Consider the following 288,358-nt stretch of genomic DNA (forward strand, 5'->3'; position numbering starts at 1 on the left):
AGCAATGTTGGCCCAATGTTACCTCTTCACATTGGGTAGACCAGGTTGAAGTGATGTGGGTAGTCAGGGCCAAAGCGATGTGGGCCAGCCCCGTACATTTTCCAGGACAGCCCTGCAGGCCGGATGCGGCCAATGGCACTCCTGCTGTACTGTAATTTATGACTGTCTGAAATTCTGCAAAATGGATTTCACAAGTGATGCAAGAATAATAAACTACTATGAATAGTTTTACTATATTAGAATTACTATAATCACACTTCTCATTCTCAAAGGTGCTTTTTGAAGAGGCAACTGGACTTTCTGTTTTTTCTTTGAAGACATTTTGCTTCTTATCTAAGCAGTGGAAATGTCTTCAAAGAAAAACCAGAAAGTCCAGTTGCTTCTTGAAAAAGTACTTTTGGGACAACCATGACCTGGATGATTGAGAATCTCCATAGACGTTCAGCTATGCACTTTGGGATGAACACCCTTCAAATGGTGAAGGAGTATGAATGGATTTCCAGAAAAATTGCAGACTACAGGAACCATTTGCGCTTCAGTCTGAGATGCAGACAGCACAGACTCATCCCCTGTGCTCAACAGTGAAACCTTTTTATTAAATGAAGAATTGCAAATACAGTCCACTTATTTTATGGTTGCTAAATTTCTCAATTAAGCTCATTAAAAGATACAATTGTGTACAAAATATTCGTATTTAACATAATGCAAACAAAATTAGCATGCTTAGAAACTGTTTTAACACAGTCCTTTATATGTTTCTATCAACTTCAAAGACCATGTGAGATTTTGAAGAAAAATATTTAATCTATGCTTTGACAGTGAGCAGAGAACAGAGGAAAAGGAGAAAAAGGAAGAGAAAAAGGACAAGAGTTGTAAGCAAATAATATGACAATGACATTAGAGTATAATCCCACATGTGTCTATTCAAAATAAAACATACTGCACTTTAGAGAGTCTTTGAAGACACCATGATAATATTCTAAGTGAGGATCTGGTACAAGAAGACTTTTGAAACAATATAACAGAATGTTTTGGAATAGTATTATTGTAATTGTATTCTATAAAATAAAATTATTAGTTAAAAATGCAGCAAATTGTGCCCAAAGATATGAGCCCATAGTCCTTATTCTATTATGATCTAAGAGTTAGAATATTGATTACAATTATATAAATCCTTCCAAATTTTTATATGTGAATCAAGATACAGAATCAAGATCTAAAAGTTATATTAAAGATCATCTAATCTAACCACTTCCTGAATGAGGCTCCACTAGAGTATAAGTAAGAATGCCTTTGTTCCATAAAGAACAGGTTTACTGTTTCTTAAAGAAAAAAATATTAATGAAAATTGAGGTTTTTCACGCTTCTCCCGTGTATAATAATAATAATAATAATTTTATTTCTATACCGCCCTTCTCCCGAAGGACTCAGGGCGGTGTACAGCCAATTTAAAAACACAAGACACAACAATAATTAAAAATTAAAATAATTAAATAAATTTGGCCGATTTAAAACCCCAAAAATTTAAAATACCCCAATTTAAAATTATTAAGTTATTTTATAGAAATAAAGGAGAAAATTTTTACCTGAGTCATGACACAGAAAACCATTTTTTACAAATATAAAATATTTTAAGTTTGTCCTAATACAGAGGCAGCTAACTGAAGTTTTTTTAAAAAAAATCAATACAAAACTATAGAAGTAATATAACACAACATTTGGACGCTAGAATCCTATAAATAGGAGAATTTCTATGAGATTCCTTGTTTGTTCCCACGCCGCCTTTACTCCTCTGAAAATCCATTTAAACCATTTGAACCCATTTAGATGCTGGATTAAGACATACATATATAACAATAATTCCTATCTAAGTTGTTTAAGATATAACTATAATAACTATTAGCTTATTTTGTGTGTGTGTGTGTGTGTGTATACTATCTAGTGCAGCATTTTTGACAAAGATGAGTGGATTTCAACTTTCAGAATTCCCCAACTAGCATGGCTGACTGAGGAATTCTGGGAGTTGAAGTCCACCCATCTTAAAATTGCAAGGTTAGAAACAGTGGTCTAGTGTGCATGTTTTCTTACTGTTTTACTGTGGTGGTAAAGCTTTAGAGTTGCATGAAATATAGTTTATATGAGCTATAATTTCCAAAACAATTTTGCAGTGTTTGGTTTCATGCTACAAATTCATGAAATTATGCCAAAGTATCCCATTTCTCATTTCTACCTTTAAGCTGCTTGAGACATTATTCCTTACTAAAGTACAAATTTGGCATAATTTTGATCATTTAGTATGGTATCAAAGGTATGTAAACATTTGTCAAAGAATAACAAAACACTGCTTTGTGAAAGAGATAAATTCTATTTCCCCATTTTACTTCTCTAATAAAATCACATTAAATCCTTAATGTATATTGTTTTAGCACATCAGCAGGTCAAGGCTGTTGTCTTCTGTAAAGGGAATAGAAGCTGTAGCTGAGTACCATTTCTGTACCCATTGTCTGAGTTATTTATGGATAGATGTAAACATTTTTTAAAAATCTGTCTCTATAGAAACTGGTTGAAGGCTAGACTTTAGAGTTTTCTGTTATAAAATTCACTTCTTTCGCATATCTGAGGCATCTAAAATATATTTTGACATGATTGATTACTTAGAAATCTACTGAGAATTTTTTCATGTTTAATTGCTGTCTTAAACAAATTAATTTAGAACTTTTATGAATATCAAAGCAATTTATTTCCAATTAAGAGTAGGTCAGATTTTAGCCTTAAAATTTTCACAATGAAGCCCCCACAAATGTCATTCAATAACATGTCTTAATTTTTATGCACTAATATAACAAAATATTTCTTTCATTCCAATCTTGTTGAATTAACCTTGTTGACAGTAATTTATACAAATATGCATATACTACTTTATTTCATGAAAGTTCTCTTTATTTTATAAATTGATTGAATGTCGAAGATAAATACAAGAATTTCATAATTCAAGGCTTATTTTATCATATAAGTAATGTCTAACATCAGAATGACTCCAAACATCAGTCAAGATTGTGAAAATGATCAACATTTGCAAAAAAAAAGAAAAAAAAAGATCCAAAATGAAGTTGAGACAATGGCTTTTGTTTTTGCAAGTTTGCACAGGAAGCCATGGAAACTATTGAAATAAATATTTGATTTTTAAATTTTGTTTGTTCGTCTGTTTATCAAACTAATTTGCTACACATCTTGTGGTTCAGGTGGGTTTTTTTTTCTTTTTCATGATATCTTTCAAAATTGTCTAATATCAGAGTTTCATAGGAACAAAAAATGTGCTGTTTCAGATGTATCTGAGCCACAATAACAATTGTGAAAGTTGTGATTCAACAATATCTGGATAGCCACATTTTGTATTCCTGATTTAGATGTAAACCATAGATAGAGTGCTTTCTTACATGCAGTGTAACAAAATTACACGAGTCAGCATGTACCCTGGTGAGGTAGAAAACCATTCCTGACAGAAACAATGCACTGCTCACTGATCATATTGATACTTCAATAGTAAGCCTATCCTCTTTTTAAATATTGGATTTACTTTTCCATAGATTATTTGTTATGAGTTGTAGCATTACTGAACTGTACCCTTTTGTTATGAGGTATGAGTTTTCATTTGCTGCATGAGTCCCACAGCAAATAGGCACATTTTTAATACAATATGTAATTCACTCACAAAAAGAAATCAATGAATCTCACATAATCTGTAATACTTGCTGCCAAAGTTTATTAATTAAACTAAGAAACTAAGAAACTAAAACTCAATCTGAATACTTTACTTTTGGAAAATCTGAATCATGGTTCAGAAATATATAATCAAGGATGCAGATTGATTTTGAACTAAATCACCTGTATGATAACATATCTGTTCTACTTTGCAATTATGGCCATCTTATGGAGATCAATTTAAGTTGTAGATTGCAGTTTTCACATAATAAGCCATTTCATGAGAAATTACTCTCACAGTAGTTTCATTGATACACTAATCATAAAATACTTGGATTAAATTGAAATTATTGTCCTATTCCTCAGAAATATCTCAATATATGGTATATATTTACCAATATATGGTAAAATATTATGGCTTTAAATGGAAATTAAGAAAATAATGAATATAAATCTTGTATATAAACTGATCTGTCTTCTATTGAAAATGACCTCAGCTGCTCAATTTCCAGGAATCTTTTGCTTTAGGTCAGCAAAATGGAACTCCTGTTGAAATTTCCCTTGTGGGTTTTGCAAATACTGTTTGAATTGCTCTTTAAAAAACCATTCAACAGTATGTTATATTTTCCCAGGGCCTCGTTTTAAATAGGACAAAAGGACCAAATAAACTTTTGAAAGATGTTACTGAGTATTATTGAGGTAAATGAAGTAAGGTAGTATTGTTTACACTTGGCATCAGGCAAGTTCATATTGCAAACTATTAATGAAAGACACACTAGAACAAAAGTTTAAAGTGATTCTGTATAATGAATACGGATACTGACTAAACTCATTTCTGCACTCTAGGGATCACATTTTACACTCATTTCAGTATCTATCCTAGAAATGCAAGAAGAAATATAGACTTTTTAGTAAAACAATTAAAACCATTTCCTTGTTTAATCAGAAAATATTGTTATTTTTAACATAGTACTATTATAAATATTTATTCTTATATCTAAGAATATTATTGATTAGCATTTTGACAAAGAGTTCTTAATTTTCAAAATGAATATACATTAAAATAAAGCATACAGTTTTATAGCTTTTTATAAAACCTATACATTTTTCTTTGATTTCTCATTATTTGGTTATTTGAACAGTGTACCTTGACAAATGATTGCATAAAAAGCTTTTTAGTTCCATCTAACTATCATTATAAACTTACCATTTCCTCAAAAAGTGATATGCCATTTTCACAATAAGATTATTTATAGACATAAGAAAGAAATATTTACAATTCTTCCTTCCTTCTGATATGCACACAATATAAGTACTGTCACCATTGGAATGAGGATGAGAAGACACAGTTCAGTGAGTCTTCTTGGGATTTGGCTTCAAAAGTATTCTTTATAAAGCAAATATTTCATGTGGGTGCCACAGTTTTCTATAACCATTTTGAAAATATTTTGTCTACTAGAATAAGCTACTTGTGAATGATGTTACCAAAAATGTACTTTCATTTATATAAAAATAAACTTCCAATAAAAGATTTCATTATGTGCTTGCTCATGACTGACATAAATTGCCTTTTCTTTTTCCTATATATAAAAACCCTGTCAATTTTAAATGTTGTGAAAGTATCAATGATACTAAGACATATAGAACAATGAATTTCTTTTATTCTATAATTGAATAAAAGTGTTTAGAATGCTTAGAGTCATTCTCAATGAAATTATTAAAAAGTGATAAATTGTTTTGATATTGCTTCATGATAATTATAGTTCTTTCATAATTAGGATATACAAATAAACTGAATCAGCTTGAAGTGAAGGGGGAAGCACATTCAAATATATTTCAGAAAATTATATGTAAAGCTGTACTACTGTGCGTCCATCATCTTCATCTTTAGCCAGCCATCTGATAAAGAATATATATATATATATATTATTGAAAGAGAAGGTACATTTGATCAGACTTTCCCATCCTAATTCCATTGATCATGCCAACTGGGAACTATGGGAGTTGTAATTCAACATATCTGAAAGGCACAGTTTGGGGAAGTTCCTGTAGACATGAAAACCATGGGGATTTTGTGGATTTCATTTGCATTGAGTGAACATGCTGTTGACCACTTACTAATCCCTCTGTTTCATAGCCTGAAGCTCAGACCTACTGATTCTCAATTTCCCTTGCATCTGTGATTTTCCTTCTCCTTGGAAAAGGAAAAAAATATGTCCTGGTGTGTAATATTAGCAATAGCAGTGGCGCTTAGACTTACCATATTTTTCAATGTATAAGATGCACTTCCCCCCCCCCAAAAGAGGGTGGAAATGTCTGTGTGTCTTATAGAGTGAATGTTGCTGAAGCCCTGCCCACCTGCCTACCCCTACCCTTTGGCTTCTGCCTTCAGTATAGCCTGATTTAGCACAAGCAGCTGATTGATGGTTGGATCTGCCTCCCAGATTAGCTGTTGCCACTGTTGCTGCCCATTGCTGCTGTCACCTATTACCGCCTCTGTGTGCCCCATTTTTGGCCTGTTCCAGGTGGTGGAGCTTACCGCTGCTGCCTATCCCCGCTGCCTTGAACAGGCTGAAAATGAGGCACGCAGAGGCCAAAAATGGGGTGCAGGGAGGTGGCGATAGGCAGCAGTGACGATGGGCAGTGACAACAGTAATGGGCAGCAGTGATCCCCGCATCCTGGAACATCTGATTGGCAGTATTCCGGGAGGCATATCCAACCACCAATCAGCTGCTCGTACTAAATCAGGCTGTGCTGAAACTGATCAGGCTGTTTGCTGTTTGCTGCAAGGAGACAAATTGCTGGGAGGCAGAGGCATTTTTTTTTCTTGTTTTCCTCCCCGAAAGATAGGTTTGTCTTATAGTGCGAAAAATATGGTATATACTGCCCCACAGTGCTTTTACAGCATTCTCTGTTTACAGAGTCAGCATATTTTCCCCAACAATCTGGGTCCTTATTTTATTGACCCTGGAAGGATGACTGAGTAAACCTTGAGCTGGTCAGGATCAAACTCCAGGCTGCGGGCAGAGTTAGCTTGCAATGCTGCATTCTAACCACTGTACTACCAGCCATATTGGTTAGTTAATATTTCTGTTGAATGTTGTAACAATAGAAATCTAAACAAGCAAAACATACCTGTTACACCTAAAGCTGTAGAGTTCATTTGTAGACATATCTGTAATTTCTACCTTTTCAAGAAACCAGCCACTTGCTGTAAAAAATAATAATGAGAATAAAGATCTGACTGGCCTAGGTCAGGCCATTTTCAAATGCCTGAATAAAAGCTGCAGCTACTATTCATACAAACATAAAGTTACCCAAATCATTTCACAAACAAGGATAAGCTGGCTACCACATGCTAATTCTGTCAACAAGGCTGTCTAGACTCAGTTTCCAAATGTCAATCAAGTCAACTAAACAGTGACAAGATATTATTTTTTACTCACTTGATGAAAAAATATAAGAGGTGACTTTTTGACTCTCTACAGTGTCATTAAGCAGAATTATCCTGTGAAATATATTCAACTGAGTGACAAGAGCTAGCAAGTCAGTCAGCAGGAAGTCATAATTCACGGTCATGTCGGCTGGTCATTTAACAACATGCACTCTCCTTGCTTAATGACAATTGGGACTGTTGGAACTGCCATTGCTAAATGCAATGGTCATATTTTGTTAGATACTATTATTTTTTTAAGGATTTCAAATATAAAGATAAAATGATGCAAAGCAAGCATAAGCCCAGAGTTGCCTTGTGGTAAGATTTATTTATTTATTTATTTATTTTATTTGTTTCCATTTCTATACCGCCCTTCTCCAAATAGGACTCAGGGCAGTGAACAGCCAAAGTAAAAAACAGAACATACAAAATTTAAAAACAGTTTAAAATAATTAAATATTTTGGCCGTAAATTAAAACAACCCAATTTAAAATCAATTTAAAATTTAACTCAAGCCAGCCCAGCTACTTGAAATAAATAGGTTTTCAGGGCCCGACGAAAAATCCGGAGGTCTGTTATTGTACGTATTTCTGGGGGGAGGTTGTTCCAGAGGGTGGGCTCTCCCCCTGGGGGTCGCCAGCTGACATTGTCTGGCGGACGGCACCCTGAGGAGGCCCACTCTGCGAGCGTACTGGCCGGTGGGAGGCTATTGGTGGCAGAAGGCGGTCTTGTAAGTACCCCGGCCCTAAGCCATGGAGCGCTTTAAAGGTGGTCACCAACACCTTGAAGCGCACCCGGAAGACCACCGGGAGCCAGTGCAGCTCACGCAGGAGAGGTGTCACATGGGAGCGCCTCGTCGCCCCCATAATCCCCTGCGCGGCCGCGTTCTGGACCAGCTGGAGCCTCCGGGTGCACCCCAGGGGGAGCCCCATGTAGAGAGCGTTGCAATAGTCCAGGCGGGAAGTGACGAGTGCCTGAGTGACTGTGCGTAGGGAGTCCCGATCTAGAAAGGGGCGCAACTGGACAGCTAATAAATTTTAGAAAGAAATGAATAATATAAAAGGTAAAGGAGAAGAATAAAAAGTGCAGAGAAAAATAAAAAATAAAGTTATATAAAGAAATGACTCCTCCTCTGTTGTGGCCCACCAGCGGCCTGCGTGGATCATGGCTGATCCCAACGACGAGCAGGCTGGTGTGGTGTCGCGCCAGCAGACTGCGCAGCCAGTGCTCATGTCGGACAGCGAGGAGGCCGAAGAGGATATGATGCCAGAGGCAGAGACTCAGCCAGGGTCTTCAGAACCTCCAGAGGCTCCTTTCAGTGGAGAGAGCGAAGTGGAGGAGCCTCTCCTCAATGATCGGGCATGCAGGAGTGGCTACTCAGGAGGAGGAGGTCTACTTGAGAGTAGGGCTTGAGGATAATTGGCCACTCCCTTAGCCTATTTAAGTCACACGCAGCTAGTGCTTTCTTGCTAGAAACAATGTCTCATTACTACAGAGCATCTTGGAGAGTGAGCGACTTCTCATATCTGGTTTTCTGGGCTGGTTGCCAACCTTTGTCAGACTTTGTTCTTAATAACTTTGTTCTTAATAACTTTGATAAGGACCCTTTGCATGGGAAGCCTGCATTCTTGAAAGGCGTTTGTTTGGAATTAAACAGTGTTTGCGAAGCTTGGTGTGTGTCACATTCTCTGGGAATCCAAAACTGGGGCAGAACATCCTCCCTCCAGGCAAGTATAATCAACTTCTGTAACTTAACCCTTTGTTTAGTATTTTAATAAAAAAATCTATATTTCATCTCTTATCAATAAACAAATTGCAAAATCTCATCATTCAGTCCAAATCAACAAAAGTCCATTAAGAGTTATCAGAAATAACATAAATTAATTTTGCACCCGTTTATCATTTTCTGTGAAAAATAAAATAAAAAAAATGTCTCCCATATTATTTTTTATTTATAATTACAGCCTCATCCTTCAATGGCAGACAAAATGGCAAACTGAATATGGTTTCACAACAGATGGCTGTAGAAGAAAGAGTAGCTGGTGAATGGATTAGCTCTTCAGAACTCCTCCAGATCAAAGAGAGGACTGGGATCACCAGTCCTGGAACATTTGCTCCATATAGAAGCTTTTCACAAAGACCTTGTAAAATAACAATCTTTGGTGGGTTTTATTGCTGTGGGAACCAGAGGGAAAATAATCTTGGCTAAGCCACAGTTCAATGCCTTCAATTGGACACAGAGTATTCCTATTTTCTCTCTTAATCACCTTAGGAAATTGCTTATACTGATTTTTTAAAAGTTAAAACTTTTAGCAGGACAAGAATAGGTTGACTAGAGGAAACCTGAGAGAACTAAAGATTACAAGTAAAAGAGAACAGACTCATTATAACAGCGGAGCAATATTGACTGTAGAAGAAATCAAGAATATTCCTTCCTTCCTTCCTTCCTTCCTTCCTTCATTCATTCATTCATTCATTCATTCATTCATTCATTCATTCAATTTTTATAGGCACTTAACCAAGTGACTCTGGTTCACTGTGTCCAGAAATTAGTCTTAAGATAGTTTGCACCTATAAAAACAGATTTTTCAGAGGCTACAGAGGAACAGATTTTACTAGACAAAATAGACTAAGGGTGATCTGCAAATGGATCAAAAAATGCCAGACTATAAAACATATGGAAAAAGATGGCACAATGGATTTACAAACAAAACTGGATGATGTCTTAATAAGTAAAGGAGACATACAAATAATAAATCAGAAGAATGACTTGGAAAACTTTTTTAACGTGGATGTACAAAAAAGATATGTTAAGCTAGCGAACGAGTTTCTGAGAGGAGACAAAGAGAAAACGATAAGAAATCAGCTTGTGGACATTATTTGAAAGGATTAAAGATCAAGCTTTCTGAAAGTAAACGAAAAAAACCAAAGTAGATTTATTAGATAAAACATAAAATATGAAATGGATTTATATGATATATGTGGTGTGGTTTCTCATCATGTTCTTTTTACTTATAGCCACATTGCTTAACTACAGAGTCCAGTCCCAAAAAAGCATCATTAAGTGAAGGCTACCTGTATGTTATAGCACCTATGAAACACAATTTAGTCAAGTCATGCAAATACACTTACCAAACCCTTTCCCATCGTGCCCAATTTCAATCTTCTGCAGCCTTCCAATATTCTTTGTCTTAATTTTGAATGTATCAGACTTTAAAATGAAAAATAGAATTAGCTTTTCAATTATGATAGGTCAAACTTTGGAAAATGCTATGTTTACTTGGTGTGAATGCTTCCCTAAATATAGTTCAGCTGCATCCTTTGCATCAAAATACATGCCACAGTCATTGCATATGAAGCTCCGTGTCCCTCTGCCAAGAAACCAGAACTGCCAAATAGTCTGGAGATTTTCCAAATATCTATACGTTTGGCAACCCCTTGGTTTCTCTCAAGTTCTTTGATAAGAACTAGTCTGAATTAAAGCAGGGTCAAGGATATATAGGATTTTTTATTATCACTGAAGATATCAGATAGAAGAATAATTTTTGTTTTTGTCTAAATTCTTTCTACCACATGGTCCTGAACAAGAAGGAAAACCAGCCTAAAAAGGAGCTGTAGCTTTGGGCTAATCCAAAAAGATTAGTTCTAATATTTTTTCAATCACATTTCAAAATTTCAAGTAAAATAACTATGAACAACTAAAAAATGTTTGAATTAAAAACCTGAAAGAGGAAAAGTAATCTAGCATTCTGCCTTCATCGAAATAAACCATGTTTAAAAATAAAAGAAAATCAAGAATATTTTTCTGATACCTAAGAAACGGCATAAAAATAGCTGGTTCAAGAATTTAATTCTCCCAGATATTAAAAAAAAAAAAAAGAATTGTATACAGATTTGCTTTTTGTCACAATAACAGACATATTCAGCTTCATTAGTCAGATGAATAAATAGTAACTGGAACTGTGCAGCAATCTGGATTTGAAAAAGAAAATGTTATTTGCACTGTGTGTAGATGGCCACAGTATATACAGGCACCTACAAATCATCTTCAACCAGAGGTGACTTCCTGGGTTCTCAAGCAGACTAAGGAGGGCACCATATAAATGCTCAATAACTCCAGTCACATTTTGCCCTTCAAATTCAGATCTCTCTTCTGCTTTCTTAATTATTCTTAATTATTAAAAATACGACATGCACCGTATTTTTCAGAGTATAAGATGCACTTCCCCTCCCCCAAAATGGGTGGAAATGTCTGTGCTTCTTATACAGCAAATATTGCTGAAGCCCTGCCCACCCGCCGGCCTCCACCCTTCTGCTGTTTTCAGCCTCCTTGTGTTATCAGCCTCTGCACACCCTGATTTGACCTGGCTGCGGGAATCACCACAGCACATCACCTCAGTGTGTTGCATTTTTGGCCTCCGCGCATCACATTTTCAGCCTCTGCATGCCCTGTTTTTGGCCTCAATGTGTCGTGTTTTCAGCCGGTTCCAGGTGGTGCCAATCGGTGGTGGCGATCCCTGCCACCTGGAACGGACCAAAAATGCAATGCGCAGAGACCAAAAACGGGGCATGTAGGCAGCGATTGGTGACACACGGCAATGTGCTGTGGCGATCCCGGTAGCCTGGAAGGGGTCTAAAATGGAGCATGAGGAGGCAGATAACCCGATGCACGGAGGCCAAAAATGCGACACACAGAAGCGGCAATGGGCTGTGGCAATCCCCACAGCCTGGAACAGCTGATTGGCGGTATTCCACAAGGCTGATCCAACCGCCAATCAGCTGCTCATGCTGAATCAGGCTGCTATAACATGCTGAAGCTGACCAGGCTGTTTGCTACAAGGACACTAGCCAGATGAATACCAATGGATGCTGATATACAGAGGCAGAATTTTTTTTCTTCTTGTCCTCCCCAAAACTAATGTGTATCTTATATCTCCCTCAAAAACTAATGTGTATCTGAAAAATATGGTACTTGAGGCTACCTTTGACAATTCAAAAAAGTGGCTGTATTATCAGCAAAAAGAATAAGAAAATTTATGCTGGTGCAATTCTTATTAATGTCAGAAAATAATTTTAAAAAATAATGAACTTCCAGCTAGTTTGAAAAAAACACCTTGTATTTTCCATTTTTATATGATTCTTTTTAATGATACATAAACCTTTGTTTGAAGACATAAAGAGAAGTCATTAGATTCTAATTATGACGAAATCTTTCAAATAGCCTACTAAGTTGGTTTAAAATATATTTTTTTTCATTTTTAGTGTTATTTTTGGCAATGCTGGCATTTTTTTTTCAAGAGGAACAACTGTTTGACCTCTACAAAACTGTTTCTTTCATGTTAAATTAATTCTCTAAAGACAAAAATGAATTTGTTCAGGGTCAGAAGGATAAAGGAAAGTTAAGCAGATTCTGGAATATTTTTCTCTAGCAGAATATAACATGTTACTTATACCTTTTATGTGATAGGACACTCTGTTTACAATAAGTGTACATTAACAGCCAATGGCAATTAATCCCACCAAAGAAAAAGTTGCCATATTCATATTTGCCTCATTGACTACATTTGCAGAATACACCAAATTGTACTAAGATTAAGTCTTTGATGTCAAAACCCAGAGCACTCAGCACCAAGATAAACTCCCATTGAGAACAACTTTAAATACAATAGGGAAACAATGGTTTAATATAGTCTATTCTCTTAATTCAGCATTTTGTGTGTAACCTAAGACTCAGATTTTAAAAAGTTACCTCCTCTTCTGCTGTCCATTGGAAGAAACTGGAGGATGAACTGCTCCCTAAAATGGAGCTCCTCCAGTTCTTTTATCTTTCCCACTTCCCCGTTTTAATCTTCACATCAAGCTTGCAAGAATAAATTGGAATTCTAAAGGCAATGTGCTGGACAAGGCTCATCCCAAGGACGATTATCCCTCCTCCATCTATATAGCTCTAAATCTGGTTGTACCACCAGTTTTTAAAGTAGCATTGGCCAGACACTACAAAAGTAATAAGAATATCAGCAAAAAGAAATGTATACTTTGCCATGCTATCTGGCACAAGATCAATGAATGAATGAGATAGTAAACAGGTTTATCATAATGCACAAATATAAATATATATATTCATTGAAAATATATATATACCCGTGTTTCCCCGAAAATAAGACCTATCCTGAAAATAAGATGTAGCTTGATTTTTACCCGTGCACCTGATATAAGCTGTACCGCCCAAAATAAGCCCTAATTAAGCCCACCCATGTCTGGCTGTATGAGGTGGGGCTTCTTGCACCAGTGGAGCTTTTCATGGCAGAAAGCCATTCTCCAGATGGCGGAAACTTAAAGCTCCATGTGCTTGCAAAGGGGACGGTTTGAAATGGAGTAATTAGTTCCATTTCAAACTGTCCCCTTTTCAAGCAGACAAAGCTTCATCTCCCTCTGGGTGAAAAGTGTGTGTTGTGTGTGTGTGTGTGAGGACGCAAGTGCGAGGCCAACAGGAGTGGGAGTGCAGCTACCACCAGCCCCGTCCTCTCCATCCCACTGTCTGCTTGCCCTGTGCCTCAATCAGGGCCAAGCTCTTGGCACGCCATGGCCTCCACCCACCCTGCCAGGATGGCAAAGAGCCCTGGCGAGCCCCCATGGCCGAGAAGTGTCCCAGCAGAAGTTGGACCAGCAGGCAGAGCAGGTAGAGGCTGTGGCATGCCAAGATTTTGGCCCGTTTCAGCCATGGGCAAGCAGACAGTGGGACGGAGAGGGCAGGGCCAGCAGTAGCTGCACTCCCACTCCTGTTGGCCTCGCACTTGCGTCCTCACACACACACACACAACACACACACACACACACACATGAACACATTCACACACACATTTATATATTAGAACTAGCTGTACCCGGCCACGCGTTGCTGTGGCCCAGTCTTGTGGGTATACAATATTTTTTGACCGAGTGCCAATAACGTCCCTCTGTAGCTCAGGTCACCCCTACTTTGCCTCTGTCCCACCAGTCTTTTCACTCGGTCGATTGGATTCAGACCTGAGTTGCCTTTCTCTACGTTTCTTTTTGGACTTTAATGTCACTTAATCAATTGCTTTCTTGGACTTTTACCTATTTGGTGCTTGTATTGGGAGAGCTGCGGGTCGTGGGATTAGCGGAGGCCTCCGCCCGGGCTGCCATCGATGAGTTTGTGTTCCTGGGGATTCAGAGGTTTGTCTTCGGATGCCTCCGAGGATACTTTGCTGCGGGTGTAAGATCTGGGTTCCCGGCTTGCCGGTATAACCACCATCACCTTCGCAGCTCTCCGCACCACAGATGGCATTGGGGTCCCTGCCAAAGGTACGGCATACTCTGTTAGTAGGGAGAATGCTTCGCGGCGGTTGACATTTCCCGCCTTTTGCTTTTGGGTTGGGTGGTGGCGGCGCTGAGGGGAAAAGACCCGGGTCGCATCTGCCATTGTGGTGCTGCGACATTAAAGTCCAAAAAGAAATGTAGAGAAAGGCAACTGAGATCTGAATCCAATCGACCGAGTAAAAAGACTGGTGGGACAGACGCAAAGTAGACATGCTCTGAGCTACAGAGGATTACGGCACAGCTCAATTCCAACATAATGTCGTATGAAATAATTAACTCAAAATGAAAATAAATCAAAATCTATGAAAATTCAATTTAACAATGCAATCGGAAACATTGAAATGGAATCGTAAAATTGGAAATTTGGAAATCGTAAATGGATCGGAAACATTGAAATGGAAGCGTATAATATTTAGTATAGCGTGTGTTGCTTTTACGTCCAGCAGATGGCACCGTTTTTCAATGTTTTTCAATGTTTTTCAATGTTTTTACCTGTCACAGGTGTGACATATATATAATATAGGTATATAAAAACACGTGAGTATTTGAATTCAACATTGTATCAAAATTTCAAAGCAATCGGTGAAGAACTTTCGGAGATTTACGATTTTGAACAAACGAACATATATATATATATATATATATATATATATACACACACACACACACACACACACACACAATATATATATATATTTGTGCATTATCTACTTAATTACCACTTCAATATTAAATATGTAGCAAAATCCTCAGGGATATATATTTTCATATAAAACTTGTAATATTTGATATGGCCAATTTTTTAAAAAAATATATGTATGGGCAATATTACTTACCTTTCCTTTTTCGAAGGGATCTCGATGATCGAGAGAGGTTTTGAGTTGAATTAAATGGGATGTATCCATGTCGCCAAACAAAATGATATGAACATTGGCATCAGTTCCTGCCCCTCTTTTATCACCAGTGTATACTTTAATAATATGTTCTGTCAGATTTTCTGGTCCATTCTCTTCCTTAGTAACTAAAGAGAGAGGGATTTCTTTCCTTATTTCAGGTTTATCAATGTCCAGATGGAATGTTCTAGAAATAATTTTTAAGACAAAACATGTACAGAATTTGATATGACATTTAATAAAGAAAAAACAAATGTTTTTTTTTAAAGATTTCTTTCCTTGAGATCCAGTTTTGTCTTATGCACCTTTCTTAACCCTGGTAACTTCAAGATGTGCACACTTCAACCCAAGAATTCTCCAAGCAGCACACTGACTGGAGAGTTCTGGGTTATGAAATCCAAGTTATTAAGGTTGAGAAATTCTACTGATTATAAACTCAGGTTTATAATGAGTTCTAGTACTAACCTAGACACAAAGCCAGCAGATGACAGTGGGCCAGTTAGTCTCTTTCAGATCTGGGATGAAGTTCTGAAAATGCTGCCAAGAGAACTGCTGGGCAATCACTAGGAATTAAAATTGACTTGAAGGCACACATTTTAAAAAATGCCCATAATATAAAGAAGAGCATAATTAATATTAATATGATGTCTCTGAATATATTTTCTGAATGGTAATATGACTTTCGTGACTTTCCCACTGTCACAGGTGTGAGTTTTGACAGGGTCTCTTGGCTGCAAACTATTGTTGCCACAGCTGTTAAGGAGGGAACCATTTCTCTAACAGCCAACAGTGGGCAGCAGAAGAAGGGATTAGATAGCTGCTGGAAGGAGGATAGTTTGTTTTACTCATGCTGGTGAAACTTTTCCAAAAAATCTCCCTGGCAGGTATGCTTATCCTGCATGATAATTTTTTCTAAGATTCAAATTACTCTGTTGCTGTGATTTTTATAGGTGTCTCCTATAAAAGACTTTAATCTTTTGCCTTCAGTTGGACTTACCCTTTTCCGTGGCTGTTCGTCTCATATCTCTTTCAGAATACAGGTTGCTTTGATATGAACTGGAGCTTTAGGGAGTTGACTTGGTTCTGAATCTTACTAGCGCAGTTGTGAACAAATGCCTTTTCTACTTAATTACTACCTAACTGTATCTTTTGGGACAAGCAAAACCCCTTTTGGATTGCATACTTGCTGTCTATCAAATGGTTATGTGTGCAGTCTGCAGTGATCTTAGTTTTTTTTTGTTTTTGTTTTTTTAAAGAAACATAGCAATGAAAATTAGAGCTAGGTAGTTTGCTACCTGACAAAGAGAACCAAGGATTTCATCTCCTTTTCCTGCCAAGGACTATGGTATCGATAGCCAATGAGATTGTTTTTGGCATGCAAATTAGAAAAATCCAAAGTATTCCCTCCTTCCTCCTTGATAGTAAGTACACCATAATAACAAAGTAAAGTATTGATCAGCTTCCCTTTCTTAATACCCCAAATTTGCCCCTGGTGATTCATATTTCTCATACTCACTCGTTCACTTCAAATATGTACACAGGCTCTTGTTTTAAATTTTCCTTTAAGTGCAAGGCTTTAATTGCCAATTTGCAGGCTGCATTAGAAGCAATAGATAATTAAAACATTTTTTCATGCCAACACTACTATCAAAATATATTAAGTATCAGTAAATAATAGCATTACAAGTCTATCCCTTCTTAAATCTTAAGTAGTTGCACTTAAATCACAAACTGGAGACCTTTTCTATTTAATATATCCACAGTGTCTGCAGCTGTCATTATGATAACTATTGCAACTCCCATATTTTTTACAGATAGAAGGAGAGGACTGTAGGACTTATTTTCAAATAAATGTCATTTAAAAAATACATTTTCTCTAAGTTCAATGACAGAACATGGAGTCTACATTTCCAGAATGTTTGAGCCTTAGTTCCTGGCATTTCTAAATTATGCTGGGGGAACTGCTTGAAACTGTTAAAAATTGCTGTCTGTCACCATGAATTATATTGTTCTAGATGGAACAATGATCTTACTCAGCATAATGCTGTTTCCTATTTTTAAACTATTTAATGAAACGTCAAAGAGGTTATGTTAGGTTAGATAATATACTATTATACTACATACTACTGATTATACATATGCAGCATCAGTGCTAAACTGCAAAGTTCTCTTATCAACATTTTTGCAGTGAAAAAAACTTACACGATGTGCTTCCAATGAGAAGGACAATTTTGTGCAATTTTCCCAAATCCACAGCATCTATGTGACCTGTAAATGACTAAACATATCAAAAGATATTTCAATAAGGCAGAAAATTGTGATGTATTCAGTGTGTGTGTGTGTGTGTGTGTGTGTGTGTGTGTGTGTGTATAAATAATCTGCTTGTATCTCTCTCTCTCTCTTTTGGTGAAGTGGCTAAGGTGTCAAGTTAGACACCATAATCCTACTTTAGGCTCGAAGCCAACAAGGTGATCTTCAGCCAATCACTGTCTTTTACCCTTAGAAAGCAAGCAATAGCAAACCATTTCAGAAAAACCTTGCCAACAAAACTGCAGGCAGTCACCAGGAGTCAACATTGACTTAAAGTCTAGTCTAGTCTAGTCTAGTCTAGTCTAGTCTAGTCTAGTCTAGTCTAGTCTAGTCTAGTCTAGTCTAGTCTATAAATATAATGCACATTTGGAATCGAAATATATTTTTATTCTGAATTTTCAGATAACAGTAAAAAACTGAATTACCTCCCCAATTTCTCCTTTCTCAATTGTAGATGATGGTGACAACAAAAGTCTTCGGTCTTCAGTATCTCCATTGGTTCCATATACATTCAGAGAGATAGACACCATGCTTATTTTGCTCACAATATCACTACAGAATATTTTTATATCATATGTAATCACTGTAAAATAAAAACAAATGTAAAATCTGATGTAACAGAGGGCATCATCATTCCATTATTTGTTACTTTAATAATCTTTCCTGCTATCTGCCAGTATACACATGATGCAATATTTTCTCTGCATGAATTCATCATTAGTTAAGCAAGTGATATAACTAAAAACACGTACTGCATATTTTTATATTCCCAAAGTGCTTTTGCTCCTTTCTCTCCTTTTAGCACTGATGAAAGCATTGCTAAAGCAGATACTTCAGTCTATTTGATCCAGTAATCCATCCAGTTCTCTCATTTTGTCATCCACACAGCCAAATATTGAACCAATCCCACAATCAAAGGATTTCGTATTCCAAACCTGAAGCACACTTTACACAGTACATGAAAATTGCAATTATGCAAAATGATCATTGTAAAATTTGGAGGAATCGAAACATTGAGTAAAAAATAATGTTAGAGTAGGTTTGGGGAGTAAGTAGTATGTCAGATGAATGATTCAGATAACAGAGTAACCGAATCAATGCTTTAATAGATTGGCATCAGGATTCAAGGCCTGAGGGGCCAAATATAGTCAGGGCTCAGAAAAATCACATTCCATTTTCTCTGTGACATCCTGTTTTTGAAGGTGGAGTGAGATTCAAAGGTTATTTGAACCACTCCTTTTTACCATGGTAAAACTGGATATTTTTACTGAATTTCAAAGGCCCAGCAATCTAACTATCCTGGTCACTCTTCTATGGAGAAGCCCTCTTTGTCAAAACCTTTCTTAAAATATGACAATCAAAACTGGGCTAAATGCTCTGTGCAATTAACCAATTACTCCTCATAATCTGATTTTTACATTTCTGATAATGTAATTTGAAGGTGCATTTGTTGTAACAACCACATTATTCTGCTAATCAGTTCAAATATTTTTGGGGGATATTGTAGCTAACAATATCTCCAACAATATTGGAGCAGGAAAAAATTCCTGTAGAGGTAGTCTTCCACTTACCATCACAATTAAGCCCAAAATTTATGTTGCTAAGTGAAAGATTTGTTAAATGAGTTTGCCCCATTTTATGACTTTTCTTGCCACTGTTGTTAAGTGAATCATTGCAATTGTTTTTTTTTTTTTTTTTTAAATTTTTTATTATAGTCCAACATACACAGACAAACACAGACATTTAAACAAACTATACATAAACTAACTATACAATAAAATCAAGTCCTGGGACTTGAGCTTTGAAGTAGAGTTACATCGGTAATTATATATCAATATATCTGTACATATTATACTTCATCATGTATCAGTATTTATATAATGATATTTCATTTTATTTCTGTATTTGGATATAGTTGGATGGTATTTCCTTAATTCGTGTCCTTTTTTTCTAACCAGTTATACCATTTTTGCCAAATTAAGTAATAGTCTGAGTCTTCTTTTCCCTGAATTTCTTTGGTCAGTTTATCCATTTCCGCACATTCCATTGTTTTTTGTATTACTTTTTCCTCTGTTGGCGTATTTTCCAATTTCCACATCTGTGCAAAGGCGATTCTGGCAGCGGTTAGGATGTGTATAATTAGGTATTGTGTCTCTTTTTTATAATCTTTGGTGAGTATTCCTAATAAGTATGTTTCCGGTCTGAGGGGTACTTTTTGGGTGGTGATTTCTTCCAACTGACTTTGAATTGTTTTCCAAAATTTTTTAACTTTTGGACATGACCACCACATGTGGTAGTAAGTCCCCTTCTGTGTTTTGCATTTCCAGCAGTTCTGATTAGTATTGGGGAACATCTTTGCCAGCCGTGCAGGGGGGAGATGCCATCTGTAAAACATCTTATATGTATTTTCCTTATAGGGCACGGACATTGTCAGTTTAGTATTGACTTTCCACATTTTTTCCCATTTTTCTAGATTGATATTATATCCAAAATTTTTAGCCCAAATAATCATATTTTCCTTCACTACTTCTTCTTCCAGTTTGTATTTAAGCAAATAATTGTATATTTTAGTTATTAATTTATCATCTGATTGCATTATGATTTTGTCTAATTCATTTCTTTCTTTTTGGATTCCAAATTTTTTCATATCGCTTTTATATCTTGATTTTATCTGTAAATACGTCCACCAATCAATGTCCGTGCCCTGTTGTCTCAATTCCTCTGTTGTTTTTATATCTCCCTCTGTATTCAGCAATTCGTCATAGGTCTTCATTTTATTCATATCCATTGTGTTCGGGTAGATTTGTGCTTCCATGGTTGATATCCATCTTGGAATTTTATCATAATGTTTCCTTCTTATTTCAATCCAGATTTTTGCCAGTGCTCCTCTAATGTAGTGTCTCCTAAAGTGCTCATGCTGTCTGGGCTTTTCCTCCCATAGGAATGCGTGCCAACCTTTGAACAGATCGAATCCTTCTAGAGCTAATATTCGTTTGTCTTTGAGTGTCATCCAATCCTTGATCCAAGTTAGGGCTGTTGCAATGTAATATGTTTGCCAATCTGGCAATCCCAGGCCGCCTCTTTCTTTGGTATCTTGCAGGTGTTTCAATTTAATCCTGGCTCTCTTCCCCTGCCATATATATTTGGATATCATTTTATCGAGGTCTTTAAAATATGTTTTCCCCGGATTTATCGGTATTGTTCTGAATAAATATAACATTTTTGGTAGAATAGTCATTTTAATTGAAGCAATTTTGCCTAATAATGATAGTTTTAATTTACTCCATGCCTCTAAGTCCTTCTGTATCTGTTTAAGCAATTTAATGTAGTTATCTTCTTTTAATGATGATACTTTATTGGTGAGCCAAATTCCTAAATATTTTATTTTGGTTGTTGTTTGTATTCCTAATGCCTCTTCCAGCTCTTCCTCCTGGGGTTTTGTCAAATTTTTAGTTAGTAATTTAGTTTTTTGTCTATTAATTTTCAAACCTGCCACTTCGCCATATTGTTCTATCTTCCTTAATAAATTCAATCCTGAATGTTTCGGTTGCTCTAATATAAATACTACGTCATCCGCGAATGCTTGTAGTTTATATTCCTGGTTTTTGGTTCTTAATCCTTTTATTTCATTGTCATTCCTAATTTCGTTCAGTAGGGGCTCTAGTGCTAATATGTATAGTATAGGAGAGAGGGGGCATCCTTGTCTCACTCCTTTGGATATTTTAAATTGGTCTGTTGTCTCTCCATTTATCCATATTCTTGCAATTTGATCTGAATATATTGTTTTGATCATATTAAGAAATTTCTCGCCAGTTCCCATTTTTTCTAGTTGCAATATTAAGAACCCCCAGTTAAGATTGTCGAAGGCTTTCTGTGCGTCGAGGAAGAGTAAGGCCATCTTTTCATCTGATTTTTGCTCATAATATTCCAGTATATTAATTATTGTTCTTGTGTTCTTGTTAATTTGCCTATTTGGAATAAAACCATTTTGGTCTGGATGGATATAGTTCACAATAATTCTCTTCATTCTCTGAGCCATGATCGACGTAAATAATTTATAGTCTGCGTTTAGAAGTGATATGGGTCTGTAGTTTTTAGTTTGAGTTAGGTCTGAGTCTTCTTTAGGTATCAGTGTAATGATTGTCTCTATCCATGATTTAGGAATTTTCGCTTCTAAAATCGCTTCGTTCAGGACTTGTAATAGAATGTCATCCATTGGGTGATTCTCAATTTTGTAGAATTCTGCCGGGATGCCATCCGGGCCTGGTGTTTTATTGTTGTTCTGCTTCTTCTTCGCTTCAATTAATTCTAACATCGATATTGGTCTGTTCAAGAGTTCTCTTTGAGTTTCTTTTATTTCCTGGATATTGGCTTTGTTTATATATTCTTTTACTTTCTCCAATTGGATTTCTTCCTGCGTATATAGTTCCTGATAGAAATTCCTTACAATTCGCTTTTTTGCCTCATTCATATGCTGTAGTTGCCCTTGTTCGTCTTGTAGTTGGTGTATTAGTCTTTTCTCCTTTTCTTTCTTTAGTTTATATGCCAACCAACGTCCTGTTTTATTAGCGAATTCAAATTGGTTTTGCTTTGCCATTCTAATCTTCCTAGCTATTTCTGTTGTTGTTATTAAATTTATTTCATGTTTGATATGGTTTATTTTTTCCTTAATCTCTTTCCCATCTGGTCTATTCTGTAATTCTGCTTCTTGTTTTCCGAGCTCAGTCATTAGGTTATTCCTTCTTTGCTGTTTCTCTCTGTTTTTCTTCACCTTGAATGAAATTGTTAATCCTCTTATATATGCTTTTGTGGCATCCCATAGAATTTGTAATGATGTATGTTCCTTTTTGTTTATTTGAAAAAATATCTCCATCTCTTTCTTTATCATCTCTATGTATTCTTTGTCTTGGATAATTTCTCTATCCATCATCCATCTTCCTCTCTTTAACCGGCCTTTCCAGACTATTGTTATAGGACTGTGGTCCGCCCATATGTTCGGTGTGATTTCAATTTCTTTTATGCTTTCTCTTAGTTCTGCCGTCATCCAGGCCATGTCTAGTCTGGACCAAGACTGATGGGGATTTGAATAATATGTATACTGTTTTTTAGTTTTATTCAATTCTCTCCAGGCATCTTTCAGTTGTAACTCTTGAGTCATGTCCCTAAACGTGTCCGGTAGTGTCTTTTTCTTAGATTTGTTTTTTTTGTTACTTTGGTAGTCATAGTCCATATCTACAATTGCGTTATAGTCCCCTATTATACATATGTGTTCGTAGTCTAATTCTTTAATTTTGTCGTGTAGCCTTTTGAAGTATTCTTTTTGGTTCCCGTTTGGAGCGTATATTGATACTAGTAGCATATTTCGGGCCTCCGTCTTGATGTTGACCATTAATATCCTGCCATCTCCGTCTGTGTAAATTTGTTTTGCCTGAATATGGTTTTTAATGTATATTGCAATGCCTCTTTTTTTTTGGTCTGATAATGAGGTAAATAATGATCCAAGTTTTCTGTTTTCTAATAATTGTTTGTGTTGTTTTTTAATATGTACTTCTTGTAAATTGATAATGTCTGTATCTAATTTTTGAAGTTTTTTAAAGGTATGTGTTCTTTTGGTTGGTAAATTAAGGCCATTTATGTTAATTGAAATTAATTTCAACTCTTGTCCCATTTCCTTTAGTTTCCCTTTGTTAGTTTGAGTTTACTTGTGTTTCTTGTTACCATTTGTGTTTTCCCCCTAGCCCCTTCTCTTTCAATCTTCTCCCTTTCCCTAGACTCCTTTTCTTCCTTTCCTTTTTTTGTTTCCCCCGTGAGGTGGTCCTGGTTTGTATTATCTGAGTCACACCTAGTTTCCTGTTCTTCTTCTATTATGAAATGTGTGTCAAAAAATTCTTGTGCCTTCTCTATCGTATCAATTTTATATTTTTTGTCATCCCAGGATATTAAAATTCCCTCTGGCACCAGCCAGCGGAACATTATTTTATGTTGGTTCAGTAGGGTTGTCAAAAAATTGTAGTTTTTCCTATATTCTCTTATTCTTCTTGGAACTTGTTTTAAAGTTATTATTTCTTTCCCTTTGTAGCATGGTTTCTCCTCTCTCATTAGTGTATAAATCTCTTCTTTTACAGTTTTACGTGCAAATCTGACATGTATTTCTCCAGGTAGTTTGTGCCTACGGGCATAATTCGTATGCACTCTATAAATTTCGTCGATTTCCCTACTAATATCATTTTTTCCCTTTTGGGAAGCCTCAACTAATATCTCTGTCATCAGGTCTCTTAGATCTTCTCCCTTTGTTTCTGCAATATTTTGAAACCGTAAAAAGAAAGATGCCTTTTCTAATTCTAAATGGGTAATTGATTCTTCAAGTTCTCTGTTTACCTCCATTTGATTTTGTTCGATGTTATCCATCTTCTTCTCCGATTGGACCATTTTGGCTTCCATATTTTGAATTCGTTCTTCGTTTTTAACTATGTTTTGTTGTATTCTTTCAATCTTATCGTCCATTTTTTTTATATTGTCGTTTATTTGTCCTACTTCTAATTTCAGTTCCTCATGATTCTTTTTTGTTTCTTCATGGTTATTCGCAATTGTTTCTTGGGTCTTATTCATCCCCTCCTGAATCATAGCCAATATAGATTGTATATTCTGTATGTTGTGTGCAGTAGCAGCTTTATCCTTGTCTGTAGTTAGCATCGTGTCTATGGTTTTTTGTTGTGCAGGTGAAGATTGTGTGGGTGCTGGTTTTTTCCCTTGTTTAGTTATTGTTATTGAGGATGTTGCCATCGTTTTTTGTATTATTTTTTTCCAAATTTTCATACACTGATTGGGGGTATTTGAAATATCGTTATATAGAAGTCAAATTGATTAATTCAGTGGGGTTAAGGGGAAATACAATGTTTTAGCAATTCATTTTCCTATTCTTATTCCTAAGCAGTATAATATCGTCAATGTTTAAATGCCAATTTATATTAATACTGAATCACATTAATGATCATACTTATTCCCAATACTTAAATTCACTTCAAGCCTAAACAATTCATGTATACCTTTATGTAATAAGCCTATGTAGTCTAAGATTCCCTATAAATCATATAAAATATTCTATTAGGTTCTATATATATTTAAGTTATATCACAGTTGCCAATATGTAGTACTTATATTAATTATCACAATTATTATTCCTTATTATTCCTTAATATTATCTATAACAGTCTCTTTACAATGTCTATGTTAATATCTAAATTTCCAATCAATACCCAATATAATTCTCTTAATCAATATATTACTATAAAATCTATTATCTTATTTCAGTGGGGTGGGGAACCATAGAATAATAAAGAAGGGAAAAAAAAAAAAAGATTAATCTTAAGTCAATTGATATATATTATATTAACTTCAGAGTTGGTATTAGTATTATTTAGACAAAGTTAATTAAACTGTAGTTGGATTTTGTGATATAAATAAAATAACTATCTTTGATAATTAATGATAATTATTGCAATCATTGCAATTGTTAAGTTAGTAACATGGTTGTTAAGTGAATCTGGCTTCCCCATTGACTTTGCTTGTCAGAAGGTCGCAACAGATGATCACATGACCCTGGGACACTGCAACTGTCATATATATTGTTAAATGCAGAAAATCAGCATTGCCTTATAATAAGTGACACAGAGAGCATGAACAAGAAAACAGAGCAGATTTATATATATATATATATATATTTGCAAAAGGGTTCTCCCATGAAAGAAAGAACGTCTGATCACTTCGATTACATGGTTTAAATACAGTTTTCAAGGTACAGCAATACAATGCAAACGCCCCCCACAGGGTATTGTTTTCTTTTTCTTTTTTTTTTAATTTGATTTATATGCCGCCCTTCTCTGAAGACTCAGGGCGGCTTACAATGTGCTCAGCAATACACACAATACACAGGTCTTATATAACATTTTTGGCTCCTCTTCTCATGTTCCATCCTGGAAATTCCCATTAGGAATACCCTACAAAAATACCCCAAACAGATGTACCATGTTGATTGGTATTGTTATTTGTAGGCTTTTCCTCTTTTAAATCAGGCAGGACCATTTTGGAATGTACCAAAACATTTATTTCCTTAAAAATATGCATCATATGTCCTGTATGCATCATATATCTGTTGTGGCTCCGTCCTCCGAGCCTATCTTATCGGAGGGAGAAGGCTCCGAACATGAAGGAGAGGAGTCGGCCAGGCCTCCCTCTCCAGGCCCCTCCTCTCTGGCACTGCCTCAGGTGCTGGCCGAGGAAGAGGAGATTAGCCAGGAGCCAGGTGTCTCCGATGATAGCAATGGAGGCGATCTGTCATTCCTGGATCCACGCCAACGAAGGCATGATAAACGGTTGCAGCAGTTGAGGAGGTGTGCCAGGGATTAGGCTGAGTCACTGGACCACACCCCAGAGACTATATAAGAGAGTGTGGTGGCCATTTAAGACTCTGTGACGGACAAAAACTAACTCTGGCTAGTCACTTTGAACAACGCTTAAATCTGCCGAAGGTTTCTTGTTTTGAACTGGACTATTTGCGAATGGTGTGTATTTCTGTTTATCTGGTGAAGGGATATTAAATAAAAAGCACTTGGCAGTTGGTGCTCGTATTGCTGCCAAGTTTTTGATAACAAACTGTGCGTGCCAAGTGCTTCCTTTAACCCTCGGCTGGCTCTGTGTGTGTGTGTGTGTGTGTGTGTGTGTGTGTGTGTGTGTAGACGGGGACAGAACAATATCCTGCAAAACAAGCATCACAGGAACAACACCGTTTCCTTTCTCATGTCCTCGCTACCAAGTTATATAAATCAGGTTATATAAAGATTAAATATGGTGTTTAAAATGGTGTTACTCAGGTTATGCTTTTTACAGGAATAATACATTTTTCTCTCAAATATGAATTTGCATCTGAATTTTGATCATGTGACCATGGGGCTGCTGCAATGGTCTTAAGTGTGAAAATCGTTGTAAGTCACTTTTTTCAGTGTCATTGTAACTTTGAACAGTCACTAAATGAACTGTTGTAAGTCGAGGACTATCTGTAATCTAAATCCATCCACCAAGAAGACCCTACCTTCTGCATACTCTAGCCAGGAATGTAGAATGACCAGAGCATTTCATCCTTGTGATTATGTCTCTTTGGGGAAGGAAATAGGTTTGAAATGCTCTGCAAGGTAAGCAGACCTCAATCATAAAGGGCTTTATATATTATTAATAAAATCATTAAAAGCACTCTTGAGGCCACAGACAATTAATGAAGCTCCTGAAGCATAGGGATGAGAAAAGAGAACACTGGAAACCTTTGGAACAATTGTGTTATCATGTTCTGCACTACCTACAGAACAGGGAGTCCTCGGTTTACAACTATTTGTTTAGTGACTATTTGAAGTTACAATGTCGCTGAAAAAAGTGACTTACAACTAGTACTCACACTTATACAACCATCACAGCATCGCCACAGTCACATGTTCTGTCACTGCGTTATTTTATTTACCAGCTGAGCTCATTATTTCTGGACTGTCAGACTCTCCGTAGCTTTGCCAACTTCTTATCAGTAAGCTACGTGTTTCCGTATCCACCCACATTCCTTCACTTGCTTCTCACACACACTTTTTCCTTTGTTCTCCTGCCAGCAAGGTCCGTCTTGGACCGGCAGGAGAATTACTTTCAAAAATGCAACAATTAACTTTTCTTAGTTAGTGAGGTGTTTTATTTTCTTTATAACAAATAAATGAGTTTTATTAGAAACCTTTATCGCGTTTCTTTTCAGATTATTGCAAACAAGGATAAGCCTCGACCCATCTCCTCTAAACCAGGGTAATTAGTCCCGGAGCCAAACATGGGATTAATAAACGCCCTGACATGTTCAAAATTCATATGCTTGGCACCTGGCATGTATTTATGACAGTTGCACCATCCCGGGGTTGTGTGATTGCCATTTGTGACCTTCTCACAAAGCAAGTTCTCACAAAGTCAATGGAGGAAGTTGGATTTCCTTAATGGATCTGAACACACTCATGGGGTTGGTTGGTGCCATGACAGCCCACCTCTTGCCTTTGTGAACTAATTTTTAACAGGGTTTAATTATTCCTGCCTCCAAATTTTTTAATTTATTTTTATTTTTTATATTTTTTACAATAATTTTTAATTTTATATATATATATTTTTTTATAATAATTTTTAAATTTTTATTTTATTTTTAAATTTTTATTTTTTATATATTTTTATAATAATTTTTAAATTTTTATTTTATTTTTAAATTTTTATTTTTTATATTTTTATACTTTTTATTATTTTTTTATTAATTTTTATTTTTAAATTTTTTAAATTAAAACTTAAAAAGAATTATTTTCTTTTCTTTTTTTTTAAATAGTTTTTAAATTTTTAAATGTTAACTTTAAAATTGTTAAAATTTAAATTGTTATATTTTGATGTTTTATTGTACATCATCCGGAGTCCCTCTTTGAGAGCAATGGGCACTTCAAAAATGTGCAGTATAAATAAATAAATAATGGCTGCATGATTCACTTAACAACTGAAACAATTTGCTTAACAACTATGACAAAAAGATCATAAAATCAGGTGTGATTGACTTAACAGCAGTGGTGGGATTCAGCCAGTTCGCATCACTTCGGGAGAACCGGTTGTTAACTTTCTGAGCAGTTTGGCGAACTGGTTGTTGGAAAAAATCATTAGGGCAGAGAACTGGTTGTTAAATTAGTTGAATCCCACCACTGCTTAATAGCCACCTTGCTTAGCAATGGAAATTCTGTTCCCAATTATGGTTGTAAATTGAGGACTGCCTGTGGCTGGATTTGCTTCAAAGAAGACACAACATAGAGTAAAACGTGAGTCCAACCTGAAGGTAACCTGAACATGTATGCCCATCATGAAGGCACATGTGTAGTTCTACACCCCAGTAGTTACCTGGGATGACATGGTAAGAGATTGATCTAAATAACTTAGACCATAGATACCATATAGATTACTTCCATTTTATACTTATGATTAGGTTTCTTCGCTATAAATCCAAATTTTAGAATTAATCATGCAGAATTTTATTATTTTTTTCTGATATAGTAATTCAGCTTGTTCAGAATCTTTTTATTCTGATTGTTTTATTAGTATTGGTTACTCTTTCTAGTTTTACATCATCTGTATTTGTATATTTCAAGACTGAATGGAAGTAGAAAAGGTAGCTCTGTATGTATTTCACCACTAAAGTTAAATAAATCTATCCATTCTGTTTTACAGTCTTACAGTCCTTTACCAATCAGTATAAATCTACAGTATTGCAGCCACTCAACCAAATTGGCTCTCTGGTATTAATAATAATAAACTAAGTGGTTTCTTGAGAAAAGAACTCTTTTCCAACATCTGGACAATGTTTTTACTGCCTGTAGGAACTAAATAGCAGATGGCTGATTGGTTGGAAAAATGGAAACACATAGCTATATTGAGCGAATAAACATTACAATGATAAAAATACCAAGCAGTAACATTCAGAAATCAACAGCTATAAAAGTATTAAGCTGATCTGGTCCCACTGAATTCAGTGAAACAGAATTAGCTTGAATGAAGCACTCTTATTCAACTAGCTTATACAACTACTAATATTGATGTGTCAGACAAATTTAATATTACTGGTGAAATATTAGAAAAAACAAATATATTGTATTTAAACAAAGGATTCTTATGATCCATGTATTAAATTATTTTGAGTCATTTTCAGCTCAGTTACATAAAATATTTAGCATTTAATTTAACATGACTAATGTAATTTAATAAAATATTTGAATTCAATGGCAATTATTTTCATTCTTCAGAAATACAAATTCACTTTTGCAAATGATTATATATGCATACATTCCTACTTATTTTTTCCAAAACACTCACCAATGTTTACATCTAATACCCAGTTTAATAATTTAATATTACTTATACATTCACCATAAAAAAGCAACATGAACAGATTTTAAAACTAGCATGTGGCAAATATCCAAACTGTGATTTAGATCCATTTCTGTCATTATTTTATGGATATATATTTTCACATGCATATCATTTCATATGAAATCCAATAACACTGTTGAATGCATGTCTATACACTGTATCTCATTATAGATATGATCTCAAAAATGTATGGGAAATAAAACAGACTGTACTATTAACCATTTGGAATGTTTTCACGCTGCTTTTATTACAATTATCAGACTATGTACAGTTGATGATAACTGGCTTTTTACCAGCATTTCATTGATTTGCAGTGGCGATATGGACATATCATGGAATATATTCTTATTTATTAAATGAAGTGAGCCTACTACAAACAACCACCAAGAAGGCTCTTTTTCGTGGTCTTACCACATGGACTTCCCTAGCAGGGGACTTCTCTCCCCTTATGTCCTGGTGGGCTGAAAGGGTGTAATGGGGAACAGTCATCCTCCAACTAGACTGCCCCCAACTCATGTAGGGCATTAAGAGATATAACCAATATCTTGTCTTGTACCCGGAAGCAGATTGGCAGCCAGGGCAGCTCCCACAAAAGAGGTGACACAAGTCTAGGCTTGCAATAAACTGTGTGAGCCACTGCATTCTGGATCGTCTGAATATTTTCTGGATAATTTGACAGCACCACTATAAATAGTAGTATCAACAATGGAGGTTGAGGTTGAGGACTGTTCCAGTTTTTCGTCACAAAAGTGAAGGGAATGCAACTCTCACATTGCTATGACACAAGACTCTTGTATAAGTAATGCATAGGAACCAATATATCTTTCAAAAATACACCTTCTCATCTGCTATCAGTAGAGTGTGCCCCTAGACCTTTAAACTACAATATAATGGAAATAAATATACCTCTTTCTCCTCTCTAGCATTAGTGTCTGTCAGTCAACAGTTTCTGATACACAAACTAATCTTAAATCTTAACCTTAAAATATTGACCTTAAAATAGTAACTTTTTTCAATATATAGAGGCCTTGTCATTTTATGGTACAATTAATTAAAGGAAATTAAGATGGATCTCCTTGATAAGCATTTAAGTTGTAATTTCTGGACTACGCAGTGGCCAAATGCCAAGGGATACATACCAGAAAGAGCTTTCCTTAATGGCCATTCGATAGGGAACTCAAGCCACTGGTCTCCATTAAGAAGAGGAAATGTTTCATTTAATGAGAGACTAAAGGTATCCAGGGTTACAGTGTTCTGGATCTTGAAATGATGAAACAATTGCCATATGCTTTCTCCCAAGAGATGAACACCAATCTTCCCTTTATAAAGTGTTCCTAGATCAGATGGGAAATATACCTAAAAGAGAATAGCAGAATAAGTAGTTTTCCACTGTGATTAAAATGACATTAAATAATATTTTGAAATGACATTTTCTTAGGCATTGTCTATTCCTGCTGATTGCTCAGGCTAAAATAGAGAGTTCAAAAAATCTTATTTTCTAAGTCCACATCTCCTTTTTTTAAAAAAACATGGATTGATAAATAAAGAAAATGATGTGCAAATGCAAATTTTTGATACTCATATGATAATACACATTAGTATTATCTTCTATTTACTGGTCTTTCTTAAATGTGTTCATTATAATATACCAACAGTTAAATGACATTTTATAAAATAATCAGCAAGAGTAAAGAATTCAGGACTGGTTCTTTTTTTTTTGCATAAAGCAAGATTCAAATAGACAGTTTCATAGCTTACCAGCCACAGGGTAGGAGATTTAAAGGAAAAAGTGAGAGATAGCCACTGTTGTGAACTCTCTAGATCCATTGTGAGACAGTTGCTTCACTCTACCTTAGTGGTAAGACTAAGATGGAAAGATTTCTTTATTAAATTGAAAAGCTAACTGTATCTCTGTTTTATCTCTATACAAATAATTTACATATTGATTTTACATCAAACATCAATTTGTCATCAGCTTGAATTCCTGTTTTGGTCGTCAAGGAAATTGGTTCAGATTTGCCACTGTTTCCATAGAACACCCAAATAAGTTTAGTAATGTTTTCCCAAGACTCTTCAAATGCTTTTGATGAATCTTCATGACATGTAGTGCAAGATATCTTCCATAGACCATCTAAACGAATAAAAGAAAACAGCATTATGGAAAGAATGTTCAAATCTAGTTATATATTAATCAGTAAGTATGTTACATTAGAATGTTAGATAATATATTTCACTATTTAAACATAATGATAAAAACTGATATTGCCAACAATAGCAAAGTATTTCTAAAACAAAGTATTTATTTAAACAGCCTGAGGCATCATGGATTGGTATTATATAAATACCTGATTTCATGTTTTGGCTTGATAACAATGAGGCAGTTGTGCTTCCCTTATCCAGTACTTCTAATAAAAGAAAGTTAAAAAGAGAGAATTAATATTTCTTTGTAAAAGAATACTAGACATTTCTTAACTTACATTCAAATATTTGATATTCATATTTTCCTTAGAGAATTGGGGAAAGTTTCCTGGAAGATTAATGGAATCTGCTGTGGTTTCTGACTCCATGCAAAACACATATAGGTTTGCATCATCAGTTAATGTTAAACCAATGCCATAGCTTACTGTACTGTGTAGCTGGGATCTTAATGGTTTAAATATGCTAATATATTGAAAAGTAGAACTGTTTGAGTGCACCAAGCCATGTCTTTGGTCTTATTACCAGGAAAGCAGGAATAGTTATTTTTATATAGAAGGTTTTTTTAAAACTTAATATGAGCCCTTTCAATGCCTCAAAGTGTCTAGGAATAAGAAACAGGAAAGATAGAAATTGAGAAGGAAGAAGATGAACAACAGGAAAGAAAAGGCAAAAAAAAAAAAAAAGCTGGTTTGAATCATAATGCTTGATAAGCTCATACTTGGAGCTATTGATAGAAAAAAGCTTAAAGATGTAACCAGCAAGATTTTTGCCGTTACATGCCAGCTTTTCCTGTCTCTGGTTCCCTGAAATATGAAGGGATGGAAATATTATTATTATTAATTTTTTTTGTTAAATCAGGGGCCATTCCCAGAATGTAACAAATATGATTTCATGGCTAACTTGGAATATATAAAACAAATGGAAACTTTAAAAAAACCTTTAAAAAGGTTTTTGGTATCTTAAAAAAAAAAATTAAAAACCAAAAGATACAACAAGAAAGAAATAAAATTCCCCTTTGATAATAAATAATAGTTTATCAAACATATTAATAAATCTCCTAAGCAGTAAGAATAATTGAGAATATTTCTTGATATTATAGCACTTTCCCCAATGCTTTTTGAAGGAGTCACAAAGACAAAAATAGTTGATAACAGACACTTCCACAAATTTATGTTGTACTTGGTTGCAACTTGTAACATTTAATTAATTCTCTACAATCTTATTGCTAAGTTGGCTTGTGTTGTTGCTGTCATAAGCAAAGATTCTGCATAGTGTACTTTCTGTTATTCAAGCTTAGAATAAATAGGAATGTTCTGGCATTAAGAAGGAGACTCTTCACATCGAATCTCAAATGAGAAATGTCTTAGATAACACTGACCGGTAGCATTCAGAGTTAGTGAGGCATATTTTTTCTTTTCAGTTGTGTCTTTCAGCCATGTCTGTGTCATAAAGAGTGTCTCTTTTCCTCCACATTGTGGTTCTTTCACCATAATCTTCTGAAGGTGCCAAGCAGAGCCTTTTCCTTTTTCCACAATAAGCTGACACAGATTTCCAATATCTACTGCTTTTATGGGAAAAACATCCACCTAGAAGGACCACAGTCAGCATAGCAAAGTCTTAATAAACAGAAGAATGAGATTGATACAGCCCCTATAAAACTGTCAAGCATATAAAAGCAACAGGAAAGTGAAGCTTAATGCTTTATTCTTATTTGACAACCATTAATCTACATGCCAGCGCCACCTTCCCTGATGTTCTAGGGGTGCTGCCAACCTTTAGATTACATTTGTAACAAAATTCTTCTCTGCATAGCTCTGCAACCCATTAATTTAGCTATATGAATAATTTCAAATCCATAGAATGTATAAGCTTCCCCTCCTAAATCAGCATCATTACAATTATTTTGTGCAATCTATAATTAGCAACCTAATTATTGCTAATGTAATTAAAATGTGGACTACACTTAAAAATCAAATAATATATTTAGCATCAATTTGTTATTTCCCGCCCCCCATTTTTTTTGAAGATATGGCCAGTTTAAATTCAAGTTTAAAACTGACCACATCATTCAAAGGAAAGATAGAGTTCTGCAGATGCCCATCTATTATTCCCCAACTACAATAGGGTATTTATAGGCAATCAGATTATATGTTACTGAGGTGCAAAATTTCTAATGAGATGTGTAATATTTCTAGGATATGCTATGTTAATATTTGTTGTAATGTAACTTGAATTACTTATTCTATTTAAGGGGTAAGATTATTGTGGCAGCATAGAAATGTGCTAAATAAATGAAATGAAATATATTTTATATTTGAATGTTTTCATCAACAAATTTAATTAGGTTTAATATATCTGGGGCTCCAAAATTCCAAGCAACCATTAGACGGTAGTAAGGAGATTCAAAACACTGTACCATTTTAGTGACATCAAATGATCATTTGCATTTGAGCAACAATGATAGCCCTAAATTTAATAGTCCTAGAGAAAGCAAAATATATTGACCCATTTTCAAGTGAGTTCACATGAGCTCTGAAGGCTTGGTTGGCCTAATGGCTCATATATGATTTATGATCAACAGTAGAGGTATTACTCCATTGGTTCTTCTTGACTTCTCACAAGGTTTCATTACTGTCAACTACGGTAGTTTCCCATATTTCCAGAAAGATTTGGGAATAGGAGGCATGTCTTTGCAGTAGAGGTGGTATTCAGCAGGTTCTGACCAGTTCTGGAGAACCGGTAGCAGAAATTTTGAGTAGTTTGGAGAACTGGTAAATACCACCTCTGACTGCCCCGCCCCCATCTATTCTCTGGCCTCTCGAGTCCCAGCTGATCGGGAGGAAATGAGGATTTTGCAGTAACCTTCCCCTGGAGTGGAGAGGGAATGGAGATTTTACAGTATTTTTCCCCTGCCATGCCCACCAAGCCACACCCACCAAGCCAGGCAATGCCCACCAAGCCACGCCCACAGAACCGGTAGTAAAAAAATTTGAATCCCACGACTGCTTTGCAGTAATATTCTTTCTATCTCCCAAGTGAATTTCACATGGAATTTCTTTGAGTTTCTTGGTTCTCAGAATAAGAGTGTCTCCAGTTTCCATTCTGTCTCCAATGCTGTCAGTATCTACTGTATATGAAAGTGGGTGCAGAACCTCAGATTTAGAACTGGATATTGTCAGTGTCAGACATCCCTGAACAGGATGCAATATGACTTCCTCAACTCTTCAGCCTAATTTGTCAGAAGTGTCACAGACATGGCTTGACTAAGTTAGGATTAAGTTATACACTATAAAAGACCACCAAGTGTAATACAAAGATGTAAGTGACTTTTACATATTCTGAAGGGATTGAAACTTCTTTTTTATGTCCTTCCAAATTAATTAGTATTTGGTGCAATGCTTGGTGGTCTTGAAGCCTAGCAGCTGTGTGTTTACATTGTCACCATGTTTAGCGAAAGGAAAGTAGTTCCTACTTCATCAGCTGCAATCCTTAAAACAGGTATATTGCTGACACCAAGATTTATTTCTCTATGTTCTTCAGGAAATGGTATGACACCTCTGAATGACTGCTTGCAGTGAGTAATGGACAAGGTAAAATATTATTAATTGAAATACATCACAGATAAGACAGCAGTGTTTGTTGTGAGGAGTAAATCTGCCTTCTCCAAATGGGAATATGCTCTCCCAGAAGGAATAAATAGCCAGTTTGGAGAAGAATATGGAAATTATTCTTTCTAATCTTACAGGCTGAGGCAAAAGGAAGGAAGTCTTTTTATTGGCTTTGATTGATATGCCAACCATAGATCTTTTCTTAAAAGACCTTTTCTTAAATTATAATTTATAATATTATAATCCAAAGAATGTTTTTTCTTTTGTAATTTCTTCTGATATTTTTCTCTCAAGGCCGTCTCCCTTGTTCCATTTCCATCCTCATGCTCCATCACATTCTCAATTAGCATTGTTTTCTAGATGTCTAGGAAAGAGTACTATTATATATCTCTCTAGTTAGGAGAAATCATACATATATCCTTTTTTGTTTATTTATTTGAAAAGCTTACCTTTCCTTCAGAAAAGCATCCCTGCTCATTCCTGAATAATTTTCTCCGGCCTGTGTCTCCCATTGTCCCTTTTAAAGTGACATACACATCAGAGTCTGTGCCTGACTTTGGGGCTGAATCCGTTGAGATATATAGAATATATTGTTTAACTAAAGACAAAAAAAACAACAACCCAAGATCAGTTAATAAACATATATTATAAAGATAGATAGATTAGATAGATAGATAGATAGATAGATAGATAGATAGATAGATAGATAGATAGATAATTAAAATATTTTGCTGTTTTCTTATTTAAAAAAGCACTCAGAGATACAGCTAATAAAATTATTAAAACAAGTTTAAGAACAGCAGCAAACAAGAAATTAAAGTAAATGTTACATGATGATGTAACCTAGTTGGGTATGTGAAACATTTGCAAGCAAACAACTAAGCTGAGAGAGCACCAAGAACTCCACAATTCAATCTTGAGCTACAGATACCCTGTTCTATTGGAACAGTTAAAGGAGATCATATATGTGAAAGAGATTTTGAAAGCTATGTCGTTCACCTTCTTGCTGAATATATGGATCTGTACCACAGGATAGATACAGTATTTCTTATAGATCTGATTACCCTTCTTAAATCTAACAGGCACATCTGTTCCTGAAAGTATTTACTCCATTGTCATATGTTTATCCTAAATTTCATGTCGATCAGTTCTAATCCTGCTTTCTGGAGCAACAGAGAACAGCTTGTACCAACGTCTGAATAAAAGTATTTTATATACTGGAACATAGTATCACTTAAATGGTCTCTTTACTGGACTGGATATATCTAGATTTTTCAAATGTTCCTTAAAGGATTTTGGTCTACATGGATACAGTTCAATGTGCTGAAATGAATGGAAGAGACCAAGTATTTTTTTCTTGTACATAAAATTGGAATTATGTGTATATATTAAACACACTACTGGCTGCTACTGGAAGGGTCCCCATCAAATTAAATGCTACTGGTAGTAATTATATTATAGTTTGTAGTTTCTTTCATTGAGTTGCTAAGCTCTCTTAGTAATCAGGAAATGTGCTAGGTTTATACAAAGATAGGCTTTGCTTTGATAAAGATTTATGCAAAACATATTTTGACTCGCAAAACAACCTGCCTTTCACCTTCTAAAATATATAGGAAGAAGCTTCAGCACATATATGACATGTACACGTAAGCTTCGTTGAAGAAATTGGAATTGCTGACAAGGCCCCCAAAGCAAAACAATTCATATCCCTTTTGTTCACAAGACAACTTTTAATGAAAAGTATGTCCTGTCCTGTCAGTTGTTTATCCACCACTTAGACTGGCTTACAACAACGGAGATAGATTCTAGACAACACAATATAAGAACAAACCACAACAGAGAATACAACAAAGGATCTAAATCACAATAAAAAAAAGAGTCCTGTTATAACAGCAGGCTGATAGTCTTTCTGCTTTCCCATCCTTTTCCAACTTTTCTTCCTTGGAGAAAAATAGCTTTGCATATGGCAAGAATTCTGGCAATTACTGTTAGTGTTGGCATTACACAAAGAAGGAACCATGATTCAACCAGTTCAGTAAAAAAATAAAAAATAAAAAATGATTGGAGCACTTTCTCCCCCAAAAGCAGAACCTCTAACTAGAAGTGGAATATAACATTTACTCTTCTTTCTTAACTGTTATTTGGCATCAGCCATAGCATCTAGTATGTAATTTTAAGAATTGATGCCTAAGCTGGCTTACTATACTCTTTTCATTCCTTTTCATTTCACGGGAGGCAAATGTCCTTTGTAAGCTTTTGTGGAAGTTGTTTTGACTGTTTGGTAAGTAACAAACCTGTTAAAAACCTGGTGCCAGTTATCAGAATCGGAAATTCAGCCACTGTGCATCCTTTATTATCTGGAAAATCTCGGCAGCACGGTATTTCTAAAGTTTCCTTACTCTTTTTATTCTGAAGCTTCACCTATAGAAAAGAAGAAAATAAAATAATAAACTAAGTGAGCAGGACCTAAAGAAAATGTGTTTCCTTTAAAACAGTGTTATTTTCCATTTCCTGCCATAGTATGGAAACTATATCATAATGTGTTGAATCGAGACTTAATATTTAGAGTTACTGAAATCAGTGAGATTTGTTGTGATATAGAATGATTAAAAAACCCAGATCATCATGTATGTCTATGAATAGATTTGTAAATTATAATATTAAAGAACATTTGTGTAAAAGTATGTCTTAATGCATAATTAAATTTTACCTCATGACAATGCCATGTTTCTCTGTCTGAGTCTTCTACTTCCAAGCGAATTTTGCAAATCTTATTAAATTTCTTATCTAGCTCCAAAGATGTCTTGTAAGTTTTAGCCCTTTTAAATGATCCTTTGGGAATGAAGACTGCAGCTGATGTACCTTTGTCATCACATACTGTCAGAATTAATTTAGAGTTCCCGTAGTTATCTGACATTTCCCTAGTTATAACAGTGACATCCCAAGTCCCTAGAAATCAACAAGAAATAATTTGTTTGCGATGCTACATCTGAAATGTAAAAAAATGTTTAATTGTATATAGTAGAATTTATAATTTATAGTATAGTATAAGTAGTATAATTTAGAAGTTTTGAACATATAAAATGGATGGAATAATTGAGAGTTTAATTACATTATCCTGTAGAATCATACACTATTATATTTATATAATACTCATAGATAAATTATTTAGTAGTCCTGGGACTTTTCACAAAAGTGTCTGAGAAAGATACTATTTTCATTTTATAGAAACTTTTAATTCAAAGATAGGGTTTAGCTAGTACCTGAAGACCTTGTCATGGAAGTCCTTGTCACTGTGCCCCCTGAATATAAATACAATGTTATGTTTATGAATGGCACCATGAATTCAAAGTTGCCTCAGCCATGCATCACTTTGAATTAGAGATTTTCTCCAAGTAGAAATTTAAGGTAATCAAATTAATAAGCTCCTGCTTTTGTGAGCATATAGCCAATGAGAACACTCTAGCAGATCTATATCCCTTGCTACTTGAATTATGTTATTTGCCACACTCCTTGTTTTAGCTAATCACAATTGAAACAGTATTTCAAATATGGGTGTGTATTGGTATAGTACTGCAGAAGAAACAAATACAATGTCTAGGAGATTCTCAGTCATGCAGGTCATGACTTTTTTCAAAAGGCAACTGGACTTTCTTGTTTTTCTTTAAAGAAGAATAGCTTCTTCAGCAGAAAGTCCAGTTACCTCTTGAAAAAAAAAACACCTTTGGGATAAACAAATTTGAGTATTTAATACAATGTATTTTTGAGTATATATGTTCCAAAAAGTTTATTCCTTCTAAAAATGAATAAGAATATTGAGTTAATATTTGTCTTTGGAGTAGTAATATTATCATTTAAATTAATCAAAATTTAAAGCACTATTCCCAAAAGTGACTGGGGGAAAGAAAGAAAACGCAGCTAGAACAGGTGAGGAAATAGTCTCAGATCCAACAGCCTTAGGTCTCACGCATGGAGAATTCTATATTTTCTTTTCTCTCTCCACGGTGCATTCAATCCCCACATCTCATTTAAACCATTGATTATACTTTTTAATCTCTCCAGGTGCTTATCTATTTTTATTTAAATATTATAACTGCATTACCTAGCTTTACTAAATGCCAAGGATATAGAGTTTGCATTGAAGATATTGTTCTGATAAACCTGTCTTTATTCTCAGTTGATCCAACCAGGAAAGACAAAGATGCATAAAAATAGAAGCTTGAAAGCATTTTATTGTATATCTTACCATGAACATCTTTTGTCAGACTTTCTTTATTGGTTTTTCCAAGAAGCCGCAGTTCTTGTTTCATCTTTCCATCACCAACACCACTGTCCAACCATCGCTGGCATGAGAATACATACTGACTATCGCTCTTCCCCAATTCTTGTATCAAGATTTGGTCAAGGTACCATCCAGCTCCATAACCAGAGTTATTGTGTTCCACCAACACTGAGCTTAACATCCCAAGATCAATTGCTTGGATAGCAAAGATGCTTATCTATTTTTAGATGGGAGTGAAGGGAATTACCAATAGGTAATTAGGAAGAAATCCATATTAATAGAAACATAATTATATCATACAATTATTTAATTAATGTTTATCTATTTATATACATTTTTCTGATATTCTTTTGAAAGCCACTAAGAGAGTGCAAAGGAAACCATAAAATTATGATACAGCAATAAATCAAAATTAAGCAACAATAAAAATGCATTGACTCTAACCAATATCCATGCAGTGGGGCTTCCAAATGTAATATATGGCATATTATAAAAGATATGTCAACATCTTTGAGGAGAAATCACCATAGCATGAATGAGAAACCTTTTGCTAGTAGAATAATAATCATTTGATAGTGGCAGAAATTGAAGGCCTTAATATGAGATAATTTGCCTTCAGACTTGCACACAGTTTACGTTTAACCTCAAAATCAAACCAATAGTGATAGGGGATTCTGCACAGCAGTGGTGGGTTCCACAGAGCCAGTAGCGGTGACGATATGACATCACCGAACCGGTTCTGCCCCCCCTCACCCTCCTGCGTTATTCTTACCTTTTATTTGGGCCCACCCCCAACCTGCCTCCTGAGTCCCAGCTGATGGGCTATAAGGAAAAACTGTTTAAACTCTTGCCACGGGGCTTCAAAGGCCGCCTTACAGCTGATCAGTGGTAAAAGGCAGTTTGGTGGTAGACCAGTGCCTCCAAAAACAAATGAGTAGACCTGTGCCTGCAAAAATAAATGGGTAGACCAGTGCCTGCAAAAATACATGGATAGACCAGTGCCTGCAAAAATAAATGGGTAGACCAGTGCCTGCAAAAATAAATGGGTAGAACGGTGCCTGCAAAAACGGTGCCTGTACCGGTAGACCGGTACAGCTCTGCAAGCAGTTAAAAGCCTGGTAGACCAGTACCTCTGCTAAATCCTAAAGAATTGTCCCATGATCATCAAGCCACGCCCACAAAATAAGCCATGCCCACAGACCCGGTAGTAAAAAATTTTAGAACCCACCCCTGCTGCACAGCATATTTTAGGGTTGTACAGAATAGGTGTCCACAGTAAGGCCAAAAGGCAAAATTGTAACCTCAGTAGTGCAATCAAAGCTCCTAACTTGACTTTTTTTTAACCATATCCTGCAATAACCATATGATGAAGAAAAAAATGAAGCAAGAATCTCTCTCTTTTAAAAACATTTTGTGGTATGGAATGACATAATGACTCCTAAGTCTATTTGGATTTGTTTGAAATGTATTACACTTAATAGTCTACAAAAAAATAGTTACAAATGAGCTTTGAAATATTCTAAGGAATATTTTAATGGACAGTTGCTGTATTTGTTCGAAGAGATAAGTTGTTCTGTTTCAGTAAAGCCTTTGCCTTGACGGAACATGGTGCATCACTTCAATGAAATAAGACAATTTGACTTCATCCTGGTACAACCAAACAGGCTTAAAAACATCTATTAAAAACATGCCTTCATTAAATCTGATTAAATTTATGAAATAACAAGATGCTTTAAAGGAGAAATTCGATAAAAAGCTTTTTATATAAGCACAATTATAAAGTATATTTAATTCACATAGGGAACATGGTGAAAGAGTAACTGTGAAACAGCTGTAGAGTCTAAGTGCCCGAGTTTTATGCATTTCTCAAGTCCCTTTTAAAGGAACATTTGAATACTTCCAATGCACCCAATTTAACAATTTTATGAAAAACAGAATCTGGATTTCCTGCTATTTTGTGTGGCTAATCCACAAAAAATATATCATGCCCTAGGTATCAAGAGCAAACCCTGACTACCCAATATATTGCCTTCTCCAAAAATTTAAAGTCACATTTAGAACACTATGAGCCACAGTGGCACAGTGGTTAGAGTGCAGTACTGCAGGCTACTTTTGCTGATCACCCGCAGTTTCGCAGATCAAATCTCACCAGGCTCAAGGTTGACTCAGCCTTCCATCCTTCTGAGGTCAGTAAAATGAGGTAAATTATGGGGGGAAATATGCTGACTCTGTAAACCACTTAGAGAGGGCTGTAAAGAACTATGAAGCGGTATATAAGTCTAGGTGCTATTGCTATTAGGAAAAACTGTTAGGGAATGAATGTATATTATTTGAGAGAGAAAAGGAGTAGATGGATAATAAGCAGCTTGGCACTATTGAGACAATCCTAGCTGATGTCTAAAAAAGCTAAGCAAAGGATGGACCCAGTTAGTATTTGGATCACCACCATAATCTAGGACTTTTTAAAAACTGAAGAAAAGGCAATGTAAAATGCTTCCCTGTTGTTGCCAAGACATTAGCATGAATATATCTATGCTGTCACAAGAAATTAAGTTTGACTCAAAGGAAGCTTTTCTTCAATGAATGATTATAGTAGTAGATTAAGACAAATTAAATAAAACCTTAAGAAAAGAAATTGAAAATATTTTAATCAGATCCTTTAAAATCTAAATATTCAAATGATTACAACTCTTCAGGAAATATTGCATTTTTCTTGAAAAAAAAAGAATAACTGATATTTTTACCTTTATATATTTAGTTATCATCATACAAAACAGTTACCATGGCAAATGCTATGCTTAATGAGCAAGTGTATGAAAAAGACCAAAATAGGTAACAGGCATGAAAAAACATATTGAAAATAATTTGGAACATTTTAGCACTTTTGAGTTTGTTATGGAAATTGTAAATCCTGTTGTTCCAGTACATACACTCATGCATAATATTAATTCTGGCAACATTAATCTTCCTTTTATTTATTCCTTTCCAGTTTCATATCCCTTATTAAGCACATCCTATATCGCAGTAACATAGATTTGGGAAACAGTTGTTCAAGAGACACTTTGTTATCAACAGATTTTCCTCATGATGGACGAAATTTTAGTTTCACAATTTATTAAAATGAAATTTTTTGTTATGCCATTTATCCCTTTGTGGAAATGCTAGCTGCTGAAAGACAAAAGTGATTCTTTAAAATGGACTTTTCTGATTTAAATTTTGCTTCAACTAGGTGCAAAGAACATTTCCTATTCATTTAACCCAGAGGTGTCAAACTGGCGGTCCGTGGGCCGAATGCATCATGTGCAGACCATGCCCAACCCAGCTTTGTGAAGGAGAAAAATGTTGTGAAACATCATATGGCGGCAATGTGATGCCGCGAGTTTGATACCCGTGATTTAACCCATTAAACCAATAAAAGCAGTTAGCTATAAAGATAGCTCATGTGATAGAAACCAGTTTTGTTTCCTATGATGTAATTAAATTCTGTTTTTCCTTTATCAAATAACTTGCACTAGTGTCTGAATAGTGATCACATAATCATAGAGAAGCTGCAGTAGCTGCAACTATGAAGGATACTATGCATCATAAGTCCTTATCATTCAGTGCCATTGTAACTTTGGTTGCTGAATGAATAGTTGTTCATTGAGAATTACCTACATCTCTAAAAGAAAGGAAGGAAATGCAAATGATTTTTGCAAGGATAAATAGAAGTTTGGAAATTGGCATTGCATCAATAATAGTTTGCAAACACTATCATCATCCTAGAGCAGGGGTGTCAAACTTGCATCGTCAGAGGGGTGTCACATGATGTATCAGGACTTCCCCCCCCCCTTTGCTAAACCAGGTGTGGGAGTGGTCAGCTCGTGATGCATCTGATCTGTGGGCCAGGAGTTTGACAGCCCTGTCCTAGGGAGTAGTTAAAAATTAGCATCTGAAAAAGTTTTTAAATGTCCTCTTAGAATTCTTCAATATAAGACATTCCAGAAATCTCTTGGGGAAGTAAATCAATTGCTTAGATAATTTTACATTAATTTTTAATTACTAGAGATCTGTAATCAAACAGCAGGACATTGTGTTAATTAGATTTGGTGTGACCAGAAAAGGGATATATTATACTGAACACAGATATCTCATGTTATATTTGTTACTTAGAATCTCTGCTGTTTAGCATTCAGACTTTGCTGGTCATAATTTAGGAAATAGCTATAACAATCATGGCATTCTGTGTTGATAGGTAGACCAATATTCACTAAAAGCCATAGCAATATAATATGGATACCTCTCTTCTCCTCAACAATAGTTGTTTCATTAGAATTGCTGCAAAAAGTTACTTGCATTGGGACTTTTTCAAAGAATTAACAGTTCTTTTTACTATAAAGCATTTTAATGACTTAAGCTTTTAAAAAATGATAATGAGGATTTCATGATTTAGGAATTTGTACTACAGGTACTTTTGTAAATGCAATGGACTAGTGTGCATTGAAAGCAGCCAGGAAGCAGTTTTCATTGAAAGCAAATCTGTCTGGAAAAGATCTTGAGTTTTGCAATTTGATTGCGACTAAATCTTTTGATGGGTATGTCAACATCTTGAATGTATGAACATTAACAGATTGGTTTCATAATATTGAATACTGTCTCAAAAATCCTTTTATTCAGGATTGTAGTTCTTGGATGATTGAATGAGATAGATAACTCATTACTTGTGACAGCTTAAGCATTCTCCTAATTTTCTGCTGGATACCTGTGCTCTGCTATGAAACTATGTGATCGGGCTTGATAAATCGACACTTACAGCTTGAAAATTAATGAGTAGTTACGATTGGCCTCTCCTTTCCCCTTCTCTCCCTCAGACTTGCCCGATAGAGGCCTCTCCTATCGCCCTTCTCTCCTTCAGTCTGGCTCCATTGATCCTCTCCTATCCCCTTCTCTCCCTCAGACTTGCCCCACAGAGGCCTCTCCTATCTTATCCCCTTCCCTCCTTTCAAGTGGGAGGGGGAGTAGAATGTCTAAACTCCCAGCCTGCAGGCCGGATGACTCACGTGCTTGTCACGCCCATGCCCAAGTGGCAGTTGGAACCGAAACATAACTATACGTGTTCCATACTTACCTGACCCTTTTCAAACTGTGGGCATGACTTTGAATGCTTCAGTTGTCTTTTGTAAGAGTCTCCATTCTTCCCCAATAACGTAATAAAGATATTTGCATCTGTTTCAGATGCAGGTAATGTTCCTGTATAAACACTGATTGAGTAAGTAATTTCTGTAATAGAACATCAGATGAAAAACATGTGAAAAGAATCCATGTAAAGAGATAAAACAATCACTCACGTATTCTTTCATAGACTAAATAGTACTTAGTGCTACGTCATTAATCTGACCAGTGGTCTCAACCTTAGCAACTTTAACTTTAATACATATGGACTTCAGCTCCTAAAATTCTTTAGCCAGCCTGCTGTGTGCAGACATGAACAGACTAAAGCTGTATATTAAATTCTGAGTTGCTTGTAGACCTAAAGAAGACCCCAAGCAAATGTAAAATGTAACATTTGAAAATATTTGACAGATTTTAAACAATTAAAAATTAAAAGAAGAAAACTGTCTGTAAAATATACTCAAAACCTCTACTTTTGCTGTGTCTTTGCTTATGGCAAAGTATCTCTCTTGAGCATTAGCATAGTAAAATAAAATTGGTATGCATGTTTAGAGAACAATTCAACAATCTGAATTTTCAACAGCTCAGTCATCCTTTTTTATTCCAATAGAAGATAACAAAGAAAATGCATATCATATTATAAAGCATTATTTGCTTTGAAAACTAAGATATCAGAATTAAAATGTTATGCATATGCATATTTCAAATCAGCATATACAATAAATCATAGCATGCATTTCCAAGCCAGTGAAAAAGATCTAATATGAACAGGTTGATTCATACATTGCATTAAGCCATTAATTGTTTGTTGATTAAACTCAATATTTTTATTGAGTTTTTGAATTCACTAACTTTGTGTTAAATTAGTCCTATTATGACTTGGCACAGTGTATGAAGCCAACTGCTATCAACTTTGATACAGATGATAATAGTGTAATGTGCTTGTGGTTGATTTATTTATTTATTTATTTATTTATTTATTTATTTATTTATTTATTTATTTATTTATTTTATTTTATTTCTATACCGCCTTTCTCCCGTAGGACTCAAGGCGGTGTACAGTCAAGAAAAATATAGACACACAAACATCATAAAATTGCTAATTAAAATTATTACTTAGTTTGGTCAATTAAATAAAACCCAGAATTAGATAACATTTAAAAAATCATTCACATGTTTGTATGTTTAGCCCTGCCTGTTGGAACATCAGGGTCTTGAGGGCACGGCGGAAAGCACGGAGATCAGGGATATTCCGTATCTCCGGGGGCAGTTCATTCCAAAGGGTTGGAGCCCCCACAGAGAAGGCCCTCCCCCTGGGAGTCGCCAGTCGACATAATTTGACTGACGGTACCCTGAGTAGTCCCTCCCTGTGAGAACGAACTGGTCGGTGGGAGGCTATTGGTGGCAAAAGACGGTCTCGTAGGTACCCAGGTCCTAAGCCATGGAGAGCTTTAAAGGTGATAACTAACACCTTGAATCGCACCCGGAAGACCACTGGGAGCCAGTGCAGCTCGCGTAGGAGAGGTGTTACATGGACGTAACGAGCTGCGCCCATAATCACCCGTGCGGCTACGTTCTGGACCAGTTGGAGCCTCCGGGTGCTTTTCAAGGGGAGCCCCATGTAGAGAGCATTACAGTAGTCCATACGGGAGGTAACTAGGGCATGAGTGACCGTGCGCAAGGCGTCCCGATCCAGAAAGGGACGCAACTGGTGGATCAGGCGAACCTGATAAAAGGCCCCCCTGGCCACGGCCGTCATATGCTCTTCTAAAGACAGCCGTGCGTCCAGGAGGACACCCAGATTGCGAGCCCTCTCCGTGGGGGGCAAAGATTCACCCCCAATAGTCAGTGATGGTACCAGCTGACTATACCGGGACGCCGGAAGCCATAGCCACTCGGTCTTGGAGGGGTTGAGTCTGAGCTTCTTTCTCCCCATCCAGATCCGCACGGCCTCCAGGCAATGGGACATCACAGCAAGGGCATCATTGGGGTGGTCTGGGGTGGAGATGTATAGCTGTGTGTCATCAGCATACTGATGAACACTCACCCCAAAACCACGGATGATCTCACCTAGTGGTTTTACATAAATGTTGAACAGAAGGGGTGAGAGGACTGACCCTTGCGGCACCCCACAAATAAGGTGCCTCGAGGTCGATCTCTGTCCCCCTGCCAACACAAACTGCGAACGGTCAGAGAGGAAGGAGGAGAACCACCGAAGCACGGTGCCCCCTATTCCTAACCCCTCCATGGTAAGATACCATGGTCGATGATATCAAAAGCCGCTGACAGATCTAAAAGGACCAGGATAGAGGAGCAACCTCTGTCCCGAGCCCTCCAGAGATCATCCACCAATGCGACCAATGCCATTTCCGTGCTGTATCGTGACCTGAAGCCCGACTGGAACGGATCCAGATAGACAACTTCATCCAGGTATCGGGGTAGTTGTCGCGCCACCACACTCTCAACAACCTTCGCAACAAAGCGAAGATTGGAGATTGGACGATAATTTGATAATATAGCCGGGTCCAGGGAAGGCTTCTTGAGGAGGGGCTTCACAACCGCCTCTTTCAAGGCGGCGGGAAAGACACCCTCACTCAGAGAAGCATTTATAATCCCCTGGAGCCAGCCTCGTGTAACCTCCTGGGAGGCCAGTACCAACCAGGAGGGACACGGGTCCAATAAACATGTGGCAGCGTTAAGCTTGCCCAGAATCCTGTCCACGTCCTCAGGAGCCACAGAGTCAAACTCTTCCCAGATAACGCTCTCAAGACCTGCCCCCGTCTCCTCCCCTGGATCTACCCAATCGGAGTCCAGGCCTTCCTGAATCTTGATGACTCAGTCATTCATAATCTCTTCTGTCTTTTTCCATTGTCATTCTGTATTTATTTACTTTACATAGAATCCCATCTTAACCAAATAATGGTTTAAAACAAAATGGATGCATAAAATAACATAATGTAAAAATCATAAGGCAAGACATAATTAAAAATGACCAAAGCTCCTCACAAACTGTCTTGCAGCATAAAAACACATACACAAAATAGGCTCCAAAATAACCTCCTGGCTCCTGAAAGAAAAGTCAGGTGTTCAAGACCTTCTGGAATGCCAATAATGTGCTTGTGGGGGGGGGAGGGCAATACCAACAGAAAAGGATGTGCAAAGGATGTGCCATGACAATGAAGGGATATTTCTTGGGTACCACCAGTTAACATTATTTCACATAAGGGTCCCAGAGCATGTCCACCAGGCCAAAACTGGTGGCACAGGCATAAAACATTGGAAAAAGCAGCCTTGTAAATAATCTGATCTAGTAACAAACAGTAGCTTGAATTGACCCCAAGAAACCTGCTGGCACCCAGTGCAGCTCACACAGCAGTAAGCAATAGCAATAGCACTTAGAGTTATATACCGCTTTACAGTCCTTTACAGCCCTCTCTAAGCAGTTTACAGAGTCAGCATATTCCCCCCAACAATTTGGGTCCTCATTTTACCCACCTTGGAAGGATTTTAATTTGTAATATGATAAATATTGATAAATATAATCCACTCATGCCCTCGTCACCTCTCGCCTTGACTACTGCAACGCTCTCTACATGGGGCTCCCCTTGAAGAGCACCCGGAGGCTTCAACTGGTCCAGAATGCAGCAGCGCGGGTAGTGACAGGAGCAGCATGGCGCTCCCATGTAACACCACTCCTGCGCGAGCTGCACTGGCTCCCAGTGGTCTTCCAGGTGCGCTTCAAGGTGCTGGTTATCACCTTTAAAGCGCTCCATGGCATCGGGCCTAGCTATCTTCGAGACCGCCTGCTGCAACCAACGACCTCCCATCGTCCCGTGCGCTCCCACAGAGAGGGCCTCCTCAGGGTGCCATCAGCCAATCAATGTAGGCTGGTGACCCCCAGGGGGAGGGCCTTCTCTGTGGGGGCACCTACCCTCTGGAATCAGTTGCCCCCAGAGATAAGGAGAATCCAAGACCTTAGTGCCTTCCGCCGTGCCCTTAAAATCCACTTTTTCCAGCAAGCCGGGCTGGCTTAAGAAGAAATTTTAAATGTTTTAATTGATTTGTATTTTTAATTTTGGGCCAAATTTATATATATATTAATTGTTTTTTAATATTTGTATTTTATGTTTTTTAATTCTGGCTGTATACTGCCCTGAGTCCTCAGGGAGAAGGGCGGTATATAAATTTAAAATAAATAAATAAATAAATAAATAAATAAATAAATAAATAAATAAATAAATAATTTTTAAAAGGATCCTGAGAGAAAAAAGTTAAAGAAACACTAGTCTGACGGGATAATTTTGATTTTTTTTTTCTTTTGTATGGATGGGTAGGTACAAAATTTAAGCATCAAAACTGACATCTTAAGCTTTGCATTGTCCCGCTTAAAACTCAACATTTTTCTGAAATGGTATAGGGTCTCGTGCTCGAGCACAGGGTTGAACTAAAAGACCTCCAAAGTCCCCTCTAACTCTATTATTTTATGTTCTATAAACTAATTTTTCCTAGTTCTAGTGGGATTTAATGGGCAAAGGAACACCTTAAATGCCTGCAAATGGAAGCACTATGACCATTCTTAACTTCCAGTTCCCTAAAAGTGCAAAAAAAAAAAAAAGAGAGAGAGCCTGAAAATACTACCCTATAATTTTATCAGTCAGATTTCCTGTGGCCCTTAACTAAAAAGAAGGTCATTTAAACAAAAAAAGGAAAGAAAAAGGCTACTCATTCTTACACAAAATAAAGAAAATTTAGCAGGACAGGGAAGAGATTTCTAAATACATTTATCTCATCTGATTAAATGATTCTGTTATGCCATAATTTATATATAGTTGTTAGAAACCAGGTACTTTTATATTCTATTTTTTTAAGCAAAAACAACATAGCTGCCTAGTTGAAATCTGGGACATGAGATTTAATTTGTAACACAATTCAGCTCTACAAGTTTGAGTACCAGCTTGAATATCACACCTGTTTTCAAGAGGGGAAAATGTGCTTGATAATACAATTCTATAATTTCTACTCAGAAATCCAACGTGTTCAGGGTTTCTTTCTAGTACATTTACAGCCTTAATGATATTTCTAAGATTCTTGAACAAACATACACGTAGCTATGACATCTGCCTCTTTTTTAATACAGTACAGTACATTGTGATTTACCATTTATTATAATAGAAGTAGCAGCTATTTTAGATCTAATTTTGAACATATGATACCAATGTATAAAAGAACCTATTATTCAAATATCAATAGTGTTAAACCAAAGTTTATTGTTCTGGACAGATTTTTTTTCTCCACATTAATGATGTTATAATGATTCAGGTGTACAATTAAAAATGATTTAGATCTTATATAAACTGAGAAACAATTTTTTCTCTTTTATATTGTTTATAGAATTAATAATGCTACTTTTAATTAGAATCCTCATTGCACTGATTTTCATGAAAAAAGATGCAGTTTGTTCAAAATTATCTGCTTTCCTTCTGAACCTATTATAACATTACCACCAAATAAACTAGTTTAAGGAAGGGGATCTTTCCTTAACATTGATCAACATTAATATTAGTTATTACATTAGAAAAATCATTTTGAAAGATGATTGAGTAAGGACTCATAGTTATGAATATGCACCTTAATCAAAGGACAAAATTCTCTCTCTTTTTATAATAATAACTAAACAAACAGTATATAGAAGTTACACTTCAAGCAACCAGTTTTGCCAATCTATTTGTCTCTGAATTAGAATAGGAAGGAAATGTCAGTGTTTGACCATCTATGTAACCCTATTTTTCAAAGGATTCTAGAAATTTTAGCAATACTTAATCTGAAACCAAGGGGACTTAATTACACCTGCATTTTAGTTTTCTACATTAAGCATTTTTGAATGAAAATTCTATAATTCCAATCAAATCCAGTTAAATAAAAGCTGCTGGATTTAAATTAACTAGTTATTTGATCCTGCAACACCTGCAATTAAAAACTCACTCATTTCTAAGTAAGTATCATTACATTAACATCTAAATCCTAATAATGTCAATGAAATTAAACTGTTGTTTAACTTAAATGGTTTTGGAAAATAATAAAAATTAAAGGTTTTTGCCCATAAAGGCAATTTTCAGGTTTTTCTTTAAAAAAAAAAAAAAAGCAATATATTGTAGAAATGGAATTGCCCAAAAATCATGCATAAATGTAATATCACATGATCAGTAACATGTGACTGGAGAACAGTTTAAGAAAATCACTCCAACTATTTTATTTTTTTATTAAATAAGTAATTCAAGGCAGTAGACATACATAACACTCTTTCCTACTCCTGATTTTTCCACAACTGTGTGAGATAGATTGGGCTAAGAGAGAATGACTGGCACAAAGTTACCCAGCCAGCTTTTATGCCTAAACTGATTTCAAGGCCAGCAACTTAACTACTACATTACAACCAGTGGTGGGTTCTGGTTCTCCAGAAATTTTGAGTAGTTCGGAGAACCGGTAAATACCACCTCTGCCTGCCCTTGCCTCTAATTTATTCGCTGCCTCCCAACTCCCAGCTGATCAGCTAGAAGGAAAAACCAGGGCTCACTTAACAAAGAAGAGGGAAAAAAAACCAAGACACCTTAGCTTTAAATTAAGAAGCCAAGAAGCCTCCCAACTGATCAGCTAGAACCGATCCGTTCCTTGTAAACCACTCGGTGGTGGTAGATTGGCAATTGAGGCCAAGCTGCCTGAAAGCGGTTTCCGATGCTCTCGGTGGTGGCAGAGCGGCAAGAAATTGTTTAAACTCTTGCTGCGGCGCTTCAAAGGGCTGCCCTACAGCTGATCAGCGGTAAAAGGCAGTGTAGTATAGACCAGTGCGCTCCAAAAACAAATGGGTAGACCGGAATGCTCCAAAAACAAATGGGAAGACCGGTATGCTCCAAGAACAAATGGGTAGACCGGTACGGCTTTGCAAAGCAGTTAAAAGCCTGGTAGACCAGTACCTCTGCTAAATCCTAAAGAATTGTTTGTCACATGACCATCAAAACACGCCCACAAAATAAACCATGCCCACAGAACTGGTAGTAAAAAAATTTAGAACCTATCCCTGATTACAACTCTCAGAAACTGAAACACATCTTCCTCATCTGTATCAATTACCAACAAAGAGATTTTATGAAATGTCATACTTTTGGACATATTTTCTCAAATATGTACTTTGATGTGCAATCCTGAAAAGGACATGCTATGTCACCATAGAGCCTGGTTTTGCATATGTCACCAATTTATTCGCCCGGTTATTTTATTTTTCATCCCTATCTGATATAACATTTTTGGCCTCCCTACAAACTTCTTCCCATGCCTGGATTTCTTCCTGGCCTCATCTGTGCTACTGTTCCTCCTCACATATGTTCATCTTTCATCAGTTTCATCACTTACTTTTTTTCCATCCCTCTCTAAAATAGCATACAGATTTTTATCATTGAAGCCGCCTGTTTGGAGGAGTATTGTCCCAGAAGCCATCAGTATGACTGCAATGCAGTTATCTGTAGTGTTGACACCTAAGAGTTGTCCTGGATGTTATGTTTCTGCACTCTCAAGTTTGAAAGAAAGGGCTATGTTGTGGTTATCGAACAATGTACCTTTGAGAGGAGCTTCATTTGGTCTTACTACTGCTAGTTCCGTCACAGTTTCTGACCCGTCTTCTTCAAAAAGCCATCGGTTTAAAGGATGAAAGCCTAATTCTTCTTTAGTATCCAAGTCTTTCATCCGCACCTGCAGGATAATAACAATCACAATTTTTTTGTTTCCTTTTTCCTTTGTTTTAATGAAGTAGTCTTGCATACCTATGCAAGGTATAAGGAAGTAGGGACATGTACAGGTAGTCCTTGATTTATGACCTTAATGGAACCTGCCCAATATGACCAGAAGTTATGATCGTCATAAAGCAGGTCACTCACATGATTTTATGACATTTTTTTGCTGCAGTCATTAAGCAAATGCCATAGTTGTAAAGTGACTGCAGCGATTGTAAAGTGAACATAAACTGACCATGGGACGTGGGATGTTGGAACTACAGATTGGTTGCCTTGTGCTTATGCAAAACTTCAGACATCCAGCAGCTGGGATGGTGGCAGCTGCTGCCAAAAATGTAATGTAAAGTTCCTCAAATCAGCCTTGTTCTGATGAAAAAAATCTAAAGGAAGCCGTGTAAACTTTTGGCTCAGCTTTAGGGTTTATCTCACTTTGTTACCATGTTTTCTTCCACTGTGCTGTCAAATTGGGGGAACCCACTTTCCAATTGCTACTTGAAAATGGAGCTCAGAAAGTTAACATTCTGAAATTTACATTCATCATTATACAGGAAATGACCATTTTCAATTTTAGGAAAAATAATTATTTCCTCTTATAATTACTTCTTTACTTTTCTTTGCTCTCTTCTCACTGGAAACTACCCTGCTTCAAACCATGGAACAGGTCTAATGGGTAGAAGGGGAAAGACAAATCTGATCGATGTATCCAAATGAGAAAAACAGGAATTTTCTGATTTATGTTTTGAAATATAGAAAGCTGGATTTGACATTGTTCCTATAAGAATTACATATTTATTCCGTTTTTTTAATACAACTCTGATACCTGGCTTCTTTAAAATCAAAATAATAGATTATGGAGCATATTATGTATTTGGTGCAAGAACAACTATTTTAATATTTTAAGTATAAGCTTTACATAAAGCTTTATATAGACAGTTATTGAGAGAGAATTCTTTTATACAGCTACTATCAGGGAAAATACAGCAATACATACTAGCAGCAAAGAGGAAGCTTTACACTGCCTATTCCTTCCTTTTCTAATTGTGTTTAAAATATTATTCTTAACAGGATGATACATTTATATGTCACTTTGTTCCTTTTTGGGGTAAAATAAAGTAGAAAACAATAAAGCAAGAAAAAGGATATAGAGAAGTTTATACTAACATCATCCACTATGCCTCTATATATCTATAAATCTTAAATGCTCTCTACACATTTACCTTCCATACAAAAACATCTCTATGGTTACTAAAGGATTCCTTTCATATTTATCCATAAATATGCTATAAACTAGAGGACACAACATATCCTTGTTTTATTTTCTGCTCAGTGATGAACTATTTCATATATCCTTTATTTCAATCATATCATTTATGCCATTGAGCAACTTTCAAGTGAATATTACCCAAAATTTCCATAATGCAAATCTATTCGATTTTATCAAATCCTTTTACGAAACCAGCAAATGTATAATAAATTTAATCTCTCACATTGATGCATTTTTTTTTCCAATTACTGGCAGAAGAGCAAAACTCTAATCGGCACAATTTGTGTCTGGCATAAAGCCAAAGTGCAGTTCCCAAATTTTCTATATTCTCATTGAATTTTAATGCCCTTCCAGTTATCAGATGCAGTCTTCGCAAACATGAAATAAATCACACAGTAATTTAATAAGCAAACCAATTCTATATTTTAATATTTCTCCAGTTACACTATGGTCACTTGTAGTCTTACTATTTTTTAACATTGCAGCAGTAATTTCACTCATGTTTATTTCATTTAGTATTTTCCAAGTCCATTTCTTCCTTAAATCCATTCCTAAAACTAATCAAAGACAGTGTGCTACACATTCAGAAATGTCCATCACCCTTATATCTTCATTGATTCTTTCATCATAAAAAAATCAAATCAATTATGTGTTTAGATTTAGATATATTCCTTTACCATGTGTACAAATGAATATATCTGCTTAAATAAATAAATAACCTGGCACTAATCACTATTTTCATTAATTATTCTTAAGTCTCCAAATAGCTCATGGGGGGGGGGGTACTCTCTCATTCCCTCAGATCACCCTACAAAATATGTTTTTTATCCTGAGTCATACTTATTCAGAATGTTCCACAATTTTTCTTAAGATTATTCTGTGGTTTTTCTATTGTTACCAATAGAAACATAATAATGTTACCAATGAAACATAATAAGCAATGAAACATAATAAGCACACCTACATAAAGAGTTCTACTTTCATGAATACATACAATATTCTAGATTACATCAATTCATAGTTTCAGACTTTTAAATATTTTTATTCACAATTAACTTACACTTTAATTTCCCTATAAATATTCATCATCTCTACTGAATAAGATCATTCATATTACATCTTTATATCATCTTTGCGGCACATGACATAACTATTTTTCTTCCTCACTTAATTTATTAATCCATGTGCTTTACTTTTTACTCCTCCAGTATTTTAAGTTTCCTTCTTCAATATTCCAAGTCATCCTCATTGTAATGATCACCAATGCTACATGAAGGATATTCTACTAGCCAGTTTTTGTCAATGTTCCACAAATGGTTTCAAACGCAATTACATTCCAAGTATATTGATACTATTCCATGAAAACTAGATTCTCTAGTCTAAATTACCTTACAAGCCATTGTTCTTTTTATCTGACTCATAAGTACATGCTGGGTACTGACAGATTGGATGCTTAGAAGGATGAAGCTTTTAAATCAAGTCCAATAAATCAACTACTAATATTTTTATGCTTAATAGTTGGACAATAATTACCACTGACTCTTTTTTCTTGGAAATGATACCTCTCTAACTTAGGTGTCAATCACTGTTTGTTTATTTACTTCATTTGAACATGCATTTTTCTTCTTTTGACATTACTTGGAATTAATTAAATAGGTGTTTCATAAATATTGTTCATGTCTTTGTAATGTTGAAGCTAAATTGCACTACTCTATTCTACTAAAGGCTATTCAATGATGTTGAACCTCATTAAACAATGTCTTTATTTATATCTTTTGGGGATTAGTCTCAGAGCTTATTTATTCCTAAACAACAATGAATACTTTAGATTCCATAATTGCTTAGAGACCACATTTTCTTCTAGGTTCCACATTAACCTTTGATTCAAACATTGAGTATTTTCAAACAGATTAGATTTTCCTGGGAACGTTGATTATTTGACAACAAAAGGAAAAGTTAATTTCCTTTAAGGAAGTTATAAAATAAGGAGATAAGTGTAACATGAGATGGATTGTGTCATCTAAACTAGGGAAAGACAAATTGAACTAAAGCCTTAAGGGTATCCAGAAAGCTAAAAGGGGGAAGGGAGAAAAGCTTGCCTTTTTACCTTCATCTTTGTAATCCACTTACTTTTACTAATAAAATAATGGTTACCATTGGAAAAGCTGCAAAGCAAGATGAGGGAAGGCAACTTTTGTTAGAGCAACTGACAGAAAAATAAATTGTCCTAGAAACATTACAAAAAACTGTTTGTAAAAATAGAAAAGCAGATATCTGAATCTGTCAGATCTGATAAAAGTGAACGGAAGAAAGGTTTGTAAAAATGAAAGAAATTGAACAATCTACAGGGCATCTTAAAAGATTAAGCAAATAATAATGAAGTGGAAATTGTAGATTTCTAATGTGGAATATCAATAGAAGAAAGAAAGGGAGAAAGAAAAAAGAAAGAAAGAAAGAAAGAAAGAAAGAAAGAAAGAAAGAAAGAAAGAAAGAAAGAAAGAAAGGAGAAAGAAAGAGGAAGAGAAGGGAAGGGAACAGAGGGAGGGAGGGAGGGAGGGAGGGAGGGAGGGAGGAAGGAAGGAAGGAAGGAAGGAAGGAAGGAAGGAAGGAAGGACAAATATGTTAAAAAATTAAAACAAAATGTACCGTAATTTGTCTTCAAGAAACACACATTAGAAAAATGGATATAAAATATTTTATCTGCAGAAATTTGGGTAAAGAATTTGTTTCAATAGGAGATAAAAAGAAATTGATTTTTTTATATATAAATGTTTCCTCATTTGCAACCAAAACTGATACTGACATGATAATGACAGATAAATTTCTCTGCATGGGTCCTAGATTTTTCTAGTTGGAATTTATGCTCCAAAACAGAAAACAATACACATGTGGACAAACTAATGGACTTATACAAAAATTGGTATTCAATGGAAGATTAGAATGGAGCAATATGTCCCCCAAAAAAGGACAGGACTCCTGAGACATATTTCAAAATAACATAAGGTAAACTACTAAAAGTTTAGCACAGAGATGCAAAAATGATGATGCAAAAAAATACACTTGTTTTTCTGAAAGACACAGATCCTTTTCAAGATTGAATTTGACTATTAGTGTCATAAAATGGAGATACTGGTATTTGTCAAAGACTTTTTCAAACCATAATCCAGTGACTTCAATTTCTAAAAGAAAAACTATTTTCCTCAGATGACTGAATGTTAAACAAAACTATGTTGTAGTAAGAAACAGTAATGGGAGATTGTAAAAAGTAGTTAAAATATTTTTAATAATAATCTTAATAAAGGTACAGACATAAAAATGGTTTGAAATTAAAATAAAGCTTTTATGCGGGAATATTTTATACAGTATAATAGTAAACTAGAAAAAAAGAGAAACAAGTCAAAAATAAGTGATTTTAGATCAGATAAAAGTGAAAGAATTAAAGAAATTCTCCCAAAAAGAAAATGATTTCACAACAAATTAAACTTTTACAATGGTAGCTGTCTTTGTTAGCAGTAAGAAAAAAAGGAAGTAAAAATAATTATGCAAAAGAAAAGAATTTTGAATTTGCAAATAAGCCAGGGAAAGGGTTAGAAGAAAAAAGAGAAAGAGATATTAAAATTACAAGATGGAAATACTATAAAAACATATAATCTAAAGATGAAAAATATTTCACCAATAAGGGAGAAGAAATTTCCTGGCAAAGACTGATGAATATTTAAAGAAACAAAATTTACTGAAGATCACAGAGAAATCATTAATGAATAGTCTCATTACAATAAGGGAAGTTTGTGAAGATATTAAAAAGGTGTAAATAGGAAAAGCATATAGACCAGATCATTTAGCAACCTCTTATAAAAATTTTGGAGATAAATTATTACAAACATTGCAAAACCTGATAAATTCTATTTTACAGACTAGAAAGATATCAGATAGTTTGAATGGAGGCTGACATAGCATTAACACCTAACAAAAGTCAAGACTTGACTTCACCAAAAATTATGATACAATACCATTACTGAGTAATGATTATAAGTTATTCATGATGATATGAGAGAATAAATATGGTTTTACAGGACTTTATTCATGAAGATCAGTATGAATTTTTACCTAAAAGAAATAGTTTTGTTATGTACAACTACTACAAAGATTTGAAGTAGATAAAAGGACTTTTGATTGGAATATAAGACAGAATTTGAAAAAGAATTATGTACAAATGATGAACGTGTTATTTTAAAACAATCTAATAAAGGTATATAAACAAAATTTTGACGCTTTATAACATTTCTTTCTTTTTGCTTTCTATTCCTATTTTCTTTCTTATTCACTTTTCTTCCATTTTTGTTTCTTTTCTAATATTTGTATTGTTTTCATAGTGTTAAAATTTCTTCAATAAAAATTATATTAAAAAGCTGTACTTTTAAGGCACAAAATTGCTGAAATACCATCAATACTAAAGTAGGAAAGTTAACATAAGTAAAAGCGAGGCAATACCTTATGCAGTTTGATCCCTTTATTCAAATTTGAGCAGGATGACAGAAAGGAAAGCTTTGTTATTTGACCAATATCACCAATACTCAACTGTTAAAGGAAAAAAACAACAACAACTATAAATTCACATGGTGAATAGATTTGGATTCTCTCTCTGCATGTATAGGTCTGTCTATCTAACTATTTTAAAATGTCTGCATTTTCATTTTAAAATATCTACATTTATATGCATTCAAATTTAAATCTGTTTTAAAAGAGCAATTAAACTAAAAGATAAAGATATCAGCAACAAAGGTTGGAAAATACTTTAAGTCCTCAGGATGTCAGTTCCACTTTTCACAGTCTGTCATTCCTTCAGTATGTGAACTTTATACTTTTCCCTTTGGAATTTAACAACATATATCTAATTTAGCATTCTGTGTCATCCATTCAATGAGCAAATGCATTTGGAACTTCAGAAGCAGACTACAAAGGACACTAATTCTTTCCTATTATGACTCTTAGGCTTTTTACATTCTTGTGCTCAGTTTCAGATGATGACAACAGTGTGGTGAACCTAAGTAGAAAAAGCAGATTCTGCATCCTAATTGCAATATTATCAACTAGAAACCTACCAGAAAGGGTTCGTTTTTAAAATGTTGAACTCTCTGTGCAAATGATACTCCATTGGTTCCATAGGCAAGAATTTTTATTTCAGGCATTTTTTCTGGAACATGGACAAAGTCTATCCACAGTCTCCATTGTCCTTGGCTTTTTGTTTCAAAACCTTTCATGGGGCCAGATTTTTCTGTCATTTCTGAATGAAATACAAATGTGATCCTAGGTTTCAGTTAAAAAATCAATCTGAACTCATTTATTATTTTGTTATATTTAGTCTGTTATGTTGTCATGTTGCCAATATTTCTAGAGCAGGGGTGTTAAACTCACAGCATCACATTACGTATCATTATTTTTCCCACCTTCGCTAAACTGGGGGCATGGCCAGCATGTGACGCATCTGGCCGCGAGTTTGACACCCCTGTTCTAGAGTAACATAATAAATTGAGGTGTGAATTACAGATGTGCTTTAAATTCACCAAAATTCTGAAGTGATTTCAGGAATCAAAGCAGGTTTCTTTTGAAATAGAATGAATCTAAAGCTCCCCAAACACAAAGCTGAGTAAGAAAGAAGGAAGAGTGTACCTGTGTGTACTGTTGTGTCAACAGTAAATTAGGCATATTGGAGTAATATATTGCCAAATTGTTTTAGGTGCCCATAATTTCTCAATCAGGAATGGAACTTTAAAAAGATTTCTGGAATCAATGGAATTTTGCATGCTGTAATATGAGGGTTTCCTTAGAAACTGCAAGATGATCAAATCAGTCTTCCTCTGTTACTATTTCTGTACTTGATCCATTTCCTGCCTCATCTCACTCTTTGTAACTTGAGTTTTAAACAGACTGAATCCTAAACTGTTTGTAATTTACCATACATTCCTAGCCCTTTCATGCCCAGAGAGGAATCAACATTCAAAGAATGGGAGACTTTAACTACCTTGATATCAACTTCAGAATCTTTGAATTAGTTTGTAGGAAGATTAAATCAAGGCATCTTCCTCTTGAGATGTAGGTCCTTTTGAATTATAAAATCAAACCAAGAGTTGCATCTGAATATGGATAGAGCCTCTCTATTGGGCTTCTCAGTAATTAAGTGGTTTGGTGCACTGTTTCCTAAATTGGCAGTTCTGATATTACTGGGGCTGAATTGCATAAGTCTAAATCTAAGCACTCTTAGATAGGCCCAATAAGTCAAGATATTCAAGCCTTTTGGGTATTTTAGAAGAAATTGTGAGACTGGAAAAATTTACTAAAATATATGTAGCATTATTTGTAAAAGACAACCTATGTTACTCATTCCTACAATATTTTGAAAAGTTGCTTGACAATTTATGTTATAAATTTATGTGAGGCAAATGCACACATGCATGCATACATCTATCTTTGTATCTCTACATCTGTACATCTATGTCTATCTTTGTATCTCAAATTTGAAAATCAAGACACGTGACCTTGTAGTGGGATTAAAGCTTCTGTAAAATCCTTTTTTGACTGTTGATGCAACCAGTTATTATGAACAAAAGTATATGTAGTAAAAGGATAGTTTGTTTCTTCTATTACTATCTTCTCTAGAAACCAATCATCTAGGAGGGGAAAAAAGAAAAAGGTTACCATTCAACTTTCTATGTTTGTTTGATTTACCCAAGTAATAACAGCTATACAGACCACACTGTATAAACAAGTTAATTAAAAATGATACTACGTGAAAGCTTAAATAACACTGCAATGGAAGGACTTTGTGTTGTTTTTCTTTTATACTCTTAAGGTTTCAAGTGTTCAACAAGATTACTTGAAAAGGCCTATTGCTTTCTGAAGTGAAAATCCAGTTATATTTTCAAATAGTGTAAAAATATTGATGGCATCAGTATTTGTGTATTTTGAGATTCTTTGTTACAATAATTTCTGCAAATGATCCTGTCATGGTGCCTTTAAAATGAAAGAACAATAATCAAAGTAATTTTGGACAGAACTACACACATGCAAGATGACAAACTGAATTGTAAATTTAATTCATAGCCTAGCAACATATATCCTGTATGAATTTAAAGTGAATATGTATGATCTATGCTAGGTGTTAAATCAATACATGATTACTGGTGATATTCAGGTAAAAATGAATACCTACTGGTTATTTGCAGCTATACATCTTCCATTATTCTTGAATACATTTGTGTAATTTGCTGTAGCTGCTCCCCATCCCAGTCTCATTCTGCATCCTGTTATTATTCTGGGACTCCTACTCCAAATGTATCTTGAAAGTGCCAGATTAAGGGAGACTACTTTTTGATTTCTCTTTTCAATTATGATAGAAACTGAGTTGACTTGTATATATAGAAAATCCTTCTTGTGTCACTTCTTGCATCTGAGGTTATAAACTTATGGCTGGGAATCAAAATATTCAAAGGCACACTGATCCAAGATCAGTATTACATTTCAGTGTTCCCACAGCTCAGTTTTAATCATGTGATCATGGGGATGCTGCAATAGTTGTGTGAAAAACTCTCACAAGTCATGATTGTCAGTGCTATTGTAACTTTGAATGGTTATTAAATGAACTGTTATAAGTTGAGGACTACCTGCACTTGGTTAACCACTTTTTATACAATGATCCAAAGATGCTTTTTCAAGAGGCAACTAGACTTGCACATGTCTCACTGCATTGTACTGTGTATACGACATTGTACAATTTGTATCTGGGTATTTTATCCTTGGGGTGGACAAGCTTCTGCCTTAGTGTATAATTGGGTTTAAGTGTATTGTTGAAGAGGAAATGTTGCAAAGATATTCTGTAATATTTCTATGGGATTTGTGGAGAAACTCTAGTCTTATCCCATCTTCCTGGGTATCATTTCCCCCTTTCTCCTGAAGCCAAAACACCATGGTGTTGGAGGAGGTGGAGTTGCATTATATATAAAAGATCACTACATCTCAAAACCAAGGATGAAAACCTCCTAGAATCCATATGACTCAATATGAAAGGATAAAATAAAACATTGCTATAGGTATATACTATAGGCCACCCAACCAAGCAGAAGAAATAGATGAACATTTTGCTAAACAATTAACAAATATATGTAGGAAATATACCACAGTAGTAATGGGAGACTTTAACTACCTTGATATCAACTAGGAGACAAACTCTGCAGCAAAAGAGAGAGCAGATTCCTAACCAACCTAGCTCAGAGCTTTGTCATCCAAAAGATAGAGGGAATAGAGGAAAAGCTATACTGGACCTAATTATTACTAATAGAGAAGAAGTGATGGAGAGAGTTGAAGTTGCCGGAACTTTGAATGAGAGAGACAACGTCATATTGGAATTCAATATAATGCAAACACCAACAATAGAACATAATCCAGCCACTGTCTTAAACTTCAAAATAACTGATTTTAACAAACTCAGAGAAAGCCTAAGAAAAATTCCATGGATGGAAATCTTAAAGGAGAAAACAATTCAAGAAGTATGAGAAATTCTGGAAAATATGATCATAAAAGCCCAGTCCAACACAATATCACTGAAAAAGAAAAACAAGAAATCCAAGAAGAAGACCTCATGGTTGCACAAAGATCTCTCTGATAAACTGAAAAACAAAAAGGACAAGGACAAAAAATGGAAAGAGAGACTCATAACTAAGGCAGAGTATCAGTAGATAACCCAATCTGCAAAGATGAAGTCAGGAAAGCAAAGCCTCAGAATGAACAAAAATTTGCAACAAAAGTCAAAGATAATAAAAAGTTTATTCCAAGATATAAATAACAAGAAAAAAGTCAAGGAAACAGTAGATCCACTTAAGAGAGAAGATGGCAGCAGAAAAAAGCAGAACTGCTTAACTCATTCTTTGCATCAGTCTTAATGCAAACAGAAACTATAGCCCAGCCTACCAAAAACATAACTGTAAAAGACAGACTAGAAATAAAAATTAAAATAAACATGAAAATGGTTAGAGAATACCTATCTGATCTTGATGAATATTAATCACTGGGACCTGATATATTACATCCCAGAATTCTGAAGGAGCTGGCAGATGTTATCTCAGAACCATTGTACCATATCTTTCAAAAATCCTAGAATACCAGGGAATTACCTGAGGATTGGAAAACAGCTGATGTTCCCATCTTCAAAAAAAAAAGGGGGAGGGAACAGACCCAGAAAACTACAGATCAATCAGCCTAACATCAATAGCTGGGAAGATACTGGAAAAGATAATAAAAAAACAGATCTGTGAACGTTTAGAAACAAATAAAGTTATAACTAAATGCCAGCATGGGTTTGTTAAAAATAAATCATGCCAAACCAAACATTCTTTGACAAAGTGACTAAATTATTAGACCAGCAAAATGCTGTGGACATAGTATACTTTGACTTGAGCAAGGCATTCCATAAAGTAGATCACAACCTAGTTCTTGGTAAGCTAGAAAAATATGGGATAGATAACATCACCACCAGATGGATTTGTAACTGACTGACAAATTGTACTCAATGAGTTGTCCTTAATGGTACTACATCTACATGGAGGAAAGTAAGCAATAGGCTATCACAAGGATCCGCCCTAGCCCCATTACTCTTCAATATCTTCATAAATGACTTAGATGAGGGAATAGAAGGGAAACTCATCAAATTTGCAGATGACACTAAGCATACAGGAATAGCCAACACTCCAGATGACAAGCTCAGGATCCAAAAAGATCTTGACACATTTGAACAATGGGACCTATCCAACGAAGTAAAATTTAATGTGGATAAAATCAAGGTTTTATACTTAGGCAGGAAAAACCAGAAGTACAAGTTAGGTAAAATCTGACTCAAAAACAGTAACTGTGTGAGGAATCTTGGAATCCTAGATGACAAACACTTAAATATAAGCCAGCAATGTATGGCAGCAGCCAAGAAAGCTAGTAAAATCCTTGGTTGTATTAACAAAGGCATAGAATCAAAATCACATGAAGTATTAGTACCGCTTTAGAAAGACTTAGTAAGACCACACCTGGAATACTGTATCCAGTTTTGGTCACCACATTACAAAAAAGAGTTTGAGACTTTGGAAAAAGTGCAAAGAAGAGCAAATAAGATGATTAAAGGCCTGAAGACAAAAACATATGAAGAATGGTTGCAGGCTTTGGCTTTGGCTAGTCTAGAGAAAAGAAGGACTAGGGAGGACTTGATAGCAGTATTCCAGTATTTGAGAGATTGCCACAAAGAGGAGGGGGGTCAATTTATTTTTCAAAGCACCAGAGGGCAGGACAAGAAAAAAAATGGATGTAAATTAATCAAGGAGAGAAGCAACATGGAATTAAGGAGAAACTTCCTAACAGTGAGGACAATTAACCAGTGGAACAGTTTGCCATCAAAAGTTGTGGGTGCTTCATCACTGGAGATTTTTAAGAAGAGACTGGAGAGTCACTTGTCTGAAATGGTATAGGGTCTCCTGTTTGAGCAGGGGGCTGGACTAGAAGACCTCAAAGATCCCTTCCAGCTCTATTCTGATTGATTGGTGCCTTTTTCTAATTATTCTGAGTTGCTGTTTTCCCATTCCTCTTTACAATGTTTGCATTGCAATGTTTGGTTTGGTTTTCCTACAAAGCACTGCAATAGTCTTTCTAGAACTCATTGTAATGCTTTTCCTCCATTTCACATTCTGTCTCTTTGCCCCTCCCTCCACCCCTCTGTCAAAGTATACCTTTGTTCAAACCTTTGAACCCCACAATGACTTGATTCAGCTTCCCAAGGTGCACTCCTTTGATTTGGTAAACATCCATCTATAATTTGAGAAAAGTTAATATAGTTGAATTTGTATGAAGCAAACTCTATCAGCTATTAATGGGTAAATTCAGTAAACACAACGTCTTTTCTCTGCACAGATGAACATTTCAATATATATAAATCCTTTTTGCAAGGTCATAGCAAAAGGTTGTGCAATAAAGCTGACATCTTAAGTGTCAGTGAGTAGTTTCATTTTATTGCAAATATTAAATCATGGGGTTATGTAAGCATACAGTATTTCCTGGATTTCTTCACTGTTCCAGTAACAGAGCTTCTAGAATCAAATAAAATCCAATGAATTATGATTTTTACACAAAGAGACTTTACTTCTTCTGAAGCATCTTAGATTTAACCTCATTCAAAGGTTATATACTGGACTAGAGTAGGATTCTAAGCTTTTAGGCATTCATCATTTAATTTATATTATTTCTATAATGTATGGTAGAGAAAGGTTGATTTTAAATAGCATTATATATTGCTCATTAAAGCCTCATTGCTTTTCCTTTTCCTATCTCCTGCAAAATGTTATATTAATAACTTGTGTCCTTGTTGTATCATAACAAGTTTTGCCTATGAGTTTTGATATTTCATGTTGAACCTATTTATGGCAGCTTATACTGATCAAAATTTATTCATCAATCATGCAACAAATATGTTCAGTATCACTATTTCTACTCTCCAATTCCTTAGAAGCAATCTGAAGCCAACTCATGGTTGTCATCACTTCAGCTGACCTTGAAATACTGAGAGCATTACTGTGTTCTGTACTTTTGGGGTAAAGGAGAAAGAAAGACAAGAGTTGCCACCTATATAAGAATAGGTCGCCAAGCTCTAGGCAGTTCTTAAAACAACTTATGGTGCTGTTTCAAATATTCGATAGCTAAGGCCATGATAAATCAGTTCTATATATCTGAATGTAGCTGATATCATGGGATATATTTGCTGTTAACAAAGACATGTGAGAGTTCTCAATTGTTGATTAAGTAGCATTACCTACAGACTATCTATGAAAATTATGGTCACATTTTATGAGTGTAGCAAAGGGTTGTTAGTTTATACTGATCCTACACAGATCTGAATCAAGAAGTACAGAATGCATTAAAATAATAGGGAAGATGACTAAACAAATGGATACAGCAAAGTTAAACAGAATTCCATGTCATGCCATTACATAATAAGGAAATTATTCTTTACACTTGAAACATGTCTATTAAAAGCATATGCATACCTATTACGTAATATACACACACACACACATATATATATATTACCTGTCCTCTACCAAAAGTGATTGGTCCTGTTTTAGAATTATTAAGCCATCGTTTTCCTGAGTCACCTCTATCTCCACAAATACAAAAATAAGCATTGCCACTGGCACCAGCTTTCTTCCTGTCTCCAGTATGTACATGGATAGAATACTCAACAACTGATGTAAATAAAAGAAATATATAGCACCATAATGAGAAGAACTGTTGAGATTAGTTGGCAACCACATTGCACTATTAATCGATATAAATTTTCAATCCATTACAAACCAAGATCTTTTCTGTGAGTAGTATTACTAAACCAAATATCCTCCTTAAAATATATTCAAAATGTATTTTCTAAGTACTTTGCATTTTCTGTTTTATTTCATCCTTTCACTTTCACTTATCCCTCTATCCTTGGTATTCCATCTAGGGCACGGGTGTCAAACTCATAGCATCACGTTGCCATCACATAATGTTTTGTGACATTTTTTCCCTTTGCGGAGCTGGGATGGGCGTGGCCTGCATGTGACATACCGTATTTTTCGGAGTATAAGATGCACCTACCTTTTTTGGTTGTTTTTTTTTAAAGTTTTTTTTAAATTTTTTAGACCAACACACATACAAACATACAATGTATTTTATTTGAACAGAGTGGCTGGTTCACAAATTTAAACAGTATTTAGTCATTTCAATTAAATTTACAATTTCTATATTTCCTTTTTGCCATATTTATTCCTCATCTATTTTTTTAAAAAAACCAATATTACCCTTCATTCTCATCTCTAATCTTAATCAAATTCGATTTTTCCCTTCTATTCTATATTATACCCCTTCCCATTGTCATCTATTTTTTTATCCATCCTCAAATTGGTTAATTATTTAATATTACAATTGTTTAATACAAATTCAACATTTTTATATAAATCAATTAGTTATAACTATGTTTTTTGTATATTAATCAATATGAACATGAATATTCCAATTATTTCCATGCAATCCAATTTCTTACAAATCAATTAATTATATTTACCAATAATAATAAACCAAATAATTTCCCCCATATATTCCTCCAAACCACAACTTAACCATTTCTGCTTTCAACACAATATACAATTAATAGTATCTCAATTATTACAATTCCCTAGTTAAATAGAGCTTTTTTTCTTTTGTGTTTTAAAATCTTGAACTCTCCTCTTTTCCCCTAAATTTCCCATTGTTTGCACCTACCCTTTTGGTGAAGAAAAAGAAAAGAAATCTGCCTGCCTAATTTTCCAACGTTGCAGCAACAGCAAAGCCAACAGCCTGCTTTACTTTCAGTTTCCTTTTTCAGCATAGCTAGGGGGGAAAAAAATTGCTCCAGCACTCTTTGAAAGCAAGCAGGAAAGCCCTGCACAAAACAGCTGAGAGCAAATCAGCTGAGAGTCGGGAGGCCAATCTAATCAACTTGTGCTAATTAACCTATGCTGAAGCTGAAAGGGGCTGTTTTTTCTTGCTGTTTGCTTGCAAAAAGGTAACTACTGCGAGGCACAGGCCAAAAGGTGGGGGCCAGTGGGTGGGCAGGGCTACATTCGGTGTATAAGACGCACCTAAATTTTCACCCCCTTTTGGGGGGTAAAAAGATGCATCTTATTCTCCGAAAAATATGGTATCTGGCCCACGGGCCACCAGTTTGACATCCCTGATCTAGGGGCTATGTCTCCCCTACCCCTTGCTTTGTATGATCTGCTGATCTGATTAGCATTCTCCCATATATCCAGTGAATCCATATCAATAATGGGGGAAACAAAGAAAATAAAAGACACAAAAGAGATAGTTCTTGAAAGACCTTTTTTGGCAGAGTTTGTCTCCAAACATTTGTTTGGATAATTACAATCTTCCATCATTACAACTGCATGCCCTTTTGAAATATATGCAATTTGCTCTTGTAAGACATTAGCCACATCTTCTTTTGAATAGAAAGGGTGACAATAAATACCCTCCACAGTATTGTTTTTACTTGTTCTTCAACTTATTTAACCCCAGAAAATCTTTACATCATTGTCATATTCATTAATTTTGATTTTTGAGCAGGAATGGATATTCTTAACATACAATAGAATTTCTTTCCATTTTCTAAGACTTCTGATCCTTTTGAACAAATTCTATTCTGTAACTGCTGTACATCAGAACTGGAACTCACATTGTTTTTATCTTCAAATTCTGAACAATGGTGTATAGACAACGAAGGCCATGAATTGTATGAGCCAATATTCTTTATGATTTTTCAGTGAATAGTTTAAGAGGCTCTATTTCAGCAACATTCCTTTTTTATTTAGTAAATATCCCCCTCAACCCCGAGGGCCTTATTTCAGGGTGTCCATTTCTTTCTTCCACAGACTTCAGCTTGAAGTCCTTATAATCAAGCTTTCCATTCTTTGACCAAACACATTGACTGTGTGTGTGTGTGTGTGTGTGTGTGTGTGTGTGTGTGTGTGAGAGAGAGAGAGAGAGAGAGAGAGAGAGAGAGAGAGAGAGAGAGAGAGAGAGAGAGAGAGATTTGTAACTGATTTGAGGTAGTAGTCTTTCATCTAGATTAACTCATAATTTCAGAAACCATATTTCCTCTTTTGATGCCATATTGATAGTCAGCCACTGATATGTAGTATTCTTATGTCCCTTTCTGGTCTGATAGAATAGGTAAGAATATTACCTGATTACTCCTCAGAGTCTTGAAGTTACTTCCAACATTTGATATTTTGTTGTCCTTGCCCTACTATCTGTTTCTATGTATTTCAGCAGGAAAAGATAATAGTTAATTTTTTTTAATAATTTTAGTAGTTGTTCTGTCATATTCTCGATCACTTCAGAGCCCATGGATTCAGTCAGCATATGTTTGTTTTAGTTCCCCATAGAAGTGAATTACCAATTACAATGCTATTATTTGCTCTTTATCTTTTTATAGGGCACAGTTGCATCCTTTCTACCCTTTAGGGATCCATCATCCTGCCACTAGCTCTGCTGATTTCTTTCTTTTCCTGAATTCTCTGAAATTGTTTCATCCGTAGAAGTCCGAAACTGTTCCTATTCCAGTCTGTACATGTTTCTTGCTTCTAGTTGTTACCTGTATCCACTGCACTTGGTCTGTGGTTTGACTGTGTTACAGCCCTATAAAGTAGATCAGACTAGAACAGTTACAGTAGCAGTATTTTGCAAGTCTGAATGTGTTTCTTCTCCTTCCTCTTTTATCTTCATGTCACTTGGAGACTGGATGACATCTGACATATTTTCATGAATCACTTTTCTGACCTGGAGTTAACCCATTTTTATCTGATCATTGCCTTGGCAATGAATATTCCTGTATTTCAAGAACCTCCTCTATGTTCTTCAGAGAGGAGTTAGTTCAGCTGAACAATTTGGTTATGTTTTTATTTGTGTTCTCTGTCCGGAATTTCCCTTAGTAGATGGGTGGCTATACAAATCAAATCAAATTTAAAAAAATCTGCTTCTGTTGCATAACTTCTTTCTTTGAATTGATAAACCTTCTTCTTTTCTCATCAGTTGAGACATTCGCTTTGTTAGTCATATGTTCCACCAACGAGCATTGTGCGTTCTTCAGCATTGGTACACACTTGGTTAGAATTGACAATGAAGATATTGAAAGGGTGGATAGCTTCTGCCTTTTAGGATCAACCAGTGGTGGGCTGCAACTGGATTAACAACTGGTTCGGTGAGGGTGCACTTTGCACGCGCATGTACGTCTAATCTGCTTGTGCACAGCGTTCAAAATACAGCAATTTGAAGCTCAGCTGCTTACCTTCTAAGACAGCCCCAGTAAGTAGGACAGCGGAGGCACGGAAATCAGCTGTACCGTGCGAATCAGCTGAGCCAGAAAGAAGGAAATATAAGACAGGATAGGGCCGTGATGGCAAACCTATGGCATGCATGCTGGAAGTGACACTCAGAGCCATCTCCCTGGGCATGCGAGCTGTCGCCTGTTGCTTTGTTGGGTTCTGGCACGATGGCCAGTTGGTCTTCATGCTCACAGGAGTGCCAAAAACAGAAAGAGCAGCCGCCCGGAACGCATCCACACGCCGGGAAAATGATCTTCCAGTTTCCGGCATGCGCATGCGCACCGGTCCTCTTGCCTTCTGATGTCTGGCATGTATGTGCGCATGAAGAGCAGCTGGCTGGTGCACATGCGCACGCCAGAAAATGGAACATCATCTTCTCGGCGCACACATGCACACCAGGCGGCTGCTCTTCCAATTACTGGCAGTCCCACACATGTGAAGACCAACTGGCTGGCACGCCGGAACCCAGAAAATCATCTGCTCTTCCGGTTTTCAGCACATGTGCACACACATGCGCGCTCCCGTTTTGGCACTTGGTGCCGAAAAAGTTCGTCACACTGGGATAGGGCGAGAACAGGATAGGGGCGGGTGGGCGGGTCCAGCTGATCGTTGGAACGACTGGTCAGAACCGGCAGCAGCCCACCACTGGGATCAACCATGTATAGAAAAGGAACTAGCAATCAAGAAATACACCATAGACTACCACTCATGAAGGCGTTGGGGAAAAAATATTCAAATGCTGGGATATATCTGTATCCACAAAGATCAGACTCATGCAAGTCATGGTATAGCGATGTGGACTTTGAGTTCTAAGATATGGAATAGTAGCACCTCAGGACAGTGACGTATTAGAAAAGCTGGTCTAGTAAACACTATTAGCTTTTACTGAGGAACATAATTAGAAATCTTGATAAAAGTCTTGCAAGAGTTCCAGACACAGCTGTAGGAAATGGACATTCCAAGCTATTTACATGCTATTTATTTATTAATGTGGATAAACTATGAAAGATAAATATAATTTATTATCAGTGGGGATTTTATGTTTACATTAGTGTATGAAGAACAGTAAAATTGGGCCAATGTTTTTAAAGGGCTGTGCAGAGACCTGACAAGTTGTATTCTTGATGAAGCAATGTTTCTATTGCTGTTTTTGGCATAATTGCTCTTCAAATCAGATTATTGAATTTATATATACTGTGCACTGGTGCAATATCTGTTCTCTTTATCCGGGACTGAGTACAAAGACATTCTCATTAAACTGCACCATTGGTAACAAGAACTATCTGGTTTTCCTGCTGCAAAAGCAGAGGCTGAGAAGAGAGAAGTTTTCCATTCCATTTACCGGGAAGGGCGGGGGATCAGGCAATATGAACTTTGGTAGATCTGATGCTGTGCAAGCGAGCCACAGCACACATTTTAGAGATATGTGCTCCAGTATGTGCACAAAATTAAAAGCTGTTACACATACCCCGTGCCAAATTTCTGTGTGTTCCTTCAGCGGATTATTTCTTTTTAATTGGATGTGTGGAAAAATAGATGTCTTGGTGAAAGATCTAAGCTCTGCCATCAGATGTTGTTCAGTTTCAATAAACTAATTTTCACATTTCATTTTTCCTGCTTTTTTGTAATGCTGTACTCATTTGGGGGAAACCAGAGAATGCAAGATTTTTAATAATACAGTGCAATATGGAATGAATAAAAATATTATTTCCAATTACAGATTATCCTCAGTGTACAGTATATTTTTCCCATTTTGAATTTAAAATTTGTAATATTTAAACTTTTAAAAGCAATTCAAAATGTGTCAAGTCTGGAATATATATAGTTGCTAAGGTAAACAAGTTAAAACAAAATCAGCCAGTGAAGTGGCTATTTTAATTTAGAATCTTTACCTAGGAATATCCCACTAAATTGAATGTACTGACTTTTCAATATATGGGTAGAAGATTTCCCCCTATGTCACAATAGAACTTATTGTGACAGGGGTTGTTCCTCTGTTCTGGTCCTGTTAGACCTCTCAGCGGCTTTTGATACCATCGACCATGGTATCATGCTGCACCGGCTGGAAGAGTTGGGGATGGGGGGCACCGTATTACGGTGGTTCTCCTCCTTTCTCTCCGACCGGTCGCAGTTCGTGTTGGCAGGTGGGCAGAGGTCGACCTCAAGGCCTCTTATATGTGGAGTGCCTCAGGGGTCGGTCCTCTCGCCCCTCCTGTTCAACATTTATGTGAAGCCGCTGGGCGAGATCATCCGTGGCTTTGGGGTGAGATACCACCAGTACGCTGATGACACCCAGCTGTACATCTCCACCCCAGGCCACCCCAACGATGCCCTTGAAGTGATGTCCCAGTGCCTGGAGGCTGTGCGGATCTGGATGGGGAGGAACAGGCTCAGGCTCAACCCTTCCAAGACTGAGTGGCTGTGGCTCCCGGCATCCCGATATAGTCAGTTGACTCCATCACTGACTATTGGGGGCGAGTCGTTGGCCCCCACAGAGAGGGCTCGCAATCTGGGAGTCCTCCTGGATAGGCAGCTGTCCTTGGAGGAACATCTGACGGCTGTAACCAGGGGGACCTTTTGTCAGGTTCGCCTGATCCGCCAGTTGCGGCCCTTTCTTGATCGGGATTCCCTGTGCACAGTCACTCATGCCCTCGTCACCTCTCGCCTTGACTACTGCAACGCTCTCTACATGGGGCTCCCCTTGAGGAGCACCCGGAGGCTCCAACTGGTCCAGAATGCAGCAGCGCGGGTAGTGACGGGAGCAGCCTGGCGCTCCCATGTAACACCGCTCCTGCGCGAGCTGCACTGGCTCCCGGTGGTCTTCCGGGTGCGCTTCAAGGTGTTGGTTATCACCTTTAAAGCGCTCCATGGCATAGGGCCTAGCTATCTTCGAGACCGCCTGCTGCCACCGACAATCTCCCATCGACCCGTGCGCTCCCACAGAGAGGGCCTCCTCGGGGTGCCATCAGCCAAACAGTGCAGGCTGGTGACCCCCAGGGGGAGGGCCTTCTCTGTGGGGGCACCTACCCTCTGGAATCAATTGCCTCCAGAGATAAGGAGAATCCAAGACCTCGGTGCCTTCCGCCGTGCCCTTAAAACCTTCCTTTTTCAGCAAGCCGGGCTGGCCTAATTTTTTAAGTGTTTTTAAGTGTTTTGTTTATTGTTTTTAATTAATGGGGCCAAATTTATATATGTATATTTTAACTGTATTTTAATATTTGTACTTGATGTTTTTACTTGGCTGTTCACCGCCCTGAGTCCTCAGGGAGAAGGGCGGTATACAAATTCAAAATAAAATAAAATAAAATAAAATAAAATTTTGGGATAATTATATTTTGGACCACTGTTTTCAAATGGTCTTCTTGAGGGATGAGTTTAAAGATTGTGGTATTTTGTGAATCGCTTTATTAGTAAATGTGAATGATTTTTTTTTTGAAAGAACCCTTAAGAAATATGTCACTGGCGCTGCAAAATTAAAATATGAAGGGGTCTGACACACTTTAATGGCTAGGCTTTTACATACCACTGATCATGATGTATATCATGAAAAAAATATTATTGTTAATCACAGCTTGTTTTCAATAAGTTACAGGGGTAAACATTGTGACTGAATATCATGAATAGCAGTTTAGCACACAGGACAATAGTGAGAACTTTTGGGTGGCAAGTATAAGTATTAAATATTTGGCAAGGGGTAATGGGTTGACTTAAGGGCTACAATAGACTGGACCATAACACAAAATAGATGGGCAAAGTACTCGTGGATGTGGAACCAGGAATTTCTTTTTATTTTCTTTTGGTTTATGAGATTGCTTGCTTCAAATATATCATATTTGAAGGTCTATATAAAATAAAGTTCCAACCCGCATCTGGAGAGTGGTGAGCCCCTTCTCTCTTAGGATCTTCAATCAGAAATTAGACAGTCATCTGTTGTGAATGTTTGAATTCTGGATTTTCTGCATCCAGATGAGGGTTGAATTAAATAGTCTTCAAGATTACTTTAAAGTCTGAGATTTGCAATATTAGCTTTATGTTTGTATCAGGAAATAAATGTTTTGGATAGGTAGATTTGACAGATTTATCCACATAGCAATAGCAATAGCAATAGCACTTAGACTTATATACCACTTCACAGGGTCTTACAGCCCTCTCTAAGTGGTTTACAGAGTCAGCATATTGCCCCCAACAATCTGGGTCCCCATTTTACCCACTTCAGAAGGATGGAAGGCTGAGTCAATCTTGAGACAGTGAGATTTGAACTGCCAATCTGCTGGCAGTCAGCAGTCAGCAGAAGTAGCCTGCGCCACCATGGCTTTTATGATTGATGTATCATGAAATATGGAGGCATTGGAAGGATATGACTTCCCTGCTAAAATGGTTTAGACTAGGGATACTCTATATGTCTTGTTCTCAGAATGACCATTTTGATTGTTGCAACACAAAACAAAAGCTAGTTATTTTGAAAAGTGTTGTTTTCAGCATCTGATTTTTCTGAGCATTGCAACTAGACAATTGTTTTATGGCTTGGCCTTTGAATTCATGGAATAAAGATAATGTTATAATATGTGTAAAGAGTCAGGTTGGTATAGTGGTTAAATACCAGGATACAAACCAGGAGATGGTGACTTTTAGTCCTGCCTTAGGCAGGAAGCCAGCTGGGTGACTTTGGACCAGTCATTCCTTTCAGTCCCAGGAAGAAGCCAATGACAAACCATTTCTGAAAATCTTGCCAAGAAAACTTCAGGACTTGCGACATCCATCATTTTACACTCTCCGTTAAAATAAGTCTTCGGACATTTATTCAGTCAGTAGGCAACATTATCAAAGGTTTTAAATTTAGGTTTTAAAAAAGCAAAATTATCTTACCAGGCAAAGGATCCTGGTCTGCAAAAAATGCTGGCAATTCAACACAGATGTCTTCATTGGGTTTAAACCAATAATCAAAATTTAACCACATCTCTTGTTTGGTATCTGTATGCTTCATATGCAACATGTCCATATGCCAGGACTCCTTTAGTTGAGCATGGTCACTGGATATCTGAATCTTGAAAAGTGATCCAACATTTGTCAATTCATCCTATTTATTTGGGGAAATAAAATCAAAATAGCACAATTAAAGCTTTAATTTACCTATAGTTTTATTTTTGGTACCAATAATTTCAAGCTACTGCCTAGAATTTCCCTTAACTATATAAAAAAAAACTGTAGGGAAAAAAATGGCACTTCTTCAGACATTTGAAGTACATATTAAAATCCTGAAAAAATATTTCATATTTGAGTCACATGGCTATTTTATGGACATTAACTATATAAATTTTATATATTTAATTTGATAAACATTAGAAAATTAGTATTCCTTCTATAGAATATTTTAAAGAAACTGTGGAAGATATTCATATATCTGATGTTAAAAATGTAAAGTTTACTTCAGCAAATACATATTCAAGAAGTAGAATACACATATGAGGTTTAGAACCATCAGCAGTAACTCTCTGGTTTGTATACACAATGGCTATGTTTATTTTAGTTTAATTAAGTGCAAATTACTTCATATAATTCTAAACTATAGTACATCTTGATTTTAATTTGTTTTAATTTATGGCGTCATTGATTTATGATCTGTCATTTATAGGCTTGAAAACATTAATATCAGCAAACTGTTTGTTACGTTGGCTTTATGAAATGCCATCTAAATGCAGCAACAGCAATAAGAATTCAAGGAAACTATTCATACCCCTTGTACCTATATTTTATATCCATGCTATACATTTTTTAAAAAATAAATGAATATCCATTTTTAGATAGTTGTCAGAATTGAAAAAAAATTGTGGGGTTCATTTCTCCTTCCTGCCACAGCATTCCTTTTCTAGCTTAACACTCATCAAAGATAGAGAATTAAAATAGGCTATTATTTTAATCTTACACAATGCCCCTGAAATTGTGTTGCTCTGAATTGGCTAGGCAAAACTATCTAATATTGTTCAGAGTGCTGCTTTCAACACTGCAATAGAAGAAAATTTACATGGATTCAAAGGAGAAGAAACCTGTACATCCGATAAAGCAATGACCAGAACTTTGACTTTATTCCACAGTATCCTGAGATATGAAAAACAAATGTGGCTTCATTGAAACTATGTCACCATTATATTTAATAACTCATCATTTCACTTGCCAACATTTTTGAGGTCATTGCCTAAAAAAGATTATTTCTCAGAGGAATTACCTCCAAAGAAATAGTTGCAGGATTTAATGTTAGTATATAGAGCACTTTGAGTTTTTCAGACCATTATTTTTCTCCTTTATCGAGCCCCAGATGCAGAAGCAATACACCTATAACAACATTTATACATGACTTTTTTTTATCCATGACTGGTTTTTTGTTTCTCCTTAAAATAAAAGGCACATTACTTTGATTTGTGTTGTCTTTCCTAAAAGTTGCAGTGCCAACTTTTTGTAACCTTTATCTCCATAAACATTGAAAGTAAAATGCATTGGATCAGTTTCAGCATTTATGTCAGATCCAGTGATATTCATTATCCATAAACCAGGTATTTGCTGATTAATTGGAGAATATCTTGAAGAGGAGACCCTTCTTTTACCTTAATAGAAATTAAAGCAATAATAATATTATTATAACAGCTATTACTACATAATTCTTAAATTCCACTGATTTCAAAGAATTATTCAGGTTCCTAATTTGTTACCAAAAGGACTTAAACACAGAGCTTCATTTTGTCACAATTATAGAACAGTGATGAGTTCTTTTTGCTATAACCATGACAACAATTCATGGATAACACCTCATCAATATAACTAAACAGTTATCCTTTAAAGATTTAACATGCAATTCTCATTTTATTAATCTTAAATCTAAGATTTAGGACTCTTAATTGTTGTCAGTTAGGTTTCAGCCTCTTTCCTAAAGATAATTTTCAAGGAATTCTTTAGTGTCCTAATTTATTGTTCTCATCCAAGTAAGCCACGTTCCACAAATGTATCATCTGCAAACAGTATTTAGTATTATAATAATAATGACAGATGGCATAACAAATGGGTCCAATGAAATATACTTGCAATCAGGACCTAAATAGGAACATGGTGTATGTGATACTATTCTTTATAAAATTATGGCTACCAACATTGACTTAAGGGAGGAAAAGCTCATTTGACACAATGGAAAAATAAAATAGTATTTTAGATATTCTTATCATAGCTCAGAATCTACCATCAAGGTTGCTATTATATAATTTTTTGGATTTCCAACTATTTAAAATCAATTGTTATTTTTGAGTCTTGGAAATAAACTATAGATATCAATATTTTATGCATATTTAGCCAAATCAGAAGGCAAAATATAATCAACTTGATTAGCGAATAAAAGCACTTACCTATGGTTTTAATCTCACAAACAGTATCACAGATTCCCATATTAGTATCTAGCCAGTTCCAACATGGAAACATCCATTCTTTGTCAGAATTCTCTGATTTCTTAATAGTTACCATTTTTAAGTATATTCCAGCACCATAGCCTTCTCCATCATGTCCTACAACTATCTTTTTTAAATGGCTCAAGGAGACTGCTTCTATTAAAAAGGAATCCACCTGTAAAAAATGAAATTGAGTTACATACAAAATGTGTACACCTCATAAAAATACCATGAATATAATTCTAAATATTGAATCTTCAATCACATCAAGGAATATTCAATGTTTAAACCCAGAGACCGTTGACAGAAATTTCATCTTAACAATTAATGTAAGGTGCAACTTTACTAATGTAAGGTGATTTTAGTATATTATTTTATTAAAAGACTTCTTTTATTAGTTTTATTGTTTTTATATGGTGTTTTATATTCTGTAAGCTGCCTTGAGTCGCCATAGGTGGCAATATAAATGCGAATAGGTGGCAATATAAATTCCCTAAATAAATAAACTTCTCAAAGAGTTACTTATGCCAAATAGATCACTCCAACAAAATAAATTGGTAACACCTGAAAGATTGTAATTCTAGTACACATAGAAGAGCAAACCTATTTCATTACTAAAAGAGATGTGAATTGGAAAGGAAAGTATAAAATAAGGCAGAAATTGGGAAACGGTTATTCGGTGCAAAATGGAAAAAAATATGGATGGATAGAAAGACAAAACAATTTAGTAAAGAATATATGTGAATGTGAAAATATATTTTTGTGTGTATATAATAAGTGTGTGAAATACAGTTCAATCAATGTTGCCTAGATTAATGAATTTCATGAATATATACTGGTGTGCCGGTTAATAATTTTAGAAATTGTAGCCTACTCATATTTGGAGGCATCAGGTTGGTAAGCCAGATTTATCTGACATCATCTAAGGCAAATCTAGAAGCTGCCTTTTCTGATGTAGTCAAACCCTTCTCCATGTAATAGCCTGCAAAAGTGATCCATCTGTTATGGTGGTTCCTAAACAGTCTGTTCTTATTAGCAGACAAATAGAAGCTGAGCATAGGACATATAAAATACTGCAGTTTCACATGGATAGTATTTTGCCAGAGTATCAAAAAGATACTGAGCAAGAGGAACTTTGGGAAGGAGTTGATAGATGTGTGCAACTGAAGAATTGAAGAAGTGTCTATGGAATATTAGTTAGCGTAACATGTTGATTAAAACAAGCAACAAACAAAGCACAATGAGCTGCTATGGGAATTCTTATGAAAGAATTATTGTTAGTTCTAAGAGACCCCAGGGCAAGCCTCTTGAAGCAACTTAAGGAACTTTGAGCAGAGAGTTGAAAGTTCAGGAAGGAAGATGAGGAAGGTTGGGGGATGAAACTAAATAATACAGACAATTTTCACAGAAAGTTGAAGAAAAGAGAGTGAGAAATCATCTGCCAGCCAGAGCAAGAGACTGACAGTTTAGGAGAGAATATGCCAGTCAGCATAACTATTCCTTTCCAATCTCTAAGTAGGAAGAAAAGGATAGCACTGAACTGGCAACATTTGCATTTAGTTGACATGCTGGTCCACACACATAACAAGGCAAGACTGCCGAAAAAGAAAAAGAAAAAATCTTTACATGTAGTAAAGAGTAATAGTAAAGACTGCTTTATTTTGCAATGTTTTTTCATAGGAAAATTACTCAAGTTTTTGAATCATTTTAAGTCTGTCATTTCTCCTGCTGCCTCTCGAGGGAAGGGAGGCTGGAAGAGAGAGAACAGAGGACAGAAAATGGCTACCCAGTTGTAAGTAACCTTTGCAAAGGAATGCTACTTAGAACTGAAAGTAAAGATTTCTTTTGCTTTGCTGGGTTAATAACACAGGAAAACTAATCTGAAGAACTGTTTTGACTTCTATATGTTAGATCCATTCATTAAACTCGTCAAAGCCCGTGACAAACTCCCCACTCATTATTAGCTTTGCTTGGTTGATGCTGTATTCAACATGGCTAGCACGAAGTTGCTTGCTTCCCTTTCCTTTGCCCTGTTATTTCATGATATCTTCTCCTTTGAAAATGATGCTTGATGACTATGTAATACCCCTGCTGTGCAAAGCCCTGCCTATAATAGGAAGAAAGGAATGTTTGCTCTTCCACGTAACAAATTACAAACTAACTACATGAAAATAAGAGGCTAATACTTTATTCAAATATTTGTTATTATATTTTGATTATTATTGACTCATATTTAAATAATATTGGTATTTTCTCCTTTACCTTGTTCCTTTGAAATTTTTCTCCTTTAATAAGAGAATCTTGAAGTTTCCTTATACCTGTATCTCCTCGTTCACCATAAACTGTTATATAAATGTTTGCAAAGGTTTCTGATCCCCAGAGATCTCCAGTATGTACAGAGACTATATATTTATATACTGCAAAAAAAAAGCAATATTAGATGAACAGTGCTCATTGCAGCTTTAATCTATATACACAAACATAAAAACATATCTATTTCTTTTTTTTTCTCTTTTAATTGAAAAAGTTTTTCAAATACAGATTTTTCCCCCTTCCCCCCCCCTCCCTAGCCCCCCCTAACCCTAACCCTCCCCCTCCCCTCCCCCCATGGCTTCTTCAAGATAAAATCATTGATATCAAATTAAATAATACTTTACCATTCTTTTACACCACCCCCCACATGCTAACATTTCTCTCTAACATTGTTATTATATCCCCCTTATACTATACATTTCAAAGTGACCTTCAGCTATAAAACTATATAATAAATCCTAATTTAGCATTTATTCAACTCAAGATCTACCCATTTCCTCCACCCCCATAAATATATCTCTTAATTCGAATTTTTTATGTATATTAATATCTGAACCTAACATCCCTTTTCCTAAACTAAACAATCAGTAACCTAACCTATCTCCACTCCTTTTCCTACAGGTCTACCATACATAGTATTTTAATATCTTTGTTCTTCTGCCCACACCACACCACTAAGAAATATTTCCATATATAAACAGAATCCTCAAATGACTTTAAGTAATCCATATAACATCTTCTGTAATGTCTTTCAACTAGATTATTAATTCCATCGCCCATGTAAGGGTAACATCAAGTTCTAATTCCAACAGTATGTTCAGTATCTTCAATTACCATCTGCCCCCATCAATAATGAATATTTTCGTGTATAAAAAACCACCCGAGTGACTTTATATTTGTATTCCATATAGTATCTTCTGTAGTGTCTTTCATCTAGATTATTCATTCCAACCACTGTGTTAGGGTAACAACCAGATCTTCTGCATGCCCCAATCCCATAGTTCTCGTGCCTTATAGCTCAACATATACGTAATCGATTTTTCAAAGAGTCCAAAATAGAAAGTTCCAATCCACTCAGTTGGAGGCCATCTTCCATATCCCAAAAACACAGCATTGCAGAGATCTGTTATTCTTCTCAAAATAGTATAAGTCAATAATTTGCCTCAGCTATATTTTCATGTATCATCCGTCTATAAGTCCCGCTTATTATATTTAATCGTCTCTTAAGTAACTGGCATCAGACTGTTGTTTAGTCTAAATTTTTTTAGTTTTGTAGGACCTGCTTCTTCTCTTCTTAACTTTTTGTGATTTAGCTCTCCATCCTGGTTGCCTTTCTAGGACTTGTATATCAACTGATTGATTTCCATGCTGGTCTGTAACTTGATAAGACATCACATTAAAATCCAAAGCCGCCTCTCTTGTATTTGTAGATAATCCAGCTATAACCTCTGAAGGAGAATCCAAAAGCGACTCGTCCGAAAGGGCCTCTGTGACTTGTTGTTTTTCCATTACCTTCATCTCCATCTGCTTAGCCTGGGTTTCTATCTCTTGTTCATTTCGCATTTCTTTATTCCCGTCCTGTCCTAACACTGATGGCCTACATGCAGATGTTAAATCCTTTTTAAAAGCCTTGTAGTAAAATTCTTCCGCTTTTCCAACAGTATTTAATTGATATCTTTCTCCTTGGTTTCTCAATATTATGCCAACTGGAGCATCCCACCTAAATGGGATGTTTTGTTTCTTTAGTTCAGTCACCAAAAATCCAAATTCCTTTCTATCCTTTAATATCTTAGATGGCAGCTCTTTATATATCCAAATCTTCCTTCCGTTCATTTCTAGAGTGGAGTTAAAAGACTTTTGCACAATATCATTTCTTATTCCTTTATCAGTAAAGTAAATCACCACATCTCTAGGCAACTGCTTTTGCTTTGCCACCCAAGAATTTACTCTGTAGGCCTTGTCAATCTTACAGGATACCTCTTCAGGACTAACCTTTAAAATCACAGCCAGAACTTCAGCAGACATCTTTCTCAAATCATCTCTATTATTTTCCTGTAGTCCCCTCATTCTGACTGCAAATTGCATGGACCTGTATTGCATCATTGTCACTTCTTTTTCAATCCTTTGTTTTATATTATCTGCATTATAAGTCTCGTGATCAGCTTCCTTTTTAGACTTTACTTCTGAGCAAATGTCTTGAATATTTATCAAATCATTTTCAATTCTTTGTATTTTATTGTCCAGATTATAAATCTTGTGATCAGCTTCCTTCATTTTAGACTCTAGTTCTAAGTTGGTATCTTTATCCATCTTTATAACTATTTCTGAAAAAGTTTCCAAAGCTGTTACAATCTGTTGTTTCAGATTGGCATATTTTTGTTGTACCAACTCCTTAATTTCCTGCCTGCATTTTTCAAGATTCTGATTCACAATCTCATCATGTCTTGCCATCTCCTCCAAGACAAATTCCTTTAGGTCTCTAAAGCCATTCTTCTGAGTCTGCAAGTTCAAAACTTGTTCATATGGTTTGTAAAAGGGGGAGCCCCCCCCCGCTGCTTGTTTGTCTGGCTTTGTCAGTTTTAACGCCATCCTGCTACACAGACAAACTCTTTTTTTAAAAAAAAAAAAGACTTCTCTCCAAACAATATCAATATCAAGTCTCCAAGAAGGAAGAAACATAAAATAGAAATTTTTCTTTTCAGTTCTAGCCAGCTCTATTATTTCTGCTACTTTGTTACGTGTTAAACTATTCAGGCAGAAGGACTTTCGCTTTCAGCTTTCTTCTTCTCAAGCCTCAGCCAGTCGCCATTTTAAACTTTTTCTCCTTCGCTTTTAAAAACACTTATAAAATTGTTAGAAATACTTGCAATTTAGGGTCCCAAATCCGGATTTCATCCTATTTGTTTAAGCAATCTGTTGATTTTCATTGAATGGATTGATTCTGTCACCTGGCTCTGCAAGAAGCAGAGTTCCCTCGAAGCCCGGAGCAGCGGCGAGCTGTATAGGGAGCCACATTCTGCTTCCTCCCCAAGAGTAACAAAAAACTCTGGGGAGTTGCAGAGGGCTCTACCTGCCCTTGCCGGCTCTATCTCACGTCTCCTTGAGGAGACGGAGTTTTTCGAGCCGTCTCTCAGCTGTAGAGACGGCTCTTTACAGGCAACGAGGTTGGCGGTCCCGAAAGATCGTCTGGCGGCGACGGAAGTCAAACCGGAAGCCCCTAAACATATCTATTTCAATGTGCTAACAAAATATGCTTTGTTCAACCAAAACAAAAAGAAACCACCAAAAGAAAACAGGAATCTTTAATTCAAATACAGTATATAATTCAAATAAAATTGTGAGTGTCGCAGACAGCCAAATATTGCCATCAAAATAAGAGGGCTTACTTTAATTACATATAGTAATACATTTGAAATGAAGAATTAATGATGAGAAAATTATTGTACTACCATATTTTCCGGCGTATAAGACGACTTTTTAACACATGAAAATCTTCTCAAAAGTCGGGGGTCGTCTTATACGCTGGGTGTCGTTCTCCTGTAACCAGGCAGACCAGCCTGAAAGGCTCTGATGAGCCTTAAATGGCTCTGATGATCCAAGCCCTGACGATCTGCTAATCAGGCAACTCAGTTGGGATCGCCAGAGCCATGGAGAAGGGAAAAACTTTTCTCCTTTCACATGGCTCTGACGATCCAAGCTCTGACGATCTGCTAATCAGGCAACTCAGCTGGGATCGCCAGAGCCATGGAGAAGGAAAAAAGTTTTCCCCCTCCAGCTTGCTTGCCTTGCCTTGCTTCGCTTGCCTGAATCCATTCCATCAGCAAGCAACTCCCTGCCTGCAATCAAGCAGGCAGGGAGTTGTGGACTTCAACTCCCAGAATTCCTCAGCCAGCAAAACAAAGCTGGCTGAGGAATTCTGGGAGTTGAAGTCTACAAGTCTTAAAGTTGCCAAGGTTGGAGACCCCTGTTCTGTTGGATAAGTTTTTTTCCCCTTTGGGATCTTTTTAAAAAAATAGTTAATTGGGGTTTTTTTTAGTTGTTCTTTTTTAGACCTAGCCATTTAAAGTTTAGGAAGTTTTAAATTTAGCTTTCATATAAAAATAAAAATAAAAATAAAAATAAAATAAAATAAAATAATATTTGTGCAGCTTTCTGAGATTTAGTATGTTTTTGTAGTGTTTCACTCTAACTACACAAACACACAAAATCTCACAATGCTGTATGTGGAATTTTGTGTGTGTAAAGTGTGAAAGTTGGGTTTTTGGGCTTTTTTGTGGCTGTGTGAGGTTCCTGCTTGTTTTTGGGTCTAACACAGTTGCTTTTACATTGTGGGTGAGCCAGTTGTGTTGTGTTGTGTTGTGTTGTGTTGTGTGTGTGTGTGTGTGTAAAGTGTGAAAGTTGTTTTTTTGGGGCTTTTTGTGGCTGTGTGAGGTTCCTGCTTGTTTGCAGGGGCCATTTTGGGTCTAGTACAGCTGCTTTTACATTGTGGGTGAGCCAGTTGATGTTTTTTAATTTTTATTTGGTGTGCATTGGAAGAGGGGTAGTCTTATACAGCGAGTATAGCCCAAATCCTATATTTTAACAGGAAAATTCAGGGGTCGTTTTATACGCCCAGTTGTCTTATACGTCGGAAAATACGGTATATAAAATTGCTTCTCTCCAACAAATGGGTTACGCGATCTGAAGTCAAGCAAATAATCCTACAATCACATTTTCCTCCATCCAAAATATTAGCGGTTCTATTTTTTTTTGTGGCTTAAAGTTTCCTAGGTGTTGGTATCTTTGAGACTGAATGATTGATGAAACCCTGATTATAGTTTCTCTGTGATGTATCCCATATTGTACAGAGAAACTTTTCTGTTCTTCTCTAACCTACACCAAAAGGTTTAGGTATTACTACCCTGTCCCTGGATATGTGTGGTACTGAGCTTTCCTGATTGTTGATCCATTTTAGATGTCCCAACATCTGGACTTTCAAAAGGCAACTGGACTTTCTTGGTTTTTTTCCTTGAAAATGTTTCACTTCTCATCAAAAAGCTTCTTCAGTTCTGACTGAATGATGGGGAATTGAAGTATTTATATTCTTTGCAATCATCTGGACATTAGCACTCTGAACGTCAATCGTTATCTCTCTGAAAGTCATTGAAGCTCTTGGGGGTTTATTTGTACCTCCAGGGTCACCTGAATCAGAGTACAAATGAGCTTGGAGACTTCTTGAGACTGTGACAGGACAGAAGATAGGTGGTATTATATTGTAGACAGGAAGTAGGTGGCATCGTATCTCTCCCCCTCTGTTGAGAGAGGGCTGTTCAGAATAACAGAACTGAAAAGGAGCTTGGAGGGCTTCTAGTCCAACCTTCTGCTCAAGCAGGAATCCTATGCCATTTCAGACAAATGGTTATTCAATTTCTTCTTTAAAACCTCCAATGTTGGAACACCCACAGCTTCTGGAAGCAAGTCATTCCATTGATTAATTGTTCTAACTACCTTTTCTGTCCAGAATGGCCATAGATTCCAGATAGCCATATTCTGGACAGAATATGGTGTGAAAAAGGGGTCAAAGAGGCCATCTATATTAAAGCTGAACAGCCTCTCTCAGCAGAAGGGGAGGAATACAATACATTGCATCGCCTGTTTACAACACAGTCCTTTCAGCAGTACCAAGAAGGTGCCATACCTTTTTGCACTCTGATTCAGGTAACCTTAAGTGGCCTCAACAACTGTCAGACTGCTAACAGACCAGATGACTGCAAATAATATAAGACCTTCCATTCCTCACCATTCAGTAAGAACTGAAGAAGCTTCTTGGATGAAATGCGAAATGTTTTCAAAGGGAAAAAAAAAAGTCCAGTTGTCTTTTGAAAAGCATCTTTGGGACAACCATGACCTGGATGATTGAGAATCTCAATAGATATCTAGCTCAGATTTTTAAAATAGTTTTCCATTTTAAGTCCACTATTTGCAGTAGCTATCAGGAAATAATGATAACTTCAAAAGTGCAAGTTGATTGTCCATAGTATCTGATGAAATGTGACAAGAAAGCAGATCATGCAGATCTTATTTATTCATCTCCTGAGTATGATGAGTTAGAAAAAACCCTGGAACAGATTTGTGAGGAGAATAAGAGAACCAACCCTTTGTATTATCTTAGCAAAACATTTTCTGCTAATGGAATCATACTATAATATTGTCTATCAGAAAGATAGACAATTTGAGGATTGTATTTTGGAGCTCATAAATACCTTCATAATATGGTATCTGCAATGAAGAAAAGGCTTGTGTGTCTTAAAAAAATACTCAAAATACTTCACAAAATGTTCAGTCTCAAAGCCTGGCAATAAATTCAACATAATTAGCAACTACCACCTGCTGCCCATGTTTCTCTGTAGTTCTCACTATTGAGGACATGGAAACACTATAAAAAAAAGCTATTCATAGTCCAGAACCAATCCAATGGCTTCACAACAGCACAGTGGTGCCAATATTATATTGGTTTATCATTGCTATAATCATTTGCTGTCCTATTAGCAAGATAGTCAACAAAAATCATCCCTGGTAGTTAAAAGAAAAGATTGGAATGACCATGAGAAAACCACCATAATGCATTTACCATGCACATGTACACACATATGTATTTAAAGCTTTTGTGCAACAAACTTGTAATGTCACCTACTCCATTTTATTTTAATTTTTATGGAAAATTCAAAAAAAGTGAAAAAAAATTAAATTCCACTGTGGCTCCATTAATCCGAGCAAGCACATTGTTCATATATTGCCTCTGCATTAGAGTTTGTATATGACATCAATATAAGTAGATATGGCAGCTATTATTTGCCAGGTATTTTGTTTAGCTCTGTTGTATGCCGCCCGGAGTCACAAATGGAGTAGCAAGAAAGAAGGAGAGGACTTTAGTGATTGGAAGTTATTTGTTGTTGTTGCTCCTTGCTGAAAACTGACAATAATGTTCATAGATTAGGACAGCTGATACAATGTATATTATGATTTCATTTTATTCATTCATTTCACTAAATGCATTGACTTATTTTCCTTTACACACCTAGACATGTACAAACATACACATGTGTTTGTAAAATAAAATAAATAAGTCAATGCATTTAGTAAACTAATAAATCATTTATGAAGCATGGTGAAAAATAAATCAGTATTTTAAACTCTGGGAATCAATCCAACCAATTATATCAACAATTGAAATACAATATCAAAAGAATTCAATCAAGAATTTAAAAGTAATCAGAAAATAAACTAGAGGCTAAATCTAGTTCATGGTATTCCTACTTCTTCTCCCTCTTTTACCTGACAAAGTTTTCTGGTTTTCATTCACTACAGGAAATTCCTTCACCATATCTTTGCATTCTTGGCTAAGGGAGAACCAGCAGTTGCAGTCAAAGTTCACCTCTTGACTAGCATGTAGCTCTTCCATTTGCAAAGACTTCAAATGCCAACCCTCAAAGTCTACCAAATCATCACAGTTGAGCCGAATCTTATACACATCTCCAACATCTCTAGACTCAATCTGCAATTAAGGGAAATGGAAGAACAAAGTATCAACAGAAAAAAAAAACACCAAAACAACATGATGAAATGCAGGACTTTTTGCCCTCAAGAAGCAGAAAAGCATATTGCGGACAATCCATCTCCCATCACTTTGGATATATAGCATTCTCACTAAATTAAATTTATCATTTACTTTACAAATACTGAAGACTTCCTAGTTACAAATACAATTATTTATTGCATCTATATCCTGCAATTTTTCCAGGAGTTCAAGATGACATGTATAATACTCTTTCAAAATAAGGAGGGGATATTTGGCTGACAGACCACAGACAAAAGATATATTTTCCCTCAGAATCTCATTTTTCTGCAGATATCTTAATATTGATTCATTCCATTTCTTTTAGTACCTTTAGTAGTTGTTTTTAAATGTTTGTGCTACCTTTAGAAGCTGTTTTTAAATGTTTGTGCTAAAATATCTGTATTTTTACTACATTTCCCCACATTTTTACAAGCAATTTTCTCTACGATGTTTTATATTGATTTTTTTCCTAATTTATTTCTTTGTGTGTGTGTAAATTGTATTGCAAAATTTGGAAGGTTATCTATTTTGAAGATATGAGATATTAAATTTGTACATTGGCTTAAATATAAAATTAGAATATTAAACTTAGATTGCACTAAAATGTCAATTAATCGCTTATCCATCCCTACATATTGCATGAATAGGAATAACCCTATTTAGTGAAACAAGGTTTAGGTTACTCAAAACAGTTGTGTTTTTTTAAAAAATGTTCAACTTAACCAAGTTTATATCTTTAAAATTATATTACCCTTTTTATTATAGCAGATATAGGTCCTTATGTTATTGATGTTTAGATGCTAGATCAAAAGGCTCTATTGTGACCTGTTGTAATAATAATAATAATAATAATAATTTTATTTCTATACCGCCCTTCTCCCGAAGGACTCAGGGCGGTGTACAGCCTATTTAAAAACACAGACAAAACAACAATATAAAATTTAAAACAATTAAATAAATTGGCTCAGATTTAAAACCCCAAAAAATTTAAATACCCCAATTTAAAACTATTGTGTTGATAGTCCGGCCTGGCGGAACAACAGGGTCTTCAATGCGCAGCGAATCACCCGGAGGTCGGAGATCTTACGAATTTCCGGGGGCAGTTCGTTCCACAGGGCTGGGGCTCCCACAGAGAAGGCCCTCCCCCTGGGTGTCGCCAGCCGACATAACTTGGCTGATGGCACCCTGAGGAGACCCTCTCTGTGGGAACGGACTGGTTGGTGGGAGGCTATTGGTGGCAGAAGACGGTCTCGGAGGTACCCGGGTCCTATGCCATGGAGCACTTTAAAGGTGGTAACCAACACCTTGAATTGCACCCGGAAGACCACTGGGAGCCAGTGCAGCTCGCGCAGGAGGGGTGTCACATGGGTACAACGGGTTGCGCCCATAACCACCCGCGCGGCCGCATTCTGGACAAGTTGGAGCCCCCGAGTGCTCTTCAAGGGGAGCCCCATGTAGAGAGCATTACAATAGTCCAACCGAGAAGTAACAAGGGCATGAGTGACCGTGCGCAGGGCGTCCCGATATAGAAAGGGCTGCAACTGGCGAATCAGGCGAACCTGATAAAAGGCCCCCCTGGCCACGGCCGTCATATGCTCTTCTAAAGACAGCCGTGCGTCCAGGAGGACACCCAGATTGCGAGCCCTCTCCGTGGGGGGCAAAGATTCACCCCCAATAGTCAGCGATGGCACCTGCTGTCTATATCGGGGCGCCGGAAGCCACAGCCACTCGGTCTTGGAGGGGTTGAGTCCGAGCCTGTTCCTCCCCATCCAGACCCGCACGGCCTCCAGGCAGTGAGACATCACATCAAGGGCATCGTTGGGGTGGTCTGGGGTGGAGATGTACAGCTGAGTATCATCAGCGTACAGATGGCACTTCACCCCAAAACCACGGATGATCTCACCCAGCGGCTTCACATAAATGTTGAACAGGAGGGGCGAGAGGACCGACCCTTGCGGCACTCCCCATGCGAGACGCCTCGAGGTCGACCTCTGTCCCCCTGCCAACACAAACTGCGAGCGGTCGGAGAGGAAGGAGGAGAACCATCGCAAAACGGTGCCCCCTATTCCTAACCCCCTCAACCGCTACAGCATGATACCATGGTCGATGGTATCAAAAGCCGCTGAGAGATCTAATAGGACTAGGACAGAGGAGCAACCCCTGTCCCGAGCCCTCCAGAGATCATCCACCAACGCGACCATTGCCGTTTCTGTGCTGTACCCCTGCCTGAAGCCCGACTGGTATGGGTCTAGATAGATAGCTTCATCCAGGTGCCGGGGAAGTTGTCGTGCCACCATGCTCTCAACAACCTTCGCCACAAAACGAAGGTTGGAGACTGGACGATAGTTGGCTAATTCAGCCGGGTCCAGGGAAGGCTTCTTGAGGAGGTGCCTCACTACCGCCTCTTTCAAGGCGGCAGGAAAGGCACCCTCACTCAGAGAAGCACCTATAATCCCCTGGAGCCAGCCTCGTGTAACCTCCCGGGAGGCCAGTACCAACCAGGAGGGACACGGGTCCAATAAACACGTGGCGGCACTAATCTTACCCAGAACCCTGTCCACATCCTCGGGAGTCACAGGATCAAACTCCTCCCAGATAACATTCTCAAGACCTGCCCCGGTTTCCTCCCGTGGACTCATCCAATCGGAGTCCAAGCCATCCCGAATCCGAGCGACTTTATCATGCAGGAATTGCACAAAATCCTCAGCATGACCCTGCAAGGGATCTTCCCGCACTCCCCCCCAAAGAAGGGAGTGGGTCACCCTAAACAGGGCGGCTGGGCGGTTCTCTGCAGATGCGATAAGAGCGGAAAAATGGTTAGATTTTGCCACTTTTATCGCCACTAGGTAGGTCTTGATATAAGACCTCACCTGTGTCCGGTCGGAATCGGATTGACTAGTCCTCCAAATGCTCTCTAGGCGTCTTTTCCGACGCTTCATCTCTCTCAGCTCCTCAGAGAACCAAGGAGCTAATTGAGATCGGCATCGGGTCAGAGGCCACAAAGGCACGACGCGATCCAAAGCTCCAGCGGCTTCCCTCTCCCAGGCGGCCACCAGCTCTTCAGTCGAGTCGTGTGTTAGAGTCTCAGGAAATGGAATCAGGAAAAGATTACCACCGGTTCTCTTCATGCATGTGCTTTGTGTGCAATCGCTTCGCACAAGCGCATTAGGTTTCTGCCCAGCTGAGCAGTGGTGGGATTCAATTTTTTTAACAACCGGTTCTGTGGGCGTGGCTTAGTTGGGGGTGTGGCTTGGTGGTCATGTGACCGGGTGGGCATGGCTAGCTGGTCATGTGACTGGGTGGGGTGGCTAGCTGGTCATGTGACCGGTGGGCGTGGCTATCTGCATAAGGACTACAGAGGGCTGAAAAAAGTCATTTCTGACTGGTCCTCGCACTTTTGACCGGTCCTCGCACTTATGACCATCCTCACATTTATGCCCCTTGTGGCATTCCTAACAACTGTGTCACTCATTTCACAACTGCTTCTCTTCATCATGGTGACAAGATAGGGCAAAAACGTAAAATGTGAGGACAGTCGTAAGTTCGAGGACTGGTCAAAAGTGTGAGGACCAGTCAAAAATAACTTTTTCAGCCCTCTGAGTAGTCCATATGCAGAAAAGGACTACCCAGAGGGCTGAAAAAAGTGATTTCTGACTGGTCCTCGCACTTTTGACCGGTCTTCGCACTTACGACTGGTCATCATTTATGCCCATTGTAGCATTCTTAACAACCATGTCACTCATTTCACAACTGCTTCTCTTCACCATGGTGACAAGATAGGGCAAAAACGTAAAATGTGATGACAGTCGTAAGTTCGAGGACTGGTCAAAAGTGCGAGGACCAGTCAGAAATAATTTTTTCAGCCCTCTGAGTAGTCCATATGCATAAAAGGATACAGCAATAGAGAGGGATGAAGGAAGGGAAGGGAAATTAGAGTAGGAGTGAGGGTAAGAGAGGGAGGAAGAGAGGAGGAGAAGGAGAAAGGAAGAGGAAGTAGGGAGGAGAAGAAGAGGGGGGGAAGAGAAAGTAAGAAGGAAAGAAAAGAGAGAGGTGGTAGGTTTGAGGAGAAAGATTGCTGTACAATAAAAAAGATGAAAGGGAAGAAAGCCAACCCCAAACAAATATAAAGATATTAAGATAAAGAATGAATTGTTAAACTTTAAGAATAAAAGAGAACAAATATGAATAAATAACAATAATTAGAAACACACATACAAACATACAATGTATTTTCTTTGAACAGAATATTTGGCCGGTTCACAAATTTAAACAGTGTTTAGTCATTTCAATTAAATTTACAATTTCTATATTTCCTTTTTGCCATATTTATTCCTCATCTATTTTTCTAAAAAACCAATATTATCCTTCATCTTCATCTCTAATCTTAATCAAATTCAATTTTTCCCTTCTATTCTATATTATACCCCTTCCCATTGTCATCTATTTTTATATCCATCCTCACATTGGTTAATTATGTAATATTACAGTTGTTTAATATAAATTCAACATTTTAATATAAATCAATTAGTTATATAACTACCTTTTTTGTATATTAGTCAATATGAACATGAATATTCCAATTATTTCCATGCAATCCACTTTCTTACAAATCAATTAATTATATTTACCAATAATAATAAACCAAATAATTTCCCCCATATATTCCTCCAAACCACAACTTAACCATTTCTGCTTTCAACACAATATACAATTAATAGTATCTCAATTATTACAATTCCCTAGTTAAATAGAGCTTTTTTTCTTTTGTGTTTTAAAATCTTGAACTCTCCTCTTTTCCCCTAAATTTCCCATTGTTTGCACCTACCTTTTTTGGTGAGGAAAAAGAAAAGAAATCTGCCTGCCTAATTTTCCAACGTTGCAGCAACAGCAAAGCCAACAGCCTGCTTTACTTTCAGTTTCCTTTTTCAGCATAGCTGGGGGGGGGAAATTGCTCCAGCACTCTTTGAAAGCAAGCAGCAGAGCCCTGAGCAAAACAGCTGAGGGCAAATCAGCTGAGAGTCGGGAGCCGATCTAAGCAAGGCCTAATTAGCCTATGCTGAAGCTCCGCGGGCCAATAAAATTACAAAAAAACGCCGAACCGTTTGTTAAATTGCTGGCTCGCCCCACCCCTTGCCCACCACTATTTATTGGCAATAAATAGTGGTGCGGGGGGGTGGGGCAAGGGGCGGGGCGAGCCAGCAATTTAACAAAGGGTTCGGCCGAACCCCCTAGAACCGGCAGAATCCCACCACTGCAGCTGAGGTGTGACAATCCATTCTGCCGCGCCTATCAGCTGGGCTAAAAAATGAGAAATAAAGGTAGGAATAAACCGGGAGCGGGTAGGAGGGCCCAGTTCCCAGCCAAAGAGAACCAGTTCAGTGATGTCACATCATCACCACTACCAGCTCGCCCGAACTGGATAGAACCAGGAGCAATCCACCACTGATCTGACTGCGAGGACTGAAATTTATTCAGATAAATAGGAAACCCCTCACCATGGTTGAAATTTGGTTGAAGCCAAGAAAGAGAAATTATTTCAATGACAGAGAAAACTGAAATGCATTCAGTAACAAACAATGATCTGATGTTATTTTTTATTCTTTGTATACTAGACACCACAAAGTATTGCTCACTCTTTATTGTTAGGCTGTCACTGATCCACAATGTTGATTCAACTACTAGTTGAAAACCTGGTTTCTATATGGCATAAAAATCTTTTTTACATGTTTCAAATCATGGGTAACAATCTCAATATCAACTCAACTTTACAGGAACATGACTTGTATTCTTGCTAAAGCTGCATATTTACACAAACCATTACCTAACTCAGCTCTAGTCACTTTTGCACTTTGTCTAAATCAAGTAATGTACATCAATTTTCTTTCTTACATTCATACACTTTTCAAAGACATCTAAAGAGCAAAAATAGAGTATGTCCTGAAAATCCCTTGCTTGCGATAAAGATCCACTGCACTATTTTTTTTTGTACTCTCCCATTCAAAATTCAACAATGCACTTTCCAAGACATAATTATCAAACAAATCCCTGCAGTTTTCACATTCATTCTTTTACCTTTCACTTTTAGTTATCAGGCGCAGATGTGAACTTCAAACAATTCACATAGTTATAGTTATTATTTAAGCAAATTGCATCTACATTTTAATGATTCTTCAGTTTTTCAGTCTTAACTATTTTAAACATGCAGCCTGTTTCAAATCTGAAGCCATACTTTAAAATAATGATATTCGTGAAAGTTGGTGTTTGTCTTTGCAATGTGGCAGGTTCCTTTGGCATTTCCATTTAAGATGTCAAAAGTAAATTGGGAAGGGACAACCTGTATGGGAATTACACCAGGGTCTCTAGTTATGTAGACAGCTTTAAAACAAACTCAGTAATATCAAGGGATGTTCCAGGGTTGCAAATAAAAAATTTGCAAGGGGCAAAAAGAAACTGAAATATTTTTTAACCCCAGAAGAGTGAGACAACATCCAGAAACGGCTCAAACATTGACCTACCAGGAGGAAGAGGTGCAGCATACAATTAGTCTTCAACTTACAACCACAATTGAGCCCTAAATTTCTGTTGGTAACCAAGAGAGTTTTTTTGCCACATTTTGCAACCTTTTATTGCCACCAATGTTAAGTAAGTCACTGAAGTTGTTAAGTTAGTAACACAGTTAGTAACACAGTTGTTAAATAAATCTGGATTCCCCACTGACTTTGCTTGAAGGTCGCCAAAGGTGATCCCGGGACGCTGCAACAGTCATAAATACATTCCAGTTGCCAAGCATTTGAATTTTGATTATGTAACCACGCTGCAAGGATCAAATGTGTGAAAATTTGCCACAAATCGCTTTTTTCAATGCCATTGTAACTTTGAATGGTCACTAAACAAGTAGCGGTAAATTGAGGGCTCTTTGTAATCAAACTTGCAAAATTTTGTTATTAAAGCAATCTCAATATAATTCCTGTGAGTTGATTTTCTTGTTGGTCTACCTAGTAGGGCTAACAAATATGTAAAGTAGCCAAAAATCTCAGAAAACAGTGACAAAGCTCTTGCTGAGATTTATACATGCACTTGATGTTTCTTGAAAGTGCTGGATTAAAGCAAATATCCAATTCACTAATGCCTAAACATGCCTGAGATTATCCTGCTTGATCTCCAAAAGCTAAGCAAGTTTGGATCTGATTAGAATTTAGATAAGACACAGCCAGAAAATACCAAGATTATAAACCAACAAGCAATTTTGTTTTATGTGGGGGAAAAAGCAGAACCTGAGCTTGATTCAAAGGAGCGTTTATTAGTTTTTATTATCAAATTTATGGTTTAAAAATTTTGCTTTGTTTTTTAAAAAATCTATACATAAGGTGTTCAGTTATTTGCAGCTTGCTCCTTATTAAGTATAGTTGATTGAATCAAGATTTTTGCTGTTCTCCATTTATTTGTTTTGCTGAATTTGCAATCTTCTGTTAATTGCAATGTTACACAGCTATTCCTATGGCAACCAGTTGTGTGTTGCCACTAATGAAAATATGTGAATTCATGAAATTAAAAAAAACCTCTGTTCAGCCTCAGAAATAAAGGACTGTTTACAGAGGATAACAAAGCGTTAAAAGTAACTTAAATAGTTTTGGAGCAAGCAAAATGTTTCTGAAACATGTTTATATTATACTGGTTCTTCCTAAAAAGTATGGGTCATCTTTTGTGTAACATCAAATGTAATCAGTAGTGTATTTAGGGAAAATATATGAGAAAAGAAAGAATGACAACGAAAACATAAAATGGGCACTTAAGGGAAAGAAATCTCTCTTTGCATGCACAAGCCTTGATGTACAGAAAGCTTGCTTGCTTATTCAGCAGGTATAACTGTTACCTCAGAGCTGTGTCAGCAGCATGAGAGACAAGGCCAAGCCACTTTGCAGAAAGGTTATTCTCCCAACCAATCCCCCTTCAACTCTGTTTCTCTAAAAAATAGAACTTTTTGCACAAAGAGCAGCCCATCAACTATTCCTGTGTTTCGGTACAACAGGAACTAAACTGTTAGGGGAAAAGTTACAAGAAAAGTGGCCATGAGAGATCTCCCACAGACATCCAATACATTGTCTAGGTTTTTCTGCAGGGAAGGTTCAAAAATGTCAAGCGGGCCACCATGATGATGTGATTGAAGCTCCAGCTGATATTTATACATGTTGTACATAAAAGCTAGATGGAGCCTTAAATCATACTATCACTTCAATTATCTTGACTTTTTTGATCACACCTTGCAGACTATTAAAGAACAGAGATCAGAGAATTTACTGGCTAATCTCTTATATCAGCTATAAACATAATTGTAGATCAGGGTAGCACCAAAGTTGACTATAAAATTTCAGTTTTCTCATCTTGAGTTTTAATATGTATAAAAGAAGGCATAGTTTGCTCTGTTGAATTATTATCACTTCCAACATTCAGGAGGATGAGCTGGAGGACAGGCTTAACTGGCTACTTATACTAGGCAATGAAAATTTCTCTGCCTTCCTTTTTTTTTTTTTTAATTTGATTTATATGCTGCCCTTCTCTGGAGACTCAGGGCGGCTTACAATGTGCTCAGCAATAGCCTTCATCCTTTTGTATATTTATACAAAGTCAGCTTATTGCCCCACAACTGGGTCCTCAATTTACCTACCTTAGAAAGGATAGAAGGCTGAGTCAACCTTGAGCCTTGGCGAGATTCGAACCTGCAGTAATTGCAGGCAGCTGGTCTTAATAACCAGCTTAATAACAGGGTGCCTTAAACCACTGTACTACCAAGGCTCTTATTTTATTCATTTCTTACAATGTGCCATAGTGAGTCAGACACTTTGGGGGAAATTAACACTAAGACAGTGGCTAAACTAGAGCTAGATGGAGTTGAGCCAGAACAAACAAAAAAGGTATTACAAAACTATTACTACATTCTAAAATTTTAATTAGATGATATATGTATCTACATATTTATTGATAATCTATTCCTAATACTAGTAGCATCAGTTGTTCCTCATGGGTTCTGTACATTTCCTAAAATTACTTAATCACAGGTGAGTCTGTCAATTTCAGTATTGCTCAGATTGTCCTTTTTACAAAAATTCTGAAAAAACTGTATGAACATCCATTTACATTGTCACATGCACTTCTTTGTATTTATGCAACTTTCCTATTACACTGATTTTTTTGCAAATATTTTCTCTGATATAACATGCTTTCCTTAACATTTTTTGTTTCAGACAATAATTTATCCATTTTTGTGTAGATTCTTATAACAATGAATTGTACTATAAATGATAAAAAGTCCAGGTTTTATCATGTAAGGTTATAGAGTGTCAATAAATGCAGATTGAGCAAATTAGACATGACAATACCGACTGATTAAGGTTCTCCACTACCTTTTCTCTTATTCTGGGAAAAGGTAGGCAGAATCATTTGGACATCAAGTGTGGAAAGATGTGATGCTGTTCCACATATATGCTCAGTTATAACTAAGGAAGAAAACAACTGCAGTTTATGAAAAACCAGCTTTTCTAACAGCCTACTGCTCTGTTATTGAAATGAGGCCTTCTCCCCACAGACTTTGCTGTAATAGATTCCACTTTCAGTATGTCATAAAGGTCAGGTGGGACTGAATTAAACTGCTTCACTGTTTGAAAATCTACCAGCAAAGGTAATAAGCCAGGCTATATTTTCTGCTTCAATGCCCTAAATATGATGATTTGCAAGAATAGGCATTTATAACACTGTATAGGTAAAGTAGTCAATCAAAAACAACAAGGGAAAAAAAAGGTGTCAACCTATTGTAGAGTGGAGATGTATCAGCATTTAGCAATTCAATCACAATGAATGGTTATGGCAAAAATAATTTGAATAACAAACCTAAACATGAAAGGGACAATCCAATGAATTGTCCCTAAATGAACACAAGTTTCTTATGAAAAACAGTTGTGAAATATGCCACCGATACTTGTTACATAGGAGTGCAACATTTGAATCAGTAGTAGGTTTAATTAAAATAAAAGGAATCCAGCTGTATTATCTACAAACAAATGAAAGTTAACCACCATTATCTTTTGCTTCTGCCCATGCTCAAGACATTTTAAACATAGTTTCCTCTGTTTAACACTTTACTGTGTGAGGAATTGTCTTTCACTATTAATTTGTTCAAAAATTCAGATATGTAAGAGAAGGCTTCATAAACTACTTCCAAAAGGCTGTTTTTCAGGCATGAGGAGAAGTTTTTCTCCCATGTTGTTTCCATGCTATGAAATGTATTTTCCTGGACCTGCACTGGGGTTCTTTGTCTCTTTCTGTTCATAAATAAAAGGATTTAAGACTCATAATCAGACCTATCCAAGCAACAAGAAGAATAATTGAATTATGTTCAGAACTCATGCAATACCCCTATGCAATACTTCCTCTATATTCATTTTTAAAAATGTATATAGAAGATGGATTGCATAAGGGATAGTTAATAAAAAGAGCCCAATGGACAGACAAAGTTATGCATATCTTTACAAAAGAAGAATATACAAAAAATTTACCTGTGAATACAAACTTACATGGAAATAATATGCCTAAAATACTGATGAAGACATACAGATGCAGTGATCTGGTCTGAAAAATGAGCAACTAAGCAACAACAAAACAACAGATTTATTGGTCTCTTGGGAGATTCCTGACTACTGGCAGCAATGTTCCAGTCAACATTAGATGGCTGGGAGCCATCAATTTAGTTTTCTTCAGTACTTCTGGTATAGTATTACCTGGAGCATTGTTGGAGATTAAGTTGTGAGACCCAAACTCAGCTCTCATCATACCCTTATAGTGACTGAAACATTAGAAAATAAAGAAGGCCTGGGAGAGCATCTGCAATGAACTAAGCCATGTCACTTAATAACACTTAAAACTTGCAAACCATACTTTCTTAATACAGTGTTTCTTTATTTCTTCCCAAAGTGTTATCACCGAGTTATTATTATTGGCTATATGATAATTGTATAAATTTGCAACAAATATTCTCCACAGACCTCATTGCTTATGATTTTAGGCATGTACTGCTTTCCATACCCTCAGTATCCTCAGAAGTATTTATACCTTGAAAAAAGAAGAAGGGGAACATGCAGAGAAACATAAATAATATTTCAGAGCTTCTTAGTAAATAAGGGATGGTTTTTGGTCCCCTTATAGCAGGATTTCTGTCCTCTGCCTAAAGCAAGCTGTCACTTCAGTCTCTGTGTGACAATAACTTACAATGAATTCATCAGTGGCTCCAGGTTGGAAACACACATATCCCAAACTTTGTGAAGACAGGAGAAGATCATCACTTTTGCCTTTTGAGCCATAAATTACAAGGGTTCTTTTAGATGTCCGTGGCTCTGGAGAATCATGATCTGTTTTCACCACCACTCTCCACTGCCCTGTGAAGGAATGGAAGCAAACAACCATGACTGCAATGTATCCATCACACTGGGGAGGGAAATGTGCAGTTGTTCATATTGCTGATTACTAGATATTTCATCAATGCAACACATATAGAGATCATATCATCTACAGCTTACATGACATAATGCTATGAGAGGATGAGAAGAAACAATCCATATATTTCTATATAGCTATATGTTAATAGGGGATTTGATTACTAAACTATAAAGAGAACCATGGTGACTGCATAATATGTGTTGTGATATTTACATGTGATTTTATTTACATACTACCTGGAACCTTTCCTTTCTTCATTACTATCACTTATTTTTGTATTTTCTACATACAGTAAAGCTTTTTCATCCCCCTTCCTTCCCTTTGAAACCAATATATTATCCTCAGATGGGTCACTGGACTCAATAACTACAAACCTGGTGAAAAAACAAATCAGTAGTTGGATATACCTCTAGAAATTTAGACTTGTTACTGTAAATCAGATATGAAACATGTAGTTCTTGTAGTAACTCAGTTTCATTGGTCCCTATTTATGAAGTCTTTAATCAATCCTGAACCCAGTGCAGATGTTTTTCATGGGACAGCAGGGTGGATAAAAATCAATGATTTTTTTTAAAAAATAAAAAAAATCAGATTTTTTTTATTTAAATCTGATTTTTTTTTATTTAAATCAGATTTTTTTTAAATAAAATGCTTTTTGAGGAAAATATATTACCATCCAAAGGTTATTCCATCATGAAATAAAGATTAGTTTTTTAATTATGTAGAATAAGGCTGTATATGTTTAATTTTTTTGGTAAATAAATTCCATTAATCCATTCACAATGCCATGCTCTTCCAGAGGTTTTTGTAAGATTATTGGGCAGTTTCTCTGCCTACAAGATATTATCATAGATGCTTGGTTTACTTTTGCAGTTCTCAAAACTGAATTTGACTCAGCAGAGATCACATGCCTCTTCTTCAGAGCAAAAATGTTATAACATGAACAGAGTTGAGAAAAAGACCTTAATCCTATTGTTCTACAAACCTATGAATACAGAATCAACCCCTTCAGTGCTAAGTTTCAAGAAGTTCAGTGAATAGAATAGAAACAATATTTTTTTGATTGTTTGGAGTGGAATAGATCTGCACAAGAAGAAAGTGAAACTAAGTGTGAGGAGGAAGGGGCAAGCAGACAAGCAGTACAAAATGAAAGTGAAACTTTCTGAGCACAATACTGCACAGCCACAGACAGACAAGTCTTTGGATCTTTTTGTGTGTATGACCTGAGGTTTATCACATTCTTTCCTTGGAGGAAAAAACCTATAATGGCAGCAGGCCGTAAAAGAGACCCAGTTTGGCAATATTTTAATGAAGTTCCTTTACCTATCGGTAAGGCAGGCATGCGTGCAAACTGCAAACACTGCAACAAAGAAATGCAAGGCCTGGTGGCCCGAATGAGGCAACATCATGAGAAGTGCTGTGATGAAGATGACCAAAGAAACACATTTGAACAGGCAGGATCTTCAGGTTGATAAACATTTTTATTGAATCATATTTCTAAAGACTGCCTTGAACTGTCATGTTTGAGCAAAATTATATTTCTTATTATTACTGCATGTTATTGTCATTTTGTACAGTTATGAAGAAAAGCAAATATTCCTTTTGGGGCAGTGCTGTGTACAAAAAGCAGAAATTGTATAAACAATAAAATAACAGCATTGACTTTTTTGTTTAGGGGAATTCATGGATTCTGGAAACTATCCACCTTCAAGATCACCATCCTCCTGTTCTACAGTTTCAGAATTATCCATCCAGGATAGTGCTTCATTAGCATCATCATCATCAGACACCCACAGCCACATATCACTATCACCTAAAAGAAAGAAAAAACCCTTCCCTCCTGGAACCACTATAGATAAGTTTGTGATAAAAACTAGCAGATTAGAAAAAGAGTTAATTGATGAAAAAATTACCCAGTTTGTTTATGCAACAAACTCTTCTTTCCGTCTGTCTGAGAACCCACATTTCATTAATATGGTTCAGTCACTGAGACCAGGATACAGTCCACCCAGCAGAGCAGATGTTGCAGGAAAACTGCTGGATAAAGTGTATGACAGAGAAATGGAGCAATGTGCAACAGCTCTGGAGGGTAGAATTGTTAACCTAAGTATTGATGGGTGGAGTAATGTCCACAATGATCCTATTGTATGTGCTTGTATAACAACAGAAGAAGGGAAAGTCTTCCTTGCACAAACAATTGATACATCAGGAAATGCACACACAGCAGAATACTTACAAAAAGTGGCAGTAAAAGCTATAATAACGTGAACAAAAATTCAAATGTCTAGTACGCAGTTTGGTAACAGACAATGCTGCAAATGTATCCAAGATGAGAAGAAATTTAGAAGAGCAGGAAGGGAATACAAAGCTAATAACATATGGTTGCAGTGCTCATTTGCTGCACCTCTTAGCCAAAGACTTAAGTGTTCCAGAAATAAAGACTAATGTTGTTGAAATTGCTAAATACTTCCGTAACAATCATTTTGCTGCAGCAGCTCTGAAAAGGATGGGTGGAACCAAGCTAACCCTTCCACAAGATGTTAGATGGAACTCTGTGGTGGACTGTTTTGAGCAGTATATCAAGAATTGGCCTATTCTAATGACAGTTTGTGAAGAAAATCGAGATAAAATAGATGGCACTGTCACGGCCAAAATCCTCAACATTGGGCTTAAGAGAAATGTTGAACATATGCTGAGCATCCTGAAACCCATCTCTGAAGCTTTAAACAAAATACAGAAAAATAGCTGTTTTATTGCTGATGCTGTTGAAATTTGGAAGGAACTGAGTGAACACTTAAAAACAGAACTACACATGGACAGAATTAAATTACAAGCATTAAAAAAACGAATGGGATAAGTACTGTCTCCAGCTCATTTTTTGGCAAATATTGTCAATATCCAGTATCAGGGTCAAAACTTAAGTGCTGAGGAAGAGGAGTTAGCTATGACATGGGTATCCAGCAATCATCCATCTGTAATGCCAACTATAATAAACTTCAAAGCTAAGGGGGAACCATTCAAGAAATATATGTTTGCTGAAGATATTTTAAAGAAAGTCACACCAGTGAACTCGTGGAAGTCACTTAAGCACTTGGATTTAGAGACTGTTCAAGTAATGATTTCACTTTTAACAGCAGTAGCTTCTTCTGCAGGCGTTGAAAGAATATTCTCTTCCTTTGGACTCATTCATTCTAAATTGAGAAATCGTTTGGGACCCAATAAAGCAGGAAAGCTTGTTTTTCTTTTCCAGATTATGAACAAAGAAGAAGATGAAGATGACGAGTGAGCTACAGAGGACAGTATTTAAGTTTTTCATGTGTAGGCTGGGCTGACAGTCTAAGTTTCTTAATATATATATATATATTGTTTAGCTAAATTAGTTAACAAACATGGCTGTTTGTTTAAGCAAATAACATATGCTGTAATGTTATTGTTTCAGTTGAATAAATCTATTTAAATTGTTATTATTAAGGTAATGATTATTTTTCTCCTTCCTAAATACAACAGAAAAGTTGTCCAAATATGAATGATTAACCTATTAAACTGGGGATAAAAAAACTAATATGAAAAGTTGTTATTCTAAAAATCTTCATCTACTTGCATATTAAAGTTATACCAGCAAGAATTAGTCTTTATGTAGAAAACTATGATTTAAATCAAGCCTTACTGACTAGTGATTTAAATCATGATTTAAATCAGTTTGATTTAAATCAAAAACACCCTGTGGGTCAGGGTGGCTGTGTTCATACAACATGATTAAACTGATTACTGAATTTTTTTGTCTTGGTTCACATAATACTTTATGTCATATAATAAGCAAATGAGGTGATTTAGCCTAACATGCTATACTACAAAATTAAACAAGCTAAGGAACTCACTAGCGCAGTTTATCAGACTGTATCAGTTCAGCTATTAGGTCTTAACTGACCTGGTTTAGTACACTGAAAAGAGCCAGAGTCATCCCAAAGCATATTGCAGAAGAATGAACTAAGAGGCAATCATTATGAAAAATTTTGCTGCACCTGTACTGAAAGTGGGGGGAAAGTAAATGAAAGGCAGGAAAACTCCATTATTATTTCCATGAAGTGAACAAAGGTTTGTCCTAGCTTTTTAAAACATTGTTCTTTTAATCAGAGATGCTAGAGACTGATTTTAAGATCCTTTGATGCAAAATATATACAGTAGCTTATTCCTATAGATTTTTCCATCAAGCAAAAAATCTGTTCTCTAGAAGCAATTCACTAATGACTACTGTTGCTTTTTTTCTTTTCTGTCACTTCATGATCCAGGCATTATCATCACATCCCATACCAACTTAAATGCCTATCCCTGTGGCTAAAATGATGGCATGAGAATAACCTTCATAAAAGCTTCAAAGCAGTATTATTGTATGAACAAGTTTTGAAAGGTGACAAGGATATATCTTGCTTAGAGAGCAAACCAGAATTTACTTATTTAAATAATAAATCTATAGACTGGAAACATTAGTTTTTTGTGTGTCAAAGAAAAGCAATAGACTTAGATGCTCAGATCATTCTATGATACCCATTAAATATGGAACTGTCATGCCCCACTTATTGCTAAACTCAACAGATGGCAACTGAACTTTGTTGAAATGAATTAGAATCAGGCTGGAGTAGCTCTGGCACAGGAGACCTCCAATAAATAACAGGATATACTGGAAAATTAAAAAGACGTCCATATAATGTTGATTCAAAGTCTTACATCAGCTGTGTGTTGAGCAAAGTACATAGGCTAAAAATGACTTTATTTCAGATATCTGAATTACATACCAGAGCTTTTTTATGATGCCAAAGGTACAGAAAAAAACTATGTTTAGGCATTTACTTGAGCATATAAAGGCTTTAAAATAAAGTTGGGAATGGATTGCATATGAAACTCTACTGCTTAATCCCTTCAGTCTGTATGTGTACAATCAGTCAAGTTCTATTCATGTTTGTGTGAACACAGAGATGCCTTTATAAATCAGTGGAATTAAACAATCATGCAGAATGAATACAGTGAGAAAGCAGGAACTGGACTGGTATGCATATTCATTCCTGACCATTTTAGTTTTATTTTAGTTTTATTTAAATGACCACTACTGGCACTCTAGAGAAAGCCCAAAATGTAACTGCTGTTTGAATTTAACCTCAGTTCTTGACTGAGATTTGTTGCTATAGAAAATGGATGGATGGATGGATGGATGGATGGATGGATGGATGGATGGATGAATAAATAAACAGCTCCACTATGTATATCTGTGATCAAGTGAACATAAAGCAAGGCTTCCTGAGAACACTAGCAGAATCATTTGGAAAATAGTATTTGTTCTAAAGAAATGATGCCTTTTTTTTCTTTTGTTCAATAGTCCTCTAGGTTCTACAACATCTAGGCTATTTCTACCCAGCTATCAGTTTTATCATCCTAACTGATGCATAGTGATTTGAGAATGTTACTGCCAATATTCCCATTCTAAAGAAATCTATAGTTCAGCCAAAAGGTATCTTTCCAGCTAACTAATGGAAGAGTAAAGAAATCAGCATCTATACAACTACACTACCATCTCATCTTCATTTGTCAACACATTCAACTGGCTCCAAATGGAGGTATATCCTGAAAGCTGACCCTCTTTTCAGAAGAAAAACAAAAATTACAGCCTGCTGGCATCTGAATCCAGAAGGAAGAGGGAAAAGCAATGATTCAGACAGTAGCATAATAATTCTCAGCAGGGCATGAGTAATTCACTCAGTTTTTGCAAGTACAGAACTGACCTTACAGTGATTTCTTCTGCACTTACTGCTGTGAAGTACAGTATGTTGATCAGCTCTGCTACTCAATACCAATGACAGAATGTGATTGTGTAGATATAAAGCCAACCAGGACCAGTTCAATCGCTAATGTGGAGGAAATCTCTATATTTTCATTAAGCATGCTGTCTAGGAATTCTGGTACTATACAGTAGTCCCCAAACTTGAAGGGTGTGACAAATCCTTAGAGCAAGCTGCTCAATTCTTTCAAAATGATAAAAATAGTGCAATAACAATATTGTGCATATTATAGCATAGTCTGATGAAACAAGGAAAAAATTACATCTAAGAAGAAGAGAATATCATTGGAGCAATAGCAGCAGGTGAAAAGATTTAGCTGCCTAAAAAGCCTTTTTATCCATAGATTCCCATTGCAAAGATCTTTCTGTGCGATATTTAGTCTTCACATTTCTGAATATTCTGAGAAAATCCTGTTCATCTTTAGTCTGAAACTACTTTTGCTGTCATTTCACAATCTGTTCCCATTTGCTTGCTGGGGGAGCTGTCCCCATTTATGAAGGATGGTGATGCTGGCATAAACAAAACAAGTCTTGCATCTAGTCTCAGAGGAATCTCTGACTCATTTTAGAATAGAATAGTAAAGATCAGAAGGCGAGAAAACTTAGTGAAATACTTAAAGTGCAATCTCTTAATATGCCCCTTCTGTGAATCATAATATATGAGTCTGCATCTCCAGTACTCAGATAACTTTTCATGAAAATATAATTTGCCTTTTTATATGTCTACTTAATATGGTAATGATATTTTAGTTCAAGCAGCAAAATTAACAGCACAAGAAAACAGCTACCAATTTGACTGGCACCGCATCAGTATAGAACTTGGCAGTTTTGGCCTCAGTCCTAAATATTTAGGTCAATTAACTCTAGAGAAGGCCAAATCAATATTGAAAGGAAGAATTAGGGACATTGGTCATCAAAATGATATTGCCACTGCCCCGAATGTCAAATATTAGATAGCCAAAAAGCCCTCTACTGAGGGGTAGATATATAATCTAAACTTAAGCGAATATAGATGAGGCCCTTGAGCCCTTGAGGCCCTGCTATCAGATCTATTGTTTCCCTTTGTGGAACCAGAGAGGTAGAAACTCTTGCTCATGTCCTCATATGGTGTCTTTTTTTATGATATGTGCTTTGATCTCCCCAATCATTTCCAACTATGATTTTATATTTATTACTTTTTAAAGGTATGCTAACCCCAAATTCACATATCAGATGGCCAAATATATTCACCAAGTTATACAACAGCACGAAACTTTTAGTTAGATAATGTCATTTTATGGTCCTATTGGCTTTTTCCCTTTCCCAATAGTGAATTGATGTGTCAAACTATTTCTTTTTTATTGTAAAGGCTGGTTAAAGACGGTAAAAAGGATATTTGATTTAATTTGATTTGATTTGATTTGAGCAGCAGAAGAAGAGAACATAATGTACAACTTACCTCTAGGATATGCCATTGATGCATTGCTATTTTCTGAAATAAAAAAAAAATCAGCACTATCATTTACCAGAAGTTGCTATATCTTTATATTTAATTAGCAATTTGGTACTTTGGATATATTTACTGTACAAGGGATTTTTATTTCATCCTTACTTCTGGCAGTTAGCTCTCTTTCAGTCTTCCCATCATCTTGGTACTCATCTAACCATCTTCCATGGGGAAAAAAGACAGCAATTATAGTAAAATAAATCTTAGTAAATGCGCTATACAAACACTATATTTTATCCCTTTTAACAAACTTTAAAATTATCAATTGTTAAATCTTATTTCACAAAGTAGACACAAAAAAAGTTTTTTTTTTTATTTCAGGGATGAAGAATTTGTGGCCCTTCAAACATTTAATTAATTACAACTCTCAATATTCCCCATCATTTGCCATATAGACCAGTGCTGCTAGGAATTACAGTTCAGGTATATGTGGTGGGGTTGTAGGGCAAGTTTTTCTTTCCTGCTCTATTTAATATGGAGGAAATATATGACTTATGAAAAGGTTTATTTTTGTATTCATTTCATTCATATCCCAGATTTCTATTCAAAAGGCTACTAAAGATAGCTAACAATTTTTATAAAGTCCATCAAATTAAAATTAGTAGTTACCTAAATTAAAATTTAAAAAGCTTAGTGAAAAAAATATGCATTTGTACTTGTCATTTTCTCAATGACAAGCTCATGCTCCTTTGGGATTGGTGGACTCTTTTTTGTTGAGTGTTTCAATCAAGGCTGACTGGTCATTTGTTGGGGATTCTGTAGTGAAGGATCCCTGCACTGACCTGGAGGTTGGACTTGGTGGCCTCTCTAGGCTCTTTCTGTGACACTATGATATGAGCTCAGTTTGAATAAACATATACCAGATTGATTATATTGATTGGTCCCATTACATAAACATAAAACATGATCATAATGAAGGTATCCAATGCAGTGTGTTGGTTAAAATATTGGACTGGATAACCCAGGATAAACCTTTAGTCTACCTTCAGCCTTGGAAGCTTGCTAAAAGCTGCCACAGAAAAAAAGCAGGAGGAGGGAAAGCTATATATGCTACACTAAGTCTAGTAATGGAAGATGGAATATATATCCAATAAATAAATAAATAAATATAACATGTTATAGCAGCACGTTGCAGGAAAAGACAAATAATGTCAGATAACAGATATGCTATTGGTAAGGGGACTTTGTGTGTCAGTACTAAATGTGCATTGATGAACACCTAAACAACCTTCCCAAAACTCCAGGGCTTTTAAAGACATAATTTAAAATATTAGCATTCATCAGTTACGTACCTGTTACAAAGAAATTCAATTACTTCTTCTTTACTCTCTGCTTCCTCCTGAAATCTGATAACAATCTTTTGGAGGAACCATCCGCTACCTGAGATTCAATGATAAGTGTACAGGATGGACAGAAGAGCCACTTCTGTCTTGACTGTATGTCATTTAATTTATAAGTGACACAACATATTCCATATAATTCTTGAAGTATAAAATGCAATACACATTTTATGGGGTAAATATGTTTGCTTCTTAACCCCTATAAATATACCTGCAATTTAGCCTTCTATAGTTTTGATATTTTACAGATGTGTTGAATTACATCTCCAGTTAGATTTAAACCACTGTTATGAACAGTGGTATTTATATTTTGGTACCTGGGGGAGGCTCTTGCAATATTTCAAGAGGCAGACTAATACAGCTTCTCCAATTTCAAGCTATCCAGATGTTCTGAAATTATAAATCCCAGAACATCTGGAAAGCACCAGGTTTAGTAAGACTGATGTTGTTTGTATATGCTAGGAGCAAGTAGCAATAACGAATTAGAGGATTTCACAAGCTCATTACTAATCAGGGGAGAGGGGAAAGCAGAAATAAAGTCATCACAGTGCTTAATGTGACATACGAAAGAGAAGCAGCGTATTTGGTTCAGGGATGAAATTCAGCAGGTTCTGGAGAACCGGTAGCGGAAATTTTGAGTAGTAGGAGAACTGGCAAATACAACCTCTGGCTGGCCGGCCCCAGAGTGGGGTGGGAATAGGGATTTTGAAGTATCCTTCCCCTGCCACACCCACCAAGCCACACCCACCAAACCATGCCCACAAAACCGGTAGTAAAAAAAATTGAATTCTACCACTGACTTGGTTCCACATATTATATGAACCAAAAATTAGGAGAAATTCAATAAGGATATGAAATTAAATAAAATGAAAGCTTTCCACTGCTAATAGTCTCCCATAAATATACTATCTTTATAAAATATGTTATTATGCAGAACATATAAGCTCTACGTTCCTGCAAGAAAAAAAATATACTTGCCTGATCTTCAAAGGTGGGACGAGACATAATAAAATCAACATTCATTTTAAAAAAAGACCCTGAAACTTATCCATCAATGGGAAAAAAAGCTCTACCTGGACCAATTCCATCATGGCCAATGACAATTTTATGCAGAACTCCAAGTGATACAGCCGTCACAGAGAAGACATCAGTCTGTAAACAACAAAAAGTGGGGAAACCAGTATAATCCAAACAGTGAATGGCAGACCTTGGAATGATTGATTGGATGTAAAGCACACATTATTATTTGTTGTATAATGCATACTCATAGTGCAAATGTATTGTTAGAAATTGCTACAATGTAAAGTATGTATAAATTACTTAAGAAACTACCATCTCAAGAATTTTTAAATAGGTTTTTCATAATAGCTTTTCAATAATTTAATTTTTTAGTATACCATTTTGTTCTTGAGATTCATTTTCCAGGCAGATACTTTTTCCCTCTGTTTTATTACAAAAGAAACAAGCACTTTTCCAGAATATTCTATTGTGTCTTCCTTGCTATGTTCAAACTAGGAGTTAAATGCTACCTACTTGCCTGTGAACAAAAGAGGAAACGTAGTATTATGGCATTGCTACTAGGAACAAAGGTTAAACCAAGAACCTAGAGCAGTGATGGCGAACCTTTTCAGCACCAAGTGCCCAAACCGGAACATGTGTGCATGTGCATGCAGGTGTGCACGCCGGAGCACCAGAAATCCAAAGACCAGCTGGCCGGCGCACACATTCCTGTTTTTTGGCCATTTTTGGCCATTTTGGGGGGCATTTTCAGGCCATTTTTCAGGCTGTTTTCAGACCACTTTCGGCCTGAAAAATGGCCTGAAAATGCCCCCCAAAATGGCCAGAGAAACGGCCTGTTTTTTCGCTGTTTTTGGTCATTTTTGGGGCCGTTTTCAGGCTGTTTTCCGGCACTCTAGCACCCACGAAGACTAGTTGGCTGGTGCACATGTGCACGGCAAAAACCAGAAGAGCAGCTGGCAATGGCACGCGTGCCCACAGAAAGGGCTCTGTGTGCCACCTCTGGCACACGTGGCATAGGTTCGCCATCACGGACCTAGAGGAACTTACAGCCTCTTCTACTCAAATATTTAAATCTTTCAGTAGCTGAACTTAAGGAAAAAGTTTTGCAAACTTCTTTAAAAAGTAAAATATTAAGCCTATCTAAGAACTCAGATTAAAAATGGAGAGCAACATGGCACCGCTTTTTGATGACCCTAGTCAGAAGGTACTTTGACAGTTTCACAAAAAGCTTCTCAGCCTGAAGGCTACACAACCTGTTTGCTATAGTAACTGGAGATTTCAGTCAAAAATTCTAGCACGCCTCAATCACAGGTCGTTTTTTATTTAGCCACATACATATGCTCTTCTTTCAATAATAGCAACAACAACAATAACAACAACAATCGCTCAAGGCAGCTGACAGTAAGAATACCTACAATATGAAATAACCAAACCATATCACATAATTAAAAGACATGAAATAAAATAAGAACAGATTTATTTTTTAACAAATGGCAAACAATAAAAAACATAATTAAATTTAGAACAGAGCACAAAAGAAAGACATCAGTTATTTGTCAGGCCAAACACTGCTTAAATAAAAGATGTGCCTCCCTTAACTGGGAGCTCCCAAACCTGGATATACTGAGAAGCCTCTTTCTAAAGTTTCTGATAAATAGAAATTGGTGGGACCTGTTTCTTTTCTGAAATCTGATATCAGAGATCGCTGGAAGAAGAAACAGGAAGTTCATTCTGTCCCTTCATTTCTGACTTCCCTGCCCTGCTTGAATTCAAGGCACAAACTTACAGACACCACCTCCATCTCAAAATTTTATGAAAAAGCCTTGCTTCAATTTTCAGGCATACTCATCATTGGCATTCTTTCCGTGCACTGAGTTCTCAGTTTGCTGACCAGCATTTCCTCTAGCCAGTGTTTTGCCCTCTGCCCTCATTCTTACATCATTGTGTCTGTTTCATAAGCAAAGGGAAAAAAGGGGAAAATGCAAACTGTGCTAGGAAAGAGAATAATCAAGCAACTTTTCTATTTAAAATCACAAATTCTCCTTAGGTTTTTTAAAAATATATATGCATATATGTATATACATATACTTATGCACAGGTTAAAAGGATGGAATCTGTGTATGTAGATATATGCTCCTACACAATGCAGAAACTCTGTCTTGAGCAGGGGTCCTCAAACTTTTTAAACAGGGGATCAATTCACAGTCCCTCAGACCGTTGGGGGGCCGGACCGGCTGGGTGGGCATGGCTAGGTGGTCATGTGACTGGGTGGGCATAGCCTATTTTGCAGTCCATTAAACAATACATACAAATTAAACTTTGTTATGCTCCTGGGCAGTGGTGGGTTCCTCCCGGTTCGGCCTAGTTCCGCCAAGCCAGTAGCAGTGACGATATGACATCACCGAACCAGTTCTGGACACCCCCCGCTCCCCCACCCACGCTCCACTTTATTCTTACCTTTTATTTGGCCCCAACCCCAATCTATTGCTGCTGAGTCCCAGCTGATGGCTAGCGGGAAAAAAACTGTTTAAACTCTTGCTGCAGGGCTTCAAAGGGCCGCCCTACAGCTGATCAGTGTTAAAAGAAAACAAATGGGTAGACCGGTGCCTGCAAAAATACATGAGTAGATCAGTGCCTGCAAAGATAAATGGGTCGACCAGTGCCTGCAAAAATACATGAGTAGATTAGTGTCTGCAAAAATAAATGGGTAGACCAGTGCCTGCAAAAATACATGAGTAGATCAGTGCCTGCAAAAATACATGAGTAGATCAGTGCCTGCAAAAATAAATGGGTAGACCAGTGTCTGCAAAAATACATGAGTAGATCAGTACAGCTCTGCAAGCAGTTAAAAGCCTGGTAGACCAGTACCTCTGCTAAATCCTAAATAATTGTCACATGATAATCAAGCCACGCCCACAAAATAAGCCACACCCACAGAACCGGTAGTAAAAAAATTTAGAACCCACCCCTGCTCCTGGGGGTGGAAAGCAGGTTAGTGAAGGGATGTGGCTGTGTTGTGTGTGTGTGTGTGTGTGTGTGTGTCTCTCTCTCTCTCTTTCTCTCTCTTCCCTCCTATGTTTTTGGCCTCCTCAGCCTCCAGTGCCACTCTGCCGCCCAAAAATGGCCTTGTTTTTGGCCTCCCGTGGCTTCCACATGCTCCATTTTTGGCCTCCTTCGCCTCCAGAAGGTGAGGGGGGGCCAGCGCCTAGGTGGAGTGATGTGGGGTGAGGTAGCCTCATGGTCCCACATGGGCTGGATTAATGGCTTTGGCGGGCCATATGTGGCCTACGGGCCGTAGTTTGAGGATCCTTGGTCTTAAGTATTGTGTTTGGTTTAGCCAACATATGCTTTTCAAGCTTTATAACTCAAATTAAGTTTACCTGAATTCAATTGTGTTGTCAATTACTTATTTATTCCAATCAGATTTTGTATATTTTTCTTTACCTGACCACGCTGAAATGTGACTTTATTAGTGCTTGACTTCTGAAGTTTACGTTTTCCAGAATCTCCTTGATTTCCAAAGATAGTGATATACACATTTGAATTAGTTTCTGCACCTGGCTGTGTCCCGGTATATACGTTGATCTCGTAGACTACCACTGAAATGAAGACAAAATGTATTGTCTGTGTGCATTTGTATGTTCATTGCTCAGCAGGTATTCATAATAACTTGAGTATTATGACTAGAGAAACTTACTAAATATTGAATATATAATTGTTTTTAAAGGAATCCTGCCTAGTTCTAAAGATTACCAATTAATTGGTAGCGTTCAATGCTAACTTCACAATAAAGAGCATCAAGTGATCAAGTGATTTGAGCAGGCAAAACCATGTATTTGAGGAAAATTGAGGAAAAAAGGGAAAGTCCACAGACTCAACTGGAACCTATTGATCACAAAACAAAAAAGTCAGTGAGGCAGAGAGAAAAACAAGCAGTAATGAATCGGCTGGAACTGCAAGCACATTAGCGTCCATGGGTTTCATGTTGGGGACCCAGTTTCACAAATACTGCTGCTGCTTATGATGATTCAGTGTTACTTCAGAAATATATGTGTATGTATGAGTATGAATGGAAGCTTAAAATCATGCATTGAATAAGATGTTGGTTGTATTTGGGAACTTTAACAAATATATTCTGTTGTTGTAAAGGAGTCATAATTCAGATAGATATAGAATTGTGAGTCTTTTAAAACATCAAAATATATTTGTTAAAGTTCCCAAATACTACAACATTCTAATCAATGCGTAATTTTAAGCATCATTTTTTTTGAAAGAAGTAATTCTGAAAACAGACGGCTGCTATCCAGTAAAGGCCCAGAGGCCCAGCCCTAGGATGCAGACAAGCATTTATAAACTAATTTTTGGAAACATGCAAAATTTTAAATCTTTTACTGTCTGTTCTATACATGCTGACAGGATTCAGTAAACAACAGCTGTCAAGTGAAGTTGATAATAAAATACATGATTCATTAACAAACAAATACTGGGTAATAGACATTGCCTTTGAAAGGTTAGGCAAAAATGAAAAGGAAGAAAGCACTCACTCTCTCTCCCCAGTTGATGAGCACATACACTGGGGAATTATTGTGATAAAATCTTGATCACTGAGTTTATTGGTCTGAAAAATGTAAGTATAGTTTGAGTGTGGTGGCAGGTTTATCCTGAGGTCAGCTTCTGATTATACTATATTGAGTATCCATTCAGTATTAAGACTAAAAGATGTCTGATTATATGTGTGAATATAGGAAATGAATTCTTAACACAAAGTCTAGCTATCCAGAGCTGATATTTCTATAATTGAGATTCTTCGCTTGATCATTCATTTTGGTGCATTCTCCATTTCCTTCTCGAATAAGGAAAATTTAGATGCAAGTCCTAGAAAAGAGTTGTCCCAACATATTAGTGCAGGCCCGTTGTGAAATTTCCTGAACATAGGAAACAGCATAAAATATGATAAATAAAAATAATCTATTGAAATTATTCATGCATGAGCCCATATCAGAGAAATATATGACCATGTAAGTCCTTTCAACCTAAGCACATATTGGCAGATATAAGGAAAATCCAAGACAGGGCCGGATTTAGATGAAAAGAGGCCCTAGGCTATTCCACTTATGAGGCCCTTTCACCAGTGGTGGGATTCAATTTTTTTAACAACAGGTTCTGTGGGCGTGGCTTAGTTGGGGGTGTGGCTTGGCAATCATGTGACTGGGTGGGCGTGGCTAGCTGGTCATGTGACTGTGTAGGCGTGGGTAGCTTGTCATGTGACCAGGTGGGCGTGGCTATGTGCATAGGGACTACTCAGAGGGCTGAAAAAAGTCATTTCTGACTGGGCCTCGCACTTTTGACCGGTCCTCACACTTATGACCATCCTCACATTTATGCCCGTGCAGCTTTCTTAACAACCATGTCACTCATTTTACAACTGCTTCTCTTCACCATGGTGACAAGGTAGGGCAAAAACGTAAAATGTGAGGACAGTCGTAAGTTCGAGGACTGGTCAAAAGTGCGAGGACCAGTCAAAAATAACTTTTTCAGCCTTCTGAGTAGTCCATATGCAGAAAAGGACTACCCAGAGGGCTGAAAAAAGTGATTTCTGACAGGTCCTCGCACTTTTGACCGGTCTTCACACTTATGACTGGTCATCATTTATGCCCATTGTAGCATTCTTAACAACCATGTCACTCATTTCACAACTGCTTCTCTTCACCATGGTGACAAGATAGGGCAAAAACGTAAAATGTGAGGACAGTCGTAAGTTCGAGGACTGGTCAAAAGTGCGAGGACCAGTCAGAAATAACTTTTTCAGCCCTCTGAGTAGTACATATGCATAAAAGGATACAGCAATAGAGAGGAATGATAAGATAAAGAATGAATTGTTAAACTTTAAAGAATAAAAGAGAACAAATATGAATAAATAACAATAATTAGAAACACACATACAAACATACAATGTATTTTCTTTGAACAGAGTATTTGGCCAGTTCACAAATTTAAACAGTGTTTAGTCATTTCAATTAAATTTACAATTTCTATATTTCCTTTTTGCCATATTTATTCCTCATCTATTTTTGTAAAAAAACAATATTACCCTTCATCCTCATCTCTAATCTTAATCAAATTCAATTTTTCCCTTCTATTCTATATTATACCCCTTCCCATTGTCATCTATTTTTATATCCATCCTCACATTGGTTAATTATGTAATATTAGTTGTTTAATATAAATTCAACATTTTAATATAAATCAATTAGTTATATAACTACCTTTTTTGTATATTAATCAACATGAACATGAATATTCCAATTATTTCCATGCAATCCAATTTCTTACAAATCAATTAATTATATTTACCAATAATAATAAACCAAATAATTTCCCCCATATATTCCTCCAAACCACAACTTAACCATTTCTGCTTTCAGAAATATACAATTAATAGTATCTCAATTATTACAATTCCCTAGTTAAATAGAGCTTTTTTTCTTTTATGTTTTAAAATCCTGAACTCTCCTCTTTTTCCCTAAATTTCCCATTGTTTGCACCTACCTTTTTTGGTGAGGAAAAAAGAATTCTGCCTGCCTAATTTTCCAACCTTGCAGCAACAGCAAAGCAGTTTCACTTTCGTTTCTCAGCATAGCTAGGGGGAAAAAAATCAGCACTCTTTGCAAGGAAGCAGAAGAGCCCTGAGCAAAACAGCCGAGACAAATCAGCTGAGAGCCGGGAGGCCAATTAGCCTATGCTGAAGCTCCGTGGGCCAATAAAATTACAAAAAAAACACCGAACCCTTTGTTAAATTGCTGGCTCCCCCGACCCTCGCCCACCACTATTTATTGGCAATAAATAGTGGTGCGAAGGGGCGGGGCAAGCCAGCAATTTAACAAAGGGTTCGGCTGCACCACTGGCTCTAGGGCGGCCCTTTGAAGCCCCGCAGCAAGAATTTGAAGTTTGTTTTTCCTCTAGCCATTGGAGGCAGCAATAGATTGGGAGTGGGCGGGGTAAGCGAGCGGCCGGCGATCCAACAGAGCAGAGAGTGAGGGTGAGTGAAGGTGTGGAAGCTGCTTTCTCCATCCTGCTCTCTTGCATCCGGAGCCGGTGGGAAACCACATGGCAGCCCACGTGGATCCCAGGCAGCGGAACTCAGGCTAGGGAAGGGGTGGCCAATTTTGGCTCTTTTACAACCTGTGGACTTCAACTCCCAGCCAAGCTGTCTCAGGAATTCTGGGAGTTGAAGGCCACAGGTTGTAAAAGAGCCACAATTGCCTACCCCTGGCTACGGTAGGCTGGCGCCGCGCGGGTGGGAGGCGAGGGGCGGGTGAGCCAGCAATTTAACAAAGGGTTCGGCCGAACCCCCTAGAACCCCCAGAATCCCACCACTGTGTAGGCCCCTCTTGATCTTGAGGCCCTAGGCTGAAGCCTAGTTAGCCTATAGGAAAATCCGGCCCTGATCCACGACCTCGGTGCCTTCTGCCATGCCCTTAAAACCTTCTTTTTCCAGCAAGCCGGGCTGGCCTAACACTTTTTAAAATGTTTTTAATTGTTTGTTATTGTTTTTAATCATGGGGCCAAATTTATATATATATTTTTAATTGTATTTTAATGTTTGTAGTTTATGTTTTTACTTGGCTGTTCACCGCCCTGAGTCCTCAGGGAGAAGGGTGGTATACAAATTTATAAATAAATAAATAAATAAATAAATAAATAAATAAATAAATAAATAAATAAATAAATATAGATATAGTTATAGATATAGCTATAGATAGATATATGATTCTCACGAGAGAAGCAGACAACAGAGAAGTAGTAGTCCACTTCACAAAATATCAGTCAAATCATCAAAAGTCAGGATTTGAGGCCAAGATAAAAAATATCTTCTTGGTCATTTACAGGATAAGCAAAAATAAACAATCTCTCACGTACATACAGGCGTGTTTCTATCTGTAAAAACTGTAATTTACTCTTCACTCTGCATATATTTTATCATTGTTTGAAACATTATGCTTTGTTGTTATTTTTTTTTCCTTTCTGTAAAATATGCTTTGTGTTATGCTCAGGGATAATTTAACATTAGATCCCTAAATAATATTTCAGGTTTATGCAAGGCACTTTATAACTAGCAGTCAGAAAACATGATGAAAATTCTTTAATTTCACAACATACAAACAGATTTAGCCATAGTTTCAATTGAGAAAATGTGACAATCCTAGGCCAGGCCAAATCCAAAAACTCCAGGGAATTTCTAGAAGCCTGGCACTCTGACAAATTAACCATCAATAGACACATAGACATTTACAACATCTATAGACTATGCAAAAGAGATATTCAACCAGCCCAAAGGGGAACAAAAATACCCAAGCACTTCTCTACCAGTAATCAGTACCCAGATCTGCATAGATTAACTCCAAGGTTATTATCAGACCAACAATCAAATCAATACTTGATTTGGCAATCAAGAAACTGCCAAAAGCCAACAGTAAGCCAAAAGCCAACAGTCCAACCAAAGAATCTCTAAGACCACCCCCACCAACACTGACAGGGCAAGCCATCAGACTATAAACTGATAGCAAACCGCACTCTTTACTAGCACTTAATTTGGGTAATGAAATGTCTGCAAGAAAACAAGCAATCCAGGGGTGGGTTCCACTTACCTTTACTACCAGTTCGCAATGGAAGCTTCTGCGCATGCGCAGATCATCAGGGTGGGTGGAGCTCCCGCCACCATTACTACCGGTTCAGAAGAACCAAACGAAACCGGGAGCCACCCACCACTGAAGCAATCCCAGAGAGCACCAAGGATCCTTCATTTCAACCCTGAGCTACAAATATTCTCCTTTATTTGGAAGCACTCTGTCTCCAGTTAAGGCCACACAGAATTTAAAAAATAAAGGCAGTGCTTGCATGATTCAAACCAGATGACTACTTTTTAGCCTGGTATATGAAACTCTGTGGTGGTTGTTTAACAATTCAGTGTGTTGTGCACACCATGAAAATTGGGATAACTGCATAAAATGTGGCTTCGCTTATTGCAGCTGTATCACACCGCAAACTTCAAGTGACTCTACTGCTTATCAAACCTTGTTTGTTTGTTTGCTTGTTTGCTTGTTTGTTTGTGTGTGTTTGTGTGATGTATGTGTATGTATGTGTGTTTATATGACTTTTTGACCTCTTTACTTATAAATTTGATTGATAAATAAAGACTAATACTGCTTATAAAAATGTTCATATTGAATTAAAAGTAACAGAATAATTTTCATTACACATGCATGGAATTCAGTTCATATTTTCTGTTTAACATGTAGCGCTAAAAGGGCAGGACACAAATTCTAAGGATTTAACTAAAGCTTAAATATTCTAAGAAAGTGTTATTTAGTTAGTTAGTTAGATTTCCTATTTTTTATCTGCCCATCTTCTTCAGAGAGTGGCTCTGAATGGTGTACAATCTAATTAATATAACAACATATAAAATTAACATTAAAATATTAAAAGTAATTTAAGACTACAATTTTAAAAATTATAAAATATAACATTATAAAATTTCAAGGAGGTAAAAAAAATCCAAGATGGGCTTTTAGTAATAGTTAATACAAATGGGGGGGATTCTCATGGCATCAGCCACCCCACAGTTACATGGTTCTCTGTGCCCCTCATGCAAGGCTGCACAGCCAAGTTTTGACACTTTTGATAAAAGCCAGGAGCATGGAGGCAAGATGTTCTATAATGCAGGAGCAATGACAGAAAATTCTTTTTCTAGACTGCAACCAGTCAAATTTCTTTGATTGACAGGGTCTGCATCATACTTTTCCTGCCTGAATAAGTGAGACAGGCTGATGTAATGGGGTGAAGCCAATTCCTTAGGTAACCTCGTCTTATACCATGACGGTATTTATAGCTGATAACCAACACCTTGAATTGGACCAGGAAGCAAACTAGCATCCAGTGTGGTTCACTGAGCAAAGGTGTTATATGTGCCCTTCTTTGGGTACCAATATGACTCGCATGGCCACATTCTGACCAGCTGAAGCTTCCAGATACTTTTTAAGGATAGGCCCTTATAGAGCACATTGCAATAGTCCAATCAGGAGACGAACAGGGCATAAGTGATTGAATGGAAGATTTTGATTTGCTAATGGGGGCAACTTTATTATGTCAGAATGTAATCTCCTCTAAACTAGCTGATTATAGAATTGGCCATAGGTCTCTAGCTATCTTTCCCATGGCTTTCACTGTGCTAGTCATAAAATTCAAAATCATTTCCAAACTTTTAGGTACCAGCAAGGGAAAACAAAGTACTGTCATTTGTATAGCAATAAAGCATGGCGATATGTAAGGTAATACAATCATCTTTCAGGGCCAGATTTTCTGCTTTTCTGCAGCAGTTTGAAGCCATTGAACCTTGAATTTGGTGGCACTAAATTAGCATCAAACTGCAGCCTACAGGGAATTGTCATAGCTTCCATCAAATGAGAAACACTGTAGGAAAATACAATTTACTAACTCAAACAAAAGTCTAAAGATATTTCTTCTAACAGGTAGAAATTGGTTTCAATAGCTACATTCATTCACTCTCTGGAAATAGCCAGGATCAAGCAATATATTAAAAAAAAAGAGCAGAAATTAAACAAGTTTAATTAATGCAATCAAGATTGTACTTCCTGAGGAGAAGGGGTAATGTTTTTTTTTAAATACATGAGATCTGAATATTTGCGGTGCTAAGAGATGGGCTTTAATTAAGCTGTTATGTCACACAGGCACAGTACTGTTGTATTCCTGAGTCAAAACTGTCAAGGAAGAACAGATAGTATTTATAGCTGGAGAAAGGCAAACTGAAAGCATGAAAGAAGTACTGATGAAGGTAAAGAATTTGTTCTCAGGCTCTGCTTTGCTGTCTGATATGTTTGCTCTCAGCACTTCCAGGGTTGAAAAGAACTTTCACATAAGTCCATTTTATTGTACAAGTGTCTAATTTCTTTTGCATTGCCGTTGTTCCTACATGGTAATTTTTAAAGACTTTTTATAACTTGTATCTTGTTAAACTTGCTCCCCTTCTGAAGGCTATTAGAAATATTCTGCCTGTTCAATTTTACTCAGTCTGGAAATACTGTATTTCTCTACAGGTATGTTTTCATTGCAGTGGTTGCATTTTGACATTCCAAAGACGATTGTCCACAGGACCAATAATATTGGATTTGGGGGCAAATGGATATGAAAAAAAAGAAGTGAAAGTAGTATGACCACTAGAATAAATAGTATGAAAAAGTATTAGAAAACTTAGTAAATCTTCTAATAAAATAAATGGAAAATAGGTATAAGGAAAGTAGATATAGGAGCTGCTTGCAACAGAACATCACAGAAGTGTGTGGAATTACCCTAATGCAGTGTTTCCCAAACTTGGGAACTTCAAGATGTATGGACTTCAACTCCCAAAATCCCACAGCCAGCCATGCTGGATGGGGAATTCTGGGAGTTGAAGTCCACACTTCTTAAAGTTCCCAAATTTGGGAAACACTGCCCTAATGGAAAATATCAAAATGTTACGATAAAGTGAAAGAGGAAAACAACAGGAAAAAAATAGCTGATATCCAAATGATAAAAAGCAAAAGGTGCTTTGAAAAGATCACTGTAAACAATATATCCAAATGGAGGAAAGAACACTTGAATGTAGAGAAACTGCCATGAATGTTGATGGGAAAAAATGTTTTAAAATTGGGTAAAGCAGTCTAAATCAGGAGCTTTCAACAGAATTAATTGAATTAAATATTAAAGTGATCGATTTATTTGGGATGAAACTAAAATAAGGAAATGCTGGTAGGAGGTTTTTGAAAATTATATAAGAAAGGTGCTAACATTTGAAGAGTATAATTGAAGCAAATGCATTGAGAAAAGCACAGTATATTTGTTAAATATTCCCTTGATTAATTCAGAAATAGGCATTTTCAGTAGAAATTCTGTTTTTTGCAGAGGTGTCTGCAGAGGAAAATAACAGTATGTTACTTATGACAGCATGATCAAAGACACAACTCTTTCTTTTTAACATGAATTTAAATATAAAGTTGATTATAAAGTAAAAGATGCATGTTTTGCTTATGAAATGATGTCTTAGTTCATGTTTGGCAGAATCCTGACTAAAACGGGATGAGAAGGAATGCTGAGGAAAATTTAAAAATTCAATATGGTTTGATGCTGAACAGGATATGTAAACTAAATAGTTATACTTCAGTAAATATATTGAGAAGTATATGAATCAGAAATTGAAAGTTTTTTGAACATTTGTTGATTTAGAGAACAGATGTGATAAAATGAATAAGGATGAATTATAATGTTTTGCCTTGGTATCAAGGTGAAGGTTGATTGTTGAATGCAGTAAGAGTGGTACAAAGAGTGGTACAAATTCTCTCCCGTGAGAGAGAATTAACACAATCCTCACCAAATGATTCAGCACTGAGCAGGAAAGTTAATTTATAAATAAATGTATAAAGAATGCTTCTGGTGTTAGAGAGGTTTGTTTAGGATGCTTATGTATTTTGTAAACAGATATTATTGAATGATAATCCAAGTGATTTGCAGTGAAGGTTACATAGATTGTGTTATGTAAGAAGGATTATAGAAATGAAAAGTGAGTCATCAAAAACAAAATTAATGTATTTGATAAGGAAAATAATATAAACAATTGCAAGTTATAGATCAGTGATGGCTAACCTTTTTGCCATCGTGTGCCAAAAGCGGGGGGAGCGCAGGGGGGGCCGCGTATGTGCATGCCCACACCCATAATTCAATCTATCCCACCCCCTCATGCATATGTGCGCGAACCCCCCACACGACCCCCACTTTTGGCACGTGATGGCACGGTGGGCCCATAGGCCCGTTTTTTCGCTCTCCCTAGGCTCCCCAGGCTTTCTTAGAGCTGGGGAGGGTGAAAGAGGCCTTCCCCACCCCCACGGACGTTCTCCAGAAACAGCCCGTTTCCTGACTTCCAGTGGGCCCAGAAGGCCTGAAAATCAGCTGGCCAGTGTGCACATGCACACTGGAGCTGAGCTAGGGCAATGCTCGCATGCCCACAGATATGGCTCCGTGTGTCACCTGTGGCACGTGTGCCATAGGTTCGCCATCCCGGATATATAGTGTAAGAACTGTAACAGCCACTATGTAAACAGGCAGGCAGAAGATTAGCAGAACGTATCCATGAACACCAAAACAAAAATTACATAACACACCATGACACAAGGACAGACTCATAGTTTTAACTGGGAAACTGTGAGTAACTTCAACCAAGCTAAATCCAAAAATTCTAGAGAATTCCTGGAAACTCAGCATTCAGACAAATCGGCTATCAATAGACACAGAGATAAATTACATTTACATACTATTCAAAAGAGACAATAAAAAGCTAAGAAGGAAACAAAAAGACTAGACCTCATCCTCTTCAGCAGCTTACCTCAGATAAGCAGACAAAATCAAGCAGAAAACAATACCCTAATCAAAGAACTATTAGGAACCTACTAAAGACAAAACTATAGCCCCACCAACACTGGCAGGGCAAACTACTGTATATAAACAGGGAGCAAACTCCACACTCATTTGCACTGATGGTATTTAGCTGTGTAATGAAATGTCTGCAAGCAAACAACCAAGCTCAGAGAACACCAGGGATTCACAGTTCAGCCCCGAGCTACATATATTACCTTCTATTGTAATGGGATGTCTTGAGTCATTTGTCTCTTTTGATGTAACACCTATATATAATATCTATTTCTAAGCTTTTATACAATTACCCTTTTACAACTAGAAATGCAGATGGCCCAAAACGGTACTCTCTGTGATAGTAAAAGATAGTAGCAAAAATCCATAGTAGGGTTGAGTGTCTATTGATATTCAACTTAAATGAGCCAAAATCAATAAGTAATTTGAAGTCATAAATGTACAAATTTAGGATGTATCTAAGAGATTTAAAAAGTTTCCATTTACTTTTATTTGACTTTTATTTGTCAAATACATTTTAATAACCATAAAGTACTAGGAATAGCAGAGATAAATATGCCATTAGAGCGCCAATATTAATAAAGTTGAACAAATATCTTACTTGAAAAATATTATATCCAACAAGAAGAGTAGTCCATATAAAAACTGTAAAAAAAAAACACCTTTTATTTGGCTGCATCCAAAAGGCAGCTGTTGATATGCAAGAAATTCTGTTTCCATTCAGTTTGTAAGCTCCAGTGCTGCCAGACTGACTGCCATCCGAGCAGGCAAAGGAGATAGGGCAAATAGCAAAAGTAGTCATAACTTCCATTGCTCTCTGAAGTTGAGGGCCTTTGATGATAATCACTGTTAGCTTCAATTTTGTGTAACTTGAATTATGAATTATGAACCTTGCAACCCTGATTTTGAAGCTGGACCAGCTGATGAATCTGCTGTAAGCTTTGACTCTCAGGCTGCGTCTGATTACTCTCCAGTGTGCCACTTAGATTTTGAATACTGGTAAGCCAAGCTTGCTGAACTTTGGTGGGAAACGTGTCTCTATATTGTGTGTGTGTATTTGTGTTTCCAATCCTTATTAGTAAAACTTTATATATTTGTGTGGTTGGTCTGGGAAGGACATTCCAAAGAACATCGCCCAAATATCTTGCAAAGCATATATTTCCATAGTTCCATTATTCTGTCTTATTAGACTATATTATTCAGATTGTGCATTCTACTCTGTAATTATTTTTGGTTCAGGTTCTCTTTACTAAAAGCATAATATATTGATAAATGACAAGGTCTACTATGCTAAATTGGGAACGCAGTTGCTTGCCTTTAGTACCGTCATTTCCCTTTTTAGACTACGTTTTTGGGTTCTATCAATGGTTCAGTACTTCAGAAAACCAACCTAACGTTTTTGTGACTGTGAATATTTTTAGATATAATAAATAATATTAAATAACATTGATCTGGCTGATTGCACAATTCCTCCTAGCTTCCACCATTATTAAATGCTAATTCATTTGCTAAAGTCATTTACATTCTTATTTCATTCACTGTGTGCAAGACTGTGCAAATAATTCTTCCCTAACACACAATATTTAGATAATTGTAACTTGCCAAAGTTCACAGTCTTGTCAAATAAACTTTATTAAAACAGTTCTGAAAGTGTAACAGTCTAGATTTCCTCTGTACTACACAAGGCAGTATATTAATTTATATTTTTCAGGAAATGCTTAAGTGAGAATGTAGAACTTGCTAAAACAATCCATTGATCTTGGGACATTTTAAATATATTTCTGGAGAGTAAACACTTGAGCTATTCAGTATTTTGAAAAATACTAGCCAAGTATAATTCCCTAACATCTAAAGTTTTCCTATTCTTATTTTCTTACTTTCATAACACTGTGATGAATAATAAGATGAATAATAAAAATATGTAATTGAAACTAATACACAATACACATATAGCTGAATTAAAAAGAATTATATATTATAGACATACATGGTAGAAATTCTTTTTTAGGCCTCCGAATTGGTATTTCTCTCCATGTGTCTCCATCTCCTTGGTCTTCAGATAACCAGCAGTTGACGGGTAAATATATTTCTTGCTCAGATGGCAAATTCATCTTTTGAAATCTAATTTCATTCAGGTACCAACTGGGATTTGTTCCACTGTTGTCATGGCCAATTCGGATTTTATATGGTTCTCCAATATTTTTTAGGTTAATCTGGAAAATATAATCAGATAAGAAAAGCTTTCATTATATTTCAGTTACCCATACAGATAAATCTAAATAATTAAACAAGATGAAAACAAAATGTTAATAAACAAATCCTCCAATAACTATCATTAACATAAAATAAAGATAGCATGTTGTTTAGAAGGCCTGGGGGAGAATAAGAAGGTCATAGCCCAATGATGAAAAATGTACTAAAGTGGGTAGCTTAATTTTTCTTAGGACATTTTTCTTAGGAGATGAGATTTCCAGTGGAAGGACAATTACCAAAAGTTCCTTGGAATCACCCTTGGAGATACTTGCAAGAATTGCAACTGAAAGAGATGTGGGGAAAAGCTCTATTGCTGATTTTGGAACTTTTGTGGATACATATTGTATGTCATCATCATATGAAACTCTTAAATATTGAGGACTCAACCCACATGATTAGAAGATTCTATCTAATTCTACTAAAATTTTACATTCAAAGATGAGCCAACTGAGTCAAGTTTAAATGTGTTAATGGCCTTAGTTATACTTTTACCCTAAATATCATTGCTATCTTGCTTAAGGATTATTTTGTTTACGTATAAATGTAATAAATTTATTTAGAGTGCTAACAAGAGATTTAGTGACAGATTATCAAAGACTTCTTGCATTTACTACATTAATCCTAAAACAATACATTTAACAAATATATTATTATGCTAGGTAAAAGCAGTAACATTTGAACACAGTTAAATGAAATGAAGAGCCAATATGGTATAGTGGTTAAAACATCAAGCTAGAAACAGGAGGACCATGACTTCTGGTCCCATATCCAACTGGGTGACCTTGGGTCAGTCACCTTCTCTCAGCCCTAGGAAGCAGGCAATAGCAAACCACTTTTGAAAACTTTGCAAAGAAATTGCAGGGACTTGTCTAGGCAGGGTCCAAGAATCAGATACAATGTAGTGGAAGAAAAAAAAATGACAGAAGGAAACATTGGAAGGGTAGTATTGAATTCACTGACAATACATTATGCCAAAGACAGGATATCAGATGAGTAACCACATGAAATATTTCTTGTAAACATGCACTGAAGCTAAAGAGTGTTATATAGTATACTTCTTTATTTCCTTCTGCTGAACTAGTTAAAGATGCAATGCAAAATATTATTTGATTTTGTTTCCTGAATTATGTTAAGTCCCAACATTATTAGTTTCTTGTGTATTATTCGAAACCAGGTTTTTGTAGGAGATGACCGGGTGGAGCCCAAGGGGTGGTCAAATGGATCATCAGTCATGAGTTCCTTTGGGCCCATAAGAAATCTAAGTCTAACTTGAATTTCTGTGACTTTTAACTACCATCAATCTGCTTGGACTATTAGTAGTTCAGATTCTTGTAGAGAGTTCAAACTTGCAATAAATCTTTATACCCATTTGAACTGCTCAGATCTCCTGATTCCTCTAGTACCTGACAGTTTTGCTGTCAACTTACTAACTGCAACTATGCATGAAGTGAAAATGAATGCCCAGCCTGCTGGTAGTTTCCCACCTTATTCCTAGTCTGGCTTTATATTCCTCCCAAGTTTACAGAAACTAAAAATGCATTGCTTATAAAAGGAAGATAGGCCTAGAATTAGTTAAACAAACTATGATTATTTTGCTTGTCAAAAATGCTAACTTTAGTTTCATCAACAAGCTGTTAAACACAGGTGAATATAATCATATTACATATACTTGGATGCCTCTGTTAGTCATGTTATATTTTGAATATCTGTCACACCCAGCCCAAGAATTACATAGATTGAACCAGCCAAAGTTCAGTTTTTAATTTGCTTATACCCTAGACAGAATCTTGCCAAACTAAACCCTTACTATTCACACCCTAATGGATATAACTTGGGATATTCTGGGGAGAGGCCATCCTAACTCTCTGCCTATGCCTCCTATTCAGCTTTGGGCTATGTTGCTTCTTATCTGCCCCTCCCCCCAAATGGAATTTTCCTCCTTCTTTTTGGAAAATTGCCACATCAGTGTAATGCTTCACACCAGTCTCTTGTTTTATTTCTTCTATTGCTCCCCAGCATCTGATGTATTGGGAGGAATGGCAGTTACTGATTGGTCCCCCCACATACTTCTACACCAAGAATATCCAGGGACCTGCAAAGGTGACCAAAGTGAATGTGGAGCCATATAAATGCAGCATCACTTCCCCATAGCCTTCCTTCTGGTTTCCTGGCCAAATCACAAATAAGATCACCCACAGCACATTTGTCTTTGGAGTAGCCTTCCTTTTCAAAGAAGGGCTACTACCTTTGGAAGCTGAGAGGCTACCCCTTCTTTCCAATATGAAGAAAGACATGTGAAAAATGGTTGCAGGATTTGGGTTTGGCTAGTCTAGAGAAAAGAAGGACTGGGGGCATGGGGAAGATGATGTTTGCATTTGAGAGGTTGCCACAAAGAGAAGGGGACAACTTATTTTCCAAAGCACCAGAGAGCAGGACAAGAAGCAATGGATGGAAACCTGGAATTAAGGAGAAACTTCCTAATAGTGAACAGCTTGCCATCAGAAGTTGTGGGTGCTTCATCACTGGAGGTTTTTAAGAGTCTGGACAGTCACTTGTCTGAAATGGTATAGGGTCTCCTGCTTAAGGAGGGGGGTTGGACTAGAAGATTTCTGAGGTCCCTTCCGGTTCTTTTCTGTTTGATTGAGTTTTTGCAGGAAAACTTTAAGTTCACAATTAGCACTGAATTCTGTAGATAAGAGTTGAGAAATGGGCCTTACTGAAGGTTAAGGTCTCAATGAGCAGCTTTTACAGAATAACATTTTAATAGACCACAACCCTGAAACCAAGAAAATAGTCCCAAACAATATCTGCTATAAGAACGATCTTAATGTGACTACCTGATAATACATGGCTGGCTGCACGCCTTTGATAGCTTTGTTTTTTCCTCCTGGGAACTGAACCTCCTCTCTTCCTCTTTTTCTCTTCAATAATTTCTACCAGCCCAATTTCCACAGTCACCAGCATTCCCCAACCCCAAAATCTTGCCAACTCTCAACCATTCATCTCATAATCCCTTTCCTTCCTTGAAAAGATTGAAAATTACCATTTGAGTGACACTCTGCAATTTTTCCTTGTTACTGTATCATATTTCATATCATATTTGTGAATTCCTGGTCTTGCATCATAAAAAACAGGCATCCTTCAGCAGCAATTTCACATTTAAAGATTTGCTTGTAAAGAAGCAGTGTCTTTATACCAAGGCTGTTCATTCTACTCCTTGAGAGTACGTAGGAGTGTTTGTATTACATTTTCATCCACTAGTACAGACTATGTGCTCATATATTTTAAAAAATGCACAAAACCACCAATTCATCTGTATGTACATAAGCTTCTATCTGTACTGAACAGTCTGTTCTGAATCTTTAGCTTGTTCAAATTTCCAAATTATTGGAAAACAACCAAAGGATATGGCAGGTGTCATTTGTGTGCCTATTGACAAAGCTTTATCTTCAATTCACCTAGTGTTCCAGTTATCAAACTACCGTTAAGCACAGATTGCCAACTGTGCTGAGATGTGCCAACTTATGTGATGTGTTTTGAAGGGGCAGACAGCTGAAATCTATACAACTACTGCTTATTCAAGACATTCTGTCAGTACTTACTAACCTTAAGAATATTACTGCCAGTACAATGCAATAAGAGGTTTCCTTTCTGTCTTCTATTTTATTTCACTATTGCAAGGAATAAAGATGCTTACACATCCATCACTGTCAACATTTCTTATATTTGTACCTTATATAAATGTATTTCTAACATGTCTGCAACATGAAGAAAGTAGGGTGAGGAATTATTTTTCATTCATAGCCACTTCACATCTTTATCAAGAACATCCAGAGTATGTTAGCAAAACAATAGCACCTAAAAGCTATTAATATATTTTGTCATTTAGATTGAAAATAGAAGCAACATATAGGGGGATCTTTGCATAGTTCCAGAGAACCAAGTAATGGCCCATTTATTCCCTGTGTTCTATAACATTGGATTATTAGTTTTTCATAATCCGTATTTTCGGAGTATAAGACGCACTTCCCCCCCCCCAAAAGAGGTTAAAAATTTGGGTGCGTCTTATACTCCAAATGTAGCTTTTTCAAAGCTTTTTTTAGCCCTAACGAGGTGCTAGCAAGTGAAGCGATTTTCTGAGCTTGCTTTGCCTGCTCCCTCTGACTCTCAGTTGTGCTAGCCCTATTGAGGCACTAGTGAGTGAAGTGATCTTCCGAGTTTTGCCTGCTCCCTCCAACTCTCAGCTGTGCTTTAGAAGCTGTTTTTTATCCCCAAGCATAAAAAGGGGATAAAAAGTGTGTGCGCACGCTCAAAACCAGCAAATTAATGTGCTGAAGCTGACAAGACTAAGGAAGCAAGCCAGATTAATACCTGGTAGGCAGATTTTTTTCCCTATTTTCCTCCCCAAAAAGTATGTCTTATACTCCGGTGCGTCTTATACTCTGAAAAATACGGTAACTAATACAAATGTTTACTTCCATTGACTACATAGGGGGTTAAGGTTTGTCATCACAGCAAAGACATAGCTTTTTGCATGCAAATGGTCTCATGTTCAATATTCAGCATCCAAAAATACCCCTCTAAAGAACTTCTGGAAAGCTTCACACAAATAAGCATCCACCAGATTCTGCTGAAATTGAGCTTTTAAATAGAAACAGACAATTTGGAATATTATTATTTATTTGGAGCTAGGTAGACATGCTACAACTACAACCATTCAAATTCTGGGGCTCCACAAGTCTCCATTCCTAATCCAGTTTTCAAAACCTCCAAATTTTGAAGAGTGGAACCATGGCAGCAATTTTTTTTTAAAAAAAGTTGTCTAGGCAAAGGATCATACTGTAGAGCAGGAGGGAGGGGAAAATCAGTGATTGATAGGTCTTCGCTCAAATCAAACTGAGCTTTGTGATCACTGCTCTAATTACTGATGCTGGAGAATAGTGACATTTTGGTGATTACATTTTTTTACCATTAGTTTCACCTCAATCACCTTTTCTCATCCTAGTAATATGTTTTGGCATAAAATTTGCTTGCTAATATGGTTTAGTGAGTATTTTATAAATTAATATAAATTTGTATTAGCTCAGTTCATGGCAAAGTGCTCCCCCAAAAAATCCATATACCAGTAAATTAATCTCACATATATTCAACTCAGTTCATGATAATGTATTCCAAGAAATGCATTCACTTTCTTATTTCTTATGACACTCCTATCCTTTCTGTAAAACAATCTCAACATATACATGAAATCTGAAGGACTGTTTATAGAAAATTTCATCACAGATGCTTTTCAAGAAAAGGGAAAAAAAGAGCTTAGATTGAAAATCCTTGCATCATTCTTTATAAAATATGATGCACTTCAGGGCAATCTAATAAGAGAGTTTGCTTATAAATTTCATGTATTCTTTCAAAAGACAAAATCAAAACTGTTTAGGTTTTCTCATTATAGGCTGTTAGAGAGTAGTAGACTATGGAAGATATATGAGATGACTTGCAAAAAGGCCTAATCAGGCCATCAAGATTAGACAACCCTGCACAGCTGTACAACTAAGCTGTGTAAAATCACATGATGTAAATGCACTAAGTATAAGGCAGCTTATAGATTTATGAAAAGACAACAGAACTGAATTTCCGATACCAAAAGGAGGATACCTATTGTAACTGAAGGTACATTTCATGTCACGTATTTTATTTTGGGAGCAATTAAATCTATACAATTAATCAAAACAACAGACAAATACTGAGAATGGGATGTATTGTCTCCTGTCTTGAAATGAATTCCATTAATTTGTGCTTGTCACTTAGTCCCAGAGACATTGATTTCTCAGATATCAATGGAACTCACTTCAAAGTTCAAATTCAAGGTCTTCTTCTAATCAATATCTGCACCTGGATTAGGGGAAGGTGACAGTTTTAATTTTTTTAAAAGCAGAATATAATTATTTCTGAAAGGGGATAAAATGTAATGTTGGTAGTTGCAATGGCTACTACAATACATATTAGTTTAATTTTGTTAATTGTCATCATTTTACATGTCTTTTATATTTTACATTATGTGGGCAATTGTGCATCTACTCCCAATACTGGTGCCTTTTAGATTTATTGGGTAACAATTCCCATTATCCCATCCCACCATCTTAAGGGCATAAAGGCAGTTACATACTTTGTTCTATGTCATCTATGAAACTGGTATGTTTTATTAGTTTTTACTGGATTTCCCTGGGGATATCATCTGATACAATCTTCCACAGCCTGCTATTCTCCCTTCAAATGTCTTGAATGTTAATAGGAAGCAAAAGTGTTTTTGGATTATTTTCAGATAAAATGAAAATTCATGCATTTCATAATAAAATAAGATCAAAGTTTTCTTCAAGTTGAGCTGAATATCTGATGACTTCCTGGTTACCTAGCCAATCTTGGCTGAAAAACTATTCTTGAGCTTGGATGGTGGACCATTGGAAATCATAGGGTTTTATTCTAAAATGGGAAGTTGAGCAAGTATTCCAAAAGAAAATGCCAAGAAAATAAATAGTCAGCTGCAAAATGAAATATGTTGTTAGCTATGCTTGAAAATTTCTGTGCTGGGCTATAGACTATAGACTATATTTTGGACAGCTAGTAGTGAATTTTAAAGTTGTAACCCAGAAGCTTGCTAGAATTTCTGTTCAATCATAGCCACATGATTTTTATTTAAACAACTGCAGGTGATTTGCTTAATGGCCACAGTGGCTGCAAGTTTGTGTGTTCGCATGATGTTTCACTGACCGACCATGTTGACAGAGTTGTCAATTCTGCTTCTAGCCATTAAGTGAGTACTATTGACATCTGTATGCTCCTGTCCTTCTGTTTTTTAAAGGACATATTAGCAAGGTCTTTTTCTAAGTAGCAAGGTGGCAATCTAAATGAGTCTTTAACCATTTAAAAATAACTTTCTCCCTTCTCATAATACCAGACTTGTTGATCTATGAGCCTCTCTGATCACGTGGTGATGACATAGTCAGAGACTGGAACTGGCCCTGCTTCTATTTGTCACCTGAAGCTGCTGCTTTCTGGTGGCTAAGTACTGCCTTAGTGGTGGTTTATGGTGCTTTTGGCTTGGATTACATGAGAGTCTGGATTCCTGGCTTCTTCAAAGGTATCTGCTAACACTATCTGGACATTTGGAAAGCAACATTAAGTCATTAAAACATTACTTGGATAATGGATGGATGGATGGTAGCTGTTTTGAAAGAACACTAAACTTGTTTTTAAGTACATATTTAACAAAGAGTTCAAATAATGCTAGACCAATCAGAAAAGAGGGAAAGGGGACTGGTGCTCTTGCTGATTTAAATCAGGGAGGAGAGCCAACTTCTACCAGCTCTTTTTTATTCATCCTGTCCTAAATTTTTTGAAGCTGCTGCCAAGAAAGAGATTTATAGGGCTATACTTTCCTACTGGTTTCATTACCTTGAGGGGAGGAGCATCAATTTTTATGTATTTTTTAACATGATAAAGCCCCATCATGAATCCTGAATACTACTTGTCATCTGAACTACTTTTTTCCAACCAGGTTTAGTGGTGTTTCAGATGCTGTCATAGCCCTTATTCACAAAAAGCACAAGTAACAGGCTTCTAGCATGGAAAAGTACCATCATGCACAAGCCTTCCCCATTACACAGCCCTATCACACATTATGATCATTTCTTCAACACTAAGTGACTGGATAGGAGGGGAAGCAACCTGGATTTCTCCCAATCATTGCCCTTAAATTATCTTGCATTATTGCACCACTCACTGATTTTAGCATTGAGACAGAATGAAACTTGTTTATTGGAGTAGTGCAATTTATTTTAGTATATTTTGCTTTCAACTCAAGGACTTTAATGTGGTCATGATAAAGAGTCCTAAGAATTATCTGGCAGGCTGAAATGTTAAAGCTTGAAATCAATGGTTCAAAGCAGGCCAAGTTGTGTGCAACAACTCAATCTCTGCCTTATAGCATGTAAATAACAGCAGTATATGCATCAGAAAGGAAAAGAAAAGTTGATCTATACAGTAAAAGTAGCTTAGTATCTTCCCAGACTCCAACTATCTTCTTAGTAACTAATCTTAGTATGATTGGTGCCATAAATATGCAATCACTCAGTTCTTCCAGGAATGCTACATGTTATTTCAATGAACCACTGAGACAATGAAATGTGAATTGAAATTATTACAATAGAAGCATTATAAATGTCTGTCACTTATTCACCTTAGAATAAACCTGTTTTGAATAACTCAGCTACTCTTCATTGTTTGTATGAAGTCATATTGTACCTGGAATGTATCTGTACTATTGGGATTAAACAGCTGGTGTTTTCCAGATCCCAGTATAAGAGGACCTGAAGCCTTGTTATCTCCGTAAACATAAAGGGACACAGTTGCTGTTGTGCCAGCTGTTTCAAAACCTCCAGTGACTATAGTGATTTTCCAATCTTCTCCTGCAGGTAAACAAAATTAAAATGAGTTCCACTGACAGAGCAGTTTAATCTCAGTAACTACCCGGTGCCTGGAGAGCTGTGCAGTACCAGCTTTATTGCAAACAATGCATCACTAAGCCTAGGAAACGGGAACAATCGAATGCTTAAAAGAAAAAGCAGGTGCTCAGGGATGGGGTGGCTGGATGGTAAAATACTGTAAACTAAGGTTATGCTTTGATAATGTTTTAAGAGCAGATAGAATTAGATGACAGAACGGTCTTCAGTGCAACATCAAAATGCTTTCTAGTGTAGATTTACCTGGAAATAATTTATAGCAAATAGTGGAAATAGATTTTATTCTTAGAGAACGTGCACAGAATTGTGTGATCAAATCCAGGACATATTGGGAGGGGGAGGATATCCATTTTAAAGTGCCTTGTAATTAAAAATTTTAGTAGCTTATCTCACATTCTTTCATATTTTCAATATAAGGGTAAAATATATTATTTAATGGCTTAAATTGTAAGCCACCTTGAAGGCTATTGTGGGACACAAAATGACTTTTTTTTTTTATTTGATTTATATGCCGCCCTTCTCCGGAGACTTACAATGCGTTAAGCAATAGCCTTCATACTTATGTATATTTTATACAAAGTCAGCTTATTGCCCCCACAATCTGGGTCCTCATTTTACCTACCTTAGAAAGGATGGAAGGCTGAGTCAACCTTGAGCCTGGTGAGATTTGAACTTGCAGTAATTGCAGGCAGCTGATTTAATAACAGTGCTTTAGCGTGCTGTGCTACCAGAGCTGTATATTAATAAATATACACACACTAGGGTTGATAGTATAATGTCCTAATCATTTTCTTGTACTGATAGCTTTAATAGAGGGTAGGAGAAGTACTTCCCTCTATCACTATTATAATATCAGACTACTATAATAAGAAAACTAGTACTAGAAATTAGAAGTGTATTTTCTTATATAGCACGGGCACATCCTCAGCAGGATTTCCCCACTGTGTGCTACAGAAGCAGTTGACTCTATCTAGAATTGACTGAGATCAAATTTCTAATTGATCCGTGTTCTCAAATATGTTCTTTCATTTACAACTTGCACTCCAAAAGTAAGAACCATGATTAAAACTATTTCAAATGTGTGTCAGTGTTTATATTGTGAATGCCACCATGAATATATTTTTCTATACATTTTTTAAAAATCTAAATGTTTCTATACATTTAGAAAATGCTAATCATCAAGTGTGATGTTTAGCATTGTATCAGTAAGAATCTACTTGCATCAGATACTTGTCTGGAATACACATTTTCAAAATGTTCTTTTGATAGTTAAACAGTAAGTATTGTTCTGTTTAGGAACCATGCAGGACTAATGTTTTATTGGTCATAGTTAAAGGATCCAAATTAACTGGATCATAAATTTCCTTCCCTCTTGTATGCAAAATCTTCATACCCTCTGATTCTTTTAACTGTGGATGGGTGCATAATTTGCTATAAACCACATTTTTCCTCTTTACATTTATTTATGATAAAATGCCAATCACATCAGGAAGAGAGACCAAAGCCACATTGCCAGAATAAAGAAAAAGTGTCTTCAATACAGATTGCCTTTGTGAATAGTTAACAGGTTTGGATATATGATAATGAAAGAACTAATTCAAAATAAAAGCAGGAATTTCTTTCTTAACAAGAATTGTGGAGAAAGAGATATTATATGAGTGCCTTTATTGCTCTCCATAACGTTCCTCCCTTCAGAAAATGTGTCTGTTAAAAGGAGGCAAAGATGTTCACAGAACCTACACCCCCACACATTTCAGCTCTAAAGTTGATTAAAAGAAAAAGCAATGGAACAGTTTACCATTTTCTTCCTCTTGCATTTTCATCTGATGATTTATTTGCATTTCTGCCAAAAATAAAACAGCAGTGTAGTTAATAATAGAGTTGTCAGGTTACAATAAAATGTGGAAGGAGGGAAGAGGTGCTAAGTTGATATTAACTCTTCTGCTTCTGCAGAAGAAAAAAATATCTTTCACAAACTAGCTTGCTACACTTGAAAAATCTAAAAGCAGCCAGCTTTCTATTGTTCTTTGAATAATTTACAGGACTGCTCCTCATGTCTGTATTAATGTCCTTTCATTCAGTCCATGAGATGGATGAAAATAATACCAATATACAGTATGTGGAGTTGCCTCATTGCCATTCTCACACAGTTAATGCACAACAATACAATAATATTAATTTTATTTGCATCCGAGACAAACCAAGAAAATAAAAATAATTGTGTTCATGGAGTAGGACAACTTAAGGAAAGTGATTAATGGGTTTCCCTGGCATTACCTATTGGTTAAAAAAACAAACACCAATTGCTCTCTCAAAGCAAGAAGCTGGTTTTGACAGATGAGTAGAATACATGTCAGAATCTGGTCCTGAGCCAAATTATGCATGGGAGAAGAAGGATGTGCTCAACTGTTTCATTGAGCAGAAATCTTATACTATTCCATGCAGCTGCTACTATATCAGACAGATGTCACTCCCCATTGATATCCATGTGGGGATAGGGATGATTTTGCCTGCTAAAGCATGAAGTGCTATTCTGCTTTACAAGGCAGCACCATCTGCTGTGGATCAAGCACAGGGCTGCCTGGGCCTTGGCAGATTGGCACAAGAAGCAAGATAAGGTATGTGTGTGTGTCTGGTTATATAGCTGCCAGTCTCAAATCTCATAGATCCCTCTGGTAAGAGAAACTAGGGAATCAGTTCCATGAGATTGGAGAACTGGTGGCTAAATAGCTGTTCATTGCCCCAGTTCTTCTGCCTCTCTTCCTCTCTGAGCCTTAGCAACCAACTGTCAAGTTTGGCAATAGTGTGAGGAAGAGTGAGATGAAATGGTTATTTGGTTCAGGAGGAGTTTGAAAGAATTGAACTCTCCTGCTTTGAAAAGCAGAATGATCATGAAATCAGGAGCCAGAGGGTTGGGTCCACAGAGGGTCCACAGCAGCCTTATAAAATCAATGGGATCTGGGCAGAACCCACTCCCTGACTGTAGCATCAGCGTAAGTGCTACAAAGGCACTGTAGATCATCTTTATTGCATAGCTTTGTAAGAAGAGGAGAAATATTGCTATAAATGTGAGAAGGTTAATTTGAGACTAAATATGAGGTAAACTGGTGACAAGTTGAAGGAAACATCATGAGGACAAAAATAATTAAGCATCTTCATATGAAATTGGCAGAATGGCACAAAGATGAGCCTATAATCACTGTACTCTGCCCCAAACTCACTGTAAATTAGGTTTATTATACCTAATCAGAGCTGCAAATATCCAAATATTATACAGAAAATAAATTCCTTATTGAAGGCCTCCCTGTAGGGCTTCCCATACTAACATAAGGCTTCCATATTTGGAAGCCTTATGGTAGTATGGATAATAGGGAGTTACAGATTCAGCAAATCCTGATCATTATGTCTGTATTTGGTTTTCATGCTTGACCAATTTATATGCAACTGATTTACAGAACAGTCCAATATGTTTGTTCAATAGTAATTCAATAGTGCTAGGCCCATAATAAGATTGTATTTAGAAATTCAATCTCCCTCCAAATTCTGTTTATATAATTTACCCTGGACAAAGAGCTCTATTTCTGAATGGATTATTCCTTGAGACATATATGGCAGCCATCTGAAAAAGAGAAGAAAGAATGAATGGAAGGAAGGAAGGAAGGAAGGGATAAGAAAATATAACTTTATTATGTCTTTCCATGTCTAACAATCTAATTGGGATGACTTTTTCAGTAGGAATACTTACAAGATGATAATTCTTCCATGTTCTGCAAAGCTTTTAACACATGATAATAAAAAATCTACACAAAATATTTGACAATATTATGTTGTAACCATTCAATTGTACAAAGGTAATGTATTAATTTCAAGAAAGGAAGGTAATGAAAATTATAATAAATTTTGCAAAGGGGAAAATTATATGTTTTAATCACATGAGTTGGCAAGTAGAAATTTGATTCCCTCCCCCCCTCAGAAGATCATGATAATAAGGTGAGGTTTAAGGGGGGTTTTCTTCACCATTGCTAAAGTCTGGTTTAAGGTACATACACCTGGGATTAATACAGATTCCTATGCAGAGATATTTCATATGTACTTTCATAATGTAAAACACATAGGCATCATCTTAATAAAAGGAAGAACAGGGTAGAGGAAGGAAACAGAACCATTGCAAAAGAAAGTAGGAAGTTCAAAGAATTATGTCGGCTTTATGGTCATACTATGTAGTAGGTAAAGTGACTAGTTCAAGCAACATCAGAGAAGGTAGAGTAGAGATTGAAGACAGCAAAGGTGTTTATTAAAAAGTTTTATTAGGAGAAACTAAATTAGCAAGGTTTGGTTTTGTACTAACCTTCCTGATAAATAGCTCTAAAGAACTGAAAACTCAACACAATGAGTTTGTCAACACATGTTAATTTGATTGATCTTAATAAAGGTATCACTCTACTATCATAAGTTTTTAGAGACTAAATATTGTACTTCTTTTCACAACAGAACTAAAACAAAAATACCTCATGAATCTAAAAATAAAGCAAAAGAAATACATGTTCAAAATATGAAGCTGTTATTTTTAAGTCAGGTGTTTCTGAAGTGAGAAAAATTGTCCATCTATAGATTGGAAAGTGGAAAACAAGACTTCAATTCCATTTTAGAGAAAACACTGTGTCTTCCACTATATGCAGGAGATGAAAAACAGAAATGGATGCTCATTTACTAGGGGATGGTAAGCTCATGTTGAAAAACTGGCTGCATCTAAAATTATATCTGTCTTGCTTGGTCATTGAAGTTATATGAAAGGCATTGGGTTGCCTTCTATAAAAAAAAAAGGGCTTCTTTCTAAGTTTGATAAATCCTGATGGACCATTAAGAACCCATTAGATTTGTTGATCCCTGGACTTTAAGGAATACTTGTTATTAAAAAGAACATATACAAAAGAGGAAGAAATGTGTAGTCCAATTCTGGTATTTAAAAATATCTACCCACGTGATTTAAGCCAGGTACATATTTAAAAAATACGGTATGGAGCTCCCTTAAGCAATCCCTTAAACCGTGAATCACCTGGCCTTCTTTACACAAAGAAACAGGGAACCAATAGGAAATGGAATATTACTTTATATACCATTCTAATTCTAAAATAAAGGAATTATTGCTCAGTTAAAACTAAGTTGATATTACAGTATCAGCACTGGGTGATGTAACAGATGTAGGAATTGGCTTGGAATGAGAATATAAAATGGTATCAGGAAGCAGAAGAGGGGATTATCATCTATGTCTGTTCATATTCCCATTATTGGACAACGGTTAAAGACATGGGAACCCTTTCTTTTTAGGCATTAAAGTCACCCCTGATTTTTAGGTTCTAGAAAGTTATGAAATCCTCTAACTAGACACCTGGGGGGGGATTACAGGGAGAGGCAGAATTAAGGGAGGGAGGAAATAGAGTGAGCTTCCTTTGAGTTTTGAAAATAAAACTTGGGTATTCTCTCTGTAAAAGTGGTTTGCTATTCATATGAGTTGAGCCCAACCACAGTATCTGTAAGAGGAAAGCAAAGTGTTTCTCCAGTGATTTTGTTATTCTAGTGAATCAAGTTTGGATACATTTTTTGGTTGTTGTTTAGCTGATGCTATTTCTTGTGTCATTGCAAGAAATAGAGGTAAAAATCAAGGAAATTATATAACTGGCAACATAAAGACATGATATTGCCAATTTAGGAATCAAGAAATTGTTTTGCAAGTTTCTTTTAAAATCAAATACAACCTTTCACAGATGAAAATATTTTCTGAATTTTTCCCAGATTCTCTGATGATTATTTTATCACAGTACCAGTCCTGCAACTGGTTATCGCTCTTGCAGCACAGCAGGACTTTCTGTAGATTTCCAAGTGACACCGCTTGTATTTCAAACATGTCAATCTACAAGAGACATTAATTCAGACAATAATAAACAATGATTATCATAAGCTCAGCGTTGAAATAGTGTTTAGAAAATCCATCTTTCCTACCTCTTTATATTTATAGATCTCTCCTCAATTAGTTGATTTATCCTCAACTATTTGTTGTTCCCCAAACATAATCAAACCACCAAAATTTCTCGTCAAGGAATAAATGTATTAAAATAACTGAAGTTCAAGCGTTCTAGCTTCTAGTTAGTATGGACAATACCCTTTCACATCTGGCTTCTTGAAATGTTGCAGTTTATATAATGTGATACACATAAGGTAGAACAGTAATGCTGATTAATAATGAGTAATACAATAGTCACTGCAAGTGGGACAAAACATTGTACTTACTGTCAAGTACCTATTTAGAACCCTTGCTAGAACCAAAATCATACACTGATAAGGAATGACTGAAAAAGAAGGACCAAGGGAAGAAGAAGAAACGGCATCAAATGGTGCCACTGAAATGCTAAATTGTCATAGTAGCAAACCTTTTGAACTATGGATAATATCCTAGAAGTAATTTAGTAATTCTGGTGCCAACTACGTCACATTCAGATAAGTCTCTATACGTACTGTGTAGTTATGAAAACCTTTGAAAGGCTAGTGCTGTCCCACTTGAAAACCATCATGGATCCGCTGTTAGACCCTCTGCAATTTGCATACCGAGCAAATAGATCAACAGATGATGCTATTAATATGGCTTTGCACTACATTCTACAACATATTGAATCTCGAAAGACCTACGCAAGGGTCCTCTTTGTAGACTTTAGTTCAGCATTCAACACCATCATTCCACACATTCTTCTAAGATAAACCAGCTACAGGTACATGAACACACTTGTAAATGGCTCATAAGCTTCCTAACAGGAAGCAGCAGGTGAAGCTAAGCAGAATCACATCAGATACCTGTACAATTAGCACAGGGGCCCCACAAGGCTGTGTGCTCTCTCCACTTCTCTCTATATACCAAAGACTGCATCTCAAACAATCCATCTGTTAAACTACTGAAGTTCGTAATGATCGGTCTCATTCAAGACAATGATGAATCCACATACGGGAGGTTGAACAACTAGCCTCGTGGTGCGACCAGAACAATCTGGAATTTAACACACTCAAAACCGTAGAAATGGTGGTGGACTTTAGGAGAAACCCTCCCATACTACCACCTCTTACAATACTAGACAACACAGTATCAACAGTAGAGACCTTCAAATTTCTAGGTTCTACCATATCTCACAACCTGAAATGGACACCTAACATCAAAAACGGCATCAAAAAAGCACAACAAAGAATGTTCTTTCTGCACCAACTCAGAAAGCTCAAACTGCCCAAGGAGCTGCTGATACAGTTCTACAGAGGAATTATTAAGTCTGTCATCTGCACCTCTATAACTGTCTGGTTTGGTTCTGCAACCCAACAAGACAGACACAGACTTCAGAGGATAATTAGAACTGCAGAAAAAACAATTACTACCAATCTGCCTTCCATTGAGGACCTGTATACTGCAGGAGTCAAAAAGAGATCTGTAAAAATATTTACAGACCCCTTGCATCCTGGACATAAACTGTTTCAACTCCTACCCTCAAAACGATGCTATAGAGCACTGCACACCAGAATAACCAGACACAAGAACAGTTTTTTCCCAAATGCCATCACTCTGCTAAACAAATAATTCCCTCAACACTGTCAAACTAGTTATTAAGTCTGCATTACTATTACTCTTCTCATCATTCCTATCACCCATCTCCTCCCACTTATGACTGTATGACTGTAACCTTGTTGCTGGTATCCTTACGATTTATATTGACTGTTTCCTAATATGATTTGATTGGTTATCTTAATTATGACTATAATTATTATACCTTATGATTCTTGACAAATGTATTTTTTCTTTTATGTACACTGAGAGTGTGTGCACCAAGACAAATTCCTTGTGTGTTCAATCACACTTGGCTAATAAAGAATTGAAGCGCCGGAAAAGACGCCTAGAGAGTAGTTGAAGGGCCAGTCTTTCTGAATCTGACCGGACACTAGTAAGATCCCACATTAGGAATTACTTAGTGGCGATAAAAGCAGTGAAATGTAGCTATTTTGCTGCTCTTATTGCATCATCAGATAATCGCCCGGCCGCCCTCTTTAGGGTGACCCGCTCCCTGCTCCATCAGGAAGCACGGGAGGACCCCTTGGAGGGTAGAGCCGAGGATTTTGTTCAGTATCTGTATGACAAAATCACTCAGATTCAGGAAGATTTGGACTCCGACTGGGTAGTCTCAGGGGGAGAGACAGGGGCAGGTCTTGAGAATGTTATCTGGGATGAGTTTGATCCTGTGACCCCTGAGGACGTGGACAGGATTCTGGGTAGACTGAATGCGACCACTTGTTTATTGGACCCGTGTCCTTCCTGGTTAGTACTGGCTTCCCAGGAAGTGACATGAGGCTGGCTCCAGGGGATTATAAACGCTTCGCTGGGTGAGGGTGACTTTCCCGCCGCCTTGAAAGAGGCGGTGGTGAGACCTCTCCTCAAGAAGCCTTCCCTGGACCCGGCAATGTTGGTAAATTATCGTCCGGTCTCCAACCTTCGCTTCGTGGCGAAGGTTGTTGAGAGTGTGGTCGCGCAACAGCTCCCCCAGCACCTGGATGAAATGACGTATCTGGATCCGTTCCAGTCAGGCTTCAGGCCCGGGTACAGCACGGAAACGGCATTGGTCATGTTGGTTGATGATCTCTGGAGGGCTTGGGACAGGGGATGCTCCTCTGTCCTGGTCCTGTTAGATCTCTCAGTGGCTTTTGATACCATCGACCATGGTATCATGCTGCACCGGTTGGAAGAGTTAGGGGTGGGAGGCACTGTGTTGCAGTGGTTCTCCTCCTTTCTCTCTGACCGGTCTCAGTCTGTGTTGACAGGGGGACAGAGGTCGACCCCGAGGCCCCTCATATGTGGGGTGCCGCAAGGGTCGGTCCTCTCGCCTCTCCTGTTCAACATTTATGTGAAGCCGCTGGGCGAGATCATCCGTGGTTTCGGGGTGGAGTACCATCAGTATGCTGATGACACCCAGCTGTACATCTCCACCCCGGATCACCCCAACGATGCCCTTGAAGTGATGTCCCGGTGCCTGGAGGCCGTACGGATCTGGATGGGGAGGAACAGGCTCAGGCTCAACCCATCCAAGACCGAGTGGCTGTGGTTTCCGACGTCCCGATATAGTCAGTTGACGCCATCACTGACTATTGGGGGCGAATCATTGGCCCCCATGGAGAGGGCTCGCAACTTGGGCGTCCTCCTGGATTCACAGCTGTCTTTAGAAGAGCACTTGACAGCCGTGACCGGGAGGATTTTTCATCAGGTTCACCTGATTCGCCAGTTGCGTCCCTTTCTGGATCGGGACTCATTACACACGGTCACTCATGCCCTTGTCACCTCCAGCCTGGACTATTGCAATGCTCTCTACATGGGGCTCCCCTTGAGGAGCACCCGGAGGCTCCAACTGGCGCAGAGTGCGGCCGCGCGGGTGGTAATGGGAGTGACATGGCGTTCCCATATAACACCCCTCCTGCGCGAGCTGCACTGGCTCCCGGTGGTCTTCCGGGTGCGCTTCAAAGTTTTGGTTATCACCTTTAAAGCGCTCCATGGCTTAGGACCTGGGTACTTGCGGGACCGCCTACTACCACCAATAGCCTCCCACTGGCCGGTACGCTCCCATAGAGAGGGGCTCCTCCGGGTGCCGTCAGCCAAACAATGCCGACTGGCGGTCCCCAGGGGGAGAGCCTTCTCTGTGGGGGCACCTACTATCTGGAACGAGCTCCCCCCAGAGATACAGAGGATCCCGGATCTGCGGACCTTCCGCCGCGCTTTAAAGACCTTACTATTTCACCAGGCGGGCCTGGCCTAATTTTCTCCCTCTTTTATAAAAGATTTTTAATTTTTAAATATCTTTTAGTATTTTATACATTCAATTTTAAATTGGTTTTAAAAGTTTGGGGTTTTAAATTTGTCAGGGCCAAAATTATTTAATTTGATTTTATTCTACTTTTAAATTTTGTATGTATGTGTTTTATTGTTTGGCTGTGCACCGCCCTGAGTCCTTCGGGAGTAGGGCGGTATAGAAATCAAATCAAATAAATAAATAAATAAATAAATAAAAATTCTATTCTATACTTCTATAGTATTTTCCAATAGAAAATACTACATACAGAGACTTATCAGAATGTGACATAGTTGGCACCAGAATTACTAAAGTACTTCTAGTACCAACTATGTCACATTCGGATAAGTCTCTGTACATAATATTTTCCAATAGACTTTAACACCACAAGAAGAATGTAGTCAATAACCAAATAATCAACACAATTTATTCTAATGTCAAAAGTATGGCTATCTCGTATTCAATACATTTCCATAATCCACATGTCTACATTTAAGCATCTAAAACTGAAAGCCTTGCTCAAAGATTTTTGCATGTTTTCTTCGTTTTTTATTGATGTATCATTTCTTTTCTTTAATATATTTTTAGAATCCTGTTTTTCATTATTCATAGTGGTAGTTGGACGGGAGGCATAATTTTTCATTATGAAAATAGGATATTTAGACATAAATAGATCTGGATATAGATATTGTACAGAACGGAATATATTATAAGATGTAACAGGATATAGGTAAATTGAATGGTGACTTAAAGTCTGAAGTTTGATTCCATTTCCTTCAAAATTGATGTAATGTTCTGCATTAAAGTCACATTTAGTTTCTCTATAATTAACTTATAAATAAATAGTTTATGTATTATGAATGTATTATTTAAGCATACTTACCATTCCTCTCTGAAATTTTATAGGTTGGTCTGATTTAGCAAGAAGTCTCAAACCAGAATCTCCTCTTTCTCCATATATGCACAGATAAATGGAAGAAGTGGTTTCAGCGTGTTCCAGATGCCCAGTAGATACATAAATCTGATAACTCACAACTAGGGAAAGAGAATCATAGCTCAAAATACATTAATGACTTAAATGTATATAATACAAACAAATTTCCGTCTTAGATTTACTGTCAAATACAGTATTTGTTTACCATAATGTCTCATGATTGTTATTTGAAATTAGAGATATACAAACTGCATGGAATCAAAGGAGGAGAATGATCTCACATGTGTCATGGTTTCATCACACAAATGACACCATTTTTATGCACCAAAAATTGGCATCTTCACCATATTGGGACTTATAGGATATTGCCATGGCTTATGCCAAATCCATGTGTTGAAGTAGTCATAACTGACTTTGCTAAGGCAATTCACTTCCTACACACTTCATTAACTGTGGAATGGAGAGGGTACAACTTCCCTTTCTGGGTAGTTGCATTAGCAAGAAGAGACATTGGAGTATGTGCAGGAACCTCTCTTGGTGCTTTTGCTATCTGACTGAAAGGGTCATAAATGTGAAAAAGACTTTTCAAACTATTGGAACTACCAGAGGAGGTATCAAAATGATGTTTTCGAAAACATCAAAATGATTTTGCATTAGGAGAGGAACACACTGTTTGTAGAAGAAGCACTGAAAAAGTGAACCATGTTAGTTCTAAAGAAAATGTGTTTTTTCCCCCCTTCAAACAAAGTTCCTCCCCATATTTCTTCTTATTAAAAAAAATACAAAAGTGGCTTACAATGCAATCAAATATGGTATGGAATCATGATAGCAAACCTATGGCATGCATGCCACAGGTGGCATGCAGAGCCATATCTGTAGGCATGCAAGCCGTTGCCCTAGCTCAGCTCCAGCACGCATGCGCATGCCGGCCAGCTGATTTTCAGCTGGCACCACCCATGCCACCCCTCCCCTCCCAGGGTTCTCCACGTGGCCCATTTTGGATGCCAGGTAAGTACAGGGCTCGCGTGGAGGCTCTGGGAGGGCGTTTTCGGCCTCTGGAGGGCCTCCAGGGGTGGTGGGGAGGCTGTTTTCACCCTTCCCAGGCTCCAAGAAAGACCTGAAGTCTTGGGAGGGCAAAAAACGGGCTATCCAGGCCCACTGGAAGTCATGAAATGAGCCATTTCTGGCCTCCAGAGGGCCCCCAGGGTGGCAGAGAAGGCCAGTTTTGCCCTCCCCAGGCTCCAAGAAAGTCTCTGGAGCCTGGGGAGGGGGGAAAACGGGCCATTTCTGGCCTCCGAAGGCTTCAGGGAGGCCTGCTAGGCCCAAAACAGGGCACGGGGGTTCGTGCGCGCATGCACAGGGGAGCATGGGGGTGGGGCATGGGGGACATTGAATTATGGGTGTGGGCATGCATGCACACAAACCCCCTCCCCCACTCCCCCCGCTTTTTGCACACGGCCAAAAGGTTAGCCATCACTGGTATAGAACAAGAGAAAAAAATGGAATTGAAAGCAGAATGTAAAAAATCCATTAAAAGCAAGGAACAAATCATGGGGGAAGAACAGACTTTAAAAGCTAGGCAAAGCCAACATAAAAAAGGGAATTTCTAAAAGGTGCCTAAACACAACATTTTTGGGGTCAAAGAGGAAAGAGGTCCCATATGATAACCACCACTTTTTCCCTGTTCATTTCCACAGAGTGCAGAGAATAGGATCCAGATTATTTCACTCCATCTAATTGAAGGGAAACAATAATAAGGATATAATAAATAATACTAGGATATGATATACTGGTATACTAGTTTCTGTAACCATTAGGTTCTTGTAATACACATATGCCTTTGTATTTGTATCACATATATTATGCCTTTATATTTGTATCTCCTGTAACAAACATATTCTGTTATTAGGCCTGTAATGTATTTGTCAAACATATGTCCCTGCCATTTGACCTGAACCCCTATCAATCTTCTCCCTGTTTTTTTCTTGTGCCATCTAAGAGCATGGTACGTATATCTCCAAGGCATAATTTACACCTCAGTCTTAATTTATGTTGATCTGGATAGACTCCTACTTTCCAGGGCCAGGGGGCCTAAGTGGCCAATTGAGTAAACAAAGAAATGCTCAAGATGACTAATTGGGAAGTTTCTATTCCCCCTTGCAGGGCAACAAGGAATGCACGGGCCTAGATTGGGAGGCCAGAGTTGGGTACTAAGCTGACGTCTCTGAGGGTATAAAAGGACGCCATACCTTCCCCAAGGTGTGGCTATCTCCTCGCATGCATTGTATCTGTATGTTCTGGATATAGTTCTACCCAGTATTTTGTTTTTGGCCATAAATAAAATCAGTTTTTTTTGCAAGCCTCGTCTTGAGTCTTTCTCTTTGGCATTCTGGTGACTCAAGTGTATTATATAGCAGTTCTATACTCTCTATTCAATACTAAACACCTACAAATGAAATGAGACTTATTCTAGGTAAGTGGGTAAAGGACAACCTAATCTCTTCCACGAAAGCAAGATTTTTGCATAAATTATATTCTTGCAGTGATTGTAGAGAACACTGATTGGCAAAAGGAGGTCCAGGTTCAATGCCTAATCTGTAGATATATGCCTGGGAACTCCGGTTGGAACTTTAGTAAGCTTTGGCCAGCAACATTCTAAAATAATTTTTAGAATTTTTTTTTTTAAAGCTAACTTGGTATAGGACAATATATTGTATTTCTTTTCACATATTTATACTTCTTTGTCAAAAGTATCCACCATGGAAGGTGAAAGGGTATTTAAAAAAAAATAAAAAGAGCAGCCAAGATCTCATTACTGAAGACCTACATCTTTTTTTAAGTGTGTTGTATATGTGATTAATATATAAAAGGAACAGGACTTCAATTATGCAGCTATCATCTTGTATGTTAGACTTGTTAGACTTCCTGGATAGAAAATAAATTGATTACTTGGATAAAGGCTTCTTCCATTTTCTGCAACAGAAAGTTCACACACAGTATTTCCATTTCCTTCATTCCAGGACAGCCATTTGTTTGTGGGGAACTTCAAAATTCTACCAGTCTTCAGATGTTGTAATGTTACCTATCAAAGAAAGAACAGGAAACAGTTGCATAAAACTGTGGGGTTGGTTTTAACTGCGGAGTCTTGCCACAATTGCAGCGCAACTATAAAAGAAAGTAAAATTAAAACTTAGGATAACCAATAACTTATTCATACCTCTTTCTTATAGTTAGCTTCAGAAAGCAGTCCAATTTAATTTCTTTAAACTGAATTTTAACACTGAACATTTTCAATTTGATATAAAAGACTTTTGCAGAAATAAACCTGATCACTTTATGTTCTAATGCTTTGTCCTTATTAGACCAGCTCCCTTTACTGATATACACAAAATAGCTACAGTGCCAGGAAAAACCCATGTTCCAGTAAGTTACGTGTTTCTTTGAATGAAGGTCATCCTTTCAAATCCAGAAACCATACTTATGAACCTTGGACTCAGATACTAAAGGAAAATGAATCAACAAAATAGAAAAATAACAGAATCTCTGAAAGAATGAGAGTTAGACTGAAAATATTTTCACTTCCATTTTGAGTGTTCTATTTCAAACAGTACAAGTCCTTGAGTAGCAACTATTGCTATTAGAGTACGTCTATTAAAAGTTTTTCTTTGTAAATTAAGCTTACAGAATAAAACACAACTCTGCATAGGATACTAAGCAAGAGACCAATCTACTTCTACTTCTCCAATAGCTGTATTGCAGAGCAAATACAGGTATTCTAATAAAATAATCAATTTACTTGGTCTTGTGAGCAAAAGACAATAAAATGGGATCATGGTTGCACTGGGGTAAACGCTCTTTAGAACTAAAATGGGAAAGTTATGGGCCTCCACATACTGTACTATAGTATCTGGGAACTCCAGCTGGCATGGCTAGTACTAAAAGGTTCTGTGACCTGCCCTAACTTTTAGAGAAGATCAAAAACTGGTCATTATTTTAATGCACCCCATTTTGTCAACCTATATATATTTACAAGAAAATAATTATTTTCTTGTAATTATTTTGCCAGGTTAAGAGGTAGAAGATAATCTATATTGAATGTATTATTGAAATGAGATGTTAATCATGAACTTGTTTTAGAAAGTCCACACCTGTGTGGATATTTACTTATTTCTTATTTCTCTCTTTATTGGATTTATTTGCCACTCAACCTCAAAGCAACCCTGAGCAGGTTATAAAACTAGAAGCTTTAAAGATTAAAATATAAATATATTTAAAAACAGTAAAATAGAATTACAATCAAAAATAAAATTGCAGTTAAAAGATGGGGAGGAACGGAGCAGGTAGGAAGGTAAGATATTTCTAATCCATTAACCAACTCCAGTGTGATATTGCTCCATTGTGGCTCCAAGCCAGCTGGCAGAGCCAGGTCTTCAGCAAATGGCTTGCACTTATATGATAATATAATTTGATGAACAATATTTCATATTGCATCAAGACAATTCTGGGCTATTTAAAAAAAAAATCTCTTGTTCATTTGTTTAAAAAGAAATAGCATCTATTTATCTGTTTAAATAGCTAACCTATTGTCTTCTAGCTGTACTACATCAACTTCCTGAATTCCTAGTGGTCCCAACATATTAGGAGGCCATGAGATGGAGTAATTGGTCTAAATATAATATTCAGTGACAGGGAATAAGAAACATTGCAAAGTGTACCAGGAACCTGACCTTTTCCAACATCCAGTCTGCATATTGACTTGATCCATCGTGGCCTATTCTGATTTTGTAAATGTTACCAATATCTTTCATTTCAACCTGAATAGTCAGAAATAAAAACAGATACAACATGTCACAAAGAAATAGTTATGTTATATAAAAAGATAAAGAGATAGGAACATAGCGTGACACAATCATTGCCGCATGCAGGTCCTATGATTTATATGGAGCACTAGGGCTGGGTTGATCTTTGAAGAGACGCTTTGCTTTCTGGAAAAAAAGCAAAACACCCCTATGATGTGCTTCCATGATCACAACAGTGAGCAAAGCATTGTGCCTCTACTAACATCAAAGCAATTGGTCTCTTCTCTATGAAGTAAAGCACCTTCTCAAGACCAACCACCCATGCAACTGTAAGGTAATGATAAAGGTGAAGGTGAAGGTGAAGGTGAAGGTAAAGGTAAAGGTAAAGATAAAGGTTCCCCTCGCACATGTGTGCTAGTCGTTCCCAACTCTAGGGGAGGGTGCTCATCTCTGTTTCAAAGCCAAAGAGCCAGTCCTATCCGAAGACGTCTCCATGGTCATGTGGCCAGCATGACTAAATGCCAAAGGTGCACAGAATGCTGTTACCTTCCCACCAAAGTGGTCCCTATTTTTCTACTTACATTTTTTACGTGCTTTTGAACTGCTAGGTTGGCAGAAGCTGGGATAAGGAATGGGAGCTCACCCCATTATGCGGCACTAAGGATTCGAACCACTGAACTGTCGACCTTTCGATCAACAAGCTCAGCGTCTTAGCCACTGAGCCACTGTGTCCCTCTATATGCAACTGTATAAAGTACTATTTGATATGGATGTAGACATGCATGTGTATTTATACATATACAGATATATATACATATATACATACATACACACACACATATATATACACCGATATTTATTTCTATGATCAGTAACATCATCACTATTGTTTTTTCATGAAGTCATATATACAGTGATAAGCACACATTTTCTTCACCATATATAAGTGATTACTTGATCTATTAATGCATTAAATCAGCCATAAAGTGAAGTATTTATATTTAGTACAGTCATTACTTTCTGTATCATTTGAGATTCAGGAAACAGATGCTCGACTACGTATGTAACAATCTAATATTAAATGGGCATAGATCAGTCAATTTAACATTATGAAGACAAAGCTGTGGAATAAATTAAGAAATTGTTTGATTAGGATATTAACTAATTAAGAAGAAATGTATTAAAATGTATCTAGACAAATTATGAAATTTAATTTGAAATACAGCCTGTGTTAATATATTTGTAATCCTTAGATTTTATTTGTACTAGTATCTAATCCACTTTGGGGGAGGGGAGAAAGAGGGGTAAGTTTATAAAATTTATAAAGACAAGGTGGGAGAATGAGCTTGCAATACAACATTTCTTGCCTTACTTTATTTATTTATTTATTTATTTATTTATTAATTTATTTATTTATTATTTATTTATTTATTTATTTATTTATTTATTTATTTATTATATTTCTATACCGCCTTTCTCCCGTAGGACTCAAGGCGGTGTACAGTCAAGAAAAATATAGACACACAAACATCATAAAATTGCTAATTAAAATTATTACTTAGTTTCGTCAATTAAATAAAACCCAGAATTAGATAACATTTAAAAAATCATTCACATGTTTGTATGTTTAGCCCTGCTTGTTGGAACATCAGGGTCTTGAGGGCACGGCGGAAAGCATGGAGATCAGGGATATTCCGTATCTCCAGGGGCAGTTCATTCCAAAGGGTTGGAGCCCCCACAGAGAAGGCCCTCCCCCTGGGAGTCGCCAGTTGACATAATTTGACTGACGGTACCCTGAGTAGTCCCTCCCTGTGAGAACGAACTGGTCGGTGGGAGGCTATTGGTGGCAAAAGACGGTCTCGTAGGTACCCAGGTCCTAAGCCATGGAGCGCTTTAAAGGTGATAACTAACACCTTGAATCGCACCCGGAAGACCACCGGGAGCCAGTGCAGCTCGCGTAGGAGAGATGTTACATGGGCGTAATGAGCTGCGCCCATAATCACCCGTGCAGCTACGTTCTGGACCAGTTGGAGCCTCCGGGTGCTTTTCAAGGGGAGCCCCATGTAGAGAGCATTACAGTAGTCCATACGGGAGGTAACTAGGGCATGAGTGACTGTGTGCAAGGCGTCCCGGTCCAGAAAGGGACGCAACTGGTGGATCAGGTGAACCTGATAAAAGGCACCCCTGGCCACGGCCGTCAAATGATCTTCTAAAGATAACCATGAATCCAGGAGGACACCCAAGTTTCGGGCCCTCTCTGTGGGGAGCAAGATCTCATCCCCTATTGTCAGTGATGGTACCAGCTGACTATACCGGGACGCCGGAAGCCACAGCCACTCGGTCTTGGAGGGGTTGAGTCTGAGCTTGTTTCTCCCCATCCAGATCCACACGGCCTCCAGGCAACGGGACATCACAGCAAGGGCATCATTGGGGTGGTCTGGGGTGGAGATGTATAGCTGTGTGTCATCAGCATACTGATGAACACTCACGCCAAAACCACGGATGATCTCACCTAGCGGTTTTACATAAATGTTGAACAGAAGGGGTGAGAGGACTGACCCTTGCGGCACCCCACAAATAAGGTGCGTCGAGGTCGACGTCTGCCCCCCTGCCAACACAAACTGCGAACGGTCAGAGAGGAAGGAGGAGAACCACCGAAGCACGGTGCCCCCTATTCCTAACCCCTCCAGCCGGTGCAGTAAGATACCATGGTCGATGGTATCAAAAGCCGCTGAGAGATCTAATAGGACCAGGATAGAGGAGCAACCTCTGTCCCAAGCCCTCCAGAGATCATCCACCAATGCGACCAATGCCGTTTCCGTGCTGTATCGTGACCTGAAGCCCGACTGGAATGGATCCAAATAGACAACTTCATCCAGGTATCGGGGTAGTTGTCGCGCCACCACACTCTCAACAACCTTCGCAACAAAGCAAAGATTGGAGACTGGATGATAATTTGATAATATAGCCGGGTCCAAGGAAGGCTTCTTGAAGAGGGGCTTCACAACCGCCTCTTTCAAGGCGGCGGGAAAGACACCCTCACTCAGAGAAGCATTTATAATCCCCTGGAGCCAGCCTCTTGTAACTTCCCGGGAGGCCAGTACCAACCAGGAGGGACACGGGTCCAATAAACATGTGGCAGCGTTAAGCTTGCCCAGAATCCATTCCACGTCCTCAGGAGCCACAGAGTCAAACTCTTCCCAGAGAACGCTCTCAAGACCTGCCCCCGTCTCCTCCCCTGGATCTACCCAATCGGAGTCCAGGCCTTCCCGAATCTGAGTGACTTTATCATGCAGGAATTGTACAAAATCCTCAGCTCGACCCTTTAAGGGATCTTCCCGTACCCCCACCTGAAGTAGGGAGCGGGTCACTCTAAACAGCGCAGCTGGGCGGTTCTCTGCAGATGCAATAAGAGCGGAGAAGTAGCTTATCGCCACTAAGTAGGTCTTAATATAAGATCTCACCTGTGTTCGGTCAGATTCAGATCGGCTTGTCCTCCAATCGCTCTCCAGGCGTCTTTTCCGATGTTTCATCTCTCTCAGCTCCTCGGAAAACCAAGGAGCTAGACGAGATCGGCATCAGGTCAGAGGCCGCAAAGGCATGACGCGGTCCAAGGCCCCAGTAGCCGCCCTGTCCCAGGCGACCACCAGGTCCTCAGTCGAGTCGTGAGCCAGAGTCTCAGGAAATGGCCCAAGCTCCATCAGGAACCTTTCGGGGTCCATCAGGCGCCTGGGACGGAACCATTTGGTTGGTTGACCTCCCTCCACAATGCCTCTGACTTTTTATGTACAGATTTTAATTAGAATTAAATCTTCAATACTTGCTTTTCATTTTAAAGCATTCTCTCCATCTAAACTTCTGTTTCTAAAATACCCAGGAAATATTGTGTTCCATCTCTGTTGTTCTCTTGGTTCTCTATACAGTGCACTTTATATAACAATATAAATTCAGTAAACCTTTACCAGACAGTTTCATACCAAATAATCTGAAGGATCTCATGAAAATAATCCCATTTTAATCACTTGGAAACCAATGAGATCTTATTGGTTTTATACCAACTGCTCTGATATGATCAGAAATTTGTCCTCTTTCAGCCTTTTCCACTTTAAGATTTTTTTGATATCAATTAATGGGAAAGATTACATAACCAACCAGAGCTATTGGTTTGTATGTTGTATACATGGCTAGATTGTTAAATCTAAATACATTTCAATCCTTTCCTACCACTATTCTGTAATCCAGGGGAATGACAATATCTTTGTAAACCACACTGATAGTTGTAGCAGTGGAATTGGTACACAGCAGACAATGAGCACATTAGGAATTCTAAGAACATGTTGTGGGCATGAGGAAAGTTTATCTTTCCACCCCAAAATGTCATGATGAATACAAATGGTAACACGCCTGAGAATGCTTGTCAGTGCAGTTGTTGTCTATTCCCTCAACTTCCCACTTCCCCCTCCCCTTTCTTATATTTTCCTTGGAAACTGAACACACTTCCAAGCATAGGGGTCAAATATAGACACCCACCTCTTCCTTAAAAATTCTGCAGCTCCCATGTAGGATTCAAAAGCATGCTAGAGATAACACTTTGCTGTGCGTCCATTTATTATTATTTATGCATTTATTTTGAAAAATATTTTTTTAAAAAAATATTGAGATAGAGCAGGGGAATTAGGTGGTTTTTTTCTGTTGGAATCCCAAAAGGGCTGTTAAAAAGGCAACTAGACTTTCTTGGTTTTTTTCACTGAAAACATTTCACTTTTCATCCAAGAAGCTTCTTCAGCTCTTGGATGAGAAACGAAATGTTTTCAATGAAAAAACCAAGAAAGTCTAGTTGCCTTTTGAACAACACCTTTGGGACAACCATGACCTGGATGACTGAGAATCTCCATAAACATTTTCTATTGGAATGCCCTTAAATAAAGAGTTGAATTTTTGAAAAGATGTTTCCTTGATTTAGAAATGGGAAACAGTGTTTCCTTCAGTACAAAAAGAGCTAAGTAGGCCTATACTATGTATGCTCAATTATAGATCTTAATATAAATCAAGTTATTTTGATAGTTGATGTTCAGAGACTAAAGAACCAGAGTAATTGAGAAGATGTAATAAAATATTGCTGACTAATTGAGATAAGATAATTGATTATTAATACAGAGACTAGTAGATTCACATATCATACCATGTTATACTTGGTGCTAACTAGGATCTGTAATATCAGCAAAATGATTCGGTTAATACATGACACTAAACATTAACCTGTTTTGTTTTTAATCAAATTAGAAATCCATATAATTCAGTGTGTTATCTTTTATAGGAACTAGCCAGATAGCAAAGATAATCCTTTTTGGCTAATACTTCCAAGGAACGTGCCAAGATACCTATTTGGATAGACAATGATATGATCAGAAAGTATTGAAGCCATACTTAAAGCTTTCGTTCTTGATTCAATTCATGTTCAAAAGTTCATCTCCCGTCTTGACCTAGATAATTCAAAATCTCCCCATTCCTACTTTTCCTCCTTTTTGATCCCTTATCAGATCTTGCAAGAAACTAATGCAGTTTGAACTCAAGATTCCTAATAACCAAAGAGAGTGAAGCAGCAAGACTTTGAAGGAACAATGATGTATAATCTTTTAAAGGCTGTGAAAACCTTAAATTCTCATAAGTTCAGACAAATGAAAATCAGGAAAATAGGACATTAAGTATTCTTCATCAGATACAGAGAATTGGGGTGAAGGACTAATTATTAAATCTGTCAAATGGGAGATGATGTTGCTATAATAATAAATATTGAGTTTATAATGAATTTTGAGTTTTAAAACAGAAGATGCTGTGATGAGGAATACATTACACCAGGAACTAACTAGTTCCATTGGTTTCTATTCTACTTGCATCCTTTCACCATCCAGCACTGCCCTGAACAGATCAGAGCCCTGGATGGATAAGAATTAAAGAAAAAGCTTCACAGAAAGAGAATGGGACAACTCACCATGGCCAACTCACCACGGCCAACTCACCATGGCTAACTCACCGCTGGACAACTCACCATGGCCAAGTCGCCACAGGCCAACTCGCTGCAGGACAATTTAATAACTCAATTATTTAAAATAATTTAAAAATATTTTAATTTTTGTCATTCACATTTTATTTTGACCCTCCTTTGGCATCTTTTCTTTGATTATTCTATTCCACTATTTCTTTGATATTAGTGTAAATCTTGTCCTGTGGTGAGTTGTCTCATGGTGAGTTACCCAGAGCAAGTTAGTCATGGCAAAATTCTTACCTATTTTTCCTCTCCACTCCCACTTCTTTTTAAATACTCTTCAGGTATTGTTAAACTTTACACACATTGTTTAGTGAAAAATTAAAAGGAAAGAAAGGATGTATTTTGCATATTTGAGGAATAGAATAGAATAGAATAGAACGGAACGGAACGGAACAGAACAGAACAGATCAGAATTCTTTACTGGCCAAGTGTGATTGGACACACAAGGAATTTCTCTTTGGTGCATATGCTCTCAGTGTACATAAAGAAAAATAAAATACATTCATCAAGAATCATAAGATACAACACTTAGTGATGGTCATAGGTTACTAATAAGCAATCAAATCATACTAGGAAAAAAATAAAACAATATAAATTGTAAAGATACAAGCAACATGGTTATAGTCATATGTGGGAAGAGATAGATACTAGGAAGGGTGAGAAGAATAATAGTAATACAGTCATAGTAAATAATTCGACAGTGTTGTGGGAATTAGTTGTTTAGCAGAGTGATGGCATTCAAGAAAAAACTGTCCTTGTGTCTAGTTGTTCTGGTGTGCAGTGCCCTATAGCATCGTTTTGAAGGTAGAAGTTGAAACAATTTATGTGGAGGATGTGAGGGGTGATCATGATTGAAAAATGAGGTAGATGATTGGGGAGACAAAGATAATCTAAATCAGGGGTGTCAAACTCGATTTCATTGAGGGCTGCATCAGGGTTGTATTTGACCTCAGGGGGCCAGGGTAGGCATGGCCAGGGTGGGCATGGCCAGCTCAATGTCACTCTGCCAGAGAAAATGGGCTCCCGAGCTCCATTTTTGGCTGTGATGGCCTTCTGCAACCCCCTGCCAGTGAAAACGGAGGTCAGGAGTGCTACCCGTGGCCCTTGTGAGCTCCATTTTCACTGGCAGAGGCACCATGGGCCAGTCCTTCACTGTTTCCAGGGTGGCCCCACGGGCCAGATCTAAGCACCCCGTGGACTGGATCTAGCCCTGGGCCTTGAGTTTGACACCCCTGATCTAAATGTTCTTTGGAGAAGGTATTCCTGAAATTGAGAACTGACTGACACCAGCTGCTAAAAGTTAATAGTGTGAAGAACGGATCTCAGAGTCAAGTCCTAATGGACATCAGTGGTCAAGATGGGTAGACAAAGAGGTAATGTCAGAATATAACCTTCTGATAGATTAAAGTAGATCAATGTGGGAAGATGTTCTAAGAGTGAAGTGTTTGTAAGAAGATTTATAGTGATTGTAGAACACCTGAAAAGAGATTCCTAGAGGGTAGGGCAGCTGCTTATCCTATTGTGTGGTATGTGAGAAAAGTAAGATTATGAACCAAACATGAATCTCAAGTTGAGTATAACCTCAGAAATCTGCATTAAATTAAATAAATATTAAAACAAACACCATAAGTAAACTGATTGTTTACATATTTGATGAAAAAGATATATAATTGAAAGGTATGTTTAAGATAAATGTGCAAGTCTTCAGGGAAAAAAAATGGAAAGCATTCTGGGTCATCCACATATTTCAAAAAGTAGTTTTACTATTACTATATTTTATTTTATTTTGTATTTTATCCTCTAACTATTGTATTTTAGCCTACTCTCATTTTAAATTGTTTGTTTAGAATTTTATTGGTAATATGTTTTTGAACCTGTACACTAAAATGGCCCATAGGCTAATCCATATCCATATCCATATCCATATCCATATCCATATCCATATCCATATCCATATCCATATCCATATCCATATCCGTATCCGTATCCGTAGCTGTAGCCGTATCCATATCCATATCCATATATACATCTATATCCATATATACATCTATATCTACATCTACATATATATCATCTATATCTATATCTATCTCTCTATCTATAATCTATCTACACAGAGAGAGAGAGATAAAGTTAGAGATAGATAGACACATATACACACACACATTTTACTATAGTCCATGTGTCCTAGCTGTTCTTAAATTAAATAACTACATTATTTAACCTGAAAAATAAATCATTTCATGCTTTGTGTATCATATGCACTTTAAGAAGAGACTCTCAAAAAGCATATCTTCTATAGAATGATTTTTAAATTATGGCTTTTCTAAATAAAAACATGGTGGGTAGCTCTGATGCACAATGTCTTATTGCAGTCCATTCATTCATATCTAGATACTTATTTAACTAACTATCCGGTTTGCCTTTTCCCTTGGAAAACACTTGTAACTACACCATGTTCTTATCTGCAATCTTCACCTAGAACAAGATAAGTTCCCCTCCCATGCATACAAAATTAGCTGCTTTAAATCAACTAGTTCATGTTTTTCAAACTACAAGTTTGGTTTGTTTAAATATAGTTTACTGAAAAAGCCACAAGAAAAGTTGGAGAGTTTTTTTCTCTTTTTGGAAAGCTTAAAGATCTATGAAGTTTCTTGTCAACTAGAAAGGGATTTATGTTTAATGTATAACATTAATCCTTTTTAATAAGCACTTAGTCATTTTTTAGGAAAAAGCCCCATTCAAATGATCTTCATTAGAAAGTGCTGCAAAGTACAAGTGTCAAGCTCAGTCATTTCCCACCAAGGCAGTCATTTTGTTAAGTGTTCATAGCACGTTCTCAAAATTCTCCCACCAACCGAGAAAGGTATGGTGTCATAGCTTTGAACGTTCTATTGGTCCAGACATTGTAGTTTGTAAATCATTGTTCATGGATTGTTGTGTTTCAGTATATCCTATTCAGTAAACTATGGTTAAACAAATAATGACTGTGTGATATAGGAAACCACAGGATGGTTTGTTTGTCTTTAATAGCAATTCACAATTTGGAGGTGGCGGATCAATGATCTGAAATGTTGAAGAAGAGAAAGATTACATTCTGTACATGAATTCTCTGTACTACCATGCCTTCAGAATGCTTATTGAATAATTTGACCCAATAGCATGACTGTTCTCTAAAAATTGCTAGATCAGCTTGATAAATTTTAACTTGTGTTTTTTTGTTCATCAATACAATGATTTACCATTGTATAATAAGATATGCTGGCAAGGATTTTCTCCCCCATGACTAAATGCTTTGGATTACATCATCCTTTCAAGGCAAACATAACTTCAACTCACATGTTTTCTATGCAGTATGAGATCTGCATGTCCACTTACTGGTCTACTGTGGCTTACATTTCAAAATTTCTTGTCCTAAATTGTATATCAGCATCAGCATCTGATGCTTATAACAAACATTAGACAGTTTTCATAACTTAATGATTACAACTTGCGGAGAGGAAGGACTGCAACTCTCAGAATTCGTCAGCCTCCATGGTTAACAAATGTAGAGGATACCAGGCTTAAAATAATATAATTTGAAAATATTTGAAAATGCTAATAAGTGACCAGCAATACAAAATCTATTCAGACTCTAGGCCACTGAAAAAAAATCCATTGATCTCAGTGCATTACTCAAAATAAAGTGCATCTATAAATTGTAATATGCAAGATATTGCAATCTATTAGAAAAACATAGAATAAAGTATACATTTCATAAAATGAAGCCATTTACCTTATATATTGGAAAACAGCCAGACCCAGATAAGAAGTAGGTCTTATACTATAACATTCCAATAACTGAAAGATTGCTTCAAGGAAGAGGGTATGGGTTTATTTTCCTTAGCATCCAAGTACCATGGATAAGAACCAAGTGGAAGCTTTCACTCATATGAGTAGGAGATATTCAAAAAAAGGATTTTGTTACTATTAAGCAGTGAAACAGCCTGCCTTCTGAAACTGTGGACATTCCATCACCGGAAGTTTTCAAGCAAAGGGTGGACAGCCTTTTGACTAGGACAATAGACAGATTGCTACCTTGGACAGATATTTCACCCCAAAGACTTTTAAATTCCTTTCCATCCCTTTGGTTCTATAATTTTATTTTCAAAAATTAATCTGCTGAACATCTCAGTATCCATCACCATTTGTACTTCTGAGTTTGAAAGAAAAACCTCAGCTCAATTGTGTAGCTAGGATGAGAGGGACCATCCAGGAGAAAAGCAGTGATCAATTACTTCTACAGTAAATAATTTAATGAAGTTACCAAGAGTTAACTTGAATAGAAAAAAATTGGTTTCTAGATTGTCCCTGCTCTTGTAAACATGGAAAGGATGGGATGGGATCAGGGGTGGGTTCTACTTACCTTTACTACCGATTCGCAATGGGGCTGCATGCACATTCTTCTGCGCCTGCGCAGAAGCATTTTGATGACGTCGGGGTCGGTGGGCGGAGCCTCCTGCCGGTTTTACTACCAGTTCTATAGAACCGGTGCAAACTGGGGGCAACCCACCACTGGATGGGATGGGATGGGATGGGATGAGGTGGGGTGGGAAGGGAAAGGAAGGGAAGGGAAGGGAAGGGAAAGGAAAGGAAAGGAAAGGAAAGGAAAGGAAAGGAAAGGAAAGGAAAGGAAAGGAAAGGAAAGGAAAGGAAAGGAAAGGAAAGGAAAAAGTAAAGGATCTCTTTGCCATTTGTTATATTGAGAACTGATTTAATACTGAACACAAATACATTAGATAGATTTATTTCAAGTAGCAAGTTTGGAAAATGTATTTTCAACATCAAAAGGAAGATGAATTGCAGGGAAAAAAAATCCAGCCAAGCTTTCATTAGTTACCTGAAATGCATCTTCAGTTCTAGGTAGAAACAGTTGTTCTCTGTTGTCGTTGCCAAGAATAATAGGTCCAACAGAACCTTCGTCTCCATATATCCAGAGAGTGACATTTGCTTGAGTTCCTGAATTTCCTGTCAGTATGAATACTTTCCATTTATCCTCTGAAGGAAAAGGGGACTTTTCATTTTGAATAGTCATCATTTCCTCTGAAAAGTATAAAATGTCAATAGATCAAGATGGATATGCATTTAGAAGTCTCTTTCAAAAACAAGATAAAAAGAGGAAGTTTTTTTTTTTAAAAAAAAATAGGGTCATAATAGTTTGATTAACTGGCATAACTAAAACAAAAAACAAAATTTAAGCCATAAGTGTGAAGAACACTTTTAACATCAAGGCTACCAAATGTAGTCCTAAATTCTGGTTCTAAATTCTTCCATGTGGCAACTGTCACACGTAATGAAGTTTCTTGGTGCAGCAACATCAATTCACCTTGCAGCAAGATGGATAGCAAACCAATTTAATAAATAACTAAACTAAATTAATAACAATAAATTCCATATAGTTGAAAAAGAGCACTGTCCACAATTGTCCAACATCACTAAAAGGGTCCTTAGAACTTCTAATGTGGAACAATCTCATTTCAGATACCAATTAAGTGTCAACATTTTAGTTCTGTTATTTGGCAAATATTCTGACAAATTATTGTTCACAGTTGATTTGATCCTTTGTAGACATTTTAGTTACACATATTAGTCCTTTTAACTATTTATGGATAACTTTTATAAAAGATGTTTGTGCACTGCCTAGAAAAATCCCATTTTCAAAAGCAGCATAGGAAGGAAGGATTTATTTAAGCATTTTGAGAAATGTTTCACCTTGTACTTTGCACTTTTTGCTTTTGTACAAAAAATCAAACATGCTAAGATGTCAGTGAAAAATAGCTTTTAAAGGATGTATTTTTCCATAGGTTACTCTTTCTTAACCTGATGCCCTTCTCTGATGCATTCAGAATAAATCTTATCTAGCATATGTTGCAATCTCAACAGACCTGGAAGGTGACTGTGTAAAGAAAGGTTGTTTTGCTTGACCACATGTGCTATAAATTATATGGCTTGATATAATTGCCACTTACTGGGAAAAACCATTGTAAACATTGCAACTGGATACCTAAAAGAACCCTCCCTCCCCCAAGGAAGCAATAAACAGTTGGTTGCCAGCCAAGCATGCAATCACTTGATAGGCATGTATCTGAAATCTGAGACTTGACATTTTAAAAACTAAATGTTAAACAAAGGACAGAGAAAGACAGGTAACACTGAATTAATGATTTTTGTTTGTTTGTTTGAAATCCTGTGCAGGCTAATTATGGATTACTTGAATCATTCACTTATCAAAAATGCGGGTGTGTGTGAACTTCTGATTCAGAATCCGTTGGTGTTTGGAACAGCAAATGAAACTAAGAGAAACTAAGTAAAGTAAAAACTCTCCTGGCATTATTCCACCTCTTGTAAGATGGTACTTCTACTTTTAAAAGACTCACATTCCTTACTTCTGCAAACGAAGGTGAGAAAGTGTGAGAGACATTTAAGAAGTCCTACTTTTACAGATGGCAACAAGATACATTCTCCTGCATTCATTCCCTATTTGGTTTTATAACAGAGACTTTCTCTTTAGTGTTATTTCCCAGAATTTGGGAAGATTTGGGAAGAAGTCTTCAAGGGAGGAATGTCACTTTCTTGCACTTGTTTGTGAAATGGCCAAAACTGTGTGCATGGATTTCCTGCTTTCTCTGCACAATCATCTGCAATTAGTCATGGCAGGACTATTATCTCCAATGTGCTGCAATCTCCACAGTTTAAATTAAACCCAAAGGAAAAACATAATGAGAAAATATCTTGCTTGGGACTTTTTACAGAGCACTGCCATGACTAATGTCATGACTAAGGAGTCCTGACTTTGAGAATTGGATAATTTCCATTTTAACTTCAGAAAGGTGAGAAAATCAACCATCCAGGTTCTCTGGGCAGGAATGTGACAGAGCAAAACTTTTCAAAGGTCATCAGACTCGTCTTTAGTTCTCTAACACAGAATAACAGAGTTGCAAGGGACCTTGGAAATCATCTAGTCAAACCCCCTGCTCAAGCAGGAGAGTCTGTACCATTTCAGACAAATGGCTATCCAGTCTCTTCTTGAAAGCCTCCAGTGATGGGGTACCCAACAACTTCTGAATGCAAGCCATTCCACTGGTTGATTTAATTTAATTTAATTCAATTTAATTTAATTTAATTAATTCAATTTATATGCCGCCCCTCTCCGAAGACTCAGGGCGGCTCACAATACATTTTAAAAAATCATTATAAAAACATTTAAAAATTAAAAACATTAAAAACATTAAAAACTCATTCACGCCATTCATGGCCAGATCTCGCCAGATCACAAGAGCGAGATCAACGGTTCCAGGCCTGCAGGAAAAGCCAGGTCTTCACCGTTTTTCGGAAGGCCAATAGGGTGGGGATGGTCCAGACTTCAGGAGGTAACTGGTTCCAGAGAGCTGGGGCAGCCACAGAGAAGGCCCTCCCCCGCGGGCCTGCCAGCTGGCATTGTTTAGCTGACGGGACCCGGAGGAGACCAACTCTGTGAGATCTTACCGGTCGCTGGGAGCTATGCGGCAGAAGATGGTCTCAAAGATAACCTGGCCCTGAGCCATGTAGGGCTTTAAAGGTAATAACCAACACCTTGAATTGTGACCGGAGACCAATAGGGAGCCAGTGCAGCTCGCAGAGAATTGGTGTAATGTGTGTGTATCTAGGTGCACCTACGACAGCTCACGCGGCTGCATTCTGGACCAACTGTAGTCTCTGAACACTTTTCAAGGGTAGCCCCAAGTAGAGTGTGTTGCAATAATCTAACTGTGAGGTGACAAGGGCATGAGTGACTGTGAGAAGAGCCTCCTGATCCAAGTAGGGTCGCAATTGGTGCACCAGGCGAACTTGTTCAAAGGTCCCCCTAGCCACAGCTGTCAGATGTTGCTCTAATCTTAGCTGTGAGTCTAGGACGACGATTGTTCTCACCGTTAGTAAAATGAAAATAAAATAAAAAACCCACTGCTCCAAAAGTGCTCCTTTTCCAGGTTCACTTAATTTTAAGACATTAATATAATGTTTATGCTGACAAATACCCAGAGTCACTTCAGACTGAGATGGGCAGCAAATACATTTAATAAATAAGTAAAATAAAATAAATAAGTTATATCAAATATTCTTTATCCACATGCAGACTTTGCAAAAAGAAACAGTGCATATATTTCTTTCCCTCCTTACAATAGGAACAGCAAAAAAAGAAAACAGATAGAAATTGATTAGTTAGAAAAGATGGCTGCTCTGAAAAGGGTAGGAAAGAAAAAAGAAAGAATAAAAGTAAAAGGAGAAGAGGCATGGCGAAGGAGAAGCAACAATTTAACTAGGAATTATTTTAAAAAGTGAAATTCACCAGATTAGCAGCCTTTCTGAGCCGCAGATAATCTCCCAAGGGATCCATACTTTCAGCAGGCGTATCTGACTGAATTCCACTCATTTGCTTGCTTTCAACAGCTCTTCTGCTTATCTCAGGAAGTATTATATAATCTGACTAGGTGGCTCAGTGGTTAAGACACTGAGTTTGTCAATCCGATAGGTCGGCGGTTCGAATCCCTAGTACAGATCTCCTGCGTGATCAGGGGGTTGGACTAGATGACCTCCAAAGTGCCTTCCAACTCTGTTACTGTTAAAAACTGTTATGCCTGTTGGCAAGTTGTTATGGGGGGGGGGGGGTTGTTTCCTATCAGTAAATGCAGCGGTCTACTTGGTGTTTCAATGGATGTGTAGATCTATCCACAATGGGATATAGAATCTGTGATGCTTTCTTGGGACAGATTTGCACATCATGCTTTCTTTAAAAAATCCATGTAATGGATTTTTTTAGCATGGTGCTTGTGCTAGGTCCTTTTAGTTTTTCCTAAATCAAAGCAGAACTGAGAAATATTAAAATAGGGTTGTGGGATTAGTGGATTAATGAATTAAATTGAAAGGGCTTCATTGCAATTTGGGGTGTAATCAATATGATACGGTGTGCTGATGCCCTATGATCTTTGTTTCTCAACTGTGACCTCAGCATTTTTTTAAAATCAGAAGTTGCTTCTATCAGCAAATGGAAGATTTTCCCCCAGACTTTTCAGTAATAGCTTTAGTCTACCTTCTCATCTAGAAAGAAATGCAAATCAGCTACACTTTGCTGCCTCCTTGGGGCATATCTCCAACTAGAGGAAACATGAGACAGATGCCAAAAGGAAGATTCCTCAGCTTGAGAGAAATTGACTGCAGTCTTTTCCAAGCATTCCTTAATTCTGGGTGGACAAATCTGTCATGTTTTGGTCTTCTTAGTTTCTCATTATTCAAATTTTAATTCATTCCATTTGGGAGGGGGGGGGATTTTATTTTTTTTAAAAAAAACCTGCATGAAAATTTATGTGTGTTTTGTATGTGTATGTGTGTGTGTTTGCAGGCATTTCTCTAACTATATCTGATTTTGTATGTATTTTTTCTAACACAATTTATGACATCAACTTTCCCTAATATGATCTGTCTCCTGGTTCTCTTTTTCTTTAATATCTTAAGGATGGTTAATTGTCCCCAACCTATGCATGATTAATTCATTTTAATGGGCAAAGTCCAGTGATTCAAATAAAGCTTTCTACAAACAACAGAGGAAACATATTGTGAAAGAAATTTTGTACATGCTCAATAGCCATTTTTTTCTTCGAATTGAGAAAATTATGTTTGAAAATATTTCCTACATGTTTTGTAAAGTTGTAATTATCAGTATTTGACTGACTGGCATTTTTTAAAAATACCACATTTAAACTAAAACTCATTCTTCTCGGTTTTTTTGTGAACTGAATGAAGTGAACTATTTACATCAATATTGTCCAGCACTTTGAGAGAAAAATTAGATGTAGGCCATACCACACAAATGGTAACATTCTCTAAAATGATGGCTTTCCAATATGTTGGATTATGAGTCCTCTAATTCCCAGCCAATAAAGGCTTTGACTGTTTTGCCTGAGAAATATGGGATTTCTAGAACTTGGGAAACAGGTTGAAAAATGCTACTGCATTTAAATTGCAGGCCTACAGAGGCCAAAGAAAGTGGGAAAAATCAATATATATTCTGCATTTGAAGGTAATAGGTAATGTTGCCACATTGTTCATGCCTGCAGCGCTTTTGCAGTAAGTAAATACTATTCTAAAAATTCACCCTTAAAATTAATTCTAGATATAAAAACCAATGGAATTTGCTATTTTCTGAAAACTGAATGGTTGCTACCCTAGATTAATCACTCTTCAGGGAATCAAACTGCAAATCAACCATGACAAATACAAATAAAAACACATAGATCTGTATACAAATGCTTAATAGATGGAGGGTAAACTAGACTGTTTACCCTAGACCCTATAACAACAAAATGAGCATGTGAAAACCGGTGGTGAAATCCAATTTTTTTTACTACCGGTTCTGTGGGCATGACTTGGTGGGCATGGTGGATGTGGCAGGGGAAGGATACTGCAAAATCCCCATTCCCTCCCCATTTTGCGGGAAGGATATTGCAAAATCTTCATTCCTACCCCATTCTGGGGCCAGCCAGATATGGTATTTGCTGGTTCTCCAAACTACTCAAAATTTCTGCTACCGGTTCTCCGAAGTGCTCAAAATTTCTGCTACTGGTTCTCCAGAACCTGTCAGAACCTGTTGGATTTCAACCTGGTTAAAACTAATTCCAATAAAAGCCTTTCAGACTAGTAGTTTTATATCAATTGACTAAAATTATGTGATCATTTTAACCAGTTATTTTGGGGGGTTGGGTGGGAGGAAATGCTTTAGCCATTAACAATTTATAACATTTGAAAGATTTGGGTTCCTTCAGGTACTTTGTTGTGGTAAGTTTGGCAACACTGCTGACTTACAAATATAAAGTGGACAATTTCAGAGCAATAATTGGAGGAATATCTCACTTTCTTTCTGCTCCACTCAACACGTAACACCTAACCCTAACTCTTTTCTGGGATGGTCAGTTAAATTGTTTGCTTGTTTGTGTTTCAATCCCATCCCACCCACCCACCCCAAAAAACAAAACAAAAGTAATTATACCTCCCCAGGAATGATCAGTTATTTAGAACTATGCACATCTTATATGTTATGTTATCTGACAAGAGCATAGATTTTATTGAAGTCTTCTCAGCTCCTGGGAAGTAAGTCATGAAGATAAACAGTATTCCTTGGAAATGATTGTCAATGCATATTCATATTTATTAAAAAGCTTATTATCACTAGTTCTTTATGTGTAGGAATATTTAGCTTTATTTGTTTCCTATCATTGGCCTAAATATGTATAATCTTTATGTAAGTAATTCCAAACATACCTTTAAGCATTTTAAATAATACTTAACCTATTCTCCTACCCCATACACAAAATATTGTTTTGCTGCTCATTATTTTCTTTTCTCTGAAGCCTGGATGTTCCTGTAATCTACATTTAAACTGAATTTAAGATATAGGGCAAAAAATATATTTATTAATTAAGCAATGCAATTTGAAAGAAAAAAGAATCCATGCATTTTAATTATCTGAAAAAAATCTAAAATTACTCAAGTATGTTATTTATGAATATTGGCATTCCAAGGTTCCAAATATTTTTTTTCCCCTAGCCTCATTTGTATATTAAAAAAAATCTTTTGGCATGAAAAGCAAATGCTCGACAGCCCTGGCCTAAGGATTGTTACAACTGACCATTTCCAGTTCATCATAAACCAGTACTATAAATTTGCACCCTACACATTATTGAGAAAGAAACCTCTACAATAATTTGCACATGGTCTTATATGTTCACATGTACAAGAAAGGATAGGTTAATACTTTGAAAATGAAACAAACCCATTTCAACATGTTGTGATTGATATGAATGAATGAATAAATGAATGAATGAATGAATGAAGTTAAGTTGAGATGAATTGAATCACGTTGACTTGACTTGGCTTGAATTGAATTGAATGAATGAATGAATGAATTTTACCTGAAGGAGGAGGATTTGGTTGTCTTCTAGACATTAGATCTTGGGTTCCTGCAAACTGCTGCTTAGATTCTCTGAACACTTCTTCCTGCTGGGCAAGAGTTGCAGATGTTTCCATTGGCTTTTTTCTGCCAACTAAAATTTAATGGAAATCATTTAAAGGAGGAAAAAATTGGAAACCTTTTCAAAGGCAGTTAAAAACAGTTCTTATTTCTGTACAAATTTTCCATGAATCCAAAGGGCAACCAGCTTTACAGTTTTTCAGTGTATAACAGATTATGTACATTTCTTTTCTTATGAATTACATGTAAGAGTTAATGTTCTTATGCAAAACTGCTAGAGTGGTGTTGACAAATAGCCTAGCCATGGCATGGCTTGAGAAATTTGGCCGTGTAAAGACCCTTGTTGGCAGAATAAGAGAAAATTCTTATGTGCACACAGTGGTGACAGAATTATCGACGGAATGCTGATAGAACCTGGTTGTCTTTCCCAGTTAAAATGGAGCTTCTGCGCAACAGAGGAAGAAGGTAGTGGACCTGGTTTTTTTATACACAAGTACAGTGATCTTTCAAAAAGGCTGAGAATGGTATTCATAAAGGACCCTGCATGATACCAGTCAAACATTCTGGAAAGTGCAGACCATGCATTACTTGGTCAGATGCTTTTATGATCTCTCCTGAAGTCTGAGTCAAAATGGTCATGAAGAGAAATTTCCCTAGTGACTGGAAAGAAGACGACATGTTCACAAGAGTTTAAAGTGGCCTGTCAGGTCAGAGTTACTGGGAATCAGGTAGCATATATATTTAATTTATTATTATTATATACCAAACTGTATCCATAGCCATAACTGTGTTGGATAAGAAGAGGAAAACACTATTTTCACACTGATACAGCTATACAAAGCAAAACAGTTTGAAATAATTTACAGTATCAATTTTGGACCTGACTTTGCTTGCCCCTCCCCCCCAAAAAAACACATATGCTGCCTAAATTACCATGAAAACCAGGGAGAAAAATGGGCTCAATTTGTGGGGTTTCAAATAAAATTGTTCTATATCATTTTTGCTGCATATCACAGACTACAAAGAGCTGATTATAATAAGATTATATTCATATCTAATAGCTATTACACATTTCTGCCAGAATCTTCTGGGGAAGACATAGGACTTGACAAGACATTTTGCTTGAAATCTGATCTAGAAAATTCCAATCCTGTAATTTTGTAATCACAACATAGTGAAATTTTTTTATGAGTCTGGCAGAAATAAATATTTATTAGGTTTGAAAGGCTGTACAATTTGTATGCATTTTAAAATGTAGCAGCAGATTCCTAAGTCATGTAGTAGAGGTAATGCAATGTGTATCATATCATTGTTAATAATTGGGCTGTTCATTTATATCATCATCTTAAACATACTTTTACCAGTAGTTTTTGTGTTTTAAAAAAGAAATTGCAAGCCATGTATTTTTAAAGCAAATAATTATTTTGTACATACATTTGACAACTTGTGGATAAAACAAAACGTTGCTTTCTCCAGTATCGACAAGTGGCTTAGTCTCACCATTAGGCAGAAGGCCAAAATATATTCCTCTGTTCCGTGCCGATTCAAGACTTACAGACCCAGTTTCTAAATTTTTTTGTACTTTGAAATGACAGTCCACATCTCCTTTGCCCTAAAATATGTAGTAAATCAACATGAATAGGACTAACATAATTGTTCTTAGGTATAATTTTATGCCTCACCATTTCAACTATTGGCCTTTTTCTGGTCTCAGAAACATAGCATGGCTGGACCTAGTTAGGATATGGATGGGAAATTTCTAAATATTGGATTAAAAAAAATACTGACAAAGATAATGGCAATCAACTTTTCTTGCAAAAAAACCCCATACATGGACCTGTCCACAATGTTTTCAGGAGTCAACTTATGCTCACAGGACACGGAATGTAAGCCTCTCTTCCATCACCAGCTGCTACTGATCCCTGGCAGTTGCCTAAACAAACTGGACAAGGCCAGATTTTGCTAAATAGGGTTTGTCCTGCCAGTTCAGTGTATTTCCCAACATAATCTGTCATGCAGCAACTTTTCTGTGATATGAGATCACTTTACTTTGTTTGTTTGTGTTTGTGTTTATTTAACTAAAATGTTCAAATGCTCTCTTTCTTTCAACCACATGTACCAGTAATTTTTGTATTTTAAATACAAAACACCAACACCAAAAGTATCTAGTTATCTGGCCATATGACTTTTTCATTATTTATCTTGAATTGGGTAGCTAAGTGGCAAATGGTCAGATTCTACTCTATTTGCAAGGCTACCAGAGCAGAATCCTTTCTCTAAGAATATCTACCTTCTGAAATGTTATCCTGTCAAAGTAAAGGTTAAAATGAATGCATTTCAAGAATTGATATAATGTAGTTCCAAGTTATCCATCTATATATTCTAGAAGCATACAGAAATCTTCCTCAGTATTGGGATATATTATATTTCTGTTTAATTTATGGACGTACAGAATTGGAAAAGACCATTTAGATAATTCATCCCTTGTTCAGTGCAATAATCCAGATTAAAGTATGTCTGAATATGGGCTACCTGAATACATTCAATGATGGTAACTGGTTTCATTCTTATTCACCCCCACTTTATCTTTTCTTTTCTTTTCTTTTCTTTTCTTTTCTTTTCTTTTCTTTTCTTTTCTTTTCTTTTCTTTTCTTTTCTTTTCTTTTTGTCCCTATGAGTTAGTTTTGACTCTTGGTGACAGTCTGGACAAGTCCCTGAAATTTCTCTGACAACATCTTCAGAAGCAGTTTATCAGTGTCTTTTTCCCAGGGCTGGGAGAATAACTAGTCCAAGGTTACCAAACTGGCTTTGTGCTCAAGGTAGGGTTAGAACTCCTTGTCTCCCTGTTTCTAGACTTTGAACCATTATACCAAATTGGCTCTCATAATATTTATGACATGTACTTATGACAATAGGGCATATTTCTAAACATTCAGTCATAAATTACTATTGCATATGAACATGCTATCCAGGTATGTTATTTTTTTCTTTTTTAAGTATTGCATACATTCTCTCTTTAATGGAAAAAGGTGGAGCAAGAAGTCTGCTTAGCTGCCTTAGGGTAAGGCAGCTGCCAGAATGACTGGGTCTCCAAGCATATAGATGGTGAATTGATGGAGAAGATATCCTAGTGAAGTCTCAGAGGAAGAAGGCCACATAAGAAAAAGCAAATGGATTAGGAAAGCAGTCAATAAAGAAAAACTTGCTATAAGAAAACTCAGGAAAACCTAACTGAGAATTGGCAGGAGCTTGTTGGGCAGAAAGGTCAAAGGAGCCTGGTTTAGCTCAACAGACAGAAGCACTGTAATTTAACACCAGCTATCTGCAATTAAAGTAAGATCGAATCTCGCCAGGCTCAAGGTTGACTCAGCCTTCCATCCTTTCTAAGGTAGGTAAATTGAGGACCCAGTTTGTGGGGGCAATAAGCTGACTTTATATAAATATACAAAAGTATGAAGGCTATTGCTTAACGCACTGTAAGCCGCCCTGAGTCTCCGGAGAAGGGCGGCATATAAATCAAATTAAAAAAAAAAGAATATATAAATGGCTGAAGCTCTGCCCTTTTATACATGCATTAACATGGACCAAGGGAATGTGGTTTCTACTGTGATCACATAACTACTATCTCAGCTCTTTTGACTTGAAATAGGATGATGATGTGCTAGGAATAATAGCTTACTGTGGATTCTGTTGGCAGTGCACTTTTCACCGTGATGATGGAAGCCGTTTACTTACATATCATTTTTTTTCTCAAAATATGAATCATATTGCATGAATTAAAAGAATTTTGATATATATGACTTTTCAATGTGATGATGGAAACAATTTACTTATATATCAAATTTTCTCAAAGTATGAACCATACTTCATGAAGTAAAAGAATTTTGATACGTATTGCAGTATAGAAAGCCTCCCTCCCTCCCTCCCTTCCATATACAATATACATTTTTGTACAAAAATACAAAAAACCAATTCAATATTAATAATATCTTATTTTCCAACAACTTAACATTAAAAGAACCAAAGAGCAATCTTTCTGAATCAAATACTTTTCAAATATATCTAACTATAGCTTTTATAATTCCCTGTATAACTGAGAACACAAGACTGATTTAAAATTAATCTCACCAGATTCTATCATGGATGACTGATCAATTTTAACTGAGGAAGAGACATTACATAGTAAAATCTAAATGATGTTTCCTCAAATTTAATATATTTAAACACCAGAAGGGAGAGAATGGGCTTTAGATATAGTTCCTGTATATTGATACTACTTTTAATGTAGGAAGTCTCCAATTCGCTTTCTATAAAAAATTATTAAATAATTAGATGACTTGCAGCTATTATTCTACTTTTGTTCTTTAAAAAACTTTTATTAGATGACTAAAGCTCTGTCATTTTATTAATAACATAACTGAACATTACAATCTAGTGATACCATCATTACTATAAAATTTCTCACACCTATTAGTGACAATGTTTTGGCTGTCTTCTAATTAACAAGAGAATTTTAGTGAACTTAAGACAAGATTTGAAATTTTTGTACAGAAACCCAGTGTTAGTTTTTTTCTGGGAAAAACTCCCACAAAGTAAACATTATAAAATGTTTTATTGGTTATAGTCTCTGTATCTGAAGTGATTTATATTATTCTTATAAAGTCTCCTTTAAGTTAAGCTTAATTCCTGATTATTTCATAAAAACATCTATGGAGTTTTCTTTTTCTAGTTTCATAGTTTTGTCTTCAGTTTTGATTATCTCCTATCCAGGTAGTCTTTTAGTTTATGAGCCCAGATCAGTCCTGCTTTCATCTATTTGATGAGAACTAGCTTTAAAATGTATCTCTTATTCAATAAATCCATCTATTGCTTAGAAAATGCAAACTTCTTACCATTCCATTACACTGACCGTCTTTGATCCTCAGATACATTTTTGGGTGTTTTGCATTTTCAAACATACAAATCCCAGAGCTGATTTTATGAACTTTCCAGGAAGAGTCATCAGACTGATTTCCGGCTCCGCTGCAGCTCCCATCAGATCTCAGGCAGAGGAACTGGCAGTAGCTTGTAGCAAGCAAAATTATGGCACTGTTGTGGAATATACCCTATAAATCAGCAAACAGAACCATCTGCAAATAAGTTTGGGTTTCAGATTTCCCATTTTTCATTATGGTACCTCCAATAATTTAATCTCATTTGATATAAGAATACAACAAACTAAGGAAACTGTGGAGTTACAGGTAATGATTTTGCAAAGTTATTGCAGTCTTCAGCTCCATCTAGTGGGTAGAAATTGATTGTCTTTTGAAAGCTGTTCATTCACTATTTGCACCACTTGTGTATCATATTCCATTCTTTTTCCTTTTCTCTTACCTTCACGTGGACCACAAACTCCTTGGTTAGCCCTGCATAGCCTGTGTTATCATCGGCTACTGTGCCTTGTAAATTGAAAGAAATCATTTGGCCTGGATTCTGGGACGATTCCAGTATGGTGCAATGATTAGGCTGAACATGAACTTGCAGTTCACAGTGGTTATCCCCATAGTTCTAATAAAGAGCAAAATGGGATTAGTCCACATTCATAGACATTTTGAAAATGGATATAATTTTAGATCATAGTGTTATTATAGCTTTGCATAACCGAATAGCACGAACCTATCCTCTCCTATAGCGGTACAGATTTGTTTCTGTTGTGTTTAAGAAGATGAAACATATTATAAGATCTAAACCAGGAAATAGGATTACTGGATTAGTTCTTCAGCATTTACTGGCATTACTGCAATTTTATGGGTGCTCTGACTAAAAAGAATATTATTAACTGAAATATAACTTCATCTACTAGCATTAATATTACAATAATTCAGCATAATGTGCCAGTAAAACCACCCAGACTTTCCTTCAACAATGGCACAATGGCTTTTCAAGCTCAACTCCCGTTGCTGCTGTGTTTTCCCTTTCAGTACCATCATCCTATATTGATCAGTTCCTGGTTGCAATTTTTATTGTATGAAACAAATGTGTCGTAAGATTGTTGCAAGTCTGTGAAAGCATTTCTGCACAGCTACAATAGGGGTTTTGGTGGTAGTTTCCCACCTCTCTCCTCCTTCCAAAAAAGAAGAGAGTTGATCAGTAAATGGCATGATAGCGAAACCAAAGAATGGCATCTAAATATAGGATGGAAAGTCTTGATGGAGCTAACTGCATACTTTTCGTCAATATTTGGTATGACTTCTCACACAGTTCTTATCAACTTTCTCGAGCGCAAACACAATGGGAAAAAAAGATAGGAGTCATGGTGAAAAGGTTACCATCCCTGTGACTGAGCCATGAGCAAGCGCAAGTGCCAGCTGTGGGTTTGGATGACTTCTAAAAACACAGAGGCTTCCTTTCTTCGCTGCCACTTCAAAAAGACCTAATTCATTCAGGACAAAAGCAGAACCTAATTAGATATTCATAATAATGTAATATTGAGTTGCTTTAATCCCCCCCCAAAAAATTGCATGAAATTTCCCTCTGTGAAAACACGTGGCATTTCTTTTTCCTTCCTGTTGATATTTATTTATTTAATTCAGTTTTCTGTATTTGCCCATCTCAGCCAACTGACTCTGGTTAGATTACAGTTCTAAAACTAAAAAAAACAGCTAAGACAATTTAAAATAATTTAAAGGGTTAAAAAGTCAAACAACATATATACAGCAACCAAGACGATTTACCAACTAATGTTTATTTATATACAGGTAGTCCTTGACTTACAACAGTTCATTTAGTGAACATTCAAAGTTACAACAGCACTGAAAAATGTGACATGACAATTTTTTATAGTTATGACCTTTGCAGCATCCCCATGATCATGTGATCAAAATTTAGATGCTTGGCAACTGATTCATATTTATGACCATTGCTGTGTCCCAAGGTCAAGTGATCATCTTTTGCAAGATTCTGACAAGCAAAGTCAATGGGAAAGCCAGATTCACTTAACAACCAGGTTACTAACTTATCAACTATACTGATTCACTTAACAACTGTGGCAAGAAAAGTTGTAAAATGTGGCAAAGTTCACTTAACAAATGCCTCACTTAATAGCAGAAATTTTGGGTTCAGTTGTGGTCGTAAGTCAAGGACTATCTGTATTAGTATGGATCTGTGAATGAGTTTCTTATTTTAAAGTTGTGAACCTTTGGAATTTTTATCCTGAAATAACGATTTTTTTTTTTTTTTGATCTTGCAGCAGTCATGGAGAATTATCCACATGTCATCTTGCAGTGTTTATTACTAATTTGTAGTGATGCAATTTTGGGGTATACTAGAGGTTGCAAAATGCTCCATAAAAGCTAGGAGCAATTTATGGAGTATGGATGGTTCACTTCAGATACACAGTAGATGAAAGTAATGATATGGAACAGTTCATTCAAATCCAATAAAAGTCTGTTTGCTAGAAAAAAGAATTAAGATTCTTTGCTTTGCTACTCTGTAGGACATGATAATAAAAAATATGCCTTAAGATTATTTCCATCCTGTGTATCCCTAAAGAATTCTCATTTTGTCACTAGATAGACAACATTTACCATATTTGTCTTTTTTGTCACCAACGGCATCCACCACTCCGCCTTGTCTAAGATGTATAAAACCATGGGTCATCTTGTTGTAAAACTGAAGTATATTGCCTTTCTGAAATTTCCATTTCTCAGCTGCCCACTAGAGGTATTGTAAAACAAAGTAAAACAACTTATCATCCCATAAAAGACACTATATGAACCTTCCTTACTTTTTTCTTCTTCTTTTCAATCATGTCTGAATCTATGAGTAATTCTTTGCATCGGGGTGGAGTGAGGGCAAGAATGGAGTTGAGCGTTTACTGGTCAGATGCCCTTCCTGACACCTATGTGGAGTTCATAGCAGACAATTATTCATTGCACTCAGAGAGCAAATATCTGCTGTTACCTAGGATTGAACTCACACACTTCTGATTGTGAGGTGAGAACTCCTCATCTAGGTCACCACGCCACTCATCTGAATCTATGAGATTGCCTGGACAATTTCCTGCAATTTTCTTGGCAATTTTTTTCAGAATGGCTTGCCTTGCCTCTTTCCTAGGGCTGAGACAAAGTCACTAGCCCATGGTCACTCAAATGACTTTGTGTCCAAGACAGGACTAGAACTTGCAGATTCTGTTTTGCAGCCTGATGTGTTCACCACTACACCAAACTCTTTGTCTTATGTTAGGTTTGTGTACTTCCAGATGCCAATGGCTTCATTAACCAAATTCTAGTAAGACTTTTCAAAGTAGCCTGAAAATTTTTCACTATTTCTACCCTCACAATATTCCTATTCTTCATAAGCACTTCACAAAGGAGTCTAAAGAGTATTTTCCAGACAGTGTCTCACCTTCCATCCCATTCTTGATTTTACTGCATTTATTTTTATCAAAGCAATTGAATGGTCAAAAGCACAGAGAAATGGCCATTGAGTGGCATGGCATTCTTATCTTCTCAAGAAGGAAATAGCCATGCAATTTGAAATGAACATATAAAAGGTGGAGGATAAGGAAGCAGAGAAATTACTGTAGATTTCAAATGAATTTATTTATTTTCAACTTTTTTTAAAAAAATTTTTTTTACCATGTTCTTTCTCTTGATTTCTAGTTCTTGTTCTGTGGAAAAGCAAATATTGATACAAGTAAAATATAAGAAAAAATAAATCACTCCATTAGAATCAAAATTGCCTGCCAATGCATTTAAGTCCAATAAAATTCCAATGAAATTCATAAATTATATAGTGTAAATAGTGGTCTTCCATGACGAGAGACTAACTCCATTAACTGGTGGGCATGATGATCATAGGAGCCCTCAGCATTTATGAAAAATAATGTTTATATCTAGTGCTTTAATGGTTTCCAAAAGTAGAGGACTCTGCAACAAGAACAGCCATAACTTTGCTATATTAAAAGCTCTCATTTTCCCCAAAGAATTAAATCTCAGGCTCTTAACTTACTTTTCCCTCATTGAAACTTAAGGGAGGTTTCAAAATATCAAAATAAGGCTTAGTTGCTCTGTGTTACAACTCTTCCTTTCTTGATTCTTTGGCCTTTGTGAACTTGGTTGTTTGCTACTTGAGTTCTGTCTTACTTAGTCTAGAATTGCAAGCCTAGGCAGATTTATTTAAAAGTAGATATTCCTGTGAAGTAAATATTTAGAATTATTCAGCTTCTGAGCTCTTTGCTAATCCTTGTGTTTCAAAGAAATATCCAGTGATATTATTCTTATCATACAATTCACTAGACTTTAGGAAACCCAGTCTATATTATCTAGATGCTACAAAAAATGTAATGTAATGCAATGTAATGTAATAATATAATGTGATGTGATATAATATAATTACTATAATATAATTAATGTACTGTACTGTACTGTAATGTAACATAATGATACCGTGACTTTTTCAGAGAATGTCCTTCCCCAAGGACTTTGGCTTATACTTACTCCTTGCAATGGTGTAATTATCAATGACATAAAGTTCTCTGACAATTTTGCCATCATCTTCTCCTTGATCTAGCCATCTTTTGGGGAGAAATATATTATGTAATAAGTCTTTGCATGCTATTATTTAAACCAAAAATATTAATATTTTATTAATTAAAAACTTTAGATGCATGAAATCAGGGTTGCACACAGGGGCCATTTCTTGATTATACAGAAAACATGGCTACCTGATTGGATAAAGATCAGGCTAGAGATGCTGAAAAATTTGAATGGAAAATCCATTAAACTGATGCATATTTCAGAATGAAGAACTGGAGACATACAAGCATGCATACGGAGGCACAAACAAATCATTTTCTATAAAAAATATATATATTTAAGACTGTATAGAAACTTTCTTGTAGTCATTGATGTTTTTAGTGTGGGAAAAGGAGAGGACTAGTTTATTTTAAAAGAGCACTATCAGGAATGGATTCAGACAGGAAATAAATATATTTGAGTTAAACAAAGTGAATATATAATTGATATGGACAAAATATTCCTACAATTACATTGCATTTCAAGAATTTATTCCTGTAACTGTTGCTACTTAATATGACACTGCAGTATAAGCTGCTCAATTTTATGCCATTAAAGTGCACATAAGTCTTAGCAAGAATAAATAAATATTTACTTTTTTCATACTTATTATGGTTATATATGCTTTAAAGCAATATACATACATAATGTATGCACACATAAAAATAAAACAGCCACAGATCGATGTGGCTGAGCTGCATGATCTAAGATTAGATAAAGTACCTTAAATATGATATAATTTGGGAACATTCTTCCTTGAGTAGCCACCATTTAATTCATTTAAATTCATTTAAAGCCAAGAGTAACAAAGATTTTACAGGACAGCAGATATTTTGGCAAGGTTTTGCCACCATGGGCACGTGAAACATTAAGGCCAAGGATATTTAAAATATAGACTTCAAATACATAACAGATTTTCTGTATGTGCACATGAAAACAATTAGAAGTAAACTGCCCCTGATTTTGCTTCTTGAAAGCAAATCAAGAGTCATATTGATTTCAGGCAGAAATAAAGCTTCAAATTGTACAGTATATCATTAGTATTAGGTATATATTTATCTCAGGTATCCAAGGCACTTTACATTTCTATATCAGTTGCTGAAAACATGAATTCAATTTGTGGTCTTCCCATAAGACTAATATACTGTATGTGGGCTGTAAAATTCCACATGACCATTAAATGCAGCAAAGAGAAAAATATAACTATGACTGCCATCTAATGATCATCAGGATGTTTGTAGTCTAGCTGTTGTCTTACAGATAACTGCTGAAGCAGAGCATTTAGGGCTTGACACAAAAGTACTCATATGTTCAGATCTCAATGAAGTCAAGAAAGTCTTTCCATTCATAGAATTATCTTTCTAACAAAGAATAATCAACCAGCCAAGCTTTGTTTTCAAAGACTGTGTGATGACAGAGCGGTGCTGCTGACCTGCCAAGAGAGGGCAATGTACATCAGATTGCAGATCTTATTTTAGAAGCCTGCTGCCACAGTTGAATATTTATGTAATTTGTGTATCATGTAGAGTTTTACCATCTGCAATACTGGTTCGCATATATCTGTGAATGCACATCTGTACTTTAGATGTTTTGCATTTTGATACCTATTTACAATTTTGTATTCAAAGCCTGGAATGCATGAAGCCCAAGTAAGAGATATTCTACTGTGGCTGAAGTTTAAAATACATGGCAAAAGTAAAAAATATCTGAAAGTCACTCAATAGTGTTTTAAGGAAGAATTGAAAATGAGAATGCCACATGGGATTTAATTTGAGCTGATGATTTTTTTCCTCGTTATCAGTCAGCTGTTTTAAAGTTCAGTTTGACAATTGCTGCAGGGTTGAGGGACAGGTGAAAATAGTTTTTAAGGAATCTGAGGCTGAAGGGACTTTGTTCCTTAATTTGCCTGCTCCTCATCAAAGAGTTGGAAAAGTCAGCTCCTGGGTCTAGTCAACTTCAGCTAGTCCTGGAAAGCTCCTTCAGCCAGAAGGACCATCAATTATCAGCTCCTTAGTGCTTTGCTTTTCTCTTATCTTAGTCGTCCCAATCAGATATAATGTCAACATTGTGAACTAGTTATTATAATTTAAAAAAAATAATAAACTGAACAAACCTGTAACATAGGAAGATATAATCTGAATTTGTGATAGGATCCTGGACTACAATTTTCTCCAGAAACCAACCATTTCCTAGGTGAGAATATAAATATTCTATGCTTAATAGTGAAATCAAGTCAAGTATGTTTTAATATCACTGCAATCTCATGATAGCTCTGTGCTGACTCATTCTCAATTGCAAGCTTACATACTTGATAAAAGAGCATCACACAAACTTTAGCCATTTTTTGTATTACATTTAAATAATGTATACAGTGCTGCAATATTCACTTGCTTGCTTATTTGTTTATTGCATTTCTTATCTCTAATTCAAGACAGCTGTGACCCCAGAACAATTTGCAATATAAAGTGCATACCTGTTTAGGATGATAAATGGAAACTGATCCATACAAATGTAGATTGTTTAGGGAAAGTTCTAAACTCTTGTGTGTCAAGGACATATAATTTATAGTTGTGATTGGCTTGTTAGCAAAATCAGGGTAACCTGACAGTAGAAATCTGGACTTTAGTATTACAGGTTATGTAATATCTCCTGCTAAAGCCTGCCCTTGAAGATAGTCCACATGCTCAAAAAAGTGTAGAATATTAAAGTTCATTTTCTAATTATAAAAGATCAGAGCAATTTCATGCCTATTTTTCTTGAAGGAAGTTCAGAAACAAATAGGTTTTGCTGGGAAATGGTAGATATTAACTTACATGGTCCTAGAATGCTTGGGCTTAATACTATTTCTAATTATCTCCAGAAATGTATCAGCCCACTTTTTAAGATTTTGTGAAGCATTGGAAAACATGCTCAGGTATTTGGCTATGTGAACCACACTATCTTTCCCAATGCTCTTACCATCCATTTTTCTGAAGGAACACACAGCTTTCTAAATACTGTAGTTATGTTAATTATCTAAGATGCAGTTTTACCTTTCCTTGGGTTTATGCTTATAGCATTGAATGCAGAATACTGTGCATTCAATGCACAGTATTCTGCTGCCTACAATTGTATACCTACATTTTACTTTTGAAAACCAGTTTATTATTCTTATACAAATATAATGTGTAAAATAAAAAATAAATAATTTCTAATACTTAAGAATCAATGTTAAAGAAATTTAAGAATGGAATAGTTTGAATAAACTGAATTGAAAACTGAAATTATTTACAAATAAATACCAATATAATTATTGAAAAGACTTTCTATATGGAGTCTGAAAAAAAATCATCTACAAAATGTGCATATAATGTGTAAAAGTTAAACAATGTTTATTTTTCACAGGTATCAGAAGCAGTGCTGGGGAAGGATGCCCAGATCTCCCATAATAATTTGCTCTCCATAAATAGGTGCTGCTTTTTCTTCAAAAATCTTTATTCCTAAACTCCCAATAGTTCTATGAAAAAAACATATCATATTCTATGTCATTGAAGTATATAAACATTTTAAAATTCCTGACCTGAGCCAAGTCCATTGTGTCCTATAACAATTTTATATAAATGTCCAAGATGCACAGCTTCAAGTGAGAATGTATCAGTCTGCAATCAAGCAAATAACAGACATTTAATTTTAAGAATTCGTGTTTGTCTTCTCTCATTCTCTTTCAAGTAACCCACATATGTAAATGTGAAACATAAACCCTAAACAAGTTTCCATTTATATTAAAAGAGCAATGGGAAAAATACTTTTAATCAATTACTGTTAAATGCACAAGTTAAGAAAATCATTAAGACATTTTACTCCAATTAATTGAATTAAACTATGGTAAATCATTTTTAAAGCCACAAACACACACTAAAATTGTTTATAATTTTCTTTAAATTTAGTTTCTACAAGGTTATATTGCCTCAGGATAACTAAAGGAGAGAAGATAGCATGATCACAAAATTGCTACATTAAAGCTAAATTGACTTAGCAGTGCTGGAAGTACTTATTTTTCACGCTAAAAATTTAAGGTTTTCCCCACAAATAACTGTTCTGTACATTTGCTGTAAGTTTTATATGTAAATAGATGTTTAGCAGTTTTATGCTGTAAAATACCAAAGAGAGTCATATCTCTTTGACTAAAAGATAGGAAGAGGAATAATCATATTTAATCCACCTTCCTTCCTAAAATATATAGGAGTGTGGGCATGTATAATTCTATAATTCTATGAAGTTATTTTTAATAAATTTTGTTTGTGATGCAGATCTATACAAATTAATAGCCGTTGCTGAATTATAAAAAGTGTTATATTTACATGAACTCATTTTATTTACATTGCACATTTATAATGGTACTCAACTCAAACAATGTGACTTTGGGCAGTGTACAAGAGAACACTGACAAAAAGGTAACTTATGTTGTTCAAATACCCCAATATATAAAATGGTGAGCCAAATGGAAAAATTAGAAAACAAAAATGGGATTCAATTTAACTGGGCGTAAATGTCTAGGGGAAAAAAGACAAAAAATACATTTTGGGCACAATGGCTCAGCAGTTAAAGATGCTAAGCTTGTCAGCTAGAGAGTGACAACCCAGGTTTGAGATCTGAGCTCCATGCAATGGGATGAGATCCTGTTACTTGCTCCAGCTCCTGTCCACCTAACACAAGGATGTCAAACTTTCCGTCGTCATGTTGTTGTCACATGACATATCATGACTTTTTCCCCCTTCGCTAAACTGACGGGGGACATGGCCACCGTGTGACGCATACGGCCCACAGCCCACAAGTTTGACACCCCTGACCTAGCAGTTTGAAAGCATGCAAATGCAAGTAGATAAATAGGTACCATTTCATTGGGAAGGTAACAGTGTTCCATGAGCTTCAACATACAGTATAGCCATGCTGGCCACATGGGCATGGAAATGTCTTCAGACAATGCTGGTTCCCTTGGCCAAGAAACAGAGATGAGCACCATGCCCTAGAGTTGGATGTGACTGACAGGGAAATCTTTACCTTTTTATCTACATTTCAGGTAAAAAAAGGACTTTCATATATAGTATACCTATTTGGCAGTTTGTTCTATGGGAAAAGGGCATTTACTTTAATTCACTCACTTGTCCTTTCATGTGTTTTTGAGACTTCATAGACCTATGCAGCTGTCGGCACCCTGTGTCACCTTTTTCTCCATTGATTGCTATGTAAACATCGGCTTCTGTCCCAGCATTCCAGAGATCACCAGTTACTACATGCACCTTGTACGTTGCCACTGAAAATAAAAAAAAGAAAGAAATTTACGTACATTATGTTCTGTGTACAATTATTTTATACTGCTGTCTCAACATGTATCAATATCATATTTATTCTTTGTATCTAGCTGACAATTTAAAGTACATGATTCTGGGTGGTTCACACTTAAAAACAATTAAAACATGGGTAAATTAAAATAAAACATGGAGTGGTTGGAGAACCATAACAAGTCCTCAACATACCTAAGAGATCAGTTCCATTTCACATATGGAACCCTAGGCTTAGGCACAGAACCACGTCTTCAAATACTTATAAAAGGTCAGCAGTGTGTGGGCCAACCTAATTTTACGGGGATGATGTTCCAGAATGGAGCTTTCATGACAGAAAAGGCCTTTCTTTGAAGTCTTGTCAATACTCCTTGGATAAAGGAAAATGCAACCTGCTGGCCTACCTATCTCTCCTACCACATCAGGGAAGGCAGACAGAAATAAATAAATCTGTTTGTCCCTGAAGTTGAAACCTGACAAAACAAATGATCTGGAGCTCTGTATCAAGCTGAAGACATAACTAATTTATTATTATTATTCCTCAGTGGCCAACCCAACTGCTAATCACGTTTACACACTATTAAGAGTTTTTTCCACCATGAAATATATTTAATCCCCTCAAAGGTATTAAATTGATAGCCATCTCTATATCTTGTGGAAGAAAAGTTCTTTGGGCTGTATAAATAGTTATTTATCAAGACTCTTCTATATTTGGTTACAGTGGATTATCCCAATTTTTAGTAATTGATTCTCATATAGGTACTATTCCAGTTTTTTTCATCCTTTTGGCTATTCTTGTTCCTTATTTTCCATTGATACATTAATGGAATGTATCCATTCCATGAGGTACACTGATTATGAAGTGTACAGAATGCCAAATGTGATTTATATAAAAGATTGTATTTGTTGTTCCTTTCCTAATACTCCTCAACCTGGAACAAATATTTTTATCTGTAGGAACCTAGCTGTAGGAACCTATTCTATTCTAGTCTGTTCTAGATGATACTGCAGGCTGCTTGAAAACTTGTAGATAGTCTATGCATATAGAGGTCTCAATGTCTAGACATTGGTTGATGTGCTACGGTAGGCATTCACCATGGAATTTCAAAGTGTGGCAATATCTTAATTGTGGCACATTGCATTATTGCCTTTGAAAATTAATTCAGAAGCTTTAGTAATTGCAAAATTTATTATATATATCATGTCTGTGTGTGTGTATACGTATACGTATGCATATGCGTATACGTATACGTACACACACACACACAAAGTGTTTTTCTATTGAGACACCTGGTCTACCCCAGCATGTGGGAGGGAGCAAACTGCATCCCTTTCGCCTGTCAGATCCAATTATATATATATATATATAATTTAAATTTATATTTAACAAATTTTTACACATAAATCTTGAAATTACTCAATGAGCAGAATTCAGCAATCTTCTTATTCTGGAAGCTTACCTGGAAGAATGGGCTGCCCTTGATGCAAAACAGGAAGTTCCTGGCTGATTTCACCTTCATCTTGAGCCTGCTTCAGCCATTTTTCAACAGAGAAATCATATTTTTCCCCTGTAACGAGATTCTGCAATTGCAGCTAAAAGACAGACAATTGAATCTAGATTATTCTAAGATCCAAGATCCAGAAATGGAGTAGAGATTTTTGTTATCACATTCCATTTTTAGGACCAATTGCTGAGCTTCTGTTTTAAAAAAAGATTCATTTTTCATACTTATTTTACAGGCATGATATGACCTTTCCACGTGGAATGTAATTCAAAGGTTATATATGCTGTTTTAGTAGTATATGAGTATGTTTGCATGTGTTTTTGCATGTATGCTTTCCTATAATTGTGCTTAGAATTCTAAGAATAGAACAGGATTTTATATGTCCAAAGTGAACAAAATGCTTTTACTCCATGCCCTGTAATATTCAAGAGACCCTAAAGAAATTTCAAGCCTATTAATTACATTCTATAGCAGTGAAAATTTTTCACTGAGAGACTATATGAACTTTACACTTAAAGCATGATTAGGATGACATCCAAGTTATTTGTGTTTGGGTGTATGTATGTATGTATGTATGTATGTATATATGTATGTATGTATGTGTTTGTGCATGTTCATAAAGATTTTTTTTCTCTGCCCAGCAGGGGAGGATAATTTATATGGCTCTAATTGCCAACAAATGAAATAAGTTGATTATCCATGTTAAGGCTTGTCTCTGACCTACATGTTCAAACTAGAGTGCCTAAAAGACCAAATTGGGACAGAGCCTCCTGGAAAACATCTATTTGTGTGGTTGCTATGAGTTGACACTCATTTGGTGGAACATAAGCAAATAATCAATAACGCAACACCTTATTCAGTGTTACTGATATCATTCACTGTATCCCATCATTTATCCTCTTCTTGAAAATATATGGCAAACATTTCTTTCAAATAGCTGACCATTCCTTAAATTTTCATTATTTCAACCACAAAATCAGAAAGCAACATACTATATCCTAGCATTCTGGTCATATAGCACATAGTATGTTCATGACTGATATTTCAGGTGATATTTTCATTTTTCTAAGCTTTTCAAATCTAACAAGAGTTTTATAGTATATGAAGTTCAGTGGTGGGTTGCCCCCGGTTCGCACCGGTTCTATAGAAATGGTAGTAAGGCTCCGACCACTGACCCCAACATCATCAAAACGCTTCTGCACATGTGCGCGGCCCCATTACAAACCGGTAGTAAAGATAAGTAGAACCCACCCCCTGATGCAGTTCATTTATCAGTAGAATGGCATATAGACCTAACTAAATAAATAGTATTTATTTATGTCACCTCTTTGCAGTGCCAGGCAGGGGTTTCTCCAGAATTATTATGTCCTATTCGTATTTTGTATAGATCTCCCAAATCTTCTGTGTGAATCTGTTCGCATAATATAGCAAACCAAATAGTAGATCATATATCTTTTTGAAAACAAGTATGCTACTATAACTTATTTAATTATATAAGGTTTATAATACTCTTCCAATCAAAACACTTTTAGGGAAATTCCAGAGGAAAAACCTCTACATTTTCAAATGAAACTATGACGTTACTTTGAATTTTACTTCATACTAAAGTAAACTTAGATAATCATGTATTTCTTCCCAACATGTTGCCCTCAAAATTATGTGGATCTTAATGATCATAAACTTCAGACATTGTGAAGACTGAAATATAATGCAATCAAACAGAAACTCTAAGACCATAATTGAGGAACAGAGTGTTAACTAGAATAAATTCAAAGACTTACAATGATCATTTTAGAGGCCAGAATTATTTCAGCATATGAAGATTACTGATTAATTTCTTTTATTATAGCGATTATTGTTCAGTTTAATCTACATTTTTCAGGAACTATGATTTATTAAACTCAAAATTACACAATTACATTTGTGTAGTCATAAATGATACTGTGTTGAAATAAACTCATAGCGTTATGAGCTGCCAGCAGCTGTATTTCAATTTGCATCTTTTTTGTCCCATACATTTGAATAGACAAAATGGAATGCCAGAAACATTCCATTTCTGATTCCTCCTTTCTTCTAAAAGCTCTGACACGTCCCCATCTGATCTACTTGTCCCTTAACAACAAACAGCAATATCTACCAATAAATAGGCTAAAGCTGTATTACTATCTTTACTAGATAGTAATACAGATTTACTAGATTTATATTCAGGAAGGGGCAATGGCAGATACAGAACTGTGTACTGGTGTGTTAGTAGTCAAAATTTCCTTCAGCTTCAAAAAAAAAAAAAGAAGAAGAAGAAGAAGAGAAAAAACATCTAAAATAGATGTTCAAGCATGCTTAACTTTAGATAAGTAGTCTTATTTTTGAAAAAAAAAATTATTAGGCATTATGATATACTTTCAATTACTGTTGTATATAAAATGTAATTTTATACATTTTTTGTAAAATAAAACTATTTGCCTAAAATAAAAGTTTGAAATGGCTTCTGCTCCTTCCCTCTTTGCAACCGGTGCAAAGATGGATATCAAGCCATATTTTTTACCATGTGAGAATTAGCTCTCACAAAAACAAGCAAAACCAAGTCATTTGAACGAGTCCTACCAATTTGTTTATATATTCTTCTCAAGTAATTATCAAGCTAAGGATCAAAGAGGAAAAACAGTAACAGAAATTGTATTCATTGTACCTGTTGTTGAACTGTGTCACAAACTGAAGCAGTTACATCATTATGAGCTGTGGTAGCACAGTGATTAGAATGCAGTGTTGCAGGCTGACTTTGCTCACTGCCAGGAGTTTGATCCTGACCGACTCAAGGTTGACTCAGCCATCCATCCTTCCAAGTTCGGTAAAATGAGAACCCAGATTGTTGGGGACAATATGCTGATTCTGTAAACTGCTTAGAAAGGGCTGTAAAGCACTGTGAAGCAGTATATAAGTCTAAGAGCTTCAGTGGTGCAGCGGACTAAAGTGCTGTTAAGTGCTAACACTTAGCTGCCAGTTGCCTGCAGTTAGTGCAAGTTCGAATTTCACCAGGCTCATGGTTGACTCAGCCTTCCATCCTTTCGAGGTAGGTAAATTGAGGATTGTGGGGGCAATATGCCAACTTTGTATAGAACAACACCGCTTAGGGGGGCCCGAAAGCCCTAATAAGCAGGTATATACAAAAAAAGTATGCAGGCTATTGCTATAATGCATTGTAAGCCACCCTGAGTTTACGGAGAAGGGCAGCATATAAATTGGACTAATAAATAAATAAATAAATGCTGTTGCTATTATTGCAATTAATATAATTTAAATAAAATTACTTGGCTCAAAACTTGTGGTAGCTGAAAACAAAAAATGACAGAATGATACGAAGTGATACTGTTCCTCACACATAGTCACATATTACTAATATTAAACAAATAAGAATTTTTAATTAAATGGCATCATTCCAAATTTTTGTTATAATAAATACCTTACCATGAAAGTATCTATGCTTCCTCTTTCAAATACTTTTTTATCTTCCCCATATAGAAAGACAGCTCCTGAATTGCCTTGCTCTCCATATAAAGTAATATAAACTTGCGAGCTGGTTCCTGAAGATGGCTGGTCACTGGTAAAAATTACTACCTTCCATTTCATAGCTACAGAAACATAAAACGTTATTTAAAACTATGTTGCCATTGGGAATATCTCCATCCCTGTGAGATCAGCTCTTCCCTAAGTCAGTTGTTAGACACTTGAATTTCAAATTACTTATGTTTCTTTAAAGTTCTACTACACATCTAGGCACATCTTGGTTTATAGCAGCTGGTTTATTATTGGCTGTTTTATTCAATGGTGTGTATTGAAGATTGCTTTTATTTTATTTGGTATACTTTTATTTGGTATACTTTTAGGGAATGAAAAACTGTTTAAAACACACAATTATAACAATATTTAATAAAAGTGAAATTAATATACAGTTTGTAAAAATAATGTACATAAAAATTTACTTCCTGGACTTTGTGGATTCCTTATCTAAATTATATTTACAACAACAGTAAGAGTGATAATATTAATATTAATCTCTTAATACAGTGCAGCATTTACAATAATAAAATTAAGGGCAGTGTCATTTAAAAACATAATTCAATATCTCCTTCAATAACTAGGAAGTAAGATTAAACAATGTAAAGTGTGTCTCTAAAGCATATATAACAAGACAATTCCAAACATTTATCAATACCTGCTGAAAATATACACCAAATAACCTTTAGAAGTTTATACAGATAGAGTAATTTTCAGTTCAAGCTATATAAACGCAGACTAGGTGGAGTCTAAGTTCACTGTCTTTTTACTCAGCATTCAGGTATTGCGTAGAATATCAATATATTCTAAATATATGTTTAAAAGTAAACAAAATTTACAAGATCTTTTCTTTGTTCTCCTCCTTTTTCCCCATTTGGAGAAGGAATCTGACCAATTAAACCAGATTTTCTTACACAAATCTCTTTTACCATAAACCTGACTGGAATTTAAAACAGTCATCTTTATTTGGGGCCCATCTTCTTATCTTATCTCTTAATTATTCAGGAAAGAAGTCTGTTATAGGCAGTTTATATTGGTTCATTGTTCCGATACTTGTGCCTCAATAATGACTTGCATTACTATTGATAACAGCAACAAATTGGCATAGAATTGTTTTTTAATAAAGACTTTTCTTCATTGTTAAAATGCAGTGTTATGCTCATTTGTTAATCCAACAGAGCAGTATTAAAGAAAGAAAAAGAAAAAAAAACTGGTTTCAAAACTTCAATCTAGATATCAAAGATAAAGAAATATTTTGTTCCTTCCAAGTAGTTTGTACTTCTTTTGGTTCTCTGAAGGTGGAAAATAATTGTTTCCTTGGGCAATTTAACTGGTACCACTTAGTTAATATGTCTTAATAAAACGAATCCTGAAAAATATAAATACTGTGTACACTGACATGCAGGTTTTACTAAGCAGTTCTAAACTTTTGCTATCCTAATAAATAAGAAATTTGCTTCTGCTTATTTTTTTATTTTTTTATTTTTTTTAAGAATTAGCAGCTTTCCCTAATTGTTCTCATAACTGTACTTTGCAATATCATACAGAAAATGACCTTTCACATCTGGGCTGCAAAAAAGGGAAATGCTGCAAAAAAAATGGACATTCACTAGACGGCAGCAAAAGGATGCACAAAAGTAAATACCCAGAGAACATCTTGATTTTTGCAACCCAGATTTTGTAGCCTTAACCATACGTTAATCATCCCTCGCTAATGTTCCTCTGTAATATAAGAATTGTCTCTATAAGACTCAGAAAAATATAAGTTAAACAGCATCCAAATTTCTCATGCTCAATCTCATGTCAGATTGCCTTATTATTTCTCTTTCTCTTTTTTAGTCAATAATTCCATTCTTCCAGGAGAATAACAAGTGGCTCCAAAACTTCCCTCTGCGTATTCAATTATCATAGTCAGCAAGTGATGTAGTTATTAAGGTTCTGTGTTCTGACCAGGGTGACCCAAATTCAAATCCATTCCATAAAGTTCATCAGGTAACTTTGTTCATCAAGTACCTTTGCACTAGGTCAGACTAATCTATCCCCATACACATACACTAGTTTGATATTGTATAGATAAACAGTGGGGGAGGGAATTGAATTCCTCAAAGGAAAGGGACATCATAATCCATATGTATTAAAACTGTAGGACAGAACATACTCAATGCATTGCTAAGTCAGTTTGATTTGTACCTGTACAGTGTTATAGGTAAACCTTTTACTATACATATCAGTAGAGTAACACTGTATCTAGTTCACTAAACTATCTTAATATTAGAGTCAAAAATGGTGAAAAGAAATTTCTATTAATGACCCCAAGAAGAATGTGAGTGGTCAGATTGTTCTGCATATTACCAGAGTATTTGCTATGGGGATATCTGCCATGGTACACCAGACCTCAACTCAATTACAATTTTTATATGATTAAACCAAATCCATGCTGAGAACAAGATCAGACATCTGATTCATGTTTACTATTGTACCCTAATATCTCAACTGGACCCTAGTTCTGGTCTAGTAAATATAGATTTGCACAAGTCAGCTACATGGTTAGCCTCTAAGGATATATTTTATTATCTCTTTTCCATAAACTGAGAATAGTAATGATTTACATCTTGCAAAAGCAGGTGCTGAAAAAATAAATTAAGACAACTTTGATTTACAAAAATCATTCCTAAAATCAGCTACCTGTAATGTCACCAAGCCTGGCATTGGCCTTCAGTTTAGATTGTTCACCTCACAAGCAAATTAGGACTCAAATTAATCGGAAATTCTTTATTTTACTTTATTCAGTTATATCACAACTTCATAATAGTAATTCAGTTTATTGTTCATAGTTTTATTATGCAGGACACTACAGTAAGTTTAATGATATTCCAATTCCAATTCAAAATATTTATAACAATCAAAAACCAGTACAATTAAAAATACTCAAAGAGCATATAATTGAAAGTTTAGAATAAAATAATAACAAATAAAATCTATGTTAAAATCATAATTTGGCAGGCTATCTATCAGTTGCATGTCAGCAAGAGCACAACCTAAGCTATAATATGACATTAATCCTTAAATTGTGAAAGCCTATAGTTATTAGGTATTAAAATACAACAGGGTGATAATATTAAAAGATTTGGTGCATTAATTGTATAAAATAGTTATAATGGATTATTCATCAAGTTCCAGTGAATCTTTAGTGCTGTTGTGCAGAATCTAGCTATCTGTGCTGTGAATATAAAGTTTGTCTTTAAGCAACCACTGAAGATAAACAGTACTGGAATGGCCAGGATGCCTATTAATTAATAGGAAAATAAATTTTGCTCAAATGCCTCTATAAAAAGAGCAGTGAAGAAGAATGTGTCCAGAAGATTCCATGTTTCCAGAATCACAGGGACAGAATCTTTCAACCAATGATATTCCTTTATATTTGCTGTCCAAGACGGCAAGCTTAATGATAAACATTGTTTTAACAGAATGTACATTTTTATTTACACAAAAACAAAAGCTACCATTGGCTCATCAGGAAATATGAACCAGAAATAATTGCTACTCAACTTAGACTTTAGATAGGATTAATAAGGCAGAGGGATATGAAAATTATTATCTGACTATCTCTCTGTATCTCTCTATGCATCCATCTATACAAATTTAGACACTACAGTAGCCAAATTCTTAAGGACACTGGGCAGTTTAAAAATAAAAACCAACATATGGAGAAACAAGTAAGCTGACTGGAAAAACAATATACCAAGTCAGCAAAACAAACATGACAATGTTTTGCCTCCCTCAACCCATCCCAAGGTCTAGGAGAAAATCAGGCTTACAACAATTATCCAACTATCATGGAGATGGAAGCTGTGCAAATCTCTAAGAGAATGTCATTCAAGACGGAAGACGCTGAAACACTTTCTGGATCCTACAAGATGACACTGTTAAATGGATGAAGTCCCTAGCAAATGCACTCTGTTTAATTGTACTGAACAGACAGAAGCAATTGGAGCTGGGATGGTCCCTCAGATAGCCTATCTGAGTTGCCTTGGTTGAATGCATATAAATAGTTTCAGTTACATGATTCTGCAATCTGTGTTGGTTTAGATTGTTTAGATTGTTTTGATTTTTTTTAAGAATCACACTCTATATTTGCTAATGTTTACTATATGGAGATTTATTGTAATATAAAAGTAGAATTCTGAATAGTAATGGGTAAGCAGATATTCACTATTATGTGCATGAATGCATTTTATCTGATGTATTTAACATGATGCAATTCTCCTGGTGAAGTAGCTTCAATCACTAGGAACAGTTCTTTCTTCCTGATCCAGTTTCTTCTCATCTTCAAATCTGTTCCAGACAACTGAGAAACTTTTGGACCAGATCTTGGAGATGACCAGAAGTGGGGCTATTGAGAGAAAGTTTCAGCAGGTCTATTGTTTTTTCAACACTGTATTTCAAGATCATATACAATTTATTGAATAGAACTATAATGTTCCATACACAAATGTCCAAATTATTTCATTGGTATTTATAATGTATTATTTTATTTTATTTCATTAGATTCATTAGATTTTTATATCCACAGGACTCAGGGCGGTGAACAGCCAAGAATAAAAACATCGCATACAAAACTTAAAAAATTTTTAAAGAAAGAATTAAACAAATTTTGGCCCAATAATTTAAAACACCCCAACTAAAATCAAATTAACAATTAAAAATATCTAAGGAGGGAGGTTTAAGCCAGCCCGGCTTGATGAAATAAAAAAGTTTTAAGGGCACGGCGAAAAGCACGGAGATATGGGATCCTACGTATCTCCGGGGGCAGGTCGTTCCAGAGGACAGGTGCTGCCACAGAGAAGGCCCTCCCCCTGGGGGTCACCAGCCAACATTTAATTTAATTTAATTTAATTTCGAATTTATATACCGCCCTTCTCCCTGAGGACTCAGGGCGGTGTACAGCCAAGATAAAAAACATAGAATACAAATATTAAAACATTTAAAAATATATATAAAATTTGGCCCAAAAAATTAAAAATCGCAGACTAATTAAAAGGATTTAAAAATTTTAAAAATTTCTTCTTAAGCCAACCCGGCTTGCTGAAAAAGATAGGTTTTCAGGGAACGACGGAAGGCATTGAGGTCCTGGATTCTTCTTATCTCCGGGGGCAACTGATTCCAGAGGGTGGGAGCCCCCACAGAGAAAGCCCTCCCCCTGGGGGCCACCAGCCTACATTGTTTGGCTGATGGCACCCTGAGGAGGCCCTCTCTGTGGGAGCGCACGGGTCGATGGGAGGTCATCGGTAGCAGCAGGCGGTCTCGGAGATAGCTAGGCCCTATGCCATGGAGCGCTTTAAAGGTGATAACCAACACCTTGAAGCGCACCCGGAAGACCACCGGGAGCCAGTGCAGCTCGCGCAGGAGTGGTGTTACATGGGAGCGCCATGTTGCTCCCATCACTACCCGCGCTGCTGCATTCTGGACCAGCTGGAGCCTCCGGGTGCTCTTCAAGGGGAGCCCCATGTAGAGAGCGTTACAGTAGTCAAGGCGAGAGGTGACAAGGGCGTGAGTGACTGTGCACAGGGAATCCCGATCAAGAAAGGGCCGCAACTGGCGAATCAGGCGAACCTGATAAAACATTGTCTGATCGACGGCACCCTGAGGAGTCCCTCTCTGTGGGAGCATACTGGCCAGTGGGAGGCTATTGGTGGCAGAAGGCGGTCCCGTAAGTACCCAGGCCCTAAGCCATGGAGCGCTTTAAAGATGGTAACCAACACCTTGAAGTGCACTCGGAAGACCACCGGGAGCCAATGGAGCTTGTGCAGCAGGGGTGTCACATGGGAGCGCCCTGTCGCTCCCATAATTCCCTGCGCAGCCGCATTCTGCACCAGCTGGAGCCCCCGGGTGCTCCTCAAGGGGAGCCCCATGTACAGAGCATTACAGTAGTCCAGGCGGGAGGTGACGAGTGCGAGAGTGACCGTGCGTAAGGAGTCCCGATCCAGAAAGGGATGCAACTGGTGAATCAGGTGAACCTGATAAAAAGCCACCCTGGCCATGGCCGTCATATGCTCTTCTAAAGACAGCTGTGCATCCAGGAGGATGCCCAAGTTGCGAGCCCTCTCCGTGGGGCCCAGTAACTCACCCCCAATAGCCAGTGATGGCACGAGCTGGCTATATCAGGACGCCAGCAGCCACAGCCACTTGTCTTGGAAGGGTTGAGTCAGATCCTGTTTCTCCCCATCCAGACCCGCACGGCCTCCAGCCACTGGGACATCACTTCAAGGGCATCATTGGGATGGCCTGGGGTGGAGATGTACAGCTGAGTATCATCAGCGTACTGATGGAACTCCACCCCAAAACCATGGATGATCTCACCCAGCGGCTTCACATAAATGTTGAACAGGAGGGGTGAGAGGACCGACCCCTGTGTCACCCCACAAACAAGGCACCTCGGGGTTGACCTCTGCCCCCCTGCCAACACCGACTGTGACCTGTCAGAGAGATAGGAGGAGAACCACCGTTAAACGGTGCCCCCCACTCCCAACTCCTCCAACTGGTGCAGCATGATACCATGGTCAATGGTATCAAAAGCCACTGAGAGGTCTAACAGGACTAGGATAGAGGAACAACCCCTATCCTGAGCCCTCCAGAAATCATCCACCAATGCGACCAATGCCGTTTCCGTGCTGTGCCCAGGCCTGAAGCCAGACTGGAGTGGGTCTAGATAGACAGCTTCATCCAGGTACTGCGGAAGCTGTCGCGCCACCACACTCTCAATAACCTTCGCCACAAAGCGAAGGTTGGAGACTGGATGGTAGTTAGCCAAAACAGCCGGATCCAGAGAGAGCTTCTTGAAGAGGGGCCTCACCACCGCCTCTTTCAAGGTGGAAGGCAAGACACCCTCACTCAAAGAAGCATTAATAATCCCTTGAAGCCAGCCTTGTGTAACCTCCTGGGAGGCCAGCACAAACCAGGAGGGACACGGGTACAATAAACATGTGGTTGCGTTCAGCCATCCCAGAATCCTGTCCATGTCCTCAGGAGCCACCGGGTCAAACTCCTCCCAGATATCATTCTCAAGACCTGCCTCCATCATCCCGCCTGAACCTACCCAGTCAGAGACCAAGCCTTCCCGAATCTGAGTGATTTTATCGTGCAGATACTGTACAAAATCCTCAGCCCGATCCTGCAAGGGATCCTCCCGCACTCCCAGATGGAGAAGGGAGCGGATCACCCTAAACAGGGTGGGTGGGCGATTATCTGCAGATGCGATAAGAGCAGAAAAATAATTACATTTTGCCGCTCTTATTGCCACTAGGTAGGTCTTAATGTGAGACCTCACCAGTATTCGGTCAGATTCGGAATGGCTGGTCCTCCAACCGCTCTCTAGGCGTCTTTTCTGGCGCTTCATCTCCCTCGGCTCCTCAGAAAACCAAGGAGCCAAGTAAACTCGGCGACGGGTCAGAGGCCGCAAAGGCACGACTCGGTCCAAAGCGCCAGCAGCCGCCCTGTCCCAGGCGGCCACCAGCTCTTCAGCTGAGCCGTGAGTCAGAGTCAGACAATATTTATTGTCAAATATGTAGACAATAATATTTCTACATTTTCAGAATTTGCAAATGAAATGAGTACCCATTTGTAGCTTATTTTAGTTCTGTGTATGCAGGTATTCTTCCAACTTTAGAAATTTATTTATTTAAGAATGATTAGTAAGAATCATATATTTAATTTTTAAAAATAAGAATGGCATTTTTTCTGGCATAACCAAAACACTATGCATGCATGTTTTTGGTTGCTTATGCGAGGACTGAAGCTTGGGACCAAATATAGATTAGCTCCATGGTCCTGTTATTTGTCGGATCTTCCCATGGTGAAGGAGAGTCATGAATGGACTTCCCCTTCATTTGCCTGAGCTTTGATAGAAATTCAGAAATTCTTCTTTGCTAATTCTCCTGATCATTTAAAGAGTATTATTTATTCCAAGAAATCTTCCTTCATATTTCTTCAATGCTTAAAAGGAAACTTTGGAAAATACATAATATTGGGGATGGGTTATTCTTAAGATTCATATGAACAAAGGCTTAAGAATGTACATCTCATTCAATTTAGGAAGATGCCAAAAAATATAGGCAGTTCATGTCTGAAGAACAAAAATGGCTACTTCCATAAACATCAAAATATCAAAATATTTCAAGTGTTTCTGATCTTGAATATCATAACATAAACAGCTTACTACAAGAGAATATATGTCACTCAGGAATGAGCTGTGGAGTTCTTGGTACTGTGGTTGTAGACATTTCATTACCTAACTGATGATCTCTGGAGGGCTCGGGACAGAGGTTGCTCCTCTGTTCTGGTCCTATTAGACCTCTCAGCGGCTTTTTTTTTTATTGAAAAAGTTTTTCAAATACAAATTTTTCCCCCTTCCCCCCCTCCTCCCTAACCCCCCTCCCCCTCCCCTCCCCCTTTGACTTCTTCATAGTAAAACCCAAATTCATAACAGATTATATCATACTTTACCATCCACTTACTCCATCTCCATATGCTGACCCTTTCTTTCTAATAAAATTATCATATCCCCCTTATACTATACTATAATATATATTTCAAAGTGACATTCTATTATAACATTGTCTAATAACTCCTAATTTAACATAATAATATTATTATATCTCCCAATTTAACGATTTCCGCTCATGATCTACCCTTTTACTACCCCCCATACGATATAACAAGACCTCTCAGCGGCTTTTGATACCATCGACCATGGTATCATGCTGCGCCGGATGGAGGGGTTGGGAGTGGGAGGCACTGTTTTACGGTGGTTCTCCTCCTATCTCTCCGACCGGTCGCAGTCTGTGTTGGCTGGAGGGCAGAGGTCGACCTCAAGGCACTTGGTTTGTGGGGTGCCACAAGGGTCGGTCCTCTCGCCTCTCCTGTTCAACATTTATGTGAAGCCGCTGGGAGAGATCATCCATGGTTTTGGGGTGCAGTGCCATCTGTACGCTGATGACACCCAGCTGTACATCTCCACCCCAGACCACCCTAACGATGCCCTTGAAGTGATGTCCCGGTGCCTGGAGGCCGTGCGGGTCTGGATGGGGAGGAACAGGCTCCGACTCAATCCCTCCAAGACTGAGTGGCTGTGGCTGCCGGCGTCCCGATATAGTCAGCTGGTGCCATCACTGACTATTGGGGGCGAGACATTGGCTCCCACGGAGAGGGCGCGTAACTTGGGTGTCCTCCTGGACGCACGGCTGTCTTTAGAAGAGCATATGACGGCCGTGGCCAGGGGGGCTTTCTATCAGGTTCGCCTGATATGCCAGTTGCGCCCCTTTCTGGATCGGGACTCCCTATGCACGGTCACTCATGCCCTCGTTACTTCCCGCCTCGACTACTGCAACGCTCTCTACATGGGGCTCCCCTTGAGGAGCACTCGGAGGCTCCAACTGGTTCAGAATGCGGCCGCGCGGGTACTTATGGGGGCGACATGGCGCTCCCACGTGACACCTCTCCTGCGCAAGCTGCATTGGCTTCCAGTGGTCTTCCGAGTGCGCTTCAAGGTGTTGGTTCTCATCTTCAAAGCGCTCCATGGCTTAGGACCCGGTTATTTACGAGACCACCTTCTGCCTCCGATAACCTCCCACCGGCCAACACGCTCCCACAGAGAGGGTCTTCTCAGGGTGCCGTCTGTCAGGCAATGTCGGCTGGCGACCCCCCGGGGAAGAGCCTTCTCTGTGGGGGCACCCGCCCTCTGGAATGAGCTACCCCCAGGGATACGACTAATCCCGGACCTCCGGACCTTCCGCCGGGCCCTGAAGACTTTTTTATTTCAGCAAGCCAGGCTGGGTTAAAAATTTTTAATTGGATGAATTTTATGGGTAAGGGGTTTTAAATTGGAGAAGCCTAAGATAATTTAATTTTGTTTTAATGTATTTTAATATTTGTATTGTGTGTTTTTAATTCTGGCTGTTCACCGCCCCGAGTCCTTCGGGAGAGGGGGCGGTATAAAAATTTAATAAATAAATAAATAAATAAATAAATAAATAAATAAATAAATAAATAAATAAGTAACATCATCAGTATGAGTGAATGTGGGATTACTGCCTATTTCTGTCTGTCTGACTGTCTGTCTGTCTGTCTGTCTGTCTGTCTGTCTGTCTGTCGTTGAATCTGTCCATATGTTGTGAGATTTAAGGAATTTTCATCATGCTTTCTGGCTACTAGTTGGTGTTTATGGATGTTAGTCTTCTGCCACATGCCTTTATAGTGACTTGCAGTCTTCCATTGGATATTGTAGAAGATGCCTCTTTTTTCTTCTTGTGGGGTACTGGGTCTTTTGATTTATTCAAGATGTTTTGGAGGATTTTGCTTGGTTTGTGTGCTACAATGATGCCAAGAGGTTTTTGCTTGTTTCTGGAATGTTTTTGATATCTGGGAACATTGTCCTTTACCTAGGTTGCACTAGTTATGCTGTAGTGTTTTTTTTAATAAAGTTTTAATAAAGTTGCATGGGTAGAGAGAGAGAGAGAACTTAATAACGACTTCTTCCCCTTTAGTTTGAACTTCCACAAAATAAAAATGTAGTGTTTCATTAGGAAAATTATTATACTTATTAACAGCAAATACAGATATACAGTATATTTGCAACAATTACCTGCAAATTGAGATTCTTAAAATTGCTGTTAAGAATAGTTTTGAAAGAAAAGGAATGAGGAAGAATTTCAAATTAGCATGACTGCTTTCGAAAATCTGCCCAATGAGAGGGAAGGGCTACTGAACTTTGATTTTCTCTTCTTTCAGTTAATGTCTGTAAAAGTTGTTTCTTTACTACTAAGATTCAATTAGTTATGTAAAGAACCAACTGCAGACTCCCAGTTATAAGGAAAATAAACCACTTTCCCTCTGGTGCATTGTAATTTTCTGAGTAAAAGACACAAAAACTTTTCTCCCTGATGATCACTGATATATAATGGTTCTAATTTGAAAATTATTTCACTTGCTGCAATACTTGTACCACTGCTTTTTCATCTGAATTAATCTGCTACAGATAATTAAATTTGTGTTTGGAGGAAATTAATTTCAGTTCAGGAAACTGCCAATACCTAAGCAGGGTGTTTTTTTCTCCCACTCTCTCTCACCTTTCTTCCCCTTTTCAATTGCCATCGCTCTTGCTTTCACCTAATTTCTATCTTGTTCTGCTCTTCTTCTCTATCTAGTTTTTTCTTGCTTTCCAAAGGCAGCTGCTACACTTTCCCTTCAACCTATCCCCATTCATTTCTTCTTTGTCTTTCTCTGCTCTCTCAAAGAAGAAAAATAGTGTGTGTAGAGTTTATTTCTGTGTGTAAAAAAAGAATGGTTGGTATCTGCTGAGGGAGGATTAATTCCTTTTATTTTATAGGAGGTTAATTTTAGTCAACAGTTTGATAAAATACCCAGTTCTTAAATATATTATATATACTTATAATAATATAAATATATGTGTACTAATATATACTCGTGTATCACACTAAATATTACTGGATGACACAAGAAGATTGTTTTAAGGTGGAAATGGCAGTGTTAAGTTGATAAATTGAACATTTGTCTTCTGTTTGAGTGACTCCATTATTCAAATATCAATTCAGCTGCTACTTGCTCTTTGTCAACTACCATTAGGATATCTGTCTGTCTGTCTGTCTGTCTATTCTATTCTATTCTATTCTATTCTATTCTATTCTATTCTATTCTATTCTATTCTATTCTATATTTATTCACAGTTCTTTTTCTTCAATGCTCATAAAATTATGGAGTTTTGCAATTTCATCTTGAGATAGACACAAACAACATTTCTTTATTCTAATATTACCTGAACTTCTTGGGTGAAAAGTCTGCATTTTCTACAGAAAAGGTAAAAATACTGAGAAAAACAAGCAACCCAAAATAATTTTTGTTGAATGATTGTTTTTGTTTAAATATTAATAAAAGTTGCAAAGACTGAACATTTCTATCTTTCAGATATACAGTTATTTCCCAGTAACTCGTTTTTATGAAATTCCTTTGGTAGTATTCATTTTGACTACTTGCTATAAAATGTTCTAATAAAGAAGTCCTTTCTCCCTCAACAAATTGATCAACATTACTTCTTGTGCTTTGATAGCTAGATAAATTATTATTGTGTTCTACAGTTATCCCATCAAGAGCATCACCTTTTCTTGTGCTACTTTCATGATTCTTGTGTATCTCTGGCTTTAATAGCATTCCTTTAGTAATCTTTGTGATACTATAGAGAGAATTTAGAGATAAAGGTAACTTAAAATTATTACAATTTATAATATCTAAGATGTTCTCAGTGTAATGTCTTCCAAAAATGTTAATTGAAATCTTATTCATGCAGCTGATCTTCAGCTGATCATGAGGTTTGCAGAGTTTAATTATACATTTATCTTTCCCTATGGATTTATTTATCAAATATGGTAGCCAGATTAGATTCTCAATATCAGACGCTTTTTGATAAGCACATCCTCTGATCTGCTCATTCAGTGGCTTTATGAGAGCTGTCAGTATAGGACAATATTGTCCACAAATAGCATGGAGTCTATCTAAAGAATCTTGAGTCTCAGGCCTATTCCTGTTTGAAGTAGCATTCCTAGTCGGCTGGGTCCGAACTAGTGCGTCATCTGTAATCTGATCCAGAGGGTGTATTCGATTGTTAGGTAATTTTAAATCGACCATTGAGAATGCTGGGGAATAGCTGTTCAGCTCTGTGCAACATTCTGAAGAAGTGTTGTATTCCTTCCTCTTACTTGGGCTGTTCTTGCATTTTATATCTGAAACATGAGGAAAAGGCTCTGAATCACTATTATGAGGCATGTTGAAGTAATTGCCTTCATTGCCATAAGGCCTTGCCATATCTTCCAAATCAGAAGATGACATTTCTTTCAATGCTGACCTTAGCTCCATATTCTGCAAATGAGAATATGGAACATCACTACTATGATTGTCAAAAAAAGTATCAGTTGATGTTGTATCCATATTGCCATACATTCCATTGTTGTCAGGAGGTGATTTTCTTATTAAATGGTTTTCTTTAAGAAGCCATTTTCCTTTATCGATCAGTATCCCTTCATCTTCAGCAATCTGGGTCTTAAACTCACTTTGTTGGTTAACATTTTGCAGTGAACAATCAGTATTATATGTTTCTTCCCCATTAAGGCTGAATATAGGGATTGGCAAAGTAGCATATTCATTGCTTACTGCATTTAAATCATGGTTATCATATGATATTAATGAAGAAGCTACTTTGTCCTCAGGCCATCCATTATGAACTTGACCAAACAAGGGAATTTTATCGCTGATTACATGTAAGGGAACTTCTGTATCTTTGGTTAGCATCTGATCCAAATATGGAGAACCAGGCTTGGAAATGGGTTTAAATGCAGTTTCTGCTTTACCATAAAGACGTTCAATAGTTCTTTTTACATAGCCTGTGTTGTAGCCTTTTTCATATATTGCTTCATCTGTACTTTCATCAGACAAGTCAGTAGAAGGCCTAGACCTGCTGTCACTTTCATCAGTTTCTGGTCGATAATCAGACAAATCAGATGTGCCAGGACTTCCAATGGTTTTTTTCAACTCTGAAGAAGCATTTGAATGAGATCCATACTCAAGTTGATTTATTATTAATTTCACTCTGGATTTCTTATCCTTGGTATTGATTGGAATTTGATTAGATTCATAAACGAAAGGTTGTGATGAAGTTTTTGATAATTGCTCTGAAGTTTCCACTGAAGAATCATTTTCCTCTAGATTATCCGTTGTAGAATTTTCTACATGGGTCTCATTTGTAGTATTTTTAATAGCTGAAATAAGGTTCTCATCAGAATGTTCTCTTTCGCATATTGATGTTATATATTCTTGCTCTTCTAAGATATTTAATTCTTCATCATCTACTTGTGATGATTCTAAATCAAAAATCTGCCCATTAGTATGATCACTAGTGTTGAAAATAGTGACATTAGAATCTGCAAATAGCTTAGGTTTTTCATTACTTAATGATGGATCTGGGATTTTTTCCTCTAATTCTTCCAATGGAATAGCCTCATTTTCTTCAAGAAAGTCTTCATTTGAAACCACATTTTCTGAATGTGCTTTGGTGCAATTTAGATTTTGCATCACAACCGTTTCATACATATCTGAATTTTCTGCTGGCCTGCTACATGGTTGCTGTTCTTCACAGTTGCTCTGTAACTCTTCTGCTACCTCTTTCACATCTAAAACTTCTTCAGAATTTATACTGTCATTCATGATTAAATTCTCATTTGGTTTTTCTTGTTCTTCCGTGCCTGGTATATTTTTAGTTTCGATCACAGCAATATTTTCTTGGCAATATGTTAATTCCTCTTTTTCTATTTGCACCCCAGAAAATATTAAGCAGTTTGCTGTGCAATCCTGCATGTCAGATGCAGCTGTCATTAAGTTTTCATCTTCTTCTTTAGCTGCAACCTGTTTCAAATATTGTGATAGCATAAAGATTTCTGAACAACTGCAACTAGTTCCCACCATCTCATCTTTATTTATAAAGGGCAAACTTTCTTTCAGGTTTAGTAGAAGCCAAACTAGCAGAAGATTGGCTGGAGATCCAAGGAGAGAAGAAGAAAAAACATCTGAAAGACAATTTAAATTTTGGAGACATCCAGTTTTAGTTTTTTCAAGATTGAAAATTGCTGATTTCAATTTATGTAGCAGAAGACTATTTTTGCAATATTTCTGCTCATCAATACCTGGGACAGATTTAGGATCAACTTGAACATTTCTTTCAGAATTACATCTTGCATGATCAGTTTCTTCCTGAAGCTTTTTTTTATATTTATGTATAATATCACACATGGAAAGTTTTGCTTTTTCCTGGTTATCTGATGGCATTAAATATTTGTCTTCATCTTTCAAGATCCCATCAGCATTTCTTAAACAATCTGTGTGTGTTTCATATAATTCTTTAAATGATTCTTCCAAAGCTTGCACTTCACTGAGATTATTTAACGTACTCTTCAATTTATCTTCAGGAATATTATTCTTCCCAGTTTCTTTACTTTCTTTATCTAAGGATGATTTTACTATCAGGTAATGTGATTTCTTGTTAATCGAGTTTATAGGAGCCCAGGGTTTGGGGGGCCTCACAGCCTTTGGATATACATTTTGCAACCAGGTTTGAATGTAGTTTTCAAGAGACTGTTTTGTAATCTCATTTGTAAAGTCTGAATCCCCCAGAGTATCCAAAACTTTCGTTTCATCCAATACCTTGTCTGTACTACCTGTAGCACTTTCAGATTTTTTCTTCTTTTTCACTTCTTTGTGTTTTGATGATGATTTTATCAACTTAGTTGAAATAATCTTTCCCTTTTTATCTTCTGCCTTCTGACCATTTCCTAAATCAGTTAAAGGCTTTAGTGAAGCAGGTGGTCGTTCTATTTTATTAAGAGCTTTACATGTCCCATCTTTAATCTGTTCAAATTCATGTTTTGTGTTATCCTTTATTAACAGTAGATCTTCAGCTTTCATAGATTTGCTACTTTGGTGGGATAACTGACTATTTAGATTTTTCTTTATGTTATCTTGTAAATCATTCTGCTGGGATGTGATTGAAACCTGGCTATATAAATCACCTCTGGTGTTTATGGTTTTAATAGCACCATCAGAGTTCCCAATAGGAAATGCAAGCTCTCTTTTATGAATTGCTAACTGGTTAGGAGAATGATTCATCATCTCTCTTGTGTTGTGCATTGTGCAGGTGTTTACATTTTTCTCTGTAGTACCTTCAGTGGAAATGTCATATGAGTCCTTTGGGGAACTTACATTTTGTTTCACTATATCTAATTTATTCTTTTTCTTCTTCTTTTTCTTTTTGTCACTAGATGATGTAGCTTGGCTTTCATCAGAGAGGAGCGTAGCAGTAATACAATCAGATCCTGTTAACGTAGGAGTCATTGGAGCATATTTACAAATTGTATTATTGCTTTTAGGAGGCAATGATGAGGAACAATGCTGTATTTGACATTGGTCATATATAATTTCTTTAGTTTTTAACTGAGACCATTCTGAATGGTTGTTGAAGGAATTTAGTTCTTGTTCTACAGCATCACATTTATTAGATAAACACAGTATAGATGTATTATTCCTCTTTACCAAAGATTGTCCTTGTCCAATATTAGAATAGCCTTCAGGTATTAAACTGTTAGGTAACCCTTTCTCTACAACTGATTTCTCCAAAACATTATGTAATAATCCATCCTCTTCAGGCAGATCAAAGGATTTTTTAATTGTGCTTTTGCTCAACATTTGTTTCTCCTCTTGGTCAGTTTGATTCAGTGTATGATTATTGCATTCGCCACAAATCTGGGGATTAGGAACATTTGTTATTTGACTGCTAGCATGAGTAATCATACAGTGCTTAGATTTGGTTTTGCCATTGTCTGTTTCTTCACTGACAGAAAATTGACCTACCATCTTTTTTTGGACAGTTGTGTCTGATACCACTGTAACACTTTCAACTAATGCTTTCTTTTGTCTAACTTTTCTAGGCCCAGGAGTAGGAGGTCTACAGAAATTAAGTTTAAGATCATTATTTCTTTCCTGCTTCAACTCTGTGTTCATCAGTTGATCCTGCCAGATGTCATAAGTGCTGGTTTTCAATTGATTTGCAGAATTTTGATTGATCGTTTTTGTACAGATTTGCTGCATTGGGACATCATTTTCAGCAATGCTGAACTCCTCTGTGGGATTTTTATATGTCAACATATTTAAATCAGATGTTTGATCTTCTGGAATGACTCCTGAAGTGCCAGCATGAGTAACAGTAGTGGTCCATTTTATAGTTTCCTTTTTTTTAATCTTGAATCGAACTCGCATCTCAACTGTCATACTGCCATCTTGATTAAGATGAACAGACTTTTCAATGTCATCAGTGAAATGCTCTTCAGGGTAAACTTCATCAGCATGCAAACAATTTTTTATTGTGCCCATGTCATTGTCAGGTATAAAAGAGGAATCTAAGTTGTTATCATTGCTGTATTCCTTATAAGAAGAAGCAGAGAACATCTGAGTTCTGGATCTTGAATCTATCTGACTCCCGCTCACTTTCAAGCAATTTATTGAAAGCACCCAACATGACAAGGTTAGATTAAAGTGTGGAAGATAGTCATCCAGCATAACCATCCATAAAAATAGCAGCAGACAGGTAGCAAAGAGGCAAAAGAAAACACACAAAAAATCATTGTTAGTACAAAACATGCAGATAATATTAGACAAAAACAAACAAAAAAAGCATTCCTAATAAAGGGGCTGCGTATGCACTGAAATTCCTTTTTATTAATTAGCGGTTGTGAGATTGCTACATAAATTGATATAATAAAATAACTAATTATATAATATTCATCAGAATCTGGGATTATTTAAACTATATGGGCACATATACATATGATTGCAAGTGATTCAGGAAAAAGTGCTTATAGGCACGTGGGAATATTCACTCAGCATCTATTGTCAAGTTTTAAAGCAAACTTTTTTTCCCCTAGGATTAAGGCAACTGAGACAAAAGAAGTTGTCAACACATGAACATACTATATTTCTTTTCTTTTCTTTTTTTTAATCTTTTCATTCTTTTTTTTTCTAGACGAATCAGAGAAAGTAAAGTAAAGAACCTTGGTAGCACAGTGGACTAAAGCACTGTTATTAACATCTGCTGCTTGCAATTACTGCAAGTTCAAATCTCACCAGGCTCAAGGTTGACTCAGCCTTCCATCCTTTCAAAGGTAGGTAAAATGAGGACCCAGATTGCGGGGGCAATAAGATGACTTTGTATAAATATACAAAAGTATGAAGGCTATTGCTTAACGCATTGTAAGCCGCCCTGAGTCCCTGGAGAAGGGCGGCATATAAATTAAAGCAAAAAAAAAAAAGTATCTAAAAATTTCCTTGATTTTCTAACCTATATCCTGAGCTGCACGTATTTATTTAAAGGTCTAATTAATAGAGCTGGCCATTTTTCAAATTCAATTCCAAAATGTCTAACTCAGAATGTGTGGGAACATAGGCATGGTGCTTGCCTACTGGTCTCTAAAACAGCTGCATCACTTCTCAGGATCACTAAATTGCTTTAAAGAGCTGTCAGATGCTTCATTTGAACCCACAAGCGTCCCAAAGCACCTCTTTGGAATCTAAAGTACTGCACAGCCATATTACTGAATGCCAGTAGTATGCAAGTATTAACAATTAAAGTATAGCTACCATCAAATTAGAGAGCCAGTTTGGTGTAGTGCTTAAAGCACCAGACTAGAAATCAGGAGGCTGTGACTTCTAGTCCTGCCTTCGACCCAAAGCCAGTTGGATGATCTTGAGCCAGTCACTCTTTCTCAGCCCTGGGAAGCAGGCAAGGGCAAAACCCTTCTGAAAAAAATTTGCCAAGTTTTTGTAGGTTTGCCAAGAAACCTACAGGGACTTGTCTATGCAGTTTCCAGGAATAAAGATTTGCTTGAAGGAACCCAAAAAAAAATTGTAAAAATTGTTACAACTTTTGTAAAAATCAATTTACTGGTTCAGTTACCGTATGTTATCCTTGCTTGCATAATCATCATAATTCTGTTTCTAAGGACAAAAAGTGACTGAAAGATAAGGGGGACAAATTCTAACTGATGCTATGGGAGGGACTATAGAAAACAGGTTAGAGAGCCACTAAAGACGCTATTGTTGTCCATTTAATGTTGGTTTAGCATAATTTTTAATGGCCCAGAGTCACATTTTGTACATATGAAAGATTCTGGACAGCAAGTAAAATCTCCAAGCATTGAGACAGACTCCATGTTCTTCTGGGTTTTCATTTCAAATTTTTAAATTCACTTTAGATTATAGTTAGGTTGCTCAGCTATAGAATGTAAGTGTATTTTATTTCTCATATTTATTAATTTGCTTGTTTGTTTACCCACTATTTTTTTCACATACTCAATTTTCAAGAACCTTCAATTAGTATTCATAGTTGCCCTTTATAGCAATCGAGCAAAGTAGATTGGAATGAAACAAAGTGATTGACACATGACTACTGGTAATGTTCAGTCTGCTCTTTGAGATTTGCCTTGGTTTCCCCCCCACCCACTTAATATAAAAGCAGGCCTATTTTCTGAAGTGAACAAATGACATTTCACATTCTTTCAATTTCAAAGTGAAGAGTGAAAGCAAGTTAAATTATTTTGGCACCTAAAGGGTAAAATAACACTGTTGTCTGCCTTTCTCTGTCTCCCCAATGCCCAGGCTAAATCAGCAGCAGCAGGAGCAGCATATTAACTAATTAATTAACCATTTGTTATCTTTTTCTTAATACCCAAAATCAGTTTCCCAAGCTGGCCAATTTGTTTTACCTAACGCTAAGGCTGATCTTATCGATAATTTAAAAGAATGGGGAAAAGTGGGGATAACTTAAGGAACTTACTTTTTCTACTCTCTGACTTGAGATTTGCTTGGGGATGGACACGACTGGAGACCCCCGGAAGTCTTGCAGGCAATGAATACCTACGAGGATCATAATTCCCTGCCTTAAAGGGTTCTCTCCCTGCAGCCACAACAGCTCCAGAACACAATATCAGACCCTGAAGGTTGGAAACCTGAAAAAGCAAGTGATAAATAAATTAACCCTCTTTTTAGATCACTTCCCCAACCTTTCTTTCCCATATATAACTATTAGAAAATATCCTCAAAATACATTGGTTTCATTTATATAGTCACTTTGTAGAGTGTGATAGGTGGCATATTAAATAAACAAATAAAAAACAAACAAAGGAGATTTAACCCAGTTACCAAATTAACCCATACTTTGAGCTGGCACAAAACCCTGAATTGTAAAGTAACAATTGGTTAGGCTTGCACACCATATCCAGTAGTGGTGGTATTGGTAGTGATGGAGGAAATAATATAAATACTAACCTAGATATATGCCTCATTTAGCTTGTAGTATTGCACAGACATACATACAGAGAAATAAAATCCCTTCCAGTGTTAGCCACAATCTGTCTCTTGGACTTTTGGACATTCTAAGATTGTATTACCACAACCCTGGTCATTTTGCTTTATTTGGTTGGACATTTATTCCATCCTCTTGTTCTTTTCCTGGTCACGTCTATTCAGTGGTGTGCTGGTAAATATATAAGAACTGAAGCAGTGTGGCTCCATTACTACCACAGCATCAGTAAATACAGAACAGCTGATTGGCACAGCAAGTGGAGTCTTCTCTCAGCCAGCTCAAAAAATTCCAGAATTCAATCAGCTTTTGAGAGGCGTCTTCAGCACACCATAGCCTGTACTTCAAGATTTTTCCTTTCTCAGACTGATATATCATTCTTTCCTTTTATTAGCATTGCTCTGTTTTCTACCTGCTACCTATCTCTACTTCCTTTAAATATCCCTGGGAACCAGAAAAATTCTACAAAAAACTAGGTTGAGTAACTGAAATATTCTCATTGAAAACTTTAAAAAGTTTTATAAACCCATGGCGTATTTCAGCATGAATATGTCTAGCAGGTAGTTTATTCCTAATAGAAAGAAAAGTTCATGTAACAATGAAAATTTTTAAACAAAATATTACAGCCGTAATCATAATTAACATTTAAAAAAGATTTTACAGCCCTAAATCATAATTAAATCTCTTCTATCATCACAGTACTAGCATTTTTCTAGTTTGACAAAGAAATGTTGATATTAAATATTCATCAAAGCTTTACTACAGCCATCTTGGGAAAAGAAAACTTAAAATATTTCAACTGTGTTTTTTGAAAAACAGAAATCTGCTGGAAGACAGCAGGCAGGGAAACATTTAGAAATAGCTAGCTCCTCTGCCTGCACAAGTCTGTTCACTACTATGAAATCATAAGGAATGTATGTATGTATTTACAGTTTTGTATGTGTGTGTGTGTGCGTGCATGTACTAAAAGTATAGAATTGTTTGCAGTTGGAACTCAAGGTTACAGCTTTGGAACTCTCATTAGGGTTTAGTGTTACAATCAATATAACTTTTCAAAATTTAAATAAACTGTAATGTTTATGTGAGCCTAATAAATATTAGAGATAAACAAATCCCCAAATTGTTTTAATTTTAAAATGAGCTTTGGCAAGCTGTTATTTATTTCTATGCAATAGTGATGGAAAGAAGCATGGCAACTTCACTTTTCTCCTACCAATTAATTTTATAAACAACTTAGTGCTTTCTTTAAAGAAAAATTGCACTGGAATACACAGAATTATATGCAATTTTAATGCAACACATATAACAATAATTTGCCCTGAAAAATTATTGGTTTTCTTTGTTATAAAATGATGCTAATCGACAAAGGGACTTTATTTTTGTGATTTCTTTCTGGGGCAAAATAAAGATGTGAACAGGGGAAATGGAATTGCTTCAGGTCTTTGTAGGGGGGAAAAAAAACAAGAATTATGCCTCATGAGAAGTCTAAGCATAGTATAGCCTTTAAGAGATTATGATGTGACTAATTGCTAGTAGTAAGATTGAGGACGCTCCTAGAGATGCCCTGGAAAAGCTCCTTAACAAGAGTACACAGATGAAGTAGAACAGGAAGGTGCAGATTAAAACAAGGATAGTTCTTTGCATAAACCAAGACCTCCTTACTTTGTGCTTCCAAGACTTCCATGTTTTTAATACTGAAGTATCTAGTAATAACTAGGGAATACGGGACAACGTAACTCAGCTGTTTTAAATATAAAAGACTTAGAAAGGTGGTAGATTATTTTTCTTGATCTCTGTGGTGAAAATTTTTATAATAATAAATTTGTTGTAGAGTCACTTGGGTTGTGAGACAGGCAATAAATAAATAAATAAATAAATAAATAAATAAATAAATAAATAAATAAATAAATAACAGAAATCTATTATATGGATGCTGAAATGTAAGAACTTGACCTAGTAACTAGTAACTAGTAACAAAAGCTGAGTAAAATTTATTTTGTTTGCTGCCCAGTTCACTACCATACTAAATATGCTTTTAGTAAAATTAGAAAAATGGTTGATAACTCCATATGCTTCAGTTTCAATATTTGCTATAAAAGTTTAGGGAAACTGTTTCTTTCGAGGGCCTACTTTGACAGTAAAAGTACCTCTACTGAAGAGCACTTCATCAGAGATATTGTGTGATTCACAAGAAGTCCCTCTCCCAATTCCACAAAAAGAAACATATTTGATTATTATCTTATAGTTATCTTACCTTTCTCCCATCAGTAGTATATAATTTCAATACTGAATACTGCATTAATTCACTGATGTGGTCCAGAAAGGCCTCAAAATTTTGTGTGTTCTTCTTACTCAAGACAACCGTACACCGGATTTTTGCATTGCCATTTCTGAAAACAAGCAACTTCTTAGGGGTGCTCAGTCGTATAGCGCTATCCCGTTGGAATATACTCCCTTTGCTTTCTCTGGTTAACTGTACAGCCTTACGATGAGCACTGATGGGCCTACTAATCTGCCATGGCAATGGCTTTCTTCTGGCCACCTCCAAATTGATGGGTTTGATTTTTTTTTGTTGGGAACAAATGTATGACTTTCCATCTTCAAGGTCTTCCAGATTATTGATATTGTGCACTCCTCTGGGTGTAGTAATGTTCCTTACTCCGAAAGGCAGTGGAACTTTTTTTGACAAGTTGTCAAGCAGAGCATCAAATGATCTGAAAGAGCGGCTATTGACAACCATTTTAATTCCATTAAACTGAGGGTCTCCACTCTTATAAAAGCAGATCCGTTTGGCCACACTAGGTTCGATGACATTGGATGGGCGCACAGATAAAGACTGTTCACTCTGTGAACTGGGAGGTTGGATCACTGAGTTGCTGGTTGAAGATGTTTTACTCATGCTAAAAGCAATCTGGAAATAAAGAGGCAAGAAGTCAATGTTTTGTCTCAGAATCCCAAGTAGAACATTTTCCTAATTTATGTACAGGCAACAAAGGAGATTTCAACAAAAGCAACAACAGTATTGTTTGCCAAGATCAATGATTTAAATAGGTCTGTGCTGTTATCTTCAAATTTCACAAAGACTGGTAGGATCTAGCTAATATCTTTACTTGCAGATTTAAGCAGAATTGTCCAACATATTTTCACAGATCTTATTTTAGTACAATAGATATTTTTACTTAGCAATAGGTACTTAGTCACACCAGAATAACAATTAGAGGGATTTTGTTTCAACAGCAAACATAACTGCAACATTTCCTATTTCCCACATTATGAACATTTTTATTCAGAAGAATATTTTTTCATGTTGTTCAAGGTCAATGAATCCAGCAAATCAAAGCTTTGCAAAGAAATATAGAACACAACCCAGAAAGAAAATTCACCAATAGCCTTGCATTGATTTCTGTCTCTCTCTGTAACACGGGGGGGGGGGCACATATACATATATCTCTCTTAATATACTCATGGACACTCAAAGTTTAACCCTCATCTGTTAATTACAACTTGGATATTGTTTGATGAGAAAACCATGGAAAAATAGAAGAATCAACTTCCTTCAAGAAGTGTACTTGTATACATTAATTTATAACCAAGCATTTTCAAGCTTTTATTATTATACTTATTACGTATTATATATGGTTGTGTCCATTTCAAAACCTAACTTAACTTTATACAAAGATTGATTTTATTCATCTGATTAAATATTTCATACTCTGTTTAATTTTTCTTGGGCTTCCTTAAAATGTTGTTCAGTTATTCACGGAATTCAGATGTATTCATTCTTGAGTGGTACCCTGCAAGAGGAAAACTCCTCCTTGCCTGGGATAAATGACCTGTGCTCCCAAACCACTTTTAGAAATCCAGTGAAGGAGGCAAAAAATCTGGCTCCATTGACAAATTTAGAGGATTCTATTCTTCAGCTATAATTGTGTATCTCCAAAACTCACCTACTGCTATTTCCTTTACTGTTACCTATCTAGCATTTAGTCTGTTATTGAGTGTCTTCCTTCTGCCTCCCAACCCCTTTATTTATTAAATTATTAATATTAAGTAGAGTATATTAGGAGTGTATTTTCAATGCCAAGATTTGCTCTATATTCAAAATGGAAAAAAGATTTTCTTTTGAGTGCTTACAAGATGTTTTGACACACTCAAACCAAATATTAAATAAAAGAGCCAATTAACTAATATTGTGTATAGATCAATTGTTGTGTGCAGTGAACTAACAGATGGGTATATTTTACAAACATAAGAACCTAACTTTACTGGATGAAAAAAGGAAAGTTATGTTTAATGCAGCAACCTATTTCCCTTGGAAGTCAGCAAAATATTTCTGGGAAGCCCATCTCTAAGCCAAGTAGGCAATCCTTTTTGCATACTACTATTCTCCATAATTGGGTTTTAAAGTGTACTTATGAAGACCATATGTGCCTATCTTGATTAACAATACAGTTTTATCTCCCATCATTTACCTAATGGGGGGAAATAATGGGGGAAAACATAAGTAAGATAAGAAGATTAAAGAATGGCTTCCTACAAGGCTCTGTAACGGCACCCACATTATTCAACTTATATATATCAGATATGCCAGTGACAAGGTGATACAAATTTGGATAGGCTGATGATTTGGCCATAGTAGTGCAAGGAAAACACATGGAGGTGGTAGATAGCCTCCTCTCCAAAGATCTAAAGATCTTGGCAAAATTCTTCACTGACTAACTGGAGGCTTACTCCTAGCACCAACAAAATTGTAGCTACATGCTTCCACTTCAATAATAAATTAGCAAATGACATCCTGAAGGTTTACTAAAACAACAATTTACAATTCCTATCCAAACTACATTGGAATAACATTGGATTGGACTCTATCCTATAAGACACATCTAGAGAATGCAGCAGGAAAATCAAGACATAGTCCAGAAACTAAGCAGAACTAAATGAGGAGCATCAGCTGCTATTCTCAGAACATCAATTCTAGGGCTGGTCTCTCTCCACAGCAGAATACAGTGCTCCTGTATGGCTCAACAGCTGCCATATTAGTAAGCTACACACCAGACTCAATGACATCATGAGGGTTATAAGCAGATGCATTAAAGCCACACCAACTTGCTGGTTTTCTATTCTGAGCTATATAGCACTGCCAGCTTTACAAAAACAAGATGCATTAGTGAGAGAATACAGACAAAATAATAACAATTATGAACAACTCACTCCTATCAGTGCATACTGTGAGAGAAAAGTTATTTCTCAATTGCTGTTCCTATTAATGGCTTTTGGAATGGACAAGTGGGTGAGCCAATCAGAAGGCAGCTGATGGGTTTGAATCTCAAGGGCTTTTGTATTTCCTCCCCTAACTGTCAATGGGACAGTATAAAAGGAGATTCCTGACAGAAAGTTAGTTATCAGTCAGTTAGAGGGCAGTTAGAGGGCAGTTCTGCAGTCAGTATGCAGTTGAAAGGCAGTTCTGAAGACAGTTAGTCATCAGTAAGTTGGCAGTTAGGAGATTTCTGATTAGGGATCAGAGGTAGATCTGATGTATTAAAAGACTCCTTCTTCTGAGGAAGAGTAGCCAGAACTATAATCATATAGAGTGATTACATATATATATCTGACAGGATATTTAAGAAAAGGAATGACATACTATTTAGTATTTGAATAGATATTGTTTTTATTATTATGTAAATAAAAACAGTTTATTGTGAACTGCTAGTAAGTCTCATTTGTTATAGTAGATTGTTATAGAGATAAGGTTTTACGGTACATTGATTTAACCTCCACGACACATAGCAACCTTCATCATTTAACCATTGGAAAGTTCAAATCCAAGAAGCCCCCACTGGTTAAGCCAACATCTGCTTAACAACTTTAACATTGATTCTCAATGGAAAGCCAAATGGGTTGTTGAAAGCCCAGCACTGGTAGATATATAAATCACCCCACGCAAAAGGCGCCAGGTTTTGAACTACCACACCAGCAGTGGACAATCTTGAATCAGATTTGTATCTCATACAGCACATCCTCCCCTCAATGTAACTGCAGGCTCCCACATCAAATGGCAGATTACATTATGACCGGCTGTAAGCTGAGAGCATATACCAGTCCAGTATCTGATTTTTTTTTTCCTCACATAAATGAAGCTGCGCTTCAATGGTTAGATTGCCTAGACATTGCTATCTAAATATATATCTTTTTAACATTCATATTTTACTGTGTTTTTAATCTATGTGAAATGTAAGTAAATATTGCAAATCCATGTATAATATGTCATCGCCATATGCTAAATAAATAAATTCATCTAATAAATAGCCAGAACTGTACTATACATATTTTCTCTCTTTTTTCCTGACTCTCCGACCTTTTAGATTCATTGGATGACCCGAAGTTCTAGTATTATTAGAAAAAGGCATACATACTTTGCATTACAGGACTAAGAAGTAACAGGATGATTCAAGCTTCAATGCAAACTGAAGTTAAAAACATCTTATCAAAGAGTAAAAGATTATTTTTCCTCCCTTGCTTCTAGCCTTAGCGGCAGATGTTGGAAACATAGATGCATTATGTTTGATTTATAATCAATTGAGCAATCCTATGCACACATATTTGGAGATGGTTTCAGGATTGCACTTTGATTCTTGTATATCAGGTATATAATTGCAGGTCATAGAGGTACTATGATGATGCATTGCACTGACACTTTTTGATCCACAATTATCATTTCTAAATATTAAAAAGTAGCTCCTCTTTGAAATGATCTTTGGAATTTAAAAATGTACCATAAAAAATACTGAATAATATGCTAAACACTTTAACACGGGGGGGGGGGAATCTTAACATCAAACAATTGGTTTAGTAATACTTACTCAGGGTTATACCTAATATAAAATAAATCTTGCTCTTCTTTTTCTGAAAAACAGCTAGAAAATAATTCCCTACTAATTCTCAAATTAGGCTTTCTTACACAGAAAAATTAAATAAAAACATTCCATGTTATGTTAGTTTAACTCTAGCACATTTCTTCTTTAATGTGTGTGTGTGTGTGTGTGTGTGTGTGTGTGTGTGTGTGTGTGTGTGAAAATCCTGAAGCACTGGTAGAAAAAATCCTTTGCTATGCATTTTTCCCATTAGTATTCAAAGTTTCCTTTGGTTGTTAATTATCTTCTGGAACTGCGCTTCAATCTATTGGTTTTTAATATCATTATTCCAGCTTGTAGAGCATAAACTCGGGGCCATTTTCATCCTCCAAATAAATTCTTTTGATAATTATATTCATCTAGCCAAATAATGAGAGATTATTCCAAGAGCAATAATTCCTGGTGTCCTTACTTTTAGTGGAGCAAATGAGTCTAGATCATCCAATTCTATGGTTTTCTTTCTTTGTGGCTCTACCCAGCTTGCCATAGATTCCTTCCAGTCAATGAAAAGGCTGTATCAAAAAGGGTTGACAACCAAGCAATTGCATTTGATCGGTATTTCTGCACATACAGGGGATTATGATGCTTTAAATATGTAAGATGCTGATCGCCAGATGGCAACTGTTCCATCTAATTACTACAAAATGTATAATCAGATTTGAAACTTCTCCTCTTAGACAGGATTACAAGCCTGCCATGCTAACTGTACAGGAGGCATAATGAAAGCACAGCAGATATGCATCAGGGTTCTTAACTGGTTGCCCCCGTTTTTTTAGGATATATTTTTACACATTTTTAAACTGATAGTAGACATTGCTTTGCTTCAAGATGTGATTTTTTTTCTTTTTGGGTTACACTTTTCCAGTTAAATAAATGTTTAGGACTGATGCATTGATAATATATTGATAGTAATAATAGAGTTACTTGCTGAAATTAGCAAGAAGAGAAGGGAAGGGGAGGGGAGGGGGGGGAGGGGAGGGAACAGAAGAGAAGAGAAGAGAAGAGAAGAGAAGAGAAGAGAAGAGAAGAGAAGAGAAGAGAAGAGAAGAGAAGAGAAATGAAATCACTCAATTGCAAAAGGAAGCTTTACTTGGAACAGCTTACATCCTGCAATGGTATCTTTAACACCATCAAACAATGTCATCTGCCTATCCTGGGTCTTTGGGAAGGACTTGATAGGTAGGAAAAAAAAACCAAATTCCATTCCATAAACATCTGATTGACAGTGCAACAAACCATAATGATAGTAATTATATACCAGAATGTGATTCATTACAAATTCATAACAACTTCATTAAAGTACTCCATCTAAAACAATAATTTCATATCTAAAATAGCCCAGGCAATACTACGCAACATAGATTTGTGTTCTGTTCTGTATGTTCAAAATGTCTATTAGCTACTGGAAATTATTTTTAAATATAAGTCAGATATGCTACCTTTGAATGATTTCAAATTTTAATAGTTTCCTTTTCAATAAGACAGCTCAGCATTTCTTACACTGAATGTTCTGATAAATATTGGATAAATATCCTTCAATTTTAATTCCTTTGCAGAACATGAGTTCCAAGAATCTCCAGAGTGACCTTACAACCATTTGTTGTGCTCGTACAACATGCTTAATTGGGTTAAGTTGGGATTAGCATATCGTGTGAGCATTGTAATCAATCAGCACTGAAATTGGAGGGTAAAATCCAAAACCCAGGGTGAGGAGTCAGATTAAACTAACTTGCCCAGCAGTGTATCATCTGAAGAGCAGTTTCATATTCTGTTTTATCTCAGGGAAATAGCATGCTGGATCAGGGTCTGATGTATCATCTGAAAACAGCCATGGGCTACTGAACCGGTCATTTTATACAGAATGATGTCACTGGACAATAGATACCACAATGCTAAGCCAACAATAAATCATAGCTCAGAAAAAAGTAAAAGTATGGTTTACATCTTAGCATTAGATAAAAACTTAGCCAACATGATTCATTTGGTTTTTATATTGCTTGAACCCATTCAATATCTGTCTTGCATGTATCTTGAACTATTGTGTGGGGAAATGCTATCTGGTGGAGTAGTTCACCAGATAGCATTTCAGATTTTTTTTTTTTTTTAAAAAAAACCTTCTGGTTTCCAATCATAGTTTACTATTAAAAATATATGATCATAGATTTAGCCACATGTTGACATACAATCCATAGTCAAAGGTAGACAAACTTTTTAATGGGATGTGTGCATTTAGAACTTTAAGAATGTGTGTCATTCAATGCTCCCACAAAATGACTGCCATGGATGGATTTTTGTCCTGTTCACAGTATGGTTGCTATGGTGACCAAGGCCAATCCCAGAACACTATTACCAGAAGGCAAGTGAGTGGAGATATGTCCTATCATCCTTATGCAGCCCTCTTAATAGAATGAAAGCTCTCAATGATTCCAGCTTTTTCTGGGACAAGCAAAAATATTTGTAAAAAAATACTGCTATTGGGTTTGGGAGTGCTAAAATCCAAATAATCATGAGATAAAAAATAAATACAGAAACAGCTAACACTAATATCAACTGTTAAGCCATCTGGATTTCAAGGAATTATGGTTTGTCACATAGTCAGTGAGATGTATAGACTGGATTTGGCATTTTTATCTACCTATCAATTGCTTCCGAAAGATATGGAATAGACAGGTGTCATTTAATATTAAATATATTGTTGCAGGCTGTAAGCTGCTCCATGTAAAACTGCCTTTTGCAATTGACTGATGGTGATTTTCTCAATGCCAATAGTGTTAAAGTAGTGTTCCAGATGTTTTTGAGACTGCATCCAAGGTGCCTATTACTATTACTACTATGTTTGCTTTCTTTTGCCACAGACAGTCTACCTCTATTTGCAGGCCTTTGTACTCTGTTCAATTCTGCTTTCTCCTGGTACTGCACCTATCCAGACATTTTTTGTTTCTTACTGACAACTGTTAAATTGGGAGGATTATGTGGCAGATGCTTGTCTATTTCTGAAGTCCCAGAGCACTTTAGCGTCTTTTTGTAAGCAAATGATATTTCTTGCAGATATTCCAATGCTTTACTGTTGCTACTTTGTCATGCTATTTTTTGTAATCAGTCTCTGCAGTCTTCTTCGAGCAACTAACTAGGTGGTCCACTATTTCTTTAGCTTCTTTAAGAAGATGACATTTGGTGCCTATTGCTGTCTTCTCATTTCTAACGTATGCATCATTGTTGCTTCTTTGTCTTGCCATGTCTATTTCTATTCTTCATTTGATCTTCCTTGTAGGAAAGTTTGAGTTCACTGATATTCATGATATACTAGATTCAGTGCATCTTCTTCACTATCCTTCAAATATTCTTCCAATGCCTCTTTTTCTTCTTCAACTATCTGATATACCATGCCCACCTATCTCCTTGATAAGTAGAATCTGTCAACAACACTGCAAGAATGAAGAATATGATTCGTTGTTGTAATTTAACTGATAACAACATATATCTTGAAATCATTCCTTAATCTAAGAATATAATTATCTGGAGATTGGCTACTCAGATACACTATACTTAGCTTGGAAGCTTGTGGGAAGCAGGGCGACAGGAAGAACTGACTGATATATTCTTATAAACAAATTTATTTGTTAGACATTAAGGAGCACAAAGAAGCATGCAAAGCATCCCCTCTATTTATCCTCTCAAGAGGTCTCTCAGAGAGAAAGAGAGAAGTAACTGTCTCAAAGTTATTCAGTGAATTTTGTAGCTGAGGATGCACATGAGCAGGTCTAGGACATACAGATGCCTACCACTTCGCTCCCAGCCAACCACTGCTGCTGACCCACAGTGGCTTTCCTCTTCCACTGTCCACTGCCAATGGTGCCTCAGCCCCCCACCCCCAGCCCTTCATCCCAGCCCATTTCCTGAGGTATGGTTTTGCCCAGGCATTTCATTGCACTGGACAAATATCCGCCAGCCAATCGGGCAGTGGGTGACAGCAATGGCGCTGGGGGTGTAGTGCACAATTGGCAGCGGGTGGGGAGATCATGGAAGCTCTGGGGGTGCAGCACACAAAGGGTTAGCCCCTGTGATCACCCCACCCACTATCCATTGCAAGTTCTCCCCAAAAGCCCCCACAATCACCCTGCCCACCGCCAATTGTGATCAACGTGGGTATGGCCAAAGGTTGGTGCCTAAATGTTCCCATTCCAACTTGAAACTGGGTTTCCTGAGTCCTAATACAATTGTGACCACTTCCCATGTATTTCTATTGTTTAATTAAAATCATATTTGAAAAATAGAGGGAACTATGCTTGGCAGACATTATGAGAAGTGTCTACCTGCACAATGTCCATTTCTGGAGTGGCAATTAACCCTTTGATCTTGTTTAAATAAATGTGGGTCAAGGCTTTCAGTGGGATTTTTATTGTTATTCTATGTTATATCTCAGTTTCCTTCAAATTAAAGATATTGACAATGATTTGCTAAGTTTTCATTTTGAATGAAGCATTCTATTACTCAGGAAAGCTATAGAACATAGACTAGCATGCTTTCAAATACCTCCTATCAATCTTCCAATTTACACCTCCTGTTCAAGATTTTCCAAGGGAACAATAATTAGTAAGGCTTTTTTTAAATGTGTGAATTACTCTATTAAAATACTAAGCTGAAAAAACAGATAAGTTAATATGGTTGATTTTGGGATACAAGAAATATCTGTACTTTGCTCACATCACAGAATTCTGACAACCTTTAACCCAGTGAGATTTTTTAAATTGGATCATTCAGTAAATTATGGACCTAGAAAAATTGATTCAGTTGGAAAGGAAAGTATCATAATATAGAAAATCTAGGTTAGGTTTTTCTAAATATACCTAGCCTACTTAGGACCTTCCATGGAGGTTTCTGAAAATGTGTTATTTTTAACCATTCTTCCAGTTAAGATTTTAGTTAACACATTGTATTTCAGTCATATGATATTTAATCATCACAATATTCCCTCAATGTTTATGAAACACAAAAATAGCAAGAAATATAAAAGAACAGGCACACAGTTTTATACCCCCTTGGAGGGTAGAGCCGAGGATTTTGTTCAGTATCTGCATGACAAAATCACTCAGATCCGGGAAGATTTGGACTCCGACTGGGTAGTCTCAGGGGGAGGGACTGGGGCAGGTCTTGAGAATGTTATCTGGGATGAGTTTGATCCTGTGACCCCTGAGGACGTGGACAGGATTCTGGGTAGACTGAACGCGACCACTTGTTTATTGGACCCGTGCCCCTCCTGGTTAGTGCTGGCTTCCCGGGAGGTGACGCGAGGCTGGCTCCAGGGGATTATAAATACTTCGTTGGGTGAGGGTGACTTCCCCGCCGCCTTGAAAGAGGTGGTGGTGAGGCCTCTCCTCAAGAAGCCTTCTCTGGACCCAGCAGCATTGGCTAATTATCGTCCGGTCTCCAACCTTTGTTTTGTGGCGAAGGTTGTTGAGAGTGTGGTTGCGCGACAGCTCCCACAGTACCTGGATGAAACGACGTATCTGGACCCGTTCCAGTCGGGCTTCAGGCCTGGGCACAGCACGGAAACGGCATTGGTCGCATTGGTTGATGATCTCTGGAGGGTTCAGGACAGGGACTGCTCCTCTGTCCTGGTCCTATTAGATCTCTCAGCGGCTTTTGATACCATCGACCATGGTATCATGCTGCACCGGCTGGAAGAGTTAGGGGTGGGAGGCACTGTTCTACGGTGGTTCTCCTCCCTTCTCTCTGACCGGTTGCAGTCTGTGTTGGCAGGGGGGCAGAGGTCGTCCCCGAGGCCCCTCGTATGTGGGGTGCCACAAGGGTCGGTCCTCTCGCCCCTTCTGTTCAACATTTATGTAAAGCCGCTGGGCGAGATCATCCGTGGTTTCGGGGTGAAGTTCCATCAGTACGCTGATGACACCCAGCTGTACATCTCCACCCCGGACCACCCCAACGATGCCCTTGAAGTGATGTCCCGGTGCCTGGAGGCCGTGCGGATCTGGATGGGGAGGAACAGGCTCAGGCTCAACCCATCCAAGACTGAGTGGCTGTGGTTTCCGACGTCCCGATATAGTCAGTTGACGCCATCGCTGACTATTGGGGGCGAATTGCTGGCCTCCACGGAGAGGGCTCGCAACTTGGGTGTCCTCCTGGATTCACGGCTGTCTTTAGAAGAGCACTTGATGGCCGTGACCGGAAGGATTTTTCATCAGGTTCGCCTGATCTGCCAGTTGCGTCCCTTTCTGGATCGGGACTCCCTACACACAGTCACTCATGCCCTCGTCACCTCCCGCCTGGACTATTGTAATGCTCTCTACATGGGGCTCCCCTTGAGGAGCACGCGGAGGCTCCAACTGGCGCAGAGTGCGGCCGCGCGGGTGGTTATGGGAGCAACATGGCGCTCCCGTGTAACACCTCTCCTGCGTGAGCTGCACTGGCTCCCGGTGGTTTTCCATGTGCGCTTCAAGGTTTTGGTTACCACCTTTAAAGCGCTCCATGGCTTAGGACCTGGTTATTTACGGGACCGCCTACTACCACAAATAGCCTCCCACCGGCCGGTACGCTCTCATAGAAAGGGTCTCCTCCAGGTGCCGTCAGCCAAGCAGTGTCGACTGGCGACCCCCAGGGGGAGGGCCTTCTCTGTGGGGCCACCCACTATCTGGAACGAGCTCCCCCTGGAGATACGGAGGATCCCGGATCTGCGCACCTTCCGCCGTGCTCTTAAGACCCTCTTATTCCAGCAAGCCGGCCTGGCCTAATTTTTCTCCCCTTTCTTTTAAATTTTAAATTTTAAATTGAAATTTTAATTTGTTTTAAATTTATTGGGATTTTAATTGTCGTGGGCCAATATTATTTAATTTGGTTTTAAATTGTTTTTAACTTTTGTATTTCTGTATTTTATCTTGTGCCTGTTCACCGCCCTGAGTCCTTCGGGAGTAGGGCGGTATACAAATTTAATAAAACTAAACTAAACTAACTAAACTATAAGCTCTAAAATGATTGCGCATATAGTATTTGACCGAAATAAACTTTTAAATAGAGTTTGGTCTAGTGGTTAAGGCACTGGACTGGAAAGCAACAAACCATGAGTTCAAGTTTTACCTTGGCCAGGAAAACCAGATGGATGACCTTGGGCCAGCCACTCTCTCACAGCCCAAATCACCTCCCAGAGTTGTTGTGGGGAAAATAGGAAGAACGTAAATTGGATATGTTTGCTTTGCTCCCTTGAGTTATTTGTAAATAACTCCCTTACATAATTTTACTTGAAAAAAATCATCATGGTTCAGTTACACGGTTCAGTCAAAGAAATTACATTTCTTTGTAATTTCAGTTCAGTTACATGGTTACATGGTTCAGTCAAAGAAATTAAAAAGAAGTAGAATCTGGATATAACCTTGCTTAACACTGAAAAAATTAGATAAGTCATTTATAGGGAAAAAATCAGTTTGAACTCTTTTAGGGATGCTGCAAAAAGAATGAAAGTTGACAATTTGTATGATTAACTGCTAATTTTGTCCATAGGTTACTCCTATCAATTGAATCAAAGTGGCAATAAAATCAACATGTAGCAAATATGGTTTTGATCTTCATTGTATCACATAGTTGACAATGAAATGATCCACTGGATGAAACATATTGTTCTATTATTGGAAAAACCACCTCTTAAACCAAGCCTTGTTTTCAATCAGAATATAATTCTCTATTATTCTGTACTTTTGCAGCAATGTATATAATAGATGTCTAGTATAGACCTTTACACAATGTTTGCTTGAGATAATCCCATCATACAGCTAATGTTTCATATTGCAATTGTAAAGTCACAGCAGTTTAAATTAAATATATTATCATTCAGTAACAACAAATTCCTGCATAATGATGATGATATAGAGTTTTGGATGACTCCAAATTTACAATTCATTTTTAGAGACAACTCAAGATACTCATTGAGACAGATACTCTTAGTGCAAGAAATACGGAACAAAAAGCTTGAAGTTTCCAACAAATCAATGTTTGTTTTTTTAAAAAATATTCTATATAAATAACTCACTATGCCACAATACCAAGTATGTGCTCACCCATCCACTCACCCCCATCTATAAATTGGCTTACTAACAATGTATTGTTACGAACCATGTGGTCAAGATTTAATTTAAATCTTGAGTTATTTTCCGATTTATCTTGTTTACAATATTTTTCTCATTTTGCTTTCAGGTTACTGTTTTGATTTAGGGTTTTTTTCTTCTTGTTGTGTCATCTTTTTGTTCTTAGGGCTTTTTTAAAATATATATTAAAGCACAGTAAAAGAAAAAAGAAAAAGAAAGAAATCCTATGACAATCCAGACTATGCAGATTTTAAGCAAAGGCAAAATCACTTTCCCCCCCCACCCCAAAAAAATCTTATTGCAATATTTGAATATTTTGTAATCCATAGAACATAGTCTGGTGGTTTCTGAAATTCTTTTTGGATATTGTAACCATTAAAACAATGATATGATTTAATTAACTAGCAAATATCTTTCTGATGGATTATCTGTAAAAATATGTATTAAGATTAGCTTGTATTTGACCAGAATAATTTATTTAAAAGAAACCAACTTAATTCTACAATTCTGATAGCTGGTTCCCATGATTTTGAAACATTTATTTTTATGCAGTAAGATTAATTTTATCATTTAAACTCATTAGGACAAACATAATATTCCAAATTTTTGTTCTAAAATGACTGATTAACACTATCCTTCAGAAGGCTTTAGTTCTTTTGTATTAAAGTTTATATTCTTTTATCTATGAAATTAAATCAGATGAACAATGATGGGATTAATTCTTTTCACACAGAGATCAATCTTTTTCATTGTTTTCCTTGGAGACTTCATATTTTTTCAATTTTACTTTATTAAAGAGTGAATTCTATATTCTGAACTTTCAGGTATGAATATTTTCTAAGGAATGAATGAATGAATGAATGAATGAATGAATGAATGAATGAATCGGTCTCTGGTCTAAGACTGTAGCAAGTTTTTTTTAAAAAAGAATGAATGAATGAAATGAAAGAAACATATGTGACTGCTTACATATGCAAGGGTGTTGAACGAGAACAAAAATATAATTCAATTATCAAAAACTATTAAAGTGACATCAAGACTCCAGAAAAACCTATATACATATATTCCTACACATGTGGTTCTCCAGTGCCTGTACTACATTCATGTTAGCCTCATTTCAGCATTATTGTATAAATAATTCGGGCTCACAGCACAATTTCATATTTCTTTGCTGCTTGCAGAGACTTATCCTGCCACAACATATGTTGCCCTGTTCTGCGCAGGACTGGTTAAAAACTGTCAGATGTAATTATGTAAAAACTGTAATTATGCATATTAAATGTAGTTTTATGTTTTTAAATTTTGTGTAATTTTTATTTTAATATTGTTTAGTTTTTTAAAAAAAATAGTTTGTATTCAATCTTCCTTATGCTGGCCTATTGATCTTTGATGCGATTATTTCTTTGTATGTAGTATGTAGATAACCAATTAATTCTGTTTTCATTAGCATAGTATCTATCCCTGACTACTCTGAAAGAAGATAACATTATTCTACCCAATCCCGTGAATTATATAATCTCTTCATCTAGATCTCACTATCTAAGAAGTATGGGAAAAATAGTTGTTTTACAAAAGCAGAATGAAGGAGGCTAACAAAATAGAAAATCATACAAGATGGAAAAACAAATCTGCAGCTAACCTGCAGCACTGAACATTCTTGATATTTGTTTGGTCAACACAAGGAAGATCAAATTTTCTTGTATTGATCTAAGGTCTCTAAGCCTTTTCAGAAAATAAAAACTGTAATTGGTTGCAACCTGCCATTTCATTTGGCAATATGCCTGGAGAAAGAAAAAATGGCAAGTGGTGAGAAGCATTCTGTGGAAGATGATTGAAGGATTGGGAACTAATATTTTAGTAAATTAAAATTAGTAAGTGATATATGTCTCCTCAAACAACCACTCTGTCAATATCAAGTTTCCAAGTGGAAGACTACAGACTACTTTCTCTAAATTCTTTCAGCCCCAAAAAGTTTGGGAACCCTGATTTAAACCACATTAAAAAGTTCAAATTTGACATTCATACCCTTCTGTTTATTGTTTTTACTATATTTTTGTTTTTAAGTATAATAATTATGTTCTATCCTACTCTTTGTAAGTATAACAATTGGATGAGGATATATAATTACCAAATTATATCTATCCAATTACAGATAGGCCTCAACTTACAAAAGTTAGTGACCGTTCAAAGTTACAGCACTAAAAAAGGTGACTTATGACTGTTTTCACAGTTATATAACCGTTACAGCATCCCCATGGTCACATGTCAAAATTCAGATGCATGGGAACTGACTCATATTTAAGACAGTTGCAGTGTCCCAAGGTCATGTGATTACCTTTTGCGACCTTCTGACAAGCAAAGTCAATAGGGAAGTCAGATTCAATTAACAACCATGTTATTAACTTAACAATTGCAGCGATTCGCTTAACAACTGTGGTAGGATAGGTTATAAAATGGAGTAAAGCTCATTTAACAAATATTTCAGTTAGCAACAGAAATTTTGGGCTCAATTATGGTCGTAAATTGAGGACTCCCTGTAGCTCTTTCTCTATCCCTCGGCTTCTACCCTATCTTGTTTCCCCTTTCCTGCAATACAAGAAGCTTGTATTGAAGCCTATTTTTATTTAAAAAATCAGCACATATAGAATATTTGAAAATTTGCCATTGTAGGAAAAACTGACCAAAAGGGGATCCTTATGGAATATGCAAATGACTGTATTTTTACTGCTTGGAAAAGGAAGGTGGTGAGTGGATTATCTCAATTTAATGAAATTATCAAGCTTTTTGGGGAAAAAGAGCTTATTTCTTATTTTATTATCATAGGTATGTGGTATAGAGAAACCAAAGTTTTTATCTTTCTTCGTCAAAAAGTACAGCAAAATGGAAATACAGTCTTTTAGTTGTTTTTTTTCCCCTATTAAAACATTTCTAAATTTACAATAATTGTCTACTAAGAGGTAGAAATAGGATTGCATCTCTGACTGAAAACAAAAAAGAAGGTATACTTTATCAACTGGTGCAGAATGTTTTATGCTCAAATAACAGAACATTGAACATTAAAAATGTCAGTACATTAAAACCTGGTTGCTGGCCCTAACCTGTATAATCTATCGGCTTTGCTTCAGCATTGCCTCTTGCAAAATAAATTAAAAATGTATTTCTCAAATATACTTCATTTTTAGTGATATCTCCAATTTTAACCATTGTTCATAACTTCATGTTCTTAGTGGTCCTTGCAATATTTAGCAAGCTTAACAAAAATGCAGCCTAGATCAAATTAAGCATAAGGAAAGAGTAGAAATGATGTATCTAGCTTAAGGTGACCAGATTTTAACATTGGTAAAGAGGGACATTGTGGGCGTGGCTTATTTTGTGGGCGTGGCTAGCTGGTCATGTGACCGGGTGGCCATGGCTATGTCTATAGGGTAAGGTGAACAGATTTTAACATTGGTAAGAAGGACACCATTGTGGGCGTGGCTTATTGTGTGGGCGTGGCTTGGAGGCCATGTGACTGGGTGGGCGTGGCTACCTGGTCATGTGACCGGGTGGCCATGGCTATGTGTATAGGGACTACTCAGAGGGCTGAAAAGTCATTTCTGACAGGTCCTCACACTTTTGACTGGTCCTCACACTTATGACCATCCTCACATTTATGCCCGTGCAGCATTCTTAACAACCATGTCACTCATTTCACAACTGCTTCTCTTCAACAAGGTGACAAGATAGGGCAAAAATGTAAAATGTGAGGACAGTCATAAGTTCGAGGACTGGTCAAAAGTGTGAGGACCAGTCAAAAATAACTTTTTCAGCCCTCTGAGTAGTCCATATGCATTAAAGGATTACAGCAATAGAGAGGGATGAAGGAATGGAAATTAGAGTAGGAGTGAGGGTAAGAGAGGGAGGAAGAGAGGAGGAGAAGGAGAAAGAAAGAGGAAGTAGGGAGGAGAAAAAGAGGGTGGGGGGAAGAGAAAGTAAGAAGGAAAGAAAAGAGAGAGGTGGTAGGTTTGAGGAGAAAGATTGCTGTACAATAAAAAAGATGAAAGGGAAGAAAGCCAACCCCAAGCAAATATAAAGATATTAAGATAAAGAATGAATTGTTAAACTTTAAAGAATAAAAGAGAACAAATATGAATAAATAGCAATAATTAGAAACACACATACAAACATACAATGTATTTTCTTTGAACAGAATATTTGGCTGGTTCACAAATTTAAACAGCGTTTAGTCATTTCAATTAAATTTACAATTTCTATATTTCCTTTTTGCCATATTTATTCCTCATCTATTTTTTAAAAAAACCAATATTACCCTTCATCCTCATCTCTAATCTTAATCAAATTCAATTTTTCCCTTCTATTCTATATTATACCCCTTCCCATTGTCATCTATTTTTATATCCATCCTCACATTGTTTAATTATGTAATTATGTAATACAGTTGTTTAATACAAATTCAACATTTTAATATAAATCAATTAGTTATAAAACTATCTTTTTTGTATATTAATCAATATGAACATGAATATTCCAATTATTTCCATGCAATCCAATTTCTTACAAATCAATTAATTATATTTACCAATAATAATAAACTAAATAATTTCTCCCATATATTCCTCCGAACCACAACTTAACCATTTCTGCTTTCAACACAATATACAATTAATAGTATCTCAATTATTACAATTCCCTAGTTAAATACAGCTTTTTTTCCTTTGTGTTTTAAAATCTTGAACTCTCCTCCTAAATTTCCCATTGTTTGCAGTTTTTCACCTACCTTTTTTGGGGAGGAAAAATAAAAATAAAAATAAATCTCTCTCTGCCTCATTTTGTCACGCTGCACCAAAGACCCTGGTTTCATTTTCGTTTCTGAAGCTTAGCTAGGGGGAAAAAAAACTGCTTTACACTGATTGCCTGTAGGGCGGCCCTTTGAAGCCCCGGGCAAGAGTTTAAACAGTTTTTTTTTCTTCTAGCCATCAGCTGGGGCTCAAGAAAAATCAGGACTTTTTTGAAACGCCGCGGGACGCGGGACAAATTGCTCAAAAGCGGGACTGTCCCGCCAAAAGCGGGACGTCTGGTCACCTTAATCTAGCTTTTATTTGAAGTAAAAAGATCCTGTAGGAAAATTTCTTTGGCCAATTAATGGTCTCTAAATCCTAAAAATACCAAGGATTGTAGGAACAGGTTTTCCTGAATGGGATGAAGACATAGGTTAGAAAGAGATGCCTTTAAAATATTAATATGTAATCTTTGAAAGAGAAACTCCCCCAAGGTTCTGCCCATTGTATGCTATCAGGCAGAGTCAGCATGCTCTAGGTTCTATTGATTAAACAGTGTCATCTAATGGAACCTAGGAAGTGGGGACATCTCTGTTACAGCACCTTCTCCTCCTCCAAGGGCTTCCAATTGCCTCTATCCTGTTCCCTTTAAATGAGCCTTTAAATATGGCTCTCTCCCTCTAGGCCAGGGGTGTCAAACGCACTTCGTCACAGCAGCATCACATGACTTATAGGGACTTTGTTCCCCTTCACTAAACCAGGTGTGGGCATGGCCAGCACGTGACACATCTGGCCCATGGGTCAGGAGTTTGACAGGCCTGCTCTAGGCCTTGAGCTAGATTGACAGATTCCATTAAGTTGGGTTCTGTGTAGAGAAGACAGTTTTCATTGTTTCCTCTGGGCAGCTGTCATATTTCTTTAATTTGTAAGCCACTTTGAAGCCAGGCAGCCTTAGAAATGTGTTTTATAAATACAAGTTATAAATTAAATAAGGTATAAGTAAGTTATGTGTGTTCTTAAAACAGCTGAGATTTGAGATTGATTTGCCCTCAAATTAGTTTTTCCATGCCAGACTACTTTCCATGAACTTCATTAAGTTGTGTCTTATGAACCAAGTGCAAAAATGATTGTCAAACAGCCAGTAGTAATCACCAAAGAACAATGGGCTGACATATGCTAGGACACCCATTAACATGATGCACCATTATGTTGAGATTGCCAAAAGAATTTGATTCTTGAAAAATACAAAATACAATTCAAAATAGAACAATTTACAAGGTGCATGTTTTTTAAGAAATTAAGAAATTACATCACTCAATATTTTAGCAGCTTTAGAAAAATAGAGTAAAGCAGCCAGAAATTATGTCATATATTCCATGGCAGGGAATAGATCATGGATAGGTTTATGGATTTATTTTCCTGAATTGATTTGTTGCTTTCGAGAAATGATCTTCACTGAGGCTGTTTCTGTCTATGACATGATGCATCAAGACTAATCCCTATTGATTAGGCTTTATTGCAATTTGATAATACTGAAAGCCTCAGATAAATTGTGGACTAATACAACACATACTCTTGTACTTACTATTAATTTAATTGCAACAGTAGTCCCTTGAGTCTAATCTGTGACTAATGTATTACTAATCAGATATAGTACCTAACCATATATAAATATAAGATTAAATGAAGAGTGCAGAATCTATTCTATTCTGTTCATTTCAAGGCTTATTTAAGACCTACAACAATGAATGTGCACAGGAGAAAGCAAACTCTTGTTTTGCTTTATGATCTTCCAGTTATAAATTCTCAATCTACTCCCACACAGTTGTTGTGAGGTTAAAATGGAAAATAACCATGTTACTCTAAATTATGCACAGGAGAAGCATTGTAAAAATAAAGTAAATCAAATTCTAATGAGAGTCTGGAAAAGAAGAGTGTTGGACAAAGGCAGCCCAGACAATCTGTTAAAATAAAGAGTCTGAATAGATTCTATTAAACAGCAATTTGGTTTCCATGGGAACTAAATAGTAAATTAATTGCTTCTTGTACAAGATAATTGGGGGTATGCTGCTAAATCTGAAAGAGCATACTCTTTTCCTTTTAATTAAAGATGAAGCTATCTAGATGTCCAGACACAAATAACAATAGAGAAAAACACCAGGATTTAAGTTACAGCTGTCAATATTTTAGATTGTTGATGTGTCCCTACAGAGTTAATGTCCTGATAGCTGATTATAATTACTGGAGTATTTAAAGTATGCATCCACTTTTGTTCAGCCTTTTTATTTCTAAATATTAAATATATTAATAAGTCTTCAGTGTCCCTACCCCGCTAGCCTTCAAGGAAGCCCTGAATAACAGGCTATTCCTCCATTGCTGGAAAAGTGGAAGGAAAGGAACTAGCAGCAACATGGATGGAATCACTTGCAGAGGTGAGGAGTACACCAGTGGAAGACCTCAAAAGCTAGATTTGGGGACATCATCTTGGAGAAAGTCCATATGGTTGCTAAGAGTCAAGAGTGACTTGAAGAAAAAAGTCAAACTTTTAAATTAGGCAAGAAGATAATATATAGCTTTTCTTAATTTGTGCCATTAGAGGTATTAAAAGTTGATTTGTGCCATTTAAAGATATTAAATCTAAACTTAAATATATGATTTATGAAGCACTTCCTGTTAACAGTATTAAGTGAGGTTGAACCGTGTTAAGTGAGTTCTTTTCTTACAGGTATTGCCTTGGCAGTTTGCTCTGGTTGTTAATTTTTATTTTTTTTTATGAAAACCAGTTGTAAATTTGATGCTGGATTAAGGCCAGCAGATATCAGCAGCCATACCAAGGCTGCATGAATCAATATTAAGTTGTTGAAGCCATGTGTCCCAGGTCCACTTCCCTCAGAAGAAGTAGAACAAATCACCACAGCAGTCCTATTTTCAGCCAGTTCCCTAAACAAAGTCAAGGGGAAAGAAACATTTAAACATTAAGAAAAAAAGAACTCCAGTTAGGACTTGATTACTGATTAGATTAGATCAGGGCTGTCAAACTTGCGGGCCGTGGGCTGGATGCGTCACCTGCTGGCCATGCTCACGCCCAGTTTAGCAAAGCGGGGGGGAGTCACAATACGTCATGTGACGCTGCCGTGACACTGCGAGTTTGACACCCCTGAATTAGATGATTCTTTGAATGGGGATAAAGAAGGAAGTTAGTGCAAAACTGGTTGGGTTCACACAGCACCCTGCCCTCCTTGAATACCATCCTATCCTCCTAGGTTAATTTCCTCTCCAAAATTAAAAGAAGGACAGACCTGCTTCTTCATGAGCAATTCCAATTATTAATTGAATTGTTATCTATTACTATAACACCCCTGGCTCTGGCAAGGAAAAATGTATTCCTGAGGTGCTTTTCAACTTTCTATGCCTCTGCCATATGTCCACCTACAGAATAACCCCTTATATGTGAAAAACAGATATGGCTAGTACCACATACCATTTCCAGAGATTTGTACCTATAAACTATGCAGTGCCAGATCGGTGCTGTATTGTGAACAGAATATTTATTTGTAAAGATTTTAATCATTATATTGCAAAGTGTTTTATCCAGATAGTATCTAGTCCCTCTCTGCCCGAAATATCCAGTTCTGACTCCTATGCATGCTTGAGAAAAAAACAACCTAATTTGACTCTCAGCATTACTAGTCTTATTTTAAAGGAGGAACATCTCTCAAAATATTGTACTGCCTCAATACAGAACAGTAGTGTTCATTTTTCTCTACACTTTTCCCTGCTTTTATTTTTAAAGGAAGCTGCCCCCAGTTTGCAATACTGTTATCAGAAGAATACATATTTACTAACTTATAAAGCATTTGAACAAAACTCTTCCTGATCCTTTTCTTGATGTATTCTTTTTTAAAAAGCCTTGAGTTCTAATCAAACCTGTTTAACGTTTACTAAATATGACTAAAGCTAAAGTTATCATGGAATAATGTTTCAGAATTACTTTTCTGCTTTAATAGATTATGCTATGCTGTCCAGGAGTTGTGAGTATAACAGAGGATTGAGAGCAGCTAGAATCTGTAGATGCCAGTGCACAAAAACAGGATTTAGGTAAGGCCCACGTAGAAATATCAATATGCTTTGAACTTTCCTGCCTTGCCCTAAAATCTAAATCTCATTATAAAGGGTTACAATGACTTTGTAAATGCAAAACTTTAAGCATCAATGTGAATTCAGTATGCTTAAGTACAGAAAAAATTAATTCCCTCCCTGGGCATTTATAATATTTAATTTATAAATTAAATATTAAATTTAATAAATTTAATAAATTTATTTTATTATAAATTTAATTTATCAATTTAATTTATAAATTGAACACAATAATTTTCATGTAACTGTTATCAACCCAATCATGTGCGAGACACTTTTCTGGTGTATCAGGATACCAAAGTCAATTAAAAAAGAAAATTCCAGGAACCCTGAACAATTTCACGATCAGTTTACAGTTTCTAAGGACACTGTTTATTTTTATGTGTTATTAATTTACTCAGTATGATACCAAGGCAGTATGATTCATATCAACAAAACCCAAGAGTATTGCCATGGTGTAAATGAAACACAAAGTCAACAGAAATCTCTCCTAGACACATGTATAAAGAAAAAAAAACCATAAATGTTCCATTGGATAAGTAAATAAGGGATACTCTTTGAAAAATAAATTGCTTCACTATATGCTATTGCAAAGTCTATCTATGGATTGAACTAAGCTAAATAGTTGCTATTAATAGTTGAATCAATGAACTCCATCCTGGTGAGGCAATGCTTCACTGTTGTCATTATACTAGCATCAAATCTAAAATATGTTGGCTGCTTTTTCTAGAATTAGCAGCTTGTGGCCCTTAGTCTACTTTCATGTGGCCTCAGCCTAATTTCCAAAAATTCCCAGCAACAAATCAGGTCAGAATTCTAGTAAAGGAAGGGCTGGCTTTAGACATGTCGGCGCCCTAGGCAAAGTTATATTCTGGCACTCCTCATGGTTTGACTCATCTTCTGATTTTGTTAAGACTTTCAAAAAGACACTCACTTGTTTCTTTTTTTTATTTCCAGTGTTTGAACTTTATAGTGACAGTTTTCAGCCCCGGATATTTTCACCCTATTTATTCTGGGGTAAATTTGTGTAACCCTCAAGCGGATGCAGTGTGCCCTACTGCTTTTCACTTTTTTATTATGTTTTTCAGAAGTCTTTTCAATTTCGGCATTCCTTAAAATTTCACAACCCTAAACCAGCGTCTACTTGGCCTTAGGCTAGAGCCAGCCCTAAATAAAGCCTATCTTTCTCATAGTTTACAGCAAGAGAAAGAGAAAGGGGAAAGGGAGAGAGGGAGAGGGAATAAGATAAGAAAAAAAGGAAACATCTCCATCGTTGTCTGAGCCTGGCTCCAATTACTCTTTGATTTTTTTCATCCACTTAATAGCCTCCAAGAGGAAAGCAACTTTCCAGTAGGAAAAAAGGAGTTTCTTTACAGCATACTTTGTGGTTTGAAGATATCACATCAGTGAATGAGGTGTGATCTCTACTTTTCCCAGTTCTTGTCCACAAGCAATAAATCTGTCTAACTTTACCACTGCCTCTTTTGCCTATTTCTGTACCCACTCTCTCTATATTGCATCTGTGTACAATATATGAATGGTTGAGAATTATTTAAAATTATACATTATACATTGGGAAATCTCTTATCAGACATCCTATGAAAGTAATTGGGGAGAGGGGGAAGAACCAGAAAATATTTAGCTTATAATTAACAGAAAATATGAGCTTTTCAGTGAAAAGACACAAAAGTCTTATCTTTAATATAAATGTTCAACATTCACTTCAGCCAAGATCAAATACTGAAATAGTTTAAACATTATGCTGTTTCAAGTTTTCTTAAATCAGTAAAATATAATTAAAATATGTCACTATATACATCATCCTCTTAAGATTTAAAATGAGTGGACTAGATGCATGAAAAAAATGCATAATATTACAAAACTATATTTTGTTTCAATATTTGTTTTTCTTTTAAAAATAATCAGATGTTTTTCATAAATATGTATAATTTTTAAAAATTCCACAGTCTTCAATTTAAAAAAAAAAGTCTTAAAAAGTGGTTTCCTGGATATAGATTAGCAAGGCAGAAAAGGTATAATTGTCTGGCAGGAAACTGAGCTGTGATATAACAGAAGCAAAAATTATACGCAGGTCAAGCCAGGGTATTAGAATGGAGATGTAAGGAGCTAACCAGAAAGATTTAGAAGTTAAACTCTTTCGTGAGACATGAGTGGAAATATGTGGCCTTCCAGGTATATCTCTTCTTCATCCCTCATCAATGCCAGTGCCAATGCTATGAAAGATGAGATATTTTTGATTTTGAGAAACAAAAAAAACCCTGATAGTGTGATTAGTTTGACCCAATTCATCTAATGATTACCCAATCCATGAAGAATTTTCTTTATGAGAAAACTTAGGCTAACTAAAACATTTTAAATTTATAATTTTAAGACAGATGTCTTCCTTTGCCCTTGTAAAATTTTTACATGGTAACTGCCAAATCCTGTGCCACTGATATTTATTCCTAGAAAAGTGAACATGGATTAATTGCAGGTCTCACTGTTTAATTATGCTTATGTTAGCGAAGAATCTGGTGTATTAAAAAAAGAAATATATTTATTACTTATTTAAAAAGAATTCCAAAAAGGGAATCAGACTATGAATGTCATTATATTATTCTTTCTCTAATACATTATCTTTTAATTTTCAAATCTAACTATCAAAGTTAATAAATTTAATACACATATCAGGGGATTTATTATCTCTATCTCTCTCCAAAACAAGTTCCTCATATGTTGAGGGTAGTTCATTGTCCATAGTCCATCCAAGCGCCATACCTCTAGAAATCTGACCATAGGGATAAAAATCAGAAAAGTTATACCAGTTAACTAATTATCAATTAAGACTGTATGGTCCTCAGTTTTGACTTGAAGTTAAAATACCATCAATACAATCCAAATGTCCTTTAGTAATTCTGAATCAAAGACTACATATTTCAAATACATATAGGACTTTCCTATATAATGCCTTGGTAAATTTGTAAACTCTTGCTTTGCATAGTGTCTGTCATGCAACAAAATTGTTCTTCCCGTTAAATCAAAATTATGGTGCTTAAGATCATGGAAAGCTGGTTTGCTATATTTCAATCTTTCAGGTTTTCAATAATTTCAAGATTTTTAAAGGCTGAAGAATTAATCTGATCCTGTGCAAAGACAAAAATCCCTGAAACTTCTGCTACTATACCATTTATCATTAATTATGGAATAACCAACTTCTCATATGTTGAAAAAAAATTACTGAGATAAATAAACAATATTGTACCGGGCATCTCCTGGATGCACTTGAATGATGAACCACGTTCCTAGAGTTCTTTCAGATAGTAAAAAGAACGAGTAGGAGAGCCCTTTCCCTAAAATCCAAGTCCGAAGATCTGGTCTGCTGCTCTCAACATAATTAGGCTGCTGTTATATACAAACATTCTTCTCCTGAGCAGGAGTCCAGCTATTGATTTAGTACCAATCACAGCACTACCTATTGTATGGGTGCTATAGCAACAACAAACAAACTTTTGAAAACAGAGGAGCTATGTATTGTTTTCTGAGGATTATGCAGTCTTGACAGTCATGTGGAATTAATCATGAGAAGATTGATACTGCATGAATACTATCTCCTAATATCCTCTTAGACTCTCTAAAAAGATATAGTGATGACCTTGAAAGGAAGGTGCCATTTAGGGAGATATAATGGAAATGCATAGGGGGAGATTGTTCTTGAAAATTCTGCTTAGCTTGCTGAATGCCTGCCAACCATATTTAACACACTGTTCAATTTCTTTTATTGCATCTCCTTCCACTGAGATCCGTTGCCGAGGTATATGTAGTGGTCTACTACATCTAGTTCTTCTCCAGATATAAAAACTGGAAATGGGCTGGTCACATAGTAAGAAGAACTGATGACAGGTGGAGCAAAGCAGTCATAGAATGGATCCTACTTGATAAAAAGCGTCCACAAAAGAGATCTAAAACAAGACAGATTGGCAATATCAGCAAGTATTGTGGGGCCAATTGACAAAAGAAAGCTCATATGGGTTGGAAATATGTGGAAGAGGTAGATAGACAATGGCTAAACTAAAATGATGCTTTTCTCAGGAAATGCAGTCCTGAGAAAATGGAAAGCATGAGAAAAAAACTCAAAACAATTCCACTTTTATTTTGTTTGGTATAAAATGGACCAGAATAAAATTCTGATAGGCTTTCAAGATTCTGTTATTATATGCTATCACAATCATGGGGCATCCCAGGAATCCTTGCAGAATCTGTTTTGTGATCTGGACTACATCAAATTGCTGGTATTTAGTAAAGGTTACTGATTGTAGTAGAATAAGTTTTCAAGCAAGTGTTCTTACAACTACAAGAAACTGAAAACACACACACACACACAAAACCCCGTGCAATGGTTTATTACACTTCACATATGTGTGTGACTCCCCAAAATTGATAGTATAAATTATCACCCTTATTGTGGTTCTCTAGCAATTGGGTGCTAAATTGATGGATATGCCAATACAATCTCCCCTCTTCTGCTCAACTAGGAGAAGGAATACATGAATTAGGGCACTGAACAAACAAAAACATAGCTAATGCATGCTGTCTATATCACTTCAATGTGTACAGTTTCACTCTTGCCTTATTTTATATTAGCAAATCTTCCTATTTTCCATCTTTTTTTCTATTTTTTGCTTTGCTTTTAGAGCTTTCTGCCATTTTATGTGGGGGCAAAAAAACTTGATTATTGAACAAGAAAATTCAAATGCTATATTTTTTAAAGGGAAGTGTTTAAACTGACAAGCAGTTTGAGAACTTTGGGCATTTTGTTCTGTCCCTAGGTTCCTCGCTTCCATTGCTTTATAAATTTACTTCTTTTCTGGAATATGTTGTCATAGTCATACTAGATTGCATATAGTGAGAGAGGAGAGGCAAGAAAAAGAAAATAGCATTGAAGGACATGACAGGGCTTAAATACAGCTAAATATTCTAAAACGATGGTTTTTAAAAAGAGGAAGAGGAGGGCATTCTAACTAAGAGGCCAAATAACAGAAAATAACTTGTAAAGGATAAATCCATGCCTATGGAATTATCCCAAAACAAGTCACGTAACTTACATGTACTAATAAACAAAGGCTGCAGTGCAGCCTAGAACACCTTGTTGCTGAGGTGAGGCATTGTTTCAGCAGAAAACTATTTTTTAATCCTGAACACAAAATGGGCTCAGAAGACTGGCTTAATTCTAGGATGAAAATAATAATTCCCCAGTGAGTTATTACCTTGATATAGTTGATGAAATAGTGGTTGAAATAACACGTTGGGGTAAATACATACTTGGTCTGGGTTACTTACATCTACAAATATTGCTCAGACTTCAAATTAAAAGTATTTCCGTCCTTCTAAAACAGGGATGTCAAACTTGCCTTGTCACAGCATCACATGACATAGCAGGACTTTTCCCCCTTCCCAAAACTGGGTGTGGACGTGGCCAACATGTGACACATCTGGCCCGCAGGCCACAAGTTTGACAGCCCTGTTCTAAAAGAAGATTCTTTTAGGATACCTGAGGACAGGCAGCTAACTGCTGAGCACAGAGCAAAGTGCCCAGCATTTATAGCTCAATCTGTTTTATATCCCTTACCGTCTCCACAGACACAGCATGAATTTCTTAATCAGGTTGCTTGTATGTTGAAGGGTGACCTAAGAAGCTGAAAAACACCTTGCAATTTATGTTAGCAGTAAGAAAGAAAGGAATTAAAGTCAAAGGATCTTCTGCAAATACACACACTCATTTACGTGGGCTTCATAAACCAGGTTTACTAAGAAATAACAAAATCCACAATATGAAGTCCTTTTCATATCCTAAATTATAAGCCTCTCATAAGTATTCCATTATAAACTTTTCACAGTTATCATATAACTATAAAATATGTGGGATTCACAAATAATTCATTATTTAAACAGTATGTTTCAAATGCTGCTCATAAGGAATGCTCAATGTCTTCTGAAGGATGCATCCAATTAATACCAATTTTAAGACAGAAATAATTGCCGAAATTTTCATTTAGCAGACATCTGTTTTATCCCTTTATAATTCCACCTGCACTTGGAAATGATGCATAATAAACATTTCTAATTTGAGCATCATGCTTTCCGGAAGCTACATTAATAAAAGACACAACAGAAATAGGGATCACTGTACTAAAGGAGTGCAGTACTAACCGACCGCTCGCAGTTCGTGTTGGCAGGGGGGCAGAGGTCGACCTCGAGGCATCTCGCATGGGGAGTGCCACAAGGGTCAGTCCTCTCGCCCCTTCTGTTCAACATTTATGTGAAGCCGCTGGGTGAGATCATCCGTGGTTTTGGGGTGAAGTGTCATCTGTACATTGATGATACTCAGCTGTACATATCCACCCCAGACCACCCCAACGATGCCCTTGATGTGATGTCTCGCTGCCTGGAGGCCATGTGGGTCTGGATGGGGAGGAACAGGCTCAGACTCAACCCGTCCAAGACCGAGTGGCTGTGGCTGCCGGCGTCCCGATATAGTCAGCAGGTGCCATCGCTGACTATTGGGGATGAATCTTTGCCCACCCACAGAGAGGGCTCGCAATCTGGGTGTCCTCCTGGACGCACGGCTGTCTTTAGAAGAGCACATGACGGCTGTGGCCAGGGGTGCCTTTTATCAGGTTTGCCTGATCCACCAGTTGCAGCCCTTTCTGGACCGGGACGCCTTGCGCACGGTCACTCATGCCCTTGTCACCTCCCGGCTGGACTATTGTAATGCTCTCTACATGGGGCTCCCCTTGAAGAGCAATTAGAGGCTCCAACTGGTCCAGAATGCGGCTGCGCAGGTGGTTATGGGCGCAACCTGTTGTGCCCGCGTGATACCCCTCCTGCGTGAGTTGCACTGGCTCCCAGTGGTCTTCCGGGTGCGATTCAAAGTGTTGGTTACCACCTTTAAAGCGCTCCATGGCATAGGACCCGGGTACCTTCGAGACCGTCTTCTGCCACCAATAGCCTCCCACCGACCAGTCCGCTCCCACAGAGAGGGTCTCCTCAGTTATGTCGGCTGGCGACACCCAGGGGGAGGGCCTTCTCTGTGGGAGCCCCAGCCCTGTGGAATGAACTGCCCCCAGAAATACGTAAGATCTCCGACCTCCGGGTGTTTCATTGTGCATTGAAGACCCTGTTGTTCCACCAGGCCGGGCTATCAACATAATAATTTTAATTGGGGTATTTTAAATTTTTGGGGTTTTAATCCGGCCAAATTTATTTAATTATTTTAATTTTTAATCATTGTTGTGTTTTGTGTTTTTAAATTGGCTGTACACCGCCCTGAGTCCTTCGGGAGAAGGGCGGTATAGAAATAAAATTATTATTATTATTATTATTATTATTATTATTATTATTATTATTATTATTATTATTATTATTATTATTAATGTTACTGCTTTCTTGTCATCATACACTATTGATGATAGTCTCATACTTCAATACTTTGGATCTGTACTTACGTCAGGGTTGATGTTGGCATGCTTCAGGTCCAATGAAAGGATACAGGAAAACAATGTATAAATTATACTTTCCATTAATGTCTCTTCTTATATCATGACTTCTGCTGTCATCATAACCATTAAACAGGTCAGATAATGAAATGAGAAGGAGGAGTAACCCTGAAAAACAGGTGGAAAAAAACACATCCAAGGCAACAGTCAAACAAAATATGAGTTTGGGATAGAAATATAATTTGAGAAAGATCTCTGATTCCCCGATTCTTTATTCTTAACGGAATAATGGGAGGAAGGGAGGGAAGCGCATTCATAATTGCAAGTTTCTGTTACTATAGCCTTATAATTGCAGCAGTATCAGATTTCCTAGTCCAGTCTAGCTTGAAGAGCTGACAGGTAAGATCATACAAAACACTACAGGGATAGAACATAGGATGCATCCAAAATCCAGAACTCCTGACTGAAGGGAATGAAATTTGGGGAAGTAATAGCTATTTCAGTGCTACTGCCTATTACTGTTGTGCTGGGCTACTCCTGTGGTCACATGGTCTTCATTTTTCAATATTCTGTGACCATTTCACAGCCAGTCTTATAATACGTCTCTGCCTTCCCCACCTTTCCTATTGGCAATGAAAGGACATGGCAGGTCAGGATAGGTAGCAGGCAGGCAGGCAGGAAGGAAAGAAGGGGAACAGAGAGGGAAGAAAAGAAAGAAGGTGGAAGGAAGATTTCCCTGCCAGCTTTCCACAAGAAAATTCAATGGTGAAATCAACAAGAAGTTGGAAGTTGCTCTGGCTCTCACTGACTTTTTGCCCACCAGTGGTTACCCCTGTTTCTCTGAAACAATGACCCAACAGGGCACAGGTTATCTAGTATATTTCTGATTCTGAAAAAGGGAACAGGAAAGGAACTAGGAAGTCTCCTGTCACAGAAGTAACAAATAGGACTCCGTTAGCCAACTTTCATTTTCACTACCATACCTAGATGTTGAGCCATTAAGTTCAGGTGACTATCAGGTAGAGCTGAGCATTTGACCTGAAAATGTAACATTGCTGCTAGTTCAGTTTAGATTAATTTTTCCCTTGTGCAAATAAAAGTAAGAGGTCAAAATATATCATGAGATTGTCTGAATTATTTATATGAAAACTATAGGTCAGAAAGATAAAATTGGAGCATTTCTTCCAAATCTACCACTTCAATAAATGTCTTCCAAATTTAATTATTTTCTAGATTCAGTCATAGGCTCAGTTACATATGTAACTCTACAAATCTCTGATGTATATCTGCATATATAGACATTTTATTCTAAATAATTAAATATTTGGCATTTTCTGTTATTATTGCAGGATTCACCAAAATTGCAGCAAGTCTTCCCCCTGCTGGGCACAAGTAGCATGAGCTTACTCCACAGGAAACAGATGTAGCCAATATCTATGATCTACACAAAAACAAGGCAGCTTTGGGGAGGAGAGATATTTCCTGTCTGGATATACTATGTAAATAAATAAAGTAGGCTACTTAATCATCTGATTAAACAGAGTTCATAAGGTCATATTTTTTTCACAACTGTACTTAACATCTAAGACATTAGCACAGGTTAGAAATGAGATGTGTATATATGTATGTTTGTGTTTGTGTTTGTGTGTATAAATTGAGTAAAACTGCCAAACAATTATAAATATAAAAAGTCTAGTTCTAGGTTTTTAGCATTGGCACTTTCTGTGCACTATTAAGAAATGCAACAGATGTGCCAAGGAACAAGGATCGTCAGTCAACTCTTTAGTGCAAACTGTTATAGCGAACAGAATTCTAGGGTTATACACAATTAGATCTATCAGCTGCAAAATTGCAAACAACTAATAGGTAGCAACAAAACTTTATTGTTTTCAATGCTTCACAAAACATCCATCTAGTGGTTATCCAGAGTTTTACAGCCCAGATCTGGAAGACCCAACTCAACTACAAACTGAAAGATGCTAAGTTGTAACACATTGGGGAAAGTGGTTCAGGGAATTCTACTGGGTTTTGCCTATGTTGTTGGTTGTTGGGATTTATTTAAAGCAGTCATACTGTATGCATATGGCTACTGAGTAACTAACATTATGTCCAAATCCATACCCCATTACAAGTCTAATCCCCATTATATCCCAATATATATGAACATTTGCTCAATGTATGCTGTTCATCATAAATCACAGCATACACTGTACATTCTTCCACTTCATTTTAAAAATAAACTCAAGATGCAGAATTAGTTAATGGAAGGGGAAAAGGCAGATTTCCAGAATCATAATGTTCTATGCATTTTATGCATTGAGTGTGTTCTCTCCGTTGTTGTTTTTTTTCTAAGAAGTTCATAACCTGGAGTTTGGAGGAATCCAAAATATTAAAATAACACTTAGAATTATATTTTAATTGTTTACATTTTATTCTCTTAAAGAGCCAGTTTTTGTACTGATTAAAGGCACTTGGCTAGAATTCAATAGACCACTGGTATCAAACTTGCCACGTCACGTTGCTGTCATTCAAGGTTTTGTGACATTTTCCCCATTCATGGAGCTGGAGTGGGTGTGGCTACACGTGATGCATCCAGCCTGCGAGCCGCCAGTTTGACACCCCTGCAATAGACCATGACTTCTAGTTCTGCTTTAGGCACAGAAACCAAGTAATCTTGGGCCAGTCACTCTCTCTCAGCCTTAGGAAGAAGGCAATGGCAAATGACTTTCAAGAAAATTGAAAGACTTGTCGATGCAGATGGAAATAGTCAAGACCAACTCCAAGGACCACCATGGAACATTATTTCCATAAATAATCTGCTGCTGCTCAAGATCACTGCATACACAGCAGCAATATTACTTTCCAGAGATGGAAGGATCCAACACAACTTACTATGAAGGAATGATTGGTGAAGTTAATAGATTTTGCTGAAATGTATAAATTAACTTGGAGAAAATATATTATATTTATTGCTGATTAGAAGTATGTACTTTTTGTGCAAAAATGAAAAAAATGAACTAGTGAATTATGATATTGATATCAGGATTAATTATACAAAGAAAAGTAATATGATGTAACTTTAGAGAGAGAAGTTTAAATGTTTTAATAAAATTATACATAAAAAAGATTGATTCAAAGGACCAAAATAAAATAATTGTCTTGAGTAGAGAATACAGATTCATCTAATCAACAAGACTCAATTTTTCTAAAAAAAGATTCTATGCAAGATAGAAGCCAACTTAACTATTATAAATTAAATGTTAATTGAGGTTCTGTGGCTAGAATAGCATATAAATATAAGTTTTGTTCTATGCAGAAAAGTTGTACTTCTTGTTTTGGTTATTTATTTATAAGAAAGTAATAACAGAACTAACAACAAAATAAATAAGGACCCAAACCAATAGTAGGAGGCTCTCTCTCATCACAAATTTACTTTCAAGTGGAAGAGACAGAATTGATGGCTTTTGAAATAACCAACAAAGTAAGAGTCAAACTGATTTTGAAAGGAATGCTATTCAAGAGAATTGCTGATAATTCCCTGCTCATTGCCACAATGTATATTTGAAGGGAATCATATCCAGATTTGCTCGTTACCTTCTGTCAGTATTGTTCTAGATAGCATCTCTGACATTTTCACTGGAGATGCTATTGTTGATGTTGATGTCATTGTATTTCAGTATTGACCTCTGTGTCAGAATGCTTGATCTGAGTTCATGTCATATATAGTTCATTGTTTAGGACAGTGATGGCTAACATTTTTGCCATCGTGTGCCAAAAGTGGGGGGAGCGTGGTGGGGGTTGTGCGTGCGCATGCCCACACCCATAATTCAATGCACCCCGTCCCCCAGTGCATATGTGTGACCCCCTGTGCTCCCCCCGCTTTTGGCACACAATGGCATGGTGGGCCTGGTAGGCCTGTTTTTCCCTCTCCCCAGACTCCTAGAAAGCCTCTGGAGCCTGGGGAGAGCGAAAAACTGGCCTTCCCCATCCCTACCCCCGGAGGCCCTCAGGAGGCCGGAAGCAGCCTGTTTCCCAACTTCCAGTGGGCCCCGAAGGCCTGAGAATCAGCTGGCCGGCGTGTGCATTTGCACCGGAGCTGAGCTAGGGCAACACTCACATGCCCACCAATATGGCTCCACGTGCCACCTGTAGCACACGTGCCATATGTTCACCATCACGCGTATAGGAGATGGGAGTTTTGTCCCTAATAGAATTAACTGTTCAATTTATAAATATGAATGATTCAGCTTACCCTATTGTGCAAGCTCGAATTTTGAAGACAATACATTATTGTATTTAATAATCACAATCATGCTTCTTCACAGTTAATTTTCTGTTATTTTGAGTGATGCATCACAATAATAAATAATAAAAACTACTATAAAATTTGACAGTGTAAACAAATATTTCTAAAAGTAAGAATTCATTGTAAACTTAATTGAAGTGTGCAAAAGAGTTATATTTTGCTTTACGTATCACAAATAATTGTGGATTTGCATTGTATTGTAAACAATCATTCAAGCATACTTAAATTTTGTGTGTGTGTGTGTTCTAAATTCAAAGCATCATGAGATTATACATTTAAATCATTATTTATTTAAATAAATCTGAATGTGTTATTTATAATATATTTATAGGCTCTGACTTATATAGCTTCCATTTTTATTTTGTTTGGCTCTTATTCGTTTGATTTATCAAAGTTATTGCTATTGTTTAGCTTCCCTTCTTATCAGCACAATACAAAGCAAAGAAAGAAGATACTATAACTCCTTTTATACATGTTTTCTCACAGATTAACTTTAAGTAGATTGTTTGCTTTCAACCTGACAGTTTCCCCAACACACATGCACCAATCTATTTTTGACACAGATTTTATTTTAGGATGTCCTGATCCTGCTGCTAAATTTGAAATGATGGTGTGAATTTTATAGAACACTATTTCCTTTTTTAAAGGATGTTCACAGCTAATCTATCATTTAAAGGGCAGACAGAGGTCAGTAAAGTAGGAAACAAAGACAGGTGGGCTAACAGAAATGTGAAACTTAATTTTTCCTATTTCTGATGTTGCTAAATTAAAAATCCTTTCCTTTTTTCTATAAAAAAACCTAGTTGAAATAATTAGATATGACTCTCCCATTTTGCTTTATTTTACAGACAAAAATAATTCATAGGACTAACAAGGATGTGGTGCTGGCCAGAGGTGGTATTCAGCAGGTTCTGACCAGTTCTGGAGAACCGGTAGCGGAAATTTTGAGTAGTTCGGAGAACCGGTAAATACCATCTCTGACTGGCCCCGCCCCCATCTATTCTCTGCCTCCCAAGTCCCAGCTGATTGGGAGGAAATGGAGATTTTTCAATAAGCTTCCCCTGGAGTGGGGAAGGAATGAAGATTTTACAGTATCCTTCCCCTGCCACACCCACCAAGCCATGCCACGCCCACCAATCCACACCCAGAGAACCGGTAGTAAAAAAATTTGAAACCCACCACTGGTTTGCTTGCTCAATTTAATTATAAAGTAATAAAGATGGAATAAACTCTAAAAAAAGAAAGATGGTGGCAATCAAAGTTCTATCATTTTTATGCAACTCACAAACACAAAAAACTCAAGATGAGCTTTGATTGTACCACCATAGGTACCATATTGACTTTTGTGACTACATCCTATGGACATTCTTGAAAGTAGGACAGATAAAAGTCTGAAGATAAATTGCACTAAATTGCTTTCCTTTAAAAAAAACAAAAACAAATTCCATATAAATGAAAACAGCATGTGTTCCTATCATCACTGATATGTTCTTTATAATAACAAAGAAAAATATGTTTCCAATAAAATACTACGGTCTGGTTCATAGCAGTTTTTAATTTTTTTTCCTCCTGCCTTTATTATTTTTTATATAACTCAAAGCAGGTAACATACCTAATACTCCTTCCTCTTCCAGTTTTCTTCACAATAAGAACAGGTGAGTGGAGTTGGGCTGAGAGAGAATAACTGGCCCACAGACCCAGTTTTCATTCCTAAGGCAGAACTAGAACTCACAGTCTCCTGTTTTCCAGCCTGGTTCGTCTTTCTCTTCCAATGCTTCTAGGGTTTTACATTTGTTTCAGAGATCCAATTATCATTCTTCAAGTTGTGGTGAATTCTAATAGCACTAAAAATATATTTGAATACTTACAATATAACCTGAAAGTATACTTCGCACTCTTTTTTAAGCTTTTCTATCAAGTTGGTTTGCCATTGACTTCTTCCAGGGTCTTTTGACTTCTTAGTCTACACTACATCCTTGTGTTTCTCTAGCAGTATGACAATGTTTAATTGAGTTTGCCCTTGCTTATCTTCTGAACCTTGACAAGATCAACCAGGGGCTGTCACCTGTTGAGGAAGAAATCACAGTATTGTAAATTATTTCATCTGAATTAATGGTGAATCAAATAAAGTCTTAAGTCTATCTTTGCCCTGTCTACTTTTATTTGCCCTTTCTATCATTATCTTTGCCCTGTCTACTTTTTATAAGGTGAGCAAAAAGCCCACATTTATTTCTTATTCCTAGATATAGGAATATTTCTTATTCCTATATTTACTTATAGGTGAGGCTCAAAAGTGAAGTGGGCTCACTTTTTCTTTTTAAGAGTAACTTCTGCTTTAAATGTAAATACAATTCTGAGTAAGTATGTACCTGATTAGGGAACTAGCCATCAGGAATTCGATAGGTTGGACTATAATAAATTTAAGATTTGCAGAAGACAAAAAAAAATATGGTTCTCACAAAATTATAGCTCTTGTGGAATTAACAGCACTTTCATTTCATTTGTATAATTAAACAGGATATTCATTTGGAATCAAAACTAATCTTATTTTTAATTTCAGGAAAACCTAAAATATCAGCAGGACCAATTACTTATGTTATCATGTAGCCAAGATGTGCTGAATTTTAATCATTGTGTGTATGTGTGTGTGGTGTGTGTGTGTGTGTGTGTGTGTGTGTTGCGTATGGTATTTGCCCCATGGCTCATCCTGCTTTGCATTTTAAAACTTTAATGGACAATAATTATAACCTGAGGTTGGATTAGCCTGACCTCTGCTAATAAGTAAACTATTCCCCCCACCCCCCAAAAACCCCAAGATCCTCATAAGCTTCCTTAAGTGCTTTAGCCTCTGAGCCAGTCAAGCTCTGAACTATCAACAACTTCTCTGTTTCTTCAATTTACACCTGTTAAGTCAAGATTAGCCAATACTGGATTAAAGAAATGAAACACTGGAACAGTCTAAAGTTCTTTAATGGATTGTTAGTCTCGATGGATAGCAACAATTATTATTATTCACCTTGTGCTGTTTTACAATTTGTTTAATGATATATTTTGAAATATCCTAAAGTTATTTTCTTACATAATGTTAGGGTCTTACATTGCAAATCTAATAATGTAACAAGCAATAACTTTAGGATAATTTAAAAGACAGTGGCACAAATTACTGGATACAGTAATTGGTTTGTTTCTCTGAGTTTTTTGTTTTGATTTTTTTTTTGAGGGGAGAAGCTTCTTTTGTTTTGTTTGATGCTTTGTTGTCAGTTGTTGTTGTTGTTTTTTTTACTCCTGGCAACTACCTGGAATAGTTCCTGCAATTTTTCTTGGCAAGATTTTGAAAATGGTTTGCTATTGCCTGTTCCTTAAGGCTGAAAGAGAATGACTGGCCCATGGTCACTCAGCTGGCCTAAGGCAGAACTAGGAACTGCATGGTCTCCCAGTTTCTAGCCTCAGACCTTTATTATTATTATTATTATTATTATTATTATTATTATTATTATTATTATTATTATTATTATTATTATTATTATTATTTATTGGTTAATCTTTAGTGAGATTCACAGTCTTTGAGGCTGGTTAATAGCTCAGCAGCTCGAGTCCTAACCAAGGACCTAGGAACTGTTAAGGTATCGTCGGAGGATGTAAGCTGTTCCGAGTAAGGTGGTTTTTTGTAGAGTCAAAATGTTCAAGTCCGGCAAATTTAGAATTTCTAAATAGCGGGGTAGCCCTTTGGGTATTGCTCCGAGGGCTCCAATTACAATCGGGACAACACACGATTTCTTTTTCCACAGTCGCTCAACTTCAATTTGTAAGTCCCGGTACTTTGTGATTTTTTCTTGCTGCTTTTCTTCAATTCGTGCATCACCAGGTATTGCAATGTCAATGAACCATACTTTTTTCTTTTCAACTATTGTTATGTCAGGTGTGTTGTGGACCAAGTGCCTGTCAGTCTGAATCCTAAAGTCCCACAAGATCTTGAGTTTCTCATTCTCTAAAACTTTCTCAACCTGATGTTCCCAGTGGTTTTTGCTGTACTCAAATCCAAACTTCTGGCACAATTTCCAGTGAATGATTTTAGCAACACGGTCATGGCGTTGTAGGTAGTCAGTTTGTGAAATTTTGCTGCACCCACTGATCAGGTGGTCGACTGTCTCATCTTTCTCATTGCAGAGGCGGCATTTGCTGTTGGTGGTAACATGTTGAATTTTTGCCTTCATACAGTTTGTGGCTAGGGCTTGTTCTTGAGCTGCCAAAATAAAGCTTTCAGTTTCTTTTTTCAGTACTCCTGATCTTAACCAGTTCCAAGTTAGTTTCTGGTCAGCTTTGCCTTCAATACTTTTCAAGTATTGGCCATGCAGAGCTTTGTGTTTCCAATTTTCAGCTCGCTGCTCAATTACTTCTTTCTTATATTCTGCTTTTGTTTTTGTTGTCTTTAAAAGGCCTCCTTTATTTACTTCCTTAATCATTGGTTCTTCACTTTTCTGGATGTAATCATTCAAGCTGCATTTTTCTTCTTCCACAGTCTGCTTTACTTGTCTCCCAGTTTCTAGCCTCAGACCTTTATTATTATTATTATTATTATTATTATTATTATTATTATTATTATTATTATTATTATTTCTATGCCGCCCACTCTCCGAGGACTCTGGGCAGCTTACACCAAAGACAGTATACTAAATAGCAACAATCTGGGTCCTCATTTTACCCACCTCGGAAGGATGGAAGGCTGAGTCAACCTTGAGCTGGTGAGATTTGATCCGCTGATCTGGTGAAGTAGCAGTAAGCTGAAGTAGCTGCAGTTCTACACTCTAATCACTGTGTCACCTCAGCTCAATCATTACACCAGACTGGTTGTCTGAAGAGTTGGCTACCTATCTAAAAGTATCTGCAATCCTACAATGCTTCACCTACATCCAAGGCTAAAAACTGTAGTAATTATGTTGAAGTACATTTAAGTGTCATTATATAAATAGTACTTATTGCTTTTCATATTAAGTAGGAAAAATAGAGGATGAAGTAGGGAAAACAAAATATGAAACAAACATGATTGTTCTACGAGACTATACAAAATAATAAATAAAAGTAAGAAATCACAAAAGATATAGGCTTAAATTCACTTCAGGAGTCAAAACCTCTGGTAAGAGGTGTAGGATGTTCATAAGAACATTACTGAATTTTTTTAAAATATAGGAAGAGCAATATTAGTTTGGCCAAAGGTTCATTTCATTCAGCATTCTGTTTCCACAGAATGCTGAACCCACAGGGGTTCTACAGATGCTAGTGGAAAGCCACAACCAAACAAAAATAGAGAAATCCTTTCCTGTTTGATTCTCCTGTGAACAACTTTCAGAGAAGACAATAATGACCTATATAGCATTGCACTATTCCATTTTAGCAGGAACTCCCTTATTATTTTCACTCATTCTTTCAAAAGGTTATTTCCCCATTTACCAAGTAGCTTTCAAATCTAAAACAGGCTGATTAAAATCCCATTAAACACATCCAGTATTTAGAGAATAACTTCAAGGAAGGAAATAAAATCACTCTGTATTCAGGATTTTCAATACCCTAAAGTTACTCATAGGAAAGGATTATTTGTATTTGTATGGCCTGGTAAGAATATTATCCTTTTTTAGGAGAAGATATTAGAATGTTTATGCCACGAATGCACACATTATTACATTTACATAATATCCTATTATCTGTGAGAACAGAAGAACAGTTACTTTTTTTCCACAACATCAACACTTAGATTACAAGATTACATAGTCAACAGTAGCAAATCCTTGATTGCTCATGAGCTACGTAGCTAATATAGTTGCCATACTTTCTTTTCTGACTACAGTCTTTCAAAAGTCCTGTTGTCATGGTAACACATACACTAATATTCATAGAATCAAAAAAAATCTGATTTTATTTTGCTTGGATGAGTCTTTTGTTGAGTTTCTGAGCATTCATTTCTCTGTACAAACTCCATTTTATTTTTCCACAAAAAGAAATATCAACCACCACTTTTCCTCCTCCTCCTCCTCCTCGCAAATGCTACTTTTTCCTAAAATAAAAATATTATCAAAATGTCTGAATGATTCTAAGCAAACATAATAATTACCTTATTATACAGCTGAACATATATATTTACGGTTCTATTATATATATCATTTCCAATGAAACATGTCCCAATACCTAAGCTGTTCAACGTTACTCACTATTGCAGGAAAACAATTTACAAGGCAATTAGAACTAAAAAACATAATATGCTAAGTTAACTAACTGGACAGTTAAGTCATTAATTATAAAGGTCTGTGTTATAAAAACACAGCACATAATTATTGAGAAAGACTTAAAGTGTTTTTTATCTACTTTCTCACCAATTAGGTAAGATCCACTTACTTGGCCTAAAGAACAAAAAAGTGTAAGTGTGTATCCATAGGATTAGCCTCATTTAGTAGCATTTTTATCTAGCTTGATGGGCTGGAAATTAAAAAGGCCAACCATTATGTGTCTTATATCTAAAGTAAATAAACAAAACACAGGCAATTCTCCAAATGTGAGTGAGATACTGGGCAATGGAAATTATTTACATTGTTTTTATATTTTAGCAGTGATATATTGTGGAGTCAAAATTATATCTTAGAAATATGCTTCGTATATATACACTTTTTTCATTTTATCACTGTGTATACATTGTATGTAATAATAATGCTAATGGTTGCGTTTAAACAACTGGTTTGTTTTTTAGATTGAATTTAAGATTTAATTTGATTTAATTTTAAAAATTTAAGATTAAGACCGAATTTAAGATTTAATTCAATTTTTAAAATTTAAGATTTTTAAGAGATACATTTAGTACCTTATATTTATACAAATCTTAAGATATCCACTTTGCTTCTTAAGAAGTGCTGGGCAAGAACAGGCTTCAGCTCTACTCTACCAAGACTGAATGGTTCTTGGTTTAATAATTCCTGGATATATTAATATTTTCTATATTTCATTCTGGATGGGGTTGTGCTACTCGAAACAGGATTTATGCATAATCTGGTGGTCTTTCTGGACTCATAGTTCCTATTTGAAGAGAAAGAACAGCCATGGCTGAGTGGGTTTTGTACAACTTTACTTTTCTTCTATGGAGATTCTCAGTCATCCAGATCATAGTTGTCCCAAAGGTGCTTTTTCAAGAGGCAACTGGACTTTCTGGTTTTTCTTTGACGACGTTTCACTTCTCATCCTAGAAGCTTCTTCAGAAAAGTGAAACTTTTTAAAAGAAAAACCAGAAAGTCCAGTTGCCTCTTGAAAAACCACCTTTGGGTTTACTCTCCTTCATTTCCCTAATCCTTTTCTGGACCATGAGGCACTGCTCATGTCACTCACAACTTTGTCATCTCCTGAGAGGATTACTGTACTACACGCCACGTGAGACTGCCCTCACTATCTGGAAACTGCAACTGGGTTCAGAATGCAGCATCATGGGCGGTCATGAATACCATCTTGATATACTCAAGTTACAATTCTGTTCCACAAGCTGACTGAATTTCCATGTGAAATTCAAGGTACTCTTTTTCACCTGTAGCATGGAGCCAGGTTATTTGTGGGGCTGCTTCTCCCTAGCTCTTTCTACTCAATAGAATGGAAATGATGGAACAGAAGAAGGGAGAGAAGACTTTAACAACTAGTACCTTCCTGTTTACTTATTTGGGGCAGTCTCCATTTTGAGTTTTGACCATTTAAGGTTAGGAATATATCACTTTGTGGTTGGGTCTCCATCTTAATTCCTTAAAATCATTTATGTAGCAAATTGACACCATTCTCACGTAAGAGTTTGGTACCTATGTAAGACATGAATGAGAATTAAGCATACTCAGTGGCACCATCTTGGCCAGCAGGCCAGCTGGAATCATGAGCACTCCATTACCCTGCAATGTTCTGTGACAATTTCAGAGTGTTTTGGCTCTTGCATTTCCACTTTTATGGCCATACTTTAAAGAATGGCAGGCAACTGGATATCCTCCAGCTCAGGGGTGTCAAACTCGTGGTGTCATGTGACATATCACGACTTATTTTCCTTCACTAAAGTGAAGGGTGTGGGTGTGACCAGCGTGTGAGGCATCCGGGCTGCAAGTGACAGCAGGCCTTCTCAGCACATTGACCTTAACAGGGATTTTCTTCCTATTATATGAATACAGAACTAGGCGACAGGTAAAACACAGCGTGTCCATTCAGATGTATACATTTATAGTTTACATCATCCCCACATATTCCCTTGACTAGCATTTGCTTTGTTCCCATATTTAAAGCAGACTTATGATCTTACTTGTTCTGGAAAATAACTAGCTTTTCCTGGTTAATCCAACACAAGCCATGGTGTATAAATTTTATGGCACTTTCACTTTTTCCAGAAGTCTGTGTTAGTGACCAACTCAATTTAGATTAACTATTGACAGATTCCTTGGGAACAGATGTGTATTTCAGGAGTGAGTATTGTATAGTCATCAGCTACTCCATGTTCTCAAAACTTTCTCCTGCTGCCCACTTAGTGAGGAAAACACTTGATTTTACTGTCATTGTGTCATTGTCATACCAAGTTGTTACGTTAATATAGCAAAGAAGGAATCTTTTAAAATGTCTAGTTAATAAAGGTGCTTCCCTTTAATTGGAAGCATGTCTGAACTCTGCTGAAGATGTGATTCCCAAAAAGGTTTGAATAAGAAATAAGCGACGTGTTTTATTTCCATATATGGTAAGACTTACCTTGTTGTACAGCACAGCCTAATGAAACAATATTTTCTGGGATATTAAGCCCTAGAGTGATTTATTTGAGGATATTTTAATTTTTTGCTTAATGTAATATTTGAACCCAACTAATTGCAACCTGACTTTTCATGCTGTAGTATTAGTCTTGAAATCAAAGTATCATATAAGCCTACATAGGAAGACTTTCAGGGAAATGGCTATTCATATTTTAGGGAGTAATTCCTCAATTTAGATCCAAAAGGTCAGAGTTCAAATTCAGAGAGAGTGAGATAAAGGGAGAGGAAATAGAAGAGGGGGAGATTTGAGATAGAATCTCAAATCCTCCAGATGTCCTTGGGGGAAATATGCGTAAAATGGGATTGATTAGAGCTTTTCCCAGTACTAAAATAAAAGACAAGACACTTGGAATTGAAAAAGTTAATCATGTTTATTACAAAATTTAAATCCTGATCAATGGAACATACTCCTGAGTAAGTCTTCATACCCAGGTTACAGGCAACGAGATGGGAAATCACTTATCTGCATATCCACAGGTTTACTACACAAATATTGTATAATCTCAATCTTGCTCTTTGAGGGTTTGTGTTACCAGGATTTATTTGTTTGCTGCAAGGCAGACTCCAACCCATATCCATCACAATACATTCTATCTGCCTTTGTTTTCTATGTTGAAAGGAAATATGCATCATGTTCATACTCTTTTTATAAAGGGATACAGATATGGACCAAAATCAGAAAAATTCTGTACTTTTAATAGCAAGTATTACTATAGTGCTACTGCCAACAGGTACAAAATAAGAGGATATCAATATAAAAGGCTCCTGCCCGTCCCTTCCTCTGACACATGATCCAGTTTTTTTTATGACTGCTATCAATTTAGAATGGCTGAATTTGCTTGTTTTCTTCTGAACGATACTGTCTTAGCAAATTCTCAACAGCATTTTCATTTGGTTCAGTTGACCATACTCTAGGTAATGCCCTACTTAAGAGGGCAACAAGATTTTCTACATCTTGGCCCCTCCATATTTTTTTTTTCTGATAATCTTTTTAAATTTTTGGCACATATATATATTTTTGCATCAATTGCAACAATTCATTACCTGATTAGAGCTGCAAAACATCGAGACACCAGGTTTTCTCTTAGTTGCTATCCCAATTTTTGCTGATTCTTGGCTCTGGTAGTCCTAAATTGATGATATTAAATGTGAACAGTTCAGCTTATTAAAGTGAGAGTCAAGCAGTGGTCAAACACTCAACTTGCACCCATTTACTGCAATCCGAAACGATTCAGGATTGTAATCTCCTTAGATACTAAAGTCAAAGACTTTTCTGTAGGGAGCAAGGTATACAAATTCTATTTCTTGGAATAGAACCGAGAAACAGCACATTTAATTACATTTAATTTGCTCAAATTAATACTAATAATAGGCATTAAACGCACATCAGATTTAAAACACACCTTCTAAGGCTAAGAAGACTTTGGCAGGCTATGAACCTTTGGAGAATATTGTGAGGGAAGGTGACTCTTTATTTAAACTAACTTTCCCAACACCTACTATCAGTAGGTGACATTTACTGGAACGAAGCATGTTCAAACACTAGATCTAAGCCAGGCAAAAGCATTCATGTTTTCTCGTCTGATTATCTTTGGGATCCTTTCAGTATTTACTGCTTGGAATGCTTTCCGGGTAAGAAAATGAGGCCAAAGGGTTGAAAAATATTGAAAATCGCTACCGAGTTTATTAGGTCTCACTTCACACTAGACTAGAGTATTATGGAATCTACCTCCTGACCCCACCCATGTAATCGGCCTCTCGCAAGCACACTGGCCCAGGGAAACCACAACAGATGTTGTGGGGTCTCCTTTATGGGGAAGCCAGGAGCTCAGCTGGGATCTTCTAGTTTCAAGATTACCCAGCCACATTAAGGCCCACCGCAACTGATTTGGATTTTATGAGAATATTGTATTGTGATGTGCAAAGCAAAATTGTAAAGTTGTGTGTGCCAAGTTAGGGGGGCTCATTCAACCATTCATGGCATGTTATTTTCTGAGGTAAAATCTCTGAAGAATGAGACAACTGCACAACACCCTGGTGTAAAAACCACCTGAAGGTTTTTTGGGGAGGGGGGCGGGTTTGTTTTTTATTGCCAAGCTGTTCCAAGTCAAACTTTAATCGGGGTGCTTCAGTCCAAGCCCAACACATTTCTGTACAAAACCTGAACAAGGCAACATATGCCTGTATTCCCGCGAAGTGAGACTCCTGCAAGAACAAGCCTCGCGGCCTCTGGACGTGCCGGTTTTCAGAAACTCGGGTGCTCCTTCCCTCTCTGTTTCCATAAACGGCCATTAGAGAAGCGCAGTCAATAAATTACAATAAATAGTATTTAGCGGGGTCCACCTGTCCCACCCTCATCACCCGCCTGGAGACGTTGGGACTCACAACTCGGGATACGTTCCGGCCCCACCCGCGGCCGCGCAGTAATAGGCAGCGGCGTTGGCGTCCGGGCCTTCGTGGCTCGCATAGGGGAGCCCCAGGTCGCCCGGGCGGCAGGCGAAGGGCAGGTACTGCTCAAACTCGGCGCGGTCCACATCTGCCAGCAAGTCCACGTCGTGCGGGGGCAGCTGCTCGAGCCCCGCGGAGGCCTCCGCTCGGCGACGGGGTGGCTGCGGCTGCTGCTGCGCGTGGTCCGGGGCGGGCGAGGAAGGGTAGGAGGCCAAGGGCACCGGGAAGCGACTACGGAAAAGGCTGACGCCGACATTGGGGCTACCGCCGTTGTTGCCGTGGCCGCCGGCAGGGACGCCGTTGCACGGATACTCGGACCCGGGCGGCGTCGGGTAGCCGTAGGGGCCCAGCAGGCAGCCTCCTTCCTCCGGGTGGGGTGGCGGGAAAAAAACAGGTTCTGCGCAGGCGCCCCCCTGGGTTTCGGGCTCTGGAGTAGGCAGGCTGTAGTTCCCGAAATGGGTGCCCAAAGCCGACAGTGGGAGCGGCGCGCAGTCCCGGTAATGGAAGCTCCCGCCGGCGTAATTCGGTTGCTCTGCGTAAGAAAGGCCGAGTCCCTCGCAGCTGCCTCCATTTCCCGCCTCTCCGGGCAGGCCCAACTGGTGATGCTGAACTGGAAGGAAGCCGCTCCCACCGTCCACTGCGCCGTCGTTGCGTTTAAGGCGCTTGACTTGCTTCCTGCGCCTCGGCCGGTACTTGTAGTGGGGGTGGTCCCGCATATGCTGCAGTCGCAGCCGCTCCGCCTCCTCTACGAAGGGGCGCTTCTCCTCCTGGGTCAGCGCCCGCCACGACTGTCCTGTTCAAGGCAAAGGAGAAATCGGGAGTGAGCGGAAACCGATGGCCAAGCTGTGGCTGGGCTCGTGGGTGGTGGTGGGGAATTCACTGCTTTTGCCGGAGAGTCGCTTTCCCACCCAGACCCACCTTTCTTAGGGAAGGTGGTGGTTTATGGCAGGCGTCTCCAACCTTGGCAACTTTAAGCCTGGAGGACTCCCAGAATTGAAGAGTTGAAGTCCGCCAGGCTTAAAGTTGCCAACGTTGGAGACCCCTGGTTTATGGCACGACTAGCTAACTTGTGGCCTCTTCCTCTACCGAGGAAGCGACTGTTTTCGTCTGCCATTGGGTCCCCTTTCGATCCCGCCCAGCTGCGGCCCGCAGTATGTGGAAAGTACGCGAAAAACCCCAGGAAGAAGCTACCAAAGAAAAGGCGATAACCGCAAGGCGTCGTTGTTTATAGAACTTTTTTTTTTTTTTTGAGTTCGTGGCAGTAACTAATAAACCGTTTTCTTGGAATCACCCGATTGTCATTGCGCCGCTAGAAGAGCAGTGACCAGCAATGGCCGGGTGCAGCTGGAGTTAGATTCTTCCATTCGCCCTGTTCTGGTTCTTCCAATGGCCCGTCTATTAACGAGCTGCGGGGCAATGAAATCTTATATCTTTAGCGGAGTATGAGAAGGCTGCCGAGGATTTTGCCCGCCTATTGGGAGAGTGAGCCAATTTCCAGAAAATTTAAGAGTTTTCCTAAAAGCTTGCCGAAGAAATCATCGTCGATTCAGGGAATTAAGTCCCCTGGATTAGCGTCGGATTGCGCAACGGTCTGTAAAAAAAATCACAAACGAGTCTATTGGGTCACGAGCCTGCTGCTTTAGTTCCTTTACAAAAGTTGCCATAGTCTCATTTCCGAAGACAACAGGGGTTATTCCGCGACGGGCCGGCACATAGAAAAGTAATACTACGCAATATTTGGATGGCATATAAATACTGCGCAATATTTGGATGGCATGGCACATAAAAAAGGAATACTGCGCAGTATTTCTCAGCCTCCTTTCCCAGCAATCGACCGCTCCGCCGACACCTATTGGACTTACCCAGCATCTTGCTAAGCTCCGCGTTGTGCAGATCCGGATTCTGCTGCGCCAGCCGCTTGCGTTCGTCCTTGGCCCAGACCATGAAAGCGTTCATGGGGCGGCGAATGCGGGTCTCCCCTTTGGCCCGGCCCGAGGCTCCCTGCTGTACTTGATCGGCTGCCGCTTCGCCTTTGCCTTTGCCATCGGTTAAGGGGCTGAGCGATTCTGCCCACTGACACTGCATCATGACGGAAGGGAGAGAGGACCGTCCTTGCGCCTGGTCGTCGCTACTGGCGTATCCAGCATCGGGGCTGCTCATTTCCACAGAGCTCCACCGGCCCGGCCAGTGTCGGGCCCCTCTGGGTGCCTCCAGAAGGCGAGCAGCCGAGCGAGTTAGTAGTTCTTCCGCCTCGCCGTTCGCTGCAAATAAAGCTTGGAAGCGCCTCTGATGCAAGCCTAGAGCTCCGACAGTCCTTGAGTAGCTGGCGGCTGTCACCGCGCGGCTCCGTTTAAACTGAGCAATAGCCAATCGGACGGCGTGGGTGTGGCCAGAGAGTCTGAGCGGGCGAGGAAAGGACCAGTTTTATCTGCAATTCACCTGTATGGGATTGAGCCAGAAATAACCTTTTTCACCGAGGAGTGGATTTTTCCATGACCTGAGTCTACGTGGAAGTAAATTCCATTGAGATCAATGGGATCTACTTTCAAGTAAGTAAGAGACTCGAAAATGACTTATTAGAGCTGACAAAAGAAAAGGGAAAATTAAAAGTTTATCCGTGAAAATATGTTTGTTTGTTCGTGTTAGATAGTTTGCTTCTACGTGCACGGAGGGAAGATTAAGCACTTTCGACCTCTTTCGACCGTTTCCTGTCTGTTGGACCGCGTTTCCCAGACAGGATATGTTCTAACAAATACCATATAAGCAATTCTATTTTAAGAACTGGCTTATGGACTAATTACTTTTTAGATATTGCTTTCTTTATAAACATTGCGGTCGCCTTTAATAATCTCTATGTTGTTAGTATGCATATTCACATTTTGGAATATTCTCATACGATAAATACGGCAATTACTGTAAACAAATTTGCTATGGTAATTCTATTTGTAAAAGTATTGATTTAATCTGTTTGCTTCTTTAATTGTTGTTAATTCTGATTATTCCAGCACAGGAATTCGTTTTAGGTTGAAGCAAGTCTAAACGAGCAAGATGGCGTGATGCGTTGTCACAAGACACAAAGTGAAAGGGGTTTTAGCACATGCATTTACTTTTAACATACCCTAGACAAGCTGTTGAAACTGACTTTAACCTTGTCCGGATATAGTAAATCTGATGTCGAAAAAAGTGAAAATACTTACAACCGGAAGTAACTGATACGTCGTCTATGTTCTTCCAAGCGATTTCAGCTTTAGCCGTGCCTTTTATATTGGTAGGAAGTTCTATTAAAATAGCTATACCGTGAACCTCTTGTATTAGACATAATGTTTGAATTGCGTTATGATACTGAACAATTTACTTTATGATTTACATCATAACATTTACTGGTAAGTATATTCGTCTACTCTTTATTTTAGCTAGCAACTGAAGGTTGCCAGTCTAAACATATTTAATAGGGCAGCCCCAGTGCGATTTATTCACAGATAAAGATACATTAGAATACACTTTGGGACTTGAGGTCGTACCATTATCATAGGAACAGGTAACTTTCCAGGTAGCTTCAGAAGATTTTTTTTTTTTTTTGCTGGCATTTGATTCTGCTTCCTTGATGTAAGTTGGGTTCCTATAGAATATTATTATTAATACTTGTGGCCCACAAGACGTTGTAATCCTAATCTTAACTCCAAATTCACGTTTGCTGCTGTGGAAAGTGGATTAGCTTCGCTGGAAGATCGGCTACAATCCTCAAATGACTCTAAAACCCTGGATCTGAAAATGCCTTATACTGTACTTTTTTTTTAAATTTTGCAAAATTTTCACTGTGATGTGTGTTTGCAACTCCTGTGCAAATAGATTGATGCTGAGATCTTCCTTTAGAGGAAGATTAGATTTTTTCCCCCTTGGCTTCAAGTTTTCCCTCTCAAACCATAAAAGTGAAATGACGGTTTTGAAAACGAAGAATCCCCCTTCGCCGCCCCTTCCCCCCACCCCCCGGTCTCCCTTCCTTTGCTGCCTCTTCAATGGTGCGAAGCATCCTTGGGATCTCCCGTCGTCGGAACACTTCCAACCCCTCCGATCACGAGAAAGCCTATTGCAGCTGCCCCAGGGAAGAGCAGAACCGTTTAAAAGTAGCTACGACTCCCGCAGCAGCTACGGAGGAAGTGGCCTGACCTCGCCAATCTTGACACAAGCGATTGCGCCCGAAATTATTAAGAGATCAGCCCCAAATCAAAATTTTCCACAGAAAACCCGCGATTCAGACTGGACTGTGTTCGTGTTCCCCCAAGGGCTGCGTTCTCACACTCCCTTCTCGTTTCTGATGAAGACCACGGGGGGGGGGGGGCTTTCCCACAGCGCGCTAAGTTTTTACTTCATGGTTGTTAGCGGCTCCGCAAAGTCAGTGAAGTCGGGCTTTTCGCTATGTAATGGGATCACCCGCCCCCCCAAAGTTACCTCAAAAAGAGGAAAGCTGACCTATTTGCCCTCCTTCCCCCCCTCCTTCTATCGCACGGAAGGAAGACGGCAGGTGAGCCTCGCGCCTGGGCATCCCAATAGTAGATTCGCGGCCCAGATCCGAAAGTCGTGATTTTTGTATTTGCCGGTTAGCGGCGGTTTCTTAGAAAGGGACTTTATTCCAAGCGGCTCTGACTTCAGAGTAGATCTTCTGACCCTCCCTTCAAGTCCTGGCGGCAAAACCGGTGTCTTTCGCCTGCCAAGCCACCGCCTCTGTGCAGCTTTGCACCTGTATTTTATTGTAAGGAGCAGCATAGGACGTCCGGTAAATGCGGCGTTTGCATTTCGTTGCTGCTAGAGAGAAAAAGGTTGGGCAGGAACAGATTACACCGGTAATCGCAAAGAATCGGCGCCTTTGGCAGGACCCTCGGTCAACTCGAAATCACGGAGGTCGTTTGCTTCTAACGTCTCAGTGCTCTGAATCTTGAATAAACTAGCATGAGTGGGTGCGCAAAGGTGCTTTTTCCAAAAGACAACCGGACTTTCTTGGAGTTTTCCTTGAAAACGTTTCGCTTCTCTTCTAAGAAGCTTATTCAGTTCCATAGACATTTAGCATGAAAGTGAACTTATTTATTGGGGAGACTCTCAATAACCACCATTAGGAGCAGGAAATGGGAGTCAAGAAAGTAAAGATGGCATCTGTGGACAATACAACAGAAATCCATTCATGCTTGCGACACAAGTAAAAAAAAAGAGGAAAAAAAACCTCGGGGTTTCGTTTGTGCGCCGGTTGCCACCATTTTGGCATTTTTAAGAACCCCGCTTTGCCCTCGTTGCTCCGGAGACGACGAACCCATTGGTTCCAGGCTGGATGTCTCATGTAAATTTGAAATCAGAGGCATCGAAACTTTATTGACAACTCCAGGTTTTTTTATTAAACAGGTAAGCAATGATAATTAATTGAAATAGATCACGTGGGCATTAATGTCTACACCAGTTTTGCTCTGCCCTGCCCTGCTTTTCCTCTGCTCACAGATTAAGTCCATTGCATCTCCGACCCGTATGTGCAAGACCTACCTAACGAAATATTGTTAGATGATACTTCAATCAATCAATCAGAATAGAACAGGAAGGAACCTTGGAGGTCTTCTAGTCCAACCCTTGCTCAGGCAGGAGACACTATAAATTTCAAACAGGTGACTGTCCAGTCTTTTCTTAACCCCCCCCCTTCCCAGTGATGAAGCACCTACAACGCCTGAAGGTGCAAGGTGTTCCACTGGTTAATTGTTCTCACTGTTAGGAAGTTTTTCCTTAATTGCAGGTTGCTTCTCTCCTTGATTAGTTTCCATCCATTGTTTCTTGTCTTGCCTTCTGGTGCTTTGGAAAATAAGTTGACCCCCTCTTCTTTGTGGCAGCCTCTCAAACACTAGAATACTGTTATCATGTCACCCCCAGTCCTTCTTTTCTCTAGATTAGCCATATCCAATTCATGCAACCGTTCTTGGTATGTTCTTTCATATGGATTTTTTTATTCTACTTTGTCTATTCTAAGCACTGGTGAAATTTTTTTACTACCGGTTCTATGGGCAAGGCTTGGTGGGCGTGGTGTGGCTTGGTGGGTGTGGCTTGGTAGGCGTGGCAGGGGAAGGATACTGCAAAATCTCCATTCCTTCCCCGCTCCTGGGGGAAGGATATTGCAAAATCTTCATTCCCACCCCATTCTGGGACCAGCCACAGGTGGTATTTGCCGGTTCTCTGAACTACTCAAAATGTCCGCTACCGGTTCTCCAGAACCTGTCAGAACCTGCTGGATTTCACCCCTGATTCTAAGTAAAAAAGGGACCGTGTACCCCTCTCTTTCCTCTCCCCTAAAGCCTCCTGGCGGGACGCCTTGCCAATAGAAAGAATTCCCCGGCCAGACTGGGGTGTTTAATTGAGATCGGCGGGATTGGAATAACCTCGTGTCAGAAATCAGAATCGTGTCCATAGATTCAGTTCGTGCATTTTAAAAAAAACACAAACCCCTCAAAAGTTATCGGTTCGAACATAAAGGTAGCATTAGCAGGATCCGCTCCCTCCCCTCCGCCTTCAATTCAATTCGAGAGCCCTCAATTCGAAGTGGCCGGTGGCCTTGGCCTTTTCACACTGAAATCCCGTTTATCAAGTGGCGGCTTGGAACTGGGGAGAGGCGAGAACAGGCGCTGCTTTTCTTTTTCTTTCCCTTTCCAACCGCTTTTCCAAGCGTGGCGTGGGGTTGGGGGGGGGCTTTGAGGGGGAAGGGGGGACGGGACGGACGGAATGCGGTTCTCTCGGCAGCGTTATCAGAGGCGGCCACAAATGCCACATGAAACGCAGCAAACATCCGGCGCGCTTCCTGAGAGCCGCCGCTAGTTCTCAAGACAAGCGAGAGAAAAAAGAGGGAGGGCTCCAGGGGGGGCAGTGGGTGGAGGCGCCCAAATCTCAGGAGGCCGACACACACACACACACGGAGGCAGAATTCAGCAGCGCAGGACGCAGAGATGCAGACACGCTCCTATTGTTCGTGGGCGCCTCTGCAGGCTTAGCTTTGCCCCCATTTCCCCGCCCGGGATTTTTAAGTGGGAGAGTTGAAATTACACACGCACACCTTACGCCAGCGTTTTAAATCTGCACCACCACCACCCACACACAACTACGTACGCCCCAATAGGAGGCTGAACCTTAAGGCACTTAACTGAGAACGGGAGGAGAGAAGAGTGGAACGGTCTGAAAGTTTCCTATTGGAAAATGTCGTCGACTAATTGCACTCCTGGGCGCTGCCCTGTAGAACTGGCTTTGTGCGCAAGCTGCGCCACAATGATTTGCGTGCGGCTTGTTCCAAAAATATCCTAAGAGATGCAATAGGGTCTCTTCCCCGGGGAGAACTTTCTGTTTGGCTCCAGTGCCCTTCTATTGACTGGCAAGGCTGGCCTTTCCCGCACCTGTCTTTGGATCGCTTCTTTGACACCCACCTGGAAAGCGGAAATAGCGGAGACAACAACTGTGCCTTGATCGGAGTATTTGGGGGAGGGGGGGAGCGGGTGTTGTCATTCCTTTTCAAAACAACTCTATTAAAAGTGCTTTCAGAAACATGAAAAGCGTGAATGGACCAAAGGGATCCTGTAACCTGAAGCAGCGAAAGGGTATTACGAATCCTGCTTCCCTTATCTTTAGCCTAAAACATTTCTCCTTTTTTCAGACTCGAAAATTCTCAGGATCTCGTGAACTGTATTCGGTCCGAGCGTTCTATTCTTTGTTTTTTTAAATGTAAAAGTAAAAAAAGTCTTTCTCTTCCATTGAGCCCAAGTCTGTTTTACAACTGCAGCATTGCCGCTATTGTCACAAGTGACATTTCGGCCGTGATTGCAAGAGCTTCGCGCTTCTTTCAATGATTCGTTCTAAGCTACGTGACGTTTTCAACGTTGTTTCTCCCAGTTCTGGGTTTCTTAAGACTTCAGGGCGCTTCGCTTAGGTTCCCAGAGTACCTTTTTCCAACATCTACACTTGAAAAGAGGATTTCAGGTCATTTGGGCCTGTGGCTCCTTGCAAGCCCTCCTTTGAAGCTATATTTAAATATAATCAGTGAAGATTTGCAAATCAAATGGGTTTAGGACCAACTGCTAATCCATTTATTTCCTTTTTTCTCTCCTTATTTCCTTTCCTTCCTTAACTGATAACATATTGGATCTAGTTCAATCCGACAATAGCACTTTGTGGCCGATTTCCCTTGATTTCCATAGAAAGAGAGAGTTGTGCAGTTCCTTCACACAGAAATAAGTCAAACTACTGTTGGCTTTCAATCAGCTAAATATCATTCAGCACTTGTTCTCTCCTTTATCTTTTTGTTTCCTGCATTCCCTTCACCCATCTCCTCTCCATCTTTAGAGACCACCTTTTGCCCAAGCTTCCTTCCAACAAGGCTAGGCAGAAATGAGAGAAGACTTCTACCATATTATAAGGGGAAGAAGAAAGGACATGTGATTTAATTCCTTTTGGGAAGAAAGGGAACATATCACAGCCATTTCTGCTTTAAATTTATTATGAAATGGGGTTGGCAGCCAGGTTGTTTTACTTTTAGATATAACAGCCCTGCTTTGTCTTACCGCAATGTCCAGAAAATAATGAGAGAAGCTGACCTGGGATTTTTATTTTTATTTTTTGCTAACTTGACAGTTTGGTTGTGTTTCTCAGATTCACTCATGTCCATCCACCTCCTTGCCTTGAAGTAACATTAACTGCCAACAGTTTCGTGATCTACCTTGTTACACAATCCTGACAGGGTTTGTTTCTCTTTTCTCTGGGGTTATCTTGCCCTGCTATCTTCCCAAGCGTTGATTTCTTTGTATTACTTTAACATAGGGGATGCCCAAATGGGCTTAGGGAAGAGGAGCAGGCAAACCAGCCTAAAGTGAGACAAAGCCCTGAGCTTAGATTTGTCCCATTCCTGCTGCAATGAGCTGCTGCTGGATGTCTTCCTTAAGCAATCACTAATGATATGCCTAAAGAGGAGAACACCAAACCCAGAGAAGAAAAACAGTCACTTTGCCTATCATGACTGGCACACCTAACAAATCAAGGCAACGCTCGTTGGCCATGAGTCAGAAGGAATGCAATACACATAGGATAAAGACTAGCAAATGCTGTGCTATTGGGTTACTCCAGCTCACCCTTTGAAAACCCCCACCAAATGCAGTAGTGTCAGTGTAATGCCTTCTCCCACACCCATCTTGAGTCAAAAGACCCCCTTTTTGCTTCTCCCCACAGATTGTATAAGATAAGTTATATGTCTAATTAGCTACTTACATTTCTAATAAATGGCTCATGCTTTATTCTCAGGTAAATTGAAGAGGAGAATACTTTTGGCGAATTTCTATCTTTTCAGTATTTGTCCCATTTTATTTGTTTGATGATTTGTTTTTTGAAGAATGATGTTTCCCCATCCTTTCAAACCCAGGCCAAAATGTGTGTGCAAAGTGCCTTGTTGCAAAGCTTTTGATTGCTTTTTGATATTTTCAAATGTATTATTTTTATAAAGCAATTTTACTTAAAGAAAAGTTGAAAACCTCAATGAGATGAGCTCCTTTTCTCAGCAAAAACAGAAATGATTGCCAGATTGCCTGTTTTTCAGGATTTTATTTTTTACTTCCTGGAGGAAAGAAAAAAGGAAGGAAAGAAAAAAGGAAGGAGGGAGGGAAAGGAAAGGAAAGGAAAGGAAAGGAAAGGAAAGGAAAGAAGGAAAGGAAAGGAAAGAAGGAAAGGAAAGGGAGCTTATTTATCTCTAAAAAATAGTTAACATGGCAACAGCTAAAATAAATATAGATATCTTAAAAAACCAGAGAAGGTGAATGAGGATCATCAGGCACTGTACATTGGATCAACTGAGACTGAATGAAGTGGGAATATTCAACTTTGAGAAAATTGAGACACTGTTTGATAGAACCTTTGAGGTACATGGAAGTATATCACACAGAAGCTGAAGACCAGTTCTGTAAAATCCACAGTGCAAGAAACAGAATAATAGATCTGTCTTCCTGTAATTCAGTATAGGAAGAAAGATTGCAACTGAATATTAGAAAAAGATTTTCAAATAGTAACAGCATTTGGACTGTGGAACAGCTTTCCCAAGAGATGATGTTTCCTCATTTCTTTACATGTTCAAGTGGAGGCTAGGCAGTCCTTGGTCCTGAGTTTGGATTCCCTCATTTAACAAGAGCTTGCACCAAATGGTCTATTATAGATCCTTATAATTGTATAATTCTAATCTCCTGTGTAAAGTCAGAAACTGGAAATCAAAATTATTAAAATAGAAAATACAGGTGCTGGGATACTGGATAGTGTAGGAGAAAGGTTTTTCACTATAGGCATCATAATAATAATATAGCCTGACATCAATATTATCAACTTAATTTATTTGGTAACAAATTTAACAGATTTTAAACATAATCAAGGCCAAGAAGCCCTGCAATCAATCAGATTTATCTGAGATTAAATTCCAGGAATCCAAATGTAACCTATCAATTAAAATCCAATGATGCTAAATTTGTAAGAGTAAACAACCCCACAGAAATGCTGCTTAAATGACAAGCAGGTTAATTACTGACAGCACCCCAACATCCATGAACCTTTTCATGTGAGCATTTCATCTTCATTCTTCATATTTTTAGTTGGTAATCAACATTTTTAAAAAGCATTTAAATCACAGAAATAGGCAACCTGTCAACAGCCAATATTTATTTGATTAAAGACTGCCTTCTACCCTATACTTTTATCTGACTACTCTACCCGTGTTCAGAGTCTCTCTTTTAAACTACAAATCCCCACCTTTTAGAAGGCTGCCTTATCACTGAAGGTAGGTCCTTGTCTCTGATCAGACTGCATAACAGGATTATATTGATATTCTAAGGTTCCCTGACTTGACTGATTGTAGAGTTGCAAAACCTCCATGCTACCTCTTGCAGTATCATTCCAGATCAACACTTAATTCCCTTTGAAAGTTGTTTGTTTAAAGGATGAGAATCAGACAAGTGCTACTTCTTGGAGCCACCATCTAAAGAAGAATCAAAATACATTTGGGAAAGGATAGTAGGAAAGACATTGCTCCTCTCACTTCAGACAATATATTAGATTGATTTACTTTTTAAATATTTTCTACTCATTTTTAAATGCTGCCCTTATTGATTGATATGTTATTTTAAACACCAATATCACCTCCTCTGGGTTGTTTTTTTTTTTTTTTTTATAACAGGCAACTATACCACCAAAATATTTCTTTCCAATTTCTTTCCAATTCTCATATGAAATGATTCAATGCAAAATCAGTATTGTTCCTAGTCTAGACTCAATTGAGCCATACTTTGGAGAACAACCCTTCACCTATATTTTTTTTTTACAGAATCATAGAAATGTTTGCTCTCTTTCATTCTCAATTTTTCGGTGGAAAAAAAAATACCGGTATAATATAAAAGATAATATGTAGTATACAATATATAGCCATAGGGTATAACACATTTGTTTTTAAATATTCTTGATATAGAAAGCAGTATGTATGCTGTTTAAGTAAATATAATTGTAATAAAATTGCAGATATAGAGTAAGTCATGGTAAACTGAAAAGTATACAAGCCACTCTATATTAGGAATTCTGCAATTCCCTAAAAAGAGATGAATGTGACCCAATTTTAAAAATTTACATTTTCTGTCTGCAGACATTTTAAATTACCCCATCTAATTTTTTTTGAAGGAACCAAAGAGGAACAGGAGACAATGTTTACAGTGATGGGCTGGCAGAATTTGAACCTCCAGATTAAGATTTTCAAATGTACTTGAGCTTTTATTTAATGTTATGCTCATGTAGGTTTAATCTAATGGAATGATTGGGTGTAATGATGGGAGAGGTTTTTCTGAGTTTTGAAATGGGTAATGGTTAGCAAGATTGTTTATGACTTGGGGAAGTTTTAAAATTGCTTTGAGTTTTTCAAGTAAAATCAGTTAAGATCATTATTTTTAAGAATTCTCAAAGTTTTTGATTGATCCATCAAAGCGAATAGTCTTTCTAAATTAAAACAAGTGACGGTAATACAGCCCATGCATTGGTACCAGTTGGAATACTGCCTACTAAGAAATAATTATACCAAAATATTCAAAGTTATATTTTAAGCTAGAATCAATATATCCCTCCCAGTCTCTTTATGCACATATTGTTCTGACTAATACACGGAACAGCACAATATTTATAAGAACAAAACTTCTGAACATTGGACTATTAAAATGACTGGTTGTCACTTATATTTTAAAGCAAGATAAGTGTAGAGGTAGGCAAACATTGTTTATGGATATTTATCAGAATACCTTGCATATGAATCTTATCAAATACAGTTTTTCTCCATGGGGGTTTAAAATAAGGCTGTTTTTGGACCTTGATGCCCTCCCACTCAGTTAAAATTGTCATATAGCTATTCTATTATACTGAGTTGATCTGTCTCACCATCTGGTTTCTACAGAGTTGTTGCATGTGTTTGCCTTCAAGCCAGTGCTGGTTCCTGGGGATTGCCTGGCTAATCCCTGCAGTTTTCTTGGCAAGATTTCAGAAGTGGTGTGAAGAGAGAGTGACTGGCCCAACGTCACTTAGCTGGCTTAGTGTCTAAAGCAGGACTAGAACTCAAGCTCCTGGTGTCCAGCCTAATGCCTTAACCACTAACCAAACTTTCTCTCTGAAATTGTTGTTCCTTGTACTAATTCCCCTATATTATGATCCTGTAGGTAAGAATAGGTTGTTAGGTTAGCAAGGGAAACATCAGGAACGTAATATAACTTAGTGAATCACAGACTTCCTATGGAAACTATATCCCAGAAATATTACTAGTGACAGCCTAACTCCTTTTTTAAATTACTAAAGTAGGATGGAAATTCTGAAAGAACATATTAAGGCTAAATATATAAATATGCTAATATTTTCGTCAATTCTCTATGCAATCCCATGCACGTTTACTCAATTTATTAATTTTATTATAATTTATTACTAATAAATTTATTTTTAAATACTGTCAGCCTCACTGGATGGACCAAAGCAAAAAATCAACATTGCGAAAAGAATGAAACGACTTTTACTTAGATTGGCTATAGTAACAGAATCATGAGAGTCTGGCTGTGCGTATCTCCTTCTTATATTTCAAGTAATTAGGGAAGTATCTGCCTGAGCCACTTCCAAGTGTTATCTTAACCTTCCAACCTCTTTTGCTTAGGCCAGGGGTCAGCAACCTGCGGCTCTGGAACCGCATATGGCTCTTTCACCCCTCTGCTGCGGTTCCCTGTCATTCAAAATATGTGTTACAACCACCAATGTGCGACTCCTGCCGGCACGCGATTTATTGAGCTTTTCAACCCCCGGTAAGATAACCATGGATAAATCCAAGAAAAGAAAAGTTTCCAAAGAAAATGGAACGTTCAATTCAACTACATATGCTAGTTTTGTGGCCACTCAAGAAATAATCAGGCACGGGAAGGGTTTTGTGGCTCCTGGTGTTTTCTTTTCTGTGGGAAAAGGGTCCAAATGGCTGTTTGAGTGTTTAAGGTTGCAGAACCCTGGCCTAGGCAATGGTTCCTGCATATCTCTGCCAAGGCCATCTTCCTTATTCTCTGAAAAAATGAGTCCCAATATATTTGGATATAGCATTAACTGCATCATATCATCAACCTAGATATGATTTATGGTGGACCGGGAAAGGGAAAAGGTGAGACAGAAGAAAATAGGGACTTCATGTATGTTTTGAGGTCCAGATAGACTTGTGGATATCTGATACTTCATAATAAGCTGTGATAGACATTGGCTTATGTATTGAAATACAAGTAAAAAAGGCTATCTTCTTCTCTAGGATCAATTCTGAGGATTTGTTCTTCTCTTTATCATTTACATGCAGAAGCATCCTTCATTTCTATGACCATCAGCTAGATTAATTTTGAATATGGATGCATTGCTTTTTCAGAACAGTGCTAAACTTGTGTTCAAAAATAACCCAAATGCCAGATCATAGATGAAGGCAACTTCCATGTCTCTAACCTGTTAATTGGCTACTTTGACCGGTAGCAAATGTGTGAAGCACTTGTCTACACTTTCAGCTCTATGCTATCTTATTTTAGAGATAATTCTTAATGGGAGAAGAACCTGATTTCAAGCAATTTGCCAAATATTTTCCTTAATTTGTTTCTGATTAAAATGTATGCTGTGATCATCATAATATGTTTTTCATAGTGATCCAGTCATAGTAGTAGTAGTAGTAGTAGTTAATTACTAGATCCTTTTCTAACCATACCTAGAAATGATAAGAATTTAACCTGGGACCTTTCAAAGTGAAACTTACATTTGATGTTCTTTTAACTAAAATAAATAACAAAAGTACAATATCCCTGAAACTAGCTTTATAGCTGTTATTTTTACTGTGCATACTTTCTATATCATGTCACTACTGTTCAATTCTTCAGGAATGTTACTACTCCCAGGATCTTGGTGCAAGGCAATCTCCTAGAGATGTTTACTAAAAGTCCTTGTTCAGCTGTTTTCTCAACAAGAGAAAAGTAACTATGTTCTTTTTGTTCAACACAGAGAAATTAACAAATACATCCATAGATATAATTAAACATAGCAGATATAATTCATAGATACCAATATGTATGGTAAATTTTGGTAAACGTACCAAAATTTTATATTTAAAATGTAATGATTTAAGGCCATTACACTTAATATAGAATTTTGGTAGAAAAGTATATGTTCTATTGACACTATATCTGGTTATTAAAGGGACACACTCTTTCAAAGGGGCTAATTTCCTTTTGTCATCCCCATAACATATCAGATGGGAAATCATTTAGCTTAGCTTCTTTGAGGTCAAAATATGCAAAATGGCGGATGCAGCATCACAATCCAAGCCCTATCCATTTTGTATATGAATTGATATCACGCACATTTTTTAAAAAATTGGGGCTTGAATTGTGATGCTGCATCTGCCATCTTGCAGATACTGACCCATGCGCATGCACAAATACACAGATGCTGCTTTTATAGCATGTATAATACTAAATTAATATTGAATTTTAACACCTTCCCTTGGACAGCCAAATTAATGTGATGTTAATGTTCAAATGCATAAAGTGACTTCAATAGTGGCAAAATTCCTAACTGGAGCTGTTAGGGTAAGGAAGCAAATTGGTGTTAATTTATATAAGGATATTGAGGCTTATATTTATATAACTCAATTATATAATTTTGGATTTTAAAATAATTTTGTGTCTTGTTAAGGTCCATAGATTGTTTAAATAAGCTGATTGACCCCAACAGAAGTTGCTGTGTTTAAACTCATTCATGCTTATTGGATTCAGCATAATTGAAATCACACTTTTTGTTTAAATTTCAGAGTTTATTTTGCTACATTGACCTATACTAAAGAAGAAACAACATTGACATCATGAGAAAAATGTCTCTCACTGTTAAATGGTTGCCAGTAGTTCCCAGTTTTCTAAGTTATTTCATCGAAGTTTTTGGAAAAATTGAATCTTTTTATTTATTTATTTTTAAATATATTCTGCTTCTTGCACTCCTTCTCATTCCACTTTAAAACATCTCCTAGATTAATCCAGGCAGTTTGGATCATTCAGATCGATTTAAATTTTAAGTGGCTAAAAGCACAGTCAGGCAACTACGAGATGCAGAGAATTACTGTATCAGTCAATTACTGTTCATTTGTTATCTTTTCAAGCTTCCCATTAACTGACAGTGAAATAAAATAAATTGCTATCATTTCCCCATTCATATGGTCCATGCATGTGTGAACATCCATCCATTGTTTTGTAAAAAAAAAAAAAAAAAAAGATTGAAAGAAAAAGAGAGAGAAAGAAAGAGAAAGGAAGGGAAAAAAATATGGAGGCAGTTTGAGGGGCAATCTGTGTAAGAGGAGATATTTAAAACAAAAGATTAAATTAAACCACTTAAAAGCTTCATAGCAATAAACCTCAGCAGCCTTTCAAACTCCTGTGGTCTGCAGTACTAGAATCGGGGGTGAAATCCAGCAGGTTCTGACAGATTCTGGCGAACTGGAAGCAGAAATTTTGAATAGTTCGGAGAACTGGCAAATACCATCTCTGGCTGGCCCCAGAGTGGGGTGGGAATGGAGATTTTGCAATATCCTTCCCCTGCCACGTCCACCAAGCCACACCATGCCCACCAAGCCATGCCCACAGAACTGGTAGTAAAAAAAATTGAATTTCACCACTGACTAGAAGTCATCTTTTGTAACCACTTCCCACAAATGGGAACACCTTTTGAAACACAAGGCAGCAATACGCTGCTGTTTTTAAAGTGGCATTGACAAAGCTGGATCTCATTTTCCCATTCAAAGAATGGGAAGAAAAGAAAAACCAGTATCAGGAGGCCGTAGCAGTGTTTGTGGGATTAGCAGAATTTAGCATTCCCTGTAGCCCAGTGCGGAGACTGCACCATCATTAGAGGAACTTACCTGTTGCTTAACTGGGTTGTAGATGAGGATGCAAAAACAAATAGGATGCATTTTAACTGTTTTCGTAGATAAGCTCAAAAACAATATTATTCAACCTTGATTCCCATGTTAAGTTCTAACCCCAAACTCACACTATGAACATGTTCAATACACACATGTAAAAATATATGGAATGTTTGTATATAGACCGGTTTAGGAATTTTTGCTTAAAAACATGTGTGTTCCCAAGTAATTATCTGCTGCAAGATTTAAAGAAAGACTATGCTTCAATTATTCTGCCCTATCTTCATATTCTTGCAAACAGAACTCACCAAAGCAAACAGCAAAGACAATAGCAAATTATGAAGTGGATCAGAAGCAGAACTTCAAAGCTTCCCTCAGAGCACTTGCACTGTGAAGGATGCTTTGAACCTAGGTTAAAATGTCACAAGGTGGCTACATGAGCACTGCTTTTTATCAGTGGTTCAGTATCAACAAGCAAATACCGTGACCAAGAAAGATAAAACTGGAGGGATGCTGAATGTCAAAAACTGAGCTTAAAGTGTGTTCAAAATAGTTTTATTTTAAAACTCTTGATAATTTATTGCTTCACTGAAAACAAATATTTTCAGACATAATCATCTGAGCAGCTGAAAATGGCAGAATTTATGAATCCAAATGAGTCTGGTAGTACCTTTTCAGACTGACAGGTTTTATTTTATTATTTTATGTTTTTAAATAAAATGTATTAATCTGTCATGGTGTTATCAGATTCTGATTGTTGGTTACCAAAGGCTAATAGTGCTTTCTTCCTACCGAACATAAGGTAGTTTCTGACTTGTTCCAATTGCAATTCAACCAAATCAAGCATTTTGTTTGTATGTGGTTTTCGCAACTGTGCTGACTCACGAGGCATTTTATTCTCGGTAGTAGAGATCCCTGATCTCATGATAGCAGAGAGCTGAGATCAGAGCTTTCCTAGATAAAGGGTTTATTGATAAACCAAAATAAAAGGCACGTTCCAAGTTACTGAGAGAAGACAGTCATATATGAGTGGGAAAGATCTGGGAATGAGGGGAATAGCCTTCAAGCAAAGGGCAGCTGTATGTAGGTATCTTTGAATGGGAAAAACAACAACCCTATGTAGTATAAGGGAAAGAAAAAAACTGTGAAGTATTTTTCTGTTCTCTTAATACTAGGGCCTGGGCTTTTGCAATAAAATACAATGAGAGATTCAGGATTAATAAATATAATATTTCTTTGTATGGCATATAATTTAAATAGTTACAGTATATATGAACAGTATGACATATAATTTAAATATGTACAGTAATTCACTAAAGAATACAGAGTTAAGGCCACCAGTTTAGATAGTTTCAAAAAAGAGAGCAGAGAAATTACTGTATTTTTCAGAGTATAAGACACACCTTTTTTTCCCCTAAAAGGGGGTGAAAATTTAGGTGCGTCTTATACACTGAATATAGCCCTGCCCACCCACTGGCCCCCATCCTTTGTCCTCTGCCTTGCAGCAATTACCTCCTTGCAGCAAACAGCAAGAAAAAACAGCTCCTTTCAGCTTCAGCACAGCCGAATTAGCACAAGTTGATTGGATCGGCCTCCCAACTTTCAGCTGTTTTGCTCTCAGCTGTTTTGTGCAGGGCTCTGCTGCTTGCTGCAAGGCGGTAAATTGCTGGAGCAGATTTTTTTTTCCTTATGCTAATCAAGCTATGCTGAAAACGAAAATGAAAGTAAAGCAGGCTATTTGCTGTTTGCTTCAACGAGGCAAAATTGCTCAGAGGCAGAGGCAGATTCCTTTTTCTCCTTTTCCTCACCAAAAAAGGTAGGTGCATCTTATAGTCCGGTGCGTCTTATACTCCGAAAAATACGGTAATATAGAAGGAATGCATGGGTCATTTATGATGGCTATATATCACTTCTAATATTACAAATGCTGGTCTATTAAATACAGTTGTTAAAAAACAACAAATATCCTTCTGATGGATATCTGGGCTGTAATCATGTTCTTAAAACAAAAATAAAATAGAGAAGCAAAAGAGAATAGAATTAGGTTTTGCTAAGATCACATAGAAACAGATGAAATCAGGTGAAAAGGGAGCAATTCTTGATAGAAGAATCTTTTCTGACATTCATGTTTCCTAGGCCACAGAGAATTTTTACAAGAGGATTGTGGGATATAGTTTTGAAAGTAAATACAGAACTGAAACTTTCAGGAAGAAGTTAATCTGGATGCTTTCTACTGGATTATGCTTTCCAAGCTTCTAACAAATGGTTCAAGGGATTCCCTAAGGACATCAAAGATTACAATAGAACAAGTATTATGAGTTTCCAAGCCTTTCCCAAGAAGGAAAAATTAGTTTGAACGAGTTATAAACTTCGGAAACAAATTCCATGATAGAAATGGAAAAGCATTTGCCGGGAGAAGAAAAGAATTTTACCTTTCAATTTTCCATTACTCTGGTAAACTTCTCTTTTAAAGGGAATTATATGCAACTGAAGTGTCACCTAAGGAAAAATATTGGTATGCTTTGGAATAATTGTATTTGATATCTAGTCCTTGTCATGACTCAGACAAACTAGAACAGAATCAGAGAAGGTGGATCAGCAGGCATCTTGAATTACTGTACAATGGTTCAACAGAGACTAAGAGAATTGAGAATATACAACGTTGAGAAAATTAAGAAACTATTTGATAGAATCCTTTAAATACATGGAAGAATATCACATAGAAGCTGAAGACTAGTTCTGTATAATCCAGAGTGCAAGAAACAGAATAATGGATCTGCCTTCCTGTAATTCAATATAGGAGGATAGATGATAACTGAATGTTAGAAAAAGATTTTCTAATAGTAATAGCATTTAGACTGTGGAACTACTTATCCAAGAGATGACGTTTCCTCATTTTAATTTTTTTTTTATGTGTTCAAATGAAGGCTAAACAACTATTGATTCTGAGTTTGGATTCCTGCATTTAACAAGAGCTTGGACTGATTGGTCTTATATAGACTCTATATATGATTCTGTTCTGTTCTGTTCTGTTCTGTTCTGTTCTGTTCTGTTCTGTTCTGTTCTGTTCTGTTCGGTTCGGTTCGGTTCGGTTCTGTTCTGTTCTGTTCTGTTCTGTTCTGTTCGGTTCGGTTCGGTTCGGTTCGATTCGATTCGATTCTTATTTGTAAGGTCAGAAATTGGGAATCAAAACTATTAAAGTTGAGAATACAGCTGCTGGGGTACTATGTAGTACAAGAGAAAAGTTTATAGTTTATAGTTTATAATCAAAAAATAATACTTGGGTTTTTTTCTCCAGACTTTGGCCAAACTAAAAAGAGATTTAATAATTGTATAACTTCATCTTGACTATAGAATGTATATACTACTAAAACTCTTGCTTTTAAGACCAGTAACTAGGTAAAACCATGCATTATAGGATAACAATTTTTGAACCAAGTTTTGGCTGCTGCAGTGATACTGGCTGCAGCTGTGCTGCTGGGTTGCAATTGTGGCCATGTGATCTTCATTTTCAACATTCCATGGCAGTTTCCCAGTCAATCTTGCAATCCCTTGCTCCTTCCCCCACCCAGAAGCAGAGAAGGGAAGGGAGGGGAGGGGAGGCAAGGCAAGGCAAGGCAAGGCAAGGCAAGATTTCCAATACTCCTGCCAGATTCACACAAGGAAACTCAATGAGAAATCAGGCTAGAAATTGCAAGTCACTACTGCTTCCACTTATTTTTTTAGCCTGCCTTTGGTCATTCTATTTCTCTATTTGGGTAGGGAAATATCTCTGAAACGAAGACCCCACACATCTAGTATCTTCAGAATTACAGATTCAGAAGGAAAGAGAATGGATAACAATTTGATTAGCATTACCTGTCAGATTACAATGAGAGACTAAATCAGATGAAATCAAATCTCCCACCAGAAAGCAACTTTAACGAGTTTGGGAACTATGATGCACCAGAATTATATAGTGACAACTTATTTCATTTCTATGCAAAATATGTTATGTAAAACTCACGACTATAAGAAACAGATATTAAAATTTAAATTATTGAGAGAATTAACAGAAGCATGAGATATGCTGATAATATTTTCACAGATGGAAGCAAAGAAGAATTAAGGAATCTTTTGCTGAAAATGAAGAGAGGTCTTGTCCCTTGCTCAATAGGCAAGAGAAAAGTAATAGTAATAGTAGAAATAATAATAGACTATCTTCCTATGATCACAAGTTCACTGGGATAGTGACTAGCCATGAAATACAGGAAAGGTTGCTATTTGGAAAACTAAAACTAAGACAAATTTAGTCTATTGAAATGCAGAGACATCATACTGATAACAATAGTACATATTGTCAAGGCCACAAATTATCCCAGTTGTTACATAGAACTATGACAGACTAAAGGAAAAAGTAAGTCATTATTTGTCTGATAGATTCTTGTACAAAATAATGAGACAAAACATGGATTGTAAAGTTAGGAAGAACTATATGACCTATCTGGTCTTTGGGCAAAATTCTTGGCAAAAACCTGCAAGCAGATCCAGCCAGTCAACACTATATAAAACATTTAATTGTTTAAGCAGACATGTTCTTATCCAGCAATGGAATGTATCAAAAACAGTCAGAAAGACTTCCGACAACAGAAAATTAGGTATTTGTTTTGGAGCATCTGCATTAATAAAGGCAAAAGATACTGTGGAAGTTTTTGCTACTCACCTGCTTTACACAATTCCAAAGGAATGTTTTGCTTTTGAGCAGAAGAACAAATTAGTCAAAGGAAATGAAAATAAAATTGCCAAGCTTAGTTCCACTTAAAAAGTCAATTGTTCACTTGCCATCAGTTATATTAAAGAATTGTTTTATTTTCTGACAATTCTAGGATGTTGATCAGAATTTTGCACCTTTTTTGAAATTAAACAAATACATGGAAAAAATGTTCAAGTTAATTACTATGAAAAAGGGAAGAAAAATTCTACCTGCCAGTATCTTTCTATATTTATTATAATAGAATGCCATTCTGTTTCCAGAAAATCACAGGCATTTTGTTGTTTCCGTTTAGACTTCTAAAACAAAAGATGTTATATGGAGTGATTTTCTTACATTTATCTACAATTGGGAAATGTATATATGACATGAATACACAAGCAAAACTCCAAATGTATACACCTGTTCTTTTGCAAATAAAAATGGATAATAATTTTCTTGTTGACTTTCTTTCTTTCTTTCTTTCTTTCTTTCTTTCTTTCTTTCTTTCTTTCTTTCTTTCTTTCTTTCTTTCTTTCTTTCTTTCTTTCTTAAGTTTGTTTGCCATCCATCTCACTGCAAGGCAACTTTGGGTGCCTTACAACAACAAAATAAAGCCATAAATATTGCTTGACAGATTGTATGAGTTTTCACTATCTTATTTTAGTATTCAAAAAATAAATGCAGATAGATTCTTCTTATTGGTACTATTTTACAATATTTATTTCAATTAGTTTGAATGTGTTCAATATATATATTTATTCTACCCTAATGTATCCTACAGTAATTATTTTTGGAGGAAAACATTATTATGATCACATATCCTAAACTGCAGACTGGATTCTAGCAGATTGGGGAATTAACTTGGTTGTTGTCATTATAAAAGAAATGCAATTTGATTATTTATTTGCATTTCACCATCAGGAAGGAGGAAAATATTTATGAGGTTTTCTGTTTGTAAGTTGGGCCAGAGGTGAAATCCAGCAGGCTCTGACAGGTTTTGGAGAACCAGTAGTGGAAATTTTGAGCAGTTCGGAGAACCGGTAGCGGAAATTTTGAGTAGTTTAGAGAACCAGCAAATACCACCTCTGGCTGGCCCCAGTGTGGGGTGGGAATGGGGATTTTTCAGTATCCTTCCCCTGGAGTGGGATGGGAATGGAGATTTTGCAGTGTCCTTCCCAAGCCACGCCCACCAAGCCACACCATGCCCACCAAGCCACGCCCACAGAACCGGTAGTAAAAAAAATTGGATTTCACCACTGAGTTGGGCATATAATAAACAAGATGGTGAAAATGGGTATGTGGCTTCATCTCAGGCAGTAAAATGGGTCAGGCAAAAAAGTCCTCTTTTTGTGTGTGTGCTTATCTCTAGCTCTTAAGTAGGTAACTTCTAATTAAGCTTTAATTCATTTGTAGGAAGTGAAGTACTTTCATGAATGGAAGAACATATGCACCTTGAAAGTATGCTGGTTGTTTTTGGGAAATCTTCATATTTATCCAGCTATTAGCACAGTAAAAAAGGCTAAGCAGCACTAATCAAATACTGTTTGATTAGAACAATATATTAACATGATACTTCAAGATTGTAATCCTGCATTAATTTATCCATTCGTCTGAAAGCAAACCCCAATTGAATTAAGCGGGAATCCTAAGAAATTACTTCCAAGCTAAAATACATATAGTCTGTAAGACAATAATTCATCTGAAAGATTTTCCTAGAAAAATTAAGTCCATCTGTTGGAATCATAAAAGTATTCAAAATTTCCTCTTTTTGATTGAAGATGTTTCACTGGTAATTACATCAGATTGGGCCAGATCATCTAACTTAATTTCTATAGCTTCTGCTACAATCTCAGTTTTGTTTAATCTGAAAATTCAGCAAAATGTCTTTTAAAAAATCCTGCAATATATTTACAACCAATGAAGCTACTTTTTAAACTTGATGATTTGCTCTAAACTGCTCCAGCAGAACAATTTATAATGAAAGCCCGCAGAAAAAGGAGTGCTAGCATTGAAGAAAAGGCGCTACCATGATGTTTCCAATTGATTTCCAGAAGTCAATCACTTTTGAACCAACCAGGTTGAGTATCAGTCCCATATTTTTCGGACTATAAGACACTCCGGAGTATAGAATGCACCTAGCTTTTGGGGAGGAAAACAAGGGGGGGAAAATCTGCCTCTGCCTCCCAACAATTTACCTCCTTGCAGCAAACAGCAAACAGCCTGGTCAGCTTCAGCATAGCTTGATTTAGCACAAGCAGCTGATTGGTGGTTGGATCTGACTCCCTGAATACTGCCTATCAGCTGTTCCAGACTGCATGGATCGCCACTGCCTGTTGCCGCTGTCGACACCCATCACTGCTGCCACCTATTGCCACTTCTGCTCACCCCACTTTCGGCCTCTGCGCATCCCGTTTTCAGCCTCCATGTGCCTCATTTTCAGCGTCCGCACATCCAGTTTTTGGCCCATTCCAGGCGGTGGGGATTGCTGCTGCCATTGCCTATCCCCGTTGCCTGGAACAGGCCAAAAATGGGATGTGTGGAGCAGTGGTAAAATCCTCCAAGGCTTGCCACCAGTTCGCTGTGCATGCATGTGCAGTGTATGCCAAACACATGCTATGCGCACACACTTGTGCAGTGCACACCAAATGCATGCTGCACATGCATGCGCAGTGCGTGCCAAATGCACAGACATTTCCACCCACTTTTGTGGGGGGGGAAGTGCATCTTGTACGCCGAAAAATACAATAATTACTAGGTATAATGGCTATAAATAACCCAGTCCATAACTGAACAGATATCTTTTTATGCTCTTTCAGCTTCTAAAATGGGGTTGAATGGTCAAATGCATATCCTGACATCTCCTATAATCATCACTTCTGAACCCAAAGGTGTTTTTTTTTCAAGAGGCAACTGGACTTTCTTGTTTTTCTCTGAAGATATTTAGCTTCTCATCCAGCTTCTTGGACAACCATGATTTGGATGACTGAGAATCTCCATAGACATCAGTTCTGAAGTTCAGTAACACAATTTCCTAATATTTCTCATTCCAATGAAAAGAATAAATTCATAAAAACATTGGTTTGGGGACTAGTTTTGTTTATTTTTCCTTGCCTCTTAGTGGTAATGCCCACTTTAATGTGTAATAAAATAATTGTTGTCATCTTAACACTAACAAGAACAGCTATTATTAAGAAGAATATTTGGAATGATTAAGCATATTTCAATGGTGAAGAATTTAAAAAACTGCGCATAATGTAAATATTTGAAAAAATATTATATTTAAAAAGATACTCAATAAAAAGTAACAATGCAATAACTATAATAATTCATATTTATTATACAGTGGTTTTGAATTTCTTTTAAAGGCAGTAATAATACATGAAGTTAGAGATTAGCATTTGTAGACTAAATAGCTTGAAAGTATTTCTTATTATCTCTCTCCATCTCCCTGTATGGACCTGAATAAACACACACACACACACACACACACACACACACACACACACACACACACACAAAGTGGTAGTCAAAATCTTCTTATGGCACAAATCTGACTATTCATATGTTCAAAAAGAAGCATAGTAAATAGCAACTTTTATGCATTCAAAGAAATAACAAATAACTTTTTACTGATAGCAGAATATCCTATGGAGTGAAAATGTGAAATGGAAAACATTGATTCCAGCAGCTTTGATATTAAACCATCTAAAGTGGGAGCCTACTCCCTCTTCTCGTATGACTCAGAGCCATGTCAGTCATGACAGAAGAGGATAAAAATAGCCAGAATTGCAGTTTGCCTAGGCTGCAGATCCCAAGAGAGAAAGGAACTGTAGACGTTTGCTCAGCTTGCTTGGCGACCAAGTGGTGGTGAATGTGTAAGAAAATGGGCAGGAAAACGGACAGTTTGTGCTGCTACCCCAAGGACAGGAAACATTGAGACTTTCTGCAGCGGTGGTTAGTCTGAGATAATGCCATTGTATAACCAGGACGAGCGACCTCTCCCAGTGCCGAGAGCCCAGAGGCTGGCGTCTGGCTGCTTGGCCTATGGCCAGCCTTAGGCTCTCCAGTCTGGGGGAGGGTGTGGATCCTTCTCCAGCAGCTCCCCACAAAGAGCTGGCCACACCTCACCTTGCAAAGGAAATCTGGCTACAGCTCCAGACTTCATGGCTTTGTCTTTAGGAAAGCTGCTGCTCCCCCACCCCAGTCGGAGTTACCTCCAGGTTCCTGCCACGGCTGGCCTTTTCAGCATTTGCCCTGGGATAAAGTCACACAAGAGAAAACAAGAAATCTCTGAAAGAAGGCTCCTTGGAGAAACTCCTGCAGGGATCTGTCACATTGTGCCTTTCTCTTAATGGTAGCAACAATCTTCCCCTGCTGGCACTAGGTGAAACATTCGTTTTGGGGGGGGGGGGGAATCAATGCTGCCAAACGAAGCAAGGGATTTCATTTGATTATTTACCAGATTACACATCTAATATCCAACTCATGGGGGTGGGCGGTGAATTCGATTTAATGGCACATAACAGCCTTCTCTTTCAAAATACTACAGACATGAATAGAACAGGTCAAACTACTGATCCATTTAAACCAGTCCTGGATGTTCTAACAGATGTCAGGCAGTTTTTCAACATCCAATTACTACCTGGAACATTTAACAGAAATTGCTATCATTTCGGTCTTTCAGTTGCACAGGTAGTCCTAGCTTAATAACTATTCGTTCAGTAACCTTTCAAAGATAAGATGGCACTAAACACATGGTAGTTACAACCAGTCCTTAAAGTTATGGCTGTTGCAACACTGTTGCTGTCGCATAATCATAATTTGGGTACTTGATAGAGCATCCAGATTTATGAACATACTGTACACTTCAGTTCCTCCCACCTGTCTATCTCCTCCTCTTTCCTCATCTCTGCCCTTTTGGTCACTATGGAGTATGTTGCTGCCTACTCCTGCTGCCTTCCACTCTTGATTTTCACCATCTTCTTCCTGCTACTCCTGATGAGGAACACTTGGCCAAAGAAGCTGGTGGGTCATCAAGTGTTCTCATGAGACCTCATGCTTGAGGCATTGTGGAGGCCTCAATGGGCCTTCCCACGGTCTTGGGGAAGCCTCACATTGAATCACAAAAGAATTGCACAGGGCCAACAGCTGCCTGAGCAGCAGTGGAAGGAAATGGGGAAGATCAGTTGGGGGCAGTGGGGAAACGCAACAGCAGAGTGCAGGGAAGCCAAAAGGACAGAGATGGGGTGGAAATAGGTGGATGGGAGACATGAAATGGAGATGGGCATTGCAGGCCAGGAAAAGTGTGAGAACTTTACATAATGTTTGCAACTGTGACTATTGGAACTGCTGTTGCTAAGTGGGCATGTTATGATTTGCCCAACAACCTCTTTGTTTAGGAGACAGAGATTCCATTTGCAAGTAGGGTTCTTAAATGAGGACAAACTATAGTATAGTTTGTCCTTGACTGATGTCCACAATTGAGTCCAAAATTTCTGTTGCTAAGTGAGACAGTTGTTAAATGAATTTTGACCCATTTTACAACCTTTCTTGTCACAGTTGTGAAGTGAATCACTGCAGTTAAGTTAGTAACAGTTGTTAATTTAATCCAATTAAAAGTCAAAAATCAAAGTTTAGAAATTAACAAGGCTAAAAGGCAGAAGGGGTCCCCTTAAGCCTGGTGTGTCAAACACAATTTTATTGAGGGCCGCATCAGGTTTGTGTTTGACCTCAGAGGGGAGGGGGCAGGAGGGCATGGCCAGCTCGACATCACTCGTGTGATCAAATGTCACTTCTGCTAGTAGTTTGTTTTGCTAGCACTATGCCAGCAAAAACAAAGCTCGTGAGGGCAGTGCACAGCCCTCCTAGGCTCTGTTTTCGGCTGCAACGACCTCCTGCAGCTCTCTGCCAACAAAAATGGAGCCCAGGAGGACCGCATGGCTCCATTTTCTCTGACAGAGGGCTGCAGGAGGCCATCATTGCTGAAAATGGAGCCCAGGAGGCCCGTGCACAGCCCTCATGCACTCCATTTTTCCTGGCAGATGCACCGTGGGCCAGTCCTTTGCTGTTTCCAGGGTGGGCCTGTGGGTCAGATCTAAGCACCCTGTGGGCCACATCTGGCCTGCGGGCCTTGAGTTTGACACCCCTGCCTTAAGCCATCCATCCCCAGGTAAGTGATACTCCATCATCTTCTCAGAAATGTTCACCCCAAAGAGGGAAGATATTGGATATTGGCTGATAGTTATTCAAATTAGCTAGACTGAGTGATAGCCTCTATGTAGGTGTGTGGGAAACTAATGGCCCCTTTATGACTTGTGGACTTTAATTCCCAGAATTCCTGAGCCAGCCATGGGAATTCTGGGAGTTGAAGTTCACAAATCATAAAGGCTCCATAGTTCTCTACCTTTGCTCTATGGGCTTATCCCCCCTCCTCCTAGAAAACCGGCACTACCTGCTGTATCATTGTCCTTTGGAAAAAACATGGGACCAATATGGCAACATCTGAATATATCAGAAATAATAGAAAATAGCTATCTACTTCCTCTTCCATTGGATACTTCCACTTCCATTGAGCTGCCAGAAAGTGTGAGTTGGCAAGAGCTGCCATGTAAAAACTGCTTGAAATCACTCTGAGTTGGGCAACAATCACGCATTAGACTATTCATGTGTAGCACTGCCAAGTTGATTGATTGACTTTCAACATGCAACTGCAAATAACCATAAACAAAAAACTTCAGGAGGCATGGTGACATTCCCCAGGCTCATACTGTGAAATTCTATGCATGACCAGGTGAACAGATGGCAACAACTACCAATTTGAGGTGTTTATTAAAGCAACTAACTTGCTTTATTACAGAGATGGACAACTTCCTCCAGAGGCTGTAACTCATACTCTTAACCAACTATATCGTAGACATTTAGCCATCCCCCCTCCCTCTAAATTGGGTTTTTAGAGGTAGAGAAGAAGAATTGCCTTTATGTCCATCTTCTATCTGCAGGGGAAAGAAGCAAAATCGCACTGCCTTAATATGGCCATTTTGCTACTGAATTCCAATGGCCAAGTCGTTGAGTGGGGGGGGGGGGGGCATGACTTTTCTTTGTGAGCAAAGGAGAGGTGGAAGCTGGATACTAAGCTACTGAAATCACATTGCTTAGCAGGACTAATTTCATGATTTCACACCAAACATATAAATATGATTTAAAATAATTACATCAAAGGAAACTTTGCTAAACTGGGATTTTTCCACTGAATGACAGGTGTGAAATCCTGCAAAAATAATAATAATAATAATGTATTGAATTCAGCAATATATGCTACACCTGTGTATGTACCCCATGAAGATCTGAGAGCAGAAGCAATTCTAAGTAACAGTGGGAAATCCACCAGTTGGCTTCCCATTTTATTAATATATTTATTGCTTATTACATCATATTATGCAACATCTTACATGTGATATTTGGGTAATATTTGGAGACACTGAAATTAAAACAACAGCAGAAACAAAAAAAAAATAAACACAACAGCAAACCGCTATCCTAAAACTATGATTAAAAATTCAATAAATCACAATCGGTTGCTGAATATAAATCATATATCCATTTAATATAGACATTGCCAAGGCTTACCACTACTGCTAGACCCAAAGCTGGAGGACAAAGACAAGTGTTCAGCCTTTCTAAAGATCAGAAGAATGGGGCAATCTAAGTTCCAGGGGAATGATATTTCAAAAGTGTATTATTTGCAGATACATTATTTGATTTCTGTCCATCTGATCACTATCAACTTGAAAATTTTACTTTATCTTCTATCCATGATGCAAACACAATGTTCCTTTTAACTGGATATAGATGAAATAAAGACTGCTGTTGAAATAGATTGAGATTTCTGGACTGTGAGCCAGAAATTTACACAATACAATTAAATGACTTGAACCCAATACAATTAAATAACTTGAAGCATTGAGGGCTATCTAGGTTAAAGAATAGGTTATTCTGTGCTCCCCCAACTTCTCTCCTTCTCTGCCCATTCAAAATTATGGCAACAAAATAATCCAACAAATGTGTAAGATCTGTAAAAATTGGCACATTACCAGTTGTATTTGACATGACAATTATAAGATCTATCTTTAAGAACTCATATCAGATAAACTCATTAGCCACAAGATTTCTCAATGGTATTTAAAAATAATCAGCATTGAAACTGAAAGAATGTCTTCCATACAGGTTTTGCATAGAAAGAGTACAACAGTTTCTGGTTTTAGTAGAGAAATATGTAAAAAGCTCTTTTCCAAACTTCCCCTAATTTTTGCATGAAATGAAATGTTTATGTTTATATTCCAGTCATAATCAATATCTAGCTGCTTCATTTATTACTGTAGAAATTATATTTATAATAGAGATAAACCTAAAAATAAATTATGAAGCATATACATCACAATTATTAACTGTGTGTACAAAGTGATTTGTGACCAAAAAAAAGAGGCACATTTGTTTCTGTGTCAAGTAATATGCAAACAATACATTTGTGGAAATCCTGTTCAAATTTATGTGTAAATTTGTAATTGCACATGTACATTCTTATCTGTATATGGTCCATCATCAACAATTGGTCTTCTGTACAGCCCATAGGAAAATGCAAAGAGTTGAATCCAGTACTTGATGACAGATCTATACAACTTATTGGCATTACCTTGAATTGTCCATTGAATTGAAACTGGTTGTGGGAATAAGTGTCACATTATGGACTTCAGTAGCCTTATAATTGATCATGTATCTCCTATACACTGATTCATTGGACTGTCCATGCAAATATTTGCCCACTCTGGGTAAGGAAATGGCAATTTCTGCAGAGAGTTGGAAACAAGACACAACATTTCAATTCTTTGTGTCAACACTGAAAAACAAACAATAGCTATTAAGGGAGAACGTAGGCATTCATGTGACAGGGTGCACAGAGTTACTCATGACCGTGACCTACACACTTTATCACTGTTCAATCTGCATTGTGAATGTTGGGACTATGTCAGGGAACTTGGCAGGAAAACCACCCTGGGGAGTGGTGGAGTTGAGGGGGAGAGGCTTTTCCATAATATTCAAGAACCTCATTGTTAGGTGCACACCTAAGTTAATTTATGAACTTCTCACTTTCTTTTTAGTTAGTTTCCCCCCCCTCCCCCGCCTGCCCCATCAGTAAGTAAGCAACCTCTTTAAGGATATCTGAAAATGTTTCCAAAGCAGTTTTCTTTTTAGTTTTTGTTGTTTTACATTCACACAGTTCCATCAAAGTTACAAAAATGGAAATTTTGGGTCCTTGATCTCACTTTACCATTGGTAGCAGAAGATGCTACTCCACCCCAGGAGTCAATAAGAGCAACAACTGGATAAGAGGAACAGGAGAAGGAAAGAGGTCAAGAATAAAAATAACTGGAATGACTCCTGAATTGCTAACTAGCAACTGCTGTGTTTTTAAAGGCTATACACATTTGTGTTTTCCTACAAAAGGATGGCTACAGCATTTAGTCATTTAATAAGCCAGATCTGAAATTAAAAACATTTTGAGGAATATCCTCAATACCTTATGACAGGGGTGAAATCCAGCAGGTTCTGAAAGGTTCTGGAGAACCGGTAGTGGAAATTTTGAGTAGTTTGGAGAACCGGCAAATACTACCTCTGGCTGGCCCCAGAGTGGGGTGGGAATGGAGATTTTGCAATATCCTTCCCCCAGGAATGCAGAGCGAATGGGGACTTTGCAGTATCCTTTCCCTGGAGTGAGGTGGGAATAGAGATTTTGTAGTATCCTTCCCCTGCCACAGCCACCAAGCCATGCCCACAGAACTGGTAGTAAAAAAATTTGGATTTCACCACTGCCTTATGAATACCTCGCCTTATGAATACCTCCCAAAATAGAAGGAGCTGTCACCTTGCTAGCCTCAACTGAGCAGTTGAAGCCATCTTCTTCCAATGGGCTTTTGATGTACATTTGTACGCCAAATTGCTGTGTAATGTTCTAAAAATCAACATACACAAATTTTTATCTAAAATAATTCATTTTCTAAAGAATCCTAAACCTCAGCCAAAGACCAGCTAAATCGTTCTGTGTCTATTGTCCATGGGAAACTTACATTGCTGGAATCCTCCCAATATATCAAATAGAAGCCTCTAAAGGCACTAATATCCCATTTGCAGATTGACAGTGGAGAAAATTGGGAGAGGTGGATGGTTTAGGGATCTTTCTTCCTCCTGACATTATCCCCCACTTCAATCTTGCATGCCCTGGAGTTAGCACAGTTAATTCCCTCCCACTAAGGGCATTAAGAGCAGAGGAAGGAAGATAAGCAAAAGAAAGATAAGGAAACACCCTTTCCCTGGCCGTGGCAATCTAGGAGGGTTAGGAAATGGAGGTAGTCCCACCAACAGAGGACTAATTCTATTCATTAATCAATCAACTAAAGCACAATCAGCTAAGACTTCTTTAATCCAATGACAAGCATTCTCAAAAATAAAATAAAGAATGCTGATCTCAAAAGTTCACTGTGCAATCTCTGGGCTACTTTTACTGAATTTTAGAAGGGAAAGAATACCCCCCAAGTTGACACCTTGGGTTTGTAATCTTAGCATCCACCAGGGCCTTTTCCATTACATTCATATCATAGCAAATTCTTTAGGTGGGAAAGACAGAATTGCCACATTCTCCTTTTACTCTAACTTTTATTCTAACTCTCTGTTGGGAGAATGCAAGATGCCAGATGTAAATATATTATCCTAATTATAAGGTTACAATGTCACTTTAGTGTGACCGATCGCACACAATGAGAAGCAACGTAATAGAAAACTTGACCATTACGAAAGCAAGTGAGGTGCAAATCGCCCAGGCCAAAAAAAAATAAATAAATAAAATTGGGCTACCTGTTATACTGGGAGGTGGGGGGGGATAGAACATGGTTCAAAAAGGTTTACATATTATTTCTATGTGTAGAATTTGCTTATGAAGTTCATCAGTACTATAATTCCTATGGTATTTCTAACCTGTCTTCAGTACAAAATATTTAACAGAAGCTCTTGGAGTGTTAAGAAGTCACCTAATTGGTTCTAGTTCTGTTTGTTGATAAAACATGATAAATTTGGGGGGGGGGGGGGAAGAGAAAGGATGAAATAGAAGTTTTAGATAGATAGATAGATAGATAGATAGATAGATAGATAGATAGATAGATAGATAGATAGATAGATGGTAGATGATAGATAAATGTCTTTGTGTCCACAGGCCAGATGGAAGATTATTCCTCTCTTACAGATTTAAATGACATAAACCCTCGATTAGGTGAGTGTTCAGTGTAGCTTCAGGTAAGATTGTAACTAGAAAATACCTGTGTGTCACTGATCAACCAAGTATACCATGCTATCTCAACTTCTATTTCTTCATCCTATCTCCCCACCCCCACCCCAAATTTATCAAGCTGTCAGTTTTGCCAACAGACAGAACTAGAACCAATTAGGTGACTTCTTAAAACTCCATAAATAATGTTAAAAGGTTATGATCTTGTGGGGCTGCATTACTAACTATCCATGACTGCATGCAGCCTATGGGCCATGAGTGAGTGGACATGCCTGGGCCAGAGAGATCCTACAAAAATGGGCTGTTTCAGCTGTATTGTCTCCATTGTGGCTTTATTCTCACTTTCTTTCCATGGATTTTCTTTTATTCCAAGTGTAAAAAAACAACAACCCAATAGCAAATAATGAAGGAATTAGCCACAGCCTTGGTGATGGAGCTTTCAGCCAAGATGTCTGCTTTAATTAGGATAATTCTATATTCCTTTGTGCATTTTTGTAACATTGACTAAGTCTGGAATCAGTACCATTTTAAATTATTTGTATTGTGAAGAGGGCCAGAGTTTATATGAGGAAAGCTGAATGGAGTAGACTGCAATTGCTCAAAATACTAAACTTTCTGAGAATACTATTACTTTTATGTGTGGTATAAGTAGTATATAGTAGTATAAATAAATTCAGTAGTAGTAAAAAGATGAGTTAGCAACTATGGGTTCTTTTCAAATTTGCTATTTTGCACATTTTTGTGTTTTTTTCCCTTTGGGATTATAAAACTAAGAACATTCTGAAAGCTGTAGGGAGAATACAGATAACTTCCTTCTTACAAAGAGCTGGAGTACACAATACATTAAGATTCATATCTGGGTCTCCATAGTTCTCTCTCAAACCCATTCATTCTTGGCAACATATTGAACCTGAGCTATAGTATTATTTGAATGCCTTTCATCTTTTCTCCTCCCCAATGTTTTCGTAATGTAAATCTCCTTCTCTAATTTTATTACAAAAAGTATTTTTAAGTGTTAGAGCAATGTAGGGTACGGAAAGGCAGGCCTTATGCATCAGGTCCCTGCCCAAAGTCATAATCCCAATCCAGATTAAGTGTTGGCAATGTCTGCTTTAAAAAAAAAAAAGGAGGAAAAGGAAAGTGAATTAATTACAGATTTCATCCACTTTAGCCCCAAATTAGAAACTGGGTAGGAAAGATTGGGACAGGAAACCCAAGAGATGAAAGAATGCCAAGAAAGCTGATCTTCTTTTAGTTTGGCCTTAATATTAATCATTAGCAACTTGGATCCTTTCATCTGTGCCCTTTCCCCTCAAGAAAGCTTCTGTGCTGTATCTCAGGTGTAGGATGAGACACCCAGCATGGTAAATATACACTCACCTGGCGACAGGGGGTTGGAATCGATACACAGGATGGCTGCTATGGCCTTAGATTTTTCAGGTGATGCCACTGAGAGGTACAAAAATCAATATGTAGATCTGTAACACGAAGAGATGATGCTCCAAATTCCTATGCTTAAAAAGCTGCTGCTTGATGAAGGAATGACAGTGAGCAATCTCAATAAAAATAAAGTACTTTTGAAAAGAGGATTTAAAGGGAATATATTGAAAATCACAAACAATATTTAAAGGATGAGCATGAGCCATATTCTTCTTCTCTCTCAATAACCCTTGTCTTGACTTGTTATGGCACATATATAATAAAGAAGTGTCATAATAGGCACCCTGTGTCAGAATTCACCAGTATTCCTATTGTATTTTAACTTTAGATTTAGGTTCTTGAATCTAAGCATTACAGTCTTGAAACTATTTAAAATGCTTCTCAACCCAAAAATATAGAACCATTTCGTCTTAATATTTCTTCTGCCCTGCCCCCTAATTATATCAACTTGATGGCACATAATCAATTAATTTAATTGAAATGTGGGAGTTTACAGTTACTTCAAAGCAGTTAACCCAAATAATCACAATCCAAAGTATAAATTTACACCTGATGCGAGAAGAAATTCCATCTGGAAACTCTCAAATATTTGAAGTCTACTATCCACAATTTGAAAAATCTAGATTAGCATCAAATATCTATTGGGTGATCCTAAGAATGAAAACATCAAAGCAGTGTCAAACTGGCATTTATCCATGGCCCTCCCACATTTCACCTTCTGTGATCATTTATCCTCATCTGGTCTCCCAGCAAGGAGGAAGTTATGTAGGAGGCAAATGCCAGGGCAGGGTGAACTCTTTCCTACCTGGTGTTTTTTTTGTTTTTGTTTTTTTGCATTCTCAGTTGTGTCCCACCTCCAGTTCTAAATCAGATTGGAGAAGAAAGAGCCAGTTTAAACATTTAACCTGCCGCTGTCATCCACTGTCCTTTAGAAGTACAGCAATTCTAAAGATATCACCAAGTCAAGACAGAGAAATAGCTATACCTATTGCTTCCTCCGGAATAAATCCACCATATCCTATTGCATTTTAAAAGCTATATCAGAAATTAGAAACAGAATAGCTGTATACAACTGTCCACATGTTCTTAATGCCCAACTTTCTTGCTTTTTAAGGATAAAATAGTTTCAAGCCTGTAATTCACAATTATCTTACATTGGAAGCTAAACTACATTTCAAATTAAAGATATCTTTATTTTTCTGGGGGTTTCGTCAAGTATAAGAG

At 37.1% G+C, this 288,358-nt stretch overlaps 2 protein-coding genes across 2 annotated transcripts; both read right to left on the reverse strand.

Moving 5' to 3' along the window:
• Positions 1-5,546: 5,546 nt before the first annotated feature.
• On the reverse strand, positions 5,547-209,091 carry RP1 (RP1 axonemal microtubule associated). The gene is made up of 58 exons (XM_070942296.1): positions 208,447-209,091; positions 205,668-205,839; positions 186,137-186,300; positions 183,999-184,085; positions 182,630-182,762; positions 180,990-181,141; positions 179,408-179,486; positions 177,962-178,037; positions 175,771-175,847; positions 174,910-174,941; positions 173,857-173,986; positions 172,600-172,703; positions 171,665-171,838; positions 171,184-171,396; positions 167,726-167,903; positions 166,233-166,364; positions 159,131-159,333; positions 148,131-148,217; positions 146,353-146,485; positions 143,353-143,504; positions 138,363-138,517; positions 136,167-136,225; positions 134,405-134,449; positions 132,389-132,552; positions 123,825-124,050; positions 111,806-111,960; positions 108,415-108,493; positions 107,294-107,381; positions 106,107-106,162; positions 105,954-105,986; positions 98,458-98,624; positions 86,916-87,135; positions 79,551-79,705; positions 77,250-77,463; positions 76,270-76,460; positions 74,728-74,938; positions 66,053-66,207; positions 64,699-64,777; positions 60,475-60,606; positions 59,041-59,222; positions 58,430-58,516; positions 52,501-52,633; positions 44,847-44,998; positions 39,704-39,956; positions 38,168-38,406; positions 37,752-37,878; positions 35,907-36,055; positions 33,228-33,435; positions 31,996-32,055; positions 31,603-31,781; positions 30,790-31,006; positions 18,109-18,266; positions 17,576-17,651; positions 16,890-16,968; positions 15,317-15,560; positions 10,272-10,350; positions 6,839-6,914; positions 5,547-5,601 (listed from the first exon to the last, which is right to left on the reverse strand). Exons 1-58 carry the CDS (start codon positions 209,089-209,091, stop codon positions 5,547-5,549), a joined length of 8,460 nt encoding a protein of 2,819 aa, XP_070798397.1.
• A 41,978-nt stretch (positions 209,092-251,069) lies between these two features.
• SOX17 (SRY-box transcription factor 17) lies at positions 251,070-255,439 on the reverse strand. Its single transcript, XM_070942298.1, has 3 exons — positions 255,019-255,439; positions 253,094-253,949; positions 251,070-251,836 (listed from the first exon to the last, which is right to left on the reverse strand). The coding sequence occupies exons 1-3, from the start codon at positions 255,314-255,316 to the stop codon at positions 251,800-251,802; spliced, it is 1,191 nt and encodes a 396-aa protein (XP_070798399.1). The 5' UTR covers positions 255,317-255,439; the 3' UTR covers positions 251,070-251,799.
• Positions 255,440-288,358: the final 32,919 nt, after the last annotated feature.

The sequence above is a fragment of the Pituophis catenifer genome, unplaced genomic scaffold (genome assembly GCF_029215685.1).
Source record: "Pituophis catenifer annectens isolate HBS135680 unplaced genomic scaffold, rPitCat1.0.hap2 SCAF_3, whole genome shotgun sequence".
Lineage (NCBI taxonomy): Eukaryota > Metazoa > Chordata > Lepidosauria > Squamata > Colubridae > Pituophis > Pituophis catenifer.

Excerpts from the sequence above, each read along its gene's own strand:
- RP1 (XM_070942296.1), bottom strand. The coding sequence starts at position 209,091 with ATGAGTAAAACATCTTCAACCAGCAACTCAGTGATCCAACCTCCCAGT. Across the intron at positions 184,086-186,136 it reads GAAGCATAGATACTTTCATG|ATTCACACAGAAGATTTGGG; the intron begins GTAAGGTATTTA and ends TTATGCGAACAG. Across the intron at positions 178,038-179,407 it reads ACACAATGGACTTGGCTCAG|GAAATGGTTGGTTTCTGGAG; the intron begins GTCAGGAATTTT and ends ATTCTCACCTAG.
- SOX17 (XM_070942298.1), bottom strand. The coding sequence starts at position 255,316 with ATGAGCAGCCCCGATGCTGGATACGCCAGTAGCGACGACCAGGCGCAA. Across the intron at positions 253,950-255,018 it reads GGAGCTTAGCAAGATGCTGG|GACAGTCGTGGCGGGCGCTG; the intron begins GTAAGTCCAATA and ends TGCCTTGAACAG. Across the intron at positions 251,837-253,093 it reads GCCGGAACGTATCCCGAGTT|GACTACCAGAGCCAAGAATC; the intron begins GTGAGTCCCAAC and ends TCATCAATTTAG.